This window comes from Epargyreus clarus, unplaced genomic scaffold (genome assembly GCF_041222505.1).
Source record: "Epargyreus clarus isolate Ecla_fem2 unplaced genomic scaffold, WU_Ecla_fem_2.2 ptg000031l, whole genome shotgun sequence".
In the NCBI taxonomy this organism is placed as follows: domain Eukaryota; kingdom Metazoa; phylum Arthropoda; class Insecta; order Lepidoptera; family Hesperiidae; genus Epargyreus; species Epargyreus clarus.
Genome location: NW_027332236.1, coordinates 4,027,603 through 4,315,960, shown reverse-complemented (window position 1 = coordinate 4,315,960; position 288,358 = coordinate 4,027,603). Strand labels below are relative to the sequence as shown.

The window sequence follows — 288,358 nt, the reverse complement described above, 5'->3', positions numbered from 1 at the left end:
TTGATAGTCATATTTTCAATTTAATATTTTTAAGGTTGTTGTGGAAGAATTTGTCGATGATTACGAGAGGCCAGTTCTTGAAAAATACGAAAAAATTACACCGACACCCTTAGAGAAAAAGAAGAAGGTACACCATCAACACATACATACACATTAGCTTTGTACATTATGCCAAAAATTGCTAAAATTTATAACTAAATATTGATAATCATATGTTATCAAATGTTTATTAGGAGGATAAAAAGCCTGAGGAAGAAGTTCCTTCAGCAACGGCCACAAGACGTCGTTCTGTTAAAAGCAAAGACAAACCAGAGGTACGAAATACAAATCACATATCTCACTAACAACATATTTATACTGCAGTTACGATACGTTCTTAATTAAATTTATTTCTATAGCCTATGGATGTCGACGAAGACGTTACTTTGTCTAAGCCAAAGGCTCCAGCTAAGCCGGGCCAAGAACCTGAAGAGGTCTCACTTACACACAAAACACCCGCCGAAATTACGCCCACGGTTCGTATAGCCATTGTTTAAACAAAAATATAAATTATTTTCAAAATTTTGCCATTCATTATAAAACAAATGCATTTAACGCTAAACAGGAGGATGAAGCTGAAGCAAAGCTCAAGGTTAAGAAACCAGAAATTGTCGACGAAAAAACACTTAAGCGACCCAAACCGAAAGACACGGACACAGGAAAGGTAGTAATTAATCTAAATTATACAGCACATTTTGGTTTAAATTGCACATTATATTAAAATAAAAGTTTTTTATAACCTGACCATATTATTCTAAGTCAGGAATAATAAAGCAAAGATGTCAAATAAATAATTTACAATAATTCACAGATGAACGCTACCAAAACTAATATTTTACCACCACAACCTGTTTTAAAGAGAGTATTTGTTCTGATAAAGGTACCTACGATGAAGGTAGACGTACAGTTTGTGCCATTTTTGAAATAAGAGGAGCACAGAACTTTGCACTAGTTTTTCACAATGAGGCAGATGTTTTTGATACACTATTTCACGTTTTACATAATTATATATATATACATTACACATGTACATATACACTTTTTCTTATTTTCATTAATATTTCAAAATATTTCAAAGTTCTGAATCTTGTTCTCTATTCTTATACTTACTGGCACTTTTGAAGACTACTGTCAACAAATCAGACGTAGCCTTCAATTTAATTTTAACTTTTTCTTATACACTGTTATGGAAAGCTGTGCACTTAACTAATGTTTTGGTGGGCTAGGGTGAGGATACAGAGGAGTCGGTCAGTCTCACCAAGCCTCGAACTAAGACAAGCACGACTGCGCCCGAAGAAGCATCTCTTACACAAAAAACACCTGCACAGAAAAAACCAACGGTACTTTTCTTTCTTTGTATTTTTAATTATCTCAGCTAATTAATTTCACTTAACTTTAACGATATTTCAATAGTGAATCATAAAAAGCTATTGGAAGAAATTGGTTATAGTTGAAACAAAATTAAAAAAAATATTTAAAAGAATAAGAATTTCGAAATTAATTCTATTGGAAATATCATCTTTAGGAGGATAGCCAAGAAGCCCAACTTAAAGTTAAAAAACCAGGTGTCGTCAAGCGAGGAAGCAAAGCTGAGGTAGATAAACACGTTTACTTTACAACTATTATATGTATTAGTTAGACGGGAAGTAATAATACAAAAGTATCCGCTGAGATAATTAAAGACACTAATCTTTTCAATTTCAATAAACGATGGAGCATGAATAATATCACTGGTTTATATTATTCACAACCACACTAACCATATAGATATACCTGCACTAGCTAAACAACGCTTTTATAATCTAGAACTGTCCTGTTAAAATTATATTGCTTCTTTAGGAACCCCTGACAGTCCAGGGTGGTAAATTTGAAAAGCCTCAACTAAAGAAAATAGTTAAGAAGACAACTGATAAGCCCAAAAAAGCTACTTCTACTGGTGATAAAGAAACCGAAGACGGGGTAAACACCATTCTGTTGTTCTGAACTTTGTGCTCTCTGAATCTATCTTCTCTTGTCTCTCTTTCAGCTCTTCTGTTTCTCATTGTGTTCTCTTATCTATCTCTATATCTCTCTCTATTTCTATTCTTTTCTATTTAACTTATTTTAAATACAGATTTTATGCACATATTAAAAGCATATTATACATTTGCAACAATACCTCTACTTACTTCTTGCAACCTTAACAGCACAAACCTTATTCCAACACATTCACTACACATGTCTTATCCCCTGGATGGAGTCTGTTGAGTTGTTGTCGGTTCGTTGTATATGTATTGGGTCGTTGCAAGTCGCATGTTGCTATGTCTATATGCCTATGTCTCGTGTTATTTTCAGGTATGGTGAGTATCATGTCATTTTATTATACTTTGTACTAAAAATAAGTTTAGGTTGTACTTTGCGCGCAGAAAATGATCCAATTTGAGCATCGTTCTTTTATAGTACAGATGTTCAACTTTGTACTCATTATTGCACTTAAATATTATTTTTGCGGTAGAACCACGTTCTCACTTTCAAGTTTTGACTTATAATAACAGCATTTAATGCTACAATGTTAGTAGTAGCAATGATATAGTTACCAGAAGTTCTAAAATTTTTAGAAGTTCTAATGCATCTGTAATCTACCTAAATTTGAAACAGATCACAGATGTTCATGAGCGGCAGTGACCACTTTTCATCAAGTGAAATGCAAATTTACTGGCTATTTCTATAACAAATACATGGAATATAATGAGATTGTTGGTTTTACAGTACGAATTGGACTTTGTGGACGATTACGAGAGACCAGTTCTCGAAAAATATGAAAAGATCACACCAACTCCAACGGTCAAAGAGAAGAAAGAAAAGGAAGTTACAAAGGTATGTAGTTACGAAATTATTGTTTATTTTCTTAAAATTATCTTTTAAATATTTTTAGAAAGAAATAGAAATTAATTATTTACAAATTTTACAACAAAGCTACAATATTTCTCTATTACTATTACGTTTTAATGTAATATTTGGGTAATAATGGTTTAAATTAAATGTAGATAAAATACTCGCGGTAAATTTTGTGAATTAATAATGAACGAATTTATAAGATTTAATATTTATCTTAACTAATTGGATTTTAACTATGACAACATTTCCAAAACCATTAAAATATTACGATGAAACAGGTGGAAATGGTAGCTGCCCAACAACAACGTCTTGAAGTTAAGGTAGAAATAAAAACACCCAGAGTGATCCCTGTTCATAAACACAATGATATAATGTTTCGACACACACATAAGTCTGAAAGACTATTGTTTGCTGCGATACTACTACATCTGTTAAGCCTTATATAACTCCTTTTTTATTCCCATTTCGGTCGTTCCATAATTTGTCAATGAGAAACATTTACAAAAGCATTTTCTTCCAAAACCAAATTGGATTGCAATATTTAATACACAAGATAATTTATTTTTAGACAAATTATTTATTTCTGTGTTATTACTCTATTCTGATCTGTAAGACCATCTCAAACTAAAAGGAATTTATCTACATACAAAAAGGGAACACAAATCAATTTACACGCAATTATTAGTTTGGGATTGATTCGATAAAGTGATTCAAAATTTGTTATTTTTCTCTCAATAAACACAAAATCAATCACGTCACGTGTTTGTGATATCTTCAAATAAGTCATTGGAATTAGTTATTTCTAGCAAGAAAATAATATCTTTTGATACCTTTAGAGTTAAATATCACCCTTCTTGTATTCATTTATCTTCTTGTTTTCAAGTCCTCGTTGAAATCCTCAATACTTATTTGAAGAGTAAGTATATGTTTTTTCTCCTCTGTAGAACGAAGTAGGAGAAATGTTAATTAACCATTCCTATGTAAGCTCGTCTGTGTATTAATAATCAATTTGTTTTGTCCTATCCTTTTTGTATTCATATTGGTAAATTCAATGTATATTTTCGTCTCGTAAATAAAATATGATTTTCCTAGTATTTTGATCACAATTGAGTTCAAAAGTGTTATTCCATGAATAAATGTCTTATGTTTAATGTTTGTGCTAATCATTATATGTTTTTTTTCCTTTAGACTGAAAGCAGGAGAACATCGATTCAAACTGAAGTTAGTATTTAGAGTACCTTCAATTTTGAAGCTTCTTTTAAAGTTGCTTATTAAGTTCTTATTAAGTGTGTTCACACTTATGTGAGGCTTGAAAAAATATTACCAGTCTGCAATAATGTAGCTGGCAATATCGGGCATGTCAGGGCAATATTTGCCCCTTTTATATCTGTTACTATAAAAATATTTTTCTAGTGATATCATCTACATAAGACGATGGTTAGAGATAAAATTTATTATCCTTAAGAATTTCTACTGGATTTTAAAAAAAAATTTTGCTATTAAAAAATACATATTATATTTGCTTTTTATTATAAAAACGATGAAATGATCCAAGACTCGTAAGCTTTTTAGTGTTCACAAAAGTCATTAGAATAGAATACTAAAAATATTTAAAAAAAAATATTCATTTTTTTCTAAAGGTATCAGAGGAAGTTAAGACTGAGAGCCGTAGAAGTTCCGTCATGGAAGCTAAAGGCCTTAAGGTAAGTTTATCCAAATACAAATACTTTAATGTAAAATGACAACGAAATTAATGTGACTATATCATTATTGTTAATGATACTGTAAGTACATATTTTAATATTAATAAAGGGAATGATTGTTATAATCCATTCTCAACCATTTACAACGATTTCACTCATGGATACATTTCTCTACTCATAATGAGAATTATTTATGGAAATAAACTTGTAGCTTTAATTACTTCAAACGTTTAAAGTGTCCTTTTTGTATTTATTTGTATTTTTTTCATGATATTAAAACATGTTAAACAGGTTATTTTAACCTTGGGATATTTAAAATATGCTTAAAGTATTTTGATCAATTCGTCTATTATGAAGATTGATTTAATAGTCTATTCTTATTAAAACACCAGTTACTTTACATCACCAGTAACTGTAGTTACATTCAATTGCATTTTCTTCAAACAGTTGACAAAGGAAACTGCTGAAAGCAGAAAGTCCTCCATATCTTCAGTTGCTGAACAGCAGCAAGTGGCGACATTGAAAAAGACCGCTGTTAAGGTAAGTCATGATGATACAAAAAATTATATGATTTCTATTGATTTTGTAGAAGCTGAAAACATCAACATTACTTATTTATAATTCAACAACAAAACTTATATTAATTATTTTAAATAATTAATTACTTTTTTAGTTTAATATTTCAATAGCGATAAAGACGTAAACATGTCAGACAGTCGCTATTTAAAAATATCTCAAGATTTGACTACTGTCCAAAATAAAATGAACAGATTATTCTTATCATAGTTGCTTTCAAAATTTCAGCTTCTGATAAATATTTATAAATTTTTAATAACGTATATGCAAACGCAACCCTCAAAGCAAAATCCTTTAGTTAAATCTCACCATGTTAATGTCACAATTTTGTTTGTATCCGCAAAAATTGCACAGTAGATCCACAAACTGCATAAAATAGATGAACCCACAAACCCAAAGACGCTAATAAGTAGCCTGATGCAAATATGGTGTTTTTTATTTCTCTTTCTAATGTATACAAGTTTTAAAGCTTCGTAGGCTATCTAATCTAGAATTTTAACAAAAAGCACCATATAAGTATCAGGAGACAATAGATTTTAGAACCCATAGCGCTTATTTATTCCCCCATAAACTTGTGATTTTAGACCGCCGTAAAGGAACCAGAAGCAAACATACTAGACCAGGTTAAGTTAAAGGTAAGTCGCTTTGAAGCAAACATGCATGCTGAAAAAATTCTCTATGTACATTCTTAAGAAACATACCAGGACAAAATGTCTTTATCTGTTCTTTTGTAAATAAATACTTTATTGTCAATAGGATTATTGTCCTTTGACAAATGTGTGTCTAGTAAATAACTATCTCTAAATGTTTTTATGTGAATAATTTCACGGCAATGTAAAGGTGTAAAAATCACAACCACGAAACGTCCGTGCCGCTAGATTTATTTTTTCTATCTTTTGTAAATAGGAAAACGCTATTGAGACAGTAGAAGACAAGGTAAAGCCAGAATCTGTTGATAAGCCCTCAGAAAAAACATACCCGTGGCGACCTACGCAAACAGACACACAGGTATACTTTCACACTCACACTCCCACGTACACATTTACACACTATACTATAATTACTTACATAATACTCTTGAATACTTGAAAAAATCATATAATTCCCATAGGAACCTACTGGAAAAACACAACCGAAACGTAGTCAAAGTTTAGATCAGCCAACAATTAAGGATTCAATACAACCGCGACGTCATAGTAAAACGGAGGTAATTAATAGTACTTTTATATTCTTAATTAAGGTACATATAAAATACCATAATATTCAAATTACATAAACTTTAACACTAAAAATACCAGAAATTGGATTGTTAAACGTTTAACAATATGTTGTTTAATTAGGATATTGAAGACGTAGATGAAGAGATCGAAAAATCTGAAACTAAGCGTAAAGTATCTATCGACAGGCCGAAAGAGCCAACTAGGCGCTGTCCAAGTAAAAATACTGAGGTATGGAAATATATACTATTACCATTAAAATTGTATTTTTACTTCAATAATGGAAATTTAAATACTCGTATGTTAGGAGTAATAGAAATTAAAAGTAATGTTAATGAGCCACTAAGAAATCTTAGCGTTATGTCAGTAAAAATATTGAAATATACAAAATATTTAAACATGTTTTCTATTATGAGAATAATATTGGTAAAATTCAATTTTATTTTATATTCAATTTTAACTAGGACGAGGAAGATATTACAGAGATAACAGAAACTAAACGTAAGGTATCTATGGATAAACCAAAAGAGCCTGAAAGGCATCGTCCTACTAAAAAGGTTAAGGTTTTCAAAATTGCATTTACTACATATTTTGATCATAATTATTTAATACCTCTCATTTATATTTAATTATATTGTACTTAGGATGATGAGAATATAACGGACGTAACGGAAAACAAACTTAAAGAGTCTATCGATCGAACAAAAGAGCCTTCTAGGCGTCGTCCCAGTAAAAATACTGAGGTATGTAAGATTAAACGCTAAATTATATAAGTTTTAAAACTAAAAATAAGAGTATAATAAAATTCGCTAAAATTAATCAGGATGTAGCTCTTTATTATTACATAACGCCATGAGGATCATGAGGATATAATACAAATTAAATAAAATTTTGGCAAAGTAAGACTATAAATGTGTATCATACGTAAAATTGTATATTAGATCATCATTATTATGTTCATTCGCCAGGATGACGAAATTGTGACTGAAAAGGTAGATAAAACCGAAATTAAGCGTAAAGTCTCTATTGATCGGCCTACAGAGCCTACGTACCCGTGGCGTCGTCCAAGTAGTGCTAATGAGGTAAAACATTGTCTTTTCATTATCTTACAAATTCAACTATTTTGTACTTTTAAAAATAATATTGATCTCTATATTCATTAATTAGGATGACGAGGTTGTAACAGACAAGGTAGAAAAGACCGAAATTAAGCGTAAAGTGTCTATTGATCGGCCTACCGAGCCTACGTATCCATGGCGTCGCCCTAGTAGTGCCAATGAGGTAAAAATAAATATTATCCCTTCGTTATTTTAAATTGTATGTTTCTTGAAAACAATTTTGATCTAAAATCTATATTTATTAATCAGGATGACGAGAATGTAACAGAAAAAGTAGAAAAGGCAGAAATTAAGCGTAAAGTTTCTATTGATCGTCCAACTGAGCCTACGTATCCGTGGCGAAAGCCTAGTCAACCTGACGAGGTAATATTGAAAAGAATACACATACTTATTTCATTTCATGTAATAACAAAATAGTAAAAATAAAGTTGGTTTATTTTAAACAGGATGTTGACATGGACGATATATTTAAAACAACAGAAAAGTTCGAAGTTAAGCGCAAAATGTCTGTTGATCGTCCAACTGAACCCACATATCCTTGGAGGCGCCCAAGCAATGCCTATGAGGTATATAAATCAGTAAAATTTCTTACTACATTCCCGTATAAATCGATACTAATTTTAACGTCAATTTTTGACATTCTATTAAAAAAAATAGTCCATTATGTTTTCTCTAAATATCATTACGTTTTTATTTGATTAGGACTCAGAAGACAAACCAAAGTCAGAAGAACAAATAGAACCTAAAGTAGAAACTAAAAAGCCAATAGATAAACCATTAGAGCAAGATCAAACAATGCGTCCTACAACTAAGCCATCACAGGTAGTACGATTTTTTTTTTCATTTTGTACACAATAAAATTATGTACACAAATGAGAAAGTTATATTTCTAATTACAATATATTTATTTGCAATAGCCGGCTAAGGATGAGGTTGATGATAAGAAAAAGCCAATTGAGGAAACGAAAGTTTCGAAAGATAAAATAACAGAACCAACTCCTCGTCGTCCTAGGAAGGGTCTAAAGGTATTGTTTTATTCATTATTGTTGGTGATTAGACAGTTAAGTTGAATGTTTTGTTTTATTTATAAATAATAATCAAAACTTTAAATTCATTTCTTCTTAATAGGAGAAAAATACCGACGAAGAAAGTAAATTAAAAACGGAACAAAAACCAACAGTTGATGAAACTTTGAAACCAGTTCCAAAAGAAAAAGAAAATGTTAAGCCAAATGAGGTATATTCATAGTTTTATTCATACAATTTGGTTTTCTTAATAAAAAGAACCTACCTATTTTATTATAGCTATAAAAACCTTGGAAAATCCTTGGTAAAGTAAAATCACCAGTTAGTGAATTTAATGAAATTATCGCTTAGATAAGATTTCATTTTTATATTAGATTTTTATACAAAAATAGTGTAAAAATTGATGTAACATATTAGTCCAGTACATAATATGTATTTCAAATAATACACAGGTTCCAAAAGCACCTGAAACCAAACCATTGACTAAAGATGAAATTCCGAAGGTTGATGAGGTTAAAAAACCTGAAGAAAATAAAACGAAAGATTCCGTTTATCCTTGGAGACGACAGAGTAAAACTACTGAGGTAGTATCATCTAAATTTTTTTCGAAAATAAAAAATAGTAACTTATGGATAAAAATGAATTCATATTAATTTTATTGAAGTTTAAACGATTAAACTATGAGCGTCTCATTAATTAAATAGGAGTTTTTATTAATTATATATTCAATTTATTAGGATACGGCCCCTAAAGATGAAAAACCTGAACCGAAGGATGTCGTAGAAACGACGAAGGTATTTTTCTGGTTAATGATACTTATAATATTATTTAGCATATGAACGAAATACTAAGCTTGCTATTCAATTCATAGGTTCCTGAAAACACACAAGATAAAACACAAACAAATAATACACTCGACAAACCACAATCAACACTTTACCCATGGCGCAAACAATCAGCGAAGGAGGTAACACTATTTAACACTTTACACTTAACAACTTACACTTACTATAAAGTTCATAAATTTAATAAAACAGGAGGAATATCTTACGTTATTTTATAATTTTTACCTACAAAGATTTAATAAATCGTCAAAATCTCGTAAGTAATTATTGTTATATGCTTTGATATACTTACTTTATTTATAAATTTCAATTCGTTAGGTACCAAAACTTTTAACGCCAGAACCGGATACAAAACAAAACGAAGTTCCGTTCTCATGGGCAATAATTCCAGAAATACCACAGGTATACAATTTTTCTAAATTAAAGTTAAACATTTAAGTTTGAACTTTAAAATAACTGAAATATTTGTAATCAGGCTGAACAAACACCAGAGTTAGAGGATAAATATAAACCGACATTGCTAGAAACACCTGAGAGTACAGTTCCATGGAGACGATCACGATCTCCAGAAATACACACACCAAAACAGGTACAAATACACAATCATAAGCACACTGTTAAATATTTTGAAAATTTCATAAATTTCACACACACCTAATTTGGCTTTCATATCAAAGACACACACACGCCAACATGCTGATACATTAACAACATAATAAAGGTTCAATAACAAATGAAATTGACCGTACACTACACTACACTTGTATTGTTCACAATTATTGGGCTTACCTTGTAAAAAGTTATAGCGTTTTCAAAAACGCTATCAAGCAATTTTGATCTATACTCCAAATTTTCTTTTTATCTTCTGGCCTACTTAATGTATGGTCACTGATCAGCATTGAGTGAAATTAATATAATATCTACTAGTATACGTGACTATACTAGTGTCTATCAGTATTCTGACTTTCTATCGTATTATTTCTATTTTCGGATTATATGTAAATCACCTTTATGTAGAAAGGCTGATAAGTATTTAGTGTGTTTTATTTATTTAATTTAGAGTATGAGTTAGAATAAGAAAACAAAAAGGTTTTTGAGTATCTATTGAAATATATCAAGATGCATTTGATAATTTGATTAAATTCTTTCGTCCTTGCTACTTAATACTTAGCCGCTTTGGAGCCCTCTAAGTAAAGTATAGGTACTGCTCTGGTTCAGACTGATAGGGATTTTTTTGATTTATCACTATATAAAGATGATCGTAACGTGTGAGAATTAAAAAAAAACATTACAAGAATTTGGAAATATTCGGTAAAAAAATATATAGCGACAAATAAGTTATTTTTAATGCGACCAGATAGTACAGTCAATTTCATTTACGTTTGAACAGCAATAATACACGTCGTACGGTCGCCATTAACTAAATTTACTGTTTAGGCTGAGACAGAGGGCACTGACGAGAATAAACAAGCAACATTAGGAATCCCACAACCCGCTTTTAGCAGCAGACCTCAATCGCCTGACGAGGTATACATATCGGCAATCTGGTTCATAACGGCACAACTTGTAGCACTTTGCACATTATCACAGGTTTAAGAATAAGCACTAGCACCAAAATCTGCACTGGCACCAAATTTTAAATTAGATCTTTATCAGCACAAATTCTTCCCTGTATAATCTGTACCTATTATGATTTGCACTTTTAAGTCACAGGCACTGTATCTGTATATATATAAAAAAAAACTAAGTTAGTGTGCATGCCTTTGAAAAATACGTTATTAAACATTAAGATTAAAATATAAATAATGTCCATGTAAGCGTTCTTTGCCTTAACTAATTCTTTCTTCTCTATTTTGTGTTTAATTTTCCTGCTTAAGCTTTCGCTTATTAATAACGTTGTAAGTATTATTGATATGTTTCTATTCTTGTTGTATTATTTTTAGAAGGCGAGGTAAGTATAATTTTTATATATTAGGCAAAGTAAGTATTAAAAAATGTAGTAAACACATTTTTGTTACATTCTATTCCAGATGATCATCGCAGGTAAACAAATATTATTTATTCCATGGATTCAAGGAAAATGTTGTAAGGTTATATGTAGAACTATAACTATGTGAGGAAACTATCACTATTGACTAGAATTACCTTTTTAACATACAGTAACGTATTACAGAAAGTGGCTGTCAAAGAAGAGAAGGTGGAAGAAGAAGTCAAGAAGGCTAAAGTCACTAGCGTCAAAAAGAAGGCAGAGGACCTACCTGAAATCGCTGACTATGACAGGCCAGACCTCGAAAAGTACGAACCAATGTCGTTCACTCCATCAACGAAGGAAAAACCAGAAAAGGTAATGTAGAAATCATAATAAAGTAGTGCTATAAAAACGAGTTACTTTTATAGAAATATAAAGCGATTATAATAAAATTATTTGTTTTACTTGTATAGCCGGCAGAGAAGCCAAAGGTGCCTGAAATTAAGGCTCCTGAAGAAAAACCAGTTGCACCCAAGATTGAGGTTATTCGAGAAAAATCTCCAAAACCAGAAGCACCAAGGAAACCATCGCTCGCACCCGTTGCACCCGTCGGAAGACGAGGATCTCTCATCCCTCCCCCGGAGGAGATGGGTAGACGTCCTTCGCTTATTATCAGCGATGAGGTAGGCATCAACTCTTTTTATTACAGCAGTATAATATTTTACATAGGTGTTAAGTTAATCTTCAATATATACACATATCTAGCTCCAATTCAAATGACATCAATATGAACAAAGGTATGAACAAACATTTAAACATATCTATTAATTGTGCCGTCCAAACTTAGATTAGTCAAATATTGTTAGGTACAAATATCGAAATCGTAATTGGCAACAATTGATTTTTGAATACCTACATACTAATCTGGTTTGGTTTCCCAAATTCGAAATTTGAAAACATATCAATCGACGCCACAAATACAAGTGTCGATATTTTCGCCTAACTAATGACAAAATTTCAAGCCCACCTGTAGACACCCTGTTCTCTAAAGCCGAACCCGTAACATACACCCCGAATATGCCTTTGAATTTTGCTAATAATCATCTATAGAACGATGATGCTTCACATCAAGCCACGAATGCTTTAATGAATTTGGAAGTTAGTGAGTTTATTGGTTTTGTTGAGCTTAGACTCCTTCACTCCCTGCTTCTAGTTGAGCAATTGAGCATATCGCACCGTTTTAGCACAACTACTTTAAAATACAGGTAGTGAATTAGATATTAAGATCGTACAAAACGTAATCCACAGGAGAATAGAAAACTAAGACCTGGTGAGGTGATCGAAGAGAAGAAGGTAATAGCAAAACTGCTACGAATATTTCGTGAATGCTATCCGTTATAATATTGCCGTGACAAAAGTTTAACTTTATTTCTGTAAAAGGAATTATCTTAATGCATTTGCATCTGATGCGGTTTAAAACATTCTTCACGTCCGTCTGGATAATGACATAATATCAGTGATTGCTCTGAAACTCTGATCAACTTCAATGCCTATAGGTCAAATATCTACAAGGACATAAAGTGTCATTTTTATAATATGTTATTATCCAGGGCTATCTTTCTATGAATCGTTTTCTCGTACAAGGCACAAAACTAAATTGCACACACTTTTGAGATTCGAGGCACACAAATAAACTGCACAGCTTGTAAGCACGTCTGCACTCAAATAATGGTCAAAATGATTGGTCGTGTAAGCGAAATACTATGAAAGAAATAACTCGATCACGTGGTATGTTCAAGAAGGCATTTCTTGCATACCATCGTGAAACTGAGACTAACTAACGATTAACAAGAAAATGACGCAACACATAACGTAATAACTTGCACTGCTGAGGTCATTGCACCAAATAATGCGAGATAGGATAGGACAGGCAAACGTAGGTCACTCCGGTTCGGCAGAAGAGATCCTAGGTAGGCAGGATAATTTGTTAAGGGGTTATTATCAATATTTTTTTACAAAAACAGGTCACCAAATTACGTCCGGGAGAAGTTGTAGACGAGAAAAAGGTGAGATCGTTTGGGTCTGGTCAATTTTAGGTGGACGCTGCTCGCTTTTGCAAAGCATTTTGTTATATTTTTATCTTTTTTTCATTTTATCTTATTTGCATTTTACTTTATGAAATATTTCTTATTTGATTTAAATTTTATATCAGTATTGACAATATTGTACTATACCTACATGACATACATTATTATTGAACTCAAAACAGATTTTATCAACCCCACCTCTATGACATTGATTACGTATACCATAATAAGTTTGGTAACGTTATATACAAATTAATGTTCAATTACCAATCCACCCATAGAGTTATTCCCACATTAGACTCTTCTAGTCCATACCAAAATGTTCACAGTTATATCATGAACAAAATTAGTACCTACCTACTTTTTCTTTTAGTTTCTATAGACGTTATTTTTTCAAGAGTTTAGAAACCGCTTTGCCGACTAGCGGGGGATTTTCTCCAAACTCTGCTGCCTTTAGTTTGAATCTATCGTCTTCTAAAGAACTATTTTTGCGAATCAGTTGACTTAACTACAAAATAAAATAGTTCTTTAAAAGTCTAGGCTTCGTAGTTTAGTATTATCGCTTTAGTTTCCGATTTTCCACTAATATATTTAATAATATTTACCACCGCTCTGCTAAAATCAAGTTGTAGAGTTAAAAACCAAATAACAGTTAAAAGAACATTACACTAAACCATAACATTAAACTATAAACCTATATCCTAACTCCATAAATATAACAATTTATACTATACATAAACATATACTGAATAATACAACTGCTACTATAATATATTTTAATAAAATATGATAGTCATTCAACGATTTGATGTTTAAGTCTGATGATTATTAGCAGATGTTGAACTACTATCGCACATAAAATATTACACACACACACACGCATACACTATGTACATATTTCTTTTTACTCTATGCACAAAGTTAACAATGAATGATTTACTAAAACAAATATTTTTTTCCAAAAAAGAAACGCGGCAGGCCGGGTGAAATATCTGACGAGGTATACAAGTGTGAAAATATATGTTTAGATATCAATGTTATAGAAGACAACATCTTCTAGATTCGTGGCTAACATAGAAAATTTCCAAAGTGATTAATTTATAAATGTTCTAATTAAAATCTCGAGAAACGTATTCGAAATTTTAATGAAGCCAGTTATAAAACGACAAATAACCGTAGTATGATTGGCTTCAAAAATGTCGGTATTTTTCGAAATGTCAATAAATTTTAAATAAGGGACGTCAAAATTACCAATAATGCTAACAGCACCGTAGTAAATGAATAATTTAAATAAATAGCGCAGTAACACCTTGTCGTACTAACATTTAAAAGGAATCTATTAACAGACCTTTAAATGCAAAATAAAACACCAATAGACCTAAGAAACATGCACGTTGTTCTAATATTAAAACTAATTAATTTTTCGGAAGCACCCAACTGCTTCTACAACAAATCCGAAAATTAAAATGCTGTCTAAACCTACTCTATCCTAATAATTATTATCTTTTTTGTGTTCTCAACTCTCCTTCTATAAACCAATTTTATGTTTATTATTTTCTTCTTAAATATGTTTATAATCAAGCTTAATTATATGTTGGACAAAGTTAATTATATGTTTGAGAAAGTAACTAACCTTCTTTAAGATGCCACAAAACATCTAAAAACGTAAATATATGTGTATATATTGACATTCCATTGCACTGTCGTGTCCAATTATGTTGTAATGAACGAATATAAATCAAACCAATTTAGAATCAGATTCTAAACAAAGATTCTATTCTATTATTATCAACCAATGGATATAGATTTGTGCCAAAATTTGTCTCCATGACGCAAATAATGCAACTCTAGATATCTTTAGAAAATAATTGTCATGACCATTGTCATGGTCAAAATTACGTTCGAAAATAGTGAAAGTACCTATGTAACAATTGGAACAATCTATATGTAAAAAAATATGTAAACATATTGTAATATTGTAGGAAAGATACTTCCTTAAATATATGTAATTGGCATCAAATCAATGCCAAAGTTAAATTTCATCACGCAAAGAAAGCAATATGATCTTATTGATGAAAGATAAATGACAAGGCTTGTAACTTGCGTCTTGGCTTTTAAAATCAATTATAGATTCTTTATGAGTGATCTATTGATCCCAAATTAAATTGACATTGATAAATAATTTTGTCTAGACTAATAATATGTGATACTATTATTACAGGCGCCTAGAAGAGTGCTATTTCTGTAACGAAATTTCTGGGCGTCTAATTTCTTCTAGCCAGAATGAATGCAATGTTAAATGCACAAAAACCTCCACAAGAACAATGATGATGGTATTCACTGATTGATGGTTATTTTTATAAATATGGCCTAAAGAATTAGGCCAAGAACCTATCAAGGTGAACTTTAAATCTACAACCCTCGACTACCGTGAGTTGTCAGATAACGTGAGTTATTATCGTAATGCTGTATTGTTAAAAAGACATATGTCTTCAACGAATTCACCTGTCATATGATTTAATGGACAACAGTCCTTAATACTACTCGGCTGGCATGCCGGTACAATTACTTTACCGGTTCATCACACAATGTCTTTTGTTAAATAATTTTACTCGCTAATTTCAAAAAGCAATAAAAAAGCCATTTAAAATCATATAAAAAATAACACATCATGAATTAAAAGTATTATAAATATTAAGTGATACACGTCGAGTTGAGAATAGTTTTTTTTTTATCAAAAATGTGTTATCTTACCCATACATGTATTTCCATGACAATACACGAATTATTAAAGAGGTTTTAAATTATCAAGGTGTTATGGCGAATTCAACAATTTTATATTTTTGTAATGGGAACTGATTAATGATGATTACTGTTTAACAACAGATCTTGGTAATTAAGAAAAGATTTAGAAAATAGAAATAAGAATCATGATCGAAGACAAAGTTTAATCGAAAATATAAATAACAGCTGCTACAAATATAACAGAATGTGATTGATGGATGTGATGGAGACGAGAATACTCTATGTGATGTGCGTGGGTCGGTGATTCTTGCTTCTTGATCACAATGCTGGTGCCACAGGAACATTTGGCATGAGAACAGGTCCAAGTGGTATTGGCTATCAGCTCCAAGCATTCATTACTATATCAGTTATTGTACCTCTGAGTAAAGATATACTTAAAAACAACGACGCAGAAATAACTGAAACTACATCAAAGTACAGTTGCTATGTGGCTAAACCAATAGTATTTCCAAGGGATGATTAATCACCAGTTCCAAGATATATATTTGAATTTAATGATTTACGGCATGAGATATTATCTACCGCTTCAAAAGAGAGTGCAATAACGCATCTAGTAAATTGACCTATATATCAGATCTGTCAACAAAGTATATCAAAATGGTCGCCTCGTTAACGATGCGAGGAAAATTCGAGGTTAGCTCGGTTTGCCAGTGTTGACAATCGTTTGAGTTATAAGAATGTATTCCTGTACGCCAATCAATCTTTCGAACATCTTACGCAACCGTTCAATCTTGTCTTTACAATAACAGACTGCTACGTCAAACCACGACATCTAATTATCTCTAATGAATTTATAATACTAGTTGATGTCAATATTGTTGCACGACCTTTTTCTTTAGCCAAACCAAAACTATTCATTTCTTGAATGTTATACGCTGATTTAGAAATTTACTACAAGCGTATCTAAAAGTTGATGAATTGCTACAAATGCTCTACGTCTAGGCATCTTAACGGTCTTACGCTTCCCTACGGCCAAAATTACCGTGGAAAGTACTCCAGATATCGACCGACGACAACTTCACACATATGTTAACAACGACATCCAAGTACACACCACATGGATGGCTCACCTTAATCTGATAATTAATTGAATTGGTCTGCTGATTTGTGTTGCGCGCAAATAGACGCCCGCGCTCCCCTCACCCCACCAAAGCAAGGCGACCATGTCTGAGCGACCCCTTCTTCAGTCTTTTGACATTCGCGCCCATTTTTAGATGGAACGACTTATATCGAACTGCCCCAAATCGAGAATTTTAAAATAATATAGGGTGTAACACTTAAACGAAAACTAGTAACTAGATAACATTTTAAGCATTTAAATGAGAAGTAATTTATAATGAGTGATAAGAATAGTTGGATTTTTTTTCGTAAATCTTTAAGTATCAATGTTCGTGTGAAGGAAATGATTGTGTAAATTAGCGATGGAACTGTGATAATTTCTGTGATTTTGAGAAACTTTATTTAATTAATACATGTTTTTAATTATTTTGTGGCATCTTGATTGATATTTATGTGTTTAACACGATGGCAGCGGTTGCAAAAAAACCACTCGCCGTACCTAAACCAAAAGTTGACCCGGTAAGTGTTTTGGTGTTATTTTTTTATTTTTTATATTTCTTTCTAAATATTTTCTGTTTCTTGTTGTTTCATTTTCTACGTGACATGGGAAGTCATCGATATACGCTCCGGCCTTACATTTTAATTGTCTTATTATTATTTATCTTAGTTTGTTATTACAATTAATTATGCAGCTTATATCAAAGTGCCTTTGCATATTTATTCATTTATTATGGAAATTAAAGGCTTTAAATTAGGACGTCTTTACTGAGGAAGAATTTAACATATCAAAACTATTTTAATAAAAACTGTTATTTTTTTAGAAGAATAATTACTTAAATATCGAATTTCTGTGAAATGTAGAGTCAGAATTTTGCAACGTTCTTTAACGCATTTTTTCATTAATTACGAATACTACGTAAATCAAATTATGTCATATAATCTTTAATATAAACAAACATTCGATAAAGATACTTAGAAAATATAATAATTTATATGAGCGAAATAATATTCCAGCCGATTATAACATTGGTATCTCAAAAATTTAATTGCGATTACACTCGTATATTTGCAGCCTCCTTTAATTTATTACTTGGCCGAGGTTGCAAGGTAAGAGCTAGCACTGATGAAAGTCAGTTTTATAATATCTACTAGAGATGCGTACATTGAAATAAACGTAATGCATTATAAAAGATTAAATTCTATAAGCGCGTAAGCATTTTGAATACAATGATTATGTAATTCAGGGAATAAGTTTTAAAATAAAAGATTAATAGAAGAACAGCTTTGCCATTATATAGTACAACTTATGCGTAAAGATGATTAATCTAAAATTTTAGAAAAAACAACAAGAGTAGCTCAAAATCAGAATATAAAAAACAATGAAGTTGAAATTGATATTTAACTTAAACACTATTTTGTTAGTAGAGTCCGAAAATAAATTGATGAAGAAGAAATAAAATTGATATGATTTAATTTAGAATAAAAGAGATCGCAACTTTTTGTATAATGCAAAGTTATTTATACCCCCGGTAATGATAGTCCGCAACAAAACTTTTAACATGAGATTAAAGTCTTTAATAGTTAGTCATATGACTGCAGCCGTAACTTCTTGCGGGCTATTTTCGCTTATCGTTGCTCTGCGATGATTAAGCAAGTATCTAATCAGTGAGGTAGTTAATCAGTTTTAAAAGAGCCACAATAATTCTCAGATGTAATTATTTCTAAGCGTACGTTCAACACTTGCGCCACATACATCAGGAAGTCCAGATCTTCATTGTCGGGTCATTTGGCTAACGTGTATGATGCACCGCATCTGTCATAACACAACTAATGCATCTTGTATTTAGTTACAGCATAATTTTTCAATCTATATTTAATATGATCTCAATCGTCGGAGGTATCTCGATGGCTTTCGGAGACTTCGATATTTTACTGATCTAAATACTTCAATCAAGGATAATGTAATATTTTAGAAATTTTGGTATGATACCAGGTGTAGCAATTATTATGAATTATAACATTTTTTTATTTTAATGCTACTTAATTAGATTTAAATTCCGATACTAGTTGATACCTATAAGTAAAAAGATCTTATAAATTACTACATGTATAGTAACTAATTCAAAGTTAAGTTACCCTTCTACAAACATGTCAAAAATATAAATACTATTATTTACTGCTCACTTTAAACTCTTTTTGCATTTGCTGTCTTGTGGTAAAAGGACGTTGGTTATACAATTTTGTTGATGATACTTTATTTTTTATATTATAATAATCAAAAGCAAAACCTGACGCTCTTTTACTTGCTATTTGACTTTTTCTATGTCAGTTTTCTTCGTGATTAACATTTTCTGAGAAATTTTGTTAGAGTATATTATTAATATTATATTGATCATATAGCGAAGGAAGTCTGGAGATGCTAGAAGAACTTCCATTCAGGATCTGGAAGATCTTATCAATAAGCCATCCATACCGCTGAAACCTCTTGGAGACAAGGAAGGCCCACCAGTTGTAGATGTACAAGAAAGTTATTCCGCTATTGAAGGTGAGATATGACGTTTATATTCACTACATAAATAATATTTTAAGTATCAAAAGTAATAAGTTCACGTAATGTGAAGAGTGTCATAGAAATAGCTTGGATAACTAGACCGAAGATGATTCCAAGAATTTGGAAACTGATATCATAATTTACCGCCAGTAATCAATTGGTGTCGCCGATGTGGAATCGTTGCTACGAGTAGATTATGAAATCTGGGCATGATTTCCTGTTGACAGAAATATTAGTATAACTCTGGGTGTCATTTATTATCTAATGTTACTTTAAAATATATGCTTTTGATATATAATTCCTTGCTGTCTATCGAATTTTCGTCAGATGAATTTTATGTATAATGTATATCGTGTTTTAAAGTGTAAACTAAAATTTTTAATATCTTCATTTGACGTTATCTTGTTTTTATCTTGTTAAGATTTTGTTTCGCTAGTCATAGTTTAGGTAGTTTATTATTATAATACTGGAAGGTTTTCTCTATAGATCAAACTGGCTACATCACTGTGCAAGTCGAGGGTAACCCCGCACCAACATTCAAGTTCTACAAGGGCGTGGCGGAGATCATCGAAGGTGGTCGTTACAAGTTCGTCACCGATGGTGAAACTGGTCTCGTCACACTTTGTATGAGGAAAGTCAAGCCTAATGATGAAGGAAAATACAAGGTTGTCGTCAGCAACATCCATGGAGAAGACTCGGCTGAAACGCAACTTTATGTGTCTGGTAAGAATAAATCTTATTTTCTGCCGGCTTTTTTCATATTTTAAGAGTAGGTACTACTAGTAAATATACACATCATATGAATTTATGTATTACTTACTATAATAACTAGTTTGTATGTGTAGTAATATTTATTGATTTCGGCATTTTTACATTGTGTCAAAAAGAAACGTAGATTGTAGTCATCTATCATTGATTGATCAAACATCGTCATTACTGAAACATCCAAGAAGAGATAAAAAATGCGTTTATTACACGTGCTATTAGCAATTTCTCTAGTTAGTAGCCACACGGTTAATTTAATTAACGTTGTTATTACTGCTGCATTTAATAGTAACACGGTTAATATAAATTCCCGTTGTAGAAGATATAACAAAGTGTTAGATGTAATGAAATATTTAACATGCTTATGTATGTAGATGCGAGTGGTATGGATTTCCGAGCTATGCTCAAGAAGAGGAAGTACGCCAAATGGGGCGAGAAGAAGGAAGACCCCGATTGGAACTTGAAGGAAACAGAGAAACCCATACCAGCACTAAAGAAGGTCGAAAAGGTAAGAAATTGAATCCTTTTTTATTATTTTCCATAAAAGTAGATAGATGGTGATAATGTAAAACTTAAAAATATAAATGTTACTAAGAGATCATATTTCTCTTGAAGTTGGTGATATAAATGCTAATGTTTAATATTATAATTTAATTATAAAATATGTACATTAAATAAATTTATTTTATGAAAATACTTAAATACTAATGTATAAAATAATAAAATGTGATGAAATTATATTGAAATCTATATTATGTCGAAATGAAAAGTAATTAATTTCAATATGGTTTCACAATTTAAACTTAAAAATAAAATAATAATAAAGACAACTCCATCGGGCTTATACAGTTTTGAACAAATATAATAATGCTTTATGCCAAGATTTGTGCAAAGCATGATATGGTAGAATAGAAATTTTAATAATATGGATTTATCGCTGGCTAGCCTATTACATTTTAATAATCTGTACCTTTCGTTCAGTTTCCCTGCTTTGTATATTCAAAAAACTCCAACCCTGACTACTTTAATATTTCCCTTTTAAAATAATCGGATCAATTAAGTAATTACAACATCTTATTCTTAATAATAATGTACTTTTAATAGAAAGAAACATCCATTCCATAAAATATTCCCTAGCATAGTGCATATAGTGCATAAAATATATTAATCATTCATTGCTGATATCATTTATTATTTTATTAATAAGAATTATCAATTGTTTACTAAGGTATATCAGGTTAAGTAATAGTAATAGTACATTTCTGCAAAACATCGTATGCATCATGATCATTATATTTAATTCTTAGGGCTTAGAGACTGGATATTTCGAAGACGAGGGTGAAATCGTCGTCGTTTCGGAAGGTGTCGAGATGTATAGATTCCCTGCCGACAGGCGCAGAAGCTCTTGCAACTGGTCCTGGTTTAAGGTCCCCACTATTTCAGAACACAGTACTTTCATTCATTCCATCTTACATGACTCTCTATACTTTTACATTACCACTTACAAATATATCTATTTATAACAAATCGTTATTAATTTTTCCTCTAAATAAAGATTTTTATTGTTTGGAAAGAACTTTAAACTCTTTTAGTAACCTTAACAAAAAACGGGGTGTCAAAGATTTGACTTATGTTATGAGTGACAATATGTCATATCATAAAATAACGGTATGGTTACTGTAACAAGACGATACAAGTTTTATGAAAATTATCGCAATAAAAGAACTCCAAGAAGATGGCTTTGTGGTTGATGAAAAAAATATTTACCGTTTTTCATGTTAGTATGACTTAAGTGCAGCGTTTAGAGCTCTACGGTTTTCTCGAGGAACGTTAAACATAAAAAAACATTCAGTATACTCCAATCTATGCGGTCTCAGAACAGGATTATACAACAAAAAATAACTATTTAGAGAATGCTGACTTTTGACCATAGCATCAAGTGGTATATAATATTTTTAATTCTGTAGAAAAACGTCGATACATAGTAAGGGATATTTTAGTTTCGAGATATACAAAATTTTGATATTCCGTTCGCAATTTCGTTCTTCTTTAACTTTCTCTATTCAAGTCGTTGTAACTTGCGACTTGTAGCAGCATTTTAAAAACTCTTCAACATCGCTTACTATTAACATAGCTTGGAACCACAGAACAAAAACACATTAAAGACGTATATTTGTAACATCTGCTGTAAATTCTAGGGTATATATGAAATAAGGAGACGTATGTCTCTCCCAGAACTAATACCTGATTGGCCCGAATTGATGGAGGCTGTCAAACCGAAGGTTCGATAAAATGGACGAATAAAAGTAAACCTTATAAACTGATAGACTACTGTTCTGTTGAAATCAATCGTAAAATATAAGTATTTGATACATTTTTAATTTGATCTTTAAGAAATAAGACTTATTATTTCAACAGGACAGATGATCTATTTTAAATAATGGAGTGAGATAAAATGATAAATAAAATAACTAAACCTATCCTCTAAAGTGACGGTCTTCTAGCTTAATAATTTCAAATACAATGTTAGCTTGTTATTTCGATTTAAATAATAAAGCAAAATAATATGTATAATGCCTTTAGTCAATTTAGTAGAAGACCGTTACTTGAGAGCGATTTAATAAAAAACTGCATAAACAATGAATTTTAAAATAACTTGCACAAGGTTTTTGTATCACCACTTCACGTTTCTTCTTTAACTTCATTTACAGGGAATGTAAGTGGAATGAATCGGGTGATGGTTCACTCTCTTTTGGATTGTTCTTAGTTATATTTATTTACAGGTTTACTTGTGACGTCGAATTGAAGAGCTTTATCACGTCATTTAAAATTGATTTCTCTTCATTTACACCATTATTAATTCCAGCTGATGCATCCGGTGTTGCAGATTTTGGAATTTTATTTACATTAGATGTGCTGGCTAAAACTTTAATTTAAGACTTTTTGCAAGCCAGTGTGTCACATGTATTTTCTTTACTTTGTCCAACAGTTACGCGTCCTTTACACATAGTTTACACAAATATTTAATAGTATTAAGACGTAGAATTCTCCTCGGGGTCCCAAAATCTTCGATACTTTTTAGTGCCGTGAAAGATTTGACTAAGGATTTGTGGATATTTTATAGAGATCCCATAGTAGAAGACCATCTCTTGCGGAACTGATTCCGGATTGGCCGGTGCTGCACTCGTTCAAAAGAAACGAGGTTTGACACCGAAAGATATGCGCCATATCGTCGTTAGACGACACAATGCATCTTGAAATGTACCACTCAATGCAATTACTTGTCGCACGAGAGCCACGTGTCACGTACACTGCAGCATTCAAAATGTCCAGCAAGATTTTTATATAAACATCTTGCACTAATTCATTTGAATCCTGAATGATACAAGCTTACACATTTAATTTTTTTAACCAATATTTGGTTCCGTTGTCTGTGGCAGTTTGAAAATATAAAATTTAATAATATTAGTAGCAATATCACACCAATGACACGTTCTTTACTAAACAAGTAAAGAGACACAGATATTCAACACTCAACATATAGCTATACAAATTAGTGCAAGTATTTTTTGAAATTTTACTGGACGATCAATTAAAATTGATGAAGTCACCTCGTATTGTGTAAACGCACACAACTGTATACTGTAATTTTATATTTCTATCTATTATCATAGTGATTTCTTCCGCACACACGATACTGTTAGAGATGCACAACGCACCGGTGATGTTATGCACAGTGTCTTCAATGTTTCAAGATTGTGTCTATGTGATATTCAAAAGTGATGAATACGAGCTAATTTAAAGAGAAAAATGTATTTTATAAAGGCTATATTCATTGCCTTTGAAATATCATAATTCTTGAACACTGCTAGTAAAATTTTGAGATTCGCCCACCTTTGCACATCTCTTCAATGTCAATAAAGAAATTCCAATGTCTGTACAGTAGCATGGTGTTTGAAGTTACGGGTGATCATGACGAAAAATGGCTGATTGATCTAACGCCTCGGTTACCACATTATATTTTCGTTGATTTTAATGCATTTTATTTATATTTACATTAAATCACTGTCGAAAGTGATAAGATGTGATCTAGGGTTACTTAATGGTTAGCACATAGCTTTTGTCTGAAGAGCACCTTTTTGTTATTGCACATAGAACTTTTGATATGAAACAGGTATATTAATTTGTCACCGGACGTGCGTTTCAGAAACAAGAATCTTTCTTGAAGCCCCTCGTAGATCAAACCGCAAAGGAAGGCAAGGATAAGAAGGTGGTATTCGAAGCCATCTTCACGAAGCCAAATGCGAAACCGAAGTGGCTCTTCCGCTCAGACGTAAGTGTTCATACTGAGAATATTATTTAGGTAAAGTTAATCAATTGACAACATGAAATTTTATTTGGTCTGAAATTCAATGGTGTTTTTTTAAATTTGGTATATGATTTAAAATTTTAACGAATTATATGTGATCAGGAACTGTTCCCTGGCTCGAAGTATAAGATGACTAATGAACAAGACTCATACAAGCTGATCATCATGAACCCCAAAGTCGAAGACACGGGCAAATATACGATCGAAATCGGTGGTATTTCAAGCACAGCGTTCTTGGAAGTTATTGAACCAGATCCAACGTATTCCTTCACCAAGCCACTCAAGAAGACTCTGACTGGCTACACTAAACACGAAGTCGTCCTCGAGTGTTCCGTATCTAACAGTCTGGCAATCATTTCCTGGTGGAAAGAAGAAACGAAGTTGGAAGAAGGTGATGATTACCAGATCTCTAAAGATCTATCTGGTGTTTGCAAGTTGATTATTAAAAAAGCCAAGTTTGAGGACGCTGGTAAATACACTTGCAAGATTGAAAAGCAGCCAGATAAAACTGAATGTGACGTGAAGATTATTGGTAAGTGACAAACTTATATTTATTTGTCAATACGTTATTGTGTGAGGCTCAATGTAATTATCATAACAACTTATTATTATTTTTTTCAGAATATCCGTACAAATTCACTAAGGTACTTAAATCCCAACAAGCCATTGAAAAAGATACGATTACGCTGCTTTGCGAGCTTGATGATGCTGCTGGTGATGTGAAATGGTAAGTATAACGTAATAATAACATAAAAATAATTAATTGTGTTCCTATGTTCTATTAACATAGTGAAATAAATTTCAAGACATCTTTAGTATTGTAGGCAATCTAGCAAGTCGCTGAAGAGGAAACATAATTTCTAACACTGTTCTAAATATAATAGTGTAAAATGTTACTTTTTACAGGTTCAAGGATGACCAGCCATTGAAGGCAGATAAGCGTATCACGATTGTTAAGGAAGGAAGGAAACGAAAGGTAGTGATCAAGGATGCCAAGGTGACAGATGCTGGCAACTTCAAGTGTGTCAGCAATGCCGATGAGACCGCTTGCGAGTTGATCGTCAATTGTAAGTTCTTATGACTTAAGAACAATATTTTTATAATATATTTATGTCAACTTAAAAGTTTACGCACATAAGCAAGTGATCGGTTATTTTCAAAAGTGGTGTAACTCGCGTTAGTTGGTCGAAAATTAATATTACTGGTCTATCTATAACAGTTTAGATGCTGAGATTCCTGACCTTCTTAAGATTCTAATTAAATCAATATTAATGCACCCATGTTCTTAGAAACCTGTATTCAGACTGGGATGGGTTTACGAGCTATTGTCTGAAATTAGTAGACCTAGACGAAGTTCCAATTTATAATGGATATTACATAACTTATACTCTCATTAAATCATCCACATTTGGCCCAAGCAGTTGTATTTAAGTGTATTTAAGTGCAGTGTAGAATGTTAAAAGTTCTTTAAAATATGTGAAAAACTGAAAAACTAAACAAAATAATTTGGTTTAATAAAGAAACATATTTGGACGACTCGCGTAGTGGAACGGTCGGCATAACGGTCCAATATGCAGTAGGTTACGGTTTTGATGGCCAGCCCTAGACAGAAAATGATGAAGAATAATAAGATATCTGTTCTGGGTCTCGGCGTTTGTGTGTCCGTTTTTGTATATGTACAATGTACATTACTACAGGAAATCCTAGCGTAGGGCTGTTTGTGTAGATGTCGTTATATTCTTCAACGTGTTAATGTAATTTTTCAGACTCGAATCGCTTCAACAAGAAGTTGAAGGACACCGAAGCAATTGAGAGGGATAAGGTTGTCCTGGAAGTGGAACTCCAGGATCAAACCGCGGAGGCCGTGTGGTCTTTCAATGGACAGCCTATTGTTCCTAATGAAAGGTAATATTTGTTTTTTATTTTATTATTTATTACCGGTCTCAATGTTCAATATTTGACAATTTCCTGTTCTTAAGTTTTTATAAAATATATGAATGCAATCGCTGATTAAATTTGCATTTAAATTATTTAATATTTGATGTACCTAAATTAGTTTTATACTTATAAATAACCTCAAAATATTGCTCAAAGAATAATGACAACCCGCATCATATTTCTTTTAAGAATATAACCGATAAATACCTAAAATTAATATCAATTTGTTACCAGAATCGAAATCAAGAATCTGGGAGGTGGCAAACACCAGTTGATCTTCAACAAAGTGGAAATGGAAGACGATGGCGAAATTCTGTGCGAGTCTGGCAAACTGAGCTCGTCTTGTAAACTCAGCGTCAAGAAGGGTGAATCAAAGCCCGCGATCGAATGCCCTGACGAGTTCTTTGGACCTGCTGGAAATCCATTCGTTATCGAAGTGCCATATAAAAGTAAGTTTATTTACATAAGAAGAACCCTTAATTATTAACTTCTTCAAAAGAAACTTCAATGACTTATTTTAATTGTAATGAACACAGTAATAAAACATAATGTATTTTTAATGTTTATAGTTAGCGGCACCCGACAGACACCAATCGAAGCGAAATTATTCAAAGATGGTAAGCCACTTCCGAATAAGGAAATCGAGGCTGTAGTTGAACAGGAGAAGGTCCTCTTCAAAATCAAGAAGCCGACCAGAGAAGGTAGCGGCAAATACCAAATTAAGTTGTCCAACGCCCAAGGCGAAGACTCCAAGGATGTTACCATTACTATGCAGAGTGTACCTACACCTCCACGCGATGTTGAAGTTACCGAAGTATTCCAAACATCATGTGTTGTTGCATGGAAGGTTCCTGAAGACGATGGTGGATCACCCATCGTTAAGTACATCATTGAGAGACAGGTCAGTAATTCTCATATAGCTATTAATTACTCAACTGATAAAAAGCTATGGATATGAAAAAATGGATGTAACTGTGTTTTTAATCAAATTATTGCTAGTTTTATTGTGAAATTGTAACAATATACAATTGGTTTTGCATCATTTTCAGGATCTTTCTCTCAAAGCTGGTTGGGACAACGTGGCTGAAGTTGCACACGGAGAACCCACTAAGGTCAAGATAGAAGACTTAGTTGCTAAGAAGACCTATAAGTTCAGGATTCGTGCTGTGAACAAGATCGGTTCTAGTGAACCTGGAGTCTTCGCCAAGCCTGTGCTGGCTAAGGACCCATGGGGTATGTATACTCTAACGTAATAGAGTTGGTAATTTTAGGTCATTCATAGTAAGGTAATTATAATTTGACGAAAAATATTTTTAGACGAACCTTCAAAGCCCAAAAATGTGGAACTCACCGATTGGGACAAGGACCATGCAGACCTCAAATGGGAGAAGCCGGATAACGATGGCGGTGCACCAATTACCGGTTATGTCATCGAATATAAGGTAAATAAGAAATCTCTAGAAACTTCGTTTATTATTCCTAACACTAAAAATACATATGAACCTATTGCATCTATTTATAAATATTCAACAAAATGTTATATGCTTGTAGGAGAAGTTTGGCAAGGATTGGGTACAAGGAAAGGAAGTGCCGGGAGATGTCCTATCAGCAACTCAAGATGGACTTAAAGAAGGATGCCAATACGAATTTAGGGTTCGCGCTATCAACAAAGCTGGACCCGGTGAACCTAGTGATGCCACTAAACCAATTATTGCTAAGTGCAGATTCGGTAAGTTTTCGGCTTTCGTGGTTAGTATGGCGTTTAAAGTCTATACTGTTACGGAACATCTCATTGGAATATTGTGGATTATATATTTTATTTTGTAGGTTCACTAATATTGTATTTTCATTGCAGTCAAACCTTACATCATCGGTGAGGGTGTCCAGAGCATTATTATCAAAAAGGGCCAGGTCATAACATTCGACATCAAGTATGGTGGTGAACCTGAACCAGAGGTCAAATGGTTCAGAGGAGAAGAGGTAATTACAAAAATTTGTTTATCATTTTTTTTAAATACTTAAATGTACATTGTAAATTTACTTTTAAGTACTGTATGATTGTAATAGAAAATAGTAAAACACACATCATAACATTAATAAGAAAATTGTATCATCTATATTTATATCAAAGAAAATGAATATTAATGCTTTATTTATTTTGTCCGAAAAAGAAACGAGGGAAGCCGTACACTGAGAAGGTTAGATGGATGAAAAATAAATGTTGTATCTGATAATGTTCTAAACATTTACTCAAACAAACTATTCTGTTCTACACTCATGAACTGTGCTAACATGACTACAAGAATACTTCGCAGCATCATATTTGATTGAATTATCTACATCAATTTCATCTAAGAAGTTAATTTTATTTACATTAATCAATCAGTAATTCAATCAAACATGAAATTAAAATAAATCGCTAAGAACATGATAACGCACGCTGTTTAGACGGCGTATACGCTTTAGATGTTGTAAATTAATGATCTATCTTTGTCTATCTATAAAGATGCATTCACTCCTATCCATAGATCAGACACTATTAAACATTTCGTATAACGACTCTTCAGGATGTTTAGGTGGTTCACATAGTCAGACACATCTTTACATTACTGTTATACATATATTTACATTGCATAACGATCAACGATATTTGCTCATACAAAACCAAGTCCCTAAAATAATGCATCTTTACGGATTTTCAAAATCTCACTTTGTTTAATAATAATTACACTTTAGTTATTTCCGAAAACAACTTTATTACCAGCACCTTCTTGACGTAGAAGGAATTTCGTGTTATCTGGCTTATGAAATAAATATCTGTTATCTGTTCTTAACTTAACATAACTTCACAGTATTACAAAACATGTCATGTCAATACTGTTACGACTTAACACCATTTAATAGTTATTATACGAGTAATACGTATGATTCTCTCACTAAGCACTAGATGTTATGCCTTCGAATTTAGATCATCTGTTCTTTGATGGGGAGATGACATATTTTTAATTTATCCACATTTACATTTACTACATTTCAGGACATAATTACATCGTTAATGATTTTTTTGGGAAAAAATGGGAATGGATATCATATGATTGCCATGGTTGAAAGTCTTGTTTTACTTTCACATTAGTATCCGTAATTTGAGAATCCATAATTTCGCTGAGCTAATATTACCATCAAGGAATGGAATAAAAACTTCGCTTTCTACAATTCGTCTAACTTACCTGTACGACTTTAGGAAATCAAAGATGACGGTGACCGCATCACCATCGACAAATACGAGAGGAACACAGTCATCACGGTCAGAAAGACCACGAGGATCGACAGCGGGAAGTACAAGCTGCTTCTCACCAACTCGTCAGGATCGTGCGAGAGCATTGGCGATGTTGTTGTGTTGGGTAAGAAATATTTAGTTTGCACCTGATTCCAAGAGCGTAGTCCTTCTGTTGAACACGTCTTGGTCATAAAATTTGTATAATTATTCTAAAGTACTTCTCCACCATTATTGGGCATAAGGATACTCTTAGAATATTGAAATTGCACTGATTAATTGCAGCCTGATATACTATTATTTTTAATGGATATATAATTCAAAACATTTACGAAACAACGTTACCATCATCTTTGCCATCAGCGATGACGTGCACCATACTAGTCTGTCATCCACTGGATTGATTTGCATATAAATTGATTGATTATGCCTACATCTAAATTATGAATTAAGATATAAGTTTTTGAGGTGTTTGTTAACTATTGTTCACGTTAGTGTCGAAAGCATTATTTATGTAATAATATACTTCCAGACAAACCAAACCGTCCCAACGGTCCAATCGAGGTCGTGGACATCCGTGCCGAAAAGGCGACTGTCAAATGGCAGAAACCCGACGACTGGCAGGGTTCGGACATCACTGGATACACTCTCGAGAAGATGGACATGGTTTGTAGCAATCCTTATATTGTTTTCTCCAAATAAATTTCAAATTGTATCTTTGGCTACTTTAGAGCTAAATGTTGTAGGTCATTATTTCTATTTGTATTGATTAATTATTTAATTATCTTAGTTCTCTTTCAAACTAAATTGTCAATATAGTCAGCAAAACGTCATCTTCCCTTTACGAAATACCTTAACTTGTAGAGACATTAAGAAACTGGTCTATGTGTAACTTACATTATTATCGTTTAAAATGTCCCATTGTCTTTATACAGGATACAGGCAACTGGGTACCCTGCGGTGAAACTGGCCCTGAGCCAACCGAGTTCACGGTCAAGGGCCTGACTCCGAACCACAAGTACAAGTTCAGGGTACGCGCTGTCAACAAGGAGGGTGAATCGGAGCCACTGGAGACAGATGGCTTCATTGTAGCAAAGAATCCTTACGGTAAGGCTTATACTTTTTTTTTTTTTTTTTTTATTTTGTTTATTGGAATGGCGTTAGGACTCAAAATTAGTATCGGCCTCCGACAATAAAAGCTTCTATTTCGGTCTAAGTTCTGAATTCTGTCTATATATTATATATTTTAATTACATTTGTCAGTCAACGAAAATAATTAATTATTGCTTTCTTTTAATCATGCTTTCGAAAATCTGCTTTGGATTTCAATTTGAATTATACCAGATAAACATTTTGCTAAGGAATAGGTGTAAATTAATATTTTAATAAGTAAAATGATGCTAAAATGGTCAATATTCTGCAGATCCACCCAAGGCACCAGGCAAACCCACAATCGTGGACTACGACAACATGTCGGTCACGTTGCAATGGGAGCCGCCTTCCGACAACGGTGGCAGACCAGTTTTGGGCTACGTTATCGAGATGAAGGACAAATTCACCGCCGATTGGGTTGAGGTAAGGAAACGAAAATATGAAGATGAAGTAGTTATCTGTAATAGGATAACTCCATTTCTTGGTGTGGATATCGTAGGAGATGCAAAACAGATAACATTTATGAGAGAAGCAATGTCTCGAAAGGAATTTTATATTATGTTTCTTTTTCTTATAAACATAGAACTCAGGATAACGACAAACGTCCAGCATTAGCTCTTTAGGGCAGATGGGTGAATGCATTTACGGAGAAAACAATATTCATTACCACTTGTATTAATAAATATTATATCTAAGCCCTTGGAGTCTTAAAGAATATAACCTGATCAATACATTCTATTAAGTGCGATCAATAATGCTATTCCTCGTATATATTTCGCAGGTTCTTAAGACCGAAGACACGAAGACTGAAGCCAAGGTCGAGGGTCTGAAGGAGAAGATGATCTACCAGTTCCGTGTAAAGGCCTACAACAAGGCCGGCGTGGGTGACGCTTCTGAACCCACCGAGAACCATCTTTGCAAGCATAGGAACTGTAAGTATTTTTTTAATTTTAATATAGTAAACATATTAAGGGTCAATAGTATGGATAGTATTTTAAAGCATTTCAACTTGCTTGATGATCGCCAGCTGCACTCTACATATTATTATTATAAATTTAATTTTTATGTAACAAATGTGGAATTAAAATATTTTCAATAAAATAATGTAATGAAATTAAATTTTCAACTTATTTTTACAGTGAAACCGCGCATCGAACGCAGCACATTCAAGTCTGTCATCATCAAGGCCGGCCGTACACACAAGTGGTCCGTGGACGTCATCGGTGAACCAGCACCGGAGACCACATGGTAAATACAAATACAAAAACAGTAATATAGTGCTTAACATACTACATCGTTTTATAGCAAACGGACATGCAGTCTACCAGGTGGGAAGTCCAGCCACTCTTGAACTTCTAAAGCGATAACAGGTTTAGAGTCATACTTGAAGCCAGACTTCATGTAAGTGTCGTTACTATATAAAACTCTTAAAACCAAAAGATGGAATATTTTAATTTTTTTTTTGCGTGAAAATCGTCGTCATCATTATCAATCCATGATTGTCCCACTGCTGGGCACCGGTCTCCTCTCAGAATGAATTGAACCTCGGACTCCTCGACCGAGAGGACGAATTTCTTAAACATTGCATTTTGTGTGAAAATATTATAGTAAAAATAGGTTCAGTCATTCAGCCAGTACACATTCAACTATCTTCCAGGTCATGGCGCGAGAACATAAAACTGGTGAACACCGAGCGTATCAAGATCGAGAACACAGACCATCACACCGACTTCACCATCGTGAACGCGGTGCGCAGAGACACCGGGAAGTACACCCTGCGCGCTGAGAACTGCAACGGCTTCGATGAGGAGACAGTGGAACTCACTGTGCTCAGCAAGCCCAGCGCGCCTAAAGGTTTGGATTTTTCTTACAAGCCAATCACTTTTAAGCCCTGGACAGTGATCAAAATCATGGAAAAACAATATGGACAATAAAATAGTAGCTTATTTGCCTCCCTGTAAAGTCTTGTAACTTTATTTAAAATTCTGTAAAAATCAGTTCAGCCGCTTCCAAAATAAAATGTCAAAAGAGAAACGTAAAATTAAAAAAAAAAATGTCTTTTGATACATATAAACATCTGACACATCATTATTATTTGCATGGATTAATTGACTTCTAAAATAATTTGAATTTGCCCATTTATTTTTTAAAATATAAAAATTTCACTTGAGTATGAATAATTTCACTTGGATAATGACCGAAAGATCACTTTATATAATTCACCATATGCCTCCAGGTCCTCTAGAAGTGACAGACATCCACGCGGAGGGCTGCAAGGTGAAATGGGAGAAACCGGAGGACGATGGCGGCTCACCAATCAAGGAATACGAGCTGGAGAAGATGGACATGGCGACCGGCAAATGGGTCCGTGTTGGCAGGTTCGTGGAAAATTCTATTTCTCTTTTAAAATAAGAACATTATAGTAATTTCGACGACTGGAAATATTTGAAGATTTTTTTAAAGATGATAAATAGGTAATTATAAAATATATGTTGGTGACACAACTTACTTATAATTTTGCAAAATTTAAATTTCATCTCAGTCATCATTTTATGATTACTTTAGGGCTACCCACTTCGGTTAGTTTTTAGCAATAAAAAAGAAATGCGTGATATTTTACACAGGAAACCAGGAAAAATGTTTTAGCGACCATAAGAATAAAAAAAAGAAAGTTTGACATAAAAAATATTGACACTAAAATCTTAAATGTTGATACAGGGTTGCTGGAGACAAGAAGCCTCTAGAAATGGAGGTGACTGGCTTGGAGCCTGGTCATCAGTACAAGTTCAGGGTGACGGCCGTCAACGACGAGGGAGACTCGGAGCCTTTGGAGACAGAGCGCCCGATACTTGCCAAGAATCCCTTCGGTAAGAACATAATGCAATAATTTGAATATGATTGTTATATTCAAAGGAATGTAAAAAAACGTAATTTTCAACTATGAGAATTGATAAACAATCCATAAGTAGTTATTTTTTTTAAAACGATTTAAAAGATAAAAAATAAAGTTACGTTTAAAAATAACGTTGAAAATTTTAAGAGAAGAATTGATAATAAATTTACATAGAGGAACAAAATTAACTTCAAAATGTGCATGGTACCTATTGACTAATACAATTAATCTGTCCACAGACGTATCCGACAAGCCAGGCAACGTGGAGGTCGCTGACCATGACAACCAGAGCGCGGAGATCAAATGGGACCCGCCTAAGTCAGACGGTGGTGCTCCCATCCAGAAGTATATCGTACAGAAACGCCCCAAAGGCGGCGACTGGGAGAATGCTGCGGAGGTGATTACAATAACGTTTTGTTGGTTGCTTAGTTATTGACCTACCTGTTATCATTTTAAAAAGTTGTATTAATAGATCTTATCTGGTGTATGAAGTTAAACAACTTCAGTGTCTGCTTAAGTTGAAATTGGATTTTTAGCCGCTAAATTTTGTGAGCGCTTCTGTGTTTTGAAGAGTCCGTTAAACATTCGAGACAGGTTATATCGGTCCAGTACAGTCGGAATGTCAATTACTCCTTTAAGCTGTCAACTCAAATGTCAACATTTTATTTTACAACAAAATACTAGGCATTTGAAATAAATAGGCTACACGTAACATTATTTTACCAGGTGCCTGGAAACGCCACATCCGCCAAGGTGGAAGGCCTTCCAGAAGGCAGCGAGTACGAGTTCCGCGTGATCGCTGTCAACAAGGCTGGCCCGTCCGAGCCTTCGGACCCAAGCAAAATGACTACCATCAGACACAAGGCTTGTAAGTCATCGTATTTTAATTTATCTCATTTAGGAATATTTGTCTTCATGCTATTGCTATTCGAAGTTTTATTAAATGTATGTAATGTATAAGTTCGGAATTTATTTGAAATCATATCAATTTGTCGCAAAAGTTATTTAGTTTTAAATTTCAAAATTGTATTAATTCTAAAATTCTTATATACTTACAGACTAAATTTCGCAGTATGGAACTATTTTCTACATAATCGATTTTTCTATCAAGTCTAATCAAGCTACCAAAATGAAAAAAAACTTACTGACAAAAATTTAAAATTCTTTTTGGATTTTGATGCATCCTAAAAACTAACCGACCGAAGTAATGACTTTACAATTTTCTATTTCCAGTGAAACCACGTATCGATCGCACAAACCTGAAGGCGTTGGTTGTGCGTGCCGGCAAGGTCATCTTCTTCGACGTCAATGTCAAGGGTGAACCCGCGCCAAAGGTGCAGTGGTTCCAGAAATGGAAGGCCGAGGAGAAGGAGGTACGCATGATTTGTATTTTGATATTGTATTTGGAAATGACGGGAATCTTGAATTACCATCGAGAGATTCTATTTCGCGATGGTAAACGAGGATGACAAAAATATAGAAAACTGAAGTTAAAAACTAGAGATTAATCATAGCACTATGCGTAAAATGCACAAATCTTGTTTTCGGAAAAAGTGAAAAATGTATTTATTAGTACCTCAAGCAGGAATATTTAATCCTTTCTAGGGTTGATTACAGATGTCCATGGGCGGCAGTAGCCACTTATTATCAGGTGGACTGCATGCTCGTGTGCTTAACTTATATTAAAAACAATACCTCTGACACACCCATTTCTGCCTTATAACAACAGTATAAAGGGCTGCGTAAAACTAGCTACTCCCATATTATGTATTAAAACTTTATTTCTAATAATTCTGTTATTATCCACCAGGTTGTCGAGAACGTAATCAACGTGGACTACAACACGAAGTTGGACGTGAAAGAAGCGGCCCGTGCCATGACCGGTACCTACCGTATCCTTGCCACCAACGAACACGGCACGGATGAAGCCGAAGTGGAAATCACAGTTCTGTCGTCGCCAAGCAAGCCACAGGGACCGCTCAAGGTGACTGATGTTACTAAGAACGGGTGCAAACTGGCTTGGAAGAAACCTGAAGACGATGGTGGTACGTATATATTTTATAACATGAGTTATCCTGGAAGTCTTGTGATGCTTGAAAACTTGTTAGTGAAAGTTGATAAATCTATAAATGCTTAAAATGCATTTTAGAAAGAGTTTTATATTTTTAATCTTATAATTACTAGCCAAATATTTTTTGTGATGGGGAATCTTCATGATAGGTAGGAAGGTAAATAGTCACTGTTATTACTAAAGATTCCTTATATCAGGTCAAAATGCACTGATGTACTATCCAAAATTGAGTATAGGCCTTTACTACCCTTACAGACTGCTATAAAAAATAAACAGACGTGGCATTATTTGAAGAACACTTGATTAGAATTATGATTGTACAATATTAATTAAAATTCAAAACTTATTTATAATCGCACATTGTTTTTATCAGGTAAGCCAATCACTGGCTACGTAGTAGAGAAACTAAACAAGGCTACCGGCCGCTGGGTACCAGTTGGAAAGACCGATGACACTGAGATGGAAGTCAAGGGTCTGCAGGAAGGCGAGGAGTACGAGTTCAGGGTCAAGGCCATCAACGAGGAAGGCGAATCTGAACCGTTGAAGACCGACCACTCCATCATCGCTAAGAATCCTTATGGTATGTAACTTCGAAACGAAATACTTACATCTTGGTCAAAAAATAAGAAAGGAAGCGCTAGTCGTTTTTGATGACCCTTTTGAAAAAATAAAATTCTCGACCACTTCCACTTTTCAGAATAGTTTAAGTAGTAAGTGAAACAAAATAAAGGTCACAAAGTACATGGGTCTATAGTCCTCAGTACTATAAAAGGCAATGATTTTACAAAATCTATCAGATTGGGTGGCCAGTCAGCCAGTATTATTCATTATTCTGAACAACAGCAATTTGTTACAATACGTTACACACGTTAGTTTTCTTTTCGTAGTTTTCCTTTTAAAGAAGGACACCTATGTATAAGTCACAAAATACCTTTACATCACACTGTACATCACTACAGCTACTTATTTCTCCCACAGACGTACCCGGCAAACCCTCAGTACCAACCATCGAGGACTGGGACGTGGACCGCGTGGACCTCAAGTGGGAGGCCCCGAAGAACAACGGCGGCGCGCCCATCACTGGTTACGTCATCGAGAAGAAGGAGAAATTCGGACAATGGCAGGAGGCGCTGGTTACAACGGTAAGTTGTGTTTCACTATCAAGGTTTTTTTATTTTAGTGAAGTATCTAATGAAGAATAAAAAATTAAAAGGTTTATTTGCTATAACAAATTTCATACAATAATAATGGTCTTAAATACTATGTAGTACCTAAGATTTAGGTAGTATTTGCTTCACATGGTATAGTAGCAGTATTTGAGAACTTGTGTTCATGTTTGAAAAATATACTTGATGGCATAAATAATATCCCCAAAAACTGTTACATGAAATTGACGCAGATTACGCCCTGTCTATTAACTTGAAAAGCGATTCTACTCTATCTTAATTTTCAAATTGTATAAACTTCGATTGTATGATTTCTCTAATTGTTTCTCCTCAGCTTTCGAATTTCAGTTAATGGTTAAATTGAGGAAGCAATTTTCGACACTATTATTTATATTACAGCCACCTCTTTTGCTTCAAATAGTTCACCATTAGCTACAGAATATTATAGCAATGCCATCCAAACTAATAAACATTTAATCTTTCAAAGACACCAGAGTGCAAAGCCCGCGTGCCTGATCTTAAGGAGGGTAACACCTACCAGTTCAGAGTGCGCGCAGTCAACAAGGCCGGTCCTGGTGAACCGGGCGAGCCTACGCAGCCACATCTGGCGAAGGCTCGGTTCCGTAAGTATATTATAATCAACATCGACATTGTGAATTTATGTAATTTATTTTATCTGTCTATTGAAATTTATTATTTATAATGATTGTTAATAAGTGTAATTGGTGCATAACCGTTCTTCTTAACATTAAACAATAAATAAAATTGGCTAAATATTGTTAGGATGGACGCAGTAGCTGAAATATAAGTGGTATTGATCATTTGGAGTATGAATCATTTGCGGAGAGAAATTAGATGCAAAATTTTAGAAAAACGCTTGATGTATGAGGGTTTTCAAATATTAATGATATGGTAACATTGATTTCTTAATTGATGTTCCTTGCGTCAATTATTATTATTATGTTACCGAATTTGTTCACTACTTAGATATATTTACTAGATATTCATTAAAACAAAGCATTCTCTTGCAAAACAACGTAAAAAAACTTAATGATAATATTTTTCTATCAACAGTGAAACCACACATCAACCGCGACAAGATGGTAGCTATCCGCGTACGTGCTGGCACTACGATCAAGTTAGACGTCGACATCAAGGGTGAACCTCCACCGACCAAGACCTGGTCGTTCGTTGGCAAGGTAAGACTGAAACTAAAGGGAATTATCGGTTCGTTTTTTTATTTTGACCACCCGCATGACACGCGCATCTGACACGCAGAGTTCCAGGCTCGATCCCCAGCCAGACAGATATCGAAATTAATCCAGATTTCTGTTCTGTTCTGGATGTTTGTGTATCCATCCATTGTATGTGTCCAAGGCTCCCACGACAAGAAGAATCCTAGTGTGGGGCTGTGAGCGTAGAAATCATATTTTTTTTATTTTTCCCTTACTCTCCTTTTATAAAAACTTTCTAAAATAGGTACAATAAATTATGGCGATTTCGATTATTTTTGATACTTATTTACTGCATTAATAAATAAAATAAACAGTTTCATGACCAGAATATAATATGCGCTCTATATAAAAAATATTAATGTATATGCGATATAAAAATATTAATGTATATAATGTATGCGCGATATAAAAAAATATTCGTAGTTGGTCCAAATAAATATCTTTCTTATCTTAACTTTCTTTTGTCTCGTGACGCTCTCTCTTATTGGCCATTCGTTTTGATTTCAATTAAGTTCAGCTTTTTAGATTATGTTAATTATCTTCATGATGTGTGATCCCTTCACGATATTTTGAAGGTCCTGGAGACTGGAGCTGGCGTGAAACTGGAGAACGAGGACTACAACACCAAGCTCCAGATCTTCGACTCTACATGGAAGAACTCCGGTGTCTATACCCTGAAGGCCGAAAACGACTCAGGTGTTGATGAAGCCACCGTTGAAATAACTGTACTGGGTAAGTTGGCCATAATTCATAAATCACTCAGTTGTGTTTAAACGACTTGACGCGCCGTTGTCGGCTGAAAATGGTACCAACTCTGGTTTCTGTAAATCGTAAGACCAGGTGTTGGACGGTATACTTTTCCTTGCTGAATTATTTATTTACTGCGATAATCAAGATGAAAACCTAGATGAGCTGCCACGTTATGTCGGGGAAGGTTTTCTCTTGAAAAAAAAAGATCCGTTCAGCGTAGCTGATGATTTTTTAAATATTCATTATCCTTCTATGTCCTCGAATATCATAAATGCTCTATGATCAAGCTATTGAAATTAGTAAAATTAAAAATGAAATGTAGAGTGTGCGTTACGAAAGAGATAAAGAGTATGAAAGGTTAATATCAACTTTAAAAATTATGATAATTTGTATCCTATTAGTATTCTATTTGTATCCTATTTGTTTGTATCATAATTTGTATTCCACAGACAAACCAGGCAAACCCGAGGGTCCTCTTGAAGTCTCCGACATCCACGCGGACCACGTCAAGCTCTCTTGGAACAAACCGAAGCACACTGGCGGTCTGCCGCTCAGCGCTTACGTCGTGGAGAAGATGGACGTGCTCACTGGCAAGTGGGTCCCGGCGGGAACCATTGAGCCTGACACTCTGGAGGCTACTGTTACTGGTGAGAATGTTTCTGTTGATCTTTAGTCACTACTCACAATTGCCTTATTCCTTTTTAGCTAAAAATTAAATTCGCAAATTATTTTCCCATAAAGCAATGTTTCGATATTCGAAGTAAGATCTAGTTTTGTTTCAAACAAACCTCTTATAAATATCCAACTTTATATAAGTTAAGTATTGAAAATTTGGGATGTTGGTATCATCTTTTAACTATACTTTTATTCTAGACCTTTGTAATTCGTGTATATCTGTGATAATGTTTTATGATTCGTCTTTTTTCGACAAATACATACAACGATAGAAATACATACCATTTTATAATGACTGATTCTGAAAATGCTTTACCCTCAACAGGCTTAGAACCAATGCACACATACCAGTTCAGAGTGAAAGCACTAAACGAGGAAGGAGAATCAGAACCTCTGGATACTGACCACGGCATCCTTGCCAAGAACCCATACGACGTGCCCTCGGCTCCTGGATTACCAGATATTGTGGACTGGGATGAGAAGTCCGCTAAGCTCAAGTGGGAGCCCCCCATCAGGGACAATGGTGCCCCCATTACTGGATACATTATTGAAGTTATGGACAGAGATAGAGGAGAGTTTGTTAAGGTCAGTAGTAGTTTTGTATGATCCATCGCCTTGTAAATTGGTTACTGATTATAAAAAATGAATCTAATACTTGATGATGCACTTCTATAAGTTAAGTTTAACTTTTCTTAATTTACACGTTATGGTGGATTTCCATAAGGAGGGTTTTTTTAAATGTAAATATTAATTTCTCTAATAGAGGCACACTTAAGTAACACAAAATTAAACGACTATTAAGAAACTGTACTTAATCTCCCACATTTCTTAATATTTCCTTTTCTCCATTCTTTAGGCCGCTGAAATCCAGGGCAACATCTGCCAAGGTACGGTACCGAAGCTGGAGGAAGGCAACCAGTACCAGTTCCGCGTTCGTGCCGTTAACAAGGCCGGTCAATCTGAGCCTTCTGAAAACACCAACTGGCATACAGCTAAGCCGAGATTCTGTAAGTATACCAAGCAGATGATACCATTAAATTTCATCGAATCGAAATCAAAATCGTGTGTCAAGATATTAAAATATTCGTAACACTTGCGATAATGTCAGTTTTAATATGAATCGCAAATGAATTTTATCTAGATTATCTAGGTTGTTAACTAATTCCAAAATATGAGAGCGTTATAGTAAGTATTTCATTTTTATCATTGTTTAAATTTGTGCTTAACAGCCAGAATAACGGTTATCATACCTGTCTATTAAATATACTTTGTGTTCTAACTCTGGCCATCTAGATATCCAGTGCATAATGCATTTAGAATTCCAATTGGGTGTTTGGGTCGTTTTTGTGTAGAACAGAGAATTCTAAACTAGGTAGGTAATCTAAAAATGTATTTTTTAACATTGCTGATATCATTACAGTGAAACCAAGAATCGACCGCACGAACCTGAACCCGTTGACCGTGAAAGCTGGTCTGCCAGTGTCTCTCGACGTGAAGGTCTTCGGAGAACCACCAGCGACCGTCACCTGGTACTTCAAGGACGAGGAGCTGAAGAACAGAGAGAACCTGGAGATCATCAACGTGGATTACAACACCAAGTTCCTGATGATGAAGACCAAGCGCGCAAACACCGGCAAATACGTCATCAAGGCGAAGAACGAAGTCGGTGAAGATGAAGCCGAAGTTGAGATTACTGTGCTTGGTAAGTGTCTACAAGTTGGCTACGAGTGTCACTACACAATATCCCTGGTTTGCAGGAAAAGTTATAAAAGTGAATCAATACATCCATTACTGAGACTTAACAGTAATAACATAATCAATATTTGCATTGCAATTTTTATTTCGTAATGTTAATTGTTTATATTTGTCGGCATGTTAGTAATTTGTTATGAGCTTTATAATTAATTATCCAATTTTCATTTGTGCAGGCAAGCCATCCAAACCTAAAGGTCCATTGGAAGTGGCTGACGTCACGAAGAACGGCTGCACGCTCACCTGGCAGAAACCAGAAGACGATGGCGGTACCCCCATCGAATATTACGAGATTGAGAAACTTGATCCACTTACTGGTAAGTAAAATAATCCTCAACTTAGAATCAAACATAAAAATATCAAAATCCATCTAAATTTACATTACACAAATTAAATCGAAATATAATTATACTTTGACGTAGTCTGCATACGTCATACGTTATGTTGTGAATATTTTCTACTTTGTTTCCAATACGTTGTTTTCTATAATAATACTAAAAGTTCAGCCTTACGTAAAAAGGTCATTGTTCCCATTACCATATTCTATTTCAACAGAAGAGTCTGGCAATCTCACCAAAGTTGGTAACGCTGAACATTCGACAATAATATTTAACTTTTACTTCATAGCTTCATAGCTTCAAGCGTTTTTCTCATTCTTATCGCCTTCTTACATAGCATTTCCCGAGAGAAACAATTTACTACACATATACTTGATATTTCCAGGACAATGGATGCCGTGTGGCACAGCCAAGGACTGCAAGGCGAACGTCACCGGCTTGCAGGAAGGCAAGCCCTATAAATTCAGGGTTAAGGCCGTCAACAAGGAGGGCGAGTCCGAAGAGTTAGAAACTGATAAGCCTATCATCGCTAAGAATCCATTCGGTGAGTAATCAACAGTTTGGTTTTATAAAAACATTAAATTTTTAAATTAAACTTCCAGAGGTACAACAATGAGATTATTAGAACACTTTTAAATATCACAAATTGCATTAGCAATGAATGACCTGTCTTATTTTAATAGAGACTTTTACTATCTTGCACTGAAGCAGGAAAAGATTGAACGAGATGCAGACCTCGGTAGTTATTAAAGCAATTAACATCTCTTAAAATCTTACGTCCAAAAATCAAAGTACCTATGTTCTAACGATTTACTACTACAAATTTACTTATGAACTAAATGAATGAACGAGAACGAATGCATAGCAATCGAAAGCATATCGAAAGATATTTTGTTGTATGACTTTCATTTAATAGAGGCAAGGATGATTCAGAAGTAGCACAACAAATTCATTTAATGTATGTGTTTCAGACGAGCCCGGCAAACCTGGTCGCCCAGAGCCTCGCAACTGGGACAAGGACTTCGTGGAGCTGGAATGGACCGCACCCAAGGAGGACGGCGGTGCACCCATCACTGGGTACATCGTGCAGAAACGCGAGAAGGGTGGCAGGTACGATATTGATGCAGTTTTTGATTCTAAATTTGAAAGATGGTAGAACCCTTTGCCATGTCAACAGTCCATGTGGGGGTAAATGGCTACTGCCGCCCATGGAAATCTGTAATAACCCCCGATAATATTAGATATTCCTACCTGAGGTCAGCCACAGATGCGCCGCTACCTCTGAGGACTATGTTGGAATGCCTAAGAAAAGTACGTTTCCCACACTCTTCAAACGAGAACACTACTGTAATTAGGGAGAATTAGGCGTGACAGTGGTGCCGCCTGAGTCATTCCACAGCGGAATCTACCACCGTTTCAGTAATTGATGCAGTTTATGATTCTGAAATTGAAAGATGGTAAAACCCTTTGAAGATTCGACTCTGGAGCTACCCCTGACACACCTATTTGTGCCTTATAACAGTTTAAAAGGCTGTGTTCACACTGTTGGTGTTAGTGCAAGCGACTGTTTACATTGTTGACACACGTTATTCGTATACGAGCCAACTTAAGGCGGCAGTTGCGATTTCCTATGATTTGGGCTGTATTCTATTTTGGTATTTCTTATCGCGGCCTACTTGGCGGAGCGGCCATTATACCGGTCTGATGCACAGAGGGTTCCGGGTTCGATCCCCGGCTGCTTTACCCACGACACAGGAAATTCTAATGTAGAGCTATGTGTGTAGAAAGCGTCTTATTGTAAATTTGGTATTTAAATTTACACTTTAAAGGCGATTGACGAAATCAAAGATTTGCTAACTTTGACTTTTATCTATTTCCCACCAGGTCCTGGCAAGACTGCCTGCGCACTACAGGCGACCGTCCAACTGGTCGCGTGACGGACGTGGAGGAAGGCCACGAGTACCAGTTCCGTGTGATTGCACTGAACAAGGCCGGCCAGTCCGAACCTTCGGAGCCTAGCAAGTCTGTCATTGCTAAGCCCAGATTCCGTGAGTATTATTCTTACTTATAAAGTCGTCCCCTTTAGCCTTTAACGTTTTGACATTGTTGACATGTGAAAATGAGAGTCTTATTTAAAGATCTTTTGCACATTTAGACGACCCACGTTTCGGAGCGGTCACCACACTGGTCTGGCGTGCAGAGGGTCCCGGGTTTGATCCCCGGCCAGACAGATATCTAAATGATGAATTTAGGTTTCTGTTTCTGGGTGCTTGTGTCTTTGTCTCTGTTAGTGTCCATAGCACCCATGATACAGGGATTCCTAAAGTGGGGATGTGAATGTAGAAAGCGTATTATTTTTATTATTTATTATTATCTATATATTTATGTTCTTTTTTAGGATTCCGTACCTAAATCGTAAAAACCGAACCCTATTACTAAGCCTGCGCTGTCTGTCCATCTCGTCCGTCTCGTGGCTTTGTTAATAATTTATTCATTTTATATTACAGTGGCACCAAAGATCGACCGCAAGTACCTCCAAAGCAGGAAGATCAAGGTTGGCTCACCACTGAAGATGGAGGCCGACATCAAGGGTGAACCAGAACCGACCATCACTTGGACCTTCAACGGCCAGACAGTCAAATCTAACGATAGAGTTAAAATCGAGAACCAAGATTACCACACCCTGTTCACGATCCAGAAGTGTGCTAGAACTGACGGTGGCAAATATGTTGTTACCGCGAAGAATGACTCTGGCACTGATACCGTTGAGATCGATGTTGCTGTTGTCAGCAAACCATCTAAACCTAAGGGTCCATTGAAGGTAAGCAAAAGATTATGAAATAAAAATTATACCACATTACGTTATAATTATGAAAATAAGACAAATTAATGATAGAATAAATAAAATGTGTTACATAAAATATCAAAATCTGTATGTCTTTAGAAAATGTAGCAAATATTTTAGAGATCATACTTATTTTTCATATCTTCAAATAAAAATATTTATTTTCTTATTAGGTCTCTGACGTCGTTGCCGACGGCTGCAAGCTCAAATGGGAACCACCAGAAGACGACGGTGGTGAACCAGTCGAGAGCTACGTTGTTGAACGTATGGACACTGAGTCTGGAAGATGGGTGCCAGTTTGCACCACCAAGACACCAGAGGCTGACGTCACTGGCCTCAATGAGGGCAAGGACTACATGTTCAGGGTGAAAGCCGTTAATCCCGAGGGTGAAAGTGAACCGTTGGTCACTGAGACCGCTACCACCGCTAAGAACCCGTACGGTAAGTAAAGCTCAGACATTTTCTTAATTTAATTAAGTTGTTCTGAAATTTATAATTGCAAGTGCACACGAACTATGAAAACGGAAAGAAATATTTCACTTGTTCAAACTACTTAATTACAAAAATTGACAGCTTTAAATTATACTCAAAAATTTTACAAATCAGTCAGTACGAAGTTAAGGAAAGACAACCGTAAACAACCGTTAAGTTAATCACGCTAAGAAAGTAGCTATGTTCTGATTGAGTTACGTTTGTTTTTATTCCTTGCAAAATAAATTTAAATTTTTAATTCTACCATCATTATTAAATACAACTTGATTATTACAACATAGATAAGCTTTCAACTGCATTTTTCATTTTTACTAAATTCTTATTATTTACTCCCAGGCGAACCCGATGCACCTGGAAAACCAGAGTTCAAAGACTGGAGCAAGGAACACGTGGACCTCAAATGGGAGAAGCCCGCCAACGACGGTGGTGCCCCCATCACAGCTTACATTGTCGAGAAGAAGGACAGAGACACCGGCAAATGGGTGAAAGCTGTTGAGGTGGGCAGATGAAATTATTATTAAAAAAATCTTGTACCTCCTATTCATCTAAATATAATCTTGTGCCATCTATAGAATCTTCAGAGTTATTAAGATGGTTCAGTCACGAATAAAATATAGTTAAGCCACGAATATATCTTTGTTAAAATATGAAATGAAAAATGTTAATAAAAAAGTATGCCTAGTACATTGAATAGATTAGTTTGCATCTAGAGGTAAAAGGAACAAAAAAAAACAACTTTGATTGACATAGAAAATAAAAAAATGTTTTTGGAGACCATGAAACGACATAGTAAAAAATAAAAATTACATGCAAACTTATTTTTTGATCAAAATTTCAAAAATGTTATTGTCCCTTAGGTCCCCGGAAATAAGACTGAGGCACGTGTCCCAGACCTGATCGAAGGAAAGACTTACCAATTCCGCGTGAAGGCCGTAAACAAGGCCGGCCCTGGCAAACCTTCTGCCGCCTCTGAGAACCTGCTGGCTAAGGATAGGTTTGGTAAGTACAAACTTGTATATATTTTTAACTTTTGGTGGAAAATATTTGAACTGATGGTCGATTATATGCCCCTTGAACTTTAAATAATGCACGTTATAATAATAGGGGGGGATAATTTTTATTTTTAGTAGCGACTAGTGGTGAAGCCTTCCTTTGGCTAATTGTAATCATATAACATAAAAATATAAAAATCTATTGACCTGGCTTTGCAAAAAAGGGTTCTTTTTACATGGTTAAAGATATATTACTCTGCTGTAGCTAAACTGTTCTTGGCTAAATTCGTCTTCAAAAACTTATTCAAAATTACGAAACGATCTAAAGATATACATAAATAGTACACCACACTTACCACATATTATGAGTATGCCATTATGCATTAAATTTACCCTTTGTGATATTTACTTTAAGGTGTTTCAAGAATGTTAAATAAATATATGAAATTTTCTCTTACAGCACCACCTAAGATTGACCGCACGAACATGCGCGACATTACTCTCAAGGCTGGCCAGAACATCAGGTTGGATGTCAAGGTTTCTGGTGAACCTCCACCGACCAAGACCTGGTAAGTGAAAATCCTTCTTAACTCTACATTTAATGCTTAATCTTTAGAAAACGCATAAAGTATTCATAACGCATAAAGTAAGTTTCAAAATTATTAATTTCTAATAGTATAAAGGTTATTTCTACCCTCTCCGTACAGTATTTCTTTCATATAAATATATGGCTGTTTCAAAGTTCTTAGCTGTCTCATTTTCAAACCAATCTATTTAGATCTTTGACAAAAATGTATCTTGTATGAAATATAATCAAAGGACAATGAGACAAAAAGAACAGAACGGAATGAAATCCAATCAACGATCATAATACTTTAATTAAAAAAAATTAGGAAAGGATATTTTTTACTAATCTGTTACCTTTTCTCAGGTTCCACAACAAAGAACGCCTGTCCACTCGTGACGATCTGTCTGTGGACGTCGAGGACTACAGGACGAAATTGTCCGTCATGGTCGCTTCTCGCAAACACAGCGGCACCTACGTGCTGAAGGCTGAGAACAGCAGCGGCAAGGACGAAGCCACTATCCAGATCTATGTCCTCGATGTACCTGCTAAGCCTGAGGGACCATTGAAGGTAAGAATCAGTATTTTTAATGAAATCGTAATACTACGTGCAAATTGAAAATTAAATAGTGGATTTTAAGCATCTTTCCAAAAAAATCTAAAAATCCTAAGGGCAAGGTGCCTTGACATAGTTCTCATTTTGGGACAAAATAAATATCGACAAAAATAAAAATATCCAAACAATTATTCAAAGTTTTATTGTGTATTGTAATCTTAATATTTCGGTTTTTTGCAGATCTCTGATGTCCACAAGGAGGGCTGCAACCTCAAGTGGAACCCGCCACTAGACGACGGCGGTGCACCGATCGACCACTACCTCGTCGAGAAACTGGACACCGAGACCGGCCGCTGGCTTCCAGCGCTGAAGACCAAGGAGCCCAAGGCTGAAATCGAGAACTTGGTTCCTGGACACGAGTACAAGTTCAGGGTATCGGCTGTCAACAATGAGGGTGCGTCTGAACCACTGGACGGCGAAACCTCCATCATCGCTAAGAATCCATTCGGTAAGTACATCCAAAATTCTACAGTTACATCTTGTTACTATCATACATACATAATACGCCTTCTTTGATGTTCTGATATTTATATCAATTGAGCATCTAATATTACAAGATTACAACACAAACGTAGTCATTAAAGTGAAATCAAACATAAAGAACAATAAATTAAATAAATTATCTTCTAGTTCTAGATAATAGATCTTTAAATGAATTAATGAATGAACGAGATGAATGAATGAATTAAGTGATATGTGCATCTTTTTATTTGAACCGCGTACATAATTCTAAATTCGAGCCTGTGTCTTGACTTTACTTTAACTCAAAAATGAACAATTACAGACGAGCCCGGAAAACCTGGTACACCCGAAATCCTGGACTGGGACAAGGACCACGTGGACCTCAAATGGGCCAAGCCCCTCAAGGACGGTGGTGCGCCCATCACTGGATACATCATCGAGAAGAGAGAAGTTGGCTCACCTAAATGGGTTAAGGCCTGTGAGGTGAGTTTGCAAATTATTTTGTTTTCTGGAAAAGAAAATCTCAAAATAACAAGACACTTGTCGAAATCTATCATAGTAGAAGAAGTGCAAACAAGCAACGCGCAAACCAATAAATAACTTCAACCAGGGTATTAATGAGGTCACAACGTTTGACATAAATATTAGAGTTGATGGTAGTTCATCAGGAGTCACTTTAGATTTAGTGCATAGTACGAGTACGTTGCAAGTGTTGAAATTTCGCTTGGCGTAATAATTTCAATACCTTACTCGCCAAGGGATCCGGGTTCTTTTCGATTTTGGGTACTTTGCTTTGTGTTTTGTGTTATGGGACCCATAGGTCTCACGTCACAAGAATTTTGTCTGTGAAGGTGCAAATGTCTATTATGTCGACTTTTTTATTTTATCTAAATTACATAAAAAAACATATTCTAATATTTACGGTCTCATTTGCAGGTGGGTCCCAATGACAACGAGAAGGCGACGGTACCGAACCTGGACGAGGGCACGGAGTATGAGTTCCGCGTCAAGGCCGTCAACGAGGCTGGCCCTGGAGAGCCCAGCGATGCCAGCAAATCCGTCACCTGCAAACCTAGGAAACGTAAGTTGAGTTTGATATCTTTTGTATCTTAAATCCAGTATTCGGGACTTGTCTAAGACTATTTCCACTATTTCATCTTCAATTATACTTTAAATCAAAAGAGACAAAGAAAGACCCATTTCAATACATTGATTAAGACAGACAGACAGACAGCAATATTTCACAAAATATAAGGAAAAATAATAAGAATATATATCATTTTATTACTTATTCTCTTATAACGACTGTTAGTAAATTAATTTAACGAAGAAATTACACAATTGTTTCCTAAAAAATGGACAAATCTCCTACTTTGGTAGGCAAAAGTTGGTTAAGACTGATAATAGCTAACAGACGTAACCGAATATATATCATTCGTGTATTCTAAAGACTTTAACTGTCATGAAAAAACCAAGTCACAAAATTATCCCATCATACTTTTTCATCTCCAGTGGCACCAAAGATCGACCGTCGCAGCCTCCGCGAGATCAGAGTGCGCGAGGGCGAGCCGATCTCGCTGGACGTCAAGGTGTCCGGCGAGCCTCCACCGGACGTCACGTGGTCGCTGAACGGCAAGAACGTTACCAGCGGCAACGGACTGAAGCGTGAGTAACAGCTTCACGTTTAGAATAATTAGGGAAATGGAGATGATGAGGTCCTCAAACAATATCCATAATGGATCATAAATTCTATCATTAGAATTTTGCACAATATATTTCTTAACATGTTCTTTAGAAATATGTGCAATATTCTAATGACAGAAATATTTGCAATCTTGTCGTAAAATTTTCCAAATGTAATGAATTATGCTGAAAACAAAAAATTATTCATTTAGAAATCTTCATCCTTAAAAACTATTTTTTCCTAAGTATAAAAAGAATTTAAATAATTAATTACAAAAAATGTAAAGAATTTGTCTCAGAAAATCGGAGAGGAATCGCTTATTTGTTCTACTACTAATTGGTTAATTACATTCCTTGAGAAGGTACTCACTTAGTCGTAACTTTCCCATAATTTCTCCTTTATTTTGGTGAATTCTTCAAATAACTTTATTTTCTCTTCCAGTGGTGAACGTGCCATACATGAGCAAGTACCAACACTCGAACCCACGTCGCAAGGACTCCGGCACATACAAGATCCAAGCCGTCAACAAATATGGATCGGACACCGCCGAAGTGGACATTATTGTTATCTGTAAGTCTCTGAAGTATTATACCGTTTTAGATTCGAAAAAATTGACAGTAACTCAACGTACCCGTACTAACGCACAAATAATATTTTTGGTTACATCAATCAAATAAATAATCATATTCGCCTCTCACGAAGTTTTAATAAGCTTGTTTATTTCAATTTTTTTATATTGATCCTCCATCTCTATCAAGACTATCGAGTTTCTTACTGATACACTTGCATTATTAGAAATTAAAAGATATTTTAATATTATTGTGAAATCCGTCTACATAAGGTTGATTAAATTCAAACGCACCCAAATAAATGTACTTCTAAAACAGTTGTAATCTCTTCAGAGGCAAAAGTAATTTAGGATCTAAAAACTTGAGTTACGTAGATTATTTATATCTTACCATCGTAGCTAAATAAACTTATTATCATTTCCCAAAAGACTAGACACCAAAAACTGAAATACAATCATTCTTATCTACCGTAGAAAAACAAACTAAATATCATCTCCATCCACAGCCAAACCCGACAAACCTGAGGGACCGTTAGAAGTGTCCGACATCCACAAGGACGGGTGCAAGCTCACGTGGAAGCGGCCCAAGGACGACGGCGGCGAGCCCATCGAGGCGTACCTCGTGGAGAAGTACGACACCGAGACTGGCACCTGGCTGCCCGTCGGCAAGACCATCGGCAATGTGCCGGAGATGGAGGTGAGATACTGTCTAGGAAATACCGTTATAAATATTAAATATATACAATTTTTGCCTTTCAAAGATCAAAAGACAGAGATGAAAGACCGTTATTAAAAATCAGTTTATCCAATTTTTGCACATCAGTATCGAAAGACAGTAGGTAGAAATTGTCAGATTTCGATAATAGGTAGGTGAAATATTGGATATATTGATAATTATTATAATAACGGACTATATTAGTATACATAACAATTGATCTACATATTTATCAATTGATGATCAGATCAGACATTCAAGTTAGTTAAATGGGATTGAAAGATCTAATCTAGATAATCTAGGATAATAATTGTAAGATTCAAGTTTAGTTATGCAATTGTAATGAACACACTTATGTTTTGTCCTCAAAGGTAGCAACTTAAGCTCCGTGCCAGACATAAATAAATATTTTAACAAAGACTTTGCTCACACGTTTGAACACTTATTTGTTTTAATTTTTTCATGTCATGGTCTCCTACCAACTGGACTTTGCGCATGTGTAGCAGGCTCCACATATATTTGAAGTTTAAACGCTTTCACTTGCGCTCGAAAATAGTGCAGCACCAAATGGCAAAGTGCAAATGTTAGAAGCAAGCTTTGAACAATTTCCCAAATGCCCGTGCTTCTCAGTGTTCAAACATGTGTTTAAATATGTGTTCAAATGTTTGTGACATCCATCAACATTTTCTAATTTTTCATATTTTATTCCCTTCAGGTGGACGGGTTGATTCCTGGCCACGAATACAAGTTCCGTGTTAAGGCGATCAACAAGGAGGGAGAGTCTGAGCCACTGGAAACCTTTGGCTCTATTGTTGCCAAGGATCCATTCAGTAAGTTGAAAAGAAAAATATATAAGTTACCTCATCAATTAGCCCTTGAAGTTCACTTTAGCTTGAATAAGACAGTGATCATCACTGTAATACCTTAATTTACTTTTTACTTTAAGTTGCTTTTAAGTACGCAAAATCACATTATGTATAATTTCTAAGAATGAGCCTTATATTCAAAGCTAGACCTATAGAGTCAGCCACTGAAATAAGTAACAGTTGAGCTGTCCTTGCTATATATTTCTAGCAATTCCAGAAAAGAAGCTGATGGCTGCAAATCATTGAGTATTAGTTTCTTCCAAAGTCATTCTTTACACGATAATAACTTTATCATTATTTTTACAGCTGTACCAGACGCTCCTTCAGCGCCTGTCCCCGACGACTGGTCGGCCAACCACGTGGACCTCAAGTGGGAGCCACCTCTATCGGATGGCGGATCACCTATCATTGGTTACATCATCGAGAAGAAGGACAAGTACAGTCCGTTGTGGGAGAAGGCGGTGGAAACTCACACACCTACACCCACCGCTACTGTCAATGGGTGAGTACTGTTACTATATACATATACAGCTATTAGAGTGATAAAAGGCTTATATGACGCCGTAGCTACAGTTGACAAGTGAAGATTTCCACCTCGTATAAATGACGTATGAGTGACGTATAAATGATGAGTTTAGATTTATATTTTAGATCTTGTCGTTTCTGTATAACACATTTTGATCAAATTGATTTTGGTTAAAAGTAATGAAGTCAATGAACTCTTAATATCCCTCCATTTTATTTACAAATAATAACTTAAACATAATGCTTTTATAACTTGTATACGAGTAGGTTAAAAGTATTAGCTTTAGAAATGGCTGTGTAAGTCTACATTTCTTCAAACCTAAATTAAGTCAAAATAATACCCAGTAACACAGTTTTTCCGTCTGGTAAACATTTCTCACTTAATTGTTACGTCACTTAAATTCTAAGTACAATTTAATGCATAACTACAATCTTTCCCATTGATCAACCTTCCAGCTTGATCGAAGGCAACGAATACCAATTCCGCGTGATCGCTATCAACAAGGCCGGCCAGAGCAAACCGTCGGAGGCGAGCAAGAACTTCATCGCGAAGCCGCGCTTCCTCGCGCCCAAGATCGACAGGAGACACCTTCGGGATGTCACTCTGTCTGCTGGATCCACGCTCAAGCTGGAGGCTGCTATCACTGGCGAGCCTGCTCCAGCTGTTGAATGGAGGTGAGGAGTTGGTGTGATTAAGAACAATTTTCTTACATTTGCAGGCTGAAATTGATATGTATATGATATACTTGACACTTCGAATGAGGTCTCAAGTATATGACCTAACAAGTGATCTAACAATGATATTTTTTTATTGACTGTTATAAAGGTTATTTAGATTAGAGGACCCGCGTTGCGGAGCGATCCTAGTGTGGGGCTGTGAGTGTTCAAGGAGTTTTTTTATAAGTAGCGCTAAACTGGGCATATGTAACAGAGACAAAATAATAGCCGTTGATGGAAGAAAATTAATTAATTATACTTCTGTTTTTTCTCTATAATCGTAATGAATTGCATTTTTACGGGTATATTTTTTCCTTTCTGTTTCTGAGATGATATTTTAATACACGCAGAAGAAAGTTTGTGAAACGATCTATCATAGTGTAGCTTCTTATCATCTTGTTATATTAGCTACTTAAACTTCTTTCTAAAAGTAGTAATAGATGTCTGTAGTATGATTTGTATTTGGTACAAAATGGCGCATTATGTTAGCCACAGTCTACCAATTGCAAATGAAACGGCCACAGTCGATTTAACTTTTACATTTATTTTTAACAATAGAATATAGTCAATTTGTTGACCTGCTGAAGAGCTGCAGAAAACTAAACTTCTTTGAACATAGTAAGCAAACCAAACAATCGTTCTTCAACAGATACCAGAGCATGCCGCTACGTTCATCGAAGGCGGTATCGATCGACAACCCAGAATACTTCACGAAACTGGTGATCCGTCCGGTGAGGCGCGACGATTCCGGCGAGTACACCGTCACCGCGGTCAACTCCAGTGGCAAGGACACCGTTACCATCAACGTGCTGGTCACTGATAAACCGGCTAAGCCTGAGGGACCACTACAGGTGAGCATAGTAATAATATATGGGAATCTATTAGTTTGATGGCGGTAGAACTTTTTAAATGTGTTAGAACTGCCGTCATATTTGTGGGCCTGGTTAGAGGACTTCTAATTATAGAATGAATGAATAGACTTTATTACATTCAGGTCAAAATGGACAGGTCAAAATGACACTGTCAAATAATTATGTCCATTATCAATTTTTTGTCTACTAAATGTTAACTTTTGACAATTACTTCATGCTACTTACTAGCGATTGTCAAAATTCTATCCTTGGATTAAATGAAACATGAAATTATGCTTACTAAGCGTGAATAATAAACATAATTTATATCCATGTTAATTTTCATTTGAGACATCGCAATATTTTAAGTAATTTGTATTCTAAATATTGTATTTTACAACATTCTATGTTCTACCCTCCAGATCTCTGACGTCCACAAGGAGGGCGCCACTCTCAAATGGAAGAGGCCGAAGGACGACGGCGGTGCTCCCATCGAATACTACCAAATCGATAAACTCGACACCGAGACCGGTGTCTGGGTGCCGTGTGCACGCTCTGATGAGCCTAGTAAGTAAAATATTGTTAGAAGTGGTAGATTTTAACTAAGCAGGCTGTTACTACACTTCTACCGTATAAAGTGTTACGGAATGAGATATTCTATTTAAAGATACCCTTTAAATAGAATAGAACTTAAGACAGCCGTTTACAATAACGCTCTTCATTGATTAATTATCAATCTATCCAATGTTTTTGTCTGACAAAAATCGATATTTGAGAATTTCTTCATAAATTACATGGTTTTATTTCGATCTTTAGTAGCAAAATAGGATAAGGGTGTAATCTTGGAACGACCGTAATTTCTTACCATCAGGAGAATTACATGCTCTTCAGATGCTTCAATTTATATCTCTAAGTAATTTAATCGGTCAAGTTCAATTGCAAACCTTGATAATCCTACGCCTGGATGTAGAATTTTTCACAGTACAACACAAGTGAATATATCTACGAGTATAAGTGAATAGTAAAAAATGAAAATTAGAAATTAACTTGGAAGTCAAAATAATATTGAGGTGTGTAACAATTTAACTAATCATACTTTCTATTTCCAGAGTGTGACGTCACCGGCCTCACACCCGGCAAGGAGTACAGGTTCCGCGTATCGGCCGTCAACTCTGAGGGCGAGTCTGAACCTTTGACTTCGGAGACGAGCATCGTCGCCAAGAATCCATTCGACGAACCTGGTAAATATGAAATGATATAATTTATAAGTATGTGGAACGCAAATTTATATACATAAAGTAATATGTTTGATTTTTATTATTCAACAGACTATTTGTTATTAAATGTGTTCTACTTTAGCATGTTTTAGCTATTTGGTGATTAAGCCAAATTATAAAATGAAATGATCTCTAACACCGCGTTATCGCTACGTTATATTGAAAGTGTCATTTGGGCTTCGGATATCGTAAGACAGTAATTTTGATTGATCAAATAATTACGATAGATATTAAGCTAATTATAATAATAATATGGTAAGAGGATTAGAAAATATTCGGTTTATATCGCTAAATCGGAAAGAAAGAGGTCTTATGAGAAAGAATTTTAGGAGGTCTGATATCATACAATGTTAACGCAATTTTACTTGTTATTTTAGGTGCGCCTGGCACACCAAGCGTCACCGACTGGGACAAGGACCATGTGGACCTCAAATGGACCCCGCCCAGGGAAGACGGTGGAGCACCCATCGAGGGTTACATCGTCGAGAAGAAGGACAAGTTCGGCAACTGGGAGAAAGCTGTCGAGGTGCCCGCTGACCAGACCACTGCCACTGTGCCCGATCTTATCGAGGGACAGACTTATGAATTTAGGTGAGTCACAAGAAGAGACTGTCCACACATTGGTAGCTGGTACTTTTAGCAGTTAAGTAGGTTAATTGTTCACTGCTGTCAAACTACTTGACGATTATTTAGTAGCTTAAGAATTTATATACTTAGTCACGTAAAGAATTTACTATTCTCAGATTTTTTAATAAAATTGAAGATGTACCGTTCGTCAGTCGCTTAAGCAATTGTTCAAAAGTTTTGCGACGAGGCAGGTTTCAGACAAGACAGAGTTCAAAAGCCTACCAACTATTGTTCAAAAGATACTATGTAGAATTGGCTAATAGGTTCAGGATAATGATTTAATTACACAAATAACATCAGAATCTAAAGATATGGTATCGTTAGTTAATTGTAATATTATAGATCCTAATTGTTTTCCTAAATTCCCAGGGTAAGAGCAGTGAACAAGGCAGGACCGGGTGAACCTAGCGACAGCACTCATCCGATTGTCGCCAAACCAAGGAACCTCGCTCCGAAGATCGACAGAACCAACCTCGTCAACATCAAGATCAAGGTTGGCCAGAAGTTCGGATTCGATGTCAAGGTGAGTTATTGATTTTGTAAACAATGGACATTTTAATTTCATTGCATTATTTAATTATAAAGAATAATAATAATTACGAAAATAGTAAAATACTTATAATAAAAAGGAAAATTTACAGTCTGAATAAAAAAATGTGAATAGAGCAGATAAAATTTTGTCAAAAAAATTAAATATCTGCCAGCTTATTTGCCCACTTATTGAAAGTGCGTGGCCATTTTTTGGCATTATGTTCCAAGTATATATTTTTAAACAAATTCTCTTGCTCTTCAGGTTACTGGTGAACCAATGCCAGAAACAAAATGGTTCCTCGGCAAGAAGGAGGTGAAGTCCAGTGGCGACATGAAGGTGCAGCATTCCGACTACAACACGAAGCTCAACTGCAAGGCTGCCACTAGAGCCGACAGTGGCAGGTACACTGTCACTGCTGAGAACACCAACGGCAAAGATGTTGCTGAGGTGGAGGTCATTGTACTTGACGTGCCCAGCCCGCCTGGAGGACCGCTTAAGGTTAGTAGGCCAATAAAGGTAATTTCCTGGTTTATATTCACCACTGCTGATCATGGACCTTCTGGAAGAATGAGGAAATTTCGTATTCCATTATCCAAACGTGAATATGTAGTATTCACAGACTTTTGAGAATTTATTTTTAGAAAAATAGTCAGGTATTTAAGCTTAATCGTTTACGCGATGTTTTACTTGACCCTAAAGCCACTGTGATAACATCGAAATTTAAAGGTGCCTATTTGGAATTCCAACCCTGAATCACTAACGTATGAAGTAAACTCATCTCACTGGACTCTCGCTACTGAGGAAAAGCAGTACTTAAAAGACAAACCGGAAAAATTCAAAAGTCACGGAGTAAAAGTAACTCTAATCTCAACTTCATTAATTATTACAGGTATCTGATGTGCACGCCAACGGTGCCAAGCTCTCTTGGAACCCACCTGCAGACGATGGTGGTCAACCCATCGAGAAATACGTCGTTGAGCGCATGGACGAAGCCACTGGTCGCTGGGTGACCGCTGGAGAAACTGACGGACCTAAGACAAGTCTTGAAGTAGACGGCCTGCAACCTGGACATAAATACAAGTTCAGAGTTCGGGCTGTTAACAGGTCAGTACATAAAATTTATTCATTAAAACACTGGCTTTACTCTTCTAATAGTTATTCTAAAAGAATCTCATAAGCACATATTATATTTCAAGATTTCTCTCTTTTATATGATCTCTACTTTATTCCTGCAACTAAATTTGGACCATTCTTTAGGCAAGGCAAATCCGAGCCACTCACGACGCCTCATGCCATTGAGGCCAAGAATCCGTTCGATGTGGCCGGCAAGCCTGGCACGCCCAAGATCAAGGACTTCGACAGAGACTTCGTGGAACTGGAATGGACCAGACCAGAGAAGGACGGTGGTGCACCAATTACTGGATACGTTATTGAGAAGAAAGACCGTTTCTCACCAGATTGGGAAGAATGTGCACAGGTACATTAAGTTGTCGCTAATAATTAAAACAAAAATCTAAATACTTATATATACACATATATGCTTTTGTATAAATTGATGAAAACAATAAAATAATGATGAAATTATTTCAGATCGAAGGCGATGTTACAACTGGTAAAGTACCAGACCTTATCGAAGGCAACACATACGAGTTCCGCGTACGCGCTGTCAACAAAGCTGGCAAGGGTGAACCTAGTGACGGTACTGCACCTCACTTGGCAAGGCCCAAGAATCTGGCGCCCAAGATCGACAGGAACTTCATGTTTGATATCAAGATTAAGGTCGGAAAGAACTTTGAACTTGACGTGCCCGTTATTGGTGAGCCAACACCAACCAAGGAATGGCTCCACGGCGACAATGTTGTTCTCAACACTGACAGAATCAAGATTATCAACGATGACCACACAACTAAGTTCCGTGTTATTGATGCGAAACGCGCCGACACAGGCACTTACACGCTTAAAGCTAAGAACGTCAACGGAACGGACACAGCTACTATCAAGGTGCTCGTGATGGATGTTCCTTCTCCACCAGAAGGTCCACTCCGCGCGGATGATATTACCAAATCCGGATGCTCATTACGCTGGAGGCCACCTAAAGACGACGGTGGCAGTGAGATTTCTCACTACGTAGTCGAAAAAATGGACCAAGAGAACATGCGCTGGATCCCAGCCGGTGAAGTCCAGGGTTGCAATATTCGTATTGACCATCTCATTGAAGGACATGATTATAACTTCCGTGTCCGCGCTGTTAACAAGCATGGTGAATCGCAACCACTTGTTGGTCATGAACCAATCACAGCAAAGGATCCTTACGGAACCCCGGACAAACCTGGAACACCTGTTGTCAAGGACTGGGACAAGGACCACATGGACTTGGAATGGGTACCGCCAAAGAAAGACGGTGGCTCTCCCATTACTGGTTATATTATCGAGGCGAAGAAGAAGTACGGACCTTGGGAAGTGGCTGCTACAGTACAAGGAAACAAGCCATCCGCAACTGTATCTGGATTACAGGAGGGCGAGGAATATGAATTCCGAGTCATTGCCGTTAATAAGGCTGGAAATGGCGAACCTAGTGATGCCTCTATGCCACAAGTGGCGAAGGCTAGATTCTGCGCACCACACTTCGACAAGATGCTTCTTGCCGACAAAACTGTCAAGGCTGGACAAAGAATACAATATGAGATCCCGATAGAAGCATCACCTAAGCCAACAGTTGAATGGCACATTAACGGTAAACTCGTCCAGGTTTCTGAAAGGATTGACATCCAGATTCTACATAACAGGGTTATTTTAGACATTCCATTCTCTGTCCGTTCGGATGGAGGCGTTTATAAGTTGACCCTGACGAACGATCTCGGAGTTTGCTCAGCAACTGCCCAGGTCACGGTACTTGACAAACCATCGAGACCAGAGAAGCCTCTTGTTGTATCTGATGTTACGAAGGACTCCTGCTCACTATCATGGAAAACACCATTGGACGACGGTGGATCACCAATTCTGCACTACGTCATTGAAAAGATGGACTTATCACGTGGCACATGGTCTGATGCTGGCATGAGCACATTCTTATCACACCAAGTGACTAGACTTATTCACATGAAGGAGTATCTGTTCCGAGTAAGCGCAGTCAACGCTATTGGACAGTCAGAGCCCTTGGAATTAGACCGTGCTATTGTCGCTAAGAACGAGTTCGATGAACCTTCTGCTCCTGGCAAACCTGAAGCGACAGACTGGAGCAAGAACCACGTTGACTTACAATGGACTCCACCAAAATCGGATGGTGGAGCTCCCATCACTGGCTATATTATACAGAAGAAAGAAAAGGGAAGCCCATACTGGGTAAATGCTGCCCACGTGCCAGCTGGTAGGAACAAGGCAACCGTACCAGATTTAACTGAAGGCCAAGACTATGAATTCCGTGTGATTGCTGTTAATCAAGCTGGCCAATCCGAGCCAAGTGAGCCTTCAGATATGATTACTGCCAAGGACAGATTTGTGGCACCAAAGATTCTTACGCCACTTAAAGAGATTACTATTAAGGCCGGTTTAATCTTCCATTTGGACGTCGACTTTATCGGTGAACCAATTCCAGAAGTTAAATGGACTTGTGATGGAAAACCTGTTGTCACGAACGAGAGAACTACTGTAACATCTGTGGGTCATCATACCATCCTACATACAGTGAACTGTAAACGTTCTGATGCTGGCAAATATCACCTTTCCTTGAAGAACGATTCTGGATCTGACGAAGGCAGCTTTGAACTGATTGTACTAGATGTACCTGGACCACCACAGCCACCGTTCGTGTACGAAGAAATCACTGCACAATCAGTCACATTGTCATGGAAACCACCTAAGGACAATGGCGGCAGTGAACTTACTGCTTACGTTATTGAAAAACGCGATTTGACTCATGGTGGCGGCTGGGTACCAGCTGTTACTTACATCAATCCAAAGAATACCCACGCGACTGTACCTCGTCTATCCGAAGGTACTAAGTATGAATTTAGAGTATTTGCTGAAAACTTGCAAGGACGTTCTGAACCACTTGTCACAGACAAGCCTATCGTGGCTAAGAACCAATACACAGTTCCTGGAAAGCCTGGAAAACCAGAGCTTGTTTCTGCAGACAAGGATCACATTAAAGTTAGATGGTCACCACCTATTTCTAACGGTGGATCCAATATTCTCGGCTATGACATTGAAAGGAGAGACAAGACTACTGGCCGCTGGATTAAACTGAACAGAGACCCAGTTAGACTAAATGAGTACGAGGATGACCGTGTACAGGAGGGTCACCAATACGAGTATAGAGTATCTGCAGTTAATGCTGCTGGTCCAGGTCAACCTTCTGACCCATCTAATGTATTTATCGCTAAGCCGATGAAAGAGAAACCGAAACTTAACTTGGATCACCTTCTGGGACGCAAAATCAAGGTCCGCGCAGGTGAACCAATCAATATTAACATTCCACTTGCTGGTGCTCCAACACCTACTATTTCCTGGACCAAGGGATCCATACCAGTTGTTCCATCTCACAGGATCTCCGCTGAAACAAAGATCGACGAAACCAAACTGTCTATTGAAAAGTCTACTAGGGAAGATGCTGGTAAATACACTATTACGGCTTCCAATGCACATGGCAAAGATTCTGCTGATATCGAAGTTATTGTTGTTGACAAACCAGGAATGCCTAAAGGACCACTCATATGCACACCTGTCACTCATGATGCTATTAGCCTTTCCTGGCATCCACCAGAAGACGATGGTGGTAGCGAAATCACTGGATACGTTGTGGAAGTTGCCGAATATGGAGTTAATGATTGGCGTACTGTTGCTGGTTTCTGTCCGAAATGCTCATACACTGTAAAGAACTTAACCGAAGGCAAAAAGTACGTCTTCAGGGTGCGCGCAGAGAACTTATACGGAGTCTCTGAGCCACTGGAAAGCAAGCCAGTCATTGCTAAATCACCATTTGACCCTCCAGATGCACCAGAAACACCGAAAATTACAGGATACAGTGCAAACAGCTGCTCACTCGAATGGCAACCACCAGCTAACTGTGGTGGCAAACCTATTACTGGATACTATGTTGAAAAGAGGGAGCGTGGAGGTGAATGGGTAAAGGTTAACAACTATCCTACACCCAATACTTGCTATACTGTTTCGGACTTGCGCGAAGGCAATAGATACGAATTCCGTGTCATTGCCGTAAATGAAGCTGGACCTGGCAAACCTAGCAAGCCAACAGAACCAATTGTGGCGGAAACCCAACGGTTGAAACCAAGTGCACCAGAGGCTCCCAAACCAGACAGGGTCACCAAGGACTCGGTTACGCTTTCCTGGAGACCACCAAAGAGCGATGGTGGATCGAAAATCAAGGGTTACATTATTCAACAGAAGGGCAAAGGAGACAAGGACTGGAAGGACGTTAACGATGTGCCTATCCCAAGTCTTATTCATACCATACCAAAACTCAAGGAAGGTGCAGAATATCAATTCAGAGTCATCGCGGTTAACGATGTTGGAAGATCAGACCCAAGCAAACCTACTCCAGATATTGTTATTGCAGAACAGCCCAACAAACCTTGCATGGATCTGGGTGGTGTGCGTGACATTACTGTACGTGCTGGCGAAGACTTCTCCATTCACGTACCATACACTGGCTTCCCGCAACCTACTGCATCATGGTTCGCGGATGATAACTTGCTGGATGTCGATGGAGATTCCAGGATATTCCAGAAGATTACACCAGAATCAGCATCACTGGTCGTTAAAAACGCAAAGAGGTCCGACGGAGGCCAATACCGCTTACAGTTACGCAACCCGTCTGGATACGATACCGCTACAATCAACGTTCGCGTGCTGGACAGACCTGGAAAACCAGAGAACTTGCGCGCGGATGAATTCGAGGGTGAAGCGCTTACATTATACTGGAACCCACCAAAGGACAATGGTGGCGGCGATATCACCAACTATGTGGTCGAGAAACGCGAAGCGCGTACACAGAACTGGACCAAGGTGTCTGGCTACGTCACGACTCCGTTCCTCCGCGTGAAGAACTTAGCCGTTGGAAAGAGCTACGACTTCCGCGTCATGGCAGAGAACATGTACGGACAGTCTGACCCAGCTCAGACAACAGAGCCTATCAAGGCCAGACATCCGTTCGACCCACCAGCTCCACCTGGAGCTCCACGATCGGTAGAGACAACCGAATCGTCTATCACGGTAACGTGGACCAAGCCGCGCCACGATGGCGGATCTCCAATTACGGGTTATGTCCTCGAAAAGCGACTAATCACTGAAGACAAATGGACGAAGGCGTCCCACGCACACATTCCAGACACAACTTACAAAGTAACGGGACTGATCGAGAACCACGAATATGAATTCCGTGTGGCCGCTATCAACGCGGCTGGCCAGGGTGGATGGTCTCAGAGCTCTGACGCTATCCGTGCTTGCGCGCCACCCAACGCGCCGCGCATCACAAGTGACCTCAGCCTGCGCGACATCACTGTCATCGCCGGCGAGGAGATCAAGATCACTGTGCCTTTCACTGGCAATCCAAGGCCTAAGGTTAGTTCACGCATTTTCACTAAAGATATTATTATTATTAAAGTGATAAAAGCTGATGTTTTCTGATTTGATTTATGCGTAAGCGCTTAATCGGAGATACAACATATCTGTGATCGACCTTATTATTCCTATTCTATCGGGAGTTGCTTAAAAATGTTCATGCGAAATACTAGCCACTTTATATACATTGTGCCGCATCTGCATGATAATTTTATCCTTCCCGTGAGAAACTTATTAATTTAAAATATGTACTTCCGAAAAAAAAACTATTTCAAAACTTTGTTCATTTATCTATTTATTGCTTTATTCACAAAAAAGTTTTGTACTATTAATTTTATACTTACCGTCAATTCCTTTATCTCCCAGGTATCCTGGATCATCAACAACGACGAAGTATACCCAGACAACAGGATACGCTTCATCACGTCTGATGTGGACACTGTGTTCATCAACTCTTGCGCCAAGCGATCAGACACCGGCTCTTACACTGTTCAACTGCTCAACAGCGAAGGTTCTGATAGTGGCACCTGCAGAGTAAGTTAAATTTGATTGACCCAAAAAAGAGTATTAATGAAATAGTTTAAGTTGGTTAACAGTGTGATGGTGGTAGAACTCTTTGTGGTGTGACTCTGGAGACACCACCAGTATACCTAGTTCTGCCTAATGCAACAGTGTTAGCGCTGCTGTGTCTTGGTGTGAAAGTTGTGGTAAACTTATGCGAGGCGTTTCAACCTGTTCTTAAGGAATAGCAACGCCTCTGTGACCAATTTCAGATAGAAATCTAATCTTATTTGGGATTTATTACAAATGTCCATTAGTGGCATTAGCCACTTATCATCAAATGGACTACATGCTCGTTTACTACATCAATATGATAAAAATTATAATTATAATAAACTATTTGTCATTTACGCCGTTATTTTAAATTATATACAAGCCAAATACGTTACTTCTTTTGATTATGACTGTAACTTTAAATTCTCCTTACTTTATTTCCAGGTACTGGTAGTAGACAAACCATTACCACCAGTTGGACCGCTTGACGCTTACGACATCACGCCGGACGGCTGCACGTTGTCATGGAAACCACCGCTAGATGACGGTGGCTCACCGATCACCAACTACATCGTTGAGAAGATGGATAATACTGGAGTAAGTTCAAGATCTATTTAAATTCACAAACTTTATGCAATTTCAAAGTTGCATAATTGGGAAACAGCAGGAATAAGAAAAACTGAATGCATTGGTAGAGTTAATAAAGCTCAATATATGGGAACAGACTAGAAAATAGTAGGTACGGATAGGAAATCCATCAGCTTAATATTTAATTTCATAATAATAGTAAACCAATACGTAGTCTGAAAATCGTCGATAGTGATGTAGAATGAGATCATTTCATCTAGAATCGTCTTAAAATCACGATGATCGTTTAACTCGATATCGATAACGATATCGATAGCTCGTTTTAACATTTTATGAGCTTTTTTTGTATTAAAGCTAATGTTAAAACGAGGTATCGATATCGATAACGATATCGATAGCTCGTTTTAACATTTTATGAGCTTTTTTTTGTATTAAAGCGATAGTCTTGCAGGATAATCTAATTAAATAATAATTCACAAAAATATCCAAATATTACTTTATTTTTCGTTTCAACTTTCTTCAGTAGCTTAACTTTTATTTCTTCGTTTCAGGTATGGTCAAAGATCTCGTCATTCGTGCGCAACTGCCACTACAACGTGATGGGCTTGGAGCCGAATCGCAAATACACCTTCAGGGTGCGTGCCGAGAACCTGTACGGTGTATCGGAGCCACTCACCATGGACGACTCCATCACTGCCAAGGTTTGTTATATATCCTTCTGTCACAGTTTTGTTGTGGAGGTGCTTAATAATAAATATTTTATATTTACCAAAGTATATTTTACTCTTGGGAAATGAGTTGTGTGGAGTAGAGTGAAAATTGATCAAATTTGGAATAACATTGGAATTTTGTACAAAATATTTCTAAAACTTCAGAAAGAATCCAATTAGTGGCGTGATAATCATAAATAATTGATCATCAAAAGGAAAGAGATAAACTCTACTTTGCTACAGACAAATTCTTAATCTGTCTATTTTTCTGTTTTGATAGTTTTTCTATGGATTTTCGCTTATGGTTTTTATAAAATAATATATGCCATCAAAAACACTGCTGGTAAAAAAATCCAAGCCTCGCCATTCAGCTCTTCCACCGTAAAAAGTCGTAAGATCCATGGAATCCAAGTCGGTTGGTTCATACAGACTCTACTTAAGAGACCTTCTGTCTTAAGGTATTATCTCACTATCTAACCTAACAACATCTCATGGGACCATATCAATATTAAAAATATTTTATGTTTCAAATAAATAGATTGGATTTGGCAATCGTACTAAACGAACTAATTTAATTTAATATTGTGAACTTGTAAACTTGTGATATACATTGTTTTTTTATAATATAGAGGAAGCAGACTAAGCTGGAACGCCTCGGAAAAGTATATTTTCGTTACCGCACTCTTGAAACTAGAACATAGTAGCGCTTAAGACGCAAAAATTGATCTAGCGGTGGTGCTGCTGGAAGCGGTGATACCACAAACAGTTCACATTGTGTTTTAATTGCATCATATCGCAGCACACGAGTAACATTACTACGATTGCCAAGTCCAATCTATTTATTTCAAACATAAAATATTTTTAATATTGATATGGTCCCATGAGATGGTGTTAGGTTAGATAGTGAGATAATACCTTAAGACAGAAGGTCTCTTAAGTAGAGTCTGTATGAACCAACCGACTTGGATTCCATGGATCTTACGACTTTTTACGGTGGAAGAGCTGAATGGCGAGGCTTGGATTTTTTTACAAGCAGTGTTTTTGATGGCATCTCATTCCTTTTTGTATGTATGCCTACTTTTTTTCCTTTCCGGGACCTTCTATTACTTGAATGTCAACAACAGATTTTTTTAAAGCCCCCTCACTGTCTTACGAGAATGAGCGTTCTTTTTTGTAGGTAATATTTGTAGTTATTGTAAGAATTATTATTTGAAGAGTATATTAATAAAACATATTTTCCGCTAGAATACGTTTTTATTCATTTCTATTTTAATCTTGAGTCACCGAACAATATCATTTTATACACAACCAGTAATATAGATTACAATTTATATTAAAAAGGTTCTTACAATACGCCCCCTTTATCTATATTACCCACCTATAACAAAACTCTATATAAATACTACCAAACATAACTCTTTCGTGGAACTGGCTAAATAGTTGAATCTCCCCACTAAACTCTGACACGGTAGACTACTGTTACTATCTGAGTTACCTTTTGTTTATTTCAAATCAACCTCCATTGAAGTTGATACGGACTTACAAACGGACATACCAAAGGCTTGCAATAATTTTAAAACACATTGTTTTTGGTCTCAAATAATCACTCAGTCATCTATAAGCATGCTATCACGCGGCGGTCCAACAAGAATTCAAGTTTGATTTTATTTTAGCACAAATTACGATCAGGCCTACACTCAGGCCGTTACAGTACCACTCTCTGAAATTAAATCACATGTTAAAAAGTTGTAAAATTCAGTTTATTTCCTCTCTCTAACATGATAACGCCTATTAATATCATTACTTATATCAACAGATTCACGTTCCATTACTTCAGACTCGCTTACATCCGTCATAGCATTAGTCACATTACTTACTTTACTTGTATCTGTAACCGCAGGCACACATACACCTATATCACCTGTAACACCCGCATCAGTCATGCACTCTTTTCATTCATCACCACTTTCATTCGAACATGACAATAAATTAAATCGAAAAAGTTAATATTTTGACAACTGGAATTACTCCCGTTATCCTCAGGAAAAACATCGTCTAAAAACTTAACAACTCGAATGATTGTGATTTCACGTGTCTTCGTATTAAATAATCGATATCTTCTTATGAATATCCGACAAAAATCATTGGTTTTGACTTTGCATCCAATTTTCGTCTTTTCTGTTTGGTATAAGAGTATACGCTACACATCCAAATAAGCATAAATAGGTAACATCTACTCGTTTCCCAGACCATTTTTGTAGTGGCACGCAGTCTTTCAGTGCCTTCGTCGGACTCCGGTTTTTGATATAAATCACAGTATTTAACGCTCTGTCTCAAATTCGCTGCAATTTATAATAGACTTCTCGATTTTTCGATAATAGTTCTGTTAGCTCTTTCAACCATACCATTCTGTTTGGTGGTATATACTATATATCGCCTTCTGATGTAGAATTTCATTTGTTGACAAAAAAATATCGTAAGCTCTATTACAAAACTTCGTTCCACCACCTGATCTCATACACTTGTTCGACTTGCTAGATGCCTTTTCAACGCGAACTTTATACTTTTTAAATTTCGTAAAGTCTCACTCTTATGTTTGAGAAAATTAACATGTGCCATTCGAGTATATTCGTCGATAAATAATAACATGTACCTTGAACCGTTGAATGAAGTAGCTTCCATGGGACCACATAAACCTGTATGTACGATCTGGAGATCGTACATACAGGTTTATGTGGACAGATACTGGAGTATATCGTTCGCTCCCGTTCAAAGTTTTGGAAATGGTTTCTTACTAGTCGACATATCCGTCGTAATGTTCACATCATCAAGACGAGTCACAATATTCTTTAAAATTCGCATATATTCCGGATTAGTACGGGTTAAGTCTTCTATGCCAATATTTATTTGACATTGTCAAATTACATATCGGTGATTTGACAAATTGTTTAAATTTATGTATACCATGTACGTTGTGTCCAGTTGCGATGATATTATCCATAGAGTTACTAATAGTGCAACCGTTTTTCCGGAAATTAACAGTAAATCCTTTTTCAGTAAGTTTACTCACCAATAACGAAATCATACTTAAATTATTAGTCTGTATTTGTCTTCTGCATTCAACCTGTAGTTATTTTTAAAATTACTTGCAAAGTATATTAATAATACATATAATCAGCTAGACCATATTTTTCACCGAACAATATCGAAAAGTGCATTAGCGAAAAGTGCTGAAAGGGGTTACCCGAGGGGCCGATTTTGATAAAAACTATAACTGCATCATTAGTTTTTAAAATATCTTTTTCCTTAGCCGGGAATCGAACAAGTTCAGTTTTAAAAAAATACACCCTCTATATTATTCCACTATATGATAGTGTTGCTTATAAAGATAAAATTCTGGAAAGTAATGTTATGTGACAAATTAAAGTAAAAGGAAAATTTTGAAGAAAATACATATATTTTCATACCTTGGTATACTAATCCTTAAGGATTATACGTAACATATGACTTATGTATAATTCTTTAGGACTATACATAAGTCATAAAATTGAAGAATTTGTTGGTTAATCAACTAATTCTTCGATGTTATGACCATGACTTACGGCTTAGTATGAGAAAGTATTAGGTTGGCAACTAAGTTCCCGCCGAGGATTTATTTTTTAATAAAAATAGATAACTGATTCATTAGTAAAAGTTTCAAGAATTTTATCCTTATAAGCAACACGATGAGGTAGTGGAATAATATAGAGGATGTATTTATTTTCAAATATTACGTAAGTTGAAAACATGATTTTTTGTTTGTGTAGATATTGGTTTGTCTTTAATGCCATTTGGTAGGTTTAGGTCTAAAACGGATAGGGCAAAAAGAATTGTGTAATTAGGGTAATCCGTTTAAAAGTTATTAAGGATTTTACATTGTGAACTTTGTAAAATTTTATAATTATGTATGCATCGATATACTACTAATAAAGACGTATGTATGCTTATTTTCATACAGACATTTATTTAAGCGCAACAAGGGCGAAATTTGCCTAAACATTTGTTTCCTTGGAAACAAACTTATTATTATTTTATAATACTGTGACAGTTGCTTTACCTCACGACAGTTATTGTATTTTGTGTATGTTACCGTTAGATTGCAGAATACGTTAGCATACACATTAACTAGTTAGTCTCAAGATTAGCTAGAAGATAATAATATGCAGATTAACTATGTAGTAAAATTCGAAACATCTTTTCAGACTGGTTCTTAGGGCTAAAACATATGCCTTTTTACGACATAACGACGTATCGTGATACATAGCGACATCATGCCGCAAAGCGATATTGTTTCTTGAAAATATGCAATGTTTGTCGTAAATTCATTCATTCGTGCAAAACACGACGACGCATCATGGCATGCACGAAACGACGTCAAGGGGTGAAAATTGATACAATCTTCGTTTTGTACTTTAGGTAATGGGCAAGCTAATCTGCGTTTTAACTGATTAGGCACATTAGCCGCAACATATAGTTTTATTCTCATGACATTTGTCAAAAATTCGGAATGTTTTTGATATTATATTATTTTTTAGGGTTCCGTACCTAAAGGGTAAAAGCGGAACCTATTAATAAGCTGTCCGTTTGTCTGTCTGACATAGAGCTCTATTTCTGGAACCTTAATAGATAGAAACTTAATTTTTTACGGAATATGTATAATGATGGCCACTTTAACAACAAGTACTAAAAATAAAAAGAAAAACTTTCAAATAAAGGATAGTTTTTTTTTTCTTTATGAGGAGGAAATCATCAAAAGGTACCCGATGACGTGAAAGTGACGCGGGGTTATGTGGGACTTTTACCGCACTAAAACCCCCCGGTGGCCGTCCTCAATGTTTGTTGGAGAACTCCGGGATCTCCGACGAAACGCAACCGAAGTCCTCCAAGCGCGATGCCCCGATCGAGCTCTGCCCTGGGGGAGCAGTTTCACTCCTCCCAAACTATCCGGTGTTCACGACGGTATGCGACCACACATACCGCCGTCCTTCCCGGGGACACTTATAGGACGGTTCGAGCTCCCACTCTTGCCACGCTCAACTCCGGAAGCCCCCTTTTAGTCGCCTCTTACGACAGGCAGGGGATGTCGTAGCCCTATTTTAGTCCAGGAACTACAGGGACAAACATATAAGGACCTGCTATTTTTTGGCGTTTTTCACTTTATCTATTGAACCGTAATAGATGTTACAGTTGACATTTTCACAATGCATTCTATGGCTGCTATAATATCAATTAGTAAATATAAAAAAACACATGTTTTTTTTGGTACGGAACCCTCAGTGTACGAGTTCGATTCGCACTTCACCCATTATTTGTATTGAAGTTAAATTGAAGTTGGAATTGAAAACTTCTTTTGTCTCGAGAATAAAAACAATTGACGTCGCCAATAATAGTAGGGGAGCCCAAGAGGGGATTTCGAGAGTGACTCGAACGCGGCAGATTAAGATATGGGAGATACCTTACATCCTATAGAGTATCTTAAACCATCCATTTGGGGGGTTCGCACGGGGAAAATTATCGTGAAATCTATAGTAGCTTAATTACATGCTGAAAACAATAAATTTATAACAATCTGACGATTTGAGGATGGCGTTAGGGAGTAATAAGGTTGCAAAAAAATCGTTACCTGGACATACTTGAGCGCGGTATTTTTTTTTAATATAAAGGAAATAATACTAGAAAACGGGTAACATCATAATCATACCACACGTTGATGTTGTGAAAAAACAGTCATTTAAAAAGAGAATATGTACATACACTATCTGATAGCGTCACTTATTAGCATGAATCCCTGGAAAGTACTGGTGTATAACAAGCTAAAGGAAAAGGCAAATTTTATGGAAAATACATTTTTTTTTTCAAATCGTCGGTATAAAAAGACCCCTCCACTAAATCGTCAGATGAAGGGTTATGAGAAGTAAAACATCAGCTGGAATTTCCTGTATAATAATCTTACGCCCTCGAGTGTGTCAAGATAACGATTTTTTTTTGCATTTTCGAAGAGTCACTGACAGTCTTTCGAATCGAATCGTCAGTCTTTCGAATGGGCGACTCATCTGGGGTAACTTAATATCCCCTTTTGAAAATCTAATGCACTGGTGTAATTTTTTTTCTCCATTTTTACCTCTCGTATGGCTGCAAACCAGCAGATAAACATATTTCTGCTGCGCCTTGAGTATGTCCGTCTGACTCATTTATTTACATCTTTCGAATCCTCTAGAAGCTATTCCCACCGTGAATCGAAAAATATCATACAAACTTTTCTTCACTCACTAAAGTGTAATCTATACAATCGTATAGGTCCAAACGACGCTCGAGTTTCTACCCATTTAGCATCATGGGCTCCCCTACTACTCGTACATTTCGCGGACAGGAACACAGATTCATTAACTGCAAATATAACTTTGTAATCCTATATACTTATATAGGATACAAAGTTATTTTATGTAGTTGGTGTATCTAGATAACCGGACAGAAATTGCAAAATATTATAGTTTTTCCGTGAGTTATATACTAAACACTAATTGTATTCTCAATCTTAACCTTCTATGTCTGCTAGAAGTGCCTTAACATTTTGATGATCGGTCAGTCAGTGAGTGACAAAATTACGAACTTTGACTACTTGTAATTCTTAAACTACTGGTTCAAATTAAATGAAATTGGTAATACACCGTGTCTATACAATGCTTACTTGGCTCCTGAAAATTCAGGCTTCTAGCTTCATATGCAACGAAGTTACAGGGGGTCAAAAATGGGCCGAATTGCTTCGAGAAAAGAATGCTACGGCCGTGCCGCTATTTTTGGCTTTGGCTCGACTTGGCGGAGGCACTGCCGTGCCTCCAGATTAGCAATATGTTATGGAATATGAGTAAATGTATGAAAAAATGTATTAATAAAACTATTTCTCTCTATTACAGTATCCATTCACCGTACCAGACCCACCGGGCGTGCCTCGCGTGATCGACTACGACGGGTCCAGTGCCTCCGTTATATGGGACAGGCCAAGATCTGACGGTGGTTCGAGGATCCAGGGATACAAGGTCGAGTTCAGGGATGTACGCGACAGCGTATGGAGCAGTGCTGATTACCTTGTTAAGGACTGCAATTACCAGGTAAGGAATAAATATAAACATTACATAACGTTACAGAGGTGATAACTAATTATGAGATGATTATGTTTAATGATTTTGTCCAAACAAATAAGAAGCTACAAATAAAATTAAATTAGTTTTCAGAGTTGGATGTGTTAATTTATATTTCACATACAACGCTTCATATTTAACTCAGCAATATTCTGTAAACTAGGAATTTGTCAACCAATCCAAAATTAACTCTCTCACTAACTCTTCCCCCAGGCCTACAACCTGGAACCGGGCCACGAGTACGAGTTCCGCGTGCGCGCTAAGAACGCAGCGGGCTTCAGCAAGTACAGCAGCAGCTCGCAACCGTTCAAGGTGCGCGGGCGAGCTGGACCGCCGTCGCCGCCGCGCTCGCCGCGTGTGCTCCGTGTGGGCCGCAACTACGTTGATGTGGCTTGGGACGCACCAGCTAATGATGGAGGTATGTCATTATACTCGTAATGGTATTGAAATAGTAAAGGAATTTTCCTCATAAAAGAGCAAAAGACTATGTAATTCAACCCAGATTGGATTTATGTCTTATCCCTGGTCACCCACAGATGCGTTGCTATCCCTAAGAACTAAGTTGGAAGTAAGTAAGGGTAAAGTGTTATAGTGAAAGTGTGTCTTCTTTTCTTGACCCTTAAAACCAGAAAACAAAAGCACTTAATGCTATTGTTATTAGGTAGAAATATGTGTGGCGTTCGTGCCACCAGATACGATCCACAAAGGCTCCACCTTCAAAAGTATGCACTCTGTCTTTTCTTAAGTAATTATTCCCAGCTAAACCAAATACTAAGTTAAAACGCTCTCGTCAACCATACTCGTCGGTAATTTAGTGTACTAGAATATGCTGGTTTTCAGGGTTTCATATAAAATTATCATATTTTTTCCAGGATCCCGTATTACCGGCTACATCATCGAACGCCGTGAGGTTGGTGGTGCTGTATGGCACAAGTGCAACGACTACACCGTCCTGGACACCACGTACACCGCTCTCAATCTGAGCGAGCGCGCTGACTACGAGTTCCGCATCATCGCTACAAACTCTGCTGGTGGGTATTTGAAGATTTTTCTTGTGAAAGTAGCAACAGAGCTTGCTGGTCACGAGATTACTTTAATTAAATAATGCAGTTTTGAACATTTTTATTCCAAATATTTTTTAACAAATTCTACATCATTGTGTTATGATTTATTTAGAAGAAATTATATTTTTCTCTTTTGCCGTCTCCAAGCTTATCTTACCAACTTTTAAAACCTATCTCTCTTCTCCAGGCATACTCAACCATCATAATGCAATTCGTAATATGAGTATATTTTAAAATAGCGTAGATCATCATGTGATAGATTCCTTTATCTACTTTACCATCTTCAGAAGAATCGACACCATCTTCATGTACTTTAATCACACCTATCATATGATTAAACATTTCTACCATCGTCATGCGTTTTGTATTACGTCTGTCTAATAATAAAATCAATCTTCTAGGAAAATCCGAGCCATCCACATGCACAACACCAGTCCGCACGGGCGAGGAGGTCGGTGGAGCCAAACCTGAATGGTTGAAGCAGCTGCCGATACACGCGTGCGCGCCGCTCGGCCGCCCGCACACGCTCGAGTGTGTGGCTTCGGGTAGCCCCACGCCGACAGGCAGGTGGCTGAAGAACGGCAGAGAGGTCGTGCTGGGAACCAGGTTTGTACTCTTAGAATAAAGATTGTGCTAGATGAACTGTTACATGTTATTTGACAAAAAAAAGATCTGCTGATATTCAACAAATTGTATAAAAATCAATACTATACCAAACTATTGATCTGACTTTGTAATACGCATATGGAAGCCAATCAGTGTCCGATGCAATATTATCACCATTTTGAGGCAATCTTCGTGCAGGATTCTGAAGATTACATTGAATCGCTTCACATATATTTCTGTGATCTCTGAAAGACATCTCTGTATCTGTCCTTATTCAGGAATATATGTAAATTTTAAAATTTGTAACCAAACAACATATTTTTGAATAACTTACATTCGTTTATTAAAAATTTACAATACCAACAGATTCGTCGCGGAATCTCGCGAAGGCACGCTAAGACTGAACATCTTGGAGGCCACAGAAGGCGATGAGGGTGACTACACCTGCGAGGCTAGCAACACTCTTGGCCACATCCACACCACCACACATCTTAAGATTGGAAGTAAGTTAACTTGATTAAATAAGCAATTGAAAATAATTGTAGTAGTAAATTGTATGGATCTAAACATTACCTTTACCATGAGTTTTTACGTTTTGACAAATATAACTGTTTTGGTATTTGTTTACGTATTTGCCCATACAATTTCCAATCAGCGCCCCTAGCGGATTGTATCAGAATTATAGTGTCAGTAAAGTAACATTAAACGTCTAAATTGACAAATGGCTCTTAATGTTTTGTCTCTCTTTTTTGCGAACATGTGAGGTAGACAAAAAGACTTGAGCACTCACTTATTGTTACGTTTACTCAGTCTACTAAGCAAACGGAACAGAATAATGGATTGAGTAAACGTAACGTAAAATTGTGGGATGTTTTGAAAACTCATGATAAGTTTACAGGACTAGAATAGTATGTTTTAGGATAAAGGCATGGATTAATTGTGCTGGAATATTCCAAATGTACTTAAACATAAAAAAATACTTCAAAAAGTGGAGTATAGGAGTATACTATTTGATATGATATGATATGTTACTTAAATCATTTTAGTTACGGAGAATTTACTATCTAGCAAAATAGAGCACAGGGCATCAAAAAACAATATTCTTACCGTCCATTTCCTTTCCCAGACCCACCGCGCATCACAAGAATGCCAGGTGACCTGCATTTGCCAGAACACGACAACACCAAGATCAAGATCCTGTACACCGGAGACCAGCCCGTGGACGTGGTCCTCACTAGGGATGGCCACAAACTGTCTGAATCTCCTCATTTCAAGTACACCGTGTTCGATGACTACATTCTCATCTTTATCAAGGATATCACTAAGGATGATATGGGTACGTTTCTTATAATTATACCTGAAAGACATTAAATGAATCAGACTGGACTATTGGACTATTTGAACTATTTAGCTATTTGAAATTGTTCAAAAAGTACTATTAATATTGCAAGTATTACATTTTTTATTTATTCTGTATAACATTCCTAGAATCACCTGTCTAAAATTGAGTATTTATTTCCAGGCACATACAAGCTGACGATCAAGAACAACTCTGGAGAGATCTCAGACACATTCTCCGTGACCGTCACAGGCCTGCCCGGACCTCCGCAAGGTCCACTCGAGGCCACTGACATCACTCGACACACTTGTACTCTGGCCTGGAAACCACCCACGTATGACGGAGGTCTACCTATCACCCACTACGTGGTCGAAAGGCACGACATTTCTGGTACCATTTGGATTACGATCGCTTCATCAGTACGTGATACCAAGTTCACGGTTCATGGATTAACGGAAGGACAGGAATACAACTTCAGGATACACGCAGCCAATGACAACGGTACCGGACCTGGATTGGAGGGTGCCAACCCGATTAAGGCCAAGGCGCCGTTCGACCCACCGTCAGCACCTGGTATTCCCAAGATCCTCGAGGTCGGAGGTCACTTCGTCCACCTGGAATGGGACAAACCTGAAAGCGATGGAGGTTCTAGGATTTTAGGTAAGTGTCTACTATTCGCTAATGAAAGCTGTTGGTATAATGTCATGGTCTATTCAAATTGCTTTCAGATATGTTTATATTTGTGGTAATTTGATGAACATTACACAAGAAACATAAATCTATAAAATCTATAAAAAAATACTTATGTCGTTGCTACAAATTCAGAAATTTTAGTTTCTTAGTGAAAAAAAACTTAGAAGAAAATGTTATGAAATTATTACATTTTTTTTACGAAGATGAAGTTAGCTAGCCTTTAGACGGCAGATATCGCATTAAAAACTAAATAAGATAGAAAGAAAAATATACATTTATTCTACTTATGATCCAATTTACTAACTAAACCAAATTCCACAGGATACTGGGTAGACAAACGCGAAGTGGGCTCGCAGAGCTGGCAGCGTGTGAACGCTACCTTATGTCTCCCGAACCAGCTGAACTGCGCGAACCTGATCGAAGGCAGGCAGTACGAGTTCAGGGTGATCGCCCAGAACGACGCTGGACTGTCGCCACCGAGCACGGCCAGCCAGGAGGTCAAGGTCGTGGACCCGAAGGGTAAGGTTTTTTTATATAATATAGGAGTAGCAGACGAGCATGCAGTCCACCTGATGGTAAGTGGCTACTGCCGCCCATGGACATCTGTAATCAACCCCAGATAGAATTAGATATTCCTACCTGAGGTCGGCCACAGATGCGCCGCTACCCCTGAGGACTAAGCTGGAACGCCTTGGAAAAGTCTGTCACCATTACCACACCCTTCAAACCGGAACACAGCAGCGCCTAACACTGCTGTTATTAGGTAGAAATAGGTGTGGCGGTGGTGCCGCCGGAGTTGAACAACAAAGGGTTCTACCACCGTCAAAGATTTCTGGAAGGGTATTTGCTAATGTGCCGAAACCTTGTCGAATGAATACAAGAAATATTAAGTAGATGATGCTTTATTACGAAATGATTTCTGCTATAGCCATAATCTTGAATAACATTTGATTGATGGATTTAATAATAATTGGTCATAGGTGGAACCCACATTCTCGTAATGTAGCTTGTGGCAGAAACTTAGCGTAAACTTGCAAAAACAATCAAAAGATGCTGACAAAGCTGTATCTAAATTAGTTGAATGTTTCTTAAGTGTATTGGATAGAATCTTGGAAAGATTTTCAACTTATTAAGTAGATTTGATGAGCTTAAACCATTCTTTAATCACCTTCAATAATATTTGTTGTTACCTTTACTGTTTTAGGTTAATATTATACGAAAGCTCTGTGTTAAGTGTAATATTTATCTTCTATTTTTATTTCCAGCGGCTACACCACCAGAGATCGTGAAGCCACTGAAGGACGCCAACTGCATCCAGTACCACAACGCCAAGTTCCAGTGCACCATCACTGGTACACCGAAGCCTACCATCACGTGGTACAAGGGTAAGTTGATCATCTTGATTATGACAATAATTGCAAACTCGATAATCGTATTGATTATGATAACGGGATTGTAATTTTATGTTACTTTACGACATTTCCAAATATCAATGAATTCAGTTGGGTTGCCCTTTCAACAGGGCAACCCAACTGAATTCATTTTCCCTAACTTGTCCGTTTCTTTAATTATTTAATTTGATTAGTTCTTTAATTATTGAACTTAATAAAAAAATATTTAAACATTTGGATGTTTCGAAAATCGTTCATTTCATAATTTTATTATGATTTACTTCGATTTGGGTCTACTTATTCATTTGATAAGTAAATACATTTATTTTACTCATCTAAGACTTATTCGTATACTACTCGTGTATATCTTAGTATGATTCTCACTACACTACAAGGTATCTGAGGTTCATTATAAATATTTGAATATAGAATTCTATGAGTCATGATTATTTTTTTATTCAAACATGTTTATTAGTAATTCTTAATATACCTAAAATAATTTATGACATTCTCCTTAATCCATTTGAGTATAGAATTATATTGTGAGTCATGATTATTTTTTTTATTGTAAAATGTACGTTCACAAATTCTCAAAACGCGTCATTATCCATCACATTTCTCTTAATGCAGGTGCCCGCGAGATAACCAACGGCCCCCGCCACCACATCTGGAGCGAGGGCGACAACCACTTCCTGACGGTGAACGACGTGTTCGGCGAGGACGCTGACGAGTACGTCTGCCGCGCCGTCAACCGCGCGGGTGTGAAGAGCACTCGCGCTGAGTTACACATCAAGAGTGAGTGTTGCTTCATTAATATTTTTTATAATATAGGAGTAGCAGACGAGCATGCAGTCCACCTGATGGTAAGTGGCTCCTGCCGCCCATGGACGTCTGCAATCAACCCCAGATAGGAGATATTCCTACCTGAGGTCGGCCACACGTGCGCGCTACCCCTAAGGACTAAGCTGGAACGCCTCGGAAAAGAATATCTCCCTTACCAAGTGCAGCACGCTTGCAGTGACCACACCCTTGTCAAGTGCAGCAGTGGGAGTTGTGATTTTAATGGATTGACATTAAAAAAGCAATTTAAACTCTTTCACTATTATGCCATAATCATTTACGTAAGAGTAATATAGTTTTTTATCTTGGTAGACAGATCCAGGTTCATTCAATAACTTCTCATGTTTTACAACTTTTTCATCTAGTAAAACGGAAATTATATTCACCAATTAAGTCAAAATCATCAGAAGCATAGATTCTGACAATAATAAAGACAAATTACACTTACCTATGTGGTCAGGAAGATGCAATCCAAATCTTTTGTTACTTCATCCTAATTTAAAAAACATTCCCTTCCAGCCGCACCAAAACTGAATGTGCCACCTCGTTTCCGCGTCACCGCGTACTTCGACAAGGGCGAGAACGTCGTCATCAAGATTCCGTTCACTGGCCACCCCATCCCCAAGATCACGTGGGTGAGGGAGGGTGAGACCATCGAGTCTGGACTCCACTACCATGTTGAGAGGAAAGGTAAGCTATTACTAAGTTAATTGTAAAGATAATGGGTAAATGCTTTCGGGCTAAAATTTTGTGGATGTGATTAGACATTACTGGTTTTCGAGAAGACACAAAAGGCAAATTTATTAGATATGTAATAGAAAGGAAGATTTAAGGTTTATTGTTTTGCATTGAATTGTATATGCAATTTACAAAAAGTTTTATAAGAGCCGTATACTGAACCGATTTCTAAAAAGCATCAAATTGCACCATATTTCTTTAGCAGCAGGTATAAGAGAAGCAATCTACAAAATGTATTTACTTAACATCGTCAATCAAACTAAGTGTTAGTTTATGTAATGTACTTTTTCAGAGCGTCACGCAATTCTCACAATCCGCGACGCAAGCAAATTGGATTCCGGACCATACAGGATCACCGCAGAGAACGAACTGGGACAGGACACAGCCACCATCAACATTGAGATCAGCGGTGAGTCATAAGATTATAAGAGATTTGATAATTTACAAAAAAAATTATTTGTCCATTTGTTTTTTAGAATTCATTTTGAAATTTAACGTAATATTTATGATTTCATTCCAGAGTTTCTCGCAATCATTAAATGATCCCCTTAATCAAGCCATATTCGCATTAATAATAAATATTAAAACTATTTATATTAATATTACTCCACTTATTTCCAGATCGTCCCGACCCACCAAGATTCCCAGCAGTGGACAACATTGGTGTGGACTCATTAGCTTTGTCATGGAAGGCACCTGTATGGGACGGTGGTTCCGACATCACCAACTACCTCGTTGAGAAACGGGAGCATCCGATGACCAGCTGGATCAGAGTCGGCAACACTAGGTAAAATACTAAATACATTTTGATTTTAAATTGTAGTTTCAAAATAGACTTTATTTTTATGATTACCTATCGTTGGTTCTTTTAGTTATAATTTAAATATAATCGTTAGATTTATTGCCTTTATCGTCATTATCAACTTCTAAATGTTTATATCTGCTTTTAATAAACACGAATCTATTTCATAATAATATAACCCGTTGTATAATTCTTCTCTACCGTTTTAAATAGCTCTTGTTTCCAAATTAAATCTATTCTTAGCGATAAGCCATTCGTTAATTAATTCGTCAGTTAATTCATGAATCTTCTTAGATTCAATTAGTACTTCATTTATATTTGATAAAAAATTAATTATGGAAAATTATCTTTTTACTTTCAACCCGCTTTTAAATATGACTTTCGCTAAATATAACATGGTTTCCCACAGGTTCACGACAATGGCAGTCACTAATCTAGTACCAGGCAAGGAGTACGAATTCAGGGTATATGCTGAGAATATCTACGGCAGATCAGAGCCGAGCGAGCCCACGTCCACGGTACAGACCAAGGCTATCATCAAGAAGGAGTACAAGAAACAGGAGTACCCTGGTAAGAGTCGGCATAACTTTATCAGTAGTTGCAGAATTAAAAGGAGATAGAAGTCTTTGTTCGATTTCGATGGCACCATCTTCACGTTTTTATTACCCCTAATAACAACAAGTCGTTAACTACTACAGTGTAATAAAGGAGTGATATGACAATTTTTCGTTCCATCGAATTAAGAATCCTCCTAATCCAATTAAGAAATCCTCCTAGGCAATGGCAATGTATTAGGACATTTCCTATGTGAATGACTTCGAATAGGACCTATTAGGTTGGTAATGACAAATATAAATGGGCTTGGGCCTCGGTATTTGTATGCTATTTGCACTATTGACATCAAATTCTAGTGTTCATTTATTTATATCTGTATCAGATATACTAATTTACTTAGAATAATTACTCATTAAAATGTTAAAAGCATTTTCACTCCTTTTTCTAACAATCCATTGAACAACAAGCACTAAACTAATTGTCACCAACAATTTTCCTCAACAGTGGACGAAACCGGCAAGAAGATCCGGACGAACGCTGACCACGGTCCCGTGAAGGACTACGACAGCTACGTGTTCGACATCTACAGCAAGTACGTGCCGCAGCCGGTCGACATCAACACGTGCTCAGTGTACGACAAGTACGACATACTGGAGGAGATCGGTAAGTGTATGTATTGTTGTGTGTTGTAGCTAGGTCCCACTGTTGTTTGTTGTAGTTGTTGTATCTTGGATTGTTGTAGATGTTTCGTATATAGTGTTGGTAGTTGTGTAGTTATTTTTTTTGGAGAGGATCAGACAATTATATTAGTTTAATGGTCTATTTTCTAGTAGTAGTTCTAGTAGTTCTCTTATAGATAAGTCACTTGTATATTGTTTAGTGTGTTTCACTGTTATATTACTAGCTTTTTCATGTCATAGATATACCAAATGATTTCCTATAGATCTATTGATAGCAGCAGAGCAGAAATATTTAAAATAGGTTTTAAATTAAAACGGCATTATATATACTTACTGCCCTTTCTGCAGAATTAAATTTATCAACAACGTAATTATGTTGTTGATAATTTTAGTAATTATTTGGGAAAAAAACTTTGTTCACATACATTGTAGGAATGCAATTAATCTTATTTCAAATTAATAATGCCTTATTGAAACTATTTATAGCAATATTTTTCTTATATTAGCGTATACTATCTCAAGACATAATTTTAATAATGGCAAGTTTATTAATTGATTTGTATTTTTTGTTTCTACTTTCTTAAGTTAAAAGGAAGCAAGAACAAAATTACATATATAAAGAACAAGATTATATCTTTCTGTTATACTGATAAGTTTAATTGAAAGTGATTAACCCGATGAACATAATTATGATAGCATGGGTGTGAAAAAATTTAGTTATTACTTATTAAAAATGAGTTTTACCCCTAAAATGTATACATTTATTTATACCTGTATCTAATATATGAATTGATATATGTTTTTTTTTATAAATAGTGCTAAAAGCTTTCGTAAGATTCTAATAATTTTATAAACGCATGAACAATGAATACTGTAGAATAGTATAATGTACAAAACATATTTTATCGTTAGTTATACAACATTTAAGACATTATGTACAGAATTATTAAGTTATGAAATCAAAAATATACTCGAATTAATTGCAATATTTAACATTTCAAATTACGTAATTTAAGATACACTATTAATAAATATACACTATTAACATAGAATATATTTAAGTTTTAATAGCATTTATTACTTTTTATATTATATAGATAAGTTATATAGCGGCATGATAGTTAAAAGTAGAACTAAACATAACACACGAAGTTGCTTGCGAGAGATCATTTTGCTAGAGGTTTTCTTAACACAGAACTAACATGTAGTTCAAATTTAACTTTTACCCACACATGTACAAATAGTAATGAATTTCGCAGGTGACTTCGTGAGAGCTTCGTCTAAACGGAAACGCGACGGAGGTCTGTGTGTGAATAGATCGATGTAGTGCATCTCTTTCTCTCTGCATCTCTCTGTCTCACACGCATACTATTATTTTGATAATATATTATTATTTACATAATACTATTATGGTAATCTGTTATTTGAGAAGCGCATGCAATAAAAATGTGCAACAACATTAATTAAAATCGACGGTATTATTTGGCACCAGGAGTGTAAATTTGGTTATCTTTATTTAATTTTGTTTATGTAAAAAATCAGAACACTCAATATAAAAAGTACGTTAAAAGTTACAAGATTTTTTTTAATCAAATATTTGACAATAACCATTTTAATAATAAGAAAATAATTATAATTCCACAAAAAAATATATTTTTTATATTCTATTGTAAATATCACTGTATATTATGAACGTAACTAAGTATATTATTTTATTATATTATTGTAGTTATATTTATAATAATAATGCTTATTTTATTTAAATTTCGTAAAAGTAGTTGACATGCACGGTGTGTGCTTAATTATTATATTTATTTTATATTATTATTATTACACGACAGTAGTTAATTATGCACCGTATTTATATAGCTGCTCTTTATTATTTTGTAGAATAAGATGTATTTTTAAATATAATAATAAATAATATGATAGCAAAACCCAAATAATTAAATAACACTATTTTAATAACAATAATGTAAACATAAAATAAATTTAAAAGCAATGAATTGAAAGTAAAAAGAAACATAGGTCGATAATAATAAAAATATTTAAAATATAATAATTATATAATAAATAAATTGATTTACTTAATGAATTGAAAAAAAATGGGAGACTTTAAAATAATAGTCAGAATAGCCAAACAAAATGATTATTATACTATTAACATTAGTAGTTAAATTAAACCGTTGAATCGATTTACTGAAGTCACGCGGACTTTAAACATTAAAACCTGACACACACAGAGTCCAAAACAGAAGTATGATGTACCATACTATTGTAGGCACAGGCGCATTCGGCGTTGTCCACCGCTGCAGGGAGAGGTCCACAGGAAACACCTTCGCGGCCAAGTTCATCCCCTGCACCGGTGCGATGGAGAAGGAGCTGATTAAGAAAGAGATAGATATAATGAACCAGCTACACCACAGGAAACTCATCAATCTGCACGATGCCTTTGAAGATGATGACGAAATGGTGTTGATATTCGAATTGTGAGTAACTTATATTTACATTCAGATATGTCGTCTGGGTAATATTATTGGCTAAGTTCCAACCAGACTAAAGGTTTTACTCTTTCTAATAGTAAGTCTCTTTATAATTTTTTCTAGTTCTGACATTGATCTATCACCAGACTGGTGATGTAGTCTGTGTCATACCAAATTTAAAACATAATAAGTGTTTTTACATAATGAAAACATCCTCTAAGTCTTTTAAGATTGAGCCTTAGCTTGGTATATTGCTTCACTTAAAACAAATTAAAAGCACAGTGACAACTACAACGAGATTTTATGTTATAGCAGGTCTCCAGACATAAAAAATATCTGGTGAAAAGAACAATATATTTTTTTATTAGAAGACCAGTAGATCTTGAAGATCTTCAGTCTTTTTGCCCTAGATCACAAAATCTTCTAGTACAATGCTGATAGAGGCAGAACATGACCGGCAGCAGATCTCTAAATGCTGACAGATGTAAATTTTAAAATAAACTAATCTTACCAACAGCTTGTCCGGAGGCGAGCTGTTCGAGCGCATCACGGAGCCTGGCTACAACATGAGCGAGGCCGAAGCGGCACACTACATGCGACAAGTGTGCGAGGGCGTGAAGCATATGCACGAGCAGAACATCATCCATCTCGACCTCAAGCCGGAGAACGTGATGTGCCAGACGAGGACCGGTACTGATGTTAAGGTATGTGCATCAACTTTTTGATAAGGATTGTGCTGATAAAAAATAGTTAAAAAAAATTTTTTTGTGATATTGTACAGCAAGAAGATTTGTTAACGGTCTGTCTATTGTTTCCATGGATCCACATTTTAAATCAACCGTAGATATGTTTGTAGTTCAACTTGGGGTCGACCAGTTGACCACGAAAGCGTTGATCGTTATGAGGGCTAAGTCGAAACGCCATATGAGTCTCTTACCACATCCTATAAGACATGGCATTTGCTAATGATCTACTTGAATTATCATTTCTCACATTAGGTTCTAAAAGTTAATTAGGTTTAGGCAATATACTAATGACACATTCCCCATCAGATCATCGACTTCGGCCTAGCGACGAAGCTGGATCCGAACGAGGTGGTGAAGATCTCAACCGGCACGGCGGAGTTCGCGGCACCTGAGATCGTCGAGCGCGAGCCCGTTGGTTTCTACACCGACATGTGGGCGGTTGGAGTGCTCGCCTATGTCCTGTGAGTATACCGGATTTATATCAGATAATTGACACATCAAACAGGTATGCAGCCTACCTGATATCTATTGACTCCAAATAGGATGAGAATCGTATCAAAAGTTTCTGAGATTAAAATCTCATAAATCTGTTCATGAAATCAAAAAGGTAAAAGAATCGTAGCTTCTCGTAAGTTTGATCACATTAACGTTACTCCATTTATGACCATTCAGTTACAAAGCTTCATAAGTAAATGCCTTACCACGGTCTGGTAACCACAAATTGTTTCAAACCATTCAAATTTATATTTTTAAGCCAGAAGTTATTTGTTAGAGTGTTACCAACTTTATCAATATTCGAATATCTTATCACATTAACACAATTATTCTGTTAATACTTATATTGTTGCATCTCCCATTATATCGTATCGTCACCTTGTGTTCCGTTACTTGCCTGATCTCTTCGATACAGATTACTTACATCGGTAGATTTCAGCATTCTTTACAACAATTGATGAATACCCAACAGGCTCTCTGGTCTTTCACCATTCGCTGGCAACAACGACATCGAGACATTGAAGAATGTCAAGGCCTGCGACTGGGAGTTCGACGAGGAGGCCTTCCAACACGTGTCTGATGATGCTAAGGACTTCATCCGAAGACTGCTTGTTAAGAATAAGGAGTAAGTACTTAAAATAGACGTTTTTAAGATGTAGATTTGACATGTAAAAGTTCTGTTAAGGGGAAATTGGTGAATTCACACGTTATCCTTCCTTTCTCTTGCTTTGTTTTAGTCGGTTATAAAATATATTATCCCCTTTTCATACCTTACCTAATTTACAATGCTTTCCACATTCAAAGTGTATGACATAAAAAAAATATCTCATCGCGATTTTTACACATGACCCTGTGCAAAAATTAATTACCACTATTAAAAAACAAATAATAAATAATATACTTTAATAAGGTTTTTAATGAACCTGAACATGATGATCAATAATTTGTAATAATTTCAAAATCAATCAATAATAATTTCAAAACTGCCAATTATGAATCCAGACAATCCAGAGTTACAGTCCCAGTCAAAACAAGTCAATTATAAGAATTGTTTCTCTTCTAGAAAACGTATGACAGCACACGAGTGTCTGGCGCATAAGTGGCTGGCTGGAGACGCGGCCGCCGCTCGCACCGCCACCATCCAGGCGAGGAGATACGAACAGATGCGCGACAGGCTCAGGAGTAGATACGATGTGAGTGTGGAAGATGTTGGGCTAGTATTAGTATATGGAGATAGAAGTTGGGTTGTCGATAGAATTATTTTACTGCGGAAGAACAACCGTCATATATACACAGTTTATTTGAAATTTGAAGTAATACATAGATGCTGAAAATTTTTATCGAATTAAGAAACCTCCTTTTTTGAAGTCTGTTAAAAATATTACTTAAAATACATATTACAAATTTCAGCATTCGAGACATGTGTAAGATTAGAGTAAACCAGATATTGTAGATGAAACAAATAGTATACAATTTCACAGAGAATATTATTTAATTCCCAAACAGAGATCGGTGGAATATGAAGTTGAGGATAACATTAAGATTTTTTTAAAATATTAAATGATTTAAGTCTTCTTGTTTTTCCGAAGAAAGTCAACTAAAAATGGAATTTGAATAAACCAATGCGTTCTTCTTTAACAGAACTGGTCATCATTCGTGCTGCCGATCGGCAGGCTAAGCGAGTACAGCTCGCTGCGCAAACTTCTCATCGAGAAGTGGAAGATCTACGATGGACAGTTCGGTAAGTCATACGTCATTTTTCTTAGGCTGTTCAAAAATCATCACGATGTCCATAGTTTGAAATTTCCTTTTACTGTAAGCTCAGCCATCGACTCTTTTTCCATCGGCATTATCTGATATTATACTCTATAAATATTTGTCGCTCACCATTACAGATGTTTTTATTCTCGATATTCAGTACTTCTTCATGTTTATTTTTCTCTCAACATATGAATTTCTCAACCATCACTCCCATTATCAATTGCCCTATCATTACCATACTACACTCGTTATTTTTCCAAAGAAATAGATAATTAATTAATCAAGATCTCTTTCTTTTTCAATCTACATTCTATATTTCCGTCTACAATCGTTATTTCCACATTTCCGTCAATATCTTGATAAACTTTCCAACAATAATTAAGTTTGCTAACGTTACCCATTTCTATTTTTCCACCAACGTCTGTACGAACTTCCCCATATTCTAACCTTCCATTCCCCCCAGATCGTCGGCAAGCGGCACCACGGTTCGTGATCAAGCCGCAGTCCGCGTTCTGCTACGAGGGCCAGTCCGTGAAGTTGTACTGCCGCATTATCGCGTGCGCCGCACCCACTGTCACCTGGTCGCATAACAACCACGAGTTGAGACAGTCCGTCAAGTTTATGAAGAGGTATGTTATGATATACAAAAACTCACACTCGTAGAAAATTATCAACGTGATATGTCATGGTAAACCGCCTAATGGAGGCATTACAGGTGAACCGAAGCAGAGAGTTCCGGAGTTCGATCTCTGGCTAGGTAGAATCGAAACGATAAATGTAATAATATTTGTTTACTTATATTCCGTGCACATGGCAACCAGTCAGGTTCATGGAATCTTTAATCAATATACCTACCATATAATATCAAACTAATGAAACCTATTGGAAGGGACCCGAATATGTCTATGGAGTCTATGGAGATATACCTTACGGAAGCTACCTCTAAGGTCTAAATTGGATCTTCTCATCCAAATGTTCAATATGTCGCACTGCTTTTATAAGATAGAAGTAGTATATATATATAGCGGCTATAATATAACAGTGTCTGTCGAACGATTCTATCTCATTTTGAGGAACATTCATAATGGGAAGTCTCATTAAAACTAAATAAAAATTTTAAGATGGTAGAACCCTTTGTGGTTCGACTCCGGCAGTACCAACATCGCACCTATTTCTGCCTCATAACAGCAGTGTTAAACGCTGTTGTATTCTGGTTTGAAGAGTGTGGTAAGGGAGACATACTTTTCCGAGGTGTTCCAGCTTAATCCTCAGGGGTAGTGGCGCATCTGTGGCCGACCTCAGGTAGGAATATCTAATCCTATCTGGGATTGATTACAGATGCCCATGAGTGGCAGTAGCTACTTACCATCAGGTGGACTGCATGTTCGTGTGCTACACCTATATTATAAAAAAAAAACACTTGTTACCAACTGTACAATAATAAACTCTATCACAACAGGTACGCCGGCGACGACTACTACTTCATAATCAACCGCGCGAAGTTGGAAGACCGCGGCGAGTACATCATCAGGGCGGAGAACCACTACGGCTTCAGGGAGGAGGTAGTCTTCCTGAACGTACAACGTAAGTGTATACTTCACTTTGATACATTTATTTCTTAAGAAATGCTTAATGTGTTTCACTTTACTTTCTATTATTATCAAAAACATAAATATTAAGTGTAATAGTAATATTATTGTAAAAATATAAGTTTAGCATTATCACGACTTTTGTACGTAAGCGTTTTTAAGTTTTTTATGTATGTGTTTTTAAAGTTTTTTGTATTTTTTATTGTTTTTAAAAATAAGCCTAACAGATGGGTCACTTATTATAAATTACAGACACTTCTTTAAAATATATACTGAAATATTATCGTAACGTAACTTTAGGAAGAGTACTTAGGTCATCAAATACTTATCGTCATGCATACATGAATAAACAATCGATTTATTTCTTATATCGTCTTTCATACTGTTAAAATGAATTAAGTATTGAAATATTTTACAAATAAATCAAACACTACTTTGAACTGAAATATCAAGTTGAAGACAGTAGTTTATCCTTCCGAGTGACCGATTTCGAAAGTTCAACTACACAAATTTGATGTAAATAAGATATAACTCCTCCTAACATACGATCAGCAAACAAAATTCCAACCAGACATGACAAATGACGCTACCCTCAAAAACAAACCTCGACATTATACGAACGATTTATAAAATATTCACGTACCGAATAATATAAATTAATTTAGACAATCAAAATCTCCATCAACGATAAACATGTCAGTTCAAAGACGAGACGTAATCGAGAAGGCATCTGCCAACGTAGAAACATAGGAATTGGGTCACCTATGCGTTTATTCCTAGAGCTAGGTTCGTTAGCAGAGCAGTTTGATAAATGACACAAGCGTTTGATGGGAATTAATCGCTCATTTATCTGAATTATAAGTGTTACGTGTATATTAAGTGTAACAATAGAAATTGTGTCAAAGTTAAATATTTTTTATTATACTGTGCCTGTGCTTTTTTGTTATATTGATTAAATAGTTCTATTTTGTGATTATTATGTTGTCTATTCAATTTTGAAGAAATGTTTTCAAAATGTGCATAACACGTATGTAATGTTTTTATTATGTCTATTTTTAAATTAACTGTTGTCAATGTTCACTAAAAGTAGTTGGATAATCTTTATATGTACGTATAAATAAACCTTTTTTATAAAAATAAATTTTGACAAAAAGCGTCTCGGAAGAAAAAATCTAAATCTAAAAATCAAGTTACCGTACTTTAACAAATTATAAATAGCATTATTTTTGGAATTAAGAAGTGTTATAAGTACATCCAGAGGTAACCAAACCACACCCAACATTCAAATAAACTAATTTAACTTCATTCAATGCCACATTGACACTAAACAACATATACTTAAATATTTTCGTATTTTTCTTATCGCGCTGCGTAAAAAACAAAAAAAAAATCCATTAATCCTCCATTTTCAGGAGCACTTAAAAAATAAACAGTAAATAATCGTCGCATACATTAAACTCGTATGTTTCAAAAAGTCAAAAACTAGTGACGTTACCAGCATTTAACTAACCTCTAGCTCTTTCCAGCGGTTCCCAAAGTCAACTACAGGTGACCTTAACAACATTAACTAACCTTTGTGAATTTTCCAGCGGTACCCAAAGTCCAGCGCACCCACGTGCCGGAGGCGCCGCGCCGCCGCGAGCCGCTGCCGTACACGTTCTGGCAGGAGTCCAGCGAGACGGCGCCCGTGTTCACCTTCCAGCTGCGGCCGCGTGTCATGCAGGCGCGCGACACGTGCAAGCTGCTGTGCTGTCTTAGTGGCAAGCCAACGCCTACTGTCAAATGGTGAGTGGTAGTTACAATTCTGCTGCCTACTATTACAAAGATTTCACAGAAATTGTTAAAATTTGCGGGTAAACGAAAATATCTGCTCTTATAGCCTAAGGACGTTTGTCCACCACCACCGTCACGGAACCGTTATCGAGAACGACATTATTTCGGGCCGATTTTAATATGACGTGACGGCGATAGTTTGGCAACCGCATCCGATATCGGCGGTTTATTTTGTTCCATATGTCACGCGTGTGACGGCAGTGTATCGACACGTTCCAACGTGTTTTATATTACCGGCACATCAGCCCATCATAATCTCGGAGCCGATCTAGCGGTCACGCCGATTTACTGGAAATATCGTTGCTCGGAATGACGGTGCTCGTGTGACGGATGTGCCATGGACAAGCGGCTATAGTAAATGTATGTACCGCTACTTCGGCGCCGTCATTAATTATCGGTATCGGCTTGGTGACGGTGGCGGTGGACAAACGGCGTATGGTTGAAAATTAGTCTCATTGGGGATTCCAAGATTTGCAACACAGGCAGGCACTTCAGATTTTTCAAAGCTATGAGGGTATAAAAAAATAATTATCACTTTTTATAAGGGGTAAGGAAAAAAATATTATATGTGAAGTTTAACAATTTTTTAGTTCATGATGGAAATAAGTTGGGAAACACTGCTTCAGAACATTGAGGTTTCTAAATAGAGCTAGAAAAAGTAATTTATTTAAAAGTAAAGATTTGTCTATTAGTCACAGCGGTAGTCAAAACTAAATATACCTTCTTTACTCGAAATGTATGCAGAGGGTAGAATTAATCAATTTAACACTAATAACATCAGTATCACGTAATAATACTAAAATTGTACAACTAATCTAATTCTATATGATCAAATAGAACTGATCTAACCGCATAATGTACTCTAATTAAGTGATACCTATTTATAGAATCACTACGTTGATAGATTACTGATTGGATTGGATTAGTGGTCCATGTAAACAATGTACTGATCCAATTAAATTGTGCTTGATCCAAGATCGTAGGGTGGTTTATTTTTATGGTGGTATGATATGTCCATGATAATTATGTTAGTAATGGTGGACTGTATTTATTACAAACAAGTTACCTGCTGGCTCAGTCTTTTAACTTTATAACTCCTGAACCAAATGATCCAAGTTCAAAACCTATAAAACTAATATAACTTAATTAATGGCGAAGAAAAGTCTTAGTTATATTTCTGATATTATTCATAATCGTCGTTAACCCATTACTATCCCAAAGCTGGGCATGAATCTCCTCACGTATTGAGTGCGGTATATGCCATAGAATTCTGCGTTGGTCAAGTGCGCATTGGTAGACTTTACACACACTTCAGATTTTTTTCACTTCATTGTTTAAGCAACTCATAATAAATTTGTAATACGAACATACCTTTGGAAAGTCAGAGGTGTCGTGCCTGAGATTTGAACCTCGGACTCCCAGAATCAGAGTTCTATTATATAACTACTGTTCCGTACTTTAATTATTCTCAAATAATTTATGCATAAATTTTACAAAATCAGATTTGGCTCGCATAATATACTTTCAGTTTTTAGGTCCATAATCGAAATTCCTTAAAATATTTGCCTAATAGAACCAATCCAGTGATTACAGCGAGGCAAACTAGTATGATAATATTGGCAGACATGACAAAATTTTCTGTTCTGGAGGCACGGCAGTGCCTCCGCGAAGTCGAGCTACTGATATATTAGTTTCTAATTCTCAAATCCCCACAGGTATAAGGACAAGAAGGAACTATCGAAGTACGACTACACGATGACGCACTCGGACGGCGTGGTCACGATGGAGATCATCGACTGCCGGCCGGAGGACAGCGGCAAGTACACCTGCGTCGCGACCAACGTGCACGGCAAGGATGAGACCTCTTGCGTCGTTATCGTTGAAGGTGGGTAAATTGATAGATCTTAAGGTACAGATTACTTTTTTTAACGCTTCCCACTCATAGCTCCACAAAAGGTCTCCTGTGTTGTGGGTACCATGGCCACACGCATAAACAAGGACATTAACACGTAGATCAGGAAAACACATCTAAATTGTAAATTTAGATTTCTCCTCCGGTGAGAACCGAACCTAGGATCCTATGTACGGTGGACCGGCGTGGTGACAGCTGCAGGAAACTTAATTACTTGGTCAACCATTTTAAACTGATCTGCAAAGTTAAGCAATGCTGACGATAAAATAATTTTATTTGGGCTCTCATGTTCCGGAGAGTATGTTGTTATAGTTGGACAGTAATAAATAGTTCAACCTTCCCACCTGTTACCAAAAACCTGACTGTTTGGAAAATACCTGATACTGTTTGGCCACCAACCAATTGTACCTTCTTTCAGAAATCATCAAAATAAAAAAGCGTAAAAGAGAATGCTCTAGGCATTATCACTTGTAAAAATGTACATAAACACTTATACTTACATAGGTACCCGACCACTTTCCATCGGCTATCTACCTGCATATCTAGCCCTTTACACCCGAAGATTTTTTTTCGCAATTTCCGATTCAAAACGTTTATTACGGCATTTTATATAGCTTTAGGGATCCACAAAAAATACGAAAAAAAATCCAGAGTTTATACTTAATCCAGAAATCGACCCGCACGATCGTGAGTCTCCGGTGGGAACTGTCACACTCACGATCGTGAAAATTGCAAAAAAAAATAGTTTTTTATCAAAAAATATTAGAAAATTAAAACAATTTGGAGATATTTAACATCACTGTCTTTATTTTCATTAGTCTTTATAAAAAATCTGTCTTGGCAATGAAACCTAAACTACGTAATTCTATGAAAATCAACATTCTTCTTTCTTCCGTTACTGCCTCCGTCTTCAATCCAGGTCTCCAAGGCGTAGGTATTCTTGGCTAGGGAATACATCCAATGATAACGCAGATGGAGAAAACTTTAGCCATATCTATTGCAATTAAACTAACTTTTCGACCGGTTCTTTTTAGATAATATAAATTTGTGCATCTGGTTACATATCAAGAGCCTCATAATTAAAATATTAAGAAAAATATTTCTTTGGAAACTTTACTGGAGATGTTGGTAGGGATGTATAGACCTTTTCAAGACAGAAAACGTATTCTTTTCCAAGCTTTTTTTCGATGTGTTGGACGTGAAGATGCTCGGCGGCGAGAAATTTTTAGGGATGATTTTAAAGTAGATGGTTGAGGTTTAGGCTCAAGTTGCAGATCCAATTCTAGGTCAGTTTCTATTTGAGGGTCTGCATGTGCTTCTGGATCTGTTTCAGGGCACAATTCTTCAAATTGAAACTCTTCTAATCTATTTGGTTGAAGCTCTTCACTTTCATGAAGATCTTCAATGTCCGATACATTTCTCCTCACCCCGCACTGGCAAAATCTGTTCGTCATTTAAATGTACCCCTAAAATTGTAACAAACAAAATTGATATTGACGAAACTTACACATAACTGGTAACAGCAATAAAAGCATTTTCATCAAACGTTATTCTGCACCAACAACCGTAGGCACACGATCGTAACAGTTGAAATTTGCAACCTAATTGTATCTAAATTGCAAGTTAATCGAATAAACTACTAAATTCCACGTATTTAGTGTTCTTTTAGCTTTCAAATTAGCTATAATTAATGATAGATACTAAACATTTAATACCAAAAATAATTATATACCTGTGACAGTGCGCGGGTCGAAAAAATCTGCCATCTTTGGACGAGTCCCTAGCACAACTGACCGCCTGCACCCCGCTCACTTAGCCGGTAGCACGTGCGATACTCTCCTCACGATCGATCGGCATCGGTTGCGTTTCGAAAAATAGGAAGCTATCACGTGGGATTTTTTTTAAAGTGAAACTCACGCTCATATCATCTCGGGTGTAAAGGGCTAGTCATACAATTCTGCAACGAAGCTTTTTCTTCCAGGCGAGGTAGTCAGCCCTGAGCAAGCAGCACTGGCACACAACTTCCTGCATTCAGGCGAGCGTCGGTACATCGAGAAACCGATCAAGCCAGCGCCGCCACCGATCATCACCAAGACTAAGGTATCCTATCTTTTCTTCCTCTTATCAAACTTGACCATGGATCCATAACTTTTTCCATCATTTTCAGTTCGGAGCTTGTTGATTGGTCCAGATTTATGTACTGAAGAATTTTTTAATAGATATTCCAACTTAGCCTTCTGGGGTAACTACGCTTCTTTGGTTAAGACTACAAGAATATTTGAGGTTGATAACAGATTACCACGGGCAGCGCTGTGGCCAAATGCTTTAAAGCCGTCATTAATACTTAATCTATCCTAATTTTGCCTACCAAAGATCAAATTTAACTTCAAACGAATTGTCAAATATCAATCTTTGGCAAAACATTGAATAGATTGATAACGGACGCAAGTCTGCTCTTATTATCTTACTTATTTGCTCTTCATTTCTGTTCTTCGTTCTCCTTTTTCTGTAAATACCTCGTAAGTCCTCAAATCTTGATATGACGTATGAAGTATCTCCAAGTCTAAAAACATTTCCTTCGTAGGTGACAATCGACCCGCCAGCCAAGTCGTCAGGACCAAGGCCCAAGTATTCGCCACAGACGTCAGTGGACAGCAAGAAGAAGTACGGATCAGATGCGTCTTCTAGATCCAGAAGTGCTACTAAGGAACTCATATGTAAGTAGTGTTTTTTTATCTGACTGCAGAGAGTAATGTTTTTCGAACTGTGCAATACAGATTTGGTACAGGGCTTGCTAAGAGTGTATGTCTCATTTTCTGCAAGACCGGTACCCCAACGGTTTGACGGATTTTGTTATATGAAGTATTGCTGGATTCGTCTAAATTGTGGAAGAAACATAGGCTTATGTTTCAGAGCATACGGGATTTTTGTTTCTTTTTTATAACTTACACTTTTGCTAAGAACAAAATGACCGTCTATTTATTTTATTCTTGATTCAGACGAAGTAATTAAAAATATTCTTAAATTTAGATGATCTCATGTGTACAACATTCGACATTTTTTTCTTGGATACATTGGCGACACTTGATGGCGCTGAAAATGTATACAAAACATAAATGTGAGAATGCTAAACACAGCTAAGTAGTACCTTACTGAGGTTAAATACTTCTGATTTATAAGTCACAAATAGATGACTCGTATGGATTACTGATCGCTTCTCTGGTCAGGGGCGCTACGATACGGCCAGCGCGGTGGTCTATGCCACCCGAACCTTCAGTACAAAAAAATAGTAAAAGACAAAGTTTATCTACATTAAACACCAAACGTTAAACAAAATAATATTAGTAGGATTAGTAAGATTCCTTGTTTGAATAAGTCATCTAAAATTCACTTAATCATAATAGCACACATTGCCAATGTGCCAATTTTTTTTATTTAAAAAAAATTAAACAGTAACCAGTAGCGATATTAAGCTTTTCTGTATCATTCATGAAAATGTTTACTTCAGAATTCAGATATTTTCTTGTTACGCAAAAGTTACGTTACGTTTCGACATCTATTAAAATTATCGGTGAAATAATAATAGTTAAACTCTTCTAGCAATAATATGTTGTAATAATCTTATATATAAAATTCTCGTGTCACAATGTTAGTTACCGTACTCCACCGAAACGGCTTTACCAATTTTCACCAAATTTTATATCCATATTCAGTAGGCCTGAGAATCGGCTACTATCTATTTTTCATACACCTAAGTGATAAAGGTTGTTCACCCTTAACATTTTTTAGTTATATGGCGACACAACGTTTGCCGGGTCAGCTAGTAAAATATATTTATGTCAATGTTGGAGGGGAATATAAGATACAATGTTAGGCTACTTGTACGTATTCTGATAATAATATAATTTGCGCGAAGCCTTACGTTTTAGCGCGCCGTTTATTCTCATTGATGAGATAGTACCAGGCAGACTCCAACGTGCGAATAAAATAAAATTGCAGTTACTTTGCAAGTTGCAAAATAAAATTGCAGTTTAATCGTGCAGTTATAAAATTGCAGTTATTTAGCAAGTTATAAAGAAAAATGTTAATGGTGAAATAATTTAAAAAGTTTTTACTTTTTATATTCAAATGACGAATTTTACCTGCAGTATTATCTTGATTTAACACGTGATAAGATGAAAATTATTTGAACTTATTTAAAATGGTTTTCAAAATTTTCAAAAATATAACTTTAAGATGGTGACATAATGTGTTTAACTAATTTTAGTGCAGTGGCAGTTACGTTGTTCAGTGTGTATTTTGAGAATTGCCAATAAATGAATGGAGCATGGGATGGCATTTTCGAATTGTTGTGTGGGTATTTTTAACATAAAGTTTAAAATATCATGGTCGATTCTAAATATATTTCAAACTATTTTCTATTATTAGACATAACATTTTTCTACTGAAAATACAATATACCTACCACACTTCTCCGTATTGATCTAATAATTAGACCGGTCTCGTATAGTTTTCAAACCGTTAACCCTAGATAACATAATAACCCTAGATAAGCTAGGGGTCTTAGCAGGGGTTGGCTAGAGTTGCATTGCTACCAGTAATAAGTTGAAACGATTCAGCAAATTATATGTCCCTTACCACACCCTTAAAACCGCAACAGCGCTTAACAGTGCAATTAGGTAGATATAAGGCAGAGTAGATAACCAAACGTGTACCTCTATTGTTACACTTGTATTCTTGTATCACTGAAGATATTCATATCTCATCGTATCTTCCAGTACCGGCATCAGATTCGTCGATGTGCGCGCCGTCGTTCGCGCGCGCGCTGCCGGACGCGGTGTGCGCGCGGGACGGCGCGCCGCTGCTGCTGTCGTGCGCCGTGCGCGGCGACCCCGACCCGCGCGTGCAGTGGCACAAGGACGGCAAGCCGCTGCACTCCTCCGAGGTGAGATACGATAGCAACACATAGCCAAGACAATAGCAACAGACACAAGACAACACACAAGACACACAAACGCATTTAAAAGCAAAGATGAAGAATCACAAATACAAACAGGAAACGGCTACGAACGCATACACACATTGACACAATACGTGACGCACAGACGCAAAAGCACGACATTAACGCACACAGACAACGAGCACATACAGACGTAGTTAAACACAAAGATACACCAATACACATCAAATATACACAGGCATCACAATCACAAAAATATGCATGCAGAAACACATATATACATTAATACAATACATGATGCACATATGCAAAAGCACAACTTCAACTCATACAGACCTAGACACAAACACACAGACACAACAATAAAAAATCTTTTATACTGACTAACACAGTATAGCGATTCCGATCCAAGTGGCATAGATACAACATGCCATTCGGACCACGGCGACACTGATCCGAGAAGCGAATAATACAGTTACAAAAATCCGAATGGTCCATATAAGGTAAGTTGTATATTGGTAAAATAGCGTAGCAGCAAATATATGTATGGATGAAAAGTCACAGAACAAACACAAAAAGACACAAGGAAATATTAAAACACATACACACACTCACACGGAATACAATAGACACACAGTTCATCTCATATATACACAAACAAAAACACAAAATTTTCTGACCTACAGCACATATTATACAATATTGGCTATATAATTCCTTCCTATACAATAATATAAACCATATTAAACTCGCCAAAACTTCCCAGGTCGTGGATCTGAAGTACAAGAACGGCGTGGCCTCGCTAGCGATCAACGAGGTGTTCCCCGAAGACGAGGGCGTGTACTCCCTGAAGGCCATCAACAGCCAGGGTGAAGTGGAGACCAAGTGCAAGGTCTCCGTTAAAGGTGGGTCCAGTTTGAATGGTAATGGTGTTTTAGTTTTAGTTATTGTGGATTTTCGGTATATGAGATTTGAGAGCAAGATAATTCAACTACTATTATATTAGTACATATACATAAAGTGTCATTCAAAAGTTATTACCGAGCAGTAAACATGTTTTTCTGATATAGCAGCGTTGAATTTCTTTGAAAGTGGTTTATAACTCCTTTGCCTTTCCGAAGCCTTCTATCTGAGAAGCCATTACATTACAAGAATCTTCTTACCTCCTATGAAGGAGTTCTTGCCTAGTCCTCCAACAAAGTAGTGTCCAAGTCGTGGTTAAAGGGTAAAAATAACCTATAGGTATTTATTAATTTTTCCAACCTATCCTGAAGAGAACGCACATGCCTGTGCTTGAACTCGACTAGAACGACTCGAGCTAGTTTATGGATCTCTATCGACGGCAAGAAAAAACTAAACATATTTTTTAGACATTTTATTTACATTTCATACTTAATCTCTGTTGTGGCATTATTTTGTCGAAGTGTTTTTTTAAATATCGTCTCATATTGTCTCGTTCTGTCTTAATGGATATAAATAAAACATGATTTTGTCCAACAGCGGACAGCGCAGTATCAGTAGCAGCATTGAAGCTGGGTGACAAGCCCCCAAGAATCGTAGACCACGCCAAGTCGCAGATCATCAACGACGGCGATGCAGTCACGCTGTCCTGCAGGTGAGCTGTAAAATTACTTATGAGGGAAACTTTGAAACTCAATATTTTTTAATAACACGGGACCAGGGGTATAAATTAGGAGAGTTATTAAGGCAGGGAAATTGGTTAGTTGCTATTATAATTATTAAATTGTGATAAATGGTAGTGCCAGTATGGTTCGAGGTAGTACCTATTACTACCGCCACACCTATTTCTAGCGGGAAGCGTTCTTTCTACCTCTCAGTGGATGCTTGCTTACTTGCATAATATCCGTAACGCCGATAACGCACATATAAGGAGACAATAGTCCTCAAGTGACATTTCACCTGTGATCAACTTCGGATAGAACCCCAGATCTACATGGAAGTGATAACTCATCATGTCTATGTTAAGATTGGCAGAGTTAAAAGACTTTTTTTAACCTATTAATTTACTAGTACGGCTGTTGATTTTCATTCATCGTACCATAAAAACTAGGGTCACTTTTACTCAGTATCTATGTATTGCAAAAGACATCTATAAAACTTTAAATAACATTTTCTTACAGAATTGCCGGCGCAGAAAGATTCGACGTAGTATGGCTACACAATAATAAGGAGATCAAACCCTCCAAGGACTTCCAGTACTCCTCAGAAGCCAACATCCACAAACTGCATATCGCAGAGATATTCCCTGAAGATGCTGGTAAGATATACCCAACAATATCTATTAGATTACTAGCTTTTACCCGCGGCGGTCAGAGGTCGATGACAATAGTTGATTTTACGTATCTCTCGTGAACTCTGCTTTTTTTCGGGATAAAAGGTTGCCTATGTCCTTTTCTGGACCCCTGACAACGTGTGTACAAAATATCATGACAATCGGTTTGGTAATTAAAGCGTGAAAGCGTAGCAAAAAACGTTCAAACTCAGTTTCGCATTTACATTAAAAAAATAAATTGTAAGACTAAAAATCAGTGACGGACTTTGGTCGTCGAAGGTCCGAGCGGAAAATTGAATAGAAGCGCCAGTTTAAAAAGTTCATTTGATTTTACAAAATAACAAATGTATCATTCGGTTTGTAGAGTGCATAGTTTTTAAAATAGTATCATAAATATACTTAAGGTACATATAATTAATTCAAGTATCAATTTAATTAATGCTTAATTCAAGTATCAAAAACAATTCAAAAGATCAATCTTGAAAACAGTTTGAAATAACTGCAAAGTTGTATAGCAAATAAACTATTTATTTGTGCCTAATGGCGACATCTGTTGACAACATTATGGTACTCTTTACTTATGTGACTGAGTAGCTCGCTCGTGACAATAAGTTGCATAATATACCCATAGATGGCGCTGTACAACTTGAACATAACTACCATGTTAATTATGTTAACTCTCTAATTTGGATATAGATGGCGACACTACTTACACAGCTTTGAAACTTGAAACTTGTGCGACTGTAAATTAAAAATGCTGATAGCTGAGGAAAATGAGAGTTAATTGCGGTAATTGAGAAAAATTAGACTTGTAATTTAAACCTCGGACGCCTGCTTAAAGGCTGTCTATCTGACGTACCTGTGATTCGAACCTTAGACCCCTCGATCGAAAGGACGAGTCAACCACTAATTAAAGGACAACAAGGATAGACAGCTATCTGACGTACTTGGGAATCGACGAACCCCTTGATTGGCAGGCAGAGTCAACAGTAATAGTCCGCGTAAAACTGGTAGTACGCTCTGAATATAGAAATGAATCGCGTCGCTATAGTAAATTGTATTGTAGCAACAACTTCAGAGCGGACTAGCAGTTTGGCGCGGACTATACCACTTAACTGCTGGTGTTTTCATCAAACCAAACCAAGATATTTTCACCAACCAATCCCTCTTGTTTCTCAAGGAATGTACACATGCGAGGCGTTCAACGACGCCGGCGAGTCGTTCTCGTCGTGCTCGCTGGTGGTGCGCGTGGCGGGCGAGCCGGCCGCCGCGCCGCTGTACACCGCCTTCCCCGCCTCCGCCACCGTCGCTGCGGACGAGCCCGCCGTGTTCACCGCGGAGCTGGACAAGGTGGGTGATACTGTACCCCAGGTGTGCAGTTTGAAGGTGGTAGAACCCTTTGTGGTTCGACTCCGGCGGCACCACCGCCACATCTATTTCTACCTAACAACAGCAGTGTTAGGCGCTGCTGTTTTCCGGTTTGAAGGGTGTGGTAAGGGAGACAGACTTTTCTGAGGCGTTCCAGGTTAGTCCTCAGGGGTAGCGGCGCATCTGGTCGACCTCAGGTAGGAATATCTAATCCTATCTGGGGTTGATTACAGATGTCCATGGGCGGCAGTAGCCACTTACCATCAGATGGACTGCATGCTCGTCTGCTACTTCTATATTATAAAAAAAGGACTAGATGTTTGGCACGGACTTTATATGATTTGAAAGATGCGGTTTAACGTCGTTAACGGGCTTCAGAATATAATTTTTTTCAATGTCTATAAAAGAATGTCCATTATAATACATAGAAGCGTTGCTTAGTATCTTGACATTATTCATTAATTTAGACTTAAGTCGAGTTACCGGAGTCAAAGATACCTAAAATATAATGTTTTACTTAATATTGCTCGTAAAGAAAATACAACAATAATGAGTAAACAATTTAATAAAGATCCAGAACTGTTAATAATGAAATTTACTACCACTTCCATTAAAAATTCGATAAATTAAAGAAATGTACCGCCAAATATTCATACAATATTTTTACACCCAACAGCCACCACTCCAGCTCCAGTGGCTGAAGGACGGCAAGCCCATCGACGAGACCTCCACAAGATATAGGTTCACAATGGAGGGCACTTCCAAGTACCGCCTGGAGATCGCCAAGTGCACCAGCGACGACAGCGGACAGTACCAAGCCCGCGCCGTCGGCTCCAAGGGAGACTCCCTTGCTGCCTTCTACCTTAACGTAATCGATAACTAAACTAATCTCAAAAAATGGACTGACAAACAGCGGACCTAAAAGTCACCCTTGTAAGGTCCCCAACGAAAACAAATATATCGTTCAAAGAAACAAATATTTGGTAACGGAATACGATTTTTTATACAACTCGGAGTCTTAGTGTAAAGGAGTTTTTTTATATATAAATTATTTATTAATTTATTAAGTAATATTAAGTGTTACACCCTATCGAATGCCTATGAGAAGTCGCTTGGAGGAATCCTCGCTCTCTAGTCACTGTTAACGTTGAATTGTTTATTTATTATCGACATTATCAGTTATTTTTTTGTTAATTTATGTATCACCTAACAGTATGCAGCTTCTCTTTGAAAATTTAAGCTTGTTCTTAATAAATGTTGCGTTGGATTCTGGCCCGAAAAACCCATTGACCCTTTCCCGGATATTTTGTACGCCACCACAGAGTATGCTCGAAACGGTCCTGGGTTCGAACCGGTCAAAATCTGTAATTATTTTTATATAAACTTAACTGTATTATTTAATTGTACATAAATTAATTTATATCATGTGACCGCGTAATTTATAAATAAATATGTATACCTTAAAAATACAAAATCGGGTTTTATTTTTATCCTATTTAAAGGTACACTTGTTTTTATTTTAATAAAAATGACAGTGTTTAACTTGAACGAATACAAATTCTAATTCGCAATGGCAATTTTGTATAAGTTTCCCGCACATTCATTTTAAATAAATAATCAAGAAGCAAAAAGAAATTCCGGTATTTTATATTAGAACCCTTAGTGAATAAAGAATGACATGACAATAAAGTGAGAATCACAGACTTATATTGGGTACAAAACAAATACAAGTCTGTGGTGAGAATACTTTTGCCTATTTATTACAATGAATATTTTTAGCTCTCTAATCGAAACATTAATAATAATGATGTTAATTTAACTCTTACATTAAATTCCGTTTAATTTCAATAATGAGAAGCACATTTTTTCCCACTATCTCGCTACTCGACAAAAACAAAAAGATCGTATGCCTCATTATTTTACATATTGCTACATCTGTATTAAATCAGGCTGCATTATCCTTACATTATTACACGTCGATATATTTTTAATTAACACTTGTAAAGATGGAAGCGTCGCCGCGAGCCAAGCTAGGCTGAATCGATGTTTAAGGCAGCTACGCACCGGGCTTTTTTATTATTTTTGTTAAATTGAAGTAGTAAACATTTATGTAGTTCATGGACATTTGTGATTAATTTCAAATAAAGAATTTGATTTCCAACTAAATTATGTAAGCTGCTAGTCCTAAGCTGAAAAGCCTCGTGTAAGATTCTGCTACCACACTGTTATTATCATAATACGAATACGAAAACTTAAATAGATTTTTACATCATTTAACAGATTTTTTATTCATTATTTTAATGTATGTGTTTCTCTTCCTTTTCATTGTGGTACTTCATTTTGCTTTTTAACTTATTGTAAAAGGAGAATGCCCATTCTTGGTACTGATTTTTCTCATGCGTCAAAATGAAAGTAATATTAAAATTATTTTTTGATTTTTTTACATAATTTGTCGATCAGAATAGTTTCTTCGAACAGGGGATTCCATTTAAGATAAAATAAGACGAAATTTTGATTGTTGTTCTTAAAAATTAAAATGGCGGAATTTTATACTCGGAATTCAATAAGATCTATTAGTTTTTTGATTCATGATTTTTCTCATGCATCAAAATGAAAGTAATATTAAAATTATTTTTTGATTTTTTTACATAGTTTGTCGATCAGAATAGTTTCTTTGAACAAGGCGGTTCCATTTAAGATAAAATAAGACGAAATGTTGATTGTTGTTCTTAAAAATTAAAATGGCGGTATTTTATACCCGGAATTCATTATTTTAGGGTTTTAGAATTATTTTATTTTTTTACCTACTACCTTTAAAAGTAAATGGAATATGTTATTCGAACTACATTATAGATACCTACTATCAGTTAAAACCGACCATCAATCTATCGTCGGATATTTTCGATTTTGAGGTTATGTAACATTTCGGTAAATAACTTCAGAACCCGGGTGCTGATCTAAAAAATAATTATTGGTGGTAGTATTTGGTTAATTATACATCGTCCACAACAAGTTTCAATTTGACGCAACTCTGGACGGCGGTCCATACTTTCATGGGCATTGTCCTTTAATAGTGTAAACTGTAATTATTCATCTGTTTGTATCTATGAACCATTTACCTATGTTATATAAATTATTTGTTTCCCAAATAAATAAATAAATCATCGTCAATAATTTGCATAATCGAAACGCCATATCAGTTAACTTTTCATAGACGTAGAATAGGCCTAATCTGGAGGAGAGTTACAAACACACACGCAAATTTTAATCATAAACTTTCATGGTAAACTGAAATTTAAATATCACGTCAGACCCGCCCAGTCTGTAACGAGCCTAAACAATTCCCTCGAACGTGACTTAGCACTAACTCCTTATTCAAAACGCAGACACTTTAAAATATGAAATCCTCAAGAAACGGGTTGTAAGGCATATTTTTATTACTTTTTTCAAATCGGATCGTCGGGCGATGAGTGAAATGACGCGGCGTATTCGATATTATTTGTTATGTAAAGGATTCTGGTTTTGTTTCTGTTTTAACTAGAATTCATAGAATAGAATATTAAGTTTCGATCTTTGTGGCATATTCTGAAATTGATAACAATAAATAACCTATAATTTTACGTTTACCTACACTAAAGTTGACATAAATAAGTGAAGATTTGAACTATTGTTTCTATTGGTAGAGTTAGAAATGAATTCCAAAAACTAATGGATTTGATTGGATGCGGACGGGAGTTGGATGGGAAACCGCTACTGGCTAAATGTGTAAACCTTCAGGCGGCACCATCGCCACACCAATGTCTGCCTATTAACAGTAGAGTTAAACGCTGCTTTTTTATTGTTTAACCTAACGATTAGGCAGACGTGCTATCTGATGGAAAGTAGTCAACGTCGCCTACGGACATTTGCAACACCAGAGGAGTCATTACAGGAGAGAGAGGAGGAGAAGCATTACAGCTTAGTCCTTAGGGGTAGCCGCGCATCTGTGACCGACCACAGTTAGGAATCTAATCTTATTTGTGGTTGATCACAGATACCCATGGGTGGCAGTAGCCACTTACCATCAGGTGGACTACGTGCTCGTCTGCTACTCTTATATTATAAAAAACCCTCAGTTGACATCGGAATATACCTATCCATAGAGATAGTAATGAGTTAAAATATGAACAAGAGTAGGTAAAATATAAAAACCTGCAAGGGATGAAACAGGATCTAACATAAAGAGATGTAATGCGCCGGAATGGATCATTAGTGATTGATAAATATTATAACATGGATAAGACTATCGTCCGTTAGTCCTTCTATCTACTAAAGTTCGAAAATTGTAAATTTTTGCCTATTTACATTGTTAAATTTTGAATGATAAGGATTGATTAGGTTATATTAATTAGAGTAAATCTATCAGTATGTTATAATTACTTATAAGATCGTTTTTAAAATACAGTTTTCAAAATACTTTCAAAAGCTATTTTTTCGTAATTGTATCAAAAAACTAATGTATCACTGTGCTTATAACATCAGGTGGTTACTGCCCATGGACATAATTATGTGGTAACATAAAGGTAGAACCCGTTTGACTCCGGAAGCACCACCACCACGCCTACTTGTCTTATTACAAGTGTTAAGCTTAGTTCTGTTTTAAAGGATTTGATAAGGGAGAGACACGATTATGAGATATTCCAACTTAGTTCTCAGGGGTATACATGACAAAGGACAGGTACTTAATTCGGAGCTGTTGTCATAGATAAATACGTTTCAAATGGTAGTTTCTTATTTTTGACAATATCAAATTAATGCAACAATAATAAAATAATAATCTAAATAAATTAACATCAATTCACATTTTCTAATATTTATATTACCTCCGTTTCGTTCCATACAGTAATAATAATAAAAAACAAGGTTTACGGTGGAAAATTAAAATGTGATAATGGTAACCCAAAACATTTCTTGTGCTGTCATTTTTAAATTTCGTAACTGATATTATTCATTTTCGTGATTGTAATCGAACTTGAATGTATTATCGTTTTCATAGCGCGTTTGTTAAATTGTGAATAATTGTAAAGTTTTCGTTTATTGTTGAGTTTCTTAAAGTTTTTGTTTCTTGTTAATTTTGACAGTGACATTTGTTTGTTTACATTTTGGACACCTCATTATGAATCAGTCTATAGATAATTATTTCAGGTTTACCACAATTCAAACCAAAACAGAGAACACAGATGTTTTAAAATGGACATAGATGTGGGATTTCCAATAAGGTTTTCAATTGTAATTATTTAAGTAACAAAAACAAAAATAAACAAAGAATGATTTATTAAAAAAAGATCTACTATATTTAGCATCTTTATATTTCGAACCTTAAATACTGGTAAATGAAGTAATTTGATTAAAATGCACATTAATAATCCAACCTATTCAAACGTGGAACGTCAGAACGAGTCAGAACTCAAGAATCAGAATCACGTAAGAAATTCAAAAACGGAATGATTTTTAAAAAATGTATTCGGTCAGCCGCGCTCATTTATAATAAGAGAAACGAACGGAGTTCAAAAAAAGAACAAGGGCTTTACGAATTTTGTTCGAAAACGAACGATCTCGTGATAAATATTGAAATATGGAATGGAGATGTGATACTTTTTATTCTCATTGACTCGAATCGGCCAGTTCTTTTGTTCTTTTTTTGTAATTTGGTTTTTATGATGTCACTAGTGTTGGGCCAGGTCTTTTACAATGTATCTATACAATTAAATGGTATTTGTCTGAGAATTCTAATCATTCTTGTTTTTCTAAGTGTTTGTGAACATTTTGCACATAAGCTTAATAAGTGCGTCCATCCATCTGTCCGTATGACTGTTTGTCTGTAAGACTGTCAGCGTAACTGTCATCTATAGATACTTATAAAAATGAAAATGAATTATATTAAAGATAAAAACATTAATTTTATGTTTTCCCATACCAAATAACATATTTAATTATAAAATGTGTTAATTTATTTTCAAACACTACTTAATTTATTAGTGTAGACATTACCGCGTAGGCCTCATGTTTTTTAATATGTTCGATACAGACACATCTCGATTACAATTTTATAATATTACGACTTGGGTCATTTTCGGTCCATTCCCTTTCCGTAACGTTCCGAAGATCAAAGATCTAAATTGTTAGGAAAGGCTTCAACCTCAAAATATGTTTATGTGTGTGACTTCTTTCTATGCGTACATGAAGCTTGACATCAGTCTTAGGGCTGGATAGAGCTCAGATGGAATACGAGACGATGATCTGAAAGGGAAAATAGATTTTGTGTTCGTGTTTACCATGTTTTGGGACAAACATCATGTTACGAAAGAAGCTGTTAAGTAGGCAAAAACAGAACTCCTATGTTCTGTTTTTGCCTACTTAACAGCGACAATTTCGCTGGTATTCATGGGTAGCAACATTGATAATATAATTATCTCTCTCTCTCTCTCTCTCTTTTTAATAATATTAAGCGCTGCTGTGTTCTAGTAAGTGTTGTAAAGCAGATATCTTATCCGAGGCGTTCCAATTTAGTCTTCAGGGGTAAGAACGCACCGTCCATCCTAATCATATCTGGAGTTGATTACACATTTACATGGCTGGAAATAGGACTGTATTCTTGTTGATTATTTGTATATTATAAAGAATAATAGGGCTAAGAGAAAAATAATTCAACTATTTTATTATTCGAATTAAGTGCGCTCACTTATTCCATTGACATTTCACACCGCGTGGCGCTTCCATAGTTTTAAATCCATGTAAACTTGGTTATGGTAGCGTGGTGGTGCTACCGTTTTATGGCCTATTAAGTTTTAGTGGCGCTTACTACGGTGTGGTGGTCGGCAGTTCATAACAAATCTTTGATTGGTAAAGTTAATTCAATGTGGAGCTATTGCTTAATTATTTTTGGGTATTGAATGAGTTGACGTAAGTTGTGTTTATAATTTGTAGTGATGTTTTTTTATTTATTTATATTGTTATTATTTATATGCAAATAGATTGAATATATAAGGCTTGAGAGCGGACAGTGACAAGATTTACTCACTGCTTCAAACTAATGCTCGAATTGACTGACTTAGCATATATTTCAGAACCTCTTATTACCAATTCGTTCTCGTATATAACACTTTTACTCCCCAAACTTTTCTAGAATAATAGTTGAATGGCATTGTTTCAAGTGCGCATCGATAACTTATTCTACGTCTAGAGTACGGGATTCACATCCCAGGCAAGATTTTGTTTGTTTTATTTTTATTTTTATTTTGTGTGGAAATTATGTATCAAATGCGCAAACAGTGAAAGAAAACATCATGTGGAAACCACGCTTGTGTTTTGTGAAAAAGTCCCCAAAGACTCCTCTAGCGCCACCTGCCTCTAAACCCCAGATCAATGAACCTCGAATGTAATATCGAAACTCAGATCACTAGGGAGACCGAATACATATCATTCACTGCTTAACATACTGAATAACAAATTAGTGTTGTGACGTAACGTATAAATAATAGTGTGGAGAGATCAATCGATCATCAGTGAACTGAGGTCAGATATGGGTGGTCCAAATGTTTAGCGTGGAGGTCACGAAGACCGAAGTTTCGTCCTAATCTTCGTCCGAAGATTTGGATTTGGCTTTGTGGTCTAACTCCGGCGGCACCTATTTCTTCCTAATAACAGCAGTGTTAATCGCTGTTGTGTTTTAACTAAGGTATTCACACCCTTTTAACAAGAACATATTAGCAGAATACAACAAAAACGTTTCCTAATGGAGGCAAACTTAACTGAGACGTTCCAACTTAGTCCTTGAGTTAGCAACGCACCTGTGGAAAACCTCAGGTAGGAATCTAATCTGGGGTTGGTACAAGTGTGTTTGGGCGGCAGTAGCCACTTACCATTAGGCTGACTGTATGCTGGTTTGCTATTTCCATATTATGTAAAAAAAATGACGTTTCCTACTCCGGTCCACTACGAATTGTTACGGCTTCATGGAAAGCGATATTTATTCATTCAACTCATCACACACTTATTGATGGTCGTAAAACCCTTTAAAGTTTGAGGCAACGCCAGATCTTACCTGTTAACAGCAATTTCAAAGATTTCAGAGTTGTGGATGGAAGGAATTGAATCTGCTTTACTACCAATAAACTCGCAAACAGCACTGCACAGTTATGCCTAAGCAAAGATAGGTAAACTATGCTGCAAATATCAGTAGGTATTCTATCTAAGGGTGATTCAATTCATATAAAATATAAATAAATTGATAGAAAAGAAAAAGAAGACGGCAGAAAAAATATGGCGGTGATAGCCTAGTGGCTAAGAAACTCGACCTCTCGACCGAGGGGTCCGAGGTTCAATCACAGGCACCTCTGATTTTTCAAAGTTATATGCGTATTAAAAATTAATTATCACTTGCTAAACGGTGAAGCAAACCATCGTGAGGAAACCTGCATACCTGAGAGATTCATAAAAAAAAATCTCAAAGGTATGTGAAGTTTACCAATACGCACTTGACCAGTGCGGTGGACTATGGCCTAATCCTTCTCATTATGAGAGGTGACCCGTGCCCAGCAGTGGGACAGTAATGGGTTGCTGATGATGATGATAATTAATAAATTCAGACAAAGTGTACCTAAGATAAAACGCTATCATACGCTTATGGATAAATAGAAAACAGAAAACCAACAACATTTTAAGATCGCAGTAATGATAGGTATAAAGATTAAAATACTCGGCATTTGCAACGCCAAATTAACATTCAGAAATATCTCCAGTTTTATAGTTCACTGTGATATTAACTCAATTTTGTTCCCTCAAATCATTTCTTGAATTTAGGGTTCCGTGAGGAATTTAATAAATGATTTATGATTTTTAATTTTTATTTATTGAATGAATTTATTTTGATTGTGTGTCTGTGCAATATTATTGCGTGTAGGTATGTCGCAGCCAAGCGGCATATTTAGCCGTTTAATTAATAGCCTACCCTCCTTATAAAATTGCACCGTTAAAGTAGCGTCTGGAATCGTATTCAGAATAAGGCAACTAAATCGGTTCAATATTGTTTAACTATTTGTCTAGCCTTGTCATTTAAATTCAGCTTACTGTCGGCAGAAAATGGGTTACAACCGAGTGCCTTAACCTATACACTGAGACGTGAGTTTATAATCTGTGAAGATTATATTATCTGTAATTCTCAATATGGCGCCAGGTTATTGTCAGTACTTCTGACAGTTTAAGCGTCTATCCTAAAATGCTAGAGGGTAGGGACGAAAATTTTGTGAATTTAGCTGTGATTAGTTCTAACAATTTAAAATTTAAATTAAAGTGTGTGCGACAAGCAGCATCAAGTTAAGTTTTTAGTACTTTTTAGTTATTTTTTTTCGTATTTATTGCTTTTGCTGTGAATTTTTAAGTGCAATTTTACTTGAATTCAAAAGTATTCTATGTTTTATGTTCCAAGTTTCCAACATAACCTAACCAATCCTATAAGCGAGTGTGGTTTCTTATCGGACTTAAGTCAGATATATTTTATATTTTGTAGTCACATCGCCAAAGAAAGCCAGATTATTAAATGTCTAAAGACGCTACAGCTGAATATAATTTGGGAAACTACTTTAAAGACACCTTTACGTAATCAGATGAGTATTTACCTACTCGTATGTGAGATAGTTATTATTTTATAAATAAACAATTTAGATTTTAGTTTGTCATCTAATGTTCTTTATTTTGTTTGATACCTAATAAAATTATAGTGGTATTTTTTTATAATAATTAAATAATTATTTATATTCAATGTTTTGATTATTTCATAAATACTCTAATTATAATTAAAATATTTGAAAAGTATTGAATATATTTCAAAAGCCCTATTTCTGTATTTTAAAACAAAATGCAAAAATTACCAACTACAATATAATTTACGAGAAAAATTATTAAAATCAATAGCTTGTTGTACAAACGACACAATAACTTGTTACACAACTAAAATAAAGTACGGAATCCATATTGAATTCTGACTCAGTGCGCACTTTAGTTAATTTTTCCATATCTTATTCGATTCCCGGAGTAGGACTGGAAAGATATGGAGACGCTTTACTTGTAGAATAATTAATGTTATTTCATTGATTCTTAGCGATTATTTAATAAGATTATATAAAAATATAAAACAGGTTTAGGCTAGGTTTTTTAAAAGTATTGTGGTTATTCATGTCATTTGAATTACACAATCATAATGTTTTTTTTATAACATTTGTTTAACATAACATAATCATTTGTTTGTAGAAAGTTTAAAAACCTCTTTCAATTAATCGCTAAGTTATATTCTCTCTAACAACACGATTAAAGTGTTGCATATGTCTTTAAACGTTTTATGTGAATTTAAATCTAACCCAAAATTTAACAATCCGTCGGCGGGTTTAAATAAAATTAAAAATATTTTTAATTTAACAGTTTATTAACTTTTACAAAAAGTACAAAATAAGAAGGTAAATAAAACAAAAAATATTTTTTAAATATTATATTTCTTTTCAATTTTATAGCAAAGTCTACCAACTCAAAAGAAGGCACGATTATTTCACTTTATATAAATTAAAAAGCTTTTGAAAATAATTTGCAAAGACCACAAATCAACTACATAACATTTTATAACTTCAGTTTTAATAAGTTATTTATTTTATAGCAACAATGTCGACTCCACAGCCGGCGCTGTTCTTTCACTTACAACACTTTGTTACAGGCCGGCGGGGGTCGTTTATTTGCGCGATCGGCTTTACTGATTTAAACCGCGTGTGTCTTCGGTTCGATTCCCGGCCGGGTGCGCCTCGATTGCACACACGCCTATCTGATTCGCACACCAACACATCATGCGTAACACATTTACTTAGTAACAATACCATAGAGTTGAATTTACAAAATTTTATTATTTTGTAAAATGGTTACGTTCCTACAATTTCAAGTCTAGACCAGATAGGCGTCAGATTTTAATGTAAATTATAATTGTTGTAGATTAACCAGTTTTTAACGCACATGTTCAATTATTAAGTGATTCCGAGTATGTGGGGGGCGTGTTGTTAATAGATTTTTATTCACAAACTAGATTATAGTGGTATCAAATATTGTTGAAAGATTATCGAGAGGACGCCGATTCGCTTGTAAAATGTAATTGGGTTTCTCAAAGCCTTTGTGATAGTAATATTTATAGTTTTAAAGTTATTCGTAGCAACATATGTCTTTGTACATATGCCAGTTGGATTTTCTGAGATCTTTTGTTGTAACTGAGGGAGTTTGGGTTAAACAACATCATGGTGCTATAGTGATGATTATTAGAATTTGTCGTACTTATATGAAAAATAAAATAAAAACTTTTGTATTATGCAAGAAGTGGCAAAAGAGCGCGTACTTTATTTGATGCTGCCCATGGACATCTGTAATCGACTTCATGTAGAATAGGGGATTTATTAGAAGCTGATTATAGATGGGTTGTCATTCAAAGTCTTGATAAATAAACTAAAATAAGTGACAAAAAAAGAAAAAAAGTGACAAGTTATAACAATGTGAAAACAAACTGTTTTGTTTACTAATAATTTTATAAAGTGATCTTTGTTTATATAATTCTTTAACTGAATAAAAATTGTATTAACTGAATAAAAATAATACTATATGTTATCAAATTGTTACATATATAAAAACTAATTACAAAATGTTACCCCATCGATCCTTAACTCAAAATAAATCTCGATACCGCCGAGGGGTCTTTAAATTTTATAATCTGAGGCCATTGACCCCGCGGCCTATTGTCTCAGGGCACAAAGGGCGTTTTCGAAAAACGTCCAAAAAATACAAACGAAAAAAGGCTCAATATTCCGTCATTGTAAGGCTGTCATTGATCATTTTTGAAAAAACCCTAAAATTCCTCCGTTTAAATTGAATTTGGACCGAAGACACGCATAAATAAGAGAACAGACAATGTTTTTCGTGGTTTCTTACTTTTCTTTTATCTTTTTTGTGAAGGCTCTGGTCTTATCTGAACCCGATGTGGGATTAGGGCGCATTTAATTTACAATTTTTATGAATTATTCCTTTTTTGCTGCGCTTATTGGGATCATATTAAAATGGCCGCTTTTTGGTTTTATGAACGGAAATGGAATGGATTTGAGCTGAAAGTTTGTGTTTAAGTTTGGTTAGAATGATTCGATTCTAAACTAAATCTTATATGTGTGCCATAATTTTATCTTTTATTTTAAACCACTCTGTTTGTAGTTATTAAAGATATTATTATTAATCTCGTGTAATTTTTCGTGTTCATGAGAACAGAGATCGATCGCGGATTTTAAATATTTAACTGACTTCGCTAAAGCTTCTATTTTCGGGCTGTATTTTTTTTATCAAAGCGTTGTCGATATTGAGTAGGATGCTAAAGCTATGAAGATGTCCATGACGGCGAAGTACCATCAGATGCTCGTTTGTTACTTACTTCTAATTCAAAAGGTAAGAGTACCTAAATGTCTAAAGTGATATTATTTAAAAGTTAAGACATGTCTTATCAAAGAGTATTTGTAAGAACCCTATATTTAAACTTAAACGTTTATTCGTAAATTTTCATTAAGTAATGATATTTGCCAAGAACAGACGAATGGACATATCAAATCAAAATTATATACCATTAAGTCTGTCGGTCTATATACTTGGCGCTTGGCGTTTACACACTCGTCATTGTTCGTCGACATACTCGTCATTGCACGGCGAGTTACTCAGCGCATTATGCACTAAACGTTGCATAATACAAGTCGTTACCAAGTTAATGGTGATAGTTAAATTAACGCATTCGATATTGCGAAGTGATCGGCGTCTATAAATACGCGGCGGCGACAAAGGGCCCGGACGCACAGACATACAAGCGTACATTTACAATGTTCTCTTATTTATAAGTTAAATATATCGTATCGTATGTAACCGCAAGATCGCGGACTTCACCCATACATATGAATTTTATGAATCGGGCACAGAAGTGGCGTGGAGACGTTGTTAGTTGGTACGTTTATTTTTGTAATGAAATTTAAAGAAAAAAAGAAAAGGTATTGGTAGTGACTTTCGGCACATCGTCAATAGATGGCGCCACACGATTCTGAATCACGCTATCGAAGTTTTGTCATCATTCTTGCATATATCATAACTGCAACTGTAGTAGGATGGCTGTTTTCTAGGCATGATTAGCTAGTCTGGTGGGAGATTTTCTTTTACAATGCCATGTGGTTTGAAACGCGCTACTTTCATAAATTTTATTTAAGGTATTAGGCGTTGGAGTAATTATGTTCATATTTCCCTTTTTTCTTAAAAATGACTGCATTATATTAGTCAACGTCTTCGTAATCTTCATTATCCTAAAGCTTATATACAAATATTAGTTAAATATTAATTATCACCACGTTAGGATAAGCCCACTGCTGGGCACGTGACTCCTCTAAGACTGAGAGAGCTTTAGATCATTTTCCTCCAGCTCGCCAAGTGCTTATAGTAGACCTTATACTTTATACCTTTCATTTTATAGTTATTTCTAATGCTCATATTCATTGAAAAATCCGAGGCTTTGAACCTCGAATTGAACCTCGAACCCGAGGCAACCCAACTGAGAGGACGAGTTGCAACCACTAGTCTATCACTTTAATACAACAACAAAAATTACCTACTTCACGCATCTCACGCTTAGAAACATTGCGAACCATATAAACTTTACAATAGCAACATACAACATACATATTCGACTCGACAGACTCCGCCGTGGCTCGCGGCGACATGCATCGATTTATGCCGATACTTGATAATTAAAAACAATCCGCCATATTCCTTTTTGTTATTTTATTCAGTTTTTGTGCGTCCCTCATTTGATTGTCTTGCTTTTGCACTTTTTTCAACTGTTCCTAAAGGCTCTGCATTAAGGTCTCGTTGTACGCTTTTTTTTTTTTTTTTTTTTTTTTTTTTTTTTTTTTTTTTTTTTTTTTTTTTTTGGCGCCCAGATGTAGGTGGAAAAAGGGCTGACCCTCTACGGAGAGGGAGGAGCAAAAAATGCGTCCAAGCACTTACAGGCCGCGACGGCCGGTGCCTGCGTCGTGTGGGGCTGACTGAAAGGTCCTCCTGAAGGGAGGACCATCCCACTAAAAACTCCTTTAAGGCATTCGTCCAAGGGGACCGTATAGCCGACATCGGATAGCGACCTCTCGTTTGCGGAGCGAGAGGCGCTAGCGGCGCTCCCTAGAGAGCTACCGCTGGATAGATGACACTGAAGGTGTCAACATATCATGAATAAGATTAGAATCGTCGGGAAGACGATTCTCTATGGAGAGTTGTACGCCCCTGTGGGCGGCCAGAAGATTCTCCACATCGGTGGAGAGTTTGTTAGGAGCGTCGGTCAAGATATTTCTTGGCCGACGGCAATTGTAACGGGTAGGAAGAGGGGCAGCATAGTCCGCTGCACCCTTGATTAAGGGGTTGGAATGGTTTTCTGAGCGGTCAAAGAACGCTTCAGAGAATTGTCTGAGGACTTGTTGTATTGGAGCGAGCTCCAGGTCGCGGTGGAGGTCAGCGTTTCTGACATACCAGGGGGCATTAAGTGCCCGACGACAAAAGAGATTTTGTATGACCTGGAGTTTGTCTAGGATGGTGGGATTCGCGTGAGCGAAGACTGGAGAGGCGTATGTTAACACCGGTCGAATGCAAACCTTATACAGCGTTCGCTTATTCCTGGCTGACAACTTGCTGTGTCTGCCAATCATGGCGTTGAGGCGGCTCATGTAAGAGCGGGCGGTATGGGTGACCTTAGAGACGTGGGGTCTAAAGGTGAGGCCCGGGTCAAGGGTAACTCCTAGGTATTTTACTGTGGGCCTCCATGGAATGGGGGCCCCAAGTAATTTGACGGAGGGCAGGTTGTTTAAGCGCCTGCGTTTGTGGTCGAAGCGCATTGCGGAGCTTTTCTCCGCATTGACTTCGATGCGCCATTTCCTAAACCAATCTCCTAACTCGTTGACCGAGCGTTGGAGTTTGGCGAGGACAGATGACTCCTTTTGCCCTTGGATGTAAAGGGCGGTGTCATCGGCGAAGAGTGAGAGCTGCACCCCATTTTTGGGGATAGGAATATCGTTGGAGTACGATATGAATAATGTAGGAGCGAGCACTGAGCCTTGAGGGACTCCGGCTGTTACGGGGCGTGGGGGAGAGAGGATACCTTCGTGCCTGTAGCGGAAGGTTCTGTCCTGAAGGTAGGAAGCCACGATGCGGACTAGGCGATCAGGAAGACCAGAATGGTATAGCTTGTATACCAGTCCTCCATGCCAGACTTTGTCAAAAGCCTTGGCGACGTCGAAGAAGACTGCTAGTGTCTTGTTACGTCTTGGATAAAACCCGCTTGTGATGTACTCGACAATGCGGTGGACTTGTTGGGGGCACGAGTGCTGGAGGCGAAAGCCAAATTGGTGAGGAATGATGAGTGGGGGAGCATCTATTGGGAAGAGGTGCCCTCTTATGTGAACGAGGATCACCCGTTCGAAAACCTTGCCCATTGCATTGAGGAGGCTAATGGGGCGGTGGTTGGAGGGAATATGTTTCGGTTTCCCAGGCTTGGGAATACCGATAACTGTTGCTGTCTTCCAGGCTGTTGGAAAGAAGCTGAGATCGAGGCAGGCATTGAAGATAATGACCAGAAGGGTCAGTGCCTGCTCGGGGAAGTGTTTGAGCGCCAGGTTGGAGATACCATCCGGACCTGGGGCTTTACGAGGTTTCAAACCGCGGATGACGGTCCGGACCTCGTCTGTAGTGATTTTAATGGGAGCAGAGGTGACAGGGAGAGAGATCTTTTTAAGGACCTCCTCCTCCACCTTGTGAATGTGGATAGGGTCGCACGGTTGAGTGCTGGGGGAGCACTGCGCAGCGATGCTATCTGCGAAGCATTCGGCCTTCTCAGCGTCTTCGAAGGCTATGCTGCCGTCGGGACGCGTGAGAGGGGGAGTGCTTGAGAAGGCTTCGGTACGAAATCGTCTAGCGATTTTGTAGAATGCCTTATGAGAAGGTTGGATATCCTCCATGAGAGAGTTCCAGTTGGAATCCCTCATTTCGGCTAGCCGGGATCTGACTTTCCTTTGGAGGGCGTTAGCGCGCCTCCTAAGGACAGGGGTGGGATACTTGGCGGCCCATCTGAGGGCTGCGTTTTTAGTTTGGATTAGCTTCCTGACCTCGCGAGGTAGTTTGCGGTTCGGGACCTCTACCACCTTCGCGTTGTCATGAAGCGAAGTCTGAACTAGCTGGGTGAATGAGTTCACCGTACTGTCTATTTTCTCCGAGCTAACAAGGTAGTCTGGGGGAATAGTATACGGTGAATCGGGGGCCTCTATGGCCGAGGTGAGAGATTTCTCGTACCCTTCCCAATTAGTGAAGGTTTTCGAGGAGGTATGGGGAGTTGGATCATAGGGACCTAACTGTAGAGAGACTGGACGATGGTCTGAGCCCAGATCGTCCAGTGTTTCGATCGCTCTTGTATTGAGCGCGACGCCTTTAAGGAGGGCGAAATCCAGCACGTCGGGTTCTTGATCTTCCCGATCGGGGTAGTGGGTTGGCGCTGTTGGAGAGAAGATATCAAAGTCCAGTGCGCGGGAAATGGTTAAGAGTTTCTTACCGTTGGTGTTAGTCAGACGACTGTTCCAAACGGTATGTTTGCAATTGAAATCTCCAAATAGTACGACAGAGTCTCCGAGCGAGAGGAGGGCCTCCAAGTCGCTTTGGAGAGGGGCTTTATTGGCGGGGAGGTAAATTGAGGCTATGATCAGGGACGGGTGTCCTGTCATGCCTAATTTGCATATGGTGGCTTCCATATTGGTGAGCTTGGGTGTTTCCAGAGGGGTGCAATGGAAGGATCTCTTGTAGTAGATGGCAGTGCCTCCGCCACGACGGTCGTCGGCTCTGTCATTACGTACAAGCGCGTAAGAGGGGAGACTTACGCCTTTGAGGGAGGGCTTGAGGAAAGTTTCCTGAACAAGCAACAGGTCGATATCCCTGTTGCGGACGAACTCTTTGAGTTCGGGAATGCAAGGCTTAAGACCTCGTGCATTGAAGGAGATAAGCGAGACGCCTTTAGGTTTTTGACGACCGGGATGAAGGGGTTGAGTATGGACGTTACTCATTGAATGGACTTGAACAACGCTAGGTGTTCAGAGTAGATTGCGATGCGCTCCGCCTGGCTGGCGTTACGCATCTTTTGCGAGACGAGTATGATCTCGTCGAGGTTCACGCCCTTAACGCAGTCCTTAAGGAACATGATATGTTCCCTTACCGATGCGTCTTGGGTGGGACGGGGAGTGGGAGTGGCCTTAGGGGCCGGGGTTGGTGGGGCGGTCGCGGGTGCGATTTTCCTCCAACTCATGGGAGCGGTTGGGGTTTTGGAGGCCCCTAGCCGCGGGAAATTGGTCGAATTGACCGGAGGTGGGCCTGCTTTCGAGGGCTGCTTTTTGGCAACCTTCTTTTGAGCGGGACGGGGGGCTTTAGGGCAGCCACGGTAGTTAGCCGGGTGCCCTGAAGTGGTGCATAGCACGCAGGCAGGAGGGGACTCGTCTTCACGAGTTCTCTTGCACTCACGTGTGGCGTGGGGTTCTAGGCACTTGACGCACCTTGGGGGGGCAGTGCAGTTCGCCGCTGCATGGCCGTAAAGCTGGCAGCGGTGGCACTGGGCAGGGTAGCCACGCTTGTTAGGCGGTTCCACCTTGATCTCAGAAAGGCCACAGATTGTGAGCTCCTTCTCCTTGAAAATGTCCTTGGAGGACGGGGTCTTGGCTAGAATGGCCAGGGCTAGAGGGTATTTGACCCCGTTGCGGTTGTACAACTTGTGTACACCTTCCACGGGGAACCCTTGGTTGACTAGATCCGTTAGGATTTCGTCGGTGGGAAGCTCGTAGGGGAGACCCCTAAGGACCGCTTTGATTTTGCGGTCCTCTTCTAAAGCGTACGTGTGGTACGGGAGTTGAAGGTGAGTTAGGAGCCTAATGAGGCTCCTGAAGTCCTCGGTGGTGGGGCATGAAACGCGAATAGAGTCGCGAAGGTTACGTGCCTTGGTGTAGTGGATCTGTTTTTCCACTAGGGTTTTAGAGAAGTCGGACCATTTCGACTTATCTCTGAAGAAAATGTGTGGGGGCGGTTTGCACTTGGCAAGTGCCGGTTCGCAGCGCGTGGCTGGCTTGGCGGGCTTAGCCGCGGGGGTTGAGCTCTGGGGCTCGGTGGAGGTTTTTGGCACGGGGGCCAGAGTGGAGGCTTTTGGCACGGGGGCCAGAGCGGGGGCCGCTGGGGCTGGGGTGGCTTCGAAAGAGGCCTCGGAAGAGGTTTCACTTGTCGCCTTAGCGACGCGTTTCACCGGTCGTTTCTTGGTCTTCCTCGACTTGACAGGGGTGAAACCCTGGTCGTCATCGGAGGAGGGGGCGGTGATGAGGGTGTGCTCCGACGACTCGTCGGAGGAGGCGGGGCGTTTGAGCGAGATGGCATCGAAGTCCATCTCGTGTCTCGGGGTGGCATCAGGGGATGCGGGTGAATCAGTAACGGACAGGGGATCCGTTACGGATTTTAAGGGCTCGCAAAGGGAGCGGAGTTTGACTGAGTCAAATGGGCGATTGAGCTCTTTGCTCAAGAGGGAGGACAGAGCCTCGAAAAACCTATCTGTTACCATGTAGGCCATGGTAACCTGGGATGCCTCCCTGCCGAGGCAGGGAGCTAACGGGGAGGGGGAGGGAAATGCAATTACCCCTAAGGGAAAGTAACTGCTACCGTCACCCTTGGGATAGCCCAAGTGCAGTGGGATCGGGTCTGCCGGTTTCTCTCAGGCCGAGAGGTCTGAGAAGCGCACCGGGTCAACGCTAGCTGGTTTCGTTGGCACCGTTAGGTATCCACCAACTCAAACGCGTCGGGACGTGAGTTTTGTTTATTCCCAATAAATTGGCAATAAACAAAGCACGGACCGCTATCGATAATATCGAGTAGGCGAGAACCGGCCGAAAGGCCAGAGAAAATTCTGGGTTAGGAAACACTAGAGCGCGAGCAGGCGGGGCTGCTCGGTCTGGCGTTCAAACGCAGAGTGGGCGTTGTACGCTTCAGACGTTTTAATTTATACTTTTTGCTCCAATTGTATCGATGGAAATGGGTTTTCGTTTAAGGTATTTGTTAGTAATTGTAGAGCTGATAAGTTGAGTCTCTGTAGTTTCGGGATCAGAATAGGACTACGGTATCCCCTGCCTGTCGTAAGAGGCAGCTAATAGGGGGCTTCTGGGGTCGCGGGTGGCTAGAGTGGGATCTCGAACCGCCCGGCCAACGGCCCCGGGAAGGATGGTGGTATGTGTGGTCGCATACCGTCGCACCGGTACGCAGACGGTGTGGCGAGCGTCAAGCTCACCTGGGCAGAGCTCCCTGAGCACGTTGCCACGTCGACGTGGCAACGTGCTCAGAGGACTCCGGTTGCGTTTCTTTGGATATCCTGGAGTCCTCTACACAGCGCCAACGACGGTCACCGAGGGGGCTTTAGTGGCAATGCGTCGAGTATCTTTTAAAAGTTTCCTCTTCGTCCAAATAAGGGCACGCACCTCTGATTTTTCAAAGTTATGTACGCGTATTAGAAATTCATTATCAATTGCTTTGAACCTGAGTGAAACCATCAGGATGCCTATTAAAAATATAAGTAATCAAAGATATTTTATTATTACAAAATAAGAAATAAAGTATACCTTTAGAGTACTTTAAAAAATCTCAAAGCTTTCAAAGGATCTCAGAGAAATATGGTTAGGTCCCTCTTACACTAAGACCCGTGCCCAGCAGTGGGACAATAATGGATTGACGACACTATAAATGGCATCTTTCTTACGTTTTCCATGTACCGTTGAGATCTAGCGCTTCATGTTCATACATACAATGGCATAAATTATTGTTAGGCATTTGCACCAAATTCTATCTATAAAAAAAAATAAAAGCCGTCTGTCATGACCTTTGACATTATCTGTCAAAAATATATATCACAGAGACACTGATTTACGAACAATCTAGAGGTATTTTTATGTCGTTTACGACCTTAATAGCCTCATTTGAACCTTCCGATAACGAACATCTATTGTTAACCAACTTTTATGTGAACCCAAAAATCAATATTGACCCTCAACAAAGCGAAATTTTGCACTTTTTTAAATTTGGACACAAAAACTCCGATAAAAAGGTCCAGGTGCGATTAAAGGGTTGACTCGTTTGTCTGGCTCGTTCTATCTCAAAGCAAACATTCGCTGTCTCGCTTTAACCCTTTCGTGTAGGGTTGGGATTTTTTTGGGTCAAATCTCATTTTTTCACCGAACATAATGAGATATTGTATTACGGTTCTTTGTCAGTTTGAAATTTTAGAATTTTGTTGAAATTATTTTATATGCGCGTTGGTATGCTGAGATCAATATTTAGGCTGAGTAATATTATTAATACCATGGCTTGAGTTATATTAACTAATTTGCTTGTTAAGAAGAATGTATTTTTCTTCGCCATTAAATCCTACAACTTGCTTCGTCATCTGCAGTAGTGAGGATTGTGGCTTCTATTTCTCGCATTTCTCTTTTTTATAATATAGAAGTAGTAAAGGAGTTTGCAGTCCAACTGATGGTAAGTGGATTGTAGTCAACCCCAGACAAAATTAGATTGCTACCTGAGATTGACTACAAATACTAGGTGCTACCTCTCACGATTAAGTTAGAACGCCTTGGAAAAATATGTCTCCCTTTTCAGACTTTCTATATTTTAAACATTGGATTGGGCTGTATTGATGATCGTGGAACTCAACCAATGCATTTGTGCACTTTTAAATATTACAAGTAAGTATTCATGAGTTAACCGAAATAATCTCCTAAATAAACTTAACTTAACCCGTCACAAGCTACGCCACGATTAAAGAAATATTAACAAGTCAAATCTAATTTCGGAATTACTCGTAGATGTAATGCATAACGGAACGACTTTGTAAACATGGCCGCTTCAAACTTCAATTGTCTTCCATGAACCGAGGTGACTAACTACGCCTACACGAAATCCTAAATAACAAACGAGAAAAAATAATTAAATAGAATTGTAATTGTGTTATATGCTCCGCCATCTTTTGAACATCTGTTATTGTCAACACACCTGAACGCATGAAGACTATCCCTATCACTATCGCACGTTCCCAAATTGGGTAGGAGCGAAAGAGATAGAACGACCGAATCAGCTCGGTGAGATGTGGAAGTGACAAAAAACTCACGCTTCCTGTGTCTTTCGTATCATTTGAAAAAGGAATAATGTTAGTATAGTATAATGAAATTCGGCAGACTAAACTATTATTAATTTTTTTCTCACTTAATCCTTGGGAACGTACTAGTTATTATCATATTTTAAGGAACTCTTTTAAATTCTTTCTGCATTGAGTTTGTTTGGTTTAATTTTGCAAACGACACAGGTCAGGGGAAGTTGGCGAATATAATATCTTAAATAGTTGATATTTTTATAAAATCAGATCCATCCATGACCATGAGTCCATTTCATGAAAATATGGCCATTACCGCCCATTAGCATCTGTAATCAACATCAGATAAAATCAGATTGTTGTCTGAGGTTGGCCACAGATGTGCTGTTACCCCACAGTAGTAATATTTCTGCCTAATATCAGCAGTGTTTAGCGATGCTGTGTTCCGTTTTGAAGTGTGTGGTAAGGGAGAAATACTTTTCCGAGGCGTTCCAGCTTAGTCCTCAAGGGTATGCGCATCTGTGGCCGACCTCAGGTAGGAATATCTAATTCTATCTGGGGTTAATTACAGATGTCTATGGGCAGCAGTAGCTACTTACTCCTATTTTATAAAAAAAATGGAGTAAGTTGGTACACCTTGGTTAAGTAGAGTCCAAACGCAAAGTAGAGATAACTTTAATAAGCTTGGTGGTTATAGCTTTACTTTAAATAATAAAGAGCAATTATTATCCAAATTACGTAGATTATACCCATAATGTTAGGTAGGCAGATAAATGTACACTTATATTCGGTTAACATGAAAATAACATTTTATCTTACAATTTTCCATTTACTATGTTCGCTACAGAGTTTTGACGTATTCCATACAATGTGGACTTTTTAACAATTCAAAAATAGAATGTTTTTAACTTAACCCTTCCATATTTGACAAAAAAGAGTTTTTATATTTAGAGCGCGACGCGGCCGGAATGAGAATTTAGTTCTTTTGAATTTGGAAACAGTTCTAAAATGGAACGTGTGTTCGAACTTTGAAATGTGGATTAAAGTAACGGCTTTCTTTTTAGAGATGTGTTTAGACAACATAATAATTGTCAAACAGCCAAACAAAACATAAATTTAATGAGCTTTTTGACAAAGAAACGAAATGTTTACAACCGTTCTGAAGAATAACTTTGTTATACCATTAGTACCAATAACATAGAGTCGCTTTAGAAATAAAGATCAAATTTATTTTAAGTGTCTTAACTATCAAAGTTTTTAACTAAAGGTAATTAGAGCAATACTTAATTTATTAATTTTTAAATTTAAAAAAAGACAATGTTTTTTCTCCTGAACTAATCACAAGAATCTTCATTTCACTAGACGAATTATGTGCGAATAAAGTCGTCATTGGTGTTGATAGAAGTTTTCTCCATGACTTAAAAGGCGCTTTCTACACTCATATCCTAACACTAGGATTTTCCATATCGTGGGTGCAATGGGCGCACACAAAGCCAAAAGCACCCGGACCCAAAAATCTTAATTAATGATTTAGATATTTATCTGGTCGGAGATCGAACTCGGAACTCTTTTCGCATCAGATTAGTGTGATGATCGTTCCGCGTCGACGGTTATCAAACATACTACTTTTTTTTTATAATATAGGAGTAGCAGACGAGCATGCAGTCCACCTGATGGTAAGCGGCTACTGCCGCCCACGGGATAGGAATAGATATTCCTACCTGAGGTCGGGCTCAGATACGCCGCTACCCCTGAGGACTAAGCTGGAATGCCTCGGAAAACTCTGTCTCCCTTACCAGTAACATAACATCACTACTTCATAGCATAGAAATTCGTTGATTCATTCAAATAAGTTTCGAAAACAAAGAACACTCACCTACATATTTCAAAATCTCAGGAAGTTGCAACTCCCAGATTTCTTAAAGTTTCAAAACGCAACAATGTTTCCCTATAATTTAAAATTTATCTACGATCTCATAGTATCAGATGTCGATAATACAACCCTTTCATACAAAGGGATCTAAGAAAAGGGGTAATTTCGAAAAAGCGTCGGTACACGGTAATATTTTGACAAAAATGCGGAATCATGTTACACCCGGCTTATAAAAAGTAAAAGACATTTTTTGTCTGAGAAAGATAGATAGAGTTTCTTTTTGTGTGAATTTTGTATTGTAAAATAATTCGGTTTCTTTACTTATTTTCTTTCGTATTATTACTGAATATTGGCGCTAAGTAAAGACAGCGGGGTTCAAGGTTCGAGTCCCAGCACCTCTGATTTTTATTTTATGTACGTATTTAAATATAAATTACCAGCAACTTTCATTTACGATGAACAGATTATCGCGCTTATCGGAGCCCTTTGTAGGTTGACTCTGGAACCACCACCACCTTACCGATTTATGCCTAATAACAGCAGTATTAAGCGCTGCTATGTTCCGGTTTAAAATGTGTGGGAAAGGAGACATACTTATCCGAAGCTTTATTACTTAGTCCTCAGGGGTAGCAAACCATCTATGACCGACCTCAGGTAGGGCCCTAATCTTATCTGAGATTGAATTCAAATGCCGATGGGCGGCTGACGGTAGACTGCATACTCCTTAGTCACTTTTATATTAAAAACACTCATAGTCAGTCTTTTTTAGGCTACCCCTAGAAAGAATAATACACTCCATAAGCGACATGAGCTTAACATAACATCCATGCGTGTTCGCAGTTTCCATAAAATTAACTAATTAAATTAAAAGCAATTCGCATGCGCAGTACATGCTGTAACCAGTATTTAACAATGTTGCATTGAGTTGAAGAACATAGCTCCTTATTCGACACAAAACAATACGACTCATAAAAAGATTGGGTTTTTAGGATTTATGGGAATGTAATGTTGTATGTGTAATTTCATTATTAGCACTTAGTATTTGTGAGTTTGTTTGCTATTTTACTGTCCCACTGCTGGAAAAGGGAGTGAAGTGAGAAAGGTTAAGGTCATAGGTCCACAGTGCTGGCCAAGGGTTAATTGGTACACCTCATATAATATTAAGATTTTTTTTTCTTAGTCTAAGTTTCCTATGTGGTAAATTTTTCTAAACCTAAATTTGATTATTTTAGTAGATAAACGTTGACATTACAATCGTTCTGTAGGCAAAATATTAGATAGATTGGTTATTAACTTCGAGTGATTGTCTTTGCTTGGGTTACGTACCCAAGCAAAAGAGGAAGAGGAAGAGGAAGGAAGGAGGAGAGGAGATAGAACTGAAGGTTCGAAGGGTTCTACTTCTTCTAACGCCCTTCACATACCTACTTGAATAGTATTTAACAATGTTGCAACAAGTTGAAGAACATAGCTCCTTATTCGACACAAAACAATACGACTCATAAAAAGATTGGGTTTTTAGGATTTATGGGAATGTAATGTTATATGTGTAATTTCATCATTAGCACTTAGTATTTGTGAGTTTGTTTGCTATCTTACTGTCCCACTGCTGGAAAAGGGAGTGAAGTGAGAAAGGTTAAGGTCATAGGTCCACAGCTCTGGCCAAGGGTCAATTGGTACACCTCACATAATATTAAGATTTTTTTCTTAGTCTAAGTTTCCTATGTGGTAATTTTTTCTAAACCTAAATTTGATTATTTTAGTAGATAAACATTGACATTACAATCGTTCTGTTGGCAAAATATTGGATAGATTGGTTATTAACTTCGAGTGATTGTCTTTGCTTGGGTTCGTAAGAGGAGATAGAACTGAAGGTTCGAAGGGTTCTACTTCTTCTAACGCCCTTCACATACCTACTTGAATAGTATTTAACAATGTTGCATCGAGTTGAAGAACATAGCTCCTTATTCGACACAAAACAATACGACTTAGAACAGCAGCGTTAGGCGCTGCTGTGTTCCGGTTTGAAAGGTGTGGTAAGGGAGACAGACTTTTCCGAGGTGTTCCAGCTTAGTCCTCAGGGCTAGCGGCGCATCTGTGACCGACCTCAGGTAGGAATATCTAATCCTATCTGGGGTTAATTACAGATGTCCATGGGCGGCAGTAGCCACTTACCATCAGGTGGACTGCATGCTCGTCTGCTACTCCTATATTATAAAAATAAATCTGATTTAGTTTAGATTGTGAATGTCAGGGGACGACAGTAGGTAACCGCTTAACACCAAGAGTGTAAAGTTCGTCTTTTCCATTTCGTAAAAATATTAAAATTCATCCAAAAGCACTAAAATTCACCCAATTCCAAATAACAATCGCTATTCCTTTTTATACCGTCTAAATAACAAAATACGCGGCAAATCGGAAAATATTTCTAATTAAAACGCTTGGCTACCGAAAAAATCCGAAACCGGCGACGCGTTATTAATTTTCAAAATTTAAACAAAACTGACATTTCTTTTTCGACAACTATGCAGGCAAAAGCGCGGCAAACATTTTTGCGTTACATTTTAGCTTTAGACAAGGATGGGCGATGTTTTCCTTTGAATAGAGCGGGATAGACGATGTGTAGTAGAAATAGGAATTCGTGTGTGCGGTTTTTTATTGAATGAGTTTGACAAAGGTATTGTATACAAACCGTTATTTGCAATAAATTAGATTAAAATCCTTATATTAAAAATATACAGGGTGTCCCGTAAGTACCACGACAAACTTGGGGAGAACATAGGTGAGGGTCTGACCTCTCTGGGAAAAAAAAATTATCTTAGTAAAAGTGTCACCGTTTTTGCACTATCAATTGTTTTAGATTTTTTGAGAAATTCAGCCCTCTTCATCTTCTTTCGTTAACTGCGTGTACAAACTTGGTGATGCAGTGTTTATTTTTTCTGTTAAATACTATCAGATAGTTGGTCTATCATATTGAAAAGTAAATTGGTTAAAAGATGTAAAGAACCATGAAAAAAATAGGGATATTTTTAGATTTTAATTTTTTTACTATTTTTCCCTCAACTTTGACTCGTCGCGGTGAAAAAAAAAATGTACTGGACGATAAGTGTACGTTGCACCAAAAAATATGTCCAGTTAATAGAGATTTCAAAAAGGTACCACACTTACTATTTAAAGTTGAAAAAAAAAAGTTAAGGCCGTTTTTGCATGAAAGGGACTGAAACCAACTAAAACGTAATGATCGAGTTTTTATTTAAATTACGGTTTCTACCGACTCACAACGTGTCAGGCAGTACTAAATCACATTATTACTTAGTTACACACTTAAAAATATCATTCTTCATTTGTAAAAAAACAATTTAGTAACTAACTAACAAACAAAGTATTACAATTTATTAAGTCAATTATTACCTACTTTGAACTGTCGTTTCGAAGTAAAACTTCGTACATGTATGTAATTTGAATGACAATACCATAATTTGACATCTTGGAACAGATCTGATGATGGAGCCAGCAGGTGCATGGTTCATTTCTTAGTAAATCCCTCGAATTTAGGCTAAATTGGTAAGAAATCTACCATCCATATCCTGGCTCCATCATCAGATCTGTTCTAAGATGTCAAATTATGGTATTGTCATTCAAATTACATACATGTACGAAGTTTTACTTCGAAACGACAGTTCAAAGTAGGTAAAAATTGACTTAATAAATTGTAATACTTTGTTTGCTAGTTAGTTACTAAATTGTTTTTTTACAAATGAAGAATGATATTTTTAAGTGTGTAACTAGGTAATAATGTGATTTAGTACTGCCTGACACGTTGTGAGTCGGTAGAAACCGTAATTTAAATAAAAGCTCGATCATTACGTTTTAGTTGGTTTCAGTCCCTTTCATGCAAAAACGGCCTTAACTTTTTTTTTTCAACTATAAATAGTAAGTGTGGTACCTTTTTGAAATCTCTATTAATTGGACATATTTTTTGGCGCAACGTACACTTATAGACCAGTACATTTTTTTTCACCGCGACGACTCAAAATTGAGGGAAAAATAGTAAAAAAATTAAAATCTAAAAATATCCCTATTTTTTCATGGTTCCTTTACATCTTTTAACCAATTTACATTTCAATATGATAGACCAACTATCTGATAGTATTTAACAGAAAAAATAAACACTGCATCACCAAGTTTGTACACGCAGTTAACGAAAGAAGATGAAGAGGGCTGAATTTCTCAAAAAATCTAAAACAATTGATAGTGCAAAAACGGTGACACTTTTAGTAAGGTATTTTTTTTTTCCCAGAGAGGTCAGACCCTCACCTATGTTCTCCCCAAGTTTGTCGTGGTACTTACGGGACACCCTGTATATGCTTTAGATAACTATATGGTATCTTATGACATTTTCAATCATCGTAAAGTGAACTGTAACAATAAGTTTACAAAAGTGGCACATAGATGGGTCGCTATCCTGAGGGCTAAGATCGTCGCTTCATTTGTAAGTCACCGGTATCCCGTTACACCTTTATTTTGAAACACAAAAACTTGTTCACATAAGACATAGGTGTGACGGCAGTACCTCTTGCCAATTATTCCAATTGACTTAAATATAGATAAGCTTATCATCTGAGCAAGGAAAACAATCTTCACTGATGGCTTAACATACCCTCCAAAGCCACTAACGGTCACCCATCCAACGCCTTACTCAACTTTACAACATATAACATACAAGCTTCGATACCTTAAGCGGTTTGATAAAGGCTCAGCGCTTACAAACAATTAACAGAATTGTAACCGAATAATTATTTTCGATTGGCGCTTACAAAAAGTCGCAATAATGCTACTATAATAACAAAAGTGACAATTCTGTGCTTACTCGCTTCGGTTGGCGGGCGGACGCATCGAATTTCTGAAAACGTGCGTTTTTTGTTCGTGCGTAATTTTCGGAAAATCCAACCGCGTGCCGCCTGGTGTAGGGGGTTTGTTGGTGGGATTGAACGGGATTGTCCTGATTGACATTGATTGGTAAAAAGTATTGATTGGTTAGAAGAATGCAGTAGTGTATATTGTTCATAGCAGTGTTGACACCCAAAAACCCGGTAGATATCATGGTGAAATCCTCTGAAATGTGTTTTCTATCATTTGAAATTGATTCGTTGTTTATGCGAAAAAAGTGTCTTAATAACATTTTGTTTTTACTCATAAAATGTATAGTATTATTAAAATCGTTACACTTCCTCGAAATTGCTGAACAATACTTATATATTTTGGATTATTTAAGTTAGAATTGATTATAATATCATATTTATATATTAAGATTAAGCTTTAACAATCCTCATCAAAACAGCGTATTCTTTGTCTTTCTCGAATTCGAAAACGGACCTTGTATTTTAATAAAACATCTAAGAAAATCTTTATCTAGTTTTTCAATTTTGAAGGTGCCCATAGTTTTTGTAAAAACATACAAAACTCTTTCAGAACATCTCATCCAAAAAGATATGAAACTTTGTCCTTCTAAAGATCTCATTATCCACACATATCACCAAGCATGGTCACCGTACCGCTAAGTCGAAACCATAATTATACCTATTTCGATCGTCGACTTTTTCGCCGACACACTTTGAAACCGTGTATTATTTGCGAATCGGCCGGATTGCGTCCACATATTGCGGGGACGTATGAAAAATATTCGTGAGCACGGGTAAAAAGTGCGGTATTTAAATTTTTGGACCTTTAGCACTTTGGGATACGGGGTGGAATTTCGTTGAATGTATAAAATTCTTTGATGTGTTGTATTAGGAAGGCTAAAATGTTGCAATAAATGTATTATACGTATATGATATTGAAAGTGGTAGAGCCCTCTGTGACTCTGGCGGCACCAACGTTACACCTATCTCTACCTAATAATATCAGTCGTAGCGCTGCTGTGTTCTGGTTTGCAGGGTATGGTAAGGGAGATAAACTTTACCGAGGCATTCCAGCTTAGTCGTCAGGCTTAGAGGCGCGTCTGCTGCCGACCTCAGGAATCTAATCTTATCAGAAGTTAATTACAGATATCCATGGGCGGCTGTTGCCATCTAGCAAGTGAACGACATGCTCGTCTGCTACTCCTATATTAAATTGTTACAACCAACTAATGATTTTAATTTTATTGCATTTATTTCACCTATAAGATAACATCCCAAAAAACTTAAAACCTTATTTAAACTTTTTTACTTTATTTACAGTTTTAGAATACCTAATAAAGTTTCCTATAAAAGTTTTTTTAATAAAAATTAAAACCTTAATAAAGAACTACTTAATCTAATAAAGAATTACTAGCCATTTATAATATACGGATATTTTTGAGAAAATACGCCCATTCTAACACCGAAACCGTCGGAACGGGTCGATGTGACCCACCTGCTAATTCTTAGCGCAGATAATATGAATTGCACAATGCAACCCCGACCCTCTGCCCTTTGCGCAAAAAACGTTGCAAAAAAAAAGCAAAGATGGCAAAGGTGTCTCAATTTTTAACAAAAAACCAAAGCTAAGGTTAAGACCCATGGGAAAGAGTTAGATACGGTAAGACCTTTTGCGAATACGATATCTTCCGTGTTTTTTACCGAATAACTGTTCGCGAGGGTCCCGTTGTCGGCGAATCAATTGTGCGATTTGAAAATCACGGAATTCACCCCTTCTAGGAAGCAGATGATGTTGCGTGAGATAGTTTTTTTTCGAAAATGTTTGAATCATAACTGTTTGCAGTAATTTGAGACCTTTATAGATTATTTCCTATTGCGGAAGGATTTAATAACGGTTTTTGAAGTAGAATACGGTAAAAAAATATAACACATTTTTACAAAAAAGCTTAAAGAATTCTTGACATAGTATTTAATCCGTAGTAATATTTCTATTTAAAACAAGAATTGGTTCATTAAAATTATAGTCAACGAAATCTTTTTGTTTTACCGATTTTTAATTGCAATCAAAATGCACAGTGCACCTATAATTAATTCTTATAAACTTTTATACGAACTTAACTTTAATATCGGAATATTAAGCACTTATTGAAAACCTGTGTACGGCTAATTTTTTATACGATTTCTTTGGACATTGTTAACATTTTTTGCTCGCCCCAATCAAAAACCATTGTCCACCGCCTCACAATGTAGCAAAAGTGCCCCTTCCTGACCATCTTGGTCAAAAAAGGTGCGAAAAAAGGTCTTTGAGGTCAAAAGTCACACGATTTGTATTGAACACTTTCTTTCATTCATTTTTAAAGGGTCACTATTATCCTTTGGTCTTTTTGAAAAGAGGTCAACTATTCAAGTCAATACCGCAAAATTGAATCGGAATTGTCGCTTCGAATTCCATAAAAATGTATTTCTTCAATTGTAATCGGATATTGGTGTGACCGCGGGTCACTGGTGGTCCTTTTAAAGGAAAAGGAAGGGTTAAGGGACAATTTCGCAATTATTTTTGTTATGTCGATAAAAAGTATAAAATATGATTACATTGGTTAAAATTAATAAAATATATACAGTTTTTTAAATGATATTTTGTTTATCGGTTTTTACAGGCAAAGGAGTTCTAAAGATGTTAAATTTCTTATAAAAAATATTTTAATGCAATTAAATTATTTGTTTAATAAGCACGAGTATTAGTTTCAATACATGCAACTTCTAATTAATTAATTAATGATTATCACATTTTAACATTGTTTAATCTATACTCACGTAGAATAAATTACAATGTAGTTTTCAGCAACGCTTATCTTATTTTGTAAGTATGTAAGTTCTTAACTTATTTATAATTAATTTTGTAAATAACTAATCTTGTAAGTTTTATAAGTGTTCAGGTTTTATTTGTGCATACAGATAAGATTGTTTCGCAAATCTAATAAAGACAACGACAAAGAACCCAGTTTGCTCCTTAAATCATAAACCCGTCTTATTCTAATAAATTATACATAATCGTAAAAAATCTGATTTAATGTAGATTAACCTTGGAACTTCTTTAGAATTTCGCGGCCTTTGCGACCCCATCTGCGCGCCGATTTCCCACGAATCACCCCAAAATTTTAGGGTTATCTTTACGCTCCGGGAGAATTAAAAGGTGAATCATTTGAAAGTGGTATCACTTTTTTATGTTTTTTACAAAAAAATGATAAAAGTGTACTGTGTGACCCCGTCGCTTGATGAGGTCTCGACATTGTTAGCGGGGTTAACCTGTGTATTTTGGAAATTCGATCCGGTTACTCTTTTGTGTGCTTTATCGTGATTTTTTAGATATTGAAGGATACTTAGATTGACGATTTTAGATACTTTCGCGTGGGAAGGTGAGTTCGCGATTTATTTAAGTACTTAACATCTCAATGTATTTTTTTTTACATTTTGAGACGATTTCATTTGAAGAAGTTTCATCCATTTTAACGAATTACTAAAACATAGTTGGTAGGTAATATGTTAATATTATTATTATTAGAAACGGGTGAAAGAAAATTAAGTGTCAAAGAGAAACGTCGTTTCAAAATTAAGTTAAATACCAACAAGGTGCCAACATTCCATAATTCAAAATGATATATGTAGTACAAAAAGTATGACGAACATGAAGTATGTGCGTTTTGTAAATATAATTTGTAACATAACTTATGAAAACATGTTTGGCGAATACCGTTTGCTTACAAACGGAGCGATAATAAACTTTATTTATAGAATAAAAAAATCAAAATAGTATTTTAATTAACAAAAATAACTATAAAGTATAACGAAAATGCCAATTAAAGTTTTGAATGGGATTGTTCTAAAATAGCTGTAAAAGAGCTCTCCTTTACAGCACTTACCGTCATTTAAGGTGGTAGAGTCCCTTGTGGATGAACTCCAGCGGTACCACCACCTAATAACAGCAGTGGTTAGCGATGCTATGTTCTACATAGAAGGATGTAGTAAGGGAGACTTATCCGAAGCGTTACATCTTAGTCCTCAAATATAGCAAACCTTCTGTCTCTCAGGTATGACTCTATTTTCTGGGTTTCATTACAAATATCCACTGGCGGCAGTAGCCAAATAGGTACGATCACGTGGACTGCATGCTTGTAAAAACTATCTATATTCCTCATTTAAGTGTTACATTATAAAACTAAATTATAAATGGAAGCTTAGCTTTTTCTGGGTACCTCATGCACAAATACCCACAAATAGACAAACACAGGTTAATAATAATATTTCTTATACCCGGGAGCATAGTGCTACGAATAAAATAGACTGGATATAAATATGAAAAAGAAATAAATAATTTAATAAATTATCTAGAGATAAATCGACATGTTTTATATCAATCGATTAGCACATAATAATATAATACGTACATACGTACATGGGAAAATTTTATACATTTCTACCACTTATAATGGGTTGTTAAAACCATCTTGTGTATGTGTGGGCCGTGGCTTCGCTTGTTTATCAATTTTATACCAGACAGATGTTTTGTAAAAGAACGCCACGCTTTTTGAAATCAAAATTTAATTTACGTTAAAATTTAATGAAAATAAACTGTGTTTCGTTTATTAAAAAAATAAGGAACGAATATATTATTTACTTAATTATTGCATTTTATGTTTAATTTAATTACATTTTAAGGAGCGAAGAAATTATTTTTAATAGGTAATAGCCTTAATTTTGTTATAAGAAGTAAAAAAATATTCGTAAAACACATAATTTTTTATTTAAAATTATTTACAAAAATAAATACTTTATCTATTTTTTTATATCATTTGAGTACTGTACTGGGATATTATTATTTTACCATAATTATGTGCTTTATAATGGGTATAGATTATTTTTAGTTAGTAACTATTTAAATAAATTTTTATTACGTCACATTACGATTACATTTTACAGAATTTAGAAATTACAAACAGACACTCCAAACATATTAATTTATATATAAGACAGAAACGATTAAGGTCATTTTTCTTTGGCAATCACTATGTATGGCATTCGAGTGTTGAAGAATATTTTTTATTATCATTTAATCGACAGCACGTATCGACGAAATTCCTTTAAAATTAATTCCTGTGCTGAGGAAGGGCATAATTACATAAGTGTTCAACGTGACTAGAAAAAATATTAATAGTATCATCCTGACCAAATATTATATGTACGGTAACTACGACATATTACTGTCCCATTGGACACAAGTCTCCTTTCAGAGCGATGAGCATCCACCGCGCTGGCTAACGCAAAGTTCGGATTGATAGACTAGACACATATGATAAGTATTTGGAATTTTTTATAACTATCAATTGTGTATTCGTCACGATGTTTTCCTTTAAGTGATAATTAATTTACTAATGTGTACGTAACTTTGAAAAATCATATTGTAATATTAACAATTATGTGGATAAAAAGTTAAAAGCTAGCTAGCTTACAGGCCAACTAATGGTAAAAGCTACTGCAAGCTGCAGATATCTTTGTTCAACGTATAGGTTTGGAGATAAATTTTAAGTCTAAGGTCAGATACACCGTCCCTACCCTGAGGACTAAGTTAAAATTGTAAGTACACGGTAGAGCTTGACTCTAACTAAAAGACTTTTACAAGTATTTGGTTAAAAGGCAGAGACTATGACATAAAGTCAAGCAGCCAACGAGGTCTATTATATTTAAAGTGAAAAATAAAAAAACTTAATTTCGTTTTAAAGTCGCTCACAGATACGATCTGCTCTCATATTAGTATATCCTTATCATACTCTTCAAACCAATACTCAGTGGCACTGAACCAAGGATATGAGATAAAAATAGGTGTAGTGGTAGAGTTACTGCATTTGAATCACAAAAAGTTCTAACGCCTTCACGGCGATCTTCTTAAATTTTGATTGCTAAACACATGCTAAACTAGCTAAACACACGCTAAACTAGCTAGATACAATTTTCAATTGTTTTTAAAATTATAAAAAAAAAATTAGGTCTTTTAAATCGAACATACTTATACGAGTACTTAATTTAACACTTTTTAACTTAATCTTAGAAGTAATTAGGCAAAAATTAGAAGCTTTTAGAAAGAAAAACATAAAATATGACATTACGTACACATGCATGAATTATATAGCTTCATCTTCGGTCATAAAAAACCACATCGCCGAAAAGAAATGAATTATTATGAAGGCATATTTCCGTATTTCGATTAATTTATTCCACATACGAGTACTGATAAATATTCGTGTATTGATGCAAAAAGGCTCACTCGTTTCTTGGTAAAAAGCTCACGACTACACCATATGCGAGGCTAAAAATAATTTCCAACGTTTAATACAAAAATCGCAATAATTAACTTCGTTACAGACCAATAAATTACAATACGAGAAAGAAATGCAACACGATACGCACACTGACACAGCTGTGTATGTGTACACACATGGATAGTTGTAGGGATGTGCGGTTGATAAGTGATCTGGTTATTAATTTTTTGTATTCGATGTCTTGTCTGTAGAAGAGATAATACAAAATGTATACAGAATTGGACGCAATCATTATGTAATTTAAACGTAGCCTATTTTATTTGTTTATTTCATTGATACATTGAGAAAAATTAATGTACTTACATAATTATTTTGTAATGTGATAATATTTAATAAATAGCCAAAAATAAATAATTGGTCAGTTATTTGTTATTAGTTTACTACGAGGTAGGAATAATTTTGTCTGTACATAAACGAAAACAATTATCTCACTTGTATGTATGGTACTGTTATTACGCGGCTAAAACATAACATTTTACCATGGTTTCGTAGTGACGATATGTATGTATGTCGACTACTATGCCATAAGTACAAATGTTTGTATAATATTATTTTTGTTAAATACTCTTATCAGACTAAACACGCAGGTCACTAATGGCACCTGACATTATTTATTATCTTTGTACAGTCTGCGTAAAACCGCTAGTCCGCTAGTGAATATAGAAATGAATCGCGTCGCCATAGCAAATTGTTTGACTTCATCTGCTCGCAACAACTTCAGAGCGGACTTGCAATTTGGCGCTGACTATACATCAGTTAACATTTGTATACAAGAACAATAAAAATATTTGTACCCACGTTCATTTTGTATCACCGCACATCCCTAGCGCTCGCCGATCACAAATACATTCATATGATTTATTGTTAACACGGCCAACAACTCATGTGTGGAGTGTATCACTCGATCGTACACACACGTAAGCGATTATTATGCGAACGAGTTGCAGGAACGTGATTGTGTAGGAAAGAGTATGAGTTCTATAAACTATTTAAATTAGTACATGGATATCGATATTTGTTATCTTATGATATTCATAAATGGAATGGAAGTTATGTCATTTGGAAATTTACCACAGATTATTAAAAAAAAAAAATGTGTTGCCATTAAAGCAATTTAAGCATTAAAAATGGCGTATTTAAAAGAGATTAGTAAAAATATAAGTGTTGCCACTTGCCATTAAAACAATGTGAGGAAAAAAGGTGTTTAAAGATGATAGAAGTCTTTGTGTTTCGATGACGGAGGTACCACCGCCACTCTTCTGCCTATCAATAGCAATGTTAAGCTACTGTGCTCTGGTTTGAAGGGTGTGGTAAACGAAATAATTATATTAGACGTTTAACCTAGTCCTTAGAAGCCACGTATCGACTTCAGGCAGGACTTAAATCCTATCTGGGGCTGATTACAGATGTCCATGAACGGCAGTAATCGCTTAGGATCGGTTTGATTGCATGCTCTCTTATTAAAATAATATATTTTACATTTTTACAATACATTAAATCTGCTTACAAGTCTTTCATTAATTAAATAGTCAATGTTACAAAAACAATACACCTTAAAAAAAAAATCGAATACATAGACGCAGAATAGAAATCTAAGTTTAAAATATCTGACTGGGAATCAGACCTGGAACCCATACATTATAGTATTCTGTTTAACACCCAATGGACATCCTCTGTCATACTGCATTGACCGACCAATGCAGATTCACGAGGTTTCTGGCCCATTTTTTTTTTTAATTTTTAAACTATTCCAAAGGCCTCTAAGTGAGATCCAAGATAGTTTCCGACAGGATCTACCGTATCGAAAGGGTCCGCATATGTCTATGGACACCCTCACCCACACATACGCGCATGCAAATGTGTTACGGACGTGATCCAATATGAAGATGCCTACTTAACACCACCGGATGCAAGTATAGGTTAGTACTGTTAGCATATAATCATACAATTTACATACAATATTCACACAGCTTTAGTTAGCTTAAGAGGTCAAAGTTTTAAAAGCTTTGTAGCTTTGAAAGTTAATAATGACTTTGGATAAAGTACAGCTAGATTAAATTAGTAGAGTAAAGTTTTGAAGGTGGTAGAACCCTGTGGTTTGACTCCGACGGCACCACCGTCATACCTATTTCTGCCTCATAACAGCAATGCTAAGCCTTGCTGTGTTCAGGCTTGGTAATGGCGACTTTTCCGAGTTGTTCCAACTTAGTCCTCAGAGGTAGCGGCGCATCTGTGGCCAATCTCAGCTAGAAATTTCTAATCCTATCTGGGATTGATTATAGATGTCCATGAGCAGCAGTAGCCACTTACCATCAGGTGGACTGCATGCTCGTTTGCTACTTCTATATTATAAAAAGTAATAAAGCATGCAATTCTGATGATACGCAAGTGGTCACTGCCGCCCGTGAACATGTGTGACCAAATCCATATAGAGCTACTTGAAGCCAATCACAGATTCGTTGTCACTTCTAAAAAAGACTAAGATTGTCGCCTTATATGTAAGTCTGGTATCAACACTCTTCCACTAAAATGTAAGAACGGCTTCATGAAATAGCACCACCACACTTATTTCTGCTGTATAGTAGCAATGTTAAATTGTTTTCTTAAATGTAGAATGTGTGTAGAAGGAGTATCTTTGTGTGTGTGTGTGTGTGTGTCCATACCATTCATCCTTGCCATCATCGTTTAAATTCTTAGATGTAAATAAATAATAAATTAATTATTAGAATTACTGTAAGTTAAGTAATTGTATCAGGCGTTACTTTGCGGAAATCCATGCTATCCATATTTTTAGGGAGGGTGGTACATACTGCATGGTTTAAAAAATATATACCATCATACATATTTGTAGCGGATTGTTGCGAAGTAGTTTTAATCTTCACTTAATGACTGTAAGTTATTAATTTTATTTCATTTGTTATTTTCATATAGGAATGACGACATTAAAGAATTTTATTAATGTAAGAAACTACCTAACGCTTAAATTAAAAATGAGTTTTTAGTCATTTAAATTCCCAAAACGTACAAAATAATAAGTTTTAATAACGAATACTTCCTTAATCTGTCTTACCCAAGGAACCCATATCAAAATGTGTCAAAACAGAACCCGACCAATGAAATGCATCGCTATAGAGTTCACGAATCTTCTGAACTAATGACCATCTTAAATTTATCGGTTTACAATTGTAAGATAACTCGTACATTCTTACATAGAATTCAATTATGTTTTGTTTTGTTATCAACAACATTTTGTTAGAGTTATACATAACTTTTTTATAATATAAGAGTAGCAGACGAGCATTTTTTTTTTTTTTTTTTTATAATATAAGAGTAGCAGACGAGCATGTCGTCCACCTGATGGTAAGTGGCTACTGCTGCCCATTGACATCTGTAATCAATCCCAGATAGGATTAGATATTCGTACCTGAGGTCGGTCACAGATGCGACGTTACCCCCGAGGACTAAGCTGGAACACCTCGGAAAAATATGTCTCCCTTACCACACCCTTTAGAATCTAACACAGCAGCGCTTAACACTGCTGTTATAAGGCATAAATAGGTGTGGCGGTACCACTTCTGTTAAACAACAAAGGGTTCTACCACCACAATGCTTTGAAACATTATACAACTTTTAAGGTATGGAATAGAAGTATTATAAAATTTTAGTTTTAGTTAAGGTTTATTTTCCTTTGACTTTCAACACAAACGCATTATCTATGTTATTTCAAACCCACCCACACATGCAAGCTCTCATAAATTAATAAGGGTGTACTACTGGGGGCATAAATAAATCTTTTGTTCCGTGCAAGAACATTCGTTAAATATAATTATCTTTATGATCGCCTTTGTACTTGGCTATTTACGTTATAGTTTTACAATCTATATATAAATAGATGTGGATGTCTGTCTGTGATCTGAGAGTAACTACTGTAGTGTAGTAGTTACGATAGGCGTTTTAATTGTATTTAATGATAGGATTCCTGGTTCAATTTGGAAGGCACCACCGCCACACATATTTCTATCTTATATGAGCAGTGATAGCCTAGTGGTTAAGAAACTCGCCCTCTCAATCGAGAGGTCCGAGGTTCAAATCCCAGGCTCTGATTTTTCAAAAAAACTATGTACGTATTAGAAATTAATTCTCACTTGCTTAATCGGGGAAAGAAAAGATCGTGGATATATCACAGGGTGGATCATAGGGTGGATTGACGGAAATATCTAATAGCCATAGATATTACAGAGAATTTTGTTCTTTTAAATGTTTTTATGATTTTGAGGTAGTAAACGAGCATTAAGGTCGGCCACAGAAGTATAGCCGGGAAATTAAACTCCTCGTGTATGTGCCTACTTAGCTACATCTTGAAATAAAATGCAGTAGTGTTTAACACTGGTATCACACGGTAGAAATAGTTCTGGCGGTGAGGTTGCCGTAGTAGAAACCACAAAGGGTTCTACCACCCACAAAATAAACGATATAACGAAGTATAACCTTCGTCCTTAAATTAATTAATATAATTTTGAATTTTTTTACTATAAACGCCTTTCACATACGATATATAGACGATTATTTGAGGCCATCCATGTCCAGCAGTGGGATGGTTTTTGAGGATGATCGATACTTCAAAAATGCGCGTAACTCGCTAACCCTACACCGCGATTATTCAACTGAAACAACGAACGCGCATGACGGGCGACGCGCATTACGTCCGCGCAAAAATAACCGGTGACATTTTCGCGCCTAAACTCCCAATCAAACCGCGCCTAATTATAAATAATGCACCCAGAATGTCTCTACCAACAAGATAGAGCGTACATTGTGATGTATTGTAGAGCTGGTGTGATAGAGTTCGTTTCTATGCAAATGTATAAAATTGGGTGTATGTTTGTTATTCCCAAATAGTTGCTATGATGCATCCAGTATGTCTCTACGGTAGATACTCTACCAACACAAAGATAGAGCGTACATTGTGATGTATTGTAGAGCAGGCTTGATAGAGTTAGTGTCTATGTAAGTTTTAAAAATGGCACGTCTATCTGTTGTGTCTAAATATTTGCTATAATGTGAGTGAATTATATTATAGTTTATCTCTACCAACACAAACATACCACGTATATTGTGAAAGATGTAGAGTATTGTCAAGCTTGTGTAAAAGATAGAGTTAGTGTCTATGTAAATTATAAAAATTGTATACCTATCTCTTGTTTCCAAATAGTTCTTGTGGTACACCCAGCATGTCTCTACCAACATAAAGATAGAGCGTACATTGTGAACGATGTATTGTAGAGTTGGTGTGATAGAGTTAGTTTCTTTGCAAATGTATAAAATTGTGTGTCTGTTTGTTATTCCGATATAATTGCTTTATTGCACTCGAAATGTCTCTACCAACACCAAGATAGCACGGACATCGTGAACGTGGTATTGTAGTGGTTGTAGGTGGTAGAGTTAATGTCATTGGTAAAATGGTATGGCTGTATTTTACTGTAGACTAGGTACTGAAGGACTAATTATTTACTAAGTAATGTTTATTTGTGAAAAATACCTTTTTGTTTTCGAGGTGGTAAACTTCAAAATGTATCCGGTGCCTTGGATGCAACATTGGGAAAAGTACCTACCACCTTTTTATGTCCTACGGCTGGACATAGCTCTCCTTTAAAATGAATAAGGTTGCGTCGATAGTTTTACCGGTTAGGTTTAATTATTAATATCGTAGTCTCTTAAGACTACGACATTTCATCCCCTATTTAGCTGTCCTAATAATTTTCAAAAATCATTTCTTAGTACTCATCAACGTTATAAGGAACTCCTATACAAAATGTCATGTCTAAAGCCTTCAATATAAGCTATGCCTTGTTATCAGTCAGCTTTAGTACATAGATATTAACCGTTAAAACAAGAATTGTTTATTAGTGACTTGTTATATCATATACATGTCTTGGATTCGAACCCGGATCTCCAGGACTGGAATTTATGGCTTTGGTTTGTTGGTCAATTATAAAAAACATTTAGGTGGTATAGTGTGTGAAACTGCTAGTCTGTTCTGAATATAGAAATGAATCGCGTCGCCATGCAAATTGTATGACTACACCTACGCAACAACTTCCGAGCGGACTAGCAACTTGGCGCGGACTATACTACTTATAATAATAAGGTAGTAATATAAACTATGTATATGGTTTAAGGAGAAGTACAACCGCAATATTTATTTCAATGGAAGGGTATGGTCACCGGTTGACATACATTTCTGTTAACTATCTAAGTTCTTAAGAGAGACAACACATATGATTTGGGTAGAAGTCCATTCTATATAGATACCTATACCTTATAGATACCTTTATTTTGATAATAAATGGCGTTGAACGAATCAAAATAAAAAAAAACATTTTGCCAAAAAGTGGAGTTGGTTGATTTGCGAATTAAGGTATCGATATGTAGTTTGGTTAGATGCCCATACAATGATGATAACACCACCTGACAGATTGTATGCACAAATAGCAACCTTCATAATTATAAAAATCTAACGATATAATCATAGCGAGTAATACGTAATGCTTAAACAAATATAGAGACAAACCCAGAGCCAGAAGAGATAACCAAAATCACAACTTATATATTTACTTAGTCTGGAATCGAACTTAGGACCAACTATGTGTTAGTGGCCCGCAATGCCACACGTCAGGCAAATTGAATACTGAAGATGTATTCTATAAATACCTACTCATATTATGTAAAAAATGTAATGAAATATTTTTTTAATATTCATAATAATATTTCAATATTTAAATTGACGTTTCGTGTAGATATTAATTAGGATTTTTAATAAAATCGTTAGACAACTTTTTGTATTAAGATGTAAAATAAACCGGTCTGACTGTACTTATAGAAACATGTCCTGTGAAGTGTATTAAAGAATTTGTAATTATGATTAAATTAATAACACGATCGTAATTAGTACCTGTATGTTCGAAATACGTAATGAGAAATTTAAAATTTTAATTTTAAATTATTATCGAGTAACTATAAATAATATTTATCGATATAATTTTCGAGAGTTGGAGCTCGGCTTGGTACTTGTTTGCAAACATGTTTGGATGTTTAATTTTTAAAAAGATTTTCAAATATTTTCAGGGTAAAAAGTAGGTAGTAAAATTTTCTATCTTTGAGTGAAAGTCCTATCTAAATCGGTTTGGTACTTTCAGTAATGTTTCATACATTGATATGGATAAAAATGATAAAACTTTTTGATATCGTAAAAATAAGCAATATACTTAATTAGGAAATAGAAGTTATTTTGATAATATAAACAAATCTTTTTGATTTTGTTAATTTGCATAGATGATGCAATAAATGTTGTTTTTATCACTATTTTTTTTAATTAATGTAAAGTTCGTGAGTCCAGCTCAAATGCATACATTTTGAATTTAAAACATTGTTAAAATGTTATTGTAAAATAACTTTTTATCAAAACTTATATTTATTAAACTATATTAACGATATTTTAATGCAATTGTGTAATGTTAGCAACAATTATACTTGTCAAATTATTTTATAATAATCTTAACTAATCCTTTGTAACTTATTAGCTAGGTTACTAAGTCAGTCATAGGGCTAAAAAAATAATTCAAGGTCTTAAATTATTATAAAATATTTTAAACTACCAGTTATGCTTATCTTTTACAAGTCATTCAAAATCTTACGCAAAATAATAACACATTAAATCATTCTTAATACAAACTACAAAAAATCAACCAAAAAGAATGCATAAAACACGTCAAACAAGGTCGAAGGTCATTATTTCACGCTCCAGTTTCGTCCCATCACACGTCCGACCTTATAGTTAACCCTAAACTGGGGACCCTTTACGTTTTTTGGCAAAAAAAAGGCGCACGGAGCGATCTTGCACCCGACTCCGTATTCGTGGCTCAGCGGCTGCAACGCACGGTCGTACGGCCGACCGTTCAAAAATCGAATCCACAGGAGCGCGGGAAATCTCGATGACGTACTGTCAAAAACGTGCCTATTGAACGAATCGATTATTTTCAGTGTGCATTGAAAATAATCGATTCTCTCCCATGTTTGTTATCATTACAATTTAAGTGTTGTTTAAATTCGTACATTGTTTCGCTAATTGTTTAACATTTCCGTCTAGGGTTAAGATGCGTTTACATTTTTGTTGGATATAAACATTATCGATATTTTCGCGGAGCGGTGCGTGGTTTTTATGAATGTTTTTGCGTATCGGCCCGTGGTGGGGGTAGGGTGGGGCCTCCGCTGACTCGTCCCTCTCCTAGCGAGTATTTTGATTTAGTTTCCAAGTCTTACGTAGTTGTATCAATTTTTTTCAGTCGCGTGTGTAAACTCCGCGCGGCTGTCGTATTTTTCGTGTTCTCCCAATTTGAGTTTCCCCTTCGAAATTTCCCGCGCTAACGAACTTTTATTTCAGATCGTATATGACAAACTTAACTTTTGTGTGATTGTGTTGTGTGTGTAATAACATTGGATTATTGTGACGTACTTTTGTGTCTGTGTCAGCTGTTTTGTTCTTCGCATTTGGATGTCTTAATCTAAGGTAAGATTGCGAAAATAATAACTATTTATTGACTAATATATTTTAAAATTTCAATATTTATGATTCATTTAACAGAAAGTTGAAATTATTAAGGAATGTAAGTACGTTTGTTCCAATTGGTTTTGGATTTTAAAACTAAAACAATTCTTAACCATGCCTTTAAATTTCATTTTAGTTTAAATAACAATATAAATAAATAATAATAAGAATTATACATTAATAATACTACTAAAATATCTAAATTAATTAAAAATAAATCAAAGGTCATTATTTATATTTGGAACACTATTAATAACTCTTTATTATTAATACGTGTATTCATAATAATCGATATTGTATTCAGTGTAATCTAAATACTGTGAAAATAATAATCGTTTTAATAACTGACAATAATATAAAACCTTTTTACAGAACAAGAAACCTAAATATTCTATTATTGAGAACAAAATGTAACCATAATGTATATACTTACGTGTAGCAACTCAAAACATTATGAGAACCGATTCATACATTTTAAAGTTTATCAAAACATTAGTACATTATAAAAACATTGGACTTTAAAATATTGCTCCCAATGAAGAATTTGGAAACCTTCACCCAGGTATCAGAATATGTTTTGTTAAAACGGCCTATTTTACCTAAAAAAAACCGTGTAAATTATTCTAACCCTTTTTAAAATTGACTTATGCTATAAACATGCATATTTTCGAGTTAGTTTTTATGTTGTACTAACTTTCAGAAATATGTACAAGTATTATTCAAAAACTTGAATTTTTGTACATTACTAAATCAAAAATTTATGTATAAATTATTTTATTTTTAATACTCTACTTCATGCATTTAGAAAGTAGCGTATCTTATCTTTTAAGATCTGTATCAGATAGAGATAGTATCGGAGGTAAGAGGTCGCAGGTCGGTTAAGAGATCACGCCGGTACAAGGTTCAAATCCAATGACACTTGTTTGATTTCTGTTCAGATTGTAGAGTTTAGTTAATGGTATGTTAAGCAATGTCTTTGTGAAGTTAAGTAGTAACTTATTAACGTAAATATGATTTTTTTTATTTTAGTTTATAATATAGTTAATTTTTTTAATATAGTTAAGTTATACTTATTTTTACATTAAACGATTTTCCATAATTCATACTCTACATTTTGAAATGTCCGCGTCTGATATATTTCTTACAAAAAAGACCTATTTGTACTTGTTATAGAGTTGGTAGGTTTCATCCTCTTGTTACTGTAAGAGGATATTTTTTCAAAAGTCCTTTCTTTGTACTAATGTACATCATTTAAGTAACAGCTATACAAAATATGTGTCTAGTAATTTAGACAGCGCTTTAAGCTGTGTTGCATTTTTATCCAGCGAATTGAAAAAGGTATATTATATAAATTAAAAACTATTTTAATGGATAAGTTTATTATATTTTTAGTTTATTAGTTAGTATAATAACTCATTAATTTAGGAAAATTTCTCTTTCACCTTATAAATAAATGAATAATCGTAATTATGTTAATTATAACATAAATAATGTTTAACAAAGTAATAAAATTGGTAGAGTTTGTATATTGAAAGATTTTGTTGTGGCAAGTCTTCGATGATAAGAACAAACAATACAGCTGCAATGTAGAGTCAATGGGTATTGTTACTAATAAACAAACTCTATTCATAATCTAGTATATACAATACTTTTAAGTACAACTCTACAATTGTAAAATAATCGCACTCTACAAAATATTAAAAAACATATCACTTATTTAAAAAAATGTAGAGTCAATAACTTAATATTGGAAGATTTTCACGCCTTCTTCAATTCTTATTTGGAAACTGTTTAAAAGTAAATAAATTAAGAAATGATATATAATTTTATGTATCAATAAAAGATGTATAAAATTTGCATATAATAAACACATTTGAGAATTTCCTACAAAAAGTCTCCAACCCACTGTCACAACCTACAGCCTTAGTTGTGGGTGCTATGTATAATGTAATACAAAATATATAAATGTGATACAAACACCCATACATAACACAATATCTATATATATTACATTTCAATCTGTTGAAATCCGAACTCGAGACACGAGGCTGAGCTCCACGCAGATTGATCACTTACTTAAGGAGAAAATGTGTATAGTTTTTTTAAGTCTAGTTAGATTCTATATATTTCTAGATTCATATTCATCTTAAAATTGTAAATGTTGGAATAAAACTACTGAATAAATTGTTATTATTGTATTCAACATTCTGTTAAAGATTTTTAACTATAAAAAGCTCCTAAGAGCTTCTAAGAAGAGTTCCTAAGAGTTACAACATAGTGTTATATATACTGTCAGTAATTTTATTTATTAGGTTTAGGAAGAAAATAAATCACACAATAATTACACTTTTTAAAGCAATTTCGCCACAAAAGCTCTGAAACGAAGCTTTGTCGCCAAGCTTACAAGCTCATGATAACTTGTTATACGTATAACGACTCTACCGCACGTCTCGCTATAATTTACTTAAGTTATTTCAGTTAATAGACGACTCTACGTACTGTAATTATAACGCTACTGCGTTTGACAGCTGAGTAATTAGAGAAAAGTAGAGTTAGGACCCGAGGGCAGAAAGTCACTTCAAAATTGTACTGTTATTCAGAAATTGATTGACTGAACATACCTACCTCTACATAGAGATACTGTAAAATTCTTTGAGTGTCTTTTGTATTAAAGAAGTTTGTTAGGACGAACTCTACGTGGTTTGAGTGAAGCAATTCCAGTCTCTACCTAATTCTGTTGCAGCTATGTAGCGCTAATATTATAATTTTAATATAAAACATATTTGTAATATTTTAACCAAATCTTGTATTTTTTCTTCCTAATCGAGCAGGAGTGGTTTACAATATCGATGGGCGTCATTTACACATACTCGTATCTACAGGTATTTCAAACAATCAAGAATTAATCACATTATTTCCAAAATATTAACATTAACATGAAATGACTCTACAACTAAACATTCAATCTGTATACTTCCTTTAAATATGTTTATACAGGTTTTAATAATTTGAAAAGCATGTCAAATTATTCATGTATGGACCGTTTTAAACCATTTTAATTAAGATAACTAGGTACACATAAATTATAACATTTAATATTTAATGATCAACAAAATATAATGTAGTTTTTACCAAATGTCTAATGGTTTTAAGGAAAATCATACATATTGTTAGTTGTTTATTTTTTGTTCAATAATTCTTAGAAATACAAGTTTTGTTAAAAATATCGACTCTACACCAAATTTGCGAGATGATGTAACGTTTGCTAAAGAAATAACTTTTTATCTTGTTCATAATAAGATAAATACTTAGCCACGATATTCCATATTTGAAGAATAACATCTTTTATATAAAGTAAAATAAAGTAGTTATGACTGTTTTTACAATTTATGTCTTTAATATCTTTCTTATTGAAGTTGTAAAATTAAAACTATTTTCATACTAAGAAGGAAGTTTCTTTTACCGATAGAATGTTTATTTATTTTTCTAGGCGCAGATAATTTGAGAGTACTCTAGTTTTCGAATTATCATCATGTCTATATCAAGATAAAAATAATTTAATTCTTAAAAAGTTACATATCGTAAATAATTAAATAAAAAACTTTTAGAATTAGCATTTTATTTACACTGTTTATAATATAAGTGTTTGAAATTTGACAGTTTCTAAGAAAATTGCGGACATACAAATTGACATAAAGACATACATAGCGGTCGAATACAGAACCTTCTTTTTTAAGTTAAAAATATTCTTACATTCATGAGCTATACGAACTTATTGACAGGAAACAAAACTTTTCAGTCTGTCTATCCGTCTATTAGTGTGACTAAATCTTAAAAGTTTATCAAAAATTTAGCTGTATCAGAGTTCCTACAAAATGTCCCATGACAAATGCAATACAGTCGTAATAGTCGGAAATCTTAAACTTTTCCAATTAGGTGCGTCATCGTAATGGGAACAACAGTCATGCTGTAAACAGATTCATCTTAAAATCTCATCAGAATGAGATGTTGGAAATAGTTTAAATCATTGTGGAATATAATTGTTTTTTATTTGTAGTTTATTAGTTTTGCATATGGCCAATTTGTACCCAAAAATACGATAGATATGGTTTTTGAGTTTTTACGAAAACAACATTTATATAACTTCCAAAAATCCTATTTGTGACTGTTAAGAAAGCAACCACTTCCTTATTATAAACTTTCTTCTATATTTATATAAACATTTAAAAATTGGTGTAGATTTTCCATATCGATTCATAGATGGGCAGAAATAAAAAAATAGTTAACATATTTTAGTACAATGCAATTTTAATTATTATTGAACTGAATCATTGTAAAATATAGTTAACTTTACATAATAATCGTATAAACGTTAAAATCACGCATTACTCACATCGATATCTCATATTCATATTTACAGTTATTGTTTGACTCAAACATTTCCCATTTACATTGTTTTACGAAGAAAAAATGCTTTTTTATTTATATAACAATCACGTTCGCCACACTTTGATTGTTTGGAATGGTGTGACGTCACCTCCGGGCTGATAAGGCTCGCTTCCGGTAATCCTGAGTGAATGGTGACCGAATGAACGGATTGGGAATAATCCGGGTAATAGCCGGGTTATAAAATATAAACACGTTTCGTTTCTTGTAGGAATAACAACAGTATTGTTCTGTTCTATTTAATGTTATCCAATACTAACTAATTTGGAGATCGAATTGTTATACGAAGGCGTTTTCACTACTTAAATTTGAATGATACTAATATATGTACACTCGTCTTCACACACATACTTCCGACTTTTTATATAAAGGTAGATAGCAGTTCACCTGACGGTAAGTGACTGTTACATATGCTATCAACTTAATTAAAGTTTGAATTGTCAAAATGGTCAGGACTTTTTTATAATACAGGAGTAACAGATAAGCATGCGATCCATCTAATGGTAAGTGGCTGCCGCGCATGGACATCTGTAATTAACCCCAGATAAGATTAGATTCCTGACGTCGGTGACAGATACGCTACCCCTGAGGACTAAGTTGGAACGCCTCGAAAAAGTATGTCTTCCTTACCACACCCTTCAAACCAGAACACAGCATTAACACTGCTATTAAGCAGTAATATGTGGCACAGAGCGTTCTTTTTTTTATAGTATTGGAGTAGCAGACGACCATGCAGTCCACCTGATGGTAAGTGGCTACTGCCGCCCATGGACACCTGTAATCAACCCCAGATAGGATTAGATATTCCTACCTGAGATCGGCCACAGATGCGCCGCTACCCTTGAGGACTAAGTTGGAACGCCTCGAAAAAGTATGTCTTCCTCACCACACCCTTCAAACCAGAACACAGCATTAACACTGCTATTAGGCAGAAATATGTGGCACGGAACGTTCTACCTTCAAACGTTTATTATGGCTACCAAAAGGTAGCCAATGACGTGCTTATAAGTTTTCGCGTACCGCGGCGTACTGAAAGACGTCGATAATATTCAAATACTCTCACGGTGTTAACTGGAAGCGTACGTGTACTTTGAAGTGGCAAAGGCAAAACGTTGTAAGTACGAAATTGAAATTCCGAATTTAAAATTGGAATTCCTATTTGTATTTTCTTTTAATTTAAATTCCCTTGTCGATTTCGGTGTTTTGTTTAAAATGTAGATGTTATTTTAGTTTTGGTGTATTACTTATAATTCGGTTACATTACGGTTACATTATTATGGCGTGTATTGGAAATATGTTGTGTATTCTTTGAAGTAGGTGCGTGTAATCAAAATGTTTTAAATAGTAAAAAATGTAAAATAATATTTTTTTAGTTTAATTTAATTACTAAATATATTATCAAATAAGAATATTGAAATAATGAAAGCAAGTAAGCAAAAAATAAGATTGTTTACCGATCAAGTATTTATAAACTTTGAAATTATTGCTATAAGTATAAAACAAAAATATCTCCGTAACTTTGACTATCATAACTCAAATAACTGTCTTCTACTCTTATTCGTTTTTCTTCCAACTTAATGTACACAACATACCAATAAACTATAATTTCCAACATACGCTCCTTCGCCACCAACCCAAGTTCCATAATTGTAATTCCAGATGGCTTTCCAATAAAAAACACATTTCCTAATTTACTCGGATCCGTGTAAGTACGCGGTATTGTGTAAGAACAATGGTATTGAGTCACGTCACGTGATTCATTCAAATCGCGCTTAAACGATCCGTAGGACTGATTTCGATTTTTAAATTTTTCCATTTTTAAATTTCCGCTTTCTTTACTTATGTTGTTTTACTGGTATTTTATGTTAATAAAATGACTTTTGAATCTGTATAAATTGTCTATTTGCGCGCTTAAATTCTTTTCATTACTTTCATTTTGTTATGAAATAGCAAATGAACATACAGGTACCTGATACTAAGAGCTCTTAATGGATACTTAATTAAACTATTTTTCCGAATATACAGAAATACTGAACGTAAATTCTTCTTAAATTACTGACATTAACTTTACACAGAGTATAAAAAATGATGAGATGTAGATAGATAGGTGATGATAGAGATGTAGTTGAATGGAAACCTTATATGAATTAGCACGGGCCTCTACTACAGCTGGTAAGGGTCTGGTTCAAATAAAATACTTCTCGCCGCTTTAATACTGCTAAACGCAAATATTATACCTTTATTTTTTTATAATATAGGAGTAGCAGACGAGCATTCAGTCCACCTGATGGTAAGTGGCTACTGCCGCCCATGGACATCTGTAATCGACCCCAGATGGTATTGAATATTCCTACCTGAGGTCGGCGACAGACGCGCCGCTACCCCTGAGGACTAAGCTGGAACGCCTCGGAAAAGTCTGTCTCCCTTACCACACCCTTCAAACCGAAACACAGCAGCGCCTAACACTGCTGTTATTAGGTAGAAATAGGTGTGGCGGTGGTGCCGCCGGCGTCGAACCACAAAGGGTTCTACCTTCATCACCATTTAAAAACATCAAACAAAAAAGTTGTGTACAGAATAACTGATTGAATACTATCGATTGGATAAAATAGTAACACATGTACATACGAATAAAACATACGAATATAAATATATTCAAATACACACAAAATTACATTTACACTTTTGCGGAAGTAACGTGTATTCAAACCACTTACAATGCAACTTTTTACATTACAAAATACTTGTTCAAATTATTCAAATACTAGTTTCGGTATAACTTCCTTTTAAATCAAAAAGCTTGATCTAATTTACAATAAACAAAGTTTAAATTACAAAGATAAGATATGTAATACTTATAAAAATGTAAAAATAATGACGATTACAATCTAATAGGAAATGTAATTTTTGTCGAATTAGAATTACATTTTTTTTAATGTGATTGAGACTTGAAAAGTAATGTTTAACCATAATATGTTTACTTACAAATTAATGCATATTAAAATTTAAAATAGATAATAATAATAAAAAGATATGATTTAAAAGCAAACCTTTCGTGGTTCGACTTTACGCTACACACCAGCGCTATATTCATTTCAACGTTGTAACATCATTGCTGTGTTCAGTACCCTTACCATGAGTTTTTACGTTTTGACATATATGACTGTTTTGGTATTTATTTACGTATTTGCCAATACAATTTCCAATCAGCGCCCCTAGCGGATTGTATCAGAACTATAGTGTCAGTAACGTAACATTAAATGTCTAAATTGACAAAAAGGCGCTTTATGTTTCTCTTTTTTGTGAACATGTGAGGTAGACAAAAAGACTTGAGCACTTATTGTTACGTTTACTCAGTCTACTAAGCAAACGAAACAGAATAATGGATTGAGTAAACGTAACGTAAAATTGTTAACTTTTGAAAACTCATGGTAAGGGTACTGATCTGAAGAGTGTGGTAAGAGATACTTATATGAAACGTTCTAACTTACTCCTCAAGAGCAGCAGTGCATCTGTGGCTGACCTTAAGTACGAATCCTAGGCACTAACCACTTTCCATCAGACACACGAGTACTATATTATGTTCATTTCTTTCGATAAAAAATTGAATTTTCTCATACTTGTCAATTATAACCACTTAACATCAGAACTGTACCCAAAAGGAAAAACGCTTAAAGTTCATCCTTTTCACTTACTAATTCAACTCTATGCATTTTTTGTTACATATATACAAAAGTGCCGCCGTCAATGTCACAGATTAATAATTACATACCCATTTGAACTAGTCCTTATCCATAAGAGGGCTAGACTGTCCATCCGTCTGTCACAGAACTTCAGGCCATATAAAGCTTATTAATTGTTACTTACAATTGTAAATTGCCAATTTATTTCTCTACTAAGTGATGTCTCCATTTCAAGAATGGGAATGATTATTTTTGACGTTTCAACGGGTTCGTTGCTATTTATACTCTGTGCTATCATTATGGAAACGCCTTTGTCTGCTAATGTTGTACAAAGTATTTTTTATAACTTGGCAATTATTATTAATTATTAGTCCTAAAGAAATTGAAGCTTTAATTTCGTGAGGACAATTTATAATACTTTTTTAGTTATTTCAAATTAACTTTAATACTATCATTGTATAAGGGTTCATTAAACATGTTATTTATATATTTAATTTTATTTCTTCTGTATAGTAGGAATAATTTTAGCAATAGAAATACCAACGGATAGTTATAGATAAGATAGACAGACCGACGACGCACCGAACGTAATTATACGTGTTTCGTTTTCTTGCTCTTACCACAGATCCCTAAAAATACCCATAAACGAATCCCATTCCACTCGTGACATCACTATCTGAGCCTAAAATCGAAGCTTTTACCGAACATTTATCGTCCATGTTTTACAAGTAACAAATAATGCATAAATTTTAACATTAATATTTAATATAATACGATTTTGTCGTCGCATAATTATCATAATAAACGACACATTGGGAAATCGTGCATGCTGCGTCCCGCTCTAACATGTCTGTCTCCCTCTAGACTCACATGCAATTGTCGTTAACCAATTAGTAAGCAATTTTTGCTCTTTCCACCTTAAGATAAGATCCGTTTTGGTTCAAACAATTAGACCCAAGGAATCCAGCTGCTTGATTCCCGGCTCCCAACAAGTTACTCTAAAATCGGACCGTAAAGTTTATATTCCCGTGACGTCATCGATCAGCCGATGAAATGCGAAATGGATTATTTTTTCAAAAATGGTATTAAGAGACAATAACGTTCATTGTTTTAAAAGATGGCGGACCGGACGAGTCTCAAATATGAGATTGCTAGTGTGTTGAGTTTATGATAATTTTATTGCCCTGTATGGCACACAATAACGCTTATTTTTATGCAAAATTGTTAATAACTCTAGGGTTGGATCTCGTTATTCCGGTTGCTATGACAACGATTGTTAAGAAAAAAGATGTGTATTTTTTTGAGAACCTTGTATGCAACTCTTGTACTAGACTAGAATTAAGTACTTATCTCGTTTAATTGACATTAGTAATCAGTATACGATTTGATCCAAGATATCATATAATTGCATGTCATCTATGTTACACGTTCAAAATTTCTGCTCAATTGAACAATTTGAAAATTTTAAAAAGTTGCAAGATTTTTACTACACGTAAAAATAAAAAATACTTGTGAAAATAATAATTAATTATTTTAAACTTCATAAAAATATAACATAATAAATTCAAGTTTATACTTAATAATTATACACTATGTGTATTTTTAGCGAACATCATTCTGTCTAATGATCTTGGCTACTCAAGTCGCCTAAAAAATCTACTCCAAAACTACTCGATAAAGATTTCTGTCTAAAATGTTAAGTACAACTGAACAGCTTTTGAGTCTAGAAAATTGTTGATTTAATCAAAACGTATGACCTTTAAAAATTAGGTATAACTCAGTAACATTTTAATTACAAACCAAGGTCGGTCTGTTACCAATAAAAAGCAAAAGTTATTTTATGTATAGTTCAAATGACTATGGGCAGTATTTCGACAGTTTAAGTCGACCTCGTGAATAATATTTGGCTATAAAGTACAATTTACGGCGTAATTTTGGGCATTTAAAACAATTTTTTGGACCATAGACAATTTGTTTCTTTTTTAATTGCTGATAATTAGAGCATTGTTTTTTGTATTAAGAACAGTTTTATTGGAATCATAAACAAGATATGTTTTTATCGTGAAATATATTGTCTTTGTTACATCAATATATTCTATTTGTATTCCAAAAACTTAAATAAATATTTATATTTTAATTAAATTCTACCATAGAGATACAAGCACTACTTAATATTAGAAAATATTAAATATTAGAGAAATGTAGAGAGTAACGTGTTGTTTGACTTTGAAAGTCTAGAAGCCCACAAATATAAAAATGCTTTTCGTATTCATTCTAGCTTTGTAATGTAGAGTTCCTCACATATCAATAAAAAAATGTCTAGCCTTATTTATGTGTGGGAACTTCACCGTAAACTAAAAGCCTAAAAGGCTCACAGATATAATAAATAAACATTTTTCATACAATTAGGTCTCGCTCTACAATGTAGAGTTTCTCACACATAAATTAAAAAATATAAAGCGCGTAATGTCTACGACTTTGCAAAAATCTAAAAGCTAAGAACCTTGCAAATATAAGAACATTTTCCATACAATTAATTCTTACTCTACATTGTAGAGTTTCTCACGAATAGATTAGAGTGACGTGTCAAATGCTTCCACAAAGCTGAATAGTACGAGTAATTTAAATAGAGCGATCCCTCAATTGGGGTTAATTCTCGTGTTTAAGGAATATGGACTTTAATTATGGAAGACATGACAAGTTAGTTTTTTGTTGAGGAGAATTACTGGTAATTATAATTTTGGTATTTGGAGCAGTTTATTGTGCTAGTTTGAGGATATTTGTGTTGGAATATTATTTTTTGTGAGATTTGAGTAAAAGATATCTTGCTCGATAGCTTGATAGCTTAGTCCACTGGGAGTCCAGGGTTCGTATTCGACGAACCTCTGATTTTTGTAAGATACAGCAATGGGGTAGCTTTTTGTCCGAATCACGGAAAATTGATCATCATTTGATTAAATTAGAACATACTTTCTTCTCATTTTTATATTTTTTTCTTATTTCTTATAAGTTTGAAATTCTCATTCCGTGCAAGATATTCCCACTTGGGTCAGTGACGTAATTGGGACATTTCTCATCACATCATTTCATGATATCTCATCATATTTTCTTAACATAACAATTTAGTAACACAACGTTTCGCCTTTAATTGACAATTGGACGATGCGCGCGTGTGTGTATGTGTACACACATTTCGAACAATAGCACACAAAGACGTGGCTGGTTATTTTGAATATGGAATACGAAATTCTTAAAAACCGCACTACTTTAACAATGGCATTCGTCTAATTTCCGTTAGTGTCAAACGCTTCGGTTCGTCCAATCGCGCTCAAAACCGAACGCGACTACATTCTATTTTCAAAACAGAAATTTGAATATGAAACGTAACATCGGATGATGGAATGCCTCTGTTTGTGATTCGAAAATGGAACGTCTTGTTCTTATTATGAATGCGTTAAGGATGCGTAAGAGCATTCGTCTGACGGTTTAGTAACTGATGCATTAATGCCTCCAATGATCTGTTTCTTTTTGTGCGCCCGGAGATTGGTGGCCATAGACCGGAGAGAAATAGAAATGTCTGTTTGACACATAGATAAGTAAAGATACTTCGCCGCCTTGAAATTGAATGAAGCCGTAAATGGCTTATTATAGTAAGTTCTTTTTTTGAATTCTTGACAAATAAAAACATTTTTAGAGAAAATTTACGAATAAATAACTAATAGGTACTGCGTAATTTTCATGATAATTAAATAATTCAAAATAATAATTTCAAATATTTTAGGGGCATTTTAGCACGGAGACGTGGCAAAAATTTTTTACGCAACTGTTTCAATTCTCAAAACTGGGTACATTTTCTTGTTAGGAGTGAGTAATCTTTCCTAATCTATGGTTTGACATGTTTACAAATTAGCCCCCCATGCCATTCAAAAAAGACTCGTAATAATCGTAATGAACGTGTCATAAGTGTAAGTTGTAATTTGTTAGGAGTATAATAAAAAACGTGGACAGTTATATTTTAAGAAGTGTTTGCAATGTCGTCACACAAAAATGTCAGGGTGGTATTGCTATTGCGATTCCTACACGGATTGCAGAGGTGAATGCGCAGTATTAAGTATATTGCATTTATTTATGAACAAATAAGTATTTTATGTATATTTTATAAAATAATTTAATTTATTTATTACAAAGGATTGCTTTAAATACTTTCTTATTAGCGAAAACAAAGTAACACTTCTTCTTGTTTACATATCTTAAAACACGTTAAAATTGCGATTAAAATCTCAAACAAAATTAGAACATGCAGCTTCACAAAACACTATAAAGTAATAAGTCTATGGAGTAGGTAATTAAACTGGCATTTCTATACCATTATCGGTCTATGGTCATCTGAATATGCCTCCTTCACAAAAAGATCACGATTCGTTGAAGTTGGAGTTGTGTAATAATCGTACATAGTAGCATTTAAGCTGTTAGAATTTGAAGTTTCCGGATCGGTTTGGAAGTTTCCGTTGTATGACCTCTCAGGTCCAGGGTCCAAATCAGACGATATTTTTTGAAATATATAAAATGTATTAGATGTGTTAGGAATAGTTTATTATTTGTTTTAAATAGATAGATGAACACAATGAAAATAAACTATGTATAGGTTTCTTGTAAGTTGCCTACTAAGTTTAAAATTCATAATAATTCATTTGATTAATCGTATTATTTAATTAATACTTATGTCTGTAATGTGATAAGATATAGTTATTTACACACGTTCAAATTAAATTAAATATTAATTAACAGTCATATACTATTACTCCCGCCGGAAATCAAACTCAAAACCTCGCCATCAGTTAGAGGCACTACGCATGCGCCAAACTGTCAATTGATCTACACCGAAATATTTTCGAAAGTAAATAAACTACATGTTTCGTGGTCATTGCAACCCATTGACCTCCAATCAACGTAACGTAAGTTAATTATTATGTAATAACTAATAAAAGTTACTCAGTTAGATAATTATACTCCTTCAATTCAAAATTAAATTCAAATTACAGTTTGCAATTTTAGTAAAAAATATTTAAAATTCACAAATGTATGAACACATTAGCAATCGAACGTACAGTCCATCTAATGATAAGTATCAACTGCCATCTATGGTTACCTATAGTCAACCCCAGATAAGATTAGACTTATTTGAGGTCATCTACAGATGCATTGCTACGAATGTCTTGTCTAAGAGTTCCCTTATACCCTTTAAACCAGAACACAGCAGCGCTTAATACTGCTCAGTAATACTAATCAGTTGTAAGGCAGTAATAGATTTGACGGCAGTGCCTTCAGAGAACCACATGAATTATAAAATAACAAAACATAAAACAAAATTATATTTATCTAGTTAAAGATGCAAATATGTTGTACTTTATTCAATTTTATCAATATTAATAATTTGATTAGTAATAGATTCTTTGAAATAACATGTTTACGGAACTTAATCAAGATAATTTGACCTTAAATCGTGCGAAACACTGAATAACCTTATAGAAAATTTTGGGAACTGTCACATGCGAATTTATTCAGGAAATGTCACTATTTCAAACTTGATAATTAACATAGATCTAATGATAAAATCTAGTTGAAAAGTTTTTAGATTTTAGACTTTCTAGTATCGGCGCAGATATAGCAATTTAGCATTGTGTTTGTATCGACCCCTTCGGGGTTTGGTATCTTTTTAGGGCTTGATATGACATAGAGATAATGTAACTTATTATGTAAAATAAACTCTTTTAAATTAAATGTTTGATTTCGTGTTTTAGTTAACTTTTTACGGTCAGTAGTGATAATTTAAAATCAGTTAAACTGTCTATCAGTTCCTACAATATTTGTTAGGACTTTGTATTCGACAACGTTTCTCCTGTATTAAATCAAATTATATTTACTAACATTTATAATAAAAACGATCGAAAATCGAGGTTTTAAACCATTAAGTATTCGACATAAATTCTAATATCAAAACAATCTATTTGCCAAATTTCAATTAATGTTAATTAATTATGCTTGTATTGTAACTAAAAGTAGTGGGCTATAAAATTAATTTTACTTTTTCACTATGTAAACATAATTACGTATAACTCGCTGCAGTAACGATACTCATCCAAATTGGCTATATTTCTATTAACCTCTCTTTCCTTTTCTATTATACAAGAGCGAGATACACACATAGACCATTTCCATTACAATATTTTCTGAATCAAGTTATAATACTTACCGTCTATATATTAACGTTTAACAGATTGAAAATTGAAATTGTGATACCGATTGGGCGGTCGTGACAAGCTATACAATCTTTATACATTTTTAATTAACTTTAAAACATTCTACATTCTACTTTAGGCATGCACGGGGTCAACACACTAAGTTAAACACAACTAGGATATCTTGACCCCTGAGAGGTAAATAACCGTATGCAGAAAGGGGTCAACGTTTCCTGGTGGAATGGATCACACAGCATGGTTACCCATCAATCAATGGAATCATATCTCCGCCGAAACGAAACTCGCTGGGCTAGTGTTGCCATGCGTTTGGGGAAAACGGGACGATTTAATAAACAAACAGGATACTTTGTTAACTTTATTTTAATAAGACTTAATATTACAAAGAGAATAAGGACAAAATCCTATTTACTAATATTTTGTTTGTAAATATTTCAATTGGTACAAGACACATATCCAACAATGATATTAAAAAATAGTATTATTTTGTGAGATAAAGTGGGACATTAAATAGTAAATTAAAGCAATTCTTATACATAATAAAGTATTTTCAATTCGAAAGCTCTTGATTAATGAAAAACATGAACTAAGTTTACTTATTTACTAACTTAAAACTCAGCGCAATAATTATTAATAAATGCGTTTTCAATTCAGTAAACAACAAAACAGGACGTCCCACAAAAACCTTACAACATAGCCACCCTGCACTAGACCCAACATTATGATTTTATAAGTTTGAGTAATATTTTATTCAAATAACTCTTGATTGAATGTTTTAGTTAAGACGTTCTGCTTTCAAAAAATACAGCTATAAATAATTTCCTATTGAAGCTAATACAGATTAAAAATATTTGCAATTTAAATACGTTATTGACTCCCACGAACAATAAATTATGTTGTAATATCAGTCTATGAAAAAGCAATTTTAATCGTAAATTAATAACATCAATCTTTAATGATCAGTTTTCGTTTACGGTAGTATAGTCCGCGTAAAACTGCTAGTCCGCTCCGAATATAGAAATGAAAAGCGTCGCCCTAGCAAATTGTATGACTGCACCTGATCGCAACAACTTCAGAACGGACTAGCAGTTTGGCGCGGACTATAAACGTTTGATAAATAAAGATACCGTAATGATTGTTTTTTTATTGTTGTTGTTTTTTATTTGATTGATAAGTATACGAGCAGACCACCTTTTTATGATATAGGAGTAGCAGACGAGCATGCAGTCCACCTGCTGGTAAGTGTCTACTGCCGCCCATGGACATCTGTAATCAATACCAGATAGGATTAGATATTCCTACTTGAGGTCGGCCACAGATGCGCCGCCACGCCTGAGGGCTAAGCTGGAACGCCTCGGAAAAGTATGTCTCCCTTACCACACCCTACAAAACGGAAAACAGCAGCGCCTAACACTGCTGTTATTTGTTAGGTAGAAATAGGTGTGGAGGTGGTGCCGCCGGAGTCGAACCACAAAGGGTTTTACCAATTGAGGTAGCAAACGTGTAGACCACCTGATTGTAAGTGGTCACTGCCACTCATGGACATCTGTGACCTACTTCATGCAGAACATGGACTCTACCTAAAGGCAATTACAGATGCGTTGCCACTTCTGAGGACTAAGATAATCATCATACGTCAGCCGACTGCATCCATACCCTTCCATCGAAACTCGAAACGCTAAAAGTAGATTAAACGTTATTAATAGGTATAGTCCGCGCCAAACTGCTTGTCCGCTTTACAGTTGTTGCGAGTAAGTGTAGTCATACAATTTGCTATGGCAACGCGATTCATTTCTATATTCAGAGCAGACTATCAGTTTTACGCGGACTATAGGTACTTACGATTCTCTCTAAGTACCACAGCTTTATAAGAGTAAAGTTTTATTACCTACGATAATTTATATTTATATACCAAACACAAATGTTCCGCTGAATATTTAACTGAACAGCAAAAATAGCTAAAACAATCGTCCACTTCACGTCATAACGTCCGATATGAATTCAAATTTGGAACGGCCGTAACGTGAACTTAGCCGTTTCGTCTTTCAATTGCTTCACTTACTTGGATTTAGAACGGTGGGCTCGAGATAAGAACGAATGTTTTGCTTCTTTTAACTCACTCACGTTCGAAATTTGAAATGGTTGGAAATTGGACGTGTGAGGTTTTATCGGAAATCTTGAGCGCTGGTATTCGTAGATACGGTGTACGATTTGGTATTGATTGATATTTGTACCGTTCAGAACTTAATTTAAATATTTTTATCTAGATCTTCAACTTTACTTAATAATTCATCTTTGGATATTCTTAAAATAAGATTTATTTATGTTTTTAAGTTCATTTTGAGTAGCTTAATGAAGCATTAAAGATAATTAATGGTATGCTTTACTGACGTTAAAATATTCTTGAAGGAATGTTACGGACTTTATTAATATGTACCTATATCTGAAGTAGTGCTTATTTATTTTATTGTAATTTAAATTTAAAATCACGCGGTACTGAAAATCTTACGTAAGCTAAAATACTTAAGTAGAAACTTATTTTTTTTTAATATTTTTTAAACTCAATAAAAACCCTGCCTAAATCAAACAACTTATGACGTTATTTACGGCGTTTTCTATCGGGAAGTCCAAAGTCATCAGGAATTCCACATGGTGCCGTCGACGGCGCCATATTTTTTACCAAAACAATAAAGTCAATTATAGCAACAGAATACTTTATCAGTGTCCCAGAATGAATGAGTAAAATTGATTTAAATTATCGACAAAACAGTTTTGTTTTTTTACTTATATGTACGAATAATAAAATATAATGATCTCACAAAGGAATACAAAGTTTTGGTATATTTTTTATTATTGCTTAGTTATCAAATAATTGGCTGCATACAAAAATCACCCAAATTAATAAAAAAAGTAGAACACAAACAGTATCAATGACAAGACGTAGTAACAAAGCTACCAGTATGCGTTCAAAACAAACAAAACAAAAAAAGAAAAGAAAAAATATCAGTAATGTCATGACATCTAGGCAATTGGCATAATTTTCAAGTTGTAAAAGAATGCGTCCCGGCCACCCTTGCGTAGCGCGTGCCGGCCGCAACAATACCTTACGTAACGATACGCGTTTTGCATTCGCCAAACGATTTCTCTATCACCTTTCATACGCCCAAGAATGACGTGACAGCACAATGGATTTATTGCCCACTAAAATTGTCTAGACGCAAACATAGGAATCGAAAAAATTGAAGCCGAATAACGGTTTTAACACGTTTTTTCAATAGTGAAAAAAATGCAATGTTATATTTAATCTCAATAAAACAAAATTTGTAGTTCAAAAATTTTATTCTAAAAATTGTAAAATTAATCCATGAAAAGAATTTTAGTGATGTGTGGTTATTATAAGAACAAAAAAAAATACATATTTATCACAAATATTTTAAAATCTTTTAATAATTTACAATTTTGATTGACACACCACATTTGAATTGTACAAATTAATATATCAATTTAATTATTGTTTTACCATTTCAAAGTATTATTTAAAATTACAAAACATTTATCTAAAAGTTACGTTATCTGCATTACGTTTTAAACGAAATTAGGAGCAAAGGTTAGCATTTTGACAGTTGTCAAAATCTCCCGCGCTGATTTGATTTGAACGTGGAAGGTGGAACGAATTTGTGGGTTATGGACGTTTAGTTGTAAATTGTAAAGGCAATAGATTTCTTTTATACAGCCGGACGAGTAAAAAAAGTACTATTAGTATAATATGAAATGTTATCTATCTACTGTCATAGATAATATATTATCTATTTTGAATACTTAATTTTAAAATTGAAATTGAAATGCACAAAAACTTTTTTCAAAAGAATTTTAATCATAAATATTTTGTAACATATTGATTTAATTAAATGTAATATTTATATTTCTTCAGTGTAAACTATAATAAAAATGGATATTGAAGTTACATTGTATTACTTTAAGATGTACATGTCTCTTACAGAAGAAGATATAAATCCAAACTTTATAATGTTACATTTGAGAATTTTACACACAAATAATCCATTATTCAATTTTACAATTTTATACGTTGAATTTTGAGCACTACATTTTCTTTTGTAAAAAATAAACCCATACATTACGTCTTTCAGAATTGTATCCACACAAATAGTAAATTATTCAGTACATTTTATCAGATCTGGCGCTTCACGTTCAGTGGTTGGCTAATTCGCGGTCCCTTGACACCGGGGTCGGGTTGGTTTCCTAAGAGATTTGTATCACATCATACTTAAAACGTCATGTCTTACTGAATATATATTATAATATACGTTTAGCGAACTATTTGTTACTTAAATGAAGTATTTAATATTTATGCTACAAAATGATTGACGTGCCCTTACTTTGTTAAACTTAGAACTTGAGATTCCCATCCCAGTCCATTGAATTTTTAAATATTCTGTAATTTTATTAGTCGCAAATTATCCCCGATTTTTTTTAAGATTACTTAACTTACTTACTTTCCTTACTTTTTTACTTATTAATATACACTATGAGTTTAGAACCGAATTCAAATAGAATTCAGCAACAAAACTATAATAGTTTTAAAACATCTTTAGACCTTTGATCTGTTAATTCTCGCAGACACCCGTCATACATTTTATGTGTAGAATGTGCAGTCTACACGATGAATGACACATAACAATTGGATCGCATTCAGAATTCCCGTAGACTCCTCGGAGCTATGTGCGCCTGGTACTTTGATGACGAGCTTGTATTATTAAACGTAATAATGTCTTTATTAATATGGGGCAATTAGTTTTATGTATCATTTGTAACGGAGTTGTGTGTTTAATGCGAGATTTTATATTTAATTACAAAATTTGTTAAATATTTAAACTTATAACTAGTAAATAGAATAACCTGGTAACCTGGAAATGCTTTGCTGTGGCTTAGGGAAGTAAACAATTTACATTCTGGTGAAAAAAATCCAGGTAAAAGGTATAAAAAACACTAAAATCAAGTTAAAACATCAACTAATTTTCAATATTTGCAGACACAAACATTTAAACTAAATTATATATTGAACCTAGAAAATTCGACAGGTTAAAAATAAAGCCAAGTCACTCCCACAATTTACACGAATCCAACGATACCTCATATGTTAAAATCTGTTAAGCCGTTTCGACTGCAGGGCGTGCCAAAGAATGAGACATACATGCATACGATACGCTCGAAAAACATTAAACTCCGCAGTCAGGCAAAAAAAGATAATAAAAAGTGGCAATTGAAGCATATTTGCGTAGTTACTTAGAAAAATAAAATAAATTATGCCATGATTGTGACGAATGAATAAAATAATGATGTAAATAATGAATAGTGTGATCACTCACTTTTTCACACTCAATTATGTCATCACAACGCACGTTAACGCATTTCCAGCTATAACGCCAGAATCGTCACAATCCATTATTTAGCTAATAAAACACAGGTCGCGTACTACGTTCATCAAGTCAGAGATATGAGGCGTCAAAATTCCACGTACGTCATCCGCGACGTAAGGAGTCGTTAAATTGACAGCGATTTCTCACGCGTGTACGCATTTACAACATTATTCTAAATGCAAAAGCGGTTACACTCGAAATATCTCTAAATAATGACGTACAAGTAAAGTTTCGCGCTCATTTGTCGGTAGGCGCTTGCTTCTTGATTTCGTTACTCTTTGGTAGTATTTAACATGCCAGACCATTTGACAGCTTATAAACTACTCAAATACATATTTAGTTAGACACGTGATACGGCATTGATTAATTCTCGTTACTTTCTTTGTGCGTTTAAGAAAGCGATGTACCGGTGTTGTAAATTAAAATGGACGATGTTTTGATGGGAGATAAAAGAGAAATATATACATAATTAAAATTTACAATTAACTAACTACTAGAGTATTACATTTGGAAGTACTTCAAAGTAATAAGGTGAAAGAATTTCTACTGAATTATTTTTGTAATCGTCAACTCTTATATCTTTATTCTTTTATAATTGATGTAATTAACCAGTGTTTAGTCCACCTGATAGTAGATACGTAATGTATAAGTTTATCTTCTTTCCGCCTTTCGAAGCTGTTTTTGCAAATATAATTCTAACAAAGTTTCTAAACAAAAAATTTTAACCATCATTCGAGCTATATTTCAGTTATCGACGTCAACTCAACTTTTTACGAGCGAATTGAATGGTGAGCAATAACAGATGTTTTCTCCTATTTTTATTACGAATTCTTTTATATGATCATAAATCCTATATCTAGAAAGCAAGATAATTCACGCGTATTCATTGAATTTAGTTTAGAATATGAAATAGGTCAACAACGTCCATAGTATTTTTTAGACGCCTAATAAACTCTATACACCGTATACTTCACTGGTTTCTCTATAATTATTACTAATGCTAAATCATTAGCTGGTATAAAAGTTAGTGATAAAGTTTAATTTAATATTACATCAAGTGTGGCATTTATAGCATTTCTGTTTTTTTCATTAATTGCTATTATTATTGAGTTTCCCTCAAGGGTAGCATCGGTATGTTTACGGTGACGTTTTAGTTACAACCGTTTAGATAGGATTAATAAAACCTTTGGTATTTGAAGCTTCTCAACCGAGCACTACGTAATATATCTCTAATTTTATCTAAACCCCTGATTTTTTAGGGGTTTCTTGCAAATTGTCAACACCACGCATCATTTACAGACTCATAAACGCTCAAAGCACGTTGATCGCTTGTTTGGCCGAGACCTTAGCCCAGGCGACGTCAGGGGTCACATCTCGAAGACAATACTCAATGAAGGCGCAGGGGGGATGGTACTAGGGGGGAGGTATAATTATTCCCCGCTAGTTCGCGGACCACGCCCGCCATTGTGACGTTAATATGGGCCTTTATGGTGACTTAAGAGGTTGTTGACGTGTATCGATGTTGCTTTAATAATTTCATCTCGTGGATCGATTTGTGGAATGTTGTCTTGTACTTAGTACTCTAAGGTGAGTTGGTTAAATAGGTGAGTAGGTAGAACTGACGTTTGCAGACCTTTTGGGAGATTATGATGATACTCGAATTTTATACCGATTTTTTGAATTCAAGTTCGTATTAGAAATTTTTACCTGCTCCAACAGCCAAAAAAAAAGGAAGAAAATTGACAATTGACTATGAGAAAATCTTCTTGTTTAAGCGTTCTTCATGATCATACAAGTCATGCCTTGAATAAAACAATAGAAAATCGTTGAATTCAGAGAGCCCAATTAGGAGAGGCATATCTCCAGCAATGGACTTCAAAAGGCTGATGGGTGAACAGTTCCCTAACTCGTAATATTGAAAAATGTTTGAAAATCAATCCGATATGGAGATGACATGTATTGTTTTGCTGAAACAACTGCAATTCAATCCTCAATTCGGATTTCGAACGAATACCAAAAACTCTGAAAAATAAAACTTACAAGCGAACCAAATGGTGCTTTTAATTATCAAAAAATCTGCCATCCATTCATAAAACAGTTACGTATTCCACGGCCGGGGTAATCGTTAACTATATTTATTTCCGGATTAGTTCGGTAATTACGTGCGGTATGAAATATTTTTTTTTTTTTTTTTTTTTTTTTTTTTTATAATATTGGAGTAGCAGACGAGCTTGCAGTCCACCTGATGGTAAGTGGCTACTGCCGCCCATGGACATCTGTAATCAACCCCAGATAAGATTAGATATTCCTACCTAAGGTCAGCCACAGATGCGCTGCTACCCCTGAGGACTAAGCTGGAACGCCTCGGAAAAGTCTGTCTCCCTTACCACACCCTTCAAACCGGAACACAGCAGCGCCTAACACTGCTGTTATTAGGTAGAAATAGGTGTGGCGGTGGTGCCGCCGGAGTCGAACCACAAAGGGTTCTACCACCTTCAATATGGTGGAGATAGAACCCCAAAAAGTATAAACCATTCATCTGTCTGCTTAAAACACAGCATCCATCTAACTTATCTCGGGGAGCACTCAAAATATCTATTTTTAAGCGAAAACCGTACAAGAAGAGCGCGGGCAAATGTAAAAATTGGCCAAGTGCGTATCCAACTCGAGCAAGACGGTTCCGTAGCATCGAATTTTTATTTATTTTTGATTTTTAGTGTTCCATATCGTAGCAGCTACAACTATTAAAAGTGACAAATATTGTAAAAATATAATGTCTACCTATTACGGCTTAATAGACAAACAGAAAAATGACTATTAATACTAGTTTCTTGTATGGGGACCTCCCACCATTTTAAACTTTTTTTTTTATTTTTAGTATTTTTTGATTATAGTTGCCATTGTAATACAAATTCTGAAAAAATATGCGGTCTAAGTAATGCGTCATTGTTACGGTTCAAGAGATAATACCCTGTAATAGACAGAATGACAGACGAACAGACGCTTAATTTAGTATTCCGATTTTACCTTCGACTGCGGAACCCAAAAAATTTCATATCTCGAATAGTCGTTACGAACAAAATGATTGATTTTATTACCCCGCTCCCGAATTGATGTTTTGATGCTCCAAGCTTTTTGTTCGGTATTCCAGGAAAATTGCTACAAATCCCGTTGGCAGCTGTATTGTTGACGTAACGTGACTACAAGCTTGTGGTATCTCTGCTGTTTATGCTGAAACAGGAAAAGCGTGGATTTAGGAATCGTATTTATAGTAGGAGTGCTAATAGTTCGCGAGTTGAAGGAAATTGGTTGAGTGTTGATTGGGATTGTTATTGATGTTTTCATGTTATGAAGGGCATTTAGTAAGGCGGAAAGTAGGTATCAAATAAGTCTATGTAGTTCTATTCAATACTTCATTTTTTGATTACCATACATTCATATTTGACCATTTCTAGTAGGTATGACGAAACATGTGATCTTCGGTAGTCAAAACATCGTATAGATTAATCAGCATTGGGTAATTGTGGGTGTTGTAAACACACACAGACGAATACACAAACACCCAATAGAAATCAAATTCATTATTTAGCTTGTCTGACCGGAGATTGAACCCGAAACTCTCTGCACGATCTGTCTTCTTCGCAAACAGTCATTTAAAACACACAAATACCTAGGTACTCGTAGAAATCAAATTCATAAGTTAGCTTGTCTGACCGGAGATTGAACCCGAAACTCTCTGGACGATCTGTCTTCTTCACAAACAGTCATTTAAAACTAACACATACACACACAAGAACTCGAGTAATGAATGTACATTGATTATGATATTAATATGTTAAACCCTTGAACTTTACTAATGTTACATATGTATCGATTTATCAATTACTGTTGGTACTAATCGTTAACATACTGATGTGGGTACTAATGTCACCGAGTTACTCATCAAATGTACGTATTATGCGTGAGAAATTAAGTTATTTTTTGAAATCGTAGAATTCATACTGTATGTTCCCCCTGCTGAGCACGGGTCTCGTCACAGAATAAGGAGGATTACACTTGTAAATAATGTATAACACGACGGCAAAATAACTTTTTGAAAAATATTTAAAAAGCATGACCAATATACCTTCCGTGGTAGTTGGGTAAAAATAGACCACAATAATCATAAGATGATATGCTTTATATTTATAGTTAAAAAAAAAACGCTAAAATAGCTTTACGAAATATAAAAGTCTCTTCATATTACGATTAACGCCACTTGGGTAGTTACCCAATTTAAACCATCTCAATACGTTTATTAATCCATCATCAAACATCTGACCCGACCTGGGTCCTTTCACTAATTATTATCCGTTAATTATATTACTGAGAACATTCTCCAATTTATTATTCATCTAAATTAAATTGAAGATAATACATTTTTTTTGGCATCTTACGATGGGGCCAGGGTTCAAATCCCAGAAGTTTTCGATGTTAGTTGCGTAAAAATTCTACTAAGGATTCCAAGAAAGCTGGTACTCCATCTGATGTTACATCATTACCACTCATGGGCACCCATCATGAATACCACACCACAATTAATTCTTATAGCTGATTTACTAATGTAGTCGTGATAGAGTTTAAATAACCCCTAAAGGTCCATGACCTCATAAAAACTGAAAATGTACTTAAACATAATTAAACGGTAAAGATTAACAAGAATCCAATAGACGTTTTTATTAGAATCTGTGTTTGAACTGACATAATTTACTCATAAGCGTTTGAGAAAATAAATAAAAAAACACATAAGAGATGGCTGGTAGAGCGGTCTGGTGTTTCTCAATATTACAAACACATCTGGATCACTTTCGTGTAGGGTTGCCACTCATTCGTGTTATTGTACGAGGATTAATTATTGACTAAATTAAAAAAAAAATGTTTTATTTTTTTTTAAAGAATGGTCTTATACTGTAATCTTCAAGTATATCTACTAATATGAAATTGCTTTCGTAAAGTTTTCTTAAAGTAAGAAAATATATTTTTGTTTCATTTTCTAGTAAATCAACTATGTAGACTAAAACACGGATTTTAAATTTTGTTGTCAGATTTATTAAATCAAAAATTTTATATTAAATTCTTGTTCGAACATATGTTGAAAATGTTGAAAAGTATTCTTCAACAGACCTTCATAGAATAGAATGTCATAGATACAAAAAAGAATAAATGATGATAAATTGACGGCCATAAATTAACTTTGAACTTTTGCGCATGTGCCAACCCTATTCTTGCTATAAAGTTTATGTATAACGGTAGCAATACGCTGTATTACGTGTTATGGACGATACGCGGATTATCTACAATAAATGTGAAATGGAAATGGATATTTGGCTACATTTTGAAATGTAAAAAGCGTATGGCATTTTTACAAAACTTCTGCATAAGTTTTAACAAGATTAAAATAAGCATGTGTACCAAATTTTAACTCATTTGGTCCAGTAGTTTTAGAGCAAATTAGTTGTGACAGACTGACTGATAGACACACGTGTGATTCTATAAAGGTTTCGTTTTTTACTTTTTCGTATGGAACCCTAAAATTATGCAATGTAACGTACTAACAGTAAGTTTAAAAAAGATTAAGCTGCGTATTTAAGCGCAATGTTTATTTAATATTTGATACACGTTCATCGATGTATGTGAATCAAGCAACGTTCAAAATACATTGTCAGCCCCACTACGCCATCTAGATTATTAATTTGAAATCAAAATAATCGCAGACAAGAATGACTAGCACGCCGATCTCATAAGGCAATTTCTGAACAAAAACCATGTTTAATTTAAATAACACAAATAAACAATGACAATGAATATTTTGTTAGTAATTTGGACACAAGCAAGCCGCTTCAATCAGTGGAGGGGCTTATGAATTTGGAATTTGACCGTTTTTAGCCCCATTCCCTTCCACAGTAGCAAATTAAAAATGTAAGAATTCTCGCTTGAGAACGGAATTTATATTTTATTTCATTTCATTAAAATCCGCCATCTTTTGTTTCCCCGGCCGTTCTGATCGGAATTCATATTTTTCTGTGTTTTGTTTCGGTTTGCGAGCATTGTTTTATTGTTGGCCGGTCTAAACGTCTTTCGTTCCGAAGCGAGTATTAATTATTTTCTTATTTTTGATGAATGCGCCCGTCGAATTTTAAGACATCGTTTTAGTGGCGATTAAGAGACCGCGATATAATTTGGCTTTTAGAGGTTCAATCACGATTTTCATTAATTCCGCGTGTTAAGAGTCGGAGAGAAATCGAGCCAGTCAGATTAGTTTAACAAACGTATTCATAGATATGTATCGTTTACCGAAAATAATACCGGCCGGTAATCTGACGTGCATACGAGAGATCTCTTGCGCAAGTCTTCGACATACGGAGATTATTCGTCTCTCATCAATCTCGAATAGACACGGCAACATCATTGTTCCCGTGACATTTAGACGAATTTATAAATACGCCGCCTAATAAATTCTCGTGGGCTATTTATAATTTCAATTAAATCATACCTCTCGTACAACTCGCTTCTTGATTGTAATGATCTGTTTTTAATGCAGACACGTTATAGGAATAAAATTAATTTACGAAAATAACGCCATCTTTGATGGTGTAAAGAAATAACATTATTAAGAACATAACGCATTGAATAGTTACCGTCGTACTTAGAAATATATTTTAGCCTATTTTAATTAATCTTTATAATAGGTACGAGTAATAAATCTACACAATGCTAATTTGATCATAATTAAGGTACGAAATAAACCTTAACATTATATTTATTTATAAAAAAAAAAACAATCGTCTAGTCTGTCATCGGTAAACCACCACTTATACTGTATGAAACATTCTTATAATGGCACAAGTATACATAAGTATGTCTTTAACGTCAAAATATTATTATATCCAAGATATATACGCAAACCCGTGACTATAGCTAGTCCAAAACGTACTTTAATCTGGATTTGCAATAGAACATTCCTAATTGTTTGTGTCGCCTGGTATTTTGGCATACGCTCTAGCTATTGGCCGATGCGTTTTCGCTTCGAACATCGCTTTGTATACGAATTTAGAAAATCGGTTTCTTTCTTTTTGTTGTGTACGTCATTGTGTGCAAATGTAATGGGAGCGGGCTGTGCGGCGTGCGGCTGCGGCGTGCGGCTTCCGGCTCCGCCGTGCCGCTTATTTGATGAAATGGTTTTAAAACTTCCTCTAATGAGCAGTTTTTTATGAAGAACGAAGAGATGAAAATACTCTTCACATGATAAGAGGCTACTGTCCCTTACGGCCATTTATAATCAAACCCAGATAGGGTTAAAGTCGTAGCTAATGTTGGCCATAGATCGGTAGGTACCTACGTACAATTGAGGAAGAAGTTGGAATATTTAAGTAATATTAAAGTACACAATAAACTTTACAAAAAGGGCGTGTCACACACTCCTTAAGCCGTAGAATAGAATAATGACGTGTGATCAAACGAAATATGACGTTGTTTATTGTAATAACTTTCTATTTATCCAATGACAGCGTCATCCGAAGACTGGCTACATACGATCAAGGGGCACTTGCCAAGCGTGAGCGTTGTATGGTTGAAACATTTGGCTAGAGCTTACCTAACCTATGTCTCTTAGAATGTTCTTAAGATTTTTAATGGAATAAATGTAACTTACAAACATAATGTCTGATAGCGATAGTAAGTGGTGTGTACATCGGTGCGGTGTACATCTACAATAAACTTCAGATAGGATTGGAGACTTACTCGAGGCCAAAGAGGCTGCTACACCCGATTATTGAGTTGAAATGCTTAATATAGGCTTCCACAAAGCGCTAAGCTGATGTTGTCGACTTCAAAGGGTATTGTAATGGAGGTATACTCATCAGAGACATACTAACTCAGTCGTTAGGATAGCTGCCCGACCTCAAGTAAGAATCTGTTATCTGGGGTTGCTTACAGATATCAACAACAATTATCATAAAAAGATTGCGGTTTTGTTTCCTACTTTAATCTTATAAAAGAAAAAATAAGTTGTAACACCTCCGGAGTTAAACCAAAAATCTACCCAAAGAGACAGCCGCATCGCATGAGCCGCATAAGCCGCAAACGCAACCCTTCCATAATTGTCACGATTGCTCTTCGGGCACGTTTAGATTAATCCAGGTACTGGCTCAGCTTTATTGACTTGTAGCTTATAAAATTTTAAAGTATAAATTCGTTAGTCGAGTGAGTTTTTGCACGAGAATTGCTTGACGTTAGATGGTCTGTAATTTTAATCGCATTTTTGAGATGTATTTCAATTCAATGGGAATTTTTGGTTTTATATGATCGAAATGAAAAAGAAAGACTTTTAAGAACTGTGTTTAGAAAGATAGTATGTTTTCAGAGAAGTTAGGAAGAGTAGTATATGAGAGATTTCAACATTAAATAAGAAAGAAAATATCATGCCAGAGCGGTTTATTTGTTAAAATAGTGAATATAAGCTCTACAATATTTAGTGGCTGCCACTAAATTATAACTACCGGCACCCATCCAACTGCCGACCACATCAGACTTTGCTTAACTTCGTACATAGACTATAGCGGAACTATCCCTTTAGACTGAACTATTATCCAGTAACTTGAACAAGTAACTAAACATATACTAAAGATGGGATAATGTGACTTCGTATCGATATCTGCGTCGATAAATATCAACGTATGTCACCCCGACGTATCGTTTCGGTGTTTATGAGTTTTGTTATCCCGTAAACATAATGGCATATGTTTATGACGTCGAATGACGATAAATGTGTTTTGAGAGTAAGTTTTTTTGCAAAGTAGATAACTATTGGCTTATAGTAAGACTATCGTAGAAAATAATATGTGTTGCACAAGGAAAAGGAATCTGGGTTCGATTCCGGTGTAATCAGATATTCAGATATATGTAATGACATGTTGATCTAGGTTGAGCGCCAAACACTAGCATACCTATAACACAAGGAAATCTGATAATTTTAAAGAAAAATAATTGAAAATCGTTTCGATTCTTATCTTTCTTAATAGACCATGATAATATCTTATTTATTAAAAAAAACACAAACGTTGTAAATTTCGTTATTTTGGCATTTCATCTATTATTCATCTTGAACAATCTTCAACCATGGTTTTATTTACTTAAAAATATGAATGTTTATAATAAGCTTGACATAACAATATAACACCCACAAAGACAGCCGGATGCCGACTTATCCCAAAAACCAAATATCCAAGGAAGTTACCAAAATAAAATTCATCGCCAATACTTACATCACGGCGACAATAATGCAAGTAAACAGAAATTGCATTCCGTAGACCGTATTGTGTCTTTGCCAAGTATTTTCTGCCAAAATACGAATCCGCCTCCGCGGATTTATAGCCCATCTATGCTTGATACTGTGACAATTATGTTCTGCTGAGAATAAGCTGAAAGCGCTGTAAATGCTGAAAATATGATAAAAGCGCTGAAAATGCTGAAATTTTTAAATTGTGTAGGGTACAATGAAAACACTGAAGTCATTAGATGGAAATCAATGTTACAATGTGTTAGTATAAAATAAAAAATGCAATTATGTTATTTATACTGCTTTAATTTCAAGTAATATTTTTTATATTTAGGCTTGAGACTTAATAAAATATTGTTTTAAAGATATGGTTGGTTTGGTGGAAAGGATAAGATAGTGGTCAGTATCAAATGTTTTCCAATGTCCGTATATTAGGAACAGTCTGTAGATGTTGTATTTGAAGTAAGAACTAAGTTATAACCGATGCATAAGTCTGCAAAACTAACAGTAAATTATATGGTAAATATAGGTGCAAAATTCTTTAAAATTCGAAAGAGACTTTTGAAGTTTCATGACATTAGATGATATTTTGTGCTATCAAAAGTTGTGTTTTCTTTGTGGTTGTATATAATTTGGACTTTAATTACGCTTACTTAAAATTAAAAAAAAGCGCCTCATAGGTATATTATTAGTAGAGAACCATTAACATTTTGAAATATTTTAATTGTATTTACTATAATACTAAGTAGCTCCGTTTAATAGTTCATTTGGCACTTCCCACGATAAAAAAGTAAATAGAATTAATTAGAACAAATAACAATTTGTTCGTTTAATATCATTTGATGGATGCCCATTTATTTATAACGGCTGTTAGGAAGTGGCAAATGTCATTTATCGTGACAAGACAAATGCATTTAGTATTCATTCAGCCTAATTAATAAACTGTTTATTATATTTTCGCAATTAGATCGATTAAAAAAAGTTTAAAAAAGGAACAAATTCATTTCTTTTCTTCTTCGAAATTACATAATTTTAATAATTCTGATTGATAAACGGTACTTTAGAAAATCATTTAAAATAGTTATGACCTTTACCTATGTTTCATTTTTTCAATTATAATTCAAGTTTTGAGGTATTAAAAGTTATTAAGTTGCACATTATTGGCAGCTTATTTTTAAATTTGAAATAGATTGAGTGTCATTGTTGCAACATGACAACTCAATTCGTTTTTGGCAATCACATTAATTAAAATACTGGCTGTACGAGTATACAAAATTTTTGGAACACGAAAACTTGAAAACTAATCTCAAACGGCCAATCGGGAGGCAATAAATTCGAAAACTTAAATTTCGAACGCACATGAAAGGATTTATTTTCAGCCAATAACAGGAGTGGAACGATCAACCGAATAATACGTACTAGAATTAAATCTATCTAACTGTGCCCGCCCGAAATAGGACGCGTTTGTAGCAATTATTTTAGCTCTGTCTTTCTGAAAATTGGCAGCAGTGTGAGATCTTTTGCGAACGGTATTCAGTTGGGAAACCGTTGTACAACCCACCACTGTAACAAGACCCCTCAAGTGCATGAAACATCGAACAATACCAACCGTTCAGACGAAATGGATATGCCTTTTAAACTGGTCACGTTTTATAAATAGTCTGATATGCGTATAAAGGATAACTTCACAATACTATACCACGAATCTAAATTTAACCCCGAGAGGCTTTGTGTCAGTAAATTTGTATTAATATAGAGTTATTAGTCTAATGCGCCAAAAGCTTAATCTATTTGACAGACATCGAGAATTCAACCGCGCGCGCATGGATTACGAATTAATTAATGATAAGCACGTCCAAAGAATTCCATTCTCAATTTCTTACATGCAAAATAATCTCCGAACAACCGATGCATTTATTACATCGAAAAACGAAAGTTGAGATACATTTATCGAAACAATAGAGCTTTTGTGCTTAAAAAAGCTACAAGCATGAATGTGAGCTATTAATTCTGCTACAATTTAATACCATAAGGAGAAATCGAAGAAAAAACACCGACCAACGCCGTCGCGGGTAGAAAATTTACATTCGTAATCAAAGCCATTAACGTCTACAATAAAATGCAGTGACATGCGAGCGAGCGGGACGGAGCTAGCGGGCCAAACAGAGACAACTAGTACTACCAACGTCACATTGGACACAATAGCTCTGTCGTATGTTAAAGAGGTATTTGCGCTTTGAATGCTTTCGGAAAATGGTCCGTAACGTCATCGTTTACGATTGTGAGTTGAATTTCTTAGAAATGTTTTATATCTTTCCGGTTTGAGTTGAGAGCTGCGCGTGCGTTTATCGAGCGAGAGGCATGTATGCGGTTGGAGCGAGACGCCTATACGTTGGTAAGTGTGTCCTAGTTCAATAATAGTGCGTTCAGATTTTATGCGTTTGCGAAAAATGCGCGCAGATTTATCGTACCTCTTTCCGCGTAGTCTATTATAGTGCGAGTTATTGTACTCGTCGATTTTCGTACACGAAGCGATGATATGCAAATGTATGCGATTTATTTATCCGCTTGTATTAATACGTAATTATCTATGCGATACGCGAAAATGTTAAAAGCTACGTATCGGCCGGAGGTTTAATTACTGTACCTTTACGGAGTTGGATATTTATAAAATAAATTAATTAAAACCAATTTACATACCCATTTGAAAACTTATATTAATTTTAAAAACTTTATGATCAAGAAATGCTAGACACGATTTATTAAAATATATTTAGAATTTACTATCACCAATACTTAAAACAATATTATTCCATATTTTGAATTTCCTATTAAAAATAAAAAGAATAAACATCGAAATTTAAAAAAGTAATCACGTGGTACGTTAACCAAATACCTAGTTCCCGTCAAACTGCTAGTCCGCTCTGAAGTTGTTGCGAGCAGGTGTCACACAATTTGCTATGGCGACGCGATTCATTTCTATATTCAGAGCGGACTAGCAGTTTTACGCGGACTGTACCAGCGCACGCGCAATAAAAAAATCAAAATAATATTCAAACCAGCACAAGACATCTACGTATGGTTGCGCAATCGTTGTTTTGTCGAAGAACAAGCCCGTTCTACTTACAAGCAGACGCATAAATAACAACAATATTTCGTCGTCTCGAAATAGTGGATAATATTAATTAACGTGTGTACGCGTATTTCATATTAATCGGCGTTTCGCGGTTCCATCTTTCGACGTGCATGCGCACCTGTTTTGCAATACTTTTGTCTAATAACATTGTAAGGTAGAACGTTTGCTTAGACATTTCTTTATAATATTGAACTAACAAGCAAACATGCAATCCACCTGATGGTAAGTGTCTACTGCCGCCCATGGATATCTGTAATCAACCCCCGACGACAATAGATTTTTAAATGAAATAGGCAAAAAATTCGTTGCTCTGTGGACTAAGTTCGAACGCCTCAGACAAGTATGTCTTCCATACCTACCATAAACTTTGGCATCGCAGTCATCAATATACCTACTTTAGAATAATTGTACATTTTAAGGGGTTATTCCTTGGTGGTTTAAGCTGAAGTTCACCGCTATTTGTAGTCTTATAATAATAGTGGTTAACTCTTCTCTCTTCACGTTCAAAGGGAAGTAAGGGAGGGAACATAAAGCATTTCAATTTTGTTCTGAACTTTCTTGCCGACCTTAAGTCGAGTTCCTATTCAAACCTTTGCAGCAAGCAATCCACCTGATTATAAGTGTCTACTGCTGCCCATGGACATCTGTAATCAACTCCGACTATCTGATATCGGATATTCGTTTCCAATGCCACCCCCAAGGACTAAGTTGAAACGCCTCAGATATCTATGTTACCCCCTTCAAACCACACAGCTGCGCTTAACATTTCTGTTATCAGTCACAAAAAGGTGTGGCAGTGGTGCTTCCGGAGTCGAACCACAATCACAAATGGGTTCTATTTTTACTGTTTAGTGGATCTTAGACTAAACCTCAGGTATATTGGAAAAATAGGTATGTATACAGATAATACGAGTGTCTCGTCCGTATACTGAGACGGGCGTCTGGCTATTTGTGGCCGGGTTTTGTTGTTCCCCTATCGCATAATTCGCACTCGTTGCGTCACTTTGTACTGACATTATTGTGCTAGGAAGTATTTTTGATGAGAATTAGTGGGACGTGAGGCGTTCCAAGAAAGTTTTGGAAGTGAGACATGATGTCTTACTCAGTAGTAATGTACTGAGTGCTGACAAACATAAAGCGTTCTTAATTAGTCTTTAACTGCTGCGTCATGAATTAAGCTTTGAATGATAAAGTTATTATATACAGCAGCATAATTAAGTTTACATAAGACGTTCGAACTTAGTCTAATCAATACAAAGCCGCATTAGCAGTAATGTATTTGTATCGAATAAGGTAAAGCGGACATGTAGTCGAAGCGTTCCAACTTAGTCCTCAGTTATATTAATGCTTTATTACCCGATCTCAGGTAAAACTAAGGTAGAGTTTACAGAAACTCCATAGGCGGCAGTAACTTACCAATATTACCGGTTACTTGATAGTAACCGCGTAAAACTGCTAGTCCGCTCTGAATATAGAAATTAATCGCGTCGCCATAGCAAATTATATGACTACACCTCAACAACTTCAGAGCGGACCAGTAGTTTGGCGAGAACTACGACAACGTTTTTACCCTTTGGTTACGGAACCCTAAAAAGCTTTAGTAGATCAAAGAATAATGAGAAGTGAACAATTAAACGCTCGTTCAAGCTATTTAACTGTCGGCCTGTCTGTTTATTGTGATGTGTCGTAAACGTAAACTTGACGGAGAATCGTAAAATGTGTGAATTGTACGAGTAGCTATTTGGGTTGTAATAATGTAGTAGCAGAGATAACTAACTAGTGATAGCATAGTAAGTAGTGGTACTTTCGGCCTCTTACACTCAAAGTCCGGGGTTCAAATCCCGTCTTACCCATATTTTTTAATTATGAGTATTAATTATGTGCAATTAATGCAATGTTTTACGTGAAAAAACAGCACGAGGAGAGCTCTTTAAAAAAGGTTTTCAAATTTGCGTGAAGTCTATAAATAAACATTTGGCAAGCGTAGTAGACTATGGTCTAAGACCCTCTCACATTGAGATGGAACCCGTTCCCAACAGTGGAACCCTTATTAATTGATAAAGTATATTCTAAGGTTGATAATGCCCTTAATATTACATGCATACACATTCCTATCCTACTCTTACAAATTTATATTAGTTCCGATATTTCTAATTCCTGTAACTTTATTGTGTTTAAAAACTATTTGTCAAGTTCCATCTGATATTATAAGAAAGCATATCCATGACATTGCATTACCAAACAAAATAAGTAAATCCATATGTTTTCAATTCACACAATAATCGCACTTAACTCTTTAGTAATAGTAACTAGAATCGCGTGCGTTAACAGTCAACCCTCTCACAGCTGGTCGGTTTCTCAGCTTTTTACGGATCTAATACGTAATATCATTATGGCGTAACGTAATGAGCGAACTTCCTGTCAAAAGTTGTACAAACTTTCCAAGTTTATACTTAATCCATTGCTGCGTTTTCAAACGACAAAAACACTAATTTACGTCTTAACGAGCAATGTATGTAAAACATGTAAATCTTATTGATGAACGGTAGCGTTGCCATCTGCGCCGTATCGGGTAAACACGTTCCGTCTTAGCGCGAATACGTTGCTCGGTTATTATGAAGTTTTGTGGGTTGTGTCTTACAAAAGCAGTAATGTAGGACATCCAATACGAGGTTGTCGCAGGATGGCTACAACATTACACTTCTCTTATCCTCGGACGTTCACCCTGATCTTTTTTCTTTGAACGATTGCTTCCTTTTTTATCCCCGGAGTTTTTATTCGAATTTAATTGTGTGGGGGTTAACTTTTTACCTCCTTACGTATAATGTTGACAAGTCATTTTGATTAATTATAGACTCCTACAGTCTCGTATCATTCTTTATGGTCCGTAAATCGATATGTCTAGTTTTTATTTTTCTTATCTCTTAGTTGATGTATTAACTATTAATAATTTCACTTTTGTTTTATATTTTTTTAAATTAGGTTCTTGAAAACAATTAAATGAGATTAGTAATGTTTACTTGCCGTTAGAGGACATGTTAACGTCCGGTATTAATAATCTATCTATCCATTGTTATTCTTACCAAAGATCGTCTCAATTAAACGGATCATGATAACTATGTAGTAACTATTCTATAGTACGATGCTAGATCTTGCACAATAAGTTCTTGCTTTGACCGGGAATTGTATCCGGTACCTTGAGGGCAATTCGATACAGTGTTGGATAAACAAATCATTAATAATACAGTTTACTTATGCAAGTAAATCAGCTATTCTGGTTACAGAAGTAGATCCGAGATTTTGAAAAAAATGAGATTGAAATGCATACATCAATAATAAATTACTTACATCAAAAGACTCCAAAAAGCTTAAAAAAATTCAAAACAAAAAATTATAAAATTACATTAATTGTTCATAACGCGAAAACAAATAAAAAATATCTGCAGTTTTTTAACTGATTAAAATGGAAAACTTGTAGATAGTTTCATTGACATCAAAATGTTTTTATTTTTATTTTTAAGAACTTTGCTCAAACTCCAAACACGCGGGCGTACACGCAAGCGGAACTTCAAGCACAAAACATCTTAATAGAACTAAAAAATAACGCAACTATCATCTAACAAAGAAATCAACGAACCATGATAAAAATCAATTTAAAATAAAAGCGTACTCTGGACCCATAACTAAATGTACCCTTTCAATCTCATTCAATTTAAAATATATATCATCCACGCCCGCATGGTACCTAAATGGTTTGTTATGCAATGGGACATGGTGAAGTCTTCAATCTTTTTTACTTTAAGGAACAGTCCCTAAGTATGTCATGCAAATTTCAACAATTTCTTTAGAACAAGCTATGTAGGATGATAAGTAGTGTAAATAAATGGAACAGTATATTACGTCTTAATAAAATAAGGAAGCAGTTCATTGCATACTAAAATCCGCTTTTTAGCGCGAATAGTATGAAAATGCATGAATGACGTTTTATATGGTGATGTACCTAGCTTAAGTTAGATTGTATAGCCAAATTATTGGTTAGTGCAAAAGACTAAGTTAGCACGCTTCATGCTAGTAAGGACTAAATTGGAATGTCTCATTTATTAACAAAGAATTTAGGACGTCTTTACAAATAGAACAGTTAATGAATATTGTTACAATAACTTTCCTACCGAGTTAGATCTAAGTTAGATCGTTTTATGTACAAAGCAAGACTTAAGTTAAAACATCTGATATGTTATATAGATATCTAAAATACCCAACACTGTAGATAAATAAGCACAGTACTTTTAACAATACTTATATATACGTTAGATGCGTCCCATAAAAATAAAAACATTTCTAAATCCAGCATCAATCATCAAAAAAATCAAAAAGCGTAACGCCCGCATAGAAAATCCAAAAGTAACCCTTTACACACCCTCGCCCCAAGCTAAAATTGTTCCAGAAATATTAAAATAGTCAAAAGAGTTAAAATTAAAATGGAGGGTAAAAAATTTAATCCCAAAACTAACACAGCTGAATGATCAATAACTAGTTTAGCCATGTGGGTTCAGTAGCGCGTTTTTTATTACGAATCCGGAAATTTTCGGTTTTGAAAGGAATTTGAAAAACTTATTATAATCATAAGTTATGACGTAGATTTGTGTGTGTTTTTATCTGTATCATAACAGATTTTTTGATCTGTGGTTTCAATAATAACTATTTTTTTATAATGTCAAAATCTAATGACATTAGGCAGCGAATAATTTAGATTCATTTGAAATGTTTCAGTTATATCAGATTCTGTAATAATCTTCCTTACGTTACGACAGGATTTAAGCATTCACAAGTCATAATAAAAATGAATAATATTCGATTTAAACAGTTATAATTGCTATAATTTATCACAAACAGAGATCTAAAAAGAATTCCATTTAAATGCATTATGTCAACGGGTTCGCATTCAAAAGTAACAAAATACGTTCAATAAAAAAGGATAATTATACACAGAACACAACAAAGGAGTGAACGTTGGTCCAATTCCAAATTCAAATTTCTTTGTAAGCCTGTGACTTTGATAGCGTTTTGTTATTGCACGAAAAGCTGGCAGGGAGAGGCATGACGAACACAATTTAAAAGCAAAAATAAAAAATATAGAATAAAAATGGTCGGGTTTTCGTTCCGATTCTACAAAAATGAACCCGCGACGACTGATTTGACGATCCGAACGGATTGTAAAACGGATATTGCAATGCGAGAAGGAGTTAGCCGCCAATTTTTATAGCGGGATTTTTTAAATGTAAACTTTATTTTTTTGTATATGACTTTTTATGAAGTTAAAAATCGATTAATGAATAAATGACAATATTTATTGTGCATGCGAAGAAATGAAATAAAATTAATAATAATATTCGTAAATGAATTATAAGTGCACATAAAGATTTTATGTTTCAGAGTACCTAAATTTGTGTGTAATTAATATAATTTACGAGGTAATGAAAACAATACTTATATTTCCTACTTGTAATATATTTTGCACAGTAATTGAAGATGTTAATGTTATTCATGCGTTTAAGTACACATGTACACTTTAGGGTACCTGGTAAACTCGAATACGTAAGTCTAAAACTCATTACGATTTCTTAAACGAAAAACATCAAAAGCCACAAGAGTCGAAGTCAAGATTTTTGTTTCAATGAAGGAACACTCAAATCTAAAATTAACATGAGTGAAAACAGAGTTGAAATGTTCCCATCCACTTGAAACTGTATTACTTTTAAGTAATTTCACTTATACATATAAACGGAGGGGCTCATTCTGGCATAATGCACTCACACATCGACCCGACCACAGATGTTATTCCATAAAATAATATTTCATGTAAAGCTCGCCAGAGGGCGGAAGGATTGAGTTCTATTTTTAAATTTTTATATTTCAACAATTCAGACGCGGGCTCTCTTTGTGGCAGTTCAATTTTAATTTCGAAAAGGCTTTTTTACGCGCACTTATTTGTAGTACTTTTACCGGTTTTTGTTAAGTGTTAAGTTGATTTGCTAAACAATTTTTTCGTAGTATTGTTCGTTTATAGCTGGCAGCTGGTTAGAAAATATGTTAGCCACTCAAAAATAGGTTTTCCTGTTGTCTAGGATTCCTAGAGTCAATATACAATTACTACGACTTTAATGAAAAGTATATTATTTCCAGCTATTTCATCTTGTCTACTTACTCATGTCATTCAAGTTTGTTAACTTCGGTCCATCTGCACATAAATTAAAAATTATAATAAACCACGTCTGTATGATTAACTAAAGAATGTCTGGAGACTTTTTTATTTCTCTTCTCATCCTAAAATATGAAAGATACTTCGCGATTACCGAAGAAAAATTTTAAAAGGCCGATTATAAAATGTCAATTTGAAGTCGAGTTCCGAAATCGTTTGAACATATCCCCCGTGACCATTCATCAATTAAATCGGACGAGGACTCGTTATTAAAGCGAATAAAAAAGAAATAAATCTCGGGGCGAGTTTAAAAAGCTTCGTTTCGGAGTAAAGAATGTTGTGTACAATCTTGGTTCGGACAAAAAAGTGACAACAGATAAAAAAGAGAACACAACACAACACGGCCCGGGAACAGATTATCAGCGCTAAAAGGGTTGCTCCCGCTCTCCTTTTGTTGCTTCCAAATTCAAACTTCAACTCCGTACAAGGAGGCCTTCGAATGCGAATTCTATTTTTGAATATTCTACCGAGAATTTTTAATTAATGCCGCTCCGCTGTGCTCGTATTTTTAAAATTCGTATTCTGTTTTAAATCGACTTCGATATTCAATTTTTGCGTTCGATTCCTACGTTTTTTATTTTTATTTTATTTATGTTGTGCGATAATGACGTTTCGCTTTAAGTGCTTTATTTCGATTGCCGATTTTATTCCGATGTTCTTGAAGGTCGGTAGTTTTAGTGATTAATGGTCGAGATATCTGGAGTGGTTTTTAAACGAAATATTGAATTTAATGATGTTTTGTGGATCTCCGCTTTCTGTTTTTCTTTTGATGAATAATAGGCCGTGTTTTACATAAAAATATTATAACTTTAGAATCCTTATTTACTCATTTTATGGGAAGGTTTTGAACGATTGTTGCATGAGTCTTATTAGATAAAGTAACTAGTAAGTCTAATGTAATTCTATGACCTACTCCAGATTTAACAGGATAGGACCTATGTCCTATATCTATATATTGTCCTGAAATAAATAAATAACTGCACCAGTAGCGTCACCTCACTCGAACTACATTTTTGTTAATCAATCAGTCAATCAGATTCTCTTTTATAGAATATCTATTACATGTGAACCAATCTTCGTGTAACACGACACTTATCGACCTTAATAGGAGCCCATTTCCATGATAAAGTTTTACAGCCGATCAACAGGCTATTTGGTGCTTATTGGCTGTCACAATGAGCCCTTATGAGAAAGCAATGAGACCGCCACAGATTAGAAATGATGTTCTTGAGATTAAGCGTAACATTGTTAATGAGAATGGTACAGATTAGTAATGAGTTTTCGTAATTGTTTACTTTTTTGGAATTGTGAGGTAAAGTTCAATTAGTTCTTAATTTTATTTAGTCTTTGGTCTCCTACTTTTGCGATGTCTACGTCTTGACGTAGCCTTGGCTGTTTAGGGGTTTTTTAAGGCAGACTTGCAGAAGACAATACAATTTTAAAGATACTTTTTAAAGATAGAAGCACATCTTTGGCCGACCTCTTGTTGGACTCCAAACTTAAATAAATATTTTTTGACGCCTATATGATGAGGTTACACCTATTACAGATGGAAAAGATGGAGTACATAATAACTTGTATTATTTATTAATAAAAATACCGTCACTTACTCTTCATAATCATCTTTACCATAATCAGTAATCACCTATTTATAATCTTAGTTAAAATAAAAAAATGAATCACACATGATAGTTTGCTGCTCTGTGGCGAGCGATCACTTATCGAGTACATAATACCTAATTTGTATCTTCTATTGTTAATTATTAATTAACCTTAAGTTGTTACTCTTCATAATCTCCTTTACCATAATCACCTATTTATAATCGGGTAGTATTTAAACGAACTAACCTAACCAATTCAATTAGAAAAACCTAATCTATCTTAATACTAAAGTTGCCTCTATATATTTCCAGTCGCTCGCTTAGTAATGTAGTTGCTTACTTAGTAATGTAGTCGCTAAGTTTTTTTTTATTCGACCGTTTTATAATTTCCCTTTATAATCTTAGTTAAATTTTAAAAAAATAATCACACATGATAGGTTGCTACTCTGTGGCGAGCGATCACTTATGAGTGGCCAATAAGTCGCGTTAAGGGGTCACTTGACGCATCGCACGCGGGCCGCATGCGTAAGTCGATGCCCTCGATACCAATAGGGATCGGTTGACACCTAGCTACGTTTTGTCTATATTCGTACGTGAATAAATGAAATGGTAGGCTATAATCGAATGGGACCTCATTCGGTTATTACATTGATTAAATTGCGAATAATAATATTCGATTCATTCTACAATTCTTTTTTAATGTGGTATTTCATTAGTGAAAACTGAATGTAAAAGAAAATGAGCATTCATAAAATTTAAAAAATAAAGTGAATTTTTAAGGTATAACAATTCTATTAATCTCTCATTTTTAAAATTTCGCATAAAAAATAATAAAACCGCAAAGTATTCATAAAATTTAAAATTGAAATTCTACTTACGAGTCAATCAACAAAATCTTTAAAAGAATTATTTTTATACTATGTAATTGATATGTTAAGTATGAATCTATGAATGTACTTGTAGGCGGTATTGCAAATATCTTTATTACAACTTCATTACTCTAACTATAAATACTGTAGATATATCATTAACTGACTAACTATACGGCTAAGTGCATATTATTATTATGTCATGTTTAAGCAGGTGTACTAACACTACATAAAAATCAAAGCATCCACAATTTCCTAGTGTAACCAAAATAAAATTTTAATAACAGGTTACCAACTCACTCCGTCATTCGGACCGATCCAATAGTAATCATTCGATCGTATAATGGCTTCACTTAATATTCCATTTTGGAAAATATTTGAATCGTCATGCTCATTCTATTCCTTTGTACCGGGACCAATACGGCTGCTGTTGAATGCCTATCTGATTTTAAATTTGGAAGGCGATCGATTCGAACGTTCGATCCGTGTTCGAATTTTAACTTAATTGTAATTACGAGTTGTGTAGATTAAAAATGTTGTAACCATTGTCATTCACGTTTCCTGTTCGTTCTAATGAAGGTAATTTTAATAGTTAGGTCTTGTTTTATTTAATAAAATAAATTTAAATATATATCATATATCGTTATGTAATTTATACGTAATTAATTTATACATAACTTATTAAGTTTTTGGCCATTACATAGTACATGTATGTAATAAGTAAATGCGAAAAATTACTTTGAGCTCGCACTTATTTCTTCGAATAAATATTTTTAAAATGCAGTTTTAACGAATACTTAAATAGTTATAATTCGAATTAATCAATAATCTGTTCTTAGTCACATCAAATGAAATAAAACAGTTTGAACGCATAACTATTAAAAGATTAAAATTTTCTCTTTTATTTCTTTCTTAACTATCGTACTTAGTGCGTTATATACCCATCCCTATGTCTTTTAACAACATCGAAACATTAACAGATTGTCATTCGGTCATCAGAATAACTTCACTATTATCGAATAAACAAATATTTATAAGTAACACACTAGACAACAGAATTCCCTTGTCAATCGCGAGTCCCATTACATACATATCTTGTGTAAATCTATTCTCTACGGGGTCGATGTCAACACAGTATGAACAATAAGTTATTAACATTATTTAGGTTATAAGTTGTGATAAGGCACTATCGATACGTATTTTAGATATTATTTTGTGTTCTAGAAGACAGATTTATGAACTTAGTCCATAGAAGTAGCATTTGTAATCGGTTTTAAGTCTTACAGTTGAGATCATAGATTAGTAAAGATACTTCGCCGCCTTGAAATTGAATGAAGCCACAAACGGCTTATTTTAGTAAGTTCTTTTTTTGAATTCTTGACAAATAAAAACATTTTTAGAGAAAACTTACGAATAAATAACTAATACTGCGTAAGTTACATAATAAATAAATAATTATTTAAAATATTTTAGGGACATTTTAGCACGGAGACGTGGCAAAACTTTTTTACGCAACTATTTCAGTTCTCAAAACTGGGTACATATTATTTTTAGGAGTGAGTAATCTTTACTAATCTATAGTTAAGATTTTAAAGTTGGAGTTGATTACAGATGTTTAACTAATGAAATATTCTCATGCTTTTTTTATGTTATATGAATAAGCGAGCTTGCTAACCAACCGATGTTGAATGCTAATTACTGACCATGGACATTTGCAATCAACTTATCTTAAATCAATTAGGTACAAATGTGTTACTCTACTACTCTCGTCTACTCTTAAAGATTGAGGCAAAATTCTGCCTCTACATAGTTCAAACCAGAACACAGCAGCCCACTACCACTAGAAGGCAAAAATAGGTGTGGCTATAATGCTGTCGCAGACATTGAAAATAAAAACTCTAAAATTGTTCAAAAATGAAATTCAATCAAGTTTAAAAATCGCAAAAAATATTTCGAAATATTATTTTTTAGTAAATAGACATAAAAACTATGCTTCGTAGTACAGAGCCCTTACGCGAATCAACTTGTACTTTTTATACTTTTAAATACTAATGTAAGATAATACTCTTTGTTCCAGGTATTTGCAAGATGTTTAGAGTCGCAATGTCCACCACCAGGCACGATCTCTTCCGAGAAAGAGTGATTAGATTCTAATTGGAATGGAAATTTGTACAGGTACATGCACACATTTCTCAAATTCCAATACTTTGTGATGCTAAATCACGTGAAATGTAATTTTAAGTTTAAAATTACTATTTGTGAAATTGATAAAATTAGAATTTAACATTTAAATTTTTTTAAATAAAATCAAAAATTTTAGATTTTTAACTTTGTAAAAATCTATACGTAATACCGTTCTTTTGTACCGTAATAACATTACGACAAAAAAGTCTTTATCAATTATTCTTAAAATATTACAAAGTATCTTCGGCTGTTTACGTTACTATGTACGCTATCTAAATACGCAGAAAACATTAAAACAAATCATAACAAGAAATTTAAAAATCAGCAATCAGTCCTTCCTAAAATGTTATTCAAAATTTCAAATTTCAAAAACAGGTTTGTCGCAGCATCCCCATGTGTAATTTTATTACATCCCCCATCCCTCGTTTATTTAAAAAATGGAAAGCCGGCCAACGAAAATAATTGATGACGACTGGACTCACCCCCTTCGTAATCTCGTTGGGGTGAACAGATGAAGAATAGTTATTTATAAAACGACGCATAGACAATATTTTAAAATTGCCTTTTTTAAATTTTACTTTTTTTTTAATTCTGTCATTTTAATTATTTTTTTAAAATTTTGACTTGTAGTGAGTTAAAAAAAATGATTAGAATGTATTTTCGGTCTGTAACTGAAATGTCGTGCGCCGGTTACGGTTGCGTATTGGACTCAATTAATCTTAGTACCTACTTAAAGAAGATATATAAAAAATCTTAAAAACATGTTCATAATAAAATCATATTATAAACAACGAAGTTAGCTAGGAATTACATCTATACTAATATTATAAAGTGGAAAACTTTGTTTGTTTGTTTGATTGTAATGAATAGGCTCAAAAACTACTGGACCGAATTTAAACATTCTTTCACCATTCGAAAGCTACATTATCCACGAGTAACATAGGCTATATTTTATATGAAATATGTTTGATAAATAAATTTTGAGGCGGTACAAAGTTTGCCGGGTCAGCTAGTAATTAATAAATGTGATAATTGACGTACAACGCCATCTACCGACAACTCAAGCAATGTGCGTAGATATTTCAATTACTAGTTCTAAACACGACAGCAAATACTCATTGCACGCCAAACGCGCCATGCAGTCTCAATGTCTGCAAAAAGTTAGCTTTGGTTAAGTGCAGTTTTATTTAACCTTTAGTTATCTCTAACAACGTTTAAGGATTTTAGTTTGAGAGACGACATACTTAGTAGCTTTGGTTCAATATCGTTTATTTTTTAATATAAGTTTGGAGTTGATATGCTTGCAGTTCACCTGATGTTAAGTGGTCACTGCCTCCCATGGTCATCGGCAACCAACTATAGAGCCATAAAGAACAAGCCCTACCTGAAGCAGGTCGATGCGTTGCCTCATATGTATAGTCCGCGCCAAACTGCTTAGTCCGCTCTGAAGTTGTTGCGAGCAGGTGCATTTCTATATTCAGAGCGGACTAGCAGAACGGAATATATGTAACATGTTAATCATACACTAAGGTTTGATTGATATACATGATGATGATGATATGTATTATTTAGCAATCCAATAGTCAGTATAATGTAGAGTCAATCTCTACAACACCTTCTAATAATAGTTTTCTCTAGATTCTTTGATTTTATGCAGCGTGTTAAAATATGTAAGACCCGTAAGCGACCACATTGCCATTCGCTCGAGGCTTAAGGCCGTAATTTTTCAACCATTCGTATACATTAACACCTTAATTAGATCTACGCACACAATCAAACACGCAATTAAAACCCAAAGCACGAAGATAGACACCTAAAACCTTTGCAACGTTATAGGGATGGCGATTCCTTCCGAAAATATCGATTCTTGCAGCGATTCGATCGAAGTGTGATAAAGATGAAAAAAAAGATGCCTAAAAAATCGATTCATCATAACCCATTTTAGATCTATTAAGGCGAGAAGCTAGCAAAAAATGTCTTCAGGACCAAACAATCACTGAAAAAAAACGTCTTTAACACATTTGTTAATATTCAATTGACTTCGACAAAATCGAGTTTCGATTTTCTAGGATGAAATATCGATTCACTGAATCGATTACTCGATATCGATAAAAAATAATCGTTTTATCGAATATATTTTTTTAAATCCTAAATATCGATTCTTCGATTAATCGCTCAGACCGCCATCCCTACGTAAGAACAATTACAACATGATACGGTATTGATATTAAAAATGCTGTTTTTGTTACCTATCTTGAAACAAAGCGTCTATAATAATTCGTATGAAGTGACTTGCACTTACTTTTGTCTAGGTCTGTATTCAGAAAACGTATTTAGTTTTTTTAATGTACTTTAAGAGATAATTGTTGTTAATATCGGTCGGAGATCGTTGATGAAGCGTTTAATTTTAAAATGAATTTTGTAGCAACACCCGATGACTTTCGCGGGTTTAGTCATTTGATACTAATGATCCCCATATATGGATGGAAGAGAATTTAAAGGTGAAGCGGCGCGCGTTTCCAATGCCGATGTTCTCACGGTATTTGACGTGGATGTGAGAGATGGGAAGATTTCTTAGCAATTAGCATTTATCAAATATATGTAATTATTTGGTTAAAATGGTTCTATTTTTGTGATCTATTTGAGAATCTTACCATTCTGGGTTTACGGGTAGACAAATCCAAAAAGCTCTGTTTGCTCTTTATAAAACCCAGGTTTAGGTGGAATAATAAAGACACAATAAATATAAAATATCATTTACACATTTGAAGAAGCTCTATTGAACATTTTCTGCTGTTACATCAGTCAAGTCGATCTTATGCGATGCAACGCCTAGGCGTCTTATTGGTCTAATTCTAGCACATTTATTTAAACCAATCGTAGATAATTTTCAGTCAATAAGTATTAAGCTGTCTATTTACGCACACTCGGCAAGTTTATAGACACTTATATAAAAAATAAGAGTCTATTCGTTTACTCGTCTGTGACTAAGATAGTTAAAACTAAATAGCAGTAAATAAAGGGTGTGATAAAACTTTCATATGGAGACGCTGCCTTAAATTTTAAGTTTATTTCAGAACTGCAAGAGGTGACTAAGTTCCAAAAGTGTACAGTATGAATAATGTATGAACAACTTCATACTTCCCGGCCCAAAAGCTGGTATTTGGGAATAAATTCATCGAAAAACGCCTTTTATACCACATTAACATTATTTATGTCGTTCAGAGAGAGGAAATATGATCGCAGTACCGATTGTTCGGGCCAAGCAAAAACTGGACTGTTTTTATTTAAAAATGACTGAAAAACGGCATACGTTAATATTAAAGGGTTGAAGAAGGATTTCTTTGGGTCCGTTGGCACTAATGTCACACCTATTTCGGTTTGACATGTCATGTATGGAGTATGTAGCGATACACATGTGGCCAACTTCAGGTAGGTCTGATCTGGGAATGATCTGGCCAAATGTCCAAGGCCAGCAGTAGCTACTTACCATTAGGTAGACTGCATGCCCAATACACCAATATAATTGTAACTAGAGAATTTAGGGGTTTTTTTATACTCCTATCCTCCAACATGTATCAGAGACATTTTTAAACTACATGCTCTTCCATACTAGTTCTCGCGAGTAACTATACGGTATACGAGTAAAACTTCAAACTCATTTTAAATTGACTATTTCCATAAGTGGCAGTAACAATCAAATATCAAATATGATCGGTAGCTACTCAACTTCATAAACAAATATTGTGTCGATTTTCAAATTGCTTTTAAAATACCGTTTTAAATCCTGTCAGTCAACATGATACTGAAACGTAAATATGAGCTTTTATCTAGTGTCTATCTAATATGACTATTAAATTTATCTAGCGCTTAGTTTTGAGCACATACGAACTTAAAAAATACCGATTTATATGTAAGATCGTATTTTGATATACTTTTTTCTTTTTAAAATCACATGTATTTTAAATTCTTAATGATTCATAGTATAGGATTTTATGATTTATAGTCGAATAAACTGAGACATTTCTTTAAATATATATTATACTTTCAGATATCTATTTGTATTTTGTATATTAGCACTTAACTTTAAAATATAAAGTTAAATTTAGAATTACGTTTGACACTGATTCAAATTAAAATAACATTTTAAACAACATTTTTAACTCTCATGGGCACCATGACACAAAAGTGCAGATTACAAACGCCTAGATCGAGGAAAGAAACCTAATTTACTTCGATGTCCTCACCGGGGATCGAACTTGAAACCACAGATCAAAATGCAAATAAAGTCGTACACGCAAAAATTGAGTTGCTCTCGCATTTACAGCACCTAATTCTGCGTAATCAAAATAAATACGTTTACTCTATAAGGCGAAATGCAGCTATAATCAAATTATACAATCATTTAAAGCTTTAGCATAAAGCTTTCTACGAAAAACTTTATGAATACCATATTTAGCTATGAAAAAAATACAAGATGGTTCCCTTGCCATCCAAAATCGAATGATTGAATCGTGAGATATTTCCAAACAGTGCATTACTGACTTGTTCGACTGCTTAAGGTACGCGATGAGCGGTGAAAGATATATTTTGAATTAAACTTGGTAATTTTAACACAAGAAATGAGTAGGAACGTAAAAGTTATTTAGTAATTAATTGAACTAACTTGAATGGATATAAATATTTTATGCTGGTAGTATCCTCTGTAATTTGACTGGAATACTCGATTTGACATGTAAACAGACCGGGTTGGATACATAATATAGAGTTCTAAGTATGTAATGTACGTGGAAGTCTTTAATTTTATATATTTTAAGATTTTTAACAAATTATATTCTACAAAACTTCAGTTAGTTAGACAACCAGCTAAACATATTAATTTTTTAGGCAAATTTCATCGCTCCATACCCCTCCACAACACAAACAAGTACCCAAAACCGTTGCTTTAAGAAATCTGAATTTGTTCAGCTTAAACAAGTCCAAGATATTATAGCAAGAATGTAAATGCAACAGGATTCTTATAAGCCCTTAAGAGTAGTGACACTCATAAAATTCTTCAACAAAAACTCAGTTAGACTTCGGGACAGGCTGAATCGAATATGGCTAATAATACCTTTTAATGTCTTATTAGTGCGCATAACAGGCATTGGCTTGGTTTTATCTATTTTTGTACTCAATTCAATCTAAAAAAGGTATTTATCACAGCTAAAGGTTGGTAAAGTCCTTCGTTCGGTGGCAGCAACGACACCTAATTTTGCTGCAATAACTATATAATCTAATGTAAATTGCTAAGTTTCGTTTTGAAGGGTAATACTTAATTATATAATACTGTTTAGGTCTCGGGGATAGCGGCACATTATGTAAGGGCTTTAATTTATAAAAGTGAGAACGTCGGTTCGACTTCGGAGGTATATAGAGTTATATGTAGAATATGTAGAAGTGTTAAGCACTGTTTCGTTTTGATTTGAAGGGTGTGGTAAGGGAGATAAACTTATGCTAGGCTTTCCAACTTGGTCCTCAGGATTAGCAGCGGATCCTAATCGACCTCAGTACTTCAATCCTTTTTGTAGCTGATTACTAATATCCATAGCGGTAGTGGCTACTTACCAGGTGGACGGACAGTAGCCCCCCCTTTTGATCCCCTTCCCCTCCATAAATTATCATAAACACGTCACCCCACCACAGTTTTCCTTGTAAAGACGATTACGAATCCAATGATTACGCATTAAATTAATAATAAACAATCGATTTATATGCAATTGTCGCATTAAACGAATAGAATATAATAACTGTACGTAATGCACAACTCAAAATATATTTTTCGGCCGATAATGGACCGTTAAAACGACGAAAACGGTATAGAAAGTGGTAATAACATATTTGATGTCACTCGAAGGTATAATTTCGTTGTACGTGATCGGGAATCGAACCCTGGGCCGGAATACTGATGTACGCGCACGTTTATGACGTTTTCTATGAATACACACATTGACACAAAAGCTAAGTGTGTGTGATGTACGCAAAAATGTGCTCGATTCATTATTTTAAGTCTTGATAAGAATTGGGAAATGTTTGAATACAATTTACGAATGGGTGGTTTACGAATCTATTCAAATTTAATTTTAAAAATAATAAATTAAAACAATCTAAAATTACGATAAATAAAATTATAATTTAAATTAATTTGAGGTATTAAAAAAATTTAAATAAATATTGAGGATGAAAATTATTTTTAATAAACTTAATTTAAAAAAAATACGTTCTAAATTTGAACAAGTACGATATAAATTATAATAATCCGAACAAAAATCGCCAGCTGGTTTCTTAAACAGATACGCAAGCGAAACCTCAATTATAAGGCCAGTAAAGTAATTCCAGTGACCATATACCATCCATTGTGAAACTTCAATAACGCATGCGTAGCCCGCATATTAAAAACCCTTGCCCGAGCTAAAGTATGAGCGAAAACGGGAAACAATCGCCCCGCCATATTTGAAATCGGCGTTTGAATATGGAACTATTTAAAATTTCGAATCCGTTGCGTTATCGCTGCGACGTGCCGCCATTTCCCGATTGTTCTTTTTTAATTCGAAATTGGAACGCGCTATGACAATATCCGTTTATTAGGTTAAGGCGGTACACGCTACACACGTGACGTAAGTTTAACAAGCATTTATTCATGGAAATGTACATATTATGAATAAACATTCAAAACTTCCCAATTTACAGTAATAAATAGTATAGTCTATCTTTGTTTAAGTAACTACCGTTTTCATAACTTGTATGATACCAAAAAAGCCATAATCAATATTTTTGTCTTAATTTTTTTTAAGAAAAAGCTGAATGCAAATGAAGGCCACTTTACCACTTAGGGCACTTCTCTTGTCACGTGTGTTTATTCTTGCACGGGATTAGTCGTGGAAAAGTTTTTTTTATAATATAGGAGTAGCAAGAGAAAATGCAGTGGCTACTGCCACCCATGTACATCTGTCATCAATCCCGAATAAGATTAGATTTCCACCTGACGTCGGTCATAGATGCGCCGCTACTACGGACTAAGCTGGACTTGAAAAAGTTTGAACAAACTTCACAATTTGAACTAAGTATAAAATACACGCATACAATGCCCTTCGAATCCAATATAATAATATCTTCAGGGTTTTGTTGCGGCTGCCTAGACACTGCAGTGCCTCCGGCATGTTTGCAGATGCACATGTGGATGATTTTCACACAATAATGCGTAAGAAAGCTGCAAGTGTCATTCACCATGTGCGGGGGAGCTGCAATAGAATTCTGAGGATGATACATGATAGGATGGACTCTGCCTTCCTCTGGAATTTTACCCGCTTGCATATAAGAGGAGCCTGTAATAGTAAATAGCCCCTGGATGACATTTTAATCTTAATTGCAAATAATTGTAATTTTTAATAATTCTAATGACATGGGAAATAGCTAATTTAATATAAAATAATATATATAATAATATAAAAATAGTATAAAAATAATATAATATATATAATAAATTGTGAATTATAATAGGTACTAACGTAGTATATAAGTAATCTGTTACTAACACACATTATATGGGTCTTTAGTTGCCTGAAATAAAGAATTTTAATTTAAAATTTTAATTTAATTTAATTAAATAAAACGTTATTACTGGAATAATTCGGTATCATAACGGTTTGAACGTTAAAGGAATGAACGACGTCATTTCATTCACTCCACTAAAACGTAGCTTCCTGTTGCTTTATCGTTAAATCGAATGGGACCGAAGTCACCCGAAGTTAACTTAATAAGGATTCTTTAGAAATTGTATTGAAGGCTATTGAAACAATAGAAATTGGTGATACTTTTTAAATATTGAAAAAATAAGCAAGAATTCTTTTGACAACTATATTTTTATTAATCAATGTGACATCAGTACTTATATTTCTTTTATTACATTCGGACAATTCATAAACAATAAATAAGACTTAATACTCCCACTAAATTTTTATACTCCTCAAACATTAAAATTTCATTAACTTTATAACTGAATAAATAAATAACAAATACAACAAAACAGAATATATAAACTTAGCAACACTCCTAACCAACTCATAGTATAACATGAAATTATATATTCTTCTAATACTTAAATATAAAAAAAATTAAGAACTAAGTAATTGGTCTCTAATACTTTCAAACTTAGGAGTGCATAACGCTTTTGTTAATATATCTGCTAACTGTGCAGAAGTATGAACATACTTCAAAACAATCAAACCCTGCTTGACCTTTTCTCTGATAAAATTATATTTTACATCAATGTGTTTAGTTTTTTTATGGTAAACAGGATTATTAAGTAACTTAATGGCACTCTGATTGTCCATACATAGAGCAGTACAAACTTGAAATTCCTCTATTTCTTTAAAAAAATGGCTTAACCATAGAATATTTTTAGAAGCTTCACATGCAGCCATAAATTCAGCCTCAGTTGTTGATAGAGCGACACTATTTTGTTTCTGGCTTGACCAAGAAATAGGTCCCCCATTTAACATAAATACATATCCAGTTGTCGACTTCCTAGTGTCCAAATCTCCACCAAAATCTGAGTCTGAATACCCTATTAAACTTTCAGAGCCCTGATATTTAATGCATAATGTTTTTGTTTTTATAAGATATCTTATTATTCTTTTAAGTTGAGTGACATGTTCTGAACTTGGATTATTAATATACCTACTTAAAACATTTACAGCATATGATACATCAGGCCTCGATGCAGTAGACAAAAACAATAACGATCCTATAGCCTCCCGATATGGAAAATCAATGTGTTCAATTTCCGTATTTTTAGTAACATGCACATTTACATCAGCTGGTGTATTACAAGGATGAGCAGAAGACATATTGAACCTACTGATAATCTCTTGTATGTAATTTCTTTGCGAAATTGTTATAAATTTATCCTCTTTAGAAATTTCTAAACCAACAAACATATTTAAATCCAACTCTTTTATCTTAAAACCTTGCATTAAGTATTCAATAATATGCTGTAATAAACTATTACATTCTGACATTATTAATGCATCATCAACGTAAAGAATTAACAAAGCCTTGACACCATCAAATCTACCCATAAAAACACAATTATCTGCATGTGACTGAATAAAACCGAATTTTTTAAGAAAATTCGTAAATTTTATGTTCCAGCACCTTGGGGATTGCTTTAACCCATACAAGGACTTATTAAGTTTACATATTAGTCCTTTGGGTGCCAATACTCCATCTGGGACTTCCATGTAAATGTCTTCTTCAAGCTCTCCATATAGAAAAGCAGTTTTCACATCCATCTGTTTTATTTTCCATTCATGCTGTGCCGCAATACTCAAGACTATTCGGATAGATTCATATCTTGTAGTAGGAGAGAATGTTTCATTGTAGTCAATTCCTTGAATTTGTGTAAAACCTCGAGCACAAAGCCGTGCTTTGTAGCGCTCAATCTCACCTTTCTTATTTCGTTTTCTGGTGAAAACCCATTTAGACGTTATTACTCTATGATTATCTTTATTAACAAAATGCCATGTGTCATTATCTTTATGAGCTTTCAACTCTTCTCTAATTGCTTCAAGCCATTCTTTACGTTCTGAACTATTAACTGCTTCATTGTATGTTAAAGGTACATTTAATTCCATTACATTAGCTTCAAAAACTTTATTTCTTCGTGGCCTCAGAATCATATTTGTACCATTTATACTATCTAGTTCTACTGGAACTGACGGTTCATAAGTTTCATCATTCTCATTAGCGCTATAAATACTCTCTTCGCTATCCTGGCTCGAACTACTTGTATTTACTATACCATCACTATCTTCTATTTGCCTTTCCTCCGGAAGGCAATCTTCTCCCTCAATGACTATTTCAGCTATATTTTTTTTAATTTCTGCTACTTTATGTTCATTAAAAATTACATTTCTTGATACAGTAATTCTTTTCGACTGAGGATCATACATTCTGTAGTTATTGTAATCATAACCCACTAAAATCATTTTACGACTCTTACTATCAAACTTTCTTCGGAGTTGATCTGGTACGTGTACAAACCCTTCACACCCAAACACTCTGATGTGATCTAAACATGGTTTTATCCCATTCCAAAGCTCATATGGAGTTATATTAGGTGTTTGACTTGAAGAAGTACGATTTAATATATATACAGCGCAATTAACCGCTTCAGCCCAAAGATATAATGGCACGTTACGACCATACAGCATAGAACGAGCACTCTCCACAATAGTCCTCAACTCCCTTTCTGCACGACCGTTCTGTTCAGGGGTGTAAGGAGCTGTAAACTCATGCGTAATACCTTCATTTTCCAGGTAATCTATAAAATCTTTACCTTTGTACTCACCTCCATTATCAGTGTGCAAAATTCTAATGTTATGGTTAAACTTATTTTTAATTTTTTTAGTATACTTCTTAAAACAATCCAGAACATCGCTTTTATTCTTTAAAAAATATACATAGATAAAACTTGTAGCTCCATCTTTAAAAATAACAAAATATTTCATACCTTGGACTGAAAGTTCGCTGAATGGTCCACAGACATCACTATAAATAACATCACCTGGTTGGAGCTGCCCTCTATTAGACTTTTGGAATGGTTGACGTGACTGTTTTCCCAAAGCACAGCCATCGCATACAAAGTTATCAAAATCAGAGATATCTATACCTGTAACAATGTTACCTTTACACATTTTCTGGATTTCTTTCACATTTAAGTGACCTAGGCGTTCATGCCATGTCTTAAGATTTGACTTGTGTACTATGTTACACACTTGATTCTCAACTGTTTTTACATTTAGTTCATATATATTATTATTTTGCAGAAATGCACACATTACTAATTTATTATCTCTATAAATCATGGCATTTCTACCATTTTTCACAATTTTATAGCCCTTTCTTGTGGCTGCCCCTTCAGAAAACAAGTTTCTTCTTAATTTAGGGACATACAGTACATCTGACAGAATACTCTTCTCCCACTGGCCATTAACACACTTATTTATCACAATAGTACCTTGGCCTTGTACTTCTATAACTTCCTGATTTCCTAGTTTTAAGGGAGATCCTGTATACATATGCAACTCTTGAAAAAAATCTTTTTTAAATGACATATGAGCTGAAGCTCCACTATCTAGGATCCATTTAACACTCTCAGTATCCTCTGACTCAGTATCTGTTATGTTAAATGCTAACATATTTCTCTCTTCTCTGTCCTTCTTCCGCACATAACAATCTCGGGCGAAATGGCCCCTTTTACCACAATTGTAACACATAAACCGGTGCTGCTGGCCTGGTTGGTAATCCCCATCAACACCTACTTTCTCCATATTCAGTTTCTTCTTTAATGGTAACGACTTTTGTGTATTTTTTATTTTTGAATCTGATTTTCCCACAAATAATGCCACATCATTTTCATCTTCAACATTTAAACTAGCTTCTTCATCTAGCAACCGTGCTGTGAGATTAACTATAGTTTGATTCTTAGGATCTAACGATAACCAAGCTTGCCGGAGAGACCGGTATTTTGGAGGCAGAGTTCCCAAAATTTTTGTCATTATAGCAGTATCACTGATAGATTCACCGCTTTCTTTTAAAAGTTTCGCTAAGCTCTCTACTTTAGCTACATGTTGTGCTATGTTATCAGTTGAAGACATCTTGTATTGATAAAACCGTTCATGTATAATCATTTTGTTTAATTCTGACTTTTGTTCATATATAGACTCAAGTTTGGACATTATTTCATACGCCGTTTCACAATTTTCCACCAATGCTATTTGACTAAAATCCATAGCAGATGTCATTATAAACATAGCCAGTCCATCATCTTTATTCCACTGGTCGAAGTCTTTTTCGGGTTTTGGTTTGCTTATATCAAGCCCCTTTGCACGTAGGGCGCATTTAATTTGAAATTTCCACTGTTTGAAGTTCGATCCTTCAAATTTGTCCACACACATTAACTTTCCTGAAGACTCCATTTGTAATGTTCGAATATTGTTATATTATCCAAATTTTCATTTCACTACGTACTTTACTATTTTTATGCTCTTTACTTATTACAATTACACAACGTACCTGGGCACATAACCTTTTAAATATTGAAAAAATAAGCAAGAATTCTTTTGACAACCATATTTTTATTAATCAATGTGACATCAGTACTTATATTTCTTTTATTACATTCGGACAATTCATAAACAATAAATAAGACTTAATAATACTTCCTGTTGTTCGATTGTTTGAATTAATGTTTGGGCGTTTGGGCCTTATCGCGTGCGTGGAGCGTGCCAGCTTAGTCTTGAGGTATGCGTTTATGAATGACCTTTAAATTCTGTTTTATTGTAATTGATTATATTCTACTTCACATAAGCAAGTACAAACGTTTTCCTGTAAACTACTATTTGGGAAATGTAAGTGGCATAGGAACATGCAGTCCACCTGATAGACAGTGGTAATTGCCGACGTATACAATGTGCATTTGTAACCCACCCAAATAGTTATAGATTTTTATCTAAGGTTCACCACAAATGCCATGTTATATTTTCTACTTGCTGCTTCCAAGAACTTTATCGTAATGCGTCTGTCCCTTACCACATCTCCGAAATAGCACACTGCAGCGCTTAACAATGACATTATAATGCTGAACGTATTGCAGTGATAACTTCGGAGTAGAATCACGAATACCACCACCTTACCTTACCACCAAACAAAGATTTTACAAAGCCGCATTCGCCGCAATCGAAAGCAGCAGTAGTTGTCCATAAAATTAATTCAAATTTAATTGCTCCCTACAAATTACTTCAACTGATTTGAAACCAATTCCCTTCAACATAAAACTGAGATTACGTTATCACGGCTCCCCAATGGTAACAAATTGGTGACTTCCTCCATTTTTATTTTTATTGACAAACCGTTTACAATTGGTACGGATTTAGTCTTGGATTGGTCCGCGATCCATTGTAGTGGATCGGAGTTTGTTGTTTGTTATGGTGAAGTAGAACTTCAACTGCAGTCACTCTTATTTTTTTTTTTATAATATAGGGGTAGCAGACGAGCATACAGTCCACCTGATGGTAAGTGACTACTGCCGCCCATGGACATCTGTAATCAACCCCAGATAGGATTAGATATTCCCACCTAAGGTCGGCCACAGATGCGCCGCTACCCGTGAGGACTAAGCTGGAACGCCTCGAAAGAGTCTGTCTCCCTTACCACACCCTTCAAACCGGAACACAGCAGCGCCTAACACTGCTGTTATTAGGTAGAAATAGGTGTGGCGGTGGTGCCGCCGGAGTCGAACCACAAAGGGTTCTACCACCTTCAACCTTCTTAATAAACCAACAGTGTCATTAAGCACGTTTAGTTTTCAATTTTCCAGCTTAGTCTTCGTAAGTAAGCCCGTATTTTTACCATCAAGTAGATTGCAAGAAATCTCTTTTCTAGACTGACAGTGTATGCGTTGCATCTTTAAAGACTAAACTGGAACATATGCGTTCCAATTTAGTTCAAGCACTCTTGTGTTCAAAACTCGAAATACCCTAAAAATATTATACAGTTAAAAGTCACTTTAATTTTTTACCATAGGGAAATATACATTAAAATTTTTTTAGTACCTAAAAGTTGAGATAAGCAAATTAATGAATACAGTTATAATTAACGCCAACACGATTTAAACATTTTACAGATTTGGATTTTAAAATATAACATACAACAACGTTATTTACAAAAAAGACAATCTCATCCAAATTATTTACTATCACTAAAGGTTTTAAAGATTTATAAGGTAAAAATTTATATACAACTTTTAATTTCCAATTGTCGATAGTATCAGAAATACATAAATAAATAAATTTCTGTCTCAATATATTGGCCACCACGCTGGCCCAATGCAACAGTATTATAGTAATAATTGCAATCAACATGATGAATCAGAAAAAGCGAATTGACGCTCAGCCCATTGTCACATATCGATTTTAAAGCCGAAAACTACATTGCAAAAAATAATAATATATGTAAAGATTCACCCCATTTTCGAAACAGTAAGCGCGTTTTCCATGCGTCCACTTACGCAACCCTTCGAAAAAAAACTTAAAAATAAAACTGTGAGGGGTCCTTTAAAATCGTTATTATAATCTCGGACGCCATTTGCTGGGGAGTCGCCCTTCGATTTTTAAATCTTTTTTCAACAAAACCCTTTGATCGTGCGTTTTGGCAATATCTCCCGCTCGAATGGACGACGCGACTATGCGACGCGACTATGCGACATTTGGTTATTTTGGATTTTATTGATGCATATTTTAGATTAAGTTTAATGCCCACCCGTTGTAAAGATTATATGATCGCAATCAATCATTTACTCTTTTATCGCGTATATACATTAAGCGTTATAAATATAGAGACAAAAGGCTTTATTTAAATTGTTGTACTTAATAATTTACTTAAAAGGTGATAGAGTTCGAGTCCGGCGGTACAAAGCATAATAGAGCAATTAACGTTAACATATTTTATCTTACCCGCATTTTCGTAAACTGAAAATTGAGAAGCGTGTAATTATGTATGTTATACATAAAAGAAAAGAACATTATTTTAATAATAAATAGAACATAATTTTTTTTTTAGCATCTAACTTTGTGTCTCATTTTTCCATTCTGAATATATAACAAAGTATATAATAAAGTTTAACTTCTGTTAATAAATCAAGGTCTTTAAAAAACTACGTATTTCAAGGTGTTAGTCAACTTCAACCTTATAGATGCAATGTATGGTAAATTTGATAATCGGCATCTTCAAGCAACGATCAATTAATGTTTGAAAGCCACCACACCCGTTCGTAGAAGCACAATGTATTGCCAAACGAACGCAGTATATCAGATCATATACAAATTCGATAGTCATACGTACTTGCACCATCACTTGCAAGAACAATCAGAACTAACGTAACATCCTATTAATCAACTCATTTAAAAGACAAACAATTCAAAAAGACGTGTGGGAAAACGTATCCAACACATTCCAAATTCGAATGAATCTGAAAGGCGAGCCAGATTTGAAAAGAGAATGAGATTTGAAATAGAACACGCCATTAGGAACGAACACAATAGTCTCATTGGTAGATTTGAAAAAGGAACAATTTGTTAAACGTCAAATATGAACTTTTTATTTCCGTTGTAATGAAGCGCATGGCCAGTACGCAGCCTAGAACATAAGCTTTTTGTGGGATCACGCCGCTCGTTTTTCATTCGTTTTGTCTGTATGTTCGGTACTTATTAATGTCAAAATTAAAATAAGAATCCGAGTAATAGCCGAAATGCCACAGGCGACAAGATTATTACGTTATTAAACTCGCTGTGCCGGCTACGTCCTAATTAATAGTCAGTTCTCGCGAAATACCTAAGCATTGCTATGTTCAACTAGTTCCCCCTGACTTTGCTCGTACTAAGGTCTCTCGCCTCTAAATATTTATTCCTTAGGAAACTTTATTCTATAATCATCCAGTATTATCCCGTACAATCTAGCTACTAGTTTTTAAGATGAATGTATGAATATCCATCAAAATTTAGTAAATTAAAAAAAAAACATTTTGTAGAACTTTATTACGAAAAAACTTTAGCATGTAACACAAGAACAGACAAACAGCGCATCATTCAAACCATATTTATTTCTCCAACACTATAATAGATGGTGTTGTACATATTTAAAAACGGAACAAAAAATAACAAAGATTTTTACATATCAGATTCAGAGATTGGTAGTGTACACTTTTTGCGTTCTGCCTACATATTGTTATTCTCTCGTGCGTTCAATTCTAACAGACTTTCTATCTTCGAATCGTTTATCTGCCGATCACAGAACACGAGCAATGACATGAAACTATCAATATTTCTAATAACGTTTAAAAACAAAGTAATACTTACGTCTACTCCGGCCATATTAATCATTCGAACAAATTTCCGTGCGCCATGTCATATGAAGTTCGTTTATTAAAAATGTGACGTATCAAGATCAACATCTCATAGAATGAGATAACAAATTACAGGGGCGTAGGGAGAGAGTGAGATGGATGTGTGCTGACATTTCAACGGGTCATCAACCCTATTGCGTCCTGCTCTAACGAGAATTCGAAGATTTGATTTGAATTGTTCCTAATTTTTTTAATATGAGTCGATCGTTACGATCCAAGTCGTTGAATGACGTTTATAGCGTTTCACATGCTTTATTAAAATTTATTTGTTGAATGAGCTTCCGTTTTATGTTTCAACTCCTTAATCTATAAAAGCATAAATGTGAAATATCGCTAAGTAATTTTATATCTCCAGAGATTGATAATAGCGATCGCTTCCAACTAAAACGTCCGCTTAATCGCGATTTAAGAATCCGCTTTTTTGTTCCACGGTTTTGTGTTACTGAGTACGTTTGTGTAAAGTATTATGATAAATCGCCATCTTGTAAACGGCAGACTTTTCGATTTGCGATACAAATTCTCTCTCGTTTTTAATATTATCGTTTCGTTTTGCGTATTTTGAACTGACTGTGTTTTGGTTTGAATTGTGTGATAAAGGTACACCCAAAACACCCTCATTTTATTTTAGGGTAGTTAATACCCACCATTTTGTACCAAACAAACATACGATCCATCTATTGATAAGTTACTGCCTCCCTTGCGTATCTATAATCAACCCTGGATAGAATCTCCTCATCCCCAGATATGTTGCCACTCCTAAGGACTAAATTTAGAATACCTCATATAACAGTTACCCTTACCGCACCTACGCCACCCTTAATTCGCAAACATTACATACAAAATATATCTATGACTTGCAACGGCTTAACCATAGCACTTCGGTCATATTCGCAACCCAATAACATAAAAAGATTAGTTCGAATGGACCCTTTCATATAAGGCACAGCGATGTTCATATAGCGGACAGCGTCCCTAAGTCCGAATTAAAATGCACGAACACAGTTCTATTCGAAACAAAAGCTACAAAAATGTTAAATAGCGACTATAGGACTCATAAGCGGTCATAACTGGTTACAGCGATCCATTTATGGCAATGTAATCCTATTGTGTGTCCCTCTAGTGTGCGTTTATATGAATACGTAGTTTAAAATGTGTTCAATCATTAATTTCGTCTGTAATTGAACGAGTAGCGATCTCGATGTGAGCAAAAAGCGTGTTTCTTCGAACCGCTCGAGTATTAAAGTACCGATCGGCTGACGGGCGGACATCTCGAATTTATACGTTCATAAAATTCTTTTGTCAAATTTACGTCGAAGTTCCACCGGCACGCTTGCCCGCTGGATTCTTTACCGAAATCATCGTCTACGTCGGTTTTTCTGCTGGTTATTATGGAAGTACGGGGAATATTCCCGCGTTACAATAATAACGATGGCTTTGATTCTCACGGCCGTGCGATATGTTGGAGCGGAGTCCATAAAATCTCTAAAGATAAAAAGGAAGTATGTAAGGGTTGTAAGTAGAAGAAAATAAACAAAAACCTCTTTAAAATCAATACGTTTTAAACAAGATTCTCTACAGGATTCTTTTGAAACACGTAAGAACTTAAGAAGCTGTTTATGTCAGATTAAGAAAGAACTAGTCTATTTTTGAATGGGTGATCGACAATGGCAAATATTTATAATTAATGATATAGATATTATAAATATGCAGTCATATAACAATGCAATTAAATAAAAGTAACGTATAATTAGTTCGCAAGTGACAAATGAAAGACACAAGTAGGTATTGAAACACGAAATAATTTTTCAAAATTAATCACCACCTCTTATCATTACAAAATTAGCTACTTAAGCTCACTAGTACGAAATTCCGTCTATAATTACTCTTAAAAGTATAGCAAGCGCATTCATCATTATCTAAGACGGTATCAGCTACCAAACCATTTTCTATTCATTAGTTTGTAAGGACTGTACTGCAGTGGCCTGAAATTCGGTAACCGCCTCTACATTAATAATTACTTCTCAAAATAATGCCGATCTGATTCACGACCGCGATAAGAGTACGGTCGGCATCCGACTACCAGATTATCGGCATAGCGCAAGTATGACCAGTAGCGTTGGTTGTGACGTTAATGCCTACGCTACGGATGCGTTACGGCGGGGTTGGATATTTATTTGAAATTCCGAATTTTTTTTTTGGTTTATGAAAAAAAATGTTATGTTATTCTGGGTGACATTTGAAATTGGGCCGTTAGAAATTGTATGACGGTGGATCTGTATATTTTTTCGAAAATTCGAAAAAAAGAAAAACATTTGATAATATTTGTATCAACCATATAATTCCAAAAAATTAAGAGGTACCTTCGAACCTCGGACTGCAGCGTATAAGGACATTTACTTCTAAGCTATAATGAGTTTATACGCGAGAGTTGTTCGTATTGTAAGGTAAATAAATACAATATGACAATTTAAATTATAACGTGCAATGAAAATATTTTGAGTTATTTTAAGAGCAATATTAGAGTATTTTATTATAAAATATATTTGGCTATTGAACGTATCATGTTAGAGGTATGACAAGGAATTATGACATATTGAATTACAATGGAATGTTAAATACATTCATATACTTGTTATATGACAAAAGGCACAAAAAGTATGTTATTTAAAGGTTAGTGGAATAGCCCAATTTTAAATTTGCATTTGGATTATGTTTTCGCATTATTCGTATATTATTAGCCTTTATTTAAACAAACTTTTTTATATAAATCCGAAATTTAAGAGTAGCTTTACTTGTTATAAGATCTATATCTTCTATAGCTATAGTAACATAGGACAGCTACTCCTTAGTTATTGTTTTCACATATGTAAAAATTGGAATCTAATGGTAACATGGTAAAGTTATTGTCATAATACATTTTTAAATGTCATAATTAAAGTGTTTTTCTTTTCATTTATGTTCCTTACGTATCACGATGGAGCGTTAGGGACGTAAACTGTAGCAAATACCTGAAATTTTAACATATGAAGTGTTGTAGGATTTGTCTCAATTGCAGGAGTAATGTCTTCATTTACGCAGTCAGAAAGTTTTACAATTACAAGTCTTTCTTTCTCCATTCTTCCAACCACCAACAATCCACGCCCATCAGTACCTTGCGCAACAGTTGCATCAGTTAATTAATTTCATACGGTGTCAGTATCGATCACCGGGGATTTGGTAGCGGCCATAGATCAAACATTGTTGACGTGATCTGTGTGACGTAACGATCGTGATAAGAACCTCCTATGGTAATTGTTAAATATTGTACCCGTACAGATTACTAAGTCGTGCCCGCTTCAGTCTCGATCAATGTCATTGGTTTGTGATATGTGAAGCAATACTCATAAGTCATCTGTAAGCCGCCTCGTTGGCCGTAAACTACAGAATGCTGCCAATATTGTGGGTACAAGTTTATCAAAAATGAGACCAATTGTAAACAGCGTTTTACATGTGATCTTTTTGACAGATGTAACACCAGAAAAAATATTTTAGTAGAAGTATTGAATTTAGCTTAATTTATATCATTACGGGCAGTTTTATGATCCTATATATTCTAGAAATGCGTATTTTCTTAAAGCTTTTATATTAGTTATTATTAAAATAATCTCTTGAAAAAATTACACTATGTTTTGATGAGCGAGAAATATATTTATAAAAGACGCCATTTTTGGCTACAATTTTTATTGAAACAAGTTATCTAGTTTCATTCAATTGGTCACGTTTGACGCGGTTAGTTTCCAAGTTTTAATCTAGTATAAATAGGACACGTTCAAAGTTAATGAGGTAATGAACGTACTCAAAACTATGTTGTACAAATACAAGTTTTTTCAAATAATAGAAAAATACTAAATTGGTGAACTATTAAGAAATACAACCTTCAGTAACATATCCTTTCTATTAGTAATCATGTGACATTTATAGTCAATTCAAAAATGCTAACTTAATATTTTATTTGAACTTTTTTTCTTAATAGATATCGTTAATGCAGTTATTTTTTACACTGACATAGACAACTTTTTTACTAATAGTTTTATTATGGAGATCACAGAAGCAAAAACGCCTGAAGACTAGTTGGAACGTCTTATAAGAAAACTACCTTAAAAATTACGCTTAATACCAACGTTAGAGAGATACTATTTCACACAAAGCGAGCTCATGAGACCAAAAGACATGGAAACAGACAAACATATAAAAATATTAAGAAAATTGCTGCTCTTGTAGAAAACAACCTCGACCGCTTAACAAATGCAATTTTAATTAAATTATAAGTTTTAATAAAAAAATGACTTTTTTGCATACAGTACATAAGTGCCACGTGTTCAAAGCAGCGCAAACATAGCATTGCAAATATAAAGATTTTTGTCAACCCCGATAACAGTATGTAGCACGACTATCAACCTTATTCCCTTGTTAAAGGGCTTTTGGGCAAAACTATCTAATTTACATAACCACGCCGTACTCATTTCTGGTACTAGACAATATGGTAGAGGAATTTAATTACTTCATTTGGCAACGAATTCTGTTGAACATTGTTTAAGCTGATTGATGTCCGGGAACTATCTTTGGATTGTGAGATATTTGTTCCATGTAGATATTGTATATATATCTTAAATGTATTACAAGAATTGTCTATATATTACGTTATGACATACAATAGTGTGGTAATTTATAATAAAATCTATAGTAAAGCCTTTATACTTACTAAAGTAATAATAAAAACTGTACATAAAAAGTAACGATTATTTAAAATACATTTTTTATTATTTTTTTTATACAAATATTTTTTTTCTCATTTTTTAAGATATCAATGACTTAAAATTAATTATACAAACCTATATATATATATATATATATATATATGAATTACAGGATACTTGACTTAAGTCATACTTTTGGTCCTTCGAGCCGGATCTTCAATCGTGAAACCTAAATTTACATAAACAGATACAGCAAGTTACACAAGAATAAAACTAACGGCCGAGTGGACCAAGGTATCTAATTAGATGTGTTTCGGTTCACACAAAACGGGTCTTATCGTCGATCTCCACAAAAACCGCGCGTCCGGTAATGGGCGGTCAATAATAGTTTTCCATCAAAGTTAAATTTCTAATCGGAATCTGACGTATGGTATGTAGAGCATGGGTACCGTAAATGCTCGCGGGCTTACGCGTAAAGCTGCTTACACATCTGCCGATACGTCGACACTTAGCGTAAGATAGGCAAGCTTTTATTATGAGGTACATCCTAAAGTGGTTCAATACGCGATGTGCCTTTCGCATGCCTATTTCTATCTAATAACAGCAGTGCTAAGCGCTGCCTTCAGCCTTGAAAGGTGTAAAGGAGACTAATTTACCCGAGGCGTTCCAATTTAGTTCTCACGGGTAGAAAGGGGTAGAATATGGCCAACCTCAGCAATCCTATTTTATCTGGAGTTCATTACAGATGCCCATGGGTGGCAGTAGCTTCGTCAGACAGCACTATTTTGGATCACTAATATTGTATCACTTGAATTGATGATATGAATTAAATATTGGATCACTAAAAACTTCGAATAAAGTACATAAACATTACAAGCTAAGTAACTTGAAATTCGTAAGTACAAATTTCAAGTATTTTTTTTTATTTTGTTTTTTTCTTTTTTTCAAATAAAGCCGTTAGTATAAGTCAAAGTCTACACATGTGAATAAGGCTTAATAAGTAATAACGTCTTACGTATTAAGTTGTACTGCTCGTTTTAATTGAGACTTAGATTTCGGTGTGGGCGTTGTGCGTTGCATAAACAAAATAACAAGAACTTGTTTATGTTTTTGAAGACAACGAATAGGCTATTGATCTGGCTTTCTTGTCAAATGGTCCTTCGAGCCGGATTTTAGTTAAATAAGCTAAAATTATAGCTAATTTTGTTATTAGATGGCTAAGTAATTATTTAAATGTGATAAATGCATATAATATGAGGTGATAGTTTAGTTTCAAATTCGGTCTCTCAATTTGTGAGTTTCGAATTCGATGATCCACATTTTTTTTAATATATACGTATTAGTTATGTCTTGTATTAAGGACGAAATAAAACATGTAGGTTAACGAAATCTGATATTTTTTAAGTAAAAACAAAATTACATATAGTATGAAAGCTACCGATCAGCTAAATCCGTCGTAGGTCGAAGGATGGCAAAATCCATCTCACTCTGAAAGAAGACTATGCTGCAGTGGGACAGGAATGGATCGTCAAATGCCCAATTAAATAATGAATACAACAGTTCAAGCTTTCATTTCTAGGAATTAGCTCTTAAAGTCGTTACAAGATCTTAATGGACAAAGTTTAGGCATTTCAGTAGTCTTCCTGGTCCATTAGTTAAGCCTATTATCTGTATAATGGTCTAAAATAAGCGGAAACAATTTCATAACTACTCATCGTGGACTATCATTTAATTTCAGACAAATAATATTGTTTAACGCTCCTGCTACCATGTAGTCATATCAATTTGTCTACGTTTAAGCATATTATAACTAAGATGCGGTTTTTATGTCCCACTGCTGGGCACGGGTCTGTCCCGCAAATAGGGAAAATTGGGAATAAGAACAGATTTGAAGATGTCGGATATTTTTGCCCGCTTCAGAACTGCGACAAAGTTTAAGAATTGCTATCCCATTACAACTCTAAAGGACGGAATCGCAAATGTTTAGCTACTAGCGGTTACCCATCCAACTTCGACCGCGCGTCATGTTGCTTAACTTTGTAGATAACTAAAAGCCAAACGAGATTATGAGTAGTTCTAGTATATAATTTACATAACTGTAATTATACAAATAAAGTTATAATTAGATAGTTACAAAATATACACTCCGTACTCTTACAGACTTTCGAAGATCATTATTTTTTTAACAGATACATCTACATATCTTTTTATCCCAATAAGTTGAAGATCACACAACAAATAGAGGCGTCATCGAGTCAAAATCTTAAAGTAAATACTACGAAAATGTGAAAATGTAAATTTTACGGCGTCGAAACAGTCAAACACTTGTCTTATGGAAATAAATACTCTTTGATTTAAGAACAACATTAACAAGGGTACTCGAGAAAGTAGCTATGTCTACGCCGGGGTCTTGTTCAAACACTTTGACGGATTAGAAATTCTAATAACCCTTTAGCTAACCTTAAACAGTGGTATTTTACTTTTAAAAAACGGGTTGAAATTGTACCCTAATTTATAGTTTCGTTGAATGCGGTCCTGTCTTTTGTATGCGCTGAGGTAAAACTTTAATTTTAAAATATGATTTTTGATTTAACCGTATTTTTTTTAACTCTTTACAATTTTTTTTATAAAATAGTTGCCTTTAAAATTAGGCAACGCTCTCAAGATTAATTTTCGAAAATAATCACGATTCTCAGATTTGAATAGTAATTTATAAAATAATTATATTCTTTCGATAAAGTTGAGGTCATTTTGATAAAATATCAAATTTTGACATTTGAAGGCGAGCGCCAAAATCCAAATTTTGTAATTCTATAACTTGTTCGATCTATTTCTAGTTATGATTTATAACCAACTTACATTTTTTATTTTCAAATAAGGCTGATTACGCACTTAGCTATTAACGGCACAGATATTAATCAGCATAAACAAATGCACAGACCTAACATTTCTATATAATCTGCAATGACCATCGGCAAAAGAATAAATAATACACTTTGTTACCATCGTGATATTTCGAATAACGGTGCCACCTAATCATTATAACGATTACAAAAGTGGTATTTATTACCGCCTTGTTTCACTCCAAGCGATAAAACGTAGCTTGAAAAAATTTACGATAACTTTAAAGTATATAGTGGTTAAGAAACTCGGCCTCTTGATCAAGGGGTCCGAGGTTCAAATCCCAGGCACCTCTGATTTTTCAGTTATGTGCGTATTAGAAATTATTTATCACTTGCTTATACGATGAAGGAAAACATCGTAAGGAAATCTGCATACCTGAGAAATCTTTAAAAAAAAATCATAGGGTATGTGAAGTCTACCAATTCGCACTTGGCCAGCACGGTGGACTATGGCCTAATGCTTCTCATTCTGTGAGGAGACGCGTGCCCAGCAGTGGGACAGTAATGGGTTGATGATGATGTGTAGGTAGACAAATATGTAAGGTACCTATAGGTTATTTTATTTTAACATCTTACCCTAGAGACAGACAGTTGTTATTTAGGACATTTACAACACTAGATTTGTCAAGGCTTTATGAAGTCATTTTACGCCATCTAGGCCTTAATAGGTGTTCTATGCAACCTAAACACGTCAACAAAAGCAAATAGTTTCAAATATAAGGTGAATGTTCCCAATACAGACGCAATATATTTATAATCGCAATGCTTTAAGAAGCATAAAATTGTACTACATATAAGTAGAAGTATTTTCTTCAAAATCTCTCTTAATTTGTATAAAATACAACCCACTCGTAAATATACTATTTTTGACATTTGTACTTTCAAAAGTTCATGTTGTTGATTACAACTATCTTGTATACACTAATATTATTAGTCGATAGATATGTTACATTTGTGTTGCAATAACCAGAGGACAAAAAATATTTTTTAGATGTCACAAATCTACATAATATTATATGTATCAATCTATCATCGCTTCTCGTAACTAGTAGCCGATGTCACAAGTGTCTAAACCGAAGAAAAATAAACGCGCCTCGGTAGCCACACTCTCGTTGATCGAATCAAACCTCACGTATGCCGAGGAATTCGAATTTCAAAAACTATAATGATTGATTGTCAACCAATGACAATCGCGTATTCAAATTCCTATACCAATTTGAATGTGGAACGAGTTCTTTTTCCTGTTGCGTGTGCGTTGCCAGTAACGTTTCAATAGAGTTTAATACAATAAGCAATTATTATGAAGCCATATTTTCTTGGACTTTGTTTTACTACTGTCGGTTGCTTCGCATAGATTAATTCTTATGAATATTATAGATACGTGATGATTTATCGCTAGAATGGTTCAAACAGTAGCCTATATGTTAGTGTGATTGAGATAATGATATTTTTTGTGTCAAATTTCATGTTTTTTATGATAATGAATGAAGAAATTGAATACTTATTGTTCACGTGTTGGAGTGTCTATGAGCATAAAACATAATTTATTATATTTAGTAATTCAGGAATGAATACAGAATTCAATTTCTAAACAGTAATTAGTTACATAAGTGTCACTGTTCACAAAAAGTGAGATAAATGCTTCGTGTGAATTTTGCCTTCCCATATGAAAAGCACAAAAAGGTGTTCCAACTCAGTTCTAAGTGTAGCATTTGTGGAGAAGTAGACATTTGCACAAGGTATTCCAACTTACCCCTCTATACTCCTGAAGAGTAGCAATACTTCTATCACCGACCAGTACCCTTACCAGGAGTTTTTACGTTTCGAGAAATATGACTTTTTTGGTATTTGTTTACGTATTTGCCCATACAAATTCCAATCAGCGCCCCCAGAGCATTGTGTCAGAACTAGGAAATCGTATGGGCAAATACGTAAACAAATACCAAAAAAGTCATATTTCTCGAAACGTAAAAACTCCTGGTAAGGTACAGGTAGAACTCCTAGTATTGACACAGCTGTCCACTAAAGGTAGTGGCTTACCATTTTAGATATGCTATTGCTCATTCGCTATTTCAATTTCAAAAAATCAATTCATACATATTTTTTATTATTAAATACATAAGTTAGGATTGTTGCAAGGTGAGCAATGGGCTCGCATAATGAAATACTCCTCGCCATGTATGCAAATGCTTCGACATAAAGCTTTGAGCTTAAAGCTCGTACGCGGTTTCGTTCGCATATTTTATATCGAACTTTTAATTCATATCTTTCATACAACAAATCCTATATAATACTACTTATAACATATTATTAATTAAATTATTATTTCAAAGTAATTCCTAATTACTAAAAACAATTGTGAATATTTTTGCCTCCAGATGGCGACTCTATCTATACCCAAAATTTTGGTTTAAAAACTTTTTAAAATTGTTAATATCAATTTGAATCGAATTTTAATAATTCCGTACTTAAACACTTAATCGCATACATATAAACAGACAAGCAAACAAATCTAAAATACTATTTTTCCGCCCATCCATTTCTCATTATTTTTTCCTATATCAATACACAGTCAAACAAATTATTCATATACAGAAGTTGTCTTTACGTTCCGCATCGCATACTCCAACTGATTTTAAAATCCAGATACGCGTTCTCATTTACAGGAATTTCTGGGATGATTCATTCGATACCTATATGATATTCGTTATGATACAATACGATATTTCGGAGTTTACAAAATTCAAGTAGCAGTCTTACTGTCCGCCTGATGGTAAATGGTTACTGATCATGATCATTTGTATTAAAAAGGCTAAGTATTATATGATTTTAGACTAAAATTATCGCGGAATTGAGACATTTTATTATGTAACGGGTTCTCACGATATGCGTTTTTACTTCCTGAAATATCGGCAATAAAGAAATTTAAAAACGCATATAGTGAGTATTGTTTTAAATACTGCTAAACAACTATTGTATTAAAAATTACTAAATTACTTACATATTAAATTTGACCGCATGTACCTGCCTTAAAATATTTTTGAATAAACCCACAGTAACGCACAGTACAGAACATTAACAGATAGCCGCTGCCGTCTAACTTCATAAAGTAATAATAAAGTATTGTTATAAGGTAGAAATAGGTGATAAGGCTACTGCAGTTGAACTTGAACCTCAGGGGTAGCGGCGCATCTTTGGCCGAAATAAGAATATCTAATCCTATCTGGGGTTGATTACAGATTTCCATGGGCGGCAGTAGCCACTTACCATCAGGTGGACTGCATGCTCGTCTGCTTCTCTTATATTATAAAAAATAAAGCCTAATGCCAAATAGTATTTTCTCCCCGTCAACCTTGCGGATGGGCAGAAATAAAATGAAGGCGGTTTAATATTACGTAAAGAACAATTTAGTCTACATACACAAAATATAACATACGCCTCACATATCTTAAAACGGAACCGAAACACAATGTTTATAAACCCGAATACCAAAACCGTATAAAATATTAACATAAAACTCCATTCCCCGAATCCGAACCCTTTGGAGTGAAAATCGAAAATTTCAAGAATCCCAAAACAGATATGTAAACATAGCTGTTATTATAACAGAGGTCACTGACACACAAGTGGGAACACTCGAATGTTTTATAGAGAAAACACTTCAAAACTTATATTACTATTTCCATACTTTAATTACGTACTTACACACCCACACACGCACACCTAAATAATTATAAGATAAACACATGGTTGAGTGAAGTAACAGACGTGAAGACATCGTTTATACCAGAATTGAGTTTGGGGTTATTTTTTGTAATGTTCGGTTATTTGGTTTAACTTCCTGAAATATTTCTGAAACTTCGAAACTGAATAGAGCTTTTTAAGCCAATTTATATAAAAGCTGATTCGTATGTTCGCGTGTGTTTTAGACCAGACAGTATCAGGAAATATTTGTAGTGCCTTGTATAGGACTATAATATGATATTAAATTAGTTTCGAGTATGTTTGTTAGTCTTTATCTTTTTTTTATATAATATAAGAGTAGCAGACGAGCATGCAGTCCACCTGATGGTAAGTGGCTACTGCCGCCCATAGACATCTGTAATCAACTCAAGACAGGATTAGATATTCCTACCTGAGGTCGGCCACAGATGCGCCGCTACCCCTGAGGACTAAGCTGGAACGCCTCGGAAAAGTCTTTCTCCCTTACCACACCCTTCAAACCGGAACACAGCAGCGCTTAACACTGCTGTTATCAGGTAGAAATAGGTGTGGCGGTGGTGCCGCCGGAGTCGAACCACAAAGGGTTCTACCACCTTTAAACACATTCTTTCTTCATTATCCACTAGTAACATAGGCTATATTTTATATGAAATATATTTGATAAATAGATTTTGAGGCGGTACAAAGTTTGCCAGGACAGCTAGTGTATGATATAGAATTATAATGATCATTGTTTGAGCTGAATTCCAAAAGCCGACAATAGGACAAGTAACCCTTTTTGTTACTTTATGAAGTTCAACTGCAGTAGCCTTATCACCTATTTCTACCTTATAACAATACTTTATTATTACTTTATGAAGTTAGACGGCAGCGGCCTTATCTGTTAATGTTCTGTACTGTGCGTTACTGTGGGTCGATTCAAAAATATTTTAAGCTGGAACGCCTCGGAAAAGTATGTCCCCCTTACCACATCCTTCAAACTGGAGCAGCAGCTCCTAACACGGCTGTTATTAGGTTAAGTCCGCCTGTTGTACCACAATTTTGTTTTGGTCAATAAAGTGTGAATAAATAAATAAATATTTTGTTTCTTTGGAAACTTTATTAGTTATTGTTGTTTTAAGTTTCAATTATAAAATAAAACTTGAACTATTGTCTTAGCAAAATAAATTCAATTTATTTGACAAATATTTTCTGATCGTATTTAATCAAAATACTTTATTGAAACCAAAATCCTCCTTTCTATTTCATTATGTCTATTCCAAAGATGTTTTGATCATAAAAAAGGACATATTCGTTTCTACGTAGTTGAAAATGTAGAGCTCTCAAACCACTTAAACTCTACATAATCTAAAAATATTTCATAGAGTTCTCACACCTCTTAAAACTAAAGTATCAATAACGACTAAAACTTCCTACTCTACTTTTTGTACAAGCTCTACCTAACGCAAATTGTTTTTACTTTAGAACCGGTAATTGGGAGGATGTTGCGAAATTAGTTCGGTTAGCGGTCGTTAATCTCGACTGATCCAAAACTGTCCATTTACTCGAAAAAGTTTTAAGTGACGTCACTAGAGGCGCTCTCGGGTCATGTTATATGATATGCATAATATATGTTATTCTTAATATTTAACATCCCAATAATTTAGACTCCCATTTCCAAGCAGAGGGTTCCAAGTTCGATTTAGAGTCAGGCAAATTTGAAATATTTTAGACATTATTCTAGATTAATTGTTGTGTATCAGCGACACAGAGCACTTGGCAGCATAATTCAAGAAAGACTTATTAAAAACTAAAAAGAAATCTATTATTTTACGCCTTACAAATGTCTCCCTTACCACACCCTCCAAAGCAAACCCAGCAGCGCTTAATATTACTAATAGGCGAGCAATACAACTAACTGTACTTAAACTAAGCGAATACTTAACTAAAATATTCAACGCAATCAGATACATTAAAACAGTTACATTAATTATGTGCCACATATCTTACCAATGACATTCGGTCATGCGTCTATTGTTCGTGAACATTTTTATATATTTCAACTCTAATCCGATCATAACAATCTTAGACGTTTTTTGATCTGACAAAAGCTTGTCAGAGCGACTTCTTAAAGTTAAACGTGAAGAAATTTCAAGCAAGTTTTAAGATTACAATTTCGAGGGGCTAGATAATTCTCTATTAGCATACAAAGGAGAATTACCGTCTTGCTTGCGTCTGTGTGTCACAGTACCTATATAATAAGAGACCACGCCTTGTAACTGTCATATGTTGCCTAATTAGGCTCGAATACTCATAGGTTGGGTAACTATTGCTTACTTGTATATAGTTGAATTTCTCTTTTAGATTTTATTGTTCTTTTAATTTAAATTTACTATTAGGTGTTTGTTGATAGGCCTACGGATTGTTTTGTAATTGCTATGAATATGTAAAGATAAATAAGTACATAAGAACCTCAGAACACGGTTAAGTTAAGTTTATTTTTAAATTTGAGCCGATCTAAGAATGAACCTAGGGAAATGAGTGACAATTTTACAATAAATCGTTAAATTTTGGAAAAATATTTACACCTCAATACGTACTAAACTTTCTACAGTTGGTACTGCATTTTCCAGTAAGACTTAAGGTAAAACCTAACATGAACTGAAAAGATTTAACTTAAACAAAACAATGGAAATCAAAAACACATTACCCATAAACCTTTATTTCCAAAAACCAATAAAACCAAAGGAAACGTTGGCGATTAAAACGAAAATTGTCTATGCGCGGTAGAACGACCATAAACAATAAAACTATTCAATATTTATATAATAGAACACCAGGAAGACGTGGCGCTGTTTACTTCGAACTGTCATTAAATTCCTAACACTTTTCTCATTTAAATTCATAAATTTCCGGTGTAAGTGCCTTGTGGTTGGTACACCGCGCACGTTCCAATTGCACACATACATACATACACAGAGACACACTTTATTGTTCCTAGGTAAGTAGACACACTTTAGTTCGATTGAATTGTTCCTATGTACTTTAATCGTGTTTGAAATAGAACAAAAGATTTTTATTTACACACAGTTTTTCAATTATCTACTTTATTGTTCTTAAGTAAGGTATAGCACATCACACTTTAGTTCGATTTAATTGTTCTTATGTACTTTTATCGTGTTTAAAATGGAACAAACGATTTTTATTTACACACAGTTTTTCAATTATCTACTTTATTGTTCTTAACTAAGGTATAGCACATCACACTTTAGTTCGATTTAATTGTTCCTATGTACTTTTATCGTGTTTAAAATGGAACCAACGATTTTTATTTACACACAGTTTTTCAATTATCTACTTTATTGTTCTTAACTAAGGTATAGCACATCACACTTTAGTTCGATTTAATTGTTCCTATGTACTTTTATCGTGTTTAAAATGGAACCAACGATTTTTATTTACACACAGTTTTTCAATTATCTACTTTATTGTTCTTAACTAAGGTATAGCACATCACACTTTAGTTCGATTTAATTGTTCTTATGTACTTTTATTGTGTTTAAAATGGAACAGACGATTTTTATTTATACACAGTTTTTCAAATTATCTACTTTATTGTTCTTAAGTAAGGTATAGCACTTCACACTTTAGTTCGATTGAATTGTTCCTATGTACTTTTATCGTGTTTAAAATGGAACAAACGATTTTTATTTACACACAGTTTTTCAATTATCTACTTTATTGTTCTTAAGTAAGGTATAGCACTTCACACTTTAGTTCGATTGAATTGTTCCTATGTACTTTTATCGTGTTGAAAATAGAACAAACGATTTTTATTTACACACAGTTTTTCAAATTATCTACTTTATTGTTCTTAAGTAAGGTATAGCACATTTTTATGAAGAATAAAGGTGTTGTTAGCTGAATAAATAGTTAGCCTAAATCTGAATGAATCTGAGACTTTTACGTGAAATAGGATAAGTGTGCTATTTTCGGTCAGTTACAGATGCGTTGCTGAGGACTAAGCTAGGATCTTACCCTTAGTACTTAGTACCTTAGGACCTTAGGATAAGGCGCTACTCAAGACTGATACGACAATAATGTTACCTACCGACAATACAAAATTTCAACCCTATTTAAGGTCAATCCTATATCTAGGTTAGAATGAAAAAAAATTAGAAGTTAACTACACTAATAAATATCAACTTTTAATTAACTGTTCAAATCTTTTAACATATAGTTATTGCCGACTATTTTTTGTTTACGAACCTACTTCTAGGTCGAGTTTGCGTAATATTTTACGTAAACACATTGCACAACGAACATGTATTTTTTATCTGTCCAAATCTCTATTAAAATTTGCAAAACTACCTCCTAGTTATATTTGTTCCGTTAAAGGGACTAGTATAGATAGAGCCGCGGTTTTGAATTAATACTGTTTGAGTACAGCTCAATTTATAGTGGCTATTTTGTTTAAATGGCAAAGTACGCAACGCGAATTCCATTTGCAACACAATAGAGCACACACGATTCCAAATTCAAGTTTCGACTAAAAAAAGTCGTTAAGCGCGAACAGCTTTTAAATAAGGGTTATGGACAAAATATTATAAAAAATAAGAAAAATAAACTCGTAAGTAATTTGAGCTCCACGTTTTAATAGTAAAATAATTAACTAATCGACCATTTATTGCAAATGCGTCATTTATTTTGAGTTAAAAAAAAAAACATTTTCAATGAAATAAATGTTTAATTGTTCTATTTTTATCTTAAATTTATTAATATCCGAACAAAATAAAGAAAAATAACAAACACTTAAATAGCTCAATTGTAATTCTAGTTCTAAATTTAATTTCGCTGACATTGTTTACGTACCTACAATACGTACTTGTAGCATCTGCCGTGGTTTATTAGCATTGGCTGCGGAACCCTAAAAAGAACAGCGCCGGTACGCGGGCGAGCAAATTTCAAATATGGCACGCATTCTATTCTGATTTCGAATACTTAATTCGAATTCAATTATTATTTTCAATTACCGTGGGCCGGTCGTGCCGTGGTCTGTATTGTCCCAGATTTTTTATTACGAAGCACTGAGTTTAGCTGAATGGGGTATTTTAGACCCGGTTTTGTAGATGCTTGTTATGATAATGCAGGGTTAATCGAGCTTAGTTAAATTAGTTATAGTCTTTGATTTGCGTATTAAAGATAGTAGAACGTCTTCAGTGTCAGAAAATATTGTACCCAATTGTTTCATTATGATTAATATGTACTTCAGTTATTTACTGAATATTATAAGACAAATTATGAATTTATTATTTAATATATGTCCCACATAAATAAATAATAATAATGTTAAGGACAGGTTCTTTCACTGGCTGACGAAGACAAAAATAAATTCCACCACATTTACCAATTGTATGTAATATACATACAACATCAACTAAATTAATATCAATAAAGAATCCTTTACAACAAACAAAAAACGAACGATTAACGACCCGATTAATCGATATCGCTTCCACCTAATCGAGTCAATCGATTTATAATCGATGTCTACATAATTTAATTAGCTTAGTCGTGTGTGGGAGTAGCTCGTAATATTTTCTAAACGTTATATTAATTTTAAATCGGCGACTTTTCTGTTCGAATTTATTATAGCCGGCGGCGTAGACTCTACATCACTCTATGTAGAGCATAAATAATGTATGTCAACTATTTATTACGTTATAATACGTAGGTAGCGTGAAAATTAATTAAGAAAAACACCTGGTTATGGTGTGTTTATTGATTAGTTGGTATGTTTTATGATTTTTATGTAGTTTTACATACTTATAACAGTTTAATGTAATAACAGTTGTTTTTATAAATGTGTCAACTTATCTGATTACATTCGAAGTACATTTTCACATAAATTCCAAAATAAATAGAGATATTAATATATAGAGATAGAGGCATGATAGAATAAATATAGAGCGAATTTTGGGATAAAAAGTAGTTTCTCATGCTCTACAAAGAATGTTAATGTTATAGGAATTTCTAGTAAAAATAGACTCAGCTATTTGCAACGTAATCTATCGTAAATATACTATATTAAAGAGTTTATGTATCGTAATCTTGCTAATAAGCATAATTTCATACCTTAGATAATGACTAATCCGTGACAATTGACCACAAGCTTACAATTGCCACTCATAAGACCTCCAACCAGATCTTATAAAAGCTTAACGTGCTAGAATACAGAACCAATTTAACCACTGACGGTCACCCATCCTTCAACCACCCATTACTTAACTTTGTAGATCGCCAAGCTATGCGTTGCATAAAGAACTACTGCCTTACCTACCTGTACCCACTGCACTCAAACAGACATAATTCCAAGTAGCAATTATAAAGTAGACAATAGTTTCACACTAGGAATAACTAAATGCATATGGAACTCAGCTTATTAGTACACGAAAAGGGGCGAATTTAAATATACATGTAAATTCACTGTCTGCGCCCGGCATTTTCCTGTCATCGAAGGACGGAGTGACAGCTACATTTAAATGCGTTTGAGTATTTCGCACTGCGCCTCGAATGCATAATACCATCCCTACGATGACTTATAACAGCTTAGCAGCATTAGGTAATATGTGTGGCACCACCATACGTTTGGATTATAATGGGACACTTTGAAATTATTGTCGTACTTATAAAAAATCTTCCATTGATTGTTTTACTTAATCTGTTAGAAAAAGAATCTTTTTGATTTACTCAATGTTGTACAAAAATATTTTACATTGGATTTTCGAATTTTGTTTATTCTGCAATGCCTTCATGCCTTCTTATATGGTTCTTTTAATTATTTTGAGCATATTTTAACATCTACGTTTAATTTTTAATAGTCCTAGCAAGTAGGATATAGGAGTAGTATTCTAATTTACATAGTAGGATTCTAACTTACATTTTATCGTATATCCAGAGTAGCATCAATAAAAGTACATTTTTAAAGTAAAATAATGTATATAAAGTTTTATTCGCTAAGTATGTACCTACGTAAATTATAAAAAATAAACCATTACAATTTTTAATTTTATAAGCGCTGTATTTTGCAAATCTAAATTAAATTCCGGACTGAAAAAATCAGGATTATCCTAATAAAGCTTCACCGTGTGGCAGCACTAGCGACCCAAGTTGGATCAATGGCATCGAGTGGCACCCGTCATCGTTATTCTGTGTCGATATTTCTGTACTCCTAGTACCTGTGATACGGAGTAGTGTCTTATTGTTATTAATTATTTATTAATAAATAGTTACCACTGACAGTTTCTGCGCTCCTAGTTCGAAATAGTTCTGTGGGTGCTGTTAGCACACATACAAATGTCTAAAAAACCCAGACCCATATAAGAAATATTTTTCTACTTTTAAGGACAATGTGGACGGTTTCTAGTTTACTTACAATTGTTTTTGTTAACACATTTGATATTAAATAATTATGACCACTTTGGACATTTGAAATTGGGCACAAATTCGCTATTTACGACTATTACCTGTCATTTTTGCCTAGGCAGAAATTGCTAAGTTCCGAGGTAAACATTAGATTTTTTTAACGCCAACTGTAAAAAAACTGTCACGTGTCACGTCTTACTGTCACTAAGGACTACCTTACAACGCCTTACTGTAGAAATATGACAAAATTCTACAAGTAAGTTCTTTTACTTACTAACTACGAACCCATAGTCTCGCAGAGTCTCGTCAAAACAATAAAAAGTAACTACCTATTCTTTTATCTTGTAATGGGAACTCAAATAAACATGGTCGCCTTATTTACGATTTCAATCATCAAACCTTTATGTCGACTATAATCAAAGGTTCCAGGTATTTACTTTATAAACAATTCGATTATTTATTTGACACAAGTAGCTGGTGAAATACTATTGTACTCTTCAAATAGTATAAAGGACTCTGTCATGTAAGACGTAAACAAGAAAGTAATTGAACCGAGTCCAATTTTTTACTTAAGCTAGCATTGTTTTAGGTATTTTTAAATTTATGAAAACTCTTTATAGTTTGAGCGCCAACATTTTTTTCTGTCTATTAGCTTTGTAATTATGTGGTTTTTACTGAAGGTTTTGTGTCTGATAAAGTAAATTTAATTTTATAAAGCATTACATTTACAATGATGTATAAACAGCTTACCTTAGCAATTACCAGATTTCATATCTCTTTATTATTATTTTTATATATAGATAATAGTTACCCATAAGGGCTAATTCTTAATATTACTACTATAATACTTAATATAACAAGACCTTTTTAAATTTGAAATAAAAAAAAACTTACCAATATTTCTCAGATTTCCTTGTTTCTGTATGGCAAATACATTTTTTATCACCGACAGTTATTAAAATCCAAAAGAATCTGTAACTCTAGACAATGTTGCTAGGGGCCTAGGATATAAGATTACACTTGCGTCTTTAATTATAGTAATTACATGCCATCACACCCGCCGTATATAATTATAAATGACTTATGTGACACATAGAACAAACCACATGTAGAAGTACCCAGGATGTTTTTTCATTTAGTGTGAAAATATGAAAATTGATACATACTATGTCAGTTATTTAAAAAATATTTCGTTATAATTATACATAATATCAAAGTGCAAAAATATATTTATTGGAAAAATAATTAGAATTAAATTATTTCTCTTAAATTTCTTAAACTTTTTAACACTTAATAATATTTTATTTTTGGTGAAATAAAATCGAAATAAAAGATCACATTGTCGTGGGTAAAAAATAAAAAGAAATTAAAATAATATTTACCACCTAACTTTTTTTTTTAAATAAAACTACACACACTTTAATTTATAATTCTCCTGTCAACAATAACCACGCAAAAGCACGAGTGACATAAAAACCAGGTCACTTCGATCAAACATTAATTCTACATCGCAACTCTATGCCATCTGCAGTAAATAAAGATCTGGTTCTAAATCGCTCATCACGATCTGTCAAACAAGATTATTGCACAAAGCGCCCTCTATTCCGGTTTTCTGAATTTCACCATACACTTAGTTAATCTACTTATTTTTTATCTTAAATTCGAGATCAAATTATGCATGATTATTTTGGAGTAACTAAGTAGAGTTCTTAAATGATTAGAGGTGCCTTTTCTGGTGGTATCTGGTGGTATCGGTTAAAGATATTTATTTTTTATTTACTTTTATTGGAATATATTGTGGTATTAATTATAATATATCCTATTCTATACATTCTTAAACCATGTTAATTATTTATAAAAATGTAATTTCTATAGAATTTCTGTTTGACTCCCGATAAAGTAGACATTAGATAAATTTAGATATATTCTTATGGTTATCTTTTGTACTTTGTGTGTATCTACAACACCCAAATCAAGTATGTGTGAGTGATAACCTTGTTCTAAATCTATAATTATAATTAATAAATACAAGAAAATCTGCCGCAACAAGTTATACAATTTTTTAAATATTTGATATTTTACTTAATTATATACTCGACAAGTCTGTCATTGAAAATTTGATATTTAAAACGTGTTAGTTAAAACAAAGACTCCTACGCGATATAAATGTCGGTCATCGTACAAGATCGGTTTGTCTAATATTAAAATAATGTTGTATGTATGTCGACGTAATTAAAAAAAATATCTTCTAGACTTATCATCACGGCAAACGTTGAGTTGCCATATAAATAAAAAATGTTAAGGGTCAACCACCCTTATCACGTAGGGGTATAAAAATAGATAGTAGTCGATTCTCAGACGTACTGAATATTCGTATAAAATTTGTGAAAATCGGTAAAGCCGTTTCGGAGGAGTACGGTAACTAACATTGTGACGCGAGAATTTTATATACAAGATTAATATGTATACTGACATACATACATACATTTTTTGATATTTCATACATATGCCATTTAAGACAAAGACACCCACGCATTTCAACTCCACTCAACAAGCGAGATGCCAGATGAATGATATTTTAATATAACAATACACACAATACATTTAAAAACATGTTTTTTGTCGTATTCTATATTATATAATTTTTTATACTATCAATGTATCAAATGAAAAAAGTTTATATTTTTAATATAACAGCTATTTATGAAGCGTTATATATGTTAGATTTCAAAAACTTCAGTGAAAAAATAAATAAACTTGAGTTACTAAAGGATTAGATACCTAACATTTTGATTAGTGATGTGACGTAGCGTCTACGATGTTCGTAGCTCTTCGTGCGACACGGAAACGGAAGCCACGTTTGCGGAAAGTTCACTATCATAAGTTACGTCTAGAATTCATTGTAACAAATCGATAGATTCTTTCTTTAAATGAAGTAACCTTTTTAATAAATGAATTATTAAGCTCCTTAACTTTATGTTGACAGTTTTACTTAAAAAAAAATCAAACTTTTTAATTTGTTAACTCTTAACTTGGCCACTGCAAACTTTTACTTAAGTTACTTTTTTATCCATTTACTTAACTTAACATTTCTAAATGCTCACATAATTTATATTTCTCTATCTGTTTTAAGAACATACATTCTCGAACTTTATATGTTCCAAAACATCTTAATTACTACTTCTCATACTGGCAACTAATATTATTTTCATAGCCTCAAAAAAAATGTAACATTTAAAAACACTATTAAAACCCGTGCCCAACAGCGCAACAATTATTTAACACCTACTAACACAAGTAGCACTACAATATAAATATATCAATACTCAACCTATTAAGTACACGCATAACACAACCGAACAAAATAGTGTAACTAATCTGTTAACGCTGTCAACCCGAGGAGAATTCCTTAACAAGGCAGCAACGATGCTTATTCAGACGTAACGAATGGTATAAAAAGTATTTTTATTGATATTAAGCTTTAAATAGCCTTTTATTTTAATAATAAACGTTATTAAAAATGTTAAAGATGCTTATTCGGACGTGACGATTTATATAAATAGTATTTTATTCATATAAAGCTTTAATTTTCGTTTATTTTAATTATTAAATATTAACAGTTATTAAAATTTGCGGCTCTAAAATGTTATTAATGATATTTTTTAAGTTTAGATTTAGTTAGATTTGTACAAAATCAAAGTGTGTTTTAGGCAATCCTTATTCGTTTACTTAGTAATCCTTGTTAATTATCACAGATTTAAATATATTACTTATAATAAATGACATGTAATTATCGATGAAAAATGTTTGAGCTTTTAATACCAATTTCAAATTTGCATAACAATATTGGTTCATTTAGAGAACATTGAAATATTTATCTACATGATTCTAATCAATCCTCCTCCTATTTAAATTTGATCTTAAATATCCATATAAGTAAGTCATAATAATCAACAACAAGTGTTACTCCATACAAAATAAATCATACAAAATAGAATCGTTCATGTAAAGGGACTTAAGTGTTGCTACTACAAAAAATGTAAGCTGAACTTGCTCGAACAATTTGCCTCCAACAGGAAAAAATTAAAAAGTCAACGTTCTAATTCAAAAACGACGTTCGAATTATGATTTAAAACGTGTTCCGGAGAAACTCGACGTTTCTAAAAACGAACGTCTAGCGGCCGAATCATTATACATACGGGTAATGAGCGATTGGTATAAGAGCAACCCGGACGTTTGTTTGTTTGTTGCAATGCCTTAAGTAATTTATTTTATGAATAATAATTTTGTAAGTTATATTACAAATACTCAGTAACTGTTAAAATGCCTTAAAATGCATATAGTGTAGCTGTATTTTAGTACATCGATAAATATTTATTTAAGTATTCTTGCGTATTTACCTCGTCAACGTTACTCATGTCATTATCTGTGAGAAATTAAAAAAAAAAATCAACTTGGCATAATTTTAATAAGAATAGCTATTCTGGAATGGACTGATTACTATTTATTTTTACATTAGTTTCTAGATATGTATGTATCAAAGTTATTTAAAAATAAAAACATTTTAACTGATAAGATCTATTGTACTCTATCATAATTCCAAACATCGAAGTGACCGCCTTGCTCTTGTGTTTAACTCAGATAGTGTACTTTATAATAATATAATGTTTCAAATATTTCAAGGCTAACCGTTCTCAGCTGTCAATCATAATAAGCTATTCGTCTTTGTCTGTTTTGGGAACACGTGTATCATTCCATCTCTTTCTGGCTCCGATCGGCCGCGTCGCCTTTATTTGAAAATTTGATTTTAAACGTGGAATGAATAAGCATTATCTTAAGGAATCCATTCTTTTATTTGAATTTTAATTTCTTTTTTCGAACTGACTACTGCTCGCACGATTTTTTCTTTTTAATCCTTTTAATTTTTTCGTTTTAAGATTTATTAGGAGATGTAAATGTGTTCGGCCTGTGATGTTTTGTTTTAGTTAAATTAAATTTTAATGAATGTTGAGTGAAATTTGTAGATCTTTAAAAGTTAGAGACTTTATGGTTTAGGAAGTCAATTATTGGTAATTTACATACTTATACTGTTTATTTCAGTTAATAAACTTAATGGTCCCTTTATATCTCCAGACATTGACCGTATCAGTCACGGACCGTGTCATAAACTCAGTACCAATTTTTACTCTACATACGATTAAATTCCTCATATCAGCGATCAGCGTCATTCGCTACAAATTTGTTTATGAAACTCTACACTTAATGTCTCTACATTCACGCTAAAGGAATTCCTGTAATGGAATTTGTCAATTTGTTATTATAAGATAAAATACTGCAGCATTAGCGTCTGCATCTCAGTAATGCAGTAATAGAGCAAACTCTACATGTTTTAAGACTTAGAATTGCTTGTGGAATTAAAAATATTTCCTGCGCCATATTTTTGTATGGACAACGTAATTTTACACCGTTGCAATTGGATAGCGAATTATTGCCTATAATTATTTAATTATCAACAAGCTTTTTGAAAATAGCTTCATCTTTGCCTTTATATCCTTTATACATATGTTTGACACGAAAATCGAGAATTGCTCTCAAAATTGGTAAAATTTAGGGTCGTAGTTCAATACTGACTGACTTGGTTTCAAAAAGATTCTTCATCTTTAATCACACTAACTAGTTATGTTATGCAAATAAAAATGCGTAGCAATATATCATATCAATATTTATTTATTTCTTCCATATCCACATAACATTAAACATTTTAATCTGGGATTCGAACCCCGGTCCCACAAGTGGAGTCCAAGTCACTACTTCAAAACCAACTTAAAGCAAGCATAATGTCTTCATTTTACTCATCACCTATTTAGTATGATGTACGATTTATAATGAGTCATTTTACAAGGAATCATTTGCGACCTAGGTGTCCTATTGTTATAGGGCACGTGCTAATCTGTGTGGAGGATAATGACAAGGGCATATGATTTTCCCGTTATCGTTCTAATCGACCATGTGGTGATTTTTTATGTAATTGAAGCAGCATTTATGAATGTAGCCCATCTGATGTTAAGTGGAAACTGCCGTACATGGATTGCACAAACCAAAATACTAAATAAGATGGAAGTCCTACCAGATTAACAGGAATATTAGAAATTATTTATTATATTTATCAAAAACGCGTTGCAACCTCTAAACATTATCTAAATTGATACTTCTCATATTAATATATCTTTAAATTAAATTGTCTTTTCTTATGCGTTTATAAATATTTACATGATTATTAATATTTACATGATTCTTTGCTTCTGAAATATATGTATAAAAAATATCAATTACATGTATAAATTCATTTTAGAGACGATGTAAAAGCATACTTTATATATTACCAAATGAATGAACTACTTTAATTATATTGAAAACTTTTAGTAATATTGAATTTAAACAAAGAAATGACATATAAAGCATATAAATGTCACGTAATTTAAAAAGGACCACCTCAGTCATTAAGACCCACCGCACATTCCTGATAACGTATCCTACGCACAAATCTGCGAATCGACTAATCGTAACTCAACACTTAGATAAACAAAGTTATAACAATAATAAAAATGTTATTGTTATAATATAACACCACTTTAAGAAGACCTACACTTCGTAGAAACGATCTCTGTATCAAAACAGAAACGAGACGTTTTGCATTCGTTTTTCAAACGAAACGAAACCATAACACGATGGCCGTAAGTTCAATGATTGTGTTAAAACTACAAACTTTAATTTGCGGTTCGAATTTTAAGTTTAAGCTGAATAGACTCTATTATGAAGAGCTAGAGTCTCAATTCTTATAATTGAATCGTGAAGTTGTTTTTCACTTGTTAAATAAATTTGTCGCAATAAAATTTGAATTTAAGAAATCCTAGAAATTGAAACGTTTACGTCGACAAGGAATAATTATAATTACTTTATTAACGATTTAGAGGAAATAATTATGAATATGTTTTTATTTTTATTATATTTGCTTTTAAGCGATAATTCTTATAACCGTATTTCGGTCTAACCTAATAACAATACGCATTGTAAGATATAATGTAGTCCTCATAAGTAGTAATGACGTCATTATATAGGATTGTATGTCGTCGTCAACCCATTACTGTCCCACCGCTGGGCCTGAGTCTCCTCTCAGTATGACAGAGATTCCACCGCGCTGGTCAAGTGCGAATTGGGAAACCACACTCACCTTTAAGATTTTTTTAAGCTCTCACACGTAAACGTATAATTTCCTTCAGCGTTAAAGCTAGTAATAATATATGATTTTAGACTAAAATTATCGCGGAATTGAGACATTTTATTATGTAACGGTGTGTAGGTGATCTCCACTGAGCGTCATTACTTTCCTCGTTTAGTAAGAGAAGCAATAGAGATCAAGAAACATCCTAGGAACTTCAATAGAGAAGATGGTTTTAAGTTAGCCCAAACGTGGAATCCAGTGGTTAGTTTATGCAAGTCACAAATAGTGCAAAGTACGGAGCGTAAGGATATTGTCAGTGTTGTGTGTCGTGATATGAAACCTAGAAAAGAAAAACGAACTAGACGTAGGGTAGATAGATTAATCTACCACTAGTACTTGTCAACGGTTTCTCCCCTCCACCTCAGTTTCGCCGTGACCACGATCCATGCAACTGGGTCGAAATATCGGCAATAAAAAAAAAATAAAAAAACGCATATCGTGAGTACCCGTTACATAATAAAATGTCTAGTAATAATACATTTGTAACACCCACATAACTTTGAAAATTCAGACGTGCTTGAGATTCGAACCCTTTGATGAAGGCAAAGTTTCAGTGACCGAGCTACTCTATCTGTACAATAAATTGCAATACTACTCATAATATAGTTATAATAATGCGTTTAATAAGGTCGTATTTCGCACAGCAATACTTAGTTAATTCGCAGGTGTCTTATTCCTCGGTCGTTAATTTTATAATGACTTCTTTCGAAAGTATTAAACTCAGATGTAATGTAATAATTATAAGGGTCGTATATCAAGCGTTACAAAAATAGTTAGGCATTACAATACACTATCGTAAAGTTGAAGTGACTTACAACGCATTTTATATTAATTTACGAGTACAGGCAGCTGAAAATAAATGAATTAAATGCATCAGTACACTTTGTAAAATTTATTCTAACATAAACGCTATTAAGCCTTCAGGCCGCATTCCACTTGATAAAAACAAAATGAGTAATATTTTTCCCGTACCCCCAAATATTACTTACTACAGTGGCACAACATTATCTTTCATGAAGTACATAAACATAATAAAGAAGCAAATATTTTTAGCGTCTCTATAAGGAAATTGTCATAAATTATATTAACCCTCGTTTGTAGAAATGCAAGTGGAACATACTATCCGCAGTCACGTTCGGTTTACTCATCAAGTGGAATTCGACAACCAATAGCAATTATTAGCACTTATTACAAATACAAAGTTATTCTAAGTACCCCATTACTAGTATTAATGGTTATTAGAATAAAAAGGTTAGAAAGTGTTTTTACCTTATTACGCTTACAAATAGCTGAGTGATGTTCTAAACGTAAAAAAATGGCTTAAAAGGCTCATACGTCAAAGTACTAGAAGCATAAATGTCAGAAGTGACCATAACGAGACCATTTCAAGGGTCATATCAGTAAATTAAATGGAAATTGTAATGAAAACAATCAACCGTTTACAAAGCTGATAAATAAATCAAGATTGTGATGAATAAAATATAAAACGACTAGTTGGTCGGAGCAAACGTTGCTTTGCATTTAAAACATGTTCTATAGTAGGGCCACCTATTTTGTCCAAAATATTCTAATTTTCATACTACAACCAGCGTTAAAATCCTTCATTTGGTTGAACGATTTCAAAGATTAGTGTATTTAACAGTGCCATACAATAAGAAAATTATATGTTATGCCTTTTAATGTATCATTATATAAATCATTATATAAATGAAATATAAGTCATTAATAAATATATATATATATATATATATTGCTTAACAATGCTTTCATATGACAGAAATATGTGTGGGGAATGTAGAAATGGTGTTGCCAACATTGAACTATAAAAGAGCTACCTTAAAATTGTAAGTCATTCAAATTAGATAATTATAAATAATCAATACTAACATAGTAAGCAACATAGAGCATGACATCAGACCACTAGACCAAATTAAAGGGCCTTATTCATTATCCTCAACACGTACGTTCAAGTAAATACATCAACACTTAAACAGAGCCCATAAATGTTAAACATACCATTTTTGCCGCAGCCTTGGACGAAACAATATCCAATAATAACAATAAAACAGTCACAATTACATGCGCGAGCGCATTATTAATATTGATCGGATACAAGATGGCGTCCAAGATGGCGGCGGAACGCGAAGGACGGCGGAAGTGACTTAATGGCTACATTTTGTACTCAAAATTTTCATAAATATGTACTTAGGGATTCTATATGCTGGGTTCAGTTCAGATTACCTTTTATAAGGCTCTCACTAAAGTTGTGACTTTATTTAAAACAACTTTGACTATTGTATTGTAAAGTTTTGTTCCATACGATTTTACTCAGTCTAAGCAATACTTGATTTATTAGTGGTAGCATCTAAGTCAAATCTAGGTGTACCTATAAAAAAATGAGTTTATCTACACTAATATTATAAAGAGGAAAACTTTGTTTGTTTGGTTGTAATTAATAGGCTCAAAAACTACTGGACCGATTTTGAAAATTGTTTCACCATTCGAAAGCTACATTATCTACGAGTAACATAGGCTATATTTTGCATGAAATATATTTGATTGATAAATAGATTTTGAGGCGGTACAAAGTTTGCCGGGTCACTAATAAATTAGGAATATATTTTTTAGTTCAAAGTAATTTAAACTTTCATTAACTCTACACACTTTAATGATAGTACAAGTCAGGACCAATCCTACAACATACTAAAGTACTACAGTGTGTATTTAGCCTAACTCTACGTTACAAAAGAACTAAAATAATTTAGAGTGACCATTTAACAAACCTCGCTCTAGATTATTATAATTCATTGTTCTGTACCATTGTTAGTACCTAGGTTACCTAACCCAATCAGATTTCACAATCAAAATCCTGTTCTGGATTGACAAATGGGTCAAAAGATTATCGCCGATCGGGTTTAATTGCAAAAACTAAACAATACAGTTTAAAAATATTTCATAAGCACAGATTAAAAAGGCCCAGATTAATTACGTTACGCATAGCTGACCTTTCGCACTGGATAAATAATGAGCAATTGCAATTATTAAGAGGCTTGTCACACTGTCAAAGAGGAAGCAAGAAAGATGTTTTTAACTAAAGCGAAAATAATCGTGTGCGACTTGCTATATGCTATGTTATATCGAATAGCAATTCTCTTTCTAAATGAAATGTTTATGTGTTGATATTGGTTGGTTGATTAGTCGATCAGGTACCTTAGTTATCGGTTGGTTAGTTGGTCAGTTGTTTAGATAGTCGGTTGCTTAGTTGGTCCGTTGGTTAGATAGTCGGTTGTCGGTTGATCAGTTATTTAGTTAGTCTTTTGTTTAGTTGAGAGGTTGGATAGATAGTCGGTTGATTAGTTGGCTCATATGCCTGAGATTTTTCTTTAAAATGTTCTCAAGTTATGGAAATTCTACCGCACTTTCATTCAATTTTATATTTGAAACATTCGTCAACACCAGAGGTACCATACATATTGCTTTACGAAAGCAGTGTTAAACGTTGCTGTGTTGCGATTTGAGGATTTGTTTAATTTATAGGGTGAATAAATAGGTATGTTAATAGGCCTTTATGATCGCACATACGAAACTTATTATTTAAATATCTCTTTGACCAGAGTACAAATAGCTGCAATGAAATGCATACATTTTCGACTTGTTAACTCACTCACGCTTGGTACGGATATAGTAATCGCTACTAGTTTTCAATAAGACACGTGCCTTAAAGCTTTAAGCACAGACAATAAGACTAATACGATTTTTGTTCATAACAATAGCTTGTTTGAATTCTTTTAAGATATTTCAAGGCTTGATTGGTGAATGTACTATTGATTTTGGTTTTAACAATTTATCAAGTATGTTTACTTACGTCTGTTTCAAATTTTGAAAGTAGATCTATTTACGGGTTATTTAAAATGAGTTAACGAAGGATTTTTTTGTACCTAAATAAGTAATGGATACGTAGCTTACCTAATACTATTATATAATATACTATTGCTCATAGTAATAAACTTTGTATAAATTATGAGGCTCTGACATAAAATTCAGATGCTTTACCTCGGAGGACTAAGATGGAATGCCTAAAGTTAGTCTGATCAAACTACTAGCTTTAGTTGTAGTTAGTAGGTATACCCCAGTTATCACACCAAACTAGTATAGAGAAGCGCTGTAGTACTCTCGGCTCACTATATAAAAGGACTCTACCAACTTCAAATTACAGTATCTATCATTACACGCTATTTGATATAAAAAATATGTTTTTATCAATAGTTTTTTTTCTTACGAAATATAATAACATCAACTCCACAGTTGATTGAGCTTAAATACTAGCTGACCCGGCAAACTTTGCACCGCCTCAAAATCTATTTATCAAATATATTTCATATTAAATATAGCCTATGTTATTCGTGGATAATGTAGCTTTCGAGTGGTGAAAGAATTTTTAAAATCGGTCCAGTAGTTTTTGAGCCTATTCATTACAATCAAACAAACAAACAAAGTTTTCCTCTTTATAATATTAGTATAGATGTCCGCAATTTTTAATTATATTTCGGCTATCATTTAAATTTTCCTCTTTCCTTTGGCAAAAATGTTTCGTATATACTCCAATTTCGAGAAATAATAAAATCATGACTTAATTACAACATAACTAAACCTTTACATAATCATAGTACTAACATATCGTTAAAAAGGCTTATTACACACATCTGCATACTAAGCTCATAACAATAGATGACTAGATAAATTTGAGAACTTGATCCAATTGTTTCAAAAAACAAGATTTCGAACCAGCCACGCGACTTTGAATTGTTGACATTTCGACTGTCGATGTCATGTGTCATGTTATCACGTGTCGATCTTTAAGGACCAGTTTTGATAAGATTTAGCCTCACTCTGATGGTGTAACTCCCTCTGGCATTGTCTTAAGCTAAAATGGTCAACCGGTTACAGTTGAAAGAATTTTATAATGATGCCTAATGAATTTGATGTCATATCGATGCATAAATTTTATGTGTTAGATTTTGAGCTTCTAAATATTAATTACTTTAGTACGTTATTCTGTACTTTATACAGTACTTTAATTGGTATTATTGTGTAATAAAAAAAAATATCCAAGAAAAGTATTTTTGCCTAACTTTTTTATTGTCCCAAAACTGGGTACGACTCTACCCATAACTACGAAAGGCGTGGACGGCACTACTTCAAAATGGAAAACGTAAATATATTTTACTTAAGATTATTTTTTTTATGCTAAACCGGCATATCAAAAAGAGGACAAGAATCTTACGAAGCGGTTTCTATATTTTTACTCTAAGTATAACCATAAGTACCTAATGTCCATAAAAATAAATGCTACATCATTATTTTTTGTTAAAATTACGTTATTCTAAATTTGTGATGATTATAATCTCGTTAGTTTTATTAAATCTTGTAATAATTATACACGTAAATTCAACACGGGTTTTTGCTTCATATCTTGAAAACATTACATTACAAATGGTTAAAACAAAGTGCTTATATCTTTATAATTTAAGAATGATTTCTATCAATTGTAAGATAATTGACTTATCTATATATTATAGATATTTTTTGATAATAAAAAAAAGTGTTACGTAATGTTTTACTAAAACTCTGCGATCTTTTCTACCATCCACTGATAACCACGATTCTCTACGACCTAAGACCTGCAGTAACCGCCACTATGCTCCACTGTGAAATTAGTAGAGAAATGCAATTTATTGATGAAAATTATTAGAAAAAATGCAAACGACATCATATTATATTTGCACCACACAACAAAGTATATTAAGTTCAAACGTCAAAAATCATAAAACAACGTACCTACAACGCATCCTTCTTTCTTTCTTTCTATTCCTAAGTAGTTTCTGTTCTGTCCTGAACGCCATATTAGAAAATATGTCAGTTCGTGTATCGGCATGCGATATTATATTCGAGTCTTTTCGTTAGTTAATAGAAAGCATATGAGACGTTTCTAAAAAGAAATAAAGGCCATTCAATTTCCAAAAGTCTAACATAACGACATGTTTAGTGGTCACGTGCGCCAATCCATTTGGTACACAATCGTTTTCAATACGAATTACAAAAAGCTATATCAGAAAAATCGGAAATTGTGAAGCAACAAATAAAATTGTACACTTGCTATGCGCTGGCGTTGCTTGAGTAGACTTCATAGGAATTTATTTAGAAGTCCTTTGAGTTGATATTTAGCAAATTAGTCTAAGTAGAGATTGTAATTCTAAATAGTCGTTTTTGTGTACTTATGTTAAAACAATCCGACTAAAAATATTTAACTAAAACACTTTTAATTAAATATTTTTAAAGTGCTCTTAATAGCGTTTTTATTTAGAACGTTGCCCATTTCAAAATTTAAAAGTACTTTCAAAATTTGAGACACTTTTACTTTCAAAACGAATTCCATAATTAATCAATCAACTATAAATAAAAATATTTTAATTAATTTATTTATTATTATTATTATAACTTTATAAAACATTTACTTCTCATTTTCCTCTACTATGATATACTTACAAACAGACTAAGCTCAAAGATCTTCATTACATTACATAAAATAAAGTATTACAACATATTAACAACAGCCTACACTTAACAACAATGCCAGTTGTCGAAAGAGCATTTTTTATAAATTGCTCCACAAATGGTCATACGATGGTATTAGATCATTCTTATCATTATAATAATGTTAAAACCGGAGATAAAACCGGATGCAATCTTAATACGAATAATAATTATTAAGTCTGTCTGTCTGTAATTTCAAAATTTTGACATGCTTTGAAACGACGCTTTCTACACTCACATCCTGAAACAAGATCTCCGTGACATAGGTGCTATACAAAAACACAGACTAGACTCAGAACAGAAATATAAATCCATTGAAATTACTTGACCGCGGAATAAACCTGAAACCTGCTGCTTGTCATACCAGTGTGGTGACTACGAATCCTTTAAGAAAGAGAATTAACATAAGCCTAGACTCGGAGATGGACCTACGTGAAGTCGATCATAGCTACCTTACTTCCCATTAGATCGAATTAGAACGTTTTAGTAACGCAGAAATTACTACCTTCACCCTTCAAATCAGACCACGGAACAATCACTGCTACTTAAAAATTAAAAAGATTTATGACTTTGTATAGAGAACAATTATTAAAATTACGTCATAAGTAGGGTAAACGCACCAATTGCGCGTCGTTCAAGATAACGACACCGATAGCCGCTCGAAGCGAAGGCCAAATTTTTGTATTAGTTTTTAATAAGTAATTGTACACCACGTTACCAATTTCGACATGAATACACGTTATTTTTTTACCTCTCGCCTCGCTTCGAGCAATCTCGTTTTCTCGAAAATAGAACTAATATGTTGAATATAATTAATTTTATACCAACTTGATAGATGCGTGTTGCTCGCTAGTTTTTTTGTATCATTATATTTAAATTACAGTGTATTACGTCAATTCGAATAGAAAACGGCGCGGTGTTTTCGTTTTTGTTGTTGTTAGGTTTACGCGAAAATCGCATGTTTGATGTATTTTTTACAGCACCTAATTCCGTGACGGCTTTGTATCTATTCCATTAAGGTGATCCGTTTTAATGATATGGAATTAATGGTGGTACCTCATCTTATGATAGATATTTCGAAAACTTGTTAGGGATCTATTAAATGGTTTACTGAAAATTGGATCTCAATGATGGACATGGTCTCTAGTTATATTAAGGAGGGTTGAGGCGACGGTCTAAAACTTTGCAGGCCAGGAGCCATCTTATTAAATGAAAATCTATGTATAAATTGTATACTAATATCTTTTTTTTCTTGTTCCAGATGATACGCAACCGTTGGCTGAATCTGAAGACTGATCTAAACATTTACGAAGCCAAATAGGATGTGACTGACCCATGAAGCTTATCTTCCGGTAATGAAATTTCTTACAATCAAAATATTACCATACAATGTAATAGTAGCCAGAATATCACTATGATACAATCTTTCCAAGAAATTAACAAATCCATTCTATGTTATCTTGATTGTTAACCGTTAGTATAAACAAAATGGGTCGCCAAAATCAATTCAAATCCATTATTTTCAAACAACGGAGAGAAAATTTTAATTCGAATTCAAAACATTCTACATTATTCAGCTAATCTCATCGTCAACAAAAGACTATTGTTACATCTCGACACATTGTCTCCATTTAAATCGAACGAAAATGAATCACTGTTATTATTCGCTGTTAAAATGTGTTGAATTAAGTTTTGATTGTTTGTATAATCGCATAAAGTAATTAATTTGTATTGTTTTCGCAGGACGGACTCGTTTCAGGTCGTGGCCCTAACAGTCCAAACACTGCAATGACTACTGCGATGGCAGCGCACCAAGAATCTATCCACGAGAGACTGCAGCCTGGACCTGAGGAGCCCTTGTTTCTCCACCATGGCGCAACGTCTTGGACTTCGGACAATCAGGAGGAGCACAGTGCTGACATGTCTCCGTACTACAATCTACCAAAAAGGAACAAAAGGAAGAACTTCAAACCGAGGTGCGCTCCCAATGCTACGACATTCTCTGATGAATCGAATGGAGCACATTGCGAAACGGACAGTCCTGTCAATGGAAATGACAGAACTACTCCAGACCAGGCTGAAGACGAAACAGATGAGGCAAATTACTCAAAGATTGGAGTAAAAAACTTTAGTCTACTAAAAGGTGGTGCAGTTGATCTCAGTCGGAGATTGAGCACCGATTCCAACGAAAACATAGACTCGAATTACCAAAATAGGTTACCTGATGAGAAGAAAGTCGATTCGTTTCAGAGGTCCTATATACATAGCTTACAAATGACACAGGATCCTGACAGGGAACGAACCGTCCTTAACTTTAGTAGTCTACAAAACAAATCTTTCTGTGCCAAAAATCCTTTTGCTATATCTCAGTTAATTAAGACTAACTCACCTCCTAGAAGAAGGGATTCTGATTCTGACGAGGAGAATAAAGGGCAGGATATTAATGCCAATGAGAGATTAGAAGGTCAAGATGGGATGGATACAAATGAAACTCAGCAAAATGGAGACGCGTCTAACGCGACGAATAAGATTTTGAGGGATTACGCTATGAACACTATGAAGGAACTTTTGGGGATCTATGGTTTATCTTCGAATGAGGTAGCTGATGCTATCACTGGGCAGATCAGGGCTTTAGAAGCTCTTCAAGGTAAACAAATATTTAATTCCTGTAAATTAATATTTGCGTGTATTTGTAACTTTTTCTAATTGGAATATTTTTCACAGGTAAACCGTTTACCCAAATACCTCTCAGTTTAAAACGAAGACACGATTCTGGAGACGGGACTGAAAAGTGTCTCCGAAGGTCATCATCAGCTACAGAAGATGAAGGATCTACAAATATTACTCCACCGAAAACTCCTGACAATGATCTCGACACTCAAAGGTACAAATTATAACTATCATTATTATTTATAGATTCATTAATGTACGCATCATCATTAATGTGCGCGCGATAATCAATAATTTATCCTTTACTATTGTAATCCTTTATGTGGTTTGCTAATTTTAATGATTATATCAGTTTTCTTTCTCATGTTAATTTAGCTCCTCTGAGACCATTTTAGATTCAATTATGAATCGTTTGGTCCCGATTATCCAGTCTCACGATTCATTTTCATCCCGGCGAGACATTTAAGTGACTTTCTGGGTCTGGATATTAACACATTACGTCAATGTGTATTATACTAATACAATTCACCTTTCACCAGACAAAGAGCACTTCAAATCATCAACCAGCAGTCAATGAGGCTGTTTGGCCGACAGAGTCAAGATGAGGACGGGAGCGGTTCAGAAGACGGGGACCAGACTCTTGACCTCAGCGTGTCTAGAGACACTGATGGACAGGTGAGACCAAACAATTTGATTTATGGAGTTTCGTTCGCCGCTTCCTCATTACAAATTAAACATCTTGCCAAACTTGCTAAGTGGTGATCAAAATCAATTTTGAATAAAAATATACTTGATTTCTTTGATATTAATTTTCAAAATCAAATTACGAAACAATCAGCTTAAGTAGATACTTATTGCTAAAAAAGACTTTTCGGTCGGAAAATCGGTGGGAGTCAATCGGTACGAAAAGTCGGAACTTCTAATGTCTAGTATTTTTGATAAAAAAAATACTATTTCATATAACTACATTTGAATTTAATTTTACTTTGAATATTCAGGAACAATCAACAACTTCGAGTGCTGGTAACAGTGTGTCGGAGTTCGAACAACAGAGTATTCTAATGAGAAAGAATTTAGAAGATTTAGCAAATTTACAAATGCAGGTGAGAATCATATACATAACACAACATTGTTGAATCAAAAATAAATTTGGCTTAAGTACTTCATTGTAACTTTGCTTGTACTATAAGAATGTCCAAAATTGATAGAAAAATATTTGTACTGATTTGTAGTACTGAATGAGTTAAAGAAAGGTTTATTAATAATTATATATTTCAGGGTTTCTTCCAAAAACAATCGATGATGGACACAGAAGATTCACAAGAAAGAAAACTGCATGCCAGCGGTAAGTTTGAAAGTCTTTTTACGAAGTTTTTTCTTTTACGAAGTAATTTTAATTGAAATGCGTTCAACTCATTCCTTTGTCAATCAATTTATTCTATTAATCAATTTATTCTTTGAGGATAATAATTGTCCCAGTGTATCTTAATGATTCTGTCTGTCTCTTCTTTAGTACTTATTGTGTTTGAATAATAAGTGGACCCAATAACACAGCCGTATCTTCATTGGAATGTCATGCGCTTAAAGTCTCGGATTCGAATCCCGATTGGAATATTTGTTATAAACGTCTATAATATTTATGCCTAGTCCAAGTGTATCCAAAGAGCTGAGCTTTTGATTTTTTAATATTTACTTTCTTTAATTTTTGGGAAAGACATAGTTTGATTATAATAGATAACGACAAATCTAATCAAATCCCTGTAAAGTAATCTCATAGTACAAAATAGAAACAGCAATCATTAGCGTTACAATCACAAAGAGTCGCTAACAAAGGGAAATTTCCAAACGAGTGTGCAAATGCGCAAATCTGGGACGTTTCAGTGGTCACCGACACGTTTCGATCCGCGCTAAACACGACCAGGCTAATTAGGTGTGTTAGTGATCGTTTGAGCTGTTAGAGGTTAGTTGCGGAAGAGACTAGGTCACCTAGAATATTTTGTATTCATTTAAATAGATTACTTAGTGATGAAGATGTAGGATTTTTTTATTTGGATAGAAAAGGAAAGGACTAAATAGAGACATTTAAAATAAAAATGTAAGTACCTAAATAACATTTTGTTTCACTGCCGTCATTTAAAGAGATATTAAACATACATGACTTGAACCAAAGAATTCTTTGAAAAATGCATTTTTGCCATTCGAAAAAAGTAGCATATTTTTGATAAGGATTACTTACATATATTTATCTTATACATTATATTTATCATTCGAATACAGAATCAATTTAAAGGCAATAAAACATTTAATAACATCGTCAGTACTCGTTCTCACGTGTAAATGAATGCATTTCAAAGTTCTTAGAGCACCATTTAGTATAACTGTCTCGTTAATGATATGCAATTCAAACATAATTTGAATAACGAGGAATGACAGCAATGGAACTGTACCCAAGTGTTTTTTCTCCACAAAATCGTGCATTCTTTGCACGTATCCGTGAAATGTGACGAGTTACTAATTTATGCCCTGATCGGCTATTTGGGATCATACTTAATTAACTCACAAATATTTAGTCGTGGACATTGAACTGCGGTGAAAGACAGTAGTAACGATGTGAGAGATTTGACAGCATCTGTAAAACAAAAGTTTAGATAAATACCAAATATAATGACGATTCTACTAGTAATGCTACCTCAACTTGTGTTACCTTTATTACTGATCAAATATTTGCTATTCTCACCGCATGCAAGGGAAGCTTCAAATCTAGTTAATAACTGTTATTCTGACTAAAATAAAATACAGCTTAAGTCTACGATTATAGAAGCGTTAAATTGCATAGAAATTTTATTATTAGACAAAACGAATCCAAATTAATTCTTTGAAAATTGTATTATAATACCAACTACATTTTTTATTCTACTTACATTCACTTTAACATCGATTTTAATATCTTCGTTGTTCACTACTTTCGATCAAATTTCCTTTCCATTTTTAATTCAACGAGTACATCACCGTGATTTACTGACCCACCTACAATCTGAACGCTTGATTGAAATCCATCTAGTTTTAGGTAACCATTCCCTACATCCTGAGCGGCCCCTACTGTAATTGTAGAAACCTCGGTTACTCTAATCTGCTCCAATAGAGGCAAATTCACTCAATTGAGTTCTCTGTCGCTGGGAACGAGCTCCCCACTAATATGAGTACATCTATTCCGATTTCATAATACACTCTGCTATGGGTGTCGACTGGTGTGTTAAAGTCATTGTCGCTATTTACGGATGATTGTACGTTTTTTAGATATTGAGGTCAGTCGTTTAAGGATGGAATTTGTTTTGTACTTTCAAACATTGAAGTACAGTTTTTAGATTTAAATAAGCGGAGTAGTAAAGATATTTATCAGAGCACTGATCCTATTAAATTGTAAATTAAACATGACGTGGACACGATACGTTTAATGGCTTAATATCAGCTTTTCATTTATTATTCATGTAACCAAATCAATAGACAACTCATAGCTAGAATATTCTTACATGAAATCATGTTATCGAAACAAGCAAATATTTTCACCCAAGCAAATATAGCATGCATTTATATAGCCAATTTAGAGGCAATAATAGTTTAAATAGTTTAATAGATATCGCGTTTTTAAAACAAGCGAGGATTAAACAGCTTGATTCATCTTAGATTTGAAGCTAGGTTTTGAATGAAAAAATAGGTCTGTGGAAAAATCTTCACTTTATTTTAAAATAAGCAAAACAGCTGACTACACACGTACAACTCAATCGAATGTTCCAAGGTTAGTTGGGTATCTACGGAAAAATCTCCACTATGCACCCAGCCTAATCTAGCCTAGTAATTCAGTCTTTCCACCGTGCAGTGGGGTCGCAATAGGCAAATGGTTTCCCATTTACTGTATAATTCGTTGTACCCGGCAGAGCGTCCGGTGTAGGACCATTTGTTCTTTATTGTCGTGCGACACGGCATTCCCTACAAGTATTTTTAGTTCAATTTGTTTACTACCTTTGTGTAGGGTTGCTTGTTTCTGTAAGTAGTGGTCTTTGTGTGGGATCGGTCAATAGATTTGTTGTATCTTGTTGGGATTGTGTTGTAGTATAAGTTGTATATAATAAAGGCAAGAACTAATAGTTAATAATTAGTTAGTTATTTATATATCAGGTATTTTACACTTATGAATTATTCAATCCTGATATTCACATTCATGTTCAAATATGATGTTTTTTTAACAACTAAAAAACCGTTAAATATATTATTATTGAAATATTTTATTGAAACTAACTTTCTAACATCATATTTCTGGGTTACGTTTATTTTTTAAGAATAATTTAAGGATTTTCGGAATTATTTTTTAGAACGGAAATTACATAAAAATGATTTATAAACTAAAATATTATGACATTAGACACTAAAATGAAGGTTCCCACAACATAATAAAATGTAGAGTCAATTTCTACATCTCGAATATAGTTCTCAAAGATATAAATAAATTGTAAATGACGTATCGGTTCATTGATTCCACTATTGATTACCTTCCTAACTTCCCACTTATTAATTTTGTGTTTCCATCTCTTTTCCTCCTTTTGTAAAAATATCTCTGTTTCTTTTTAAAGTGCTTATAAGTCTACCCGAGGCGATAGAGTTATAATTTATTCAAGAAAATTGTTAATTATGGTTATTATGGCTTCCATAGTATTTTTGAATTTCACGTTTTTGGATATGCTCGCACGATCTCAGTTTTGACTTTTTGGATTCCCGTAAACAATAATTAGTTAAAGTGTAAATTACTATGTAGTTTTAATTTTAAATTATGATTTGGGAGACTATCTTTCATTAATTAATAATTTCAATGTTTATTTTGGACATCATTTCAAAAACATGTTATTATTAGTAGGAGAGGCTAAAATCATTCGCCTTAATTTAAGAAAACAAATTTGACTACAATAAAATTATTCCCTCGTTTTAGTAATTTTGGATTAAAATTAATACATACCGAACCCATTCCAAAAAATCCGACTCGTAACAGTCCATCCATTTCTATATTTCAACTCAAATCTAAAACAGTACGTTCTAATTCGAGTCGAGATTGTTTCGAATGCTCTCTATTAATCGATTAATTACTCGATTAAGATCTTGTTCCATTTAATTAGATATACATTCGATTGATTGCTTTATTTTTGAAGATAAACCCGCCGCGACTTCATCTATTATGATGGGAAGTATATCTAAAAGAGCCTCCATTTTTAGATACTAGGTAGCTATTGAAGGTTTATCGAGCTCACGAATGCGGTATTTTTGACTCATAAAAGCAGTATTTGTGGTGATAATCGGAAGGAAGGCAATTTGATTAAACTGTTATGAGTATGTAGGCTATACATGATAGTATCGATGTAAGACAATGGCTTATTGGGGGTATGTGGTTACTGCCGCCAATGGAAATCTGTAAATAACTCCATATAAAACAGGGGATCAAGATAGAACTAAAGCCGAGTACGGATGAGTTCCAACTAATGAGGACCAATATGGTCATATTATGGAAGTCAGTTAGTACCACAGATGAAGCTACATAAAACCTAGTGAAAGATTAAAAAAACTTTTTGGCAAACAAAAAATATTTTCACACAGAAACGAACCCGGTGCACGCTGTATTTCACCTACTTAGCCCTCGGATATTCCTAATTGCCACACTGTTACAACTCTATTACGAAATAGATAAAAAATATTACACGCTATAAACTTTAACAAACTGGTCCAAATTATTTTATTATTTTGCATAAACAACTTATTTCAAACTATCGCCGATTTCTGGTTTCGGTAACCGTTTATTTTATGTTTCTGTTTATTTTACGTTTGTTATGTGTGTTTTATAAAATATTGTAGCGGGCTCCTTTTGATTTGAACTGCCTTGATTTTAATTGCTTTTCGATGTTGTTAAGTAAATTGCCATCCGATTTCAATTATTTTTTATATGAATTAATTTCGGCATAATTGGAACTCTAAACGAGATTTTATAATAGAAATTAGCACAGACAAGGCAAAACCTGCTTAATTATTTATTTACACTTTATTGCAAAATAATTACAAAGAGCCGTTTTAATGCCTGAAGGCATTCTCTACCAGTTAACTCTCTGTGATGGAAAAGTAGCAATATATGTTTATAATTGCCTTAAACTTGAAATGCATACGTAAATACCAAGAATATATGCTTTTGTAGTATCGGTCAATAAAAGTGGTATGCCATAGTCTTTAGTAGAACTTAAGATACTGTATAAGATCAATAGTTAACATATTAATAGGCCAGAGAGAAGAAAAATCAAAAGTTATTTTCCGGTATCATAAAAAAATAGATTAATGCTATAGATATCATTTACATTTTCTATCAACCGCTCTAAGTCCGTTAATTGATATAACCTCCCTTAAAAGTTATAAGTACTTCTTTGTTGCCTATATCCTTTACTCCCTAAATTTATGTTGAAAAGCATTGAAATTCAAATTTAAACACCACTGTAAGTACAAAAGTTATAAACATTTTTGTACTAAACTTCGATTATTTAATCAAACTTTTGAGATCAAAAGCTTTCCATCAGGGCATAGGAAACAGTAAACCCATTGAGGTTGAACCCAACATGTGCATGTCGACTCACTCTTTTGTTAATTAACATCGGGTTTCTCGTATCCTTTCGATCGAACAATAGAAGGCATAGAGACGTCTCTCTTTTTATTTTTACTGTTGATTAGTTTTCTTTATAGATGTTTTTGGATGTAATAATCTAACTGTAATTATCGATTAAAACACATTTGGGAATTTGAAATGTTTCTGTGAATACATTTTAAGGCAAAGTAATATGAGTGATGAATATAGTGTTTTATTGTATTTAACAGAAAGTTTTATCTTGTTTTTGGTTTCACTACGACAACTTTACAATTTGAATTTCCAATACATCTCGAAACAATGGTTGATAGGCGACGTGGCATACGAGCCGAGCCCACAACCGTATCGCGAACTTGCCTACGTACGATAAAAAGATAAAAGAGCTCACACCTCCACGGATTTAATGCGCGTATAATTTCTTTGTGGCACCGCGCAGAATGTGAGCAGACGTCATAAAATATGCATTTCTTCGGATGCGTGTGCGCACACAAACTCGAGCACGCTTAACAAACACAAGCGCGCGGGACAAGCGTACACGATCGCCGCACACAAGCACCACGTATCAATGTAAACCCGTACGCACACTAGCGCGTTATCACAATAACTCAATCCCAATACACGCGTACTGCTTTTGCATATTCATTTGAAACTTGCAGTTTGTATCTTTGTATAAAATTATAATGCATTATGTGACCTCGCAGCGTCGTGCTCGTTTTTAAGTTATAAAAGGCTCTAGACTTTGTGGACGCGAGTTTACTCGTCCCAGTATTGTTGTGCGGTCTTAATACTACTTTATATATTTTGGTCTAAAAATAGGAGTTAAATTAGGGACCACTTGTTTGACTTGTCAGATTAGACTCCGAGATTTATCAGCGAATAATATGAAATAGTAATTTTAAGATGCAGGGAAGCGTAGGGAATTTGCGAAACTATGCGACCCATTGCTCGTAAGTCACGCGATGGAAAAATTATAATAGACAAGCTTTGTCCTGCGGATTTGCCTATGTACTTTGTTATGGTATATTTGTGAGATTGCGCAAGAGTTCTGAGGTGAAAATAGTTCATACAATTTTCAAAGCTTTACGCAGAAGTAAGAGACATTTAAAATTGAAATCGTCTCTACACATATACAAAATAATGTTATTACCTTAAATCAATCCCTTTACCTATAAATGTAATATTTAGATCGTAAAAGTAAGCAGAATTAGCCCAGTAGGACATCAAAAACACAATTTTCAGTTTATTTTCTTTACAACTATGACCTATAACAACTTAAAACTATGTATAGTCCGCGTAAAACTTCTAGTCCGCTCTGAATATAGAAATGAATCGCGTCGCCATAGTAAATTGTATGACTACCTGCTCGCATCAACTTCAGAGCGGACTATACCTACTGCTGACATTTACGCACAAATATACCAAAACATAAAGGTATTCGGACAATGCATACTTAAGTCTTCAAAAGCGAAAATCGTTGCAATTCAGCCACATCGATAACCAATAACTAAGGATAATGCATCAAGGAATTCTTCACTTCAGAACGATGTTGAATCCAAATAGTTTATTATGCAGATTTTATTTTTAGTACGTGTGACTGGTTCTGATTTGGTTTGGTTCAGTAACAATCAGTTGTTTATTGAATATCGATGCGTTATGGGATCCTGATCTTAGTATTCTTAAGGCAGATTCTGCGAATTCAGTTTGTCCGTGGCGGAGCGGTCGCTGTGATGCGAAAGTTCCGGCTTCGATCCCCAGACAGATATCTAAAATAAATTTGGTGTAAATATGTTATTCAGTTAATGTACCTTAATTACGGAAAGGTAACGACATAAATGACGCACAGATGTTCCCGGTTCGATTCCCCGACGGGAAAGAATTTAGGATTTCGATCTGGATTTGAGTTATTTGTGTTCATCTTAATGTCGATGACACCCATGACACAACTTTCAAATATGGGCAAATATCGTCAACTACATATTTGTCTGCAATCTTTCTAAGCTCCCAAATACGCCCATCTAGATATATGCATATCTGTGAATGACCTTGCTTTCATAGAACTAAAATAAACGTTTCAATGCTAATACTGAATCATCGTACAATAAATAGCGAAAGACCTCAATATTCTTAAAGATTGAATATAGTATCAATTACAGTAAAATCGATAGCATTAAGCTTTTCAAGTATCAAAATTCTTAATCAGTACTGCAAACACGTCAAAAGGTTAAGTGGAGTTTACAATCCGAATTGGCGCTTAATAATCGTGACATAGGATTTAATTTCAAGTGTCAAAATTTGACATTTTTACTTTTCGATTGGTTTTCACTCGTCGCCTCTTATTCCGTTCAATATAAGATTGAAAATTGATTTTTTTAACAGTTCGGCATGTTTAAAACATCATAAGCTCGTTAAGAATGCATCAGGCATTATCACCTGCGAGTGAATCGATTGGAGATAAACAAAAAGTCGATTATCGTCACATTAATCGATATAATCGATTGGTTAATGCCGACGCGCTCGATCGATCAATGTGCGTTGCCCTTTATATCAGTAACTTCTAAGAAAACTATTAAATACGTATTTGTAATTTATTTTCGAAGTCGACTGAGTGTCTCTTGCTTTTTGCTATTGTTGTTTTTGGAATTACTTTAGTAGAGTATACAAATTAATTCCCTATTAAGCTAAAAAGTCATGCAATTTTCAAAAGTTTTGTGACTAGGTAGACCTCGTCGTTGTTCTACTATGTTTAGTACTAGTTAATACAATAGTGCTATTTTGGTAGTCAATACTATTAATATTTCCTGACTAAAAATAATGATGCGTTGCTTTTGCTTAGTTACACAAAGACTAATATTCGAACTCAGGCATTCCAACTTAGTCTTAAGCAATAGCATCTGTGAATGACCTTAGGTAGGATCCTAGTCTTATTTGAGATCAATAACAGATTTCTAAGGGTAGCAACAATTAAACATCAGGTGGACTTCATACATATAAAAAGTTTATTACTGTCATTAGTATGCACACCTTTGTATGTAAGTAAACTTAAATTACGAGTTAATAGCAATAATTGCTATTAAGTAATTGTTCAAAGCGATAATTATAACTAAGTAATTTTGTTTAATTTCTTAACACTATAAATAACTTTGATGCATGTGTCTTCGCAACATTTTTCATCATTCAAAAAAGTGGTTAATTTTTAAAATAACATCCATAAAGACAAATAACAGAGTTCTTGTAATTAGTCTAACATTTTATTGAAAACAATTAAATAACAAACTCATTTCTATTCTGTATTTCTTTATTTCTACCCTGTATTACTAGAGAACTCTCGAATAATACACAATAGAAATAAACAAAAAAAAAAGTTAATACTGTTGACTAGTTCTACTAAAAATATTATCAGCTTCAATACATTCCCTTAAATTTCTATCATCCCACCTACAATCTGAAAATAATTTAATGACAAACTCATTTCTATACTGTATTTCTTTATTTCTATCCCCTATTACTAGAGAACTCTCAAATAATAATACACAATAGAAATAAAGAAAATAACTTGTTACTATTGGTTTACTAGTTCTACTGAAAATTTTATCAGCTTCAATACATTCCCTTAAATTTCTATCATCCCACCTATAATCTTAAATGTACCAGAAAACCCTTTAAAATCATTACACACAGCTTGATACCAGCGATCTAATAGATCAGCTCTGTTGGAATGTTATCTGTCCGATGTTCTGACGTCTTTATCTAGACGGTAAGGCTTTCTATTAATTACGTCCTCTATCCTGAACGGGATCGATCTTAGTTCTATCTATTATTGGATTTCCTAGCTCTACGGTAAAGTAAAGGAAATTATTGGAAGGAAAATGTGATGCATTAAAGGTTTTACTAGGTTCAAAGGTAAATTACTTAAGGTTATCAATATGTAAATTAGTCCTGCATGCAATGAAATTCGTGATTTGTGATAGATTTTTGTGGTTCAACTGTAAAGGTACTTTTGAAATACTTCTGCCTTGTAACAGCGATGTAATATGGGGCGTACCGACTTAGTCCTCATTCGTTGACTTAAGGCAAAAGACATAATATTTCTGTTTCTCACTGTCTTCTTTAGGTGGTTTTTTGGCTAAGGCGATTGGTACTGCTATTGTCTAAATGGTAACGCTATTCAGGAACCTTTTTCAACAATTATCAATCCTCCATTACCTCTTCACTAACTAACATTCTATTAATTAGTTAACTAAGGTAGTAAAATCCAATCAACAATATTTAGTGAAGTAACGAAAATGTAACAAGACAGTACTTCAAACTTTCAAATACATAACAATTGTAACTCGAATCCATAAATCAAAATGGAAGACAAAGACTCGAAAGCGACGTTAACATCGTGTAACGTCAACCATACGAGGTTGGTTGACGTGCGTTAACTTGTACGTTATCACATATGCATATGGGGAAATGTGCCTATAGTTACGTTATGACTGTTTTTGATTTCCTCTTCGTCATATGAACTTACAGCAGTTATAAGCGTTGCTCTTTGATGGTTCTTGCAATATAGAGACATATGAGTATATGAGACCTCTCATCTTAATCTTAATATTATTTTTTCCTTTGTGACCAACCTTAGACAAACTCAATTCCCATTTTGGCGACTACAGACGACAATTAGCGGCATTATCTGTTATCATTCCATATACTGCTTAGATCCCCAAGAATTCTTAATAATGGTTTGAGTTTTATCAACGGCCTTGTTAATAGTAACGACAATAGATTTATTGACATCTAACTTAAATATTCGAATGAAATACACTTTAAAGTTACTGTAAATGAAACCACATTTATAATAGACAAACATAATACCAATTGAAATAAAAATAACCAACATCTAAATTCAAATGTCAGTAATAAATCGATTGTAATACAGTCCTTAAATTTAAATAGCGAGCTTAATAATTCAATCTTAGCTATACACGGCACAATAAAAGCTCCTAATTGCACAATGTGTCGTCCAAATGCGGATAAAATATAAATTAGCGACCAAAAAGAAAGATTTGCTAAGCTCTAATTGACTACCAGGCATGATTCCGATTGGAAAACAAACCAAAACCAACGAACCATCAACCGGGAGACAGGGTAAACAGAGCAAAAACCAAACAAGATCATGCGGAATCATTTACTCCAATCACCGCGCAGGGAGGGGCGGGCCGGAGATGCCCGAACAAAGCCGAAGATTTACACGGATTGACGATTACGTGTCGTGATTACCGTTGATCTCTATCGATATGGGAACTGGACGGATTTTGGTGAATTTTTTTGGTCGTAATCAATATCAACTACGGTCTGCAAAATACATAATTCTTCGTTAGTAGGAGATTACGGTAACAATCCTTTAAATTATAGTCTGATGAATGCTAACCTTACTAAAATGATAAAATAGATTTTTATTTGCAACATTGAAAATAACCTAATTGTAAAATAAAGTTAAATTAATAAAATAAACGACATTACGTACACATTATTCTTTCACCAGACAATGTCAATCGCTATCCACACAATTGCTATCATGATCCTTAATAGAGCATGATCGCGGGCAACATATCTAGATCCTTTATCGATCGATGGATCCCGATTTGATCTACGCATGCGTACGTTCATAATTATCTGCGCTCTTTCATCCGCCGACCGGAGTTTATGACCGCCCGGGCTGTGTAAACGTCTCCAATCATATTGGCAAGTAATTAATGGACTTTACATACTTAATGTACATAATTAAGTACTGAACAATGCTGGTTATGACTAATGTCTTGCTTTTCAAGCTAGTTACAAAGATTGCTAAGATTAACTCAAAGTATGGACTTAGCAACTGATTAAAATTGTTAATGGAAATGAGTTAGTTATTCTTAGGAGCGAAAGATCCCACGACGCGAAATAACAAAAAGAATTTAATCTACACAGGAAAACGTTTAATACTTATTTCCAATCTCGAATCGACAATACGTAATCGATCGATGGAAATGTGGCCAGACGCGCTTATCGGCACATCTCAACGAAATATTCTAATAAAAAGTTACTTATACAACAAATTTATTACTGCTCTCCCTTTAAGGAGTAACAGTTAATGATAATCTTATTTCGAAAGCCGTAAAGGTCATAATTGTGTTCGATTTGGTGCTTCAATGGCAGCAAGATGGTCATCACACATTGACGTAATGTTACAAAGAATGATTCATCTTTGGCTCGTACAAATCGGGCATGAGATTCTATTTTGATTCAATTAGTTATACAGGAACTTCCATATACGATTCTGTATTTACTTTTGTATAGATATCACGCGATTCGAGGATATGTATGATTAGTATCTTTTTAGTATTCTCAGAAACGGTTATGAGTTTTGTGTTCTTTTGCCAGCATTTATTTGTTTCCAAACTTGGTATTTAAGACAGCGATCCGTTTTCCTGTCAAAATACACACGATATTAAAATATTACAGATTTCATGTTCTAACAATGTGCCCAACAGATTTTTTACTGCACGTCGTAATTTAATCGTAAAACGTGTTAAGTATTTTTTGTGTGTGTTTAATGATCTTGTTTAAGATCAATGATCTTTAAACGCACTCGAAAAACATTCGAAACACATTCGAATAATAAATATTTAAGACATTCATCACATTAAACACCATTTAATAGACCATTGGGCCCGAGTAGGTCCAGTTGAAATGCGCGTATGTCAATACCCATCTTCGCCCGTAAACCCATCGCCCCGCCTCATTACCTCCTCCATACCACTATGAAATTTACTATACCACCACACCAATATAACTTGAGCTTTCTTCTCAATAACAAGCGTTATCGATGCAATCAATATCACGTGTCAAGTTACACTAGGCGTACGCGCAGAGCAAACAATGAATGCGTCTTGGGAATCTTAAATTTCTCTTAGCTCTAAGACACAAGGTTGAAAGTTATTTGAAACTTAAGTATTTTCAGTCATATCAGGGTCCACGAGTGTGTGTAACCGCATTTACATTTTAGAGATACTTGCAGGGAATAAATGTCAATTGAGATGGAAGATGCACTGAGTAGGCATGGATGTAAGAATTGATGTGATGCAGTTATTGAACTCTGTTGATAATAATCTAGATGTAATGGATGACAGAACAGTTGAAAAATGTTCTTATAAAGGAATCTATAGTATACCTGACAAGGATAACTCCTTGATTTGTTAGATATACGATAGTGATGCAATAGGTTGTAATGCTTAACTTATAGGTTTCAATTGTACAATACATTGTATGTTTCATTAAAATATAAGTTTTTCTCTATTTACAATTAAATGGAGGTTTATCCTTAAACTTTACTCCTTTCTTGCCTTTTACAAACTTTTGCTATACCATTTTTCAAGTAATCCTATATAATATTTGATGTTGGTCCTATCTCTCTTTTATTTGCAATGTCTTTTATGCCCCTCTGTCGGATTATTTTAATAATTTTTCATTTTTAATTTTTTAAACGATTGAGCTTTATAAGTTGACTTAATAATCATTATCTTGATAGAAAAGTAAATAGAAAATAATATAATCTTAATAATAACGGCTTTTGCTAATACGAAATCCATTATTAGAATTGAGGTTAAGATGGTATTATAAGATGGTGATTATTTTCTCATAACTTACAGTAAACATTGAACTTCGACCACCAAGGTAGTCGATGTATAAAACATATAGATAATAGAACGTGACTAAATTAAACTTGATTTGAACTTTATAGTTGGTAGTTAGATACTAAAGAATTAAGTATGAAATGTGGAATTAGATCAAAAGATGGTTATCGCAATGACATTTATCAAAATTTTAGTCGAGCAAATGTCAGTTACGGATTAAAGGCAAAAAATCTGATATTAGTGGTCGCAAGTGTCTCACAAAATAACGGGTAAAACGTGTGAACCAACGCTACAGAATTGTTATTATTATCATTTGCCTCATCAGCCATGCCTTTTTTGTGTTTGTATTTATGAGTTATGGATTCCGTAAATGTATTTCATCTGATGTTCGGAATGTCAAGAGTAGAATTACCAGATTCTACCTTTTTATATCTCGGTATTTATAAATCGATACTTTGTGCTCTCTCAGTATGGTCATCTATTTTTCTTAGCCACGTTTCTGTTCATTGAACTAGACGAAGATTATAATTAGGATCTCATCATAATAAATTACTTTTATTAATTGTTTCTTACATACTCAACTTATCATCGATAATGATATTGTATATTTTTAAATTAATCTCAATTTATAATTCATTGTACATACTAATTAAATGTTATCAACTAGGTGGCTAACCTCTAGCTAAATTACCAAAACGGGAGCAAAAAATCTTAGACAAAATCGCGCACTGATTAAGTAGGTATGGTAGCTTATCCGTCAAGCAGGTTATCTTAGAGTCAATCGCATCTGCCGTATTCGCAATTAAGCGAGTGAGCAATTGAGCATAAACGGACCAATCTATAAAAGACGAATGTTGGAGTCAAAAAACATCGTGGTTCAAGCGGGTCAACCGCGACCATTTGTTCAATCGGAAATTGATTGAAGCATTGTGTTGTAATATTTGAATAAAACGTACAGTAGCCGAACCGGTAGTCGTAGAAAGAATAAGCAGTTCGCAGAAGGAAGTAACACACCCCGATTTCTGTGAATCATAACTCGAAGGAACTTTCGTCGATCGCGACGCGTGGTTCCATTGAGTGAATTCAAAAACCCATTATGTTGAACATTATGAGGACCCCATTGTTTCGGTTGAATGAGCCGGCACAATATCTTACGAAATTTCCTAAAAAACCACCTTCGTATTATAAATGTTTATTATGTCGAACCAACATTATCTGATGCGGTCTCCGGCGCACATCCATTGTCTTTTTTGTTTTCTCCATCGACTCATTTTGGATCTCACAAACGTTCCGTCAAATCAGAAAATGTAAATTTACGTTTGAGAAAATTAGACGTCCGTCTAACGCTCCGACGGGCAATTTGTCGGAGGTGTGGAAGTTATAGTTCTCACTGTTACTTAAGATTACATTTTAGATTACAAAAAACAAATTTGGTCCATCATACCAACATGTAAAATTTTAACTTCAAATAAAATTGAATAGTTACACAACAACACATGTAATCTATAATATGTATACGTGAATGTTTAAATACATGTTTTAATTTGTCTAGTGAGTAATTGATTCTCCCGAAACAGTTGTGGTCAATAATAATATATAAGCTAGGAAAAAATATAAAAACTTAGACTCAGAATTAGGATACTCGTATCTGCATATTCTAATATTCTTACATAGCCACTTTATTTATACAAAAGTAAATCTATATAAAACAGTACTCTAAAAACATATGAATGAAATGATTATTTCAAAAATGTGCATGACGTATCATTTGAATGATACAAATCCGTAAGAAAGCAGAACAAACGAGGTGTAGTATAATAAATAAGATATCTCGTAATTGGCAGATAATATAGTAGGCTCCGAGATCCAGTTTCACAATTCGTCAATCACTATCATTTCATTATCTGCTATCTCCGATCTCTTCGAATTAAGAACCATAAATTTGACCGACATCGTATCGACAATACACACTTTTCTATATCGTTTTCGCACAATCTCTTACAAAATCGTGAGCCATTAACGCTGGATAGAAACAAGCAACTATCGAATACCAACTGATCTCTCTCCTTCATTAATAATAACCTGCTCTCACTAAAACCTCACCTATTATTACAATCACGAGTATTCATGCACGACTTATGTAACACACCAAATTATAAAGCAGTATGTTAACCTCCATTGTGTTGTGAACGCTAATCTACATAAGTATAGGTATTAATTCGGTCTTTCAAAAACGTTTCTGTAAAAAAGGCAGAGGTGGGATTTCGACATAGAGTGTGTCTAAATACGAGTTCGGAGCGGTACCTACACAAATAATCCGAATTTTCAATACAATAAGATACGACATACACGATTTGTGACTGTGTGGACCGTGTAGCGACGAGTGCAGAAGTGTCTTGCCTTAAATTTTTGTGCCTCTCAAGATCACGACGAATACAATTTCCGTTGAAAGTTGTTACTATGTCTATAAAGCTTAATATTTCAAACAAATGTAGAGCAATAGTAATTTTGCGTCGATAGGTACCAGAACAGTTTTTATTAACTGATAAAATCTACCGGCATGTTAAAAGAGTTGATTTACAAAAACACTTTTGTGATGTAATGTACGTAGACGTAGTAGAGTCAACGATCACTCACAATGGCGAGCGCTCCAGAGTGACTAGGAGAAAACATTGATTAATTACCATAATAATTTATTTGATACACCAAAACTTGATACGGGGAGGGGCCGGTTTCACAAGCACCGTGACGTTTAAGTTCTTTTTGAACTAAAAACGTCCAGCAATCGAGACGGAAACGTAAACGCGCCGGTTACGTCTGTAGTGACTTGGGGGTTATTAAATATTTCCTACACGATGAAAACAGTACATTGTTCGTTTTGAATATGATGCATGGCGGTGATTTGGCTGTTCCAAACAAAAGAATAAGATTGAAGGAAAAGGAATGGTTGAACGTATCGTTAGTTATTGTTGTTTCGTTGGGTATTAGCATAATGTAAGTTTTTTGTGTATCAACGTATTCTGGTTTTTTGTAAAGGTCTGCTGTCAGCGTTGAATCATCTGGACCAGGCTCGCAAGAACTCCATGCAGACGACCGTCGATTACTCTAGATACGTCAAAAGGTATATAACATTTATCATTAAGCAATTACGACATTTACTAAAAAGCTAATGGCATTAGGCGTTGCCTTGCGGTTATCTTTGATACAATCGTTTGTGTATTTGTTAACAGAAGTTGTAATAAAAAATACGACACTGATTTAACTTTTGATTTTGTAGATAATTACAGGCCAGTGTTAGATCCGTTTTACTTTTTTTTATTGAATAGAAGTAGCGAATTCGTTGCATTCCATCTGATAACTACTGTTCATGGTCATTTGTAACTACCTCCAAATACTTAGAACAGAAATTCTACTTAAGGACGATCACAGTTGCGTTTTTTCCGGTATTTCAGATTTTGCCTCAAGTAACTTTTGCCTCCTGTTTATAAAGTGAAACAAATGCCTATTTGTATATTCGATCCGATTCGATGAATCCATCTACAAGATAATATATTTTTTTCCTTCTCCAGGTATAGCTCGACTCTAGAATGTGGGTCATCGTACTGCAAGGATTTGGGCTACCGGGAGCACTTCCACTGCATGGACTGCACAGCCAGGGTATTCTGCAAGAAGGAGGAGATGATCAGACATTTTAAGGTTATTATACAGTTTTGACTCGCTATTTTTAATTTAAGTTGGAATTACCGTTTTCCTCTTACGTAAATCAAGCATCAGTTTCAAGAAGTATCAAATGTTCAAAATAAACAAACATTTATCACTGCTGCCAAAATAATATAAATGACATGTGTGCCATTCCATTTGTAATAGATGAAGCAAACATACTGACCACAAAAGAGGATTTAAGTAATAAAGAAAATAAAATTAGGCACAAATGTATTGCTGGCCTTTAGCTATGGGTGAAGTACCTGCATTATCGTATTCTCTGAAACAGAACTTGGCCGTATTGGAGCCAAAGAGATAAGATTAAAGAAACATAAAATCGAAAATTTGCTATACTTACTGATGAGTTTTTTTTTGCAGTGGCATAAGAAGCGTGATGAGTCTCTAGCTCATGGCTTCATGAGATACTCACCTTTGGACGACTGCTCGGAAAGGTTCACCGAATGTCCCCACAACAGAAGTCAGACTCACTACCACTGCATACAAGATGGCTGTGATAAGGTATGCTTTGAGTTATCAATATTTGTAATGAACTTTAATACCTAGTTTAGGCATTTTTTGATGAATAAAAAAATCCATAAGGAATATTTCTAGATTTCAAGAGTATGACATTGTTTGACTAGAACTTCATTTAATGTTCTTGCTTTTTCAGGTATACATATCCACTTCAGACGTGCAAATGCACGCGAACTACCACCGTAAGGACTCAGCGATACTTCAGGAAGGCTTCCAAAGATTCCGAGCCACCGAGAGCTGTGCGGCACCACACTGTGTCTTCGCTGGGCAGAGGACCACGCACTTCCACTGCAGGAGACCAGGCTGCACTTATACTTTCAAAAATAAGGCTGATATGGGTAAGTTCCTTCGTAATTAGTAATAGTAGCACGATGCAAAATTATACTTAGTACAGTGATATGAAATTCACATTACCCTCCTAGATCCCTTAAAAAAGAATTAATTCTTTTATTATAGCTAGACAAACAATAAATATACTGTCAAGTAACCTGAAAAAATGGTATATAAAAAGTGTCTAATCAAAAAACACTTATTTCCACAGAAAAACATAAGACTTATCACATAAAAGATGAAGCTTTATCCAAGGACGGCTTCAAGAAGTACATGAAAAATGAGGCGTGCCCTTATCGCGATTGTAGATTCAGTAGAACCTGCAACCATATCCACTGCATCAGACCTCACTGCAACTATGTGCTGCACTCCAGCAGCCAAATCTTCACACATAAGAGGAAGCATGAGAGGAAGGAACAAGAAATGAGTTTTGGGTAAGTAATGACGATTTTGAATTGTTGAATAATATGTTAAGAAGGTTAACACAAATCAATAACTTTATCACTTTTCTTTGATTTGTGGTGACAAAGTGAGTGTTAAACTTATAAAATTAATTTAACATTTAGAAACACTGCGAAGAAACTCATATCTGAGACTTCATGAGTTACGTATTATAACCGTAGATTGTTAAAGAGGCCTGTGCCCATAATTTAATCTGTTATTCATTGATGCTAATATTATATTTTTTACAGACTCCCAACATCGGTGATCCAAAGTGCTCTCATGCAGCAAGGTGCGGACTTGACTCTCTACTCACCAGGAAGCAACCTACACGGAGACGATGACATGTCTAGCTCAATGTTTGACACCGACTTCTCTCATCCATTCGTAAGTATCTGGTGTAGATATAGTTCATATGTCGAAATCAATTCTGCCAGACAGAAGTTCGAATAAATGTATGACTAAATATCGACCCTGAATTTCAAATAAATAATGTTAAATTTGTACCTTTTCAGAACCCTGCTTTAGTTGAGGAGGCTTCGCGGAAGTACATAGAGACATTTAACGGATGCAAGGAAGCTGAAGACAAGTGCACTAAATGTAGTGCCTTGAACAAACACTATCATTGTTTAGCCGAAGGTTGCAAAATGGCTCATAGGTAAGAAAATATGAAATACATTGTTACAACAAGAAAGATCATGATAGACAATGATAATGAATTTTCATTTAGAATGATTTGATGATCCACTTGCTCACCTAATTGTGGTGAGAGATCCGTGCCCAGAAAAGGACATAAAAGGGTAGTAATCCAATCAAATCACAAATTACTGTTTCTTCCGAAGGTTCAATCGAAATGCCTTAGATCTTAAGCTTTTGCCTTTCATACAAAAAAACTAGAATAGAATAGTCAATTTCGCAGCTTTTTTATATATCTTTATAGCCCTAGAAATATATTCAAAGAATGTATATTCTCCAACAGCTGTCACAACACTATGGTGAAGCACGTGATGGAGCACGAGCAGCAGAACCAAGTGACCGACGCGTACTTCGTGACGTACACCCGACACAACCCCTGCAGCAACTCTGCCTGTCAGCACATTCGGGATATCACGCACTATCACTGCACTTGGGTAAGATAATTGAAATTATTATCTTAATCACGCCATAAGTCATGTTTTATATTTTGAATACGAAATAGGTAGCCCATATGATGGCTACTTCCAAGGACATCTTTAGTCCAGCCTAGTAACGATCATAAATACATTGACCGATGTAAAACAGGAGTCCAATGTAATATTTCTTTCAACTTTTGTTGCATTTGTCACGTTATCATTTTTTCGCATATTTTGAAGTCAACTGGATTAACATAATCTCTTTCAATGTTCAGGAAAACTGTGGCGCAGTCATCTTATCGTCAGAAGAACATCCATTCAGGCGCCTCGAGCATCACCGGCAGCACGCCATCCTTAGCCCTATGTCACCGAACTTAGCGGCGAGATTTGCTCCAAACTTCAACCCCCAACTCTCGGCCCAACTCCACCCGAACATGGCAGCTCAACTAGGCCAAGTGTCCAATATGCCAAACCTACCCCACAATTTGGCTCAGCTAGCGCAAATGACGCCAAGTCTGTCGTCGCAATTGACGCCTAACTTACAAGCTCAGTTGAATCTTGGACCGAGCCCTGGGATTGTACCTCAGCAAGTCAACCCTTCCAGTTCTTTGGATGAGATGTTTAGCAGGAAGAGAGGAAGACCACCCAAGAACAGGGTGGTCGAAGTATGGACAGATAACGTAAGTTGCTAAATATATTGTAAAGTTACTAGTAAGTATTGTAAAGTTGCTAGTAGATGCAAGTTGTTTTCTACGAGTTAAGACAACGCTGCTCCTGCGTGATACACGTGAAATACAGTTTATTTATTACGGTCTACTTACTCAACAGCTTCATATTTTTTTTTATAAGAATTAATAATGGGCTTAACTCAAACAACGAGGACAAACATAATGACGATTACTACGATAATCGTAAGAACTTTCATTATGTAAAACAGTCACTGATCAAAATAGTGACCACATTGAGTGACACTAATTTCAAATAGTTTTCATTCCAAGTGTTCTGAATTGTAATTATTCGCAAGAATATGTATAATCTTATACAACCTTTAAATTTATTCTAGGTGACCCCTCAGGCTATATTTACGTCATTCAAGCTGCCGAAAAGCAATCAAATGCCGCCTGTTATACAATCACCGGTCATTGCTACTGTGGAGGAATTTCCGGTAAGTGTGTAAGCCATTAATTCTAATGTTAAATCGCCATTCACTTTTGTGATCTGATTTGTGCAGTTTAAATGTTAATGATCTATGTATCTTACTTACTCTCGAAGATAAAGTAGTTGCGATTTTGAAATAATGAATAACGGCTCCAATAATAACTCTTACTATTTGAAGAAATTTTATATATTTGTTATTTCCCAATTTTTGATGTTATACTAAACGTCTATTTTACGACAATATCACATGTACAAGTTGGAGCCACGGTATCAATAATTGGTTAGAACGGTAGACTCCAAAAAACACTAACAAAGTAATGTTTTTCTTAAAAAAAAAATGTTTTTCTTAAAAACATTTAGTCGTATTTGATTTCACCCAGTATAAATCCAAATTAATAATGACCTATATAAATTTTCAGCGCATCAAATTCCAACACTTCGAAGTATTCACGACACCAGACGCCTGCAGCCAGTACTACCCTCACTGCCAGCTGCGGATGACCAGACTGCACCTGCACTGCTTCAACTGCAGCTTCACTGGCGAGACCCACCACATCATGGAGACCCACATGAGGGAGTCACATTCCATCTGCCCTCTTCTAGAAGGCTTCGATTACTTTAGCTCCTACGACCAGTGTGGAGGAAAGAGTTGTTTCAAGAACCAATTAAGGTCCCATTTCCATTGCGCTCAGGGAAATAACTGCCCAGCGATTTTGACTCAGTACTCGGCAGTAGCAACCCATAAGCATGGTAGAGGCACTCCCGTTATAAAGAGCGAGGTAGAACAAGAGAAACAGTTCGAAGAGGCCAAAGATTATTCTATAAAGGAGCGAGCTTCAGTGGACAGTATCGGGTCTGCGAAGGAACCCAGTGAATACGCGCCAACTAACTTCTCGATCAAAAGTGAATTTGAACGAGAACAGGACAATGTTTCGGGTGAGTGTTTTTCCTTGATCTAAGGGCCGCTTATTTGCAAGGCACTTCTACTATTTCATCAGTCAAATAAATTATATTATTTTAAAATAAATAGTTCAACCATGTCATGGTGTAATAATAATAGCGTTCTTCTAAAATGAATTCTAAAACGTATAGAAATCAAAGAGTTCCATTAATACTTAACACATCTTTATTCCAGTAGTAAAAGCGACGGGAACCTTTTATCCATCATCGCATCTCCGAAGCAACACTTCATCACCATCACCACGAAGCATCTATGACGCATCACCATCCAAAGAGATGAAGATGCGTATGGAGTATGATCAGAAGAAGACATACGAGCCCAAACCATCAGGACCGACGATTCCACCTTCATGCCATGACCAGACTTGTCCCTTAAACAAGAACGCAGGAGGCATGAACCTCCATTACCATTGTCCTCACTGTAGCCAAGCTTACGTGGACTTGAAGCTGCTTTTCAGTCACATGGTGAAGAAACACAGCAATGCTATGGAGCCAGGACCAGTTGGGCTGCAAGCAACAAAGGTGAGTAGTCGAATCAATAAAGATTTTTTAATCATTTTCCAATTATTACCTGAAACTTAAGATTCTATTCTTAAATTTACTTGGAATTATTTCACTAATAAGAGCATTATTACTGTTGACTTCGCAGGAAACCCTGGAGAGGGAGTACCCAGAGATATCAATCTTACCATCAACTGCATCTTCGTCATCCGCTCCCCAAGCGCCGTCTCCGAGTCAGAGACCACCAAACCCAGCGGAACAGGTAATTACATAATTTTATCTGTTTTTTCCACAATCCTTGGAAAAATCAACAAGATTTTCAGCATATTCGTTTAATGAATTTTGACTGAACCTTCACGTACAACTAGAAATTGCAAACAATACGAATTCTTTCCGACCTGAAATATACTTAAAGAACCTGAAGAACTGAAGAAGTACTTGAACAAAATTTGAAAGCCTTTTTATCATTAACAGCTGTTACATAAACACTAAAATACTTTAGAAAATAGATCTCATAAACTTCTTACTGTACAGTCTGATACAGAAAATTCTAATTACTTTTATTTCTGACTCTAGGTCCAAGCGGTGCATAGCTTGCTTCTACAGCAGTATCTGGCTGGCGGGCGGAAGGGCAGTCTCCAAGACCAATTGAAGATGCAACAGCAATACACTGCTTCCTTAGCCGGGCTGCCAGGTCTGGCTCAAGTCGCGCTGTTCTCTCAAGGGTAAGTATTATGCTTATTACTGTACTTTATTAAATTTATTGTGTTTATTTTTCATAAAAGATGTTTGTTTCAATCTACTATGGTCTTAAATCAGTAATGATCGTTCAAAACCTTTAAGATTTTTTATATCACGGCGTGCGTAAATGGACGTTTTACGCACGCTTCGCGTGCGCAAAACCCCCATTTCCGACCCCGTAATATAAAATTTTATACAACACGCGGACGAAAAATGTTTTTCTGTTTTCGAAAAAAAATTTTCGTCCTCGTATTGTAATGTACTATTTGTTCATAATTTAATAATTATTATCAACCAAGAGAACCATAATATCTATTCATTTACTACCTACATTGTTTATTGTGACAAAAGTTATAATTCCTTTTTTACCACCAGATTATTATATTATTTGCCCCTTTGTTTTTCTGAATCATTCAAATAACCATTTCTTGTCATTGTTGTTATCATTACAACCAGGCTAATATTTTTTGTATTTATTTTGCAGTGGTTCGCCCTTCCCTCTTTACCCAACAATGCTGTACCCACCAGAACTTCTACTCGAGCAGAGTCTCCTGCAAAGCCACGGTCTACCACCAGGCCTCGACAAAGAAGCTGAGATGATTGCTAAATCGTAAGTTAATTTGGAAATGATACAAATAATAATTAATTATTTTTAATAATAATAATTAAAGCACTTATTTTTTAAGATGGCCTTTTATATAATACTACAGCAGTAGTCGGTTACTAGGCACATTTTGCTGGCCCACATAAAATATACTTAGATATCAAGTCGAAATTATAGTAATCACTGAAATAAATTAAAGGAATTAACGAAACCTCATTAAAATTATATGAGTTATTTTTGAGAAAATCGCGGACATACAAATTTTCATACAAACATGCATACATATATATACATGCATACATACATACATACATACATAGCGGTCGAATACAGAACCTCCTTTCTGAAGATTCTTAAGGTTGACTGCCTGAAGACTTTGTTGAAATAAACTGTTATACTTAATAAAATCAAAAAGGTTGCCTGATGAGAACATTTTCCCTACCAGCAGACGCACGCACAGCGCGCGCGGGCCGCACATGCGCGTGCTGAAGGACGAGCCCATCCCCGAGGGCTACCTGCGCTTCCGCTTCAACGAGGACTGCGCCTACCAGCACTGCGGATACAGGTCAGTTGGAATTACTTTTGTATCTGGTTCTAAACCGCCCTTATTAATAATATCCTTGTTGACGACCCGAGTGGCGGAGCGCAAAGTGTTCTGGGTTCGATTCCCGGCCAGACAGATATTTGAAAATGAAAATTTTACTTTTTATCTCTTTCTTTTTTCCTTCTTGTTTGCTTTACTTACTTTTGATGTGAGTGTCTAATACTTCCAAGTTAACGTTATTAATATTTTTGTTAATATTTTAATATACCACATATTCTCATATATTCAATGAGCTTTGAAAATCTTATTGTAACTGTCTTATACTTAATATGAACATTGAACAATTACTGAATTAAAAAAGCTTGTTCATTATGTTATTGATAACAGCGCCATCTAGCAAGAAATACCTGAATTACGGTAGGTACGTAATTCGAGTACTTTTTCATTTTCCTTTAGTGTTTTATTGTTTCAAATGTTGTAAAGGGTTATAAGATTGTAACTAATGGTTGTTTGTTATTTACAGGGAACATCAAACTCACTTCCACTGCACCAGAAAAGACTGCGGTTACTCCTTCTGTGACAAAACCAGATTCGTACAACACACTGCTAGGCATGAAAGGTATTATTTCCGTCAATATTATTTAATTTTATTTCAGTAAATTAAAAATAACCACAGTACATATATACAGTCTCAGACATTTAACAAGTAGAAATTAAAAGAAAAAAAAATCTTAACGGTAGGAAATTTTTTTTTATAACTTGTCACATAAGTTTATGCCGTAAAACCATAAATGTATCATTTCATTTATGCTGTAAAATTAAAAATGTATGGATAATTTTACTTTGACTTCCACCAATCAATAGCGGTCTCTTACTAGTTAAATAGTTGGTAAAAAGGTTAAATATTTTTTGAGAATAGTATTAAAAAAACCTTATTTTCCAGATTGGATACCTTGATGGGCGGTGACTTCCAGCAATACCGTGCTAATGTCTACTGCCAACGAGCTGAGTGTCCACACGCCTCGACATTTGGTAAGTTATTTTGAAAAACTTTTCTTTTTAACTCTGTCTATACATATTAGTTTAAGTTACTTTCTTTGCTTAGGATTATTCTCTGCTTAAAAGTAATCGAACGTTCTTTTTACCCCATTTCAAAAGTTTCAGGGTTATGTCTATTTTGACTTTATAAGAGCTTTAACGCTAATAGTTTAAAGAATGTAGTAAATTAGACATTCACAAAAGGTGTTAGTTCTGATCTACCTCCATACGAGCTAATCTACATTCGATTATTAATACGCGAATTTGGAGTTGATTACGTGTTTCTAATAGCAACAACTTATCATCAGATAGACTGACAGTCGATTGCTATTTTAATTTCATAATATTTTTTCGTGATGTATCCTTCCTTCCTTTTCGTCTATTGAGAACCTTTTATCATCTTCTCTGCATAGTATTAAATTCCATACTTTATCCACACCACATAACCCAACTATATTTCCATTCATACCATTACCACACTCGTATGACTAAATAGTACGCCCTTCTCCCAAGGTACAGGTCAGAACAAGGCCTCCCACTTCCACTGCCTGAAGTGCGACTTCGTGTGCACCGACACCAACAAGGTGGTGGCCCACCGTCGCCAGCACCAGAAGCTCGACTCCATCCAGGCTGCTGGTTTCGAGAAGTTTCCACCTAGCAAAGGTAAGAATCCATATTTATAGATATCTTCTTAAAGAGAATACTCGTATAGCCAGGTCTTCATTAGTCGGTATAAATTCATAATAATTTTATTTAACAGCAAAAGAATTAATCGTTCTAAGCTTAATTTCACAAGCTTTTCATTTTTTAATTCTGGTATTATACTCATATGTTATTTCTCGTTGCAAAACTTTTAATGCTGTCAAACGTGCGGGTTTGGACGTAGTCTTTGTCGTTGACAATCTATTAAATACTCTTAAAGAATTTTTTGTACCGTCTTGGTCTTTTGGGGACTTTTTATTCTGTATATTTTCAATCAATATGTATGCTTTCATTTTAAGTCACCAATAAAATCATAAAAGACATATAATATATTTAACTCTATAGGTTTGTATTTATATGTATTTTTCTTTTTTATAGGTTGTGGCTATGAACCCCAATGCATTCATAGTAAGAAGCAGACCCATTACCATTGTCTGCAGTGCGGATTTGCCGTCCTGGGCCTCTCGCAGATGACGTCACACAAGTACAAACACCAGGAAGTTGGCCTTGGACCTTCCACCAGCGCCACCAACTAACCCACCCGCTTTTGTGTAACCTATACGATTTCGGACTCTAAAGGAATAAGACTAAATAACTACCAATTTTGATTGAGCTTATGACAAAAACACTATTTTTATTAAACATATGCCATGATCAAGACCAAATTTATTACTTGGCATCTCTTGACATATGACAATGACACTATTTATAAGTCATAAGATTCATGACACGACAAATAGATGAGTGTGAGATGAATAACTCGGTATGAGTAATTTTATAGTAACTAAAAGTGTTTTAAAAGTGTTTCAAGTGTATAGTCCCTCAAGAAGTGTGCCTTAGACGCAAATATGTAGTTTCTGAATTTATTTAAACGCGTGGCCAAGTGTGTGCCAAAATATGATACGAGATTTTTTTATAAATTGAAAGCAATGCTTTTTAATTAAATAGAATTTCATATTTGAATCTCAATTAGAAATCAGTTTGTATTATGCATTTTACGAAAGTTCATGTACGAACCAAGTGATTTATAGAAGTGATTACGATCGGTGGAGCGAAGTGCATGTTAAAAGTGTGTATTTTCCTAAATCCTGACCAATTTAGTGATAGTCTATATAAAAATATTTATATTTATTACTTCCCCATAAAAAAGACATTTTTACGAATAGTATTATTAATTTAGATTTCGTAAAATTTTTAAGGCAATAAAAATCGGGTTAAGAACACCATTTTGTGCCTGAAGTATGACGTGACAATATGATGTAGTACTTTGTGATAGTTTCCGATAAAATAAAAATAAATTCTAATATGTATATACATACCTGAATATGTCCAGTTCCATTTACTAAAGATTCTGACTATTAGATATAAAAATCATAGTAATATATTGACAATAATGTTATGTATAAAATTTATCGAAAACTATCTCAAAATCCAGTAGTGTATACAAGCAAAAATATATAAAAAAACACTTATTTAAAGAAAAAAAATGTCAATTTTATAAACCTTGTAAATAAGATTAGATTATATATCAAAAACAATATGTTAAATAAAATTGTTATAAAAATATTGGTTTAGTAAATGTATAAAAATATCCGATTGGACATGTATAGTTAAAACGAGTGCTAAAGTTTGTGATCCATGAGGTAGCCATAAGATGCCATAAACTTGATATTTTTATTAGTATTATAAAACGCTACTCTTCTATCGGATCAGTATTAGTCGGTACAACGTCAGAGTTCGGTGGTGGAAAGGCTATTACACGAAATAACTCAAGTTAAAAAAATGCCATAAACTTTGGGTTTAATACAAAAAGAAAAATCTTCTGGAATACTATTTCATTTAATTTGAAGAAGCTAGATGTATTCTTCTTTTCTATGAAATTGGCTATTAGGGTTCCCTATTTTTTATATTGTTATTACAAGTATTCCAATTTACAAATTAAGAACAACAGTGAAGACAATATTGCAAAAAATGCGAGATTTCTTTATATCTTCAATAATGTGTGAACCAATCCAACTTTATTGCGTTGGTTGCTTTTACCTTTATTCGCATCTCGTACAGGTACTCGCACCTAATAAAGGGAAATTATTGGAAGAAATTTTGGAAAAATATTTATAGCATCTTAAGTTACTACCAAATTGGTTTTCTTAAAAATATCATCACTGTATACGTAATAGCCTTTCCATCATCGACAATACCTTTGCATTCCTGTAACATTATTCCTGGCCACAGTTCACAGTCCATTCCCAATTAGTATTAGAATGGTCAGCAGTGTCATTACCAAACAGTTGTATATCCTATTCCTAGCTCTTATCAGTATTTTTGTAGTTTAAGCCTTACCCTTTTGTTCCTATTACGACTTCTATCAACTCGACTTCAGTTCTCAAAACTACATTATAACTGATTATTTAATTGTAATTATTATTAAGTGATATCTCTACCCCACTCTGTTCCTTCATCTATTCTCTTACGTAAATATATTTAATGGAATATAGGCCGTGCCATAAATATTTAGTCATCATTCGAAGTTATTTCTAAACTTGTAGAGTGCCTTCACTCGGATTTAAAGCAATTTTGAGTTGTTTTGACAGTTTTTTGTATTTCTCCTACATTGATACCAGTTGACTTTCATAATGTAACTTATGTCCCATAATATTATGTACATAAAATGGAATATGCATGATTTCGCTCTTTTTCAAATTTAATTTTGTCAAATTTCAATATGAATTCATTGATCATAGTTTGTCATTCATTATTATTTGTCGTATTTTTAAATGAAATTGCAGCTTTTACCTGTGCCCAAGTTGTGTTTAAGAACAAGTCATGCATATTTCATATTAAAGTAGACTTATTAAAAGGATTTCTGAATTTCTCAAAACTACGCGCATTATTGGTTGTTATACGAATTTTGTTTTGTTATCTAATTTTACGTTCAATGTTTTATTTCATTCTTTTACGTTTTCTATTTTCACGAACTTTTTAAGCGTATAATCGAGTATTTATGTACTTTAGTTCTATGTAGAGTAAATATTAGTTATTTTAAATTAATTCTCCCTAATACAGTATTTTGTCGGCACTAGTATAACAAAAAGTGGAGTGTTATCGAAATATTTTAAATTTAAGGTCTGGTACACAATGGGCCACGGTGCGCTTGAACAATATGACGCTGGGCCATGATGCGCCACGATGGGCCATTGTGAGCCACGGTCCACCATTATTGGCCAATTTTAGAACTACTCATCAAGGGCTGAAATATTAACTTTTTTGGCTGTAACTGGCTAACCGTGGGCCATTGTGCACCAGCCCGTTAAGCGTATCGTACAAACAATTTGTTTATTAATAATTTGTCACTCATTTGTAAGTAGTACCTTTCTGAATGCATACGAATTATTACTGTAGCAGTTTGTTTGAGATTAAAATTTGTATGAGAAATAGTTTAGTGTTGTTTACCTCATGAGTTCTAGGAATAAAATGAGAATATCTAAAATTTTGACTTTTACTTCCATTGCCTTATTTATAAACCATACACTCTAGATTTAAAGGTAACATACAAAGCCTTCAAGTCAAATTCTATTGAGCCTTTTCGGACGTATACCTAAATAATCAAATAGAAAATCATTGTAACAAATTTTAATACATAATAATAATTATATAATAATATTAGCACATTGATTTCAAATCTCTTATATTGATTTCAAATTTCTTATATATAAAATTCTCGTGTCACAATGTTAGTAACCGTATTCCTCCGAAACGGCTTTACCGATTTTCATCAAATTTTATATTCATATTCAGTAGGTCTGGGAATCGGCTACTATCTATTTTTCATACCCCTAAGTGATAAGGGTCGTTCACCCTTAACATTTTTTTATTTATATGGCAACACAACGCTTGCCGGGTCAGCTAGTAATTATATAATAATATTAGCATATTGATTTCAAATTATGAATTGATGAATAAGAATCAAATAATATAAAAAAGGTTACGTTACATTATTTAATTTTGATTTCGTAATCCTATACTTAATACTTACTCTCATTCAATTATAACTTCTGTACTGTTTAAACTCTATTCACAATTACACGAATCCTCACAGATATGTTTAATTTACCTACTCGTCTATTTACCCGGTCTATTATAATGCTACATAATAAAAAACTAATGAGGACGCTTTTCCTGTCGCGCCTGTTTGTAAACACTCTCTTTAAGGATAATGAGGACACGATCTAATGACGTTTATCGTGTACCCTTACCATGAGTTTTTACGTTTTGACAAATATAACTTGTTTTGGTATTTGTTTACGTATTTGGCCATACTAATCAGCGCATTTCTAATCGGCGCCCCTATCGGATTGTATCAGAACTACAGTGTCAGTAACGTAACATAAAATGTCTAAATTGACAAAATGGCGCTTTAGGTTTTGTATTTGTTGCGAACACGTGAGGTAGAACTTGACAAAAAGACTTGAGCACTTACTTATTGTTACGTTTACTCAGTCTATTGAAGCAAACGGAACAGAATAATGGATTGAGTAAACGTAACGTATAATTGTGGGATGTTTTGAAAACTCATGGTAAGGGTACTGTTTACACGAACACGCTTACCACTATAATCATATAATTTCAGATATTTTTGCCACGCATGTCAATGCCTGATACGCATGCATGACAGGAAAGAGGCCCTATCATTGACCGATTGACAGACAGCGTACAATTTTAGTCGCTAAATGCTAAATTACATTTCTGTCGCTATATTACATTTTTCAAGTATTTTATAATGTAAATGAAAATGACGCTGATTTCACAATCCAACAGACTTTATCTAAGAACTACTTCCGGGACAATAATGGGGTTAAACGGGGGCTTTTGGGGTCGTGGGTGGCGAGAGTGTGGTCGCATACCGTCGTACGCACCAGACGGTGCGGCGAGCGTCAAGCTCACCTGGGCGGAGCCCGACGGAGTAACGCGCTAAAAGGACTCCGGTGGCGTTCCTTTGGAGATCCCGGAGTCCTCTATTCAGCGCCGAGGACGGCCGGGTGGGTTTTAGTGCGGTAAGAGTCCCACATAACCCTGTGTAGCTCCCACGGCATCGGGTACCTTTTGAAGTTTTCCCCTCGTGAACAAAAAAAAACTTCATCTAAGAAAGCACTAGATAAATTCTGGGAAAATATTTTTTTACATTTCGTTCCAATACGCATTTTGCCGGCGGTGAAACTAACATCTAATCTTTATCATGCTGAGAAGAGACCCGTGTCCAGTGGGACAGTAACGGGTAGACAACGATGTAATGGGTACCTACTGTAAAGCGTATAGAAAAACATAAAAAGATCGACAAAATTTAAAAAGTAACAGTAAGTAAGTAACTTTGAAGGTGGTAGAACCCTTTGTGGTTCGACTCTGGCGGCACCACCGCCACACCTATTTCTACCTAATAACAGCAGTGTTAGGCACTGCTGTGTTCCGGTTCGAAGAGTGTGGTAAGGGAGAAAGACTTTTCCAAGGCGTTCCAGCTTAGTCCTCAGGGGTAGCGACGCATCTGTGGTCAACCTCAGGTAGGAATATCTAATCCTATCCGGGGTTGATTACAGATGTCCATGGGCGGCAGTAGCCAGTTACCATCAGGTGAACTGCATGCTCGTCTGCTACTCCTATATTATAAAAAATAACATCATCTTGACGCACAGCCGTGCGTTCACCAAATTCAGGTAATAATTTTACACTCTAGTATAATGGAGGGTACCGAAGTACATAACCTCAGTCAACCGTGCGTAGGCGGGCCATAATTTCTGCTGTGAAGAATTTATCTATTATTAGAAATCACAAAATATGAATTCTTTATTCTATTTAGATAGTGTGTAACCATTGACGTCAGACCATCTTTATTCTTACGTATTGTGAGGGTGGTAGAACTCCCTATATTTAGACTCTTGAACCACCACACCTATTTTTATCTATAACAGCAGTGTTACGTATTGCTGTGTTTTAATCTTTAATTATAATGTTGTTGACGGAGCTTGTATATATGCAAGATGTTTAGAAAACTTCGATAGCGTGATTCAGCAGCGTCATCTCTTGACTAGTAGCGGGAAGTCGCTACAGATGCAAACGATGCAAACGAGCCTGTAGTCCACCTGATGTTAAATGGTAACTGTCGTGCATGGATATCTGTAATCAACCCCAGATAAGACAAGATTTCTGCCTAAGGTGTAACACAGATGCGTTGCTTCCCCTGTGGACTAAGTTGGACATCATGGATAAGTATGTCTCCCTAACCACACTCTTCAAAGCGGAACGCAGCGCTTAATACTGTTATAACACTGAAATGAAGGTGGTACGACCCTTTGTGGTTTGACTAAGGCGGCACCATCGCCACACCTATTTCTACCTCTTAACAGCAGTGTTAAGTGCTACTGTGTTAGATAGTGTTAGGTAGATAGGAATATCTAATCCTATCTGGGGTTGATTACAGATGTCCATGGGCGGCAATAGCCACTTACCATCAGGTGGACTTCATGCACGTCTGCTTCTTCTATATTATAAAAAAAAGAAGTGCAGCAGTAGTTCCTAAACCCACAAAGGATTCTACCACCTTTAATCTTAATCTGATTTGCAGAGTAAAACAATTATTATAGATAATTCTAGCACAAAAAATCTCCAAACAAGAAACATTACGAAGTCACAGACACTTTTAGTTCATGTCATATAACATATTAGAATACGTATGTGAGTATTTGGGAATGTCACATTACGTGGGTGTGAACTAGTGGGTGAATGTGTGATAAATAAAATATTTCTGCAAATATCTACCCCTATGAAAATTCAGTAGCCCTTTATAGTTCACAGCTATTTTTACACTATAGCGGGTAAACAAACTATTACCTAAGGGATAAGAGTAGTTTAGTTGTAAGTAGTAGTGTAGTTCTGAAATATCTCTTATATATAAAATTCTCGTGTCACAATGTTAGTTACTGTACTCCTCCGAAACGGCTTTACCGATTTTCACCAAATTTTATATGCATATTTAGTAGGTCTGAGAATCGGCTACTATCTATTTTTCATACCCCTAAGCATAGATTAGTAAAGATACTTCGCCGCCTTGAAATTGAATGAAGCCACAAACGGCTTATTTTAGTAAGTTCTTTTTTAGAATTCTTGACAAATAAAAACATTTTTAGAGAAAATTTACGAATAAATGACTAATACTGCGTAATTCACGTAATAAATAAATAATTATTTCAAATATTTTAGGGACATTTTGGCACGGAGACGTGGCAAAACTTTTTTACGCAACTATTTCAATTCTCAAAACTGGGTACATTTTTTTGTTAGGAGTGAGTAATCTTTACTAATCTATGCCGCTAAGAGATAAGGGTTGTTGACCCTTAACATTTTTTTATTTATATGGCAATACAACGTTTGCCGAGTCAGCTAGTTTACTTATAAACGTTGAGAGGTACAGATTAATGAATAATACAGTGTGAGAAGTATTAGGAACAGATGTATTAGGTATACATTAACTGCCCAATAACAGCAGTATTAAACGCTGCTGTTCTGATTTCAAAGGTGTGATAAGGGAGACATACTTTTTCCGAGACATTCCAGCTTAGTCCTCAGTGGTGGCGGCGCATCTGTTGGCGACCTCAGATAGGAATCTAATGTTATCTGAGGTTGATTACAAATGTCCATAGCCGGCAGTAGCTTACTATCAGATAGATTGCATGCTCGTCTGCTACTCTTATAAATTTTATTTATATCTATATAAATGATACTTTTAACATAAGACATATTACATTTATCAGTATATTTATATCAAGATATTGCGAATTTTCAATTTTACTCCATAAGCTTTTCCAATAACCAAGAAAACCAATAAAGATACAAGTTGCAATCCTTCGTCTCGACGCATTATTTGTTTTACCTTGACAAGTTGATAAATGTATAACTTGTATCAATAAAGAGTGAATTGAAAATGGCGTTTGTATGTTTTTATTTACGTATTATAGAAATAAATGATATCTTATAAAACGTGATATTGATAATATTTCTTATATATACAATTCTCGTGTCACAATGTTAGTTACCGCACTCCTTCGAAACGGCTTTTCCGATTTTCACCAAATTTTATATGCATATGCAGTAGACCTGAGAATCGGCTACTATCTATTTTTCATACCCTTAAGCGATAAAGGTTGTTCACCCTTAACATTTTTTTCATTTATATGGCAACACAACGTTTGCCGGATCAGCTAGTATAGTACTATATAATAATAAAGCAGTGATAGCCTATGTGCGTATTCGAAGTTAATTATCACTTGCTTAAACAGTGAAGGATAGCATCGCGAGGAAACCTGAATACCTGAGAAATATATAAAACAAAAAAATCTAAGATATGTAAAGTCTACCAATACGCACTTAGCCAGCGCGGTGGACTATGACCTAATCCTTTTCATTCTGAGAGGAGACCCGTGCCCAGCAGTGGGACAGTAATGGTTTGATGATATAAAACATACCTAAAGCCGATTACAAATCTTCTTTTTTGGAATAAGTCCCCACGCGACGCGATCATCTAAGGATGATCGCGTCTTATAAGTCGCCATTATCCACCCTTCCACCCTTCCACCAAAACGCAACTCTCGTGCCTTACTCTCCCTTTGAACCATAGCCACATTTCACACTACATTTGACAAAAGTTATTAAGCGAAATTTTGCCGTAGTTACTCTTCTGTGTGTGTTGTTGCCTTCTGAATTTATAAACAGATGGAAACATATTATTTATTTTAAGCCATCACATCAAGTCATTGTGCATCTTCGCTAACCCATAACCGTATCACTGCTGGGCACGGGTCTCCTTTTAAAGTAAGAGTGGTATGCCATATGCCACAGTCCTGCCGTGGCCCAATGTCGACTTTATACACCTACTTATGAGTTTTTTTTTTAATTTTATTCAAAGAAGGAACATTTACCAATTCCCGTGATGTTTTCTTTCACCTCAAAAAAGTTTTTTTTTTTTTTTATAATTATACCTAAACGATGAGGCCGACGGGCTACCTGATGGAAAGTAGTCACCGTCGCCTATGGACATTTGCAACACCAGGGGAGTCGCCAATGCATCGCCGGCTTTGGAGGAGAGCTCTTTTTACACCTTTTTTAATTTATTTTCGAATACACACTAACTAAAAATTAATTTTACGTGCCTAGGAATAACCTCGGTTCCTCCAAAATGAGATCACTAGGCTATCTCTTTTTTTTTTCTTTTTTAAATAAAAATGCATATGCATATGCATCTCTCATACGCATATGCATCTCTCATCTCAATAAAAATGCATATGCATCTCTATTTTTAGAATCATGTGGTAGGCGATATTTTTTTATTTATATGTATTTTTACAGTGTATATGTCCGTGTGTATTAAAAACCCAATAAAAACTTCATAATAAGCAGAAGCCTACTTCCAAGATAATAATAGGTTAATAAACAATTAATGTAAATTATGAGCCTTATAGATAAGTAGGTAAAAACCAGTCCACATTTCCTCACGTGAGTATTGGTGAGGAAATCATAAAAGAGCAATAATTTTGGAAAAAAACGGCTGTAAAAATAATAAAACGATGATTTATAGACTATAAATTATTAGTACTTAGTATGAAAGTCGCTGGTGTGGTACTATACGTACATTTGCCGAAAACGTAACATTCCGGATCGCGGCGGTTTGCCAATGGTATCGACACAGTCTCCGACTTATGGCTTGAGATAATTTTAATTGATAAAGTATTACATATGTGGCTTTAAATATGATTAGAGGCAAGTTTATAAAATATAAAACAAGACCAGCAAGGTCTTTGGCGGTTAGTCGAGTAGTCGATCGAATAAACTATAATAAATATAATTGACGTTTAGTCGTGGACGAAACCCAATTGTCTATCAATACAAAATAGGTAACGAGGTAATAGCACGGCACTCTTCGGTTAAAGATTTTGGCGTCTCTTTGAGAGGAGATCTTACCTTTCGCGAGCATATTACAGCCATATGCGCAAAGGCTTACAGATTGTTGGGTTTCGTGCTGCGACAGACTCACCAGATTAATAGTATTGCTGCTATGAAGATGTTATATAACAGCTTTGTTAGGAGCATACTAGAAAATAACGCAATTATCTGGAGCCCACATGAATCTAAGTATAAGCTCATGTTGGAAAAGCTTCAAAAGAAATTTTTGAGACAGTTGTACTTCCGGCAGTACGGCTTCTTTGTAGGTTTTCCTAATATATACCCGAGACATTTTTTATTGCGAATATTAGGGTATAATACACTAGAGTTGCGTCGTAACATCACCTTGCTGGAGTATTTTGTGCAACTGCTCAGGGGCAAGATTAATAATCCATCAGTACTGGAACTGATCTCATTCAATGTCCCGAATAATTATATTTGGGCCCGACGATATAAACTATTTGCAATACCAGAGTGTAGGCTTATACGCGTAAAGGAGTCTCCTTTAGACAGAGCACTGACCTTGCTCAACGGTTTGGTGGCCTGGGACCGTCAAATAGACGTATTTTACACCAGTACTTCTGTATTCCGTAGGACAGCAGAAGAATATTTGTCAACGTTTGACAGATGAATTGGATTAAATCTGTCATATATGTTAAGCTTATTGTAAAAATAAATAAATAAATAATTGTCCATCCGGTCGACTCACAGATCGAACTACCGGTGGATCGATTATTCATCAAATTATATATATATTTTGATTGATTGATTGGATACAAAAAACACCTTAACAATAGGAAAATATTATAGTGTCTGCTACGGCCTATCTGTCTGGTATATACAAAGAACAACTGCTTCATCAATTAGTCTACCACCTGCTCAACCAATCGGTCTGCCGCTCGAAATTTCGCTAAATTAACCGCTTGACGAATCGCTCGACTAATTGATTGACCAACCCAAATATTTAGAAATGGACATGCCTCATGTCTACACGGTCGAGTTACATCTTTCTTATATATTTTTTTCTTACTGACGTTTTTATTGACACATCAATATTAGAAGGAACAACAGACTGGGCCAGCGCACTAAGTGACTTCCATATTTGTTTTAAAATTCCATAAAATCGACAACGTTTACTAAACGTTAGTATAGTCCGCGTAAAACTGCTAGTCCGCTAGACATGATTCGCGTCGCCATAGCAAATTGTATGACTACACCTGCTCGCTACCTCAGAACGGACTAGCAGTTTGGCGCAAACTATATCTTCATAGCGCGTATTAGAAATGAATTATCACTTGCTAAACGGTGAAGGAAAACATCGTGAGGAAACCTGCATACTTGAGAGATTTATAAAAAAAAAATCTCAAAGGTATGTGAAGTCTACCAATACGCACTTGGCCAGCGCGGTCGACTATGGCCTAATCCTTCTCATTAACAGAGAAGACCCGTGCCCAGACGTGGGACAGTAATGGGTTGTTGATGATGATTGATGATATCTTCATAATTATTCTTAAATACTTATTCTACCATTTAATCGACACTCCGGTAAAGTCGACGTGTGTGACCAATGGAAAGCGCACCCACCACCCGTCCCCCCAGATCGATACACGCCTGCGCGGTACCGAGGCCAGTATTGAATGGACCCATTCATAGCGCAACTGGTGACTTTAGAATGAAGGTCTATACTACAGAAATCGTAGGCGTGGGCGGCCGAAATTCCGAATTGGTTTTCTGCTTGGCAGAAGCTTCTACGGGGATGATTGAAGGCTCCGACCGATTTTCGTTAGGGATTAGTTAGGAAGATAATTTGCGAAAAATTCGTTTAGAATTAGAAAAAAATAGAAACTGGGAATTTTTAGGAGATACCTACTATCTAAACCCTATGAAAAATAAATAAATACCATCCTATACCATTCTTCATTCTTCACTACATTTTTTTAATAATTAGTATTAAATTCTTAGCTTGAATACGCAGGCTCCACCGCCACACCCATTTCTGCCTAATGACAGCAACGCTTTTGAATTCTAACATGAACTATGTGGAAAGAGAGACATTACAACTTAGTAAGATTCCAATGAGATGTTACACAGTCTTTTGTTCTTCTTTGTTTACAAGTGAATCGAGCTGGAGTATCATAAAATTGCTTTTACTCTTATATACCCATGATATATAAGATCCCAAGCGATATAACATACTCGTAGACACATCGGGAACATATAGTATATAGTAGTATATAATAGTAGCAATGATCTTATTCATTCGCAACATTAAGATGAACTAATGAAACCGATATAAAAAAAATATCTTCAGGGGTAGCAGAACATCTAAGGTCGACCTCAGTTAGTATTCTAATCCGTTATGGGGTGGATTACAGGAACCCACCCATTGACAATAATAGTATAGGTGTCGATAGGAAGCGTTGATTATTTACCATCAAATATGTGAAGACAATCTTATGATCGTCTACTTCTTCATTTTTTTTATAGTATAGGAGTAGTAGACGAGCATGCATTCCACCTGATGGTAAGAGCCTACTGCCGCCCATCGACATCTGTAATCAACCTCAAATAGGATTACATATTCCTACCTGAGGTTGGCACAGATGCGCCGCTACCCCTGAAAACTAAGCTGGAACGCCCCAGAAAAGTATGTCTCCATACCACACCCTTCAAACCAGAACACAGCGGCTTAACGTTGCTGTTATAAGGCAGAAATGGGTGTGATGTCACTACTTTTATATAGCGAAAAAATCATAACTAACAATTTGTAAGTATATATTAAGCCACAAAATAAATCTCATTTTATGAATCACTATCTTAAATCTTTAACTTATTTTTGGGTTAAAATAACATACGTTACTTGCCCGTAAAAATACCGTTGAAAGCAGCTTTGCCAGTTCCAATTTTAACCCGTATAGGATCAGACTTGAAACAGAATTAGACAGATCTTTAAAGCCTCAGACGGAAACTAGATTTATTCATATAGACACAAGCTTTTGCCTGTAAATTTTAGAAGATGATTTTTAGGGTTCCGTACCCAATGGATAAACTAAAAAAGGAACGCTATTACTTAAACTCCACGTCTGTCCGTCTGTGACAGGGCTCTATCTCTGGAACCGTAATAGATAGACACTTGGAATTACTTAATGTATAACGGACGCTATAACAACAATACAATACAATACTGAAAATAAGAAAAAGTTTAATATAATAAAGGGTCCCCAAACAAACTGGTATTTTTCGAACTAACTGTTAAACCGTAATAGGTAGACAGTTAAAATTTTCACAATTTATGTACTTCAATGGCTGTTATAATAAACAATACTAGATATTAAAAAACAATGGTGATACGGAAACCTCCGGGTGCGGGTTCGACTTGCACTTGGCCAATTATTAAATTGACAAAAATTCTTCCTTAGAATTCACAGATTCAGATATTCAAACCATCTACACCCAATATTACAGTCAATCTTAGCGCTTTATTAAGTAAAAGGGCATTTCATTAGAAAAATAAAGTTAAAATTCATCTTTTAATCATTTCGTAGTAATGAATTGATTATTTATTATTTTAATAATAGCTGTCAGTCTGCAAATTCTACAATCTATAATTAAATAATTTTACCAATATAAACCCTGATAAGATTCCTTTAAGTAATTAGAAAATTCTTAAGTCAAGAGTAGATGGGTATTTATGTATATTACTAATAAATCATTTAATTTATTATTCCTAAAATTAGAATGAGCTAGAATTCTATGCTAAATGAGCGTGCTTCAACAATACTTGCTTAACCAACGTCATTATAACTTTACCGTTGGAAGTAACGATGAAACATGAAGTACCTACAGTACCTACATATCATAGCCTTTAGAAAGTTCAATAGATACTCATAGCATTTACCCAATGATAAATAGTAACTGCTTCCCATGGAAATCTGTATAAATCGTCAGTAACAGATGTATTTCTAGCACTAAGGAAGTAAGGAGTAAATTGGGACGCTAGACCGTAGACTGCTAGTACTGCTAGGACCGTAGACCGCTAGACTGGGACCGCAGAGCTTAAGACTGAAGATGGTAGAACCCTTTGTGTTTGAACTCCGGAAGCACCACCGTCAAACGTATTTTTGCCTAATATAAAACAAAAATAGCGAACCAATCATTAAATTTTAAATAGAATACATATAATACATTTGAAGGTGGTAGAACCCTTTGTGATTCGACTCCGACGGCGCCACCGCCACACCTTTTTCTCTAATAACAGCACTGTTAAGCGCTGCTGTATTTTGGTTTGAAGGGTGCGGTAAGGGAGACATACAATTCTGAGGCATTCCAGCTTAGTCCTCAGGGGTAGCGGCGCACCTGTGGCCGACCTCAAGTAGGAATCTAATCTTATCTGGGGTTGATTGTAGATGTCCATGGGCGGCAGTAGCCACTTACCATCAGGTGGACTGCTTGTCTGCTTCTCTTATATTATATAAAAAAGCTCAAGCCACATTATCGATGAGTGCAAAATAAAATGCTGTTGAAAACTACAAATAACTAAGTTATTATAAAGTACTACCTACACCACAAGTTACGAAGGTTATAACCTTTTTCTATAGAGCAATCATCCCACGTTCCCTAAGTGGGCTTAAGCCTTAGTTCCAATAAACGGAATATTTATTCATTTTTAAACGATATTCCTCTTACGTAAATGGTTATGGCGTAAAAATGAAAGAGTTTAAATTGCTTTTTTAACATCAACCCATGACTGTCCCAACTCCCACTGCTGGGCATGGTTTTTAAAAAGAGAAAGGTTAACGTTACCTACCTACCAACGATCGTATTTTGACAGTTTCTGCCTCCTTTAAGTTGGTATTAAGCTGTCAAAGGAGCTTTTAGTATTCAGAACTATTTTCTTATAGAAGTTTGAAGCATGTGGGTGTCGTCGCGATATATTCTTTCACCTTTAAAGCTAAGGATAATTTCTAATATGAGCATAGCAATATAAAAAAAAATAGAGGTTCAAATCTGGGTTGCGAAATTTGTACCCCCAGTGGACTAGGCTACCTCAGATTATGTTAAAATATAAGACATAGATTTCTGTTTCAGGGTGCAGCTTTATTCAGCCCTGTCATCGAATCTGCTACCGACCGCTAATTATTCTTTAGAATTCGGTTATTGCCGGACAAAGCTTAAACACACGGGCACACCCACGCATGCACAAAAAGTACTAATACTAAGAGCCGTTTTCCTTTCACGCGTGTTTGTTCGTGCGTGCGTGTTTACTTTTGATTAGCATGCGTCTCCCCCATCCCATCCTTTAATTTATGCTTTTCCTGACACGTAAATCGCATGCATAGAGGACGTGAGGAGACTGCAGCGAGTTCATGCATACTTGTAAAACACGCATGCGGGTATAAACATGCATGACAAGAGAAAGTTTCTTATAAAAACACGCGTCAGCCAAAAACAGGTGTCAGCCAACTAAAAATCTACAGGTTTACAAAAATGGGTTTTCAAGTTTTTGTGTTAAACATCTATCCAGAGGTATATTTGCGAGGAAGAACCTTATAAACAAATTCTCAAGCGAGCACCTTTGCGTGGTAAGCTTGTTAGCATTCAAAACTTCTGGAAGCTTCGCGGAGTACCTGACTATCTATATTCTGTCTATTTAGGAATAATTCCCCTTCATAATTGTACGTGGAATTGCAGCGCAGTTTCACCGCCTACACTTATTTAAGGCACCTGTCGAAGTGTCAGCGATAATCTTGCGATATAATATATATCGCCCGTGAGTTGATAGTAATACCAGTTATGCAGTGTTCTGATTTGAAGGGGGACACCCTTAAGGGTTAGGTTAGGATAAGGGTTTGTTTAAGGTAGAAGAACCCTCTATGGCTCGACTTTGGAGGCACAAGAGCTACACCTTTTTCTGCCTAATAACAGCATGTTAAACGCTGCTGTGTTTTAGTTTTAAGGGTTTGATATGGGAGACTTATCCGAGGCATTCCAGATTAATGCTGCGGGTTACCACGCATCTGTAGGTGGAAAGTAATCTAATCTGGGATTAATTACAGACGTCCATGAGCGGCAGTTGCCACTTACCATCAGGTGGGCTGGGCTACATGCTCGTCTGCTAGTCTTAGATTATAAAAAAGGGAGACATACTTTTCCAAGATGTTCCAACTTAGCTCTCAGAGGTAGCAGCGCATCTGCCGGCGAACAAAGGTAGGAGTCTAGTCTTATCAGGGGTTGCTTAGATTACCATGGCTGGCTGGCATTACCGTGGCTGTAGCCACTTATCAGGCGCGTAGTCATTTGTTACTACGATATTATTAAAAGGGCAGGCATATACTACAGGTGCAGTTAGACCACACATTCAATGGCTGTAGACATAATCGGAGCCTAATATGTATTGTTCAACTATAATTTACTTTGTCTTTGAAATAATCCTAAAATTTGCAATGGGCTCTGATTAGTATCAATGGTGGTACCACTTAACATAGTTCTTAGCCGCCAATGAGACACATCCTAATAGTAAAAGCGGCTTTATTAGCATGATTCTAAACCTGGAAACTCTCCACAGCATACCTATGTGGAGTTTATTTGCTTTATTCCATCTGTTTAGTGATAATTTCCGTGAATAAACTTCGCGGAATGGAAAAGCTAGCTCATCCCACACGCATATCAAAACTATGTATTTAAAATAGCTTGTTTGTCTCGTGCGTTCTTAAATTATAAACAAAATCGGTTGTCTGTAAAGTCGGTATACTAACGACAGTTGAACGTGACAACGTCATTAGAAAATACTGATGTATATTCTAAAAGTATTATTGTATAGCAGCTGTCCATGCGGACGCATCGCTCACTAAGTAGGAGAGAGACAGATGTCGAACGCTGCCGAACGCGAAGGCCGTTTGTGCCTATTTGTCGCTCGTTCCGCGCTCTCGCTTGCACTTCAAGGCTTAAATGGAACGCCTCAGAGCGAGGTAACGCCTCATGAGTCATGTTTTTTGGTGCGTGCAGCAGGCTCCATCGAATTATAAGACGTTGTCACGTCAAATCCTGTTGTGAAATTAGGGAAAACAGTTTGATTAAAAATTGAGGTCATTTTGAGGTCATTTTTTAGTAGTTTAGTAGTAGTAGTAGTAGTAGTAGTAGTAGTAGACAAATATTTCCCACCACGCGGGCAAAGTTGCAAGCGAAAATTTATATAAAAAACATGTATCGTGAAATTCTTACCTAAATCCTAAGATTTTTCGGTAAATTATTTTCTACCTAGGCGAAAACTCTGTGACCAAATATTTCTTAGCTTTTTTAAAATCAATCGAAGTAGGGGCAAACAGTAAAATTTATTTAGACAGACAGAGACAAATCCACAAACACCTAGACCCAAAAACAAAAACCTAAATTCATCATTTAAGTATCTGTCTGGCCGGGGACCGAACCTAGAACCCTCTGCACGTCAGACCAGTATGGTGACCACTTCGCCACGGGGGTCGTCAAATTGATCACACTTGGAGAATTCTCGACTATGCTGCCCCAATATTGAATAATGAACCGAATGGTGAAGAACGTGTTGAATGTTTTTAAACAGTTAATAAGAACAACGACAAGGTTTAACGACTGCCTACTACGGCTTAAGATACCCTCCCAAGCATAAAATGTTTAGTCTTTAACTGTCCCCTTCGATCAGCTTCGTGACTAAAAAGCTAATAAAAAGTTTTTTTTTTCTCATTTTGTGAGTAAAGTGCCGAGCAGTGAAGCATTAAACCTTTAATGCAAATAATGCAAATAACCTACTCCTAAATTCTAATAAAACTAAATGTATTACATTTATGCTACCAAATGTAAGGAGTATGGGGATGAATGTCGCTCTAAATGGTGAGACTTTGCAATCTGTCAATGAAACTGTTTTCTTGGGGATAACCATTGATTCTAAACTCCAGTGGGGTCCTCACATCTCTGCTTTGTCCAGCAGACTTAGTACTGCAGCTTTTGCAGTCAGAAGAATTAGACAGTTAACAGACATCCCCACTGCCAGGCTTGTCTATTTCAGTTACTTTCACAGCATTATGTCTTATGGCATTCTGCTGTGGGGTAGTGCTGCTGACATAGACTCTATATTTACTATTCAAAAAAGAGCAATAAGGTCAATTTATAGTCTGCGACGTGATGAGTCCCTGAGAGAACTGTTTCCCACTATTAACATATTGACGGTACATAGTCAATACATCTATGAAAATATTATGTATAGAAGAAAACATACTGATATGTTTGAAAAAAATAGTAACCACCATAACTTTAATACTAGAAATAGAAATAAATTAGCAATTCCTAAACATGGATTATGCAAGGTGGCTAGATCTTTCATGGGTAACTGTATTCGCTACTACAATAAAATACCCGACCACATTTTGAATCTCACAGAAAAAAAGTTCAAACATGTCGTTAAACAAACGCTATGTAAAAGTGTAAAAGCGTACTATAAACTAAGTGATTATTTGACTGACAAAACGGTGTGGTCTGAAGTAGTTCCAGCTCCACATGTACCATTAGGTTAAGTTTAACATTGTAAAATCCATTTTTTTTAAAAGATGTGTGTTATGGAGTTTCTTTCGCCGCTTCTTCTCCATAACGAAACACCTTGTGAAGTGGTGGTAGTATGACATTCAAAAAGTGCTCTGTAAAGAACCTATTTTGAATAAAAAATGTTGATTTGATTTGATTTAATGATAAACACAATTCATATTTATTAACAAAAGTTACTTCCCACTCAACTATTTGGTATTTCCATTTCAAAATACACCTCCCACGCTATTCAGTACCTGCGTTTCTATATTTAGACTTCTGTTAGTACTAACGAGGGCTGAATCATTGACTAGTTTCAATATAAATTCGTACATTTTGAATAAGGTCAATTCAATATTAATTTTTGGTATAAGGTCAATTGAATTATTTTTAGAAAAAGATTTTTAACATACATTTTGTTATATTATATTAATATACTTTATTATGTTTGTAGGTGGTAGAACCCTTTGTGGTTCGACTCCGGCGGCACCACCGCCACACCTATTTCTTTCTACTTAATAACAGCAGTGTTAGGCGCTGCTGTGTTCCGGTTTGAAGGGTGTGGTAAGGGAGACAGACTTTTCCGAGGCATTCCAGCTTAGTCCTCAGGGGTAGCAGCGCATCTGTGGCCGACCTCAGGTAGAAATATCTAATCCTATCTGGGGTTAATTACAGATGTCCATGGGCGGCAGTAGCCACTTACCATCAGGTGGACTGCATGCTCGTCTGCTACTCATATATAATAAAAAAAAAAAACTAAATGTATTAAATTTCTAACTAAATAACAAGAAAAGAGTTATCGCTAAAATATATACACATTAATTCTAATTTTCAATATAATTATACAGTCAAGTGTAAAAAAGAGAAAATCATAAGTAAAATCAACCATCTAAATGTATTTACTATCTTAGATTTTGTATTCGACCGCTATGTATGTATAGATGTACTAGCTGAACGTTGTGTTGCCATATAAATAAAAAAATGTTAAGGGTGAACAACCCTTATCGCTTAGGGGTATGAAAAATAGATAGTAGCCGATTCTCAGACCTACTGAATATACATATAAAATTAGGTGAAAATAGGTAATGCCGTTTCGGAGAAGTACGGTAACTAACATTGTGACACGAGAATTTTATATATAAGATATAAATAGGTTTTGTATGTTTTCGATTTTCTCAAGTTCAATGAGTTTTGGTTGTTTCAAAAGCAAATATGCTTTTATATGACATAATAATGTCGGGGCTTAAAAATTAAATAAGTAAAGTCGATTCTATTATTCGTTATTTTTAGGATAGGTCATGTAAATAAATGTTTTATTGTTTATTTTTAGTAGATAGACTTGGACGGATGAATATCACTAGTAAATTTAGAGACGGTTACAAGCGGGGACATAGCTCAGTGGTAGAGCATTCGACTGCAGATCGAGAGGTCCCCGGTTCAAACCCGGGTGTCCCCTGGGGGAGGTATTCTACACCTTTTTTAATTTCAGTGTTTTTTCGTTTTATGATTTTTTTAATAAAAATACGTAAAATATTTTGCCCAATGCTTAAAAACTACTAATTTCTCAACATTATTTTTGTAATATCGGAGTAGCAGACTAGCATGCCTGATGGTAAGTGGCTACTGCCGCCCGTGAATATCTGTAATCAAGCCCAAATTAGATCAAATACTCCTACCGGAGGTCGGCTACAGATGCGCCGCCACCCCGGAGGACTAAGCCGGAACGCGTCGAAAAAGTTTAACACACCCTTCAAACCATAACAAAGCTGTGCTTAAAACTGCTGTTGTCAGGCCGAAATAGGTGTAGCAGTGGTGCCGCCGGAGTCAATCACAAAGGGTTCTACCACCTTTAACTATAGATTAAGATTACTCGCTCCTAATAAGAAAATATAATCTTTTGACAATTATCACTGTCATCTTTTTTCGTGTTTGAAAAATATTAAAAAAATGTAGTTTTTAGATAATTTACGAATGAAACGATATTTCTTCGCACTTTTTCTTCGATTTTGTATCTTAACTGCTCATGTCGGCATTATTACGTGTAATTTACGCCATGACAGCCATTAAACGGCTGACGATTCTGTCATTCAATTACAATCAATCCTTCCTTAGAAGCTTTCTTACAAGCTTCCTTCAATTACAAGGCGGTGAGATATCTATACTCATCTATGCCTTTAACATATAATATATTATATCACGGCGTGCGTAAATGGACGTTTTACGCACGCTTCGCGTGCGCAAAACCCCCATTTCCGACCCCGTAATATAAAATTTTATACAACACGCGGACGAAAAATGTTTTTCTGACAAGTGTGAGTTTGCAGGCCGAGCCGCAGGCGAGGACTGCAATCACACGAGTCACACTCGTATTGTAATGTACTATTGGTATACGGTAATTAGATCGCCAGCTCACGTCATCATCTATGTCCATGATAAAAGCTGACTTCAGAAGCATATATTTTATTTTATTTATTTACATTTCATTTAGTAATTTTTAAAGACATCCATATTTGGTCGTATTTACATTGTATTTAAAACTAATAATAAAATAAATAAAAATAAAAATAGTTTATTGCTTTCTTTAATAATACTAATACTATACTAATGATAGTGATATTTGAAATAAATAAATCAAAGATAATTAATTTCATGACTGATAGCGCTCACGAGGCCGTTGATGCTACCATCGCATCATCAACATCATCAACATCATCATCATTGCCTCGCATCAGGGATGCGGTCCTCTTGCATATGATCACATATTACGAGTAATTGGCGAAGTGCAAGTAGAACTCGCACACGGAGGGTTCCGTAACAATCCATAAGTCCTTTCTAAGTCCTAATTATTTCCTCTGTCTTGATATAAATGTACACATATGAAAGAGGAAATACGCAACGTAACACACAATGAAGGGGAAATAGCAATCATCAATACATCGGGACGAACTGATTCAAATAACATCTGAATACATAATAATATCTGTTGATATTCGAAAATAGAGGTTGCAATATTTCTGAGAGTAGAATCTATTCGATGCAAACATGTTCGATGTTGTGTCAACAGCCGCCCACGAACTTGTTACATCAAGTTCGAATGGATGGAGCTTTTACGTTTTTCACCTTTTTTTTTAGGATTTCGCCGTTGAGAGCATGTGTACCAAAAACAGTTTTCGTCCATTTAGATTGTCTATTTTAGGTGCTAAGATAAACTACATCTGGAATAGGTGATAAAACCTTTTTATTTAGATTCCGCTTTACTATTCAAAGACCTTATTAAAACAAAAAGTTCAATCAAACTCAATTAGCCAATTAAAATTATAACACTTGTTTTAATGGCAATTACACATCACCAATATGCTTAAAAGTTTTGTCAAGTTCCCAAAGATATTTGAAGTCTTCCAGACTTGATCAACATAGAATTATGACTTAATACTTTCACATTATAAAAGGAAGCATAGCAGAATTATGTAAATTGTGATAATAAAAAGGACACAAAATATTATTCTCATATAGATGCTGTAAAGCTAAATAGACAAGTTATCATAATTAAAATAGCTAGTCATAACTATTTTCTGGTTTTCGAATATTTTTTTTTAAAAATATACTTAATTGGGTTACAAAATAAAACGTACACATAAACATAATAAATTGTATATTAAAAAATCAACGATCTTACGAATATTTAAATCGATAACAATTGTAATTCTAAAAATAATTAATTTATATGATTAAATTAAAATCACTCACGAAAGTAAAAAAGGTAAATCATCATCAATCTTAAACTTTCAATTTCTTAGAATATGCATCCTAAGATCTTCGCAATCTATCAAAATTCATACATTATCCATCGCCGGCCCTTAAGTTACGCCGCCCATAGTCCCTTGCAGAATATCAATGAGAAGTAATAATGCCGGTCCTAACAGATACCCTGAGGCACTTCGATCGATTTTATGAATTTACGTGCCGATATTAAAACTAGCTTGAAGTTTGAAAGGCTGATTAATTTCTGCAAAGGTTCAATCTGACTAGTTATTACCGGGATCTGAAAGTAGTGAAATCGGATATTTTTATAGATGAAATTTTAAGGTACTCTCGTTTGCTTATCACAAATTGTCGCTAAAATGATTTTTAAACAGCAATTATTTTTTATGTAACTTATGGGCACACGTATATGTTCAATAGGAGGCCTAGAATATACTTCACTATACTATTACGTTACGCATAGTTAAGTGACACATGGATATCTTATCCATACTAGATATTAAAAAGTCTATAAACACCGATAAGGTTGAAATACAGCTGAAAGCGATTGTTTAATGGGGTGTTCGATGCATGGACGCTTATGTACTCGTATATTGTAGCTACTTACAGTCACCCATTTCCGCGCCCGACGCAACTTAACTGTAAAATAGCTACAACTTACACAATTTACTCGTCTACATGCGTATATATTCCAAAAAGTAACCTTTTACAAAGTGTTACAAAAACCACGTTGATTTAGGTGAAACGTTGTATTAATAACTAGATTTACAGAATCATCATAGCTACGATTATAAGGCTACACGTGCTACAGTGCTACGGAGCTACGAAGCATAATTGACTAATCATACGCGAAATACGTGCTACGAATGCTACGATACATACGATGCGTTGAATAACGAATATTGAATACTAAGCATTATTAATTAAAATGAGTACTTCAGTACCTAAGTGCTACATAAATGCTAGATTACGATGTAGACGTACTATGTTAACTTTACTCCATTAGGTAATTAAACACTAAGAGTGATCTGATTTCAATTCAGCCAGAGAAACTTTTTCTTCTGCATGTTTGTAAGTGTTCATAACACCCATCTTCTAAATATATATAACTCAAAGGTGACTGACTGACATAGTTATCTATCAACGCACACTGCACAGCCCAAACCACTGGACGGATCAGGCTTAAATTTGGCATGCAGGTAGATATTATGACGTAGGCATCCGCTAAGAAAGAATTTTGATCAATTCTACCCGAAGGGGATAAAATAGGGGATGAAAATGTGTATAAATCTTCTTAGTTTATATATAGTTTAAATATTATTTCGTAACGCGAGCGAAGCCGCGGGTTTTGCCCGCTTGTTACATGATAAAGTTTTTAGTGCGGGACTGTCCGTGAAAATGTATTTTTGTTAGTTAACTGTGTAATAAGGAAATGCATATTCCTAGGATCTATTTTTATAAATCGTAGTTAACTAACAAGGACTTTAGAATTCCTCGTCTGCAT

The 288,358-nt window shown here is 34.9% G+C and overlaps 2 protein-coding genes, 1 long non-coding RNA gene and 1 other non-coding gene across 11 annotated transcripts in view; all 4 read left to right on the top strand.

Annotated features, from left to right (window-relative positions):
* bent (projectin protein bent) overlaps nt 1-101,815 on the top strand; it is a 120,958-nt gene extending 19,143 nt beyond the window's left edge. The window contains exons 22-136 of the mRNA XM_073090012.1: nt 35-127; nt 234-314; nt 399-515; nt 605-703; nt 1,266-1,379; nt 1,565-1,645; nt 1,879-1,998; nt 2,788-2,895; nt 4,105-4,137; nt 4,557-4,619; nt 5,067-5,159; nt 5,780-5,830; nt 11,574-11,744; nt 11,843-12,052; nt 13,394-13,435; nt 19,721-19,865; nt 20,358-20,594; nt 21,011-21,144; nt 24,844-24,969; nt 25,108-25,537; nt 25,627-25,732; nt 25,912-26,072; nt 26,772-26,910; nt 27,178-27,392; nt 27,513-27,844; nt 27,993-28,176; nt 28,261-28,385; nt 28,495-28,672; nt 28,799-28,923; nt 30,185-30,344; nt 30,750-30,883; nt 31,153-31,324; nt 31,641-31,792; nt 32,151-32,301; nt 32,509-32,617; nt 33,027-33,223; nt 33,606-33,747; nt 34,088-34,236; nt 34,502-34,659; nt 34,989-35,130; nt 35,496-35,635; nt 36,073-36,307; nt 36,707-36,913; nt 37,312-37,475; nt 37,987-38,122; nt 38,574-38,698; nt 39,310-39,466; nt 39,934-40,131; nt 40,485-40,744; nt 41,016-41,166; nt 41,580-41,861; nt 42,088-42,228; nt 42,635-42,793; nt 43,221-43,359; nt 44,134-44,297; nt 44,757-45,070; nt 45,268-45,535; nt 45,923-46,083; nt 46,444-46,585; nt 47,039-47,147; nt 47,510-47,714; nt 47,940-48,207; nt 48,544-48,704; nt 49,158-49,302; nt 49,734-49,886; nt 50,347-50,475; nt 50,980-51,170; nt 51,904-52,018; nt 52,361-52,556; nt 53,036-53,254; nt 53,946-54,147; nt 54,570-54,714; nt 55,257-55,388; nt 55,802-56,015; nt 56,421-56,574; nt 56,845-57,081; nt 57,473-57,687; nt 57,841-58,060; nt 58,174-63,162; nt 63,529-63,696; nt 64,162-64,314; nt 64,857-65,006; nt 71,969-72,163; nt 72,407-72,611; nt 73,066-73,224; nt 73,659-73,863; nt 74,230-74,366; nt 74,990-75,199; nt 75,386-75,862; nt 76,217-76,414; nt 77,161-77,280; nt 77,917-78,081; nt 78,646-78,816; nt 79,157-79,273; nt 79,486-79,651; nt 80,076-80,236; nt 80,726-80,884; nt 83,183-83,390; nt 83,902-84,088; nt 84,437-84,591; nt 85,098-85,250; nt 85,689-85,818; nt 86,267-86,366; nt 86,850-87,015; nt 87,846-87,970; nt 89,565-89,760; nt 91,524-91,693; nt 93,702-93,820; nt 94,305-94,437; nt 96,499-96,665; nt 97,447-97,585; nt 98,181-98,295; nt 98,822-98,958; nt 100,154-100,323; nt 101,018-101,815. Of these exons, the coding sequence (XP_072946113.1) occupies nt 35-127; nt 234-314; nt 399-515; nt 605-703; nt 1,266-1,379; nt 1,565-1,645; nt 1,879-1,998; nt 2,788-2,895; nt 4,105-4,137; nt 4,557-4,619; nt 5,067-5,159; nt 5,780-5,830; nt 11,574-11,744; nt 11,843-12,052; nt 13,394-13,435; nt 19,721-19,865; nt 20,358-20,594; nt 21,011-21,144; nt 24,844-24,969; nt 25,108-25,537; nt 25,627-25,732; nt 25,912-26,072; nt 26,772-26,910; nt 27,178-27,392; nt 27,513-27,844; nt 27,993-28,176; nt 28,261-28,385; nt 28,495-28,672; nt 28,799-28,923; nt 30,185-30,344; nt 30,750-30,883; nt 31,153-31,324; nt 31,641-31,792; nt 32,151-32,301; nt 32,509-32,617; nt 33,027-33,223; nt 33,606-33,747; nt 34,088-34,236; nt 34,502-34,659; nt 34,989-35,130; nt 35,496-35,635; nt 36,073-36,307; nt 36,707-36,913; nt 37,312-37,475; nt 37,987-38,122; nt 38,574-38,698; nt 39,310-39,466; nt 39,934-40,131; nt 40,485-40,744; nt 41,016-41,166; nt 41,580-41,861; nt 42,088-42,228; nt 42,635-42,793; nt 43,221-43,359; nt 44,134-44,297; nt 44,757-45,070; nt 45,268-45,535; nt 45,923-46,083; nt 46,444-46,585; nt 47,039-47,147; nt 47,510-47,714; nt 47,940-48,207; nt 48,544-48,704; nt 49,158-49,302; nt 49,734-49,886; nt 50,347-50,475; nt 50,980-51,170; nt 51,904-52,018; nt 52,361-52,556; nt 53,036-53,254; nt 53,946-54,147; nt 54,570-54,714; nt 55,257-55,388; nt 55,802-56,015; nt 56,421-56,574; nt 56,845-57,081; nt 57,473-57,687; nt 57,841-58,060; nt 58,174-63,162; nt 63,529-63,696; nt 64,162-64,314; nt 64,857-65,006; nt 71,969-72,163; nt 72,407-72,611; nt 73,066-73,224; nt 73,659-73,863; nt 74,230-74,366; nt 74,990-75,199; nt 75,386-75,862; nt 76,217-76,414; nt 77,161-77,280; nt 77,917-78,081; nt 78,646-78,816; nt 79,157-79,273; nt 79,486-79,651; nt 80,076-80,236; nt 80,726-80,884; nt 83,183-83,390; nt 83,902-84,088; nt 84,437-84,591; nt 85,098-85,250; nt 85,689-85,818; nt 86,267-86,366; nt 86,850-87,015; nt 87,846-87,970; nt 89,565-89,760; nt 91,524-91,693; nt 93,702-93,820; nt 94,305-94,437; nt 96,499-96,665; nt 97,447-97,585; nt 98,181-98,295; nt 98,822-98,958; nt 100,154-100,323; nt 101,018-101,224 (23,814 nt within the window). The 3' untranslated portion in view covers nt 101,225-101,815. The remainder of the gene's footprint in view (nt 1-34; nt 128-233; nt 315-398; nt 516-604; nt 704-1,265; nt 1,380-1,564; nt 1,646-1,878; nt 1,999-2,787; nt 2,896-4,104; nt 4,138-4,556; nt 4,620-5,066; nt 5,160-5,779; nt 5,831-11,573; nt 11,745-11,842; nt 12,053-13,393; nt 13,436-19,720; nt 19,866-20,357; nt 20,595-21,010; nt 21,145-24,843; nt 24,970-25,107; nt 25,538-25,626; nt 25,733-25,911; nt 26,073-26,771; nt 26,911-27,177; nt 27,393-27,512; nt 27,845-27,992; nt 28,177-28,260; nt 28,386-28,494; nt 28,673-28,798; nt 28,924-30,184; nt 30,345-30,749; nt 30,884-31,152; nt 31,325-31,640; nt 31,793-32,150; nt 32,302-32,508; nt 32,618-33,026; nt 33,224-33,605; nt 33,748-34,087; nt 34,237-34,501; nt 34,660-34,988; nt 35,131-35,495; nt 35,636-36,072; nt 36,308-36,706; nt 36,914-37,311; nt 37,476-37,986; nt 38,123-38,573; nt 38,699-39,309; nt 39,467-39,933; nt 40,132-40,484; nt 40,745-41,015; nt 41,167-41,579; nt 41,862-42,087; nt 42,229-42,634; nt 42,794-43,220; nt 43,360-44,133; nt 44,298-44,756; nt 45,071-45,267; nt 45,536-45,922; nt 46,084-46,443; nt 46,586-47,038; nt 47,148-47,509; nt 47,715-47,939; nt 48,208-48,543; nt 48,705-49,157; nt 49,303-49,733; nt 49,887-50,346; nt 50,476-50,979; nt 51,171-51,903; nt 52,019-52,360; nt 52,557-53,035; nt 53,255-53,945; nt 54,148-54,569; nt 54,715-55,256; nt 55,389-55,801; nt 56,016-56,420; nt 56,575-56,844; nt 57,082-57,472; nt 57,688-57,840; nt 58,061-58,173; nt 63,163-63,528; nt 63,697-64,161; nt 64,315-64,856; nt 65,007-71,968; nt 72,164-72,406; nt 72,612-73,065; nt 73,225-73,658; nt 73,864-74,229; nt 74,367-74,989; nt 75,200-75,385; nt 75,863-76,216; nt 76,415-77,160; nt 77,281-77,916; nt 78,082-78,645; nt 78,817-79,156; nt 79,274-79,485; nt 79,652-80,075; nt 80,237-80,725; nt 80,885-83,182; nt 83,391-83,901; nt 84,089-84,436; nt 84,592-85,097; nt 85,251-85,688; nt 85,819-86,266; nt 86,367-86,849; nt 87,016-87,845; nt 87,971-89,564; nt 89,761-91,523; nt 91,694-93,701; nt 93,821-94,304; nt 94,438-96,498; nt 96,666-97,446; nt 97,586-98,180; nt 98,296-98,821; nt 98,959-100,153; nt 100,324-101,017) is intronic.
* On the top strand, nt 9,021-10,927 carry LOC140754861 (uncharacterized). The gene is made up of 6 exons (XR_012103713.1): nt 9,021-9,139; nt 9,293-9,349; nt 9,427-9,522; nt 9,719-9,802; nt 9,876-9,989; nt 10,838-10,927. It is a non-coding gene; the product is annotated as an uncharacterized LOC140754861 (long non-coding RNA).
* A 40,852-nt stretch (nt 101,816-142,667) lies between the features above and the next one.
* cas (castor zinc finger transcription factor) lies at nt 142,668-266,370 on the top strand. 8 transcript variants are annotated; one of them, XM_073090020.1, is made up of 28 exons: nt 142,668-142,753; nt 143,198-143,323; nt 236,458-236,548; nt 236,940-237,843; nt 237,921-238,080; nt 238,406-238,541; nt 238,865-238,969; nt 239,145-239,211; nt 255,228-255,312; nt 255,761-255,887; nt 256,272-256,412; nt 256,564-256,765; nt 256,969-257,191; nt 257,450-257,585; nt 257,714-257,856; nt 258,178-258,328; nt 258,586-258,990; nt 259,374-259,475; nt 259,888-260,404; nt 260,604-260,950; nt 261,078-261,191; nt 261,506-261,654; nt 262,155-262,280; nt 262,720-262,839; nt 263,342-263,437; nt 263,762-263,850; nt 264,370-264,519; nt 264,937-266,370. In XM_073090020.1, the coding sequence occupies exons 4-28, from the start codon at nt 236,985-236,987 to the stop codon at nt 265,092-265,094; spliced, it is 4,908 nt and encodes a 1,635-aa protein (XP_072946121.1). In that variant the 5' UTR covers nt 142,668-142,753; nt 143,198-143,323; nt 236,458-236,548; nt 236,940-236,984; the 3' UTR covers nt 265,095-266,370. The 8 variants fall into 8 exon arrangements, with proteins under 8 accessions (XP_072946121.1, XP_072946122.1, XP_072946123.1 ...); XM_073090021.1 differs by having other exon boundaries at nt 142,691-142,767; XM_073090022.1 differs by lacking the exon at nt 142,668-142,753 and adding an exon at nt 142,810-142,828.
* Nucleotides 266,371-284,476: 18,106 nt separating this feature from the next.
* TRNAC-GCA (transfer RNA cysteine (anticodon GCA)) lies at nt 284,477-284,548 on the top strand. The gene has a single exon. It is a non-coding gene; the product is annotated as a tRNA-Cys (tRNA).
* The last annotated feature ends 3,810 nt before the right edge of the window (nt 284,549-288,358 follow it).

Coding starts and splice junctions, on each gene's coding strand:
- cas (XM_073090020.1), top strand. CDS start 236,985: ATGACTACTGCGATGGCAGCGCACCAAGAATCTATCCACGAGAGACTG. Junction 256,766..256,968: donor CAAAAATAAGGCTGATATGG/GTAAGTTCCTTC, acceptor TTATTTCCACAG/AAAAACATAAGACTTATCAC. Junction 257,192..257,449: donor GAACAAGAAATGAGTTTTGG/GTAAGTAATGAC, acceptor TATTTTTTACAG/ACTCCCAACATCGGTGATCC.